Here is a 219,669-nt window from a genome sequence, read left to right on the forward strand (position 1 = left end):
TTTTGAACTTGAGTAAAATAAGGTCTGTGGTAAATGTTACTTGACGATATGTGGATGTTTTGTTCTACAACATGAATTACACACAGTCATACTGAAACTCAAATGTAAATTTTGAAGCCATATTGAATTACATACTTTTAAAAACAAAAAAAACGGCGGATTCAATATTCACGTTTGAGGTATGACTGTGTAATTTATGTTGTAGAACAAAACGTCCACATATCGTCAAGTAATGTTTACCACAGACCTTATTTTACTCAAGTTCAGAAACCCCATTATAAAAGCTCAGGTAAATCCAGAGGGAACCCTTCCGGGTTAGCCTACAAACTGATGTCACGGCTGAATTGCTCTTATAAAGCTCTATTCAGAAAGCTGTTTTGAACACATTTTTGCAATAGAGCTCAACAGTCTGGTTCCATAATTAAAAATCCCATACATTTTTTGCATAGACTAATTGATTTTCAACAACTTATAAACCTTTGACTACCTTACGCTTCAAGATTGTTCATTGATGGTGTGCTTCTGTTAAAGCCATCTGTCTGTGTTATTTCATCTTCATTGTTTAAAAATCATGTTTTATACTGGATATTATGGTAAACAACTACATTACCCATGGTCCAGCAGAAAAACTAGCTTAAAAAATCAGTGAATCACAGCTAACCAAGCCAAAGAAACATGCCTTGGCACAACCGCCAACTCCTATGACACACTGTGAATGACATAATCTAATCGGTGTCTCTTAAACCCTTACATTACTTATCTATTTGAATACAGGAATATTTTATAGTTTTCTACATTCCCATCGTTTTGAATTAAATTACATTATTCAAAAAGCTTTGTGAGATTTTAGTCCATGCCCTCATGAAAGACGGTAAGTACACAGTCTTGTACCTTTGTCTTTTTGTCAGATTTTGAGATGTTGTGATTTATCTCAGTGCTCGTTGGTTTGGTTTATGGCTAACGATTCTTTTATGAAGGATTTTATGAAAAGTCTATGTGAAAAATGCTTCCAGAACCCAGATGACTGAATAAGTGGGTGAGCACGGTTGCCCTCTATTCCATTACATACTTCAACTTTAAAGTAGTGCTGCTATATTTCATTTTTGGCGGGAACGAAAACGAGGCTGTCAGGGATGAAAGTACAGTCTTCAATTTATTCTACAGCTGTTTTCATTGTAAAAACATTGAAAATACATATTTTTCAATGTTTTGAAAAAATTCAAGACAACAAACATGAATTGTGAAAATTACTGGTAATCTATGACCTGTATAGGCCTACTGTGAATGCCATTGAAGTAAGTTTATCCCTCACAGTCTCGTTTTCATTCCTGTCAAAAATGTCACTAGGTGCTGCTCTGAATAAACGCATTTGGAACGTTTAACAAAAGCTGTTCAAACATTTCAAACGGCGTTCAAAAACGTGTTCGATTTAGACCGTTCCAAATGCGCGTCACTCACGGCCAGAAATGGTGTCCAGGTAGGCAACCCACTAGGTTTCGAAACACCACCACTGTGTCCAGTGACAGGCGTGCTCGGGTGCATGCGTGCTGCTGGAGTCAGTGACGTTCTTGTCCCAGAATGCTGCCTGGTAAACAGACATGGAAGCACCTGGTGGAGACCTCCACAGTCACTGAGCGCTGCACTCGCTCTTTAAGCTGATCTTCATTTTCAATACACCCTAAAGCCTGCGCCTTTGTTCTCGTTGGAGCTCTACCGGGACGTCTGGAGTCCATGACATTGGTAAGAGAACAATGATGACATCGAGATCAGCTGCTAATGTCTGTTTTGCTTGTTAGCCAGTTGCATGCTACAGCAGTGACACTTAGCTGCTCAGTTAGCGAGGAAGCTAAACCTGCTGCCGCCCCCTCCCCCTCTTATGTCTGTATCATTTTATTTAGGTGGCGTTATACTTAAGTTTACTTTGTTCATTTTGCTCTCTGACAAAGCCGCTGTATTAAGTCCTTGTAGAAAAGTTGTTGTAGGTGCCATTCTATCATATAGGATCTTGTCATTAATGCTTTCACTTTCAGAAGTGCACTTGTCAGGCAGTAACAACCCAAGTTGATGCAAACAAGTGGAAAAGGCTAGAAATGAATGGAGCCATAATAGTGGTTTGATGAAGAAACCATTAGCAGAATACTAGGAAAGGATATGACATTTGATATGATATGAAAGGGGACCCATGGGTTAAAACTTCACACTAAAAAGGAGCATTGTAGGAGGGTAAGGCCAAGTTAACCTGTGACCTTTTTAACTTAACTGTAACTACTTTTCTTCTTTCTTTTATTTAACTTCCAGTGTTTTACATGTTGTTTTTCATTTTCTGAGATATTAAACATTTTACTATAAGCCAAATCATGTTTTCTTCAACATTCTGAGAAACACAGCAGTGTTTTTTTCATTTTATTTTTTGCAACAAATGTAGTTCATTTAGCTATTAAGTATGTTTTCTTATATTGCTTAGTAGTCTAATTAAAATCTGTGATGTCTCATGTTCTTGTCTGAAAACATTGGTTCAACGAAAGGTATTGGAACAAACAGTTTGGACATCACTGCATAAGCTTTGCATACTAATTTGGAATATTAATTGTTTTAAGTCTATGTAGCAATGTTAAGACATTTGCAACAAGTGGGTATTGCAGTGGAAACTAAAAGATTGTTCTTAATTCTGTAAAATGCGTAAAAAGTGTCATCAGCCTCCATTCCCATCATTCCAACCCATATTGCATAAATCCTTTGTCACTTACCAGTAAGACAAGCAACAGGCTGATAGTGATCCAGCGATCATTACAAGGATCTTATTAGTGTATATTTGTTATTTCCTTTGTTGTTGGATATATTCTGAAATGGTGCTTTCAGATCTAAATTATAAATGTACTGTAATGACATTAGTGCAATGAATATAAAATCTATTGGTTCAGGTTAATTCAGTTGTGGACATTGGTTCCACACAGTGAAAATGAGTTTCTTTGATATGAAATTAAAATGAAGGTTCTACTAAAAAAACGATTTGTATGGAAAACCTAATTGAATTAAGTTAACCTATTATGGATAGAAATGCATATAAATAAAAAAACCCCCCACTTAATTCACTCTTACAAATCCATTCCCATGCAAAGCATACTGGGAATGGGAAATCCCCCACCCGGTTTCAGCGATACATTGATGTAACCAATATTATTCACATAGCCTGAACACAATTGGATTAAGTGAACATAGGTGGATTGAACACAATTAATTAAGTTGAGACCAAATGCTAAAGAATTGTGTTGCATTAGCTTAGTTTAAATAAGTTAATTGAGCAAAGAGTAAAAATCACATTGACGATAAACCATCCCTTAGAAATCTGAATCCATCTGATAATTTCATAGCAATGTGGTCATATCATTTTTGATGACTGTGTTAAATATCATTTGGACTTTGTGCAATATAATTATGTTCTCATCTAAAAAATAAATCTATTAAGTTGATGTCAAGTGTACTGGTTTAGTATATTCTATAGATCTGCTTACCTTTTTTTCAGTGTGCCTACAGAATTTCTCAGTGATTTTTCATTTCACATAAACAGATGGCATTAAATAGTGTAAAACCGAGAGGTTCTGCTTAGTTCAAATAAATTAATTAGATTATGAATTCTCTTTAGCAAACACTAAACATATAATAGAAAGTCAAAACATTTTCACTGGTCACTTGTATGCCTGAGATGGATTATCAGGCTGTCAACTGAAGGGCTCTGAGATATAGTCATTATTGGATTGGATTACTCTGTAGTGGTGGGCTCCACCATAAGTAGATCTTGTACCATTAAAAAACTGTTGAGCCGAAAGCCACAGCCAGATTCTCTTGGCCTTATGTCATAAAGGCTCCTTTGTTAAAAGACAAACAGCTAATTACCTAAACTGTGATTATTACACGCAGAGTATTAAAGCAATGCTGTTAACATGCCCTCCCTCTTGTGTCTCCTTTGCCCAGATTCTCCCACCAGCTTGTGTGGCAGTCTGGAATCTTCAAAGCTGATGAGGATCTTCTGACTTGACCAGTTTTGTTCCAATTTTTACATTTGACAAGGTATGAGATAATGTTTACAACTCAAAAATCAGATTACTTTTAGCCACAGTCTCCTGTACACAATACCACCCAAAGTTTTTTTGTACACAATTAGAGCATTTTCAAATAATTTTGCACAGTTTTTTTTATTAAGCTGTGTAAACTGTTCAAAAACAATTTTCAAATTTATTTTTAGTCCATTAGAGACTGAGGAGTTATTACTATATTTTTAGCATGCTGTGACTTTGTAATAGGGTTTTAATTGATGGATAATAGACGAAACCCTTCTAGCTGATGAACCTGTATGAATGAATGGTCCTAATGCTTCAATTATTTTTCACACCAGCACTTCATACGATTTAGAATTTGTACAAGCAAACATTAAAAATTTGATTTATTTCCTGTAGGTTATACTAGCTGTTTATACACACAAATAGTGTAAAACTCCCTCAAAGTTGATCTTTGGTTATCTCAATAAACCAGCTCTTACATGTATTAATACAAACATCTGTATTTAATATGACATATTTTTGATACTGATTCATTATTTTATTGCATAAAGCTCCAAATTGACTTTGAAGATGTTTTTGTCTCTATTATTATTATTATTATCGTTTCTTATTCTAGATAAATTGGCCCAGACATATTTGAGTGTATATCAGACACATTCTTAAAAACTGAGAAATGGTTATAGCCTACAAATTATTTTCTAATGCCTGTGCTTCAAAATGTGATTTATTTATAACATGGTTGATCGGTTTCATAGTCTGAGGAAATTCATTTTTAGAGTATACAAAAAAGGTGTGAAAGTGCTTCATACTTTATAACACAATTTACCAGAGGTGGGAGTAAGTCACTCATGTGCAAGTCACAAGCAAGTCTCAAGTCTTAACCTCCAAGTCTCAAGCAAAAGTCACTGTGGTGAGAATCAAGCAAGTCAAGTCGAGTCCCTGCCATAAGTCAAGCAAGTCAAGTCAAGTCGTTGCTTAGATCAAGCAAGTCACAAGTCAAGTCATATGAAATTCTGATGATTTACTGCAATTTCCACATTCCACATCAGTTTAAAGACAGTACATGTAATGTGAAGCTGAGTTTTATTTTCAACATTAACGAACATTGCATTTCTCCTTGACCTATTAAGGCATCTTAAGTGCTTCTCATATGACACTGTGTCTGTGACACTTCTCATATTGTTTTCCTGTGCAATGTTATAGTGCCCAAATAGTACTACATCAAATACAAACAGAATGGAGTAGAAAATAAAAGTGTATTAATACAAATAAAAAATAAATGAACCTTTTGACATTACATCAAACCATGAACACATTCAAACAATTCAAGTTTAATTGTTTTAGTATGCCACTAAATGGAATTCTTCAAGCATGCCTGACTTTGACATGAATATCCCCTTTAACTTTGAGATATTAGCTAGTGTGGAAATGTCCAAACCAAATGCACATTACAACACCTATACGCACCTATATTAACAAGACTGCTTAGTTTAGGTCATTCTCTTTTTAACAAAGATTTTATTTTCATTCAAAATTGATGGACTTTGAAGGCATCCTTGTGTAACTTAGTGCATAGAGAGAGAGAGAAAGAGGTGGAAGAGTGTATGTCCCTATGTGTGAGTGTGGTGGAAAGGATATTACATGTTCTAATGTTAGTAGTATGTATAAAGATATGTGTGCGCGTGTATGCGTGCGTGCGTGCGTGTGTGTGTGTGTGTGTGTGTGGATGCAGGGTGGGGGTAGTGTGCGCATGTGCCTCTGTTTGCAAATGTATATTTTTTTTATTGATGTGTGTGTGTGTGTGTGTGTGTGTGTGTGTGTATTTTTCATTCAAAGACGGACCTTAAAGGACCATTTCTAAAACACAAACTGCAGATAAACAAAATAAGCACATAGTTGAATCAACAGCTCTCTAAATTTGTTTAAACCAATACTGAATATTTAATTTAATTTATTGCAGGACTGGTGTATTAGACTGCGTTGAGCTCTGTGGTCTTAATAAACTAACGTTACTGGTAGCAACTGGGTGTAACGTTAACGCTAGATTTCTAGTTAATGTTCGATCGACCAGCCAGTTAGCTAAAAAGACACAATCACGTAACTTACCTTTCTTTATGGATTTTGTAGTGACGGGTGAAGTTGGATGTTGTGGTGGTCGTGTCACTGATTTTTAAGCTGCAGACCTTGCATACCGCTGTTCTTTTCTTACAACCTTCACCTACAACGTAATCCTTGAACCCAAACTTTATTATTTTTGGAACGGCCCCTTCCATGATTGCTTCTTCATGCCTTTTCCTCTGCTGGTCTGACGCATCCTGGTTGGTTCAGGTTGCCAGGTCCCCGCGCATTGTAATAGAAATCACCCAATCATGTTCCAAAAACAAAACGTAACCAAAGATTTTACATCGGCTTCTCGATATGAAAAATACAAATATTTAATAATAAAAAAGTCAAGTCCTTTCGAGTCATCTGTCTCAAGTCTAAGTCAAGTCTCAAGTCATGAATACCAAGTCAAAGTCAAGTCGAGTCTTTTATCTGTATTAGTCAAGCAAGTCTCAAGTCCTCAAATTTGCGACTCGAGTCTGACTCGAGTCAAGTCATGTGACTCGAGTCCCCCACCTCTGCAATTTACCTTAAACCATGCCTCTAACTTTATACCATTTTCAAATAGTGTTTTGTGAAACTTGCAAAGTTGTTTATTTAAACAGTGAATTGATTTAAAACTAGCAATACAGTTTTGTTTGAGTAAAACAGTTTTTTCCCTAAGTCATTGTGTTACCATATCTATCAGAACTAGATATGGTTAAAGAATAAATAAATGTTCTGGGTTCAATACAAGTTGTGCTCAATCGACAGCATTTGTGGCATAATGTTGATTGCCACAAAAATTATTTTAACTTGCCCCTCTTCTTTAGTGAGGCACTTACAATGGAAGTGAATGGGGCCAATCCATAAACATGAAATACTCACCATTTCAAAAGTATAGCCACAAGACAATTGTAATAATAAACAATATGTGTGTTAACATGATGGTAGTGTGGTAAAATCACTTAGTTACCTTTTCTGTGTACAGTTATAGTCAATTTTACATCTTCATTGTCATGATGATGTAACATCAACAAACCCAAAAACTTTACAGCTCAAATAATAAATATATTTGTTTTAACAGAAGTATTAATGTAAGTGCTTTTATAAATTCATAAGCTTCACATTTCTGCCTCCAAAAATTGGTCACATTCACTTCCATTGTACGTGCCTCACTGTAACCTTGATTTTATAAAACAATGGTGGCGAGTCTAAATAATTTTTTTATGGTAATATGTCACAAATGCTGTAGATTGACCTTAAGTTGTTTTGAAGCTGGAATATTCCTGTAAGACCTGTGTGGTAAAGCAATGCTTAGTGCATCAACAATGATTCATCTCTGGCTGTCATTAAAGGATTAGATCACCCAAAAATGAATATTCAGTTATTGTTTACTCACCCCTGTGATGTTATAACCCTATATGACTTTCTTTTTCTTAACACAAAGGGAGAAATTGTGAAAAAAATGCTCATTGATGCCAGTTTATGGTGACTACCTATTCAAGTGTCAAAATAATGCAAACATATAATTCATAAGTTTAATAAATTATTCCATGAGACTCATGATTGTTATGAAAGCACACGATAAGGTGTGACAAGAAACATACTGAAATTGAATGTATTATTTATTGAAACTGTTCACTGATTGTTGATCTTCTGTGCGCACACATTATTCTGATTCCGATCACACAGCCCCCTCACAACATTGTGTGTTTCAAGTAAAAACCATTTGTTTTTTTTATCTAAAAACAGGTTTGCCATAGCGATAGTGACAAAAGAACACAACACAGCTGCACAAAAGAGAAAACAGAACTTACTAAACATGTCTGGAGAGTTTGTAGTCAAAGAATTTATGCATTTATATGCCCAGCCTTATTTTTTTAACGGAGTATTTGGAAATCAAACAGAAACAGAGGAGGCTACAGGCAGCCATAGTCACACCGTGTCCTAACCTTACAGCAAACGGCATGCGATAAAAAGTATATTTCTATGTTAATAAGTGTTTTTGTCCTAACCATCCTTGATGAGCGACAGCACATTCTGTCGAATACTTGTTTTCTATTTTTGGCATTGCACCAGGTAAATCTGCGTCTGCTGTTAACTGGCATCTCTCCAAAAACTTTGTCATAACAGTATTGAAAAGTCTGAATCTCATGAGCCACTTAAAAACTACTTGATTTTGGAGAATGTTACACCCACCGAATGTTTTAGCGGAGGTGTCACTGTTAGATATGTCACAAATACTCACCGATACAGAAAGGAGAAGATGTGACAGATATCTCAATGTTGGATTGAGTAGTCTGGTTAAGAAAAAATAAGGCTAGGCATAGACATACATCTGTTCTTGACTACAAACTCTTCAGACATGTTTAGTAAGTTCTGTACTCTGGTTCTTGTGCAGCTGTGTTGTGTTCTTTTGTCCCCATCACTGTGGCGAACCTGTTTTTAGATAAACCGTGTTTTCGCTCGAACGCCCCATGTTGGGTAAACTGTTGCTCTCGTGCGCAATCAACAGACGTTTTCACTAAATAATACATTCGATTTTGGTTTGTTTCTCACTAAACCTTATCGTATGGTTTCATAACAATCATGCGTGTCATGGAATATTTTCTTAGACTTCTGAATTATACTTTTGCATTCTTTTGAAATTTGAAGATGTAGCAACGGTTGCACCAGCTATACGTAAATTACAACTTAGCCTAGTTGTGGCGTAAATGGGCACTAAGTCACAATTTACACACTACAAAATATGTGAGCGTTGCACCATTAAAAGACGTAACCCTATTATATAAACTAAATATTTACAGAAGTCTCCGACCAGGAGTAACGGATGGAATAAAAAAGCAGAATCAATAACATCAATTAGCTCATGTTTTGGTTGACAGGCTTCAGTTCTTTTGACATATATGATGATGTTGGCATTTACACTCGTTTACGGAAGAAAACATTATTTAAAAAATTTACTTCTTCAGCATGAAACCTATCTAAAGGTGTACTTTACTGTGTACGCCGCCCGGTGTCAAGTTTCAACATATACAAAATAGATATTAAAATTAATAAATGTCTGTTTTTCCAGCCTGTTGTATTAGTATTTATTTATTGTCCCTTATTCATTTTAGATACATTTATTGAATATTCTAATTTACATAAGCTAAATGAAATCTTATTTTATTACATATTGTTTTTTAAAGGGGATATAATTGGCCAGCACTGGCAAAGTTCACGGCTGTTTAACAATTCTGTGTACAAATTTCAAGGCTTCTTATTGGATTAATACAGGTAAACATCATATTATGTGACCTACTAGTTAAGTCTTGCCTTAAGAACAGGTGATGCAACCAAATTAAGCACTGACTAGTTATTAAGCCCTTAGTGTGAACATTACATCTCAACTTAAGTGAGAACTTACACACAGCTGGTGCAACCCTACCCAGAAACTGCCACTGTATGACATCACCTAGCAACCCACCCCGTAATTTCTCCCTTTGTGTTAAGAAAAAGAATGTAAGTCATATAGGGTTATAACAACATATAGGGTGAGTAAACAATGACTGAAATATCACTTTAAAGTGGCCCAGAAAAGTGGCTTATATTATGTAGAACCTTCTCGTTTGTTTGCAATATGGGCTTAACAGCACTTATAACTCAAACATGTGTTCAGAACTACAAAGGAATGGTTGATAATTTAATAAATGTTTGAACCTATTGGATCAAATAAATGTGACCGTGTAACCCGATAAAAATCCCTCCCGTCATTCAGGTGTATCTCGGATTCCCTCTATTTCCCGCATACGTCGGTGAAAGGAAGTTTTGAGATCCTCCTTAAACTTTTATCTTTGTAATCTGCCAATAAACACAATGTATGTCGCGAGGAACGCCGTCGCGTGCTACAGCTCATATCAGTGGAATAAAGACAATCGAGCTCGCGCTTCCCGCGGCACAACACAGAGAGCGTAAATGAGTCCTGCGTTTAGCTCAATGTCATTCATTGACGGAATCCACTCGCCACCTTAAACGTTCACTGCTGTTGTGTGTTACATTGTAGCGGAAAGAATGTCGGATAGGGCCGATGATGACGTCAGGGGGGAGCAGCAGCGCAGCAGAGCGGCCAGGCAGCTGAAGCAGCGGGGAGAAGCCTCCACAGCAATGGCGACTGTTGCGGAGCGCAGATCCCTGCCTAGTCCTGAAATAATGCTGGGACAGCCGTGGAGCAGCTGGGTCGATACTGTGAAACTGAACGGGAGTGACGGTGAGTTGTTCGGCCGCCTTCGGCCATTGCATTTTAAACAGGCAGCCGCGTCAGCGAGCTTATGCCCGATTGCGTGCAGTTTTTAAATATTGAGAAACGCGACTGGTATCGAGAGAACAAGTGAGCAAGTGTAACTATTTGTTTAACTCGGTCCAAATCGCTTCCTCAGGTACAGAATTGGAAGAAAGTTTGAAAGAGTGCGGGAGAAATCGCGAAGCCATGAGACTCTGCAGAGACGGTGAGTATTGTTGCTTTATCTGGTCAAATGTGTTTTTGTTTTGGTTGTGTGTGCACACTTTTCACGCACAGGCTGACTGTGAAACAATTGCACCTGACTTTTGACAGTACAGCCTTTTAAAACTCAGCTGTTATAATCATTGCATACATTAGTTATTATACAGTTCTGGGTTGCATGTTGCACTTATAGAAAGCAGTAGAACGCAAAATGTATATATGAAAACATAAATTTCTTAATACTTATTCTTAAAACATATTTTCCTATGTTTCGATATGTTCAAACATCATGGCAGTTGAGTGCATGTAGACACTCATTTTTCAACCCCTGTGTTTGGGGAGAAGTTTACTGTAGCGATACATTTTACAATAAAAGACATTTGTTTAAGTTTTAATGTCTAGAAATCTCACTAATGACAGAATTCTCACTCCTGAACGAACTAGCCTTTTAAAACAATGTATCTAGCATGTTAATGATCTCAACTGAGGATTTCTCCCTTTATTGAGATTATTTCAATAGATCTTAGCTTTATCCTAAGTTTTATCCAGACTTTTCTGTCTGCATACAAAGTACTCGTCAGGGCACTTATCTAGTAGTGCATTTCCCTTGGCAAACAATGGAGCCATCCTGTGCTCAATTGCACACTAGAGTAAATTAGCTGTTGCACAGGAATATGTGAGATTTGTCAACTTTTGGGTTACATTAGTGAAAACATATCATGTTTTTACCTGTAAGGACAAAACGCATACTAAACTGGACTGGAATCATTGCTTGTTTTATGTATGAAATATTTATGTGTGAGGATGTATTGAAAGCGGCATACGTGGTGCTGTAGATGTGGGGGCTATCTGCCTTAAAGGTGCTATATGTAATATTTTTAATATACTAAATCATAAAATGACCATAATATGTCATTAGAGAATTAGGAAACATGCTAAATTGAAATACTGGCTTCTACGATAACAATTCTACAGCTAGTATATTCTACTTTGAAGTTTCCATTACAGCCTGGAATTTCTGTTTATGTTTTGGCCTGTGTGATCCTGCCCACTCACCAATAGTATTTCAACACCGATGGGTTGCTAGATTTGAACATGTTTGCAGGCAAACAACACTGCGTGCTGCAGCCATGGCAAATGAACTGGATAATGAAAAAAACACAAGCCGGTTTATAATTTGCAAACAATAAAAACATTGCAAACTTATACATTAGCTGATCAACTTACAGTGTAAAGCTCGTCGCCTGACATTTTCAGTTTCACTCGTTCCTGTTGCGTGTTCTCATTCTGGCACCCCGTATGAGCTTTGAGTCTGGGGTGGGGCTGACAACTCTCCAATATTTTGAATTTGGACTGCAGTACCCATTTCAAACACTTGCTGTCAATCATACATATATCACCTTTAACGGGATAGTTTAAAAAAAAAAAATCTGACATCATTTACTCACCCTTGTGTTGTTCCAAACAACTATTAATTGTTTCGGTGGAACACAAAAGGAGATGCTCAGCCGAATAACAGCCTCAGTCACCATTAGTTTTAATTTTTTTCCCCCTTACAAGTCATACAGGGTTCCATCTCAAAGGTTTGTAAATTATGACAGAATGTTTTTGTGAACTATCTCTTTAATGACTTGACTTATGAGCACCAGATGTTGTACTAGTCTACAATCTAACATTGAGAGAGGTTTTCCACAGGGAAAATGCTCCATTAGCGGTACACGTGTGTTACTGTAGATACAGGTATTGTTAATCTTGAATCAGTGTGCCTAAACCCTGTCCTTAGCTATTTCAACAACAAAAAAAAATAAAACCACATTGAAATTATTGTAAAAAGCCAACTTTTTTTGGTTGAAAGTGTTTAATCAGCGTGTCAGACGGTTATGGAAGCCATCCTCATTTCTAGCTCAGAGGCTTTAATTGAGCTTTTATATCGTCTCTTAAAATGGTGTTGTTAGTCGGACTTCTCTAAGAAAAAGCCTGCATTTCCGCTGACATGTGAGCCAGTCAAAGACATAACTGTTAGTACATATTCTGCCCATTAACAAACATGGTACATTACAGTCTTTTTTTATAAGTCTCATTCCTATAGTTTTGAGAACAATTAATGCAATTCATTATAATACATATAATACCCTCAAAATGAACACAATTAATGATGCCCCCTGACGATTGCTTACTGAGAGAAAGCGAAGTTGTTCACATAGAACGAGTTCTTTTTTAAAATGGCTAAACATAATGCAAGGGTCTCACACATAAAACCTTGCATTTGTTTAGATAGACAAGCCATAGTATGATCTATGTGTAGAGCAAGCAACTAAAATATTGTTGAAGGAATACTAAATGGATGCTGTGAACAATAGACCAATGATAGGCTTTATGTTTACTGATATGAGAATAAAACCAACAATATTTTTAGGAATGTGCAAAACTACCAATGTTTATAATCAAAAAGTCTGTCAGTTGTTTGAATGATTAGTCGGTGTTATGGATGATGTATAATTAGGCTCCGTTATGTTTACGCGGCCCCTATCAGATGGGATATACGGACACTTAAGCGCAGCAGTTCATCATGGTGGCTAACCAATATTCAAAACATAAATAGACTAAATCTTATTGCACAAAACTATCAAAGAAAAGTACTAAATAAGAAAGGCTCCAATACAGAGTGCCACTAAACCACAGAATGACATGCTTCAATGTAACCAAAGTGTTTCAGGGCGATCCTCACTGCACATTCAAATGTGCAGAACTGCTAGATAATATTGCGAGTACACATCTAGTTCACTGCAACTATTTATTTACAGAATCAGCAAAAGACTTTAATCTTTCCATAGCACCTCGCAAATACGTAAATATTACTCACTGAGGATTTAATGTCCAATAGTGATCGTCTTCAAATTTATTGATTTTGATTTAGCGATTTGCAGTAACAACCACTTATAAAAAGACTAAACCTAAAACATTAAAGAGACCAAACTTCTTGCAGAGTGTTTTATTGTGCTTACTGTTATTCACTGTTAAGCACAGCAATTTAACATCAAAGAAAAATGCTCTATTAGAAGTTGCATTCAAATAATTTGAATTGCATCACCACCACTAAAAATACGAATGTTAGTAGTCAATCCCAGTAATCGAATTGTCAGTTGTTTGATGACTAGTCGATTATTCGACCACCCTGGCACATCCCTAATATCTATGGAATTCTAAAGCCACTTATGTATATTGAATGATTTCATCTGCATTAATGTAATTAATGTATAATTTTTTTAATTATCTTAAAAAAAGAAAAAACGATTTAATCGATTGAGGCCCCTGATAAATCTATAATGAAAATTCTCTGGTTTGAATGTGACAAATTTAATTTGTGGCTTTCCATTGTTATCCATCGGACAGGATTGTTGATAAAATTTGGAGCAAGTTTTATGCAATCTAATTTTGTTATGCGTCAGTCCAGGTAGACTGAGTCATTGTTGTTTTGAAAACTTTGTGGTTAGGACGTTATTCGGCATTATAGCAGGTTTAACTGACAAGGTTAGTGTCAATCTATACATTTTCTGTTGCAGAACTGCTATTCTGTGGTGGAAACTTTGACATGGGACCAAATTGGGCACCAGCACCCTGTTTTGGAAAAGGGCAGTATAATGGTTTCATGTTCTGAGGGGATAGTAGCACTCTGTTTTGAGGAGTTTAAATGATTACCAAACCTAAAAGATGCCTAGACCAACACAATCTGACTTTTCGTACCCCCATAAGCTTCTTTTCCACCAGTATGCACATAAAATCACACTGTGAAACCATCTCTTCTTACACACGTGCGCAACTCCTGTATTGGTGAAGTGTGACTTAACGGAGGTGTGTGTGGTGAAGATCTTGTAGCTCTTTGTCAGATGAGGAAAAGAGAATGGGGAGAAGCAGACATGCCAGGCATGAAGTTAAAACTGCAGAGTTTGTGCTCCCTCGCTCTGTGTACTGGGCTTCTAAGAGCTTCTCTAGCTAGATCGTTTATCAATGACAATGAAGGGGATGGTCAAATTATCTGCGCACCAGTGTAATTATAGTTTTGGATTTTATATTCAGTTTGCCATAACAATTTTGTTTAGTGTTTGTTATTTTACACAGTTTAGTTTTAGTTTTCTCTGTGTTTTGTAGTTTCAGTTTAGTTAGTTTTTATTTTAGTGTTATTTATGGCTGCCAAAGCTAAGCATTATTTACTTGCTGTATTACACTTACATTTACATTTTACATTTACTGGTGTAGTTTAAAAAGTCTAACATCATTTCATTTCTCATGGCAGTCTTGTGTTATCTCTAACCAGACATGGGGACTTGTGACTTGGTGACTTGGACTCGAGTCGACTGGAGTCGCTATTTTTATGACTTGTGACTTGACTTGACAAAAAATAAAATACTTGAGACTTGACTCGGACTTGGAAGTTAAAGACTCGGGACTTGACTTGAGACACGAAGACTTGAATGACTTGAGTGTTAATCACATTATGTTTTCAGTTTGAATATAAAATATATAAATTATTAAAAAAAAAAAAAAAAAAAGTTGATCCAGCTGGAGCAGCAGGCTGAGAATAGTTTTGTCATGACTGGATCACGACACTATAGGCTATCATCAGCCATGCCCTCTCGTACCTTACGCACACCACGCCCACTTAGATCAGATAACAACGTCAGCCGGAGGTTTAACGTTACCGAGGGTCATCGCTTTCGGCTTCAAAAATTATTATCAAGATGGCAAAAGACGAACAGCGCTTTGCAAGACATGCAACGTTAAGATCGCGGACAGCTAGACGACAACCTCCAATTTCGTCCGCCATTTGAAGAGCCATTCTGCCCAGTAAGTGCTTGTCAATTTGTTAATTTTATCTGGTTAGTTGGTAGTTAGCTAATGTAATAATAGCAGGGTTCCCACGGGTCCTTGAAATCCTTGAACGTTTGTGAATCTGAAAAATAAAATTCAAGGCCCTGGAAAGTTCTTGAAAATAAACATACATAGATACAGGTCATTGAAAGTGCTTGAATTTATTTTGTGCAATAAGTTTTCTGGAAAAAAAAATCTGTCCATTAATTTTTTATTTCGCCAACACTTCGTGGCTTATGCTGCATACTAGCCTGCTTGATTTACGTTAGTTACGCCGCATTTACGTTAAGTGTTTCCCGCGCGAGGTACTTTGTTTTGTACGTTGCCATGACGTTCACGCGCTGGTACCTCAACGTTTCCCACTCACAGACATTGCAAAAATAGGCTTATGGATATACTCTGTGTGAGTGAATGAGTGAGTGTGGGTGTGGGAGTGTGAGAGCGCGAGAGTGAGTGTGTGTGTGAGTGTGTGAGTGAGTGTGGGAGAGAGAGTGTGCGTGAGAGTGTGTGTGGGAGAGAGAGTGTGTGTGTGTGTGTGTGTGTGTGTGTGTGAGAGAGAGAGTGTGTGTGAGAGAGAGAGAGAGAGTGTGCGAGAGAGAGTGAGTGTGTGAGAGAGAGAGTGTGAGTGTGTGAGAGAGAGAGTGTGTGTGTGTGTGAGAGAGAGTGTGTGTGTGTGAGAGAGTGTGTGAGAGAGAGAGAGTGTGTGTGAGAGAGAGAGGAGAAATGTAACAAAGTTTAATGTATGTAACTGTGTTTGAGAGAGAGAGGGAGGTGTTCAGAGAGGAGTCTGTTGGATGTTAAGCTGTTATTTGTTTTATGGACTCAATGTTGAAAATTTAAAACATTTCAAACACTGTTGGCAGAAGTGAAAAATAAATAATTTTATGAAGTTACAATTTTGTTTGATTCCTGAATGTTTTTTACTGAACATGAGTATTGTAATTTACAGACAGTTACTTATATCTTGTCTTTTCACTTTATTATGATCAGATTCTGCAGGTAAAATTACAATAATAAGGTGACTTGACTTGGACTTGACTTGACATAGCCTGTGACTTGACTTGACTTGCCCAAGAAAAAAATACTTGGGACTTACTTGAGACTTGAAGGTTAAGACTTGAGACTTACTTGAGACTTGCACATGTGTGACTTGGTCCCATCTCTGTCTCTAACTAGTGGATATTTTCATGTTTAATGTGGATTGTAAATGTTGCAAATGTTATAATATAGGGTGAATATGGGTAAAGTGACAAATGACATTTAAGCTTGATCCACATTGTGTCCAAATCATTACTGATCTAAACTTTGGGGAGTAAACAATCAAAGTTAAAGTTTACCCAAAAATGAAAATTCTCTCATTATTTACTCACCCTTGTGCCTTTCCAGATGTGTATGACTTTCTTCTGCCGAACACAAATTAAGATTTTTAGAAGAATATTTCAACTCTGTAGGTCCAAACAATGCAAGTCAATAGGGGCCAAAATTTTAAAGCTCCAAAAAGCACACAAATGCAGCATAAAAGTAATCCATAAGACTCTGTGGTTAAATCCATGTCTTCATAACCGTGCTTTCACACCAGAGGCGGTGAGAGTGTCAAATCGACCGTAAGTCATTCATTTTCAATGACAGCCAGCGTCTCTCGGCGGCGAGAAGCGGCACGGCGAGTCTTGGGCGGTGTGGGCGTCAGATGAAAATTCAAGTGCAGTCAACGTTATGGTAATGAGCTGTGACGTGGTTCGGCGGCAACCTATTGGAATATAGAAGTGCTCCGCTCTAGCGAAGTCTAGAGAACACAACAGTGTAAACTTTGGTTCCCACCAAACATTAGTTCCGAAGATAAAATGGAGGAGAAACTAATTATTGCCGTGGCGGGTTTCCCAGTAATATATGATCTGTCCCTGTTTGCTTACAGTGATATAAAACAACCAAGACCACAGTTATTATTACAAATGTATTTTATTTTGATAACAAACAATTATAATTTTAATAACTTTCTGCCATCGATCGATTTCTTATTTTCACATTTTAAAGAGTTCATGAGGATATACGCTACTTGTGATAGGTCGGCAGAAAGTATATGACTTTAAATGATAATGAGCTTTGGTCACCCCGCCCCTCCGTTCTGGAGTTATTCTCCGTATAACTGTTTTTTTTTACATTACTTCTTAATCAGTAACATACAAGCAAACCAGGTGTAACTTAGTGTTACCATGTTAACTGTAACACCTGCGTACACAGTTTTTAATAACACAATAACCATAACGCGTTGTTCATTATAAACGTGGGATTATGAATTATATTGAGAACGTCGTAACGTTATGGAAAACGTGCCGTAATGTACCCTGAGTGTAAACATTAGCCACATTCATTGTGAAGCGTGCAAGCGATTTGCAAAGATTAATATAAAGGTTAATAAAGCGTTACACTTACTTCTTCTGGAGGTGCAGAGGAATATAAATAGTTGGTACCGAATCTTTTTCAGCAGCATCTTCTTAGCAAAACCAGCTTTATACTGACCCTCGTTTATAAAGCAGTCTGGTGAAAAATGATTCGCGCAAACATGAACGCATTGACGTTGCTCGTGGGGAATATTCCCATCGTAAACAAAACTCAGCCACTGCGTCTTCAGCGGTTCAGATTTAGGAACATCAAAATGACTGCTGTGTTCGTTATTACACCGAAGAACAGAAAACCACAATCGCTTAGGCGCCATTCTGCTCCAGTGTGTCAACAATGATGACAGACTATGATTGACAGCTCGCTCACGAGCGAGGGCGGGTCTGTGTTGAAACACTGCTGTCAATCAACAATCCTGGGAGGGGCGTCCGACCGTGTGACGTCACACGGTCGAACGGCTCGATTTGAGGCAGGGGAAAATATATAAGGAGATTAAAACAAAAACACGGATGGATTTTTATCATAATAGGATGGTTGTGTACAGGCACAGCCAACACACATTTCAGTACAATCAACTTGAAAAAGTGCATGTACCATTATATGACCCCTTTAAAGGTATAATCTTAGGTTATGTGTCATTTAGATCATAATTGAAAGTGTCAAGAAATTAAAAATTTCAAAGAGTGTCCCTCTTTGCCCATATCCACCCTAGTATAAAAATAAAAAATAATTTTTTATTTTATTTTAGTTTTTGAGTTCTTAACAAAAATAATTTTTGATTTTGATTGTTATAATTTGAGCTTTCTTTAACTATAATAACACTGCTGCACACAGTCTCTCTCTTACCGACTGTCTCTAACTCTCACCTGATCACCCTCTCTGTGTCTCTCATTTGTCTCTTTTTCTCTAAAATTGAAGCCTTTCATTATCTACTGATCCTGATGTGGGTCCAGATCTGTATGACTTTCTTCCATGGAACTCAATAGGAAAAATGTGAAACATTATCACCCAGCTTTTAGTCATATATTTCAAGTAAATAGTGTCTTTCGGCTGTCTTGCTCCAAAAGGACAAAAAACAAAACAAAAAACGGTAAAACTATTGAATATATATTTTATGCATTATTTTCCAAGATGTTTGAAGTCCTGTTATCACTGAAGTCATTATTAACTCTCATTCAGGTTCAATGTTATTGACGTCCAGCTGCACCATATTTCCCATGTTTGATATGAGTGCTGCAAAAAGTTGATAAACGTAGTATGTTCATTGCACAAAGTGATCATTTGGCAACAGGAAGAAACAGGGTTCCCATTGTTATGGAAAATTTGGAAATGTCAGAGAATATTAAAGTTTGGATTTCCAGACCTGGAAACTAGTAAAATCTCAAGTTATGGAAATTTCTGTTGTGAATATACATTTTTATACTTGTATTCATCTGTGAAATATTTCATTCTCCAGAAAGAGCAATCACTTTAAAATCATTTTCAAAAATCCTTTTCCGGTAATCACAAATGATTGAAAAATTCATGGAAATGTATTGCTCAAAAGCCGTGGGAGCCCTGAAAGCTAATTTGGAATTTCAAAAGGAAGCAGTCCTCCTGAATGTGCTTTGAAATGGTTGTTACTATCTGCAGAAGTCCCTCAAAGCAGTAGTTAAACTCATAGCAGGTAATTGTGGAGGCTATTCATGGAGATCTCTCCTTCTCCTGGCCCCTAGACCTAAACCGTAAACCACTATCTGCACATGTCTACTACACATCTGCATGTTTGTACTATGAATACGGGTGAAAATGTATCTGCTATTCCTTACAGGAGTGTGTGCTGTCTGCTGTAGGGACCTTTTTAAATTGAAAATTTAAATGTAACTTGCCAATTGAGATGACTCAGCCGATGCATCAGTTCAAAACTTTTTCTAAAGTGACGTCAGATGACATACCCACCTCATGACACTGCGGAACGCCACGTTTTTCAAGTTTGTCTGTATGCTCCGAGATGATGCCACTACTTTCTTCTTTATATACAATTTATGAGGGTCAGCAACTTTTATTAGGTTGGTTGACCAATATAGCCAATACTAATAACTAGAGAGCAAGGTATATAATAAAATTCAATTTTACGTTCTGGAAATTCTGTGTTGTTTTTGCACAAGTTCAATGGGTGCTTGCATGAATTGTGCTGAAAATGCCTAAAAATTTCTGTTTGTGGTGTTGAAACACCCTGTTTCCCTTTATATTGTAATTCTGATTAATTTCAATTAATAGAATTTACATTCAAATACTTACTTGGGGTGGATCAACTGCATGCTGTTGTATTTATGTCAGCTCCATACCCAAAACAAGCTGACTGTCCTGAATGACTTTATTGCTGTTTTAAACAGTAAATCAAGAATAGTTACCTAAATGGTCAACTTTACATTGGTAAATTTATTCCATTTTTGAATAAACCATACACAGAAGCAAGCAATGGACGTGTGTCTGGTTGTTAAAAATTATCAACCACTGCAAAAACACATGCTAAATGGAATATTAAATAGAAAATTTTGATGCAACAGTAGACCTACATGGACTGGTATAATTGACACTTTTGACTATTAGTTTATTGTGGCAGCTGTAATTGTAATCTCGATTATTTATTTGATTAATTGTGCAGCCCTGAAACCTACATATATTTATTCACTGTAACCTTAGATATCCATTCATAGTAAATTGTATTAAAATGAACAAATATTATTACATTATGTAATGTTTAAATGACTATTAAAACAGCAGCGCTTTTATGTCCACCATTGTAATGTGCTGGTCAAAAGAACCCTGAAGCGTGTCTGCCTGCTCTGTGACATCACAGCAAGTTTATCTATTAATAAATAGATCTATATCTACTTTTTATCATATAGCTCATTGTAAGATTTCAAAGTGTTTTTTATATGAGTCACTGAAAGTATCACCTACCCGGACAGCACCATATTTCTTTTGCAGTATGTGATATTATATTTGTTCTCCACCCGTTAATTAAGACCTACAGTTTGTAGGACTTAAAGACGCTGGCTGCCACACTTGGAGTCACAAGTTTGAATCCAGGGCTTGCTGAGTGACTCCAGTCAGGCTTCCAGAGCAGTCATTTGGCACGTTTGCTAGGGTGGGTGGAGTCATGTTGGGTTAACCTCCTTCTGATCCCTATAATGGACGCAAAGGATATCGTGACACGCCTCCAACACGAGTTAGCTCTCCACATTAACGCACTCAACAAGCCATGTGATAAGATGTGTGGATTGACTGTCTCAGACGTGGAGGCAACTGAGATTCATCCTCCGCCACCTGGATTGAGGCGAGTCACAACGTCACCACAAGGAATTGGAGCGCATTGGGAATTGGGCATGCCAAATTGGGGAGAAAAGGGAAAAAACACATACTGTTTGATTGATAAGGTAAATTGACATGCCTCCTCTTAGGACAGCAGTGAATGAAAACCCTTCAAATTCTGTCATCATTTACGCTCCTTTATGATGGTTAAAACCTGAATAACTTTCTTCCATGGAACATGGTTTTATCAATAACTGTTCACTTTCATTGTATGGAGAAAAAAAGAAGCAATCAAAGTGAATGCTGACTGAGGTTAGTGTTCTATCTAATTTTTTTTGTGTGGCTCATGGAGGAATGAAAGTCATACCCTACTGGTTTCAACCATCATGAAGATGAGTAAATTACAGAATTTTCATTTTTGAGTGAACTATTATTTTAAACAAAGCCCTGATTAACTACTACTTGACAGTCACTTTTGTGAATTCTTGAAGAGGGTAGTGTCCTGATTTCCAGACAGGTAGTGATTACTGTGAGATCAGTACAGGTACATCTAGGTGAAGCTGACGAGGTTAGATGTTTTTTGAGTGTCCTTTTGTCTCTATATGAAGGAGTGGCAGTCAAATGCCAGGCGCAGTGCTGTTCCTTTCCCCTTAATCACTCGCACTAATTAACCTCCTGGATCTCTCACTAATGGACAGATAGTGTCTTTCTGAGCTCCACATTCCTAGCTGACAAAACACTTCTGAATATAATGTTAGTGCTCATTTATGGCTTTGGTTTAGGGTGTTTTTAAAGCGATCAAAATGGGTGTTACAAGTTGTTAACTGTCAAAATATATTGTCAGCACATCTACTTATAATATTAAAACAATAAAAATTATTAACCGCAAAGTTATAAGATACAGGAAATTATTGAGGTGACAATGGGAATATGGTATCTTGACATGATGCAAGCTGGAATCGAATCTCCTTTTCCCCACAATAGCACCAAGGCTCAATATGTATCTGTAATGGGGTAAAAGGGAAAGGAGGAAGCGAGAACCGGACAAAGCATCAAAGTAATATTTAATTAAACAAAAAAGACACAAACATAAACACAAACAGGGCAGCTGCCTGTAGCTCTCTCTCTCTATAGCGCCTTTATTCCTCTCGTCAGCTTGATTAGCCTGATTAGGGGCCGGGTGTGCGTCATCACAGCCCAGCCCCACCCAGCCCTGCCTTCCACCTTGTCATACTCCTCCCTCCTTTGCTTCAGGCCAGGGAGCCCCTGGCAATAGCGGGAGAGAGAGAGAGGAAAAAAAACTGTTACTCGCCGGTTTTCTGACACGCTGTCGTCCAGTCCTCAACCACTCCTCCACCCTCTGGTGGACGACAGCCACTCCAACCCGTCCAGACCGTAGCGAGTCCTCCGACCCCTGGCGATTTTGGCGGCTGGTAGGGAACTAGCCGATAGAAAAGCCTGCTAAATGTGAAGGAGCTGTCTGAGAAATGTAAATGACCAGTCACAGTTTGTTTTGTCGCTAGTATGTGTCATCGTGTTACTACAATAATAGACTTGTGTGCAACAACATATATTTTAAACTGTCCTGTGTGTCAGAGCTGCTACATATGTGCAGGAGATCATGACGATTTATATTCTTATATGAGTCATTCTCTCTCTCTCTCTCTCTCTCTCTCTCTCTCTCTCTCTCTCTCTCTCTCTGAAATTGGATGACTAAACAGAAACCAGAAGAAACTGCTATCTACTATTAATAACAAAACATTTTTTAATAATAAAGTACACATTTTGTGTGAAATTGAGTAAATATAGTGCTAAGTAACAGTTAATTAATTGTTTTTAGCAATTTTATGTACAGTTCTGTGCAAATGTCTTAGGCACATAAGATGTTTCACAAAAGCATTTGTCTTAAGATGGTTATTTATATCTTCAGCTTTAGTTTGTCAATAGGAAATATAAATGTTAGACTCCCAAACATTTCTTTTGCGAATAGAAAATATTAGAATAGAAGAACAGGGAGCCCTGCAAAAGATGTCATGGCCCCCACAAAGCCCCCATTGAACATTGTGTCAGTCTGAGATTACATAAAGAGACAGAAGCAATTGAGACAACCTAAATGGATAGAAGAACTGTGGTGAACTCTCCAAGAAGCTTGGAACATCCTATCTGCCAACAACCAAGAAAAACTGTCCAAGTGTACCTAGGAGAATTGTGGCTGTTTTAAAGGCAAAGGTGGTCACACCGAATATTGATTTGAGCTTTTTTATGTTTACTGGACTTTGTATGACATTAAGTGATAAATGAAAACTATTTATGTCATTATTTTTGAAGACATCCTCACTACGCAACATTTTTCACAAGTACCTGAAACGTTTGCTATTGTATATATATATATATATATATATATATATATATATATATATATATATATATATATATATAATGTATATATGTTATTTACAATATTAAATCGTGTGATATTTCAGCTAGTGGTCAACTGACATTGCCGATGCCGATATCCAGAGAGCAGGGTGGCCGATATAATGCTGATATTGTATATCACACAATTTTATATAATAGTAAATGATGTACATAAATTGGCTAAAAAATATTTTTTTTATTTAACATGATGTTTACTCAGAATTAGACACAACTCCAACAATGTAAAAATAATTGTTTTGTTTGTTTGTGTGTGTGTGTGTGTGTGTGTGTGTGTGTGTGTGTGTGTGTGTGTGTGTGTGTTTCAAATGGTAAATTGTAGTTTCTCATGATTTCTGTTTTGTCTTCCCATTTTGTAATTAGTTTGCACAAAGAAATTCCATTACATTAGGAAGAAGGAAATAACAGTGCAACTGTAGTTCAGCTACCACGGATGGTATGTACTCATTAGCTTATCACAAAAAGATAGATTCAAACTAATTGTACATTCAAAGCACTGTAAGACCTTTAATTATAGTGCACGTGAAGCTCTTTTACTTTGAAATAGGGCTGCATGATACATCTAATTTATCAAAATATTGCAAATGCACATATCACGATATGCATATCGCAAGCCAGGAATGATTTTAATACCGTACCGTTCAAGGCAATGCAGATAACAGATAATTGACTGGGCATGAGATTATCACTTGATGTGTGTATGTGCAGTGTACATATGTCCTGCGTTGTGTTTGTGCAGATAATAATGAGACCAGACGCCAGTATTCAAACTTAAACTTGGCTTGTTTATTTGCTGCTGTGGTCTTTGTGGATATATCAAAGGATAGGCTTCAATTAATCGATTATCCCCAGATCATCACCGATCCTCCACCAAATTTCACTTATGGAAAGAAATTGGTACTTTTATTCACCAAAGTGGCATTCAACTGAGATCACAATGTATAGTCAGGACATTAATAACTTGAAAAAGTACTATTACAATAAAAATAAATAAGAACATTTTAAACTACAAAGAGTTCTCCTCAAATAATCCTCCATGTGCAGCAATGACAGTTTTGCAGATTCTTTGCATTCTAGCGGTCAGTTTGTCCAGATACTCATTTCACCCCACGCTTCCTGTATCACTTGCCATAGATGTGGCTGTCTTGTTGGGCACGTCTCATGCACCTTATAGTCTAGCTGATTCCACAAAAGCTCAATGGGGTTAAGATCCATAACACTCTTTTACAATTATCTGTTGTCCAATATCTGTGTTTCTTTGTCCACTCTAACCTTTTATTTTTGTTTTTCTGTTTCAAAAGTGTCTTTTTCTTTGCAATTCTTCCCATAAGGCCTGCACCTGAGTCTTCTCTTTACTGTTGTACATGAAACTGGTGTTGAGCGGGTTGAATTCAATGAAGTTGTCAGCTGAGGACATGCAAAGCATCTATTTCTCAAACTAGAGACTCTGATGTACTTATCCTCTTGTTTAGTTGTATACCTGGGCATTCCACATCTCTTTCTGTGCTTGTTAGAGCCAGTTGTCCTTTGTCTTTGAAGACTGTAGTGTACATCTTTGTTTAAAATCTTCAGGTTTTTTTGGCAATTTCAAGCATTGTGTAGCCTTCATTCTTCATAACAATGATTGACTGACAAGTTTCTAGAGAAAGCTGTTTCTTTTTTGCCATTTTTGACCTAATATTGACCTTAGGACATGCCAGTCTATTGCATACTGTGACAACTAAAAAACAAACACAAAGACAATGTTAAGCTTCATTTAACTAACCAAATAGCTTTCAACTGTGTTTGATATAATGGCAAGTGATTTTCTAATACCAAATTAGCAATTTAGCATGATTACTCAAGGATAAGGTCTTGGAGTCATGGCTGCTGGAAATGGAGCCTGTTTAGATTTGATAAAAAATTTAAAAACAAATTCAAATAGTGATTTATTTCAATTCAGTAATGTCCTGACTATACTTTGTGATCAGTTGAAAGCCTCTTTGGTGAATTAAAGTACCAATTTCTTTCCAAAATTGCAAAATCTGTACGTTATTTTACTACAGTAATATTGTATTAGTACCGTAATTTCCGGACTATTGAGCGCACCTGAATATAAGCCGCACCCACTGATTTTTAAATAAAATATTATTTTGAACATAAATAAGCCGCACCTGTCTATAAGCCGCAGGTGCCTACCGGTACATTGAAACAAATGAACTTTACTCAGGCTTTAACGAAACACGGTGTGGCAGGGGCGTGGTCAAGCCCCGTCCGGGAGAGAAAGCGGTAAGGGCGCTTACACCTGAGCTAAATTATGTCTAACACCGGTGTCTAATTTCAGTAAGCATGGGGAGAGCGGCATAAAAGGCAGCAGCCACAGAGCTGAGAAAGTGACACACGTCAGTCTAGTGTTGGCGCATAGAAGAATTGAGAAACTTTATAAAATTGATTGTAAACATTGCTGTGGTCATTAAGCCTTACCTGGAACGTCAAGTGCCCTGCTGAAAACTGTCACACTGGTGCCCGTGTGACAGTTTTCCCAAGAAGGACACGTGAAGCAGGGCACTTGAAATTAGACACCGGTGTTAGACGTAATTTAGCGCAGGTGTAAGCGCCCTTACAGCTTTTCTCTCCCGGATGGGCGCTTGACCACGCCCCCGCTGCCACACACGGCTTGTAATAAAACATTTGCAGTAAACAGTAGCCTACCAATAAAGTCATTGGTCACTATCTTCCTCGTCCTGTGCACTGAAACCACTGAAGTCATCTCCTTCGGTGTCGGAGTTAAATAGCCTCAGCTTAGTTGTCTTTTTGCACTGAGTCAATTCCTCACGCTGCTGTTTCCATCGTCTTATCATCGACTCATTAAGACCAAGCTCCCGTTCAGCAGCTCTATTTACTTTTCCAACAGCCAGATCAATCGCCTTCAACTTGAAAGCAGCATCATATGCGTTTCTCCATGTCTTTGCCATGGTGAGGGTGACAAAATTACTACCGTAATCAGAATGATGGGAAGTTTGAGCGCGCTCGATTTAATCTAAACAGTAAACAAAAAAAGTTGTTTTGCCGAACGGGTTAAGGTCAATTTCATTGGTCTAATGAAAGCTTCACGGCGCCAAAAAACTGAGCACGTCACAGAATGTTTTTTTTGTATTTTTTATAAAATTTGAAAGCGGGAAAAATCCATATATTAGCCGCGTCATTGTATAAGCCGCGAGGTTCAAAGCGTGGGAAAAAGGTTGCGGCTTATAGTCCGGAAATTACGGTAACCATGTTTAATTTTGTGTTTACTGTGGTTTAATGAAATCCCATGGTTGAACTAAAGCATCACCTGCCCTAGTGTTCAGTCTATCAGTGCAGCACAACAATCAACAAAGGAACCGGAAAATTGTCTGCAAGTTGTATTGCAAGTAGGACAAGCTGTAATATCCCCTGAATGGGACTTTAAAAAAGTTAAACCGGGATTTCTAAATCGCCTTAAATGCCCAGGATTTACTAGTTTTCATAGTGTTGTGCTCTCTGTAGTCACACATCCAAACATGTCATAAATACGTGTTTGTTTACCATTTAAATCTATTTTAATATATATCAGTTTAATTTTAATCGACTTTGCATTGTGTGTCTCCCTGAGGCGCTGCGTGTGAGCGAGAGAGAGAACGCGCTCTTATTCAAATGACAGTGAGAACAAGGCACTTTTTGATATTAACATTAAACAAGTAACTCTGAACAAACACTTCGATGATCACAATAAATAAGTCTGAAAATGTCTGTTTGTACCTTACCTCCATTTCAGTGTGCTTGTATACCTTCAGCTGATCTGTTTCCCAATTAAGTTTGTTAGAGGTGGATACTGTTTGAAATAGTTACACAATTCGCTCGGGTTTTCAAAAACAGGAACAATTCCGGTCTTTAAATAAATAAATAATTACAAGCGTAGGACGTCTGCGTTGTGGGGATGTAGCATGATTTAACAGCAAAACGAATTGTGAACAGGGTCAGGTGGCTCCTCCAGGTGCAGGCAGTCAATTCTCTCCACCGTCGTGGCTTGAGAAACTGATATGCCAAACAGGAAAATTTATTTGCAGGTAATTGTAAAATTCAGAATATTGTCTGATTTATCAGCATCTGCGAAATATCAGTTGACCTCTGCTATTGGCCACCCTGCTCTCTGGATATAAAAGTGATATTGGTCGACCACTATTCTGTCCAAACCTACCAGCCACAAAGATGCACTGGTGGTTTTAGCATGGGTTCATTCTGAACACAGTGGTGTCCATGCAAATCTCACAGATTTTAATGTGTTGGCCTGAATCAAATGATTTGTTGATTGACAAATTATGTTTCCCAGTTCAGCGTATAATCTGGTTTGTTGGAACATCATCATTTGCATGTTGCTGTGAATCAAACAGACTTCAAGTCAGTTCAAGCATTAGACATAATGTAAAATGTACTGAACAGTAGTTTGTGTTTGGAACAAGTGCCAGAGTCTCGCCAAACAGATATGTGCAGATAGTTTTTCTGCTGCATTCACCTATTTTCAGTGCTGTAGTTATTTGTGTGGTTTGGGTTGACTGTTTTCCGCAAACTCTGCATTAAATTCAGGGCACTTGCAGTGAATATGAATCTTGATAGCCAAATGCCACCTACTGTACAGCTTACTTTCACTAATATGTTTATAATCATTTGGCCTTGCAGATATTTCACAACTTTACTGCCACACTTAATCTGCAATCTCAGTCTCATATTTTCTCCCACTTAGTTACTCTTTTTCCTCATCTGCTCACCCACTCACCTCGTTCGGTAAAGACCCACTCCTCAGGCAACCTTTGGAGCAGCTGGCTCTGTGACCTGCTATCTCTTATCAGTTTTTTCTTATGAAAACAAGGGTGAGTAGCTTTTCTGTGAATGACCCTCTGCACCGCGTAAACTCATCCAGACACTTTTTCCGGAACATCCCCGGAAAGGCCTGGGTGGCCTTACCTGATCTGGGCTCTTATTAAACTGAACAGGCAGTGTAGTGGAGAGACACTATTTATTAAGTATGTGCACTGTGTGTACATGTGTATAGAGGTCGACCGATTAATCGGCCGGCCGATTAATCAGCCGATTTTTTTGCATTTTTTACATAATCGGCATCGGCAAATATCCACGCATATCAAGCCGATTATTAGGCAGGCGCATCTGTGGGCAGCCTAGTGTTGTTGTGGAACACGTGTTCGACGCACACTGCCCCTAGAGTCATTTTCCAGCAGAGTGAGCAGACCTCATCCAGTGCCTAAGGAGCTAAGTTCCTTGGAGAAAACAGTAAGGGTTAAATTTGTATAACTTCTTTAGATTTCATTAAAAACTTTTGATACGTTACTGCCAACTTCAAGAAAAAACGTGACAAACGCGATAGTTGACATGACGTTCGGCTACTTTGGATATTGATAGCGTAGTTGAAGTTGCATTATCACAGCAGAAGGGTTGCTATCATGTCACAATAAGCAAGCAAGAATTTTGCAATTACAGACAGTGAATCTGACACTTTTATTTGTTCTGTTTGTGTGTCTTATATTTGAGAAGGTTGTCACTCAATGCAGATAAATAAATAATTAATATATACCAACGCACTATATGCTATTGAGAGAGAGAGGGAGAGAACTCGCTCACGCGGTGCCACAGCGAGCACAACACGAGCCCAACACGAGCCCAGCATAATGAGTGACAGAACTAAACATTCAAACATAGCCTGGTTTAGATCTGTGATTATTATTCTGATTTTATTTTAGATTTCGCCTTCCAAAGATTATAAAAAGAATATTTATACATAAGCCGCATTCTGTCTAGCACAACTTCCTTCCCTTCACAGCGGTGCACTGACATTTCTCCCTAAAACTCAAACTTAACGTCAGAATCAGCACGATCGGTGATTGTTGTAAAATGCAGTCTAGCTACTGTTGCTAAATTGCGGGACGCTTTTAATAATAAAAAGAGCGCAAGAGAGACCGTTCCCAAGGCGGCGCGCGCGAAAAACACCCCAAAGAGACAAGCAAACTATAGGCTACTTTGGGTTTCATGCGTCTAAACGATCAACTATACACAAAAATATGTCAAAACGACCGGCTTGGAGATTCACTTAAACACAGTTTATGTCTTAAATGGACGTAGTTATGGAAATAGTTGGGAGAAAATATGCTGCATCAGGAGCTTATTAGATCTGAACTCGGTCTTAAAGGGGAAGCTGTCTATTAAACATGTGACGGTTGAGCCATTACTGCGAATCAAACAACAAAAGGCAAAGAGAAAATCACTTACAGCTCTTGAATGAATAACTTCTGCATTAATAAGCATTAATCTATCTATGATAAACTATGCAGTGTTATTTTACAATTGATTACTTTATTAGATTTCTTTTTAGACCACACCTGAACAGTAATGTTAGTAGACCTTCCTGAAATAAAATTTATATATATATATATATATATATATATATATATAACAAAAAGAACCGTTAAGAATACCGTTAAAGTACCGGATCGATAAGCAGTATCGGTAAGATAGTAATACCATTAAAACCTTAACGATACCCACCCCTAGTTATGCCTGTGCTTCTCTTGGATGCTCTGAATATTGGATTACGTGTCTGGATTGCCCCTTAATTAAAGCTGCATTTGGATCTCAACCTTCGTGTCTCGGAGCAGTTCGTAACACCTGCTTTGTTTATTTAATATATTTGTTATACATTATTTATACAATATGTTTTTACATTATACATTTTTAATTTAAGTGTACAAGTGCAGATTGGTCACGTGTTCAATAAATGTATTTGTTGAGAAATGTTGTCTATCTTAAGTAAATATGTGTGTTACATTTTATCTTTCAAATAAAAGGTTCAAATAAGAGGTTAAAAACAAGCACATATCGGCCAAAATAAATCGGCAGCATTAATCGGCCATCGGCCGACCCAGATTTCAAAAGATCGGCATCGGCCTGAAAAAACCAATATCGGTCGACCTCTACATGTGTACTTGAGGTTTGTTAAAACATAACATAATTTTATTGGGCTATTGTTGGTATGTTGTTAGATTATGAATCCATTAATTGGTTGGGTCAGATTTTAGTTTAGTTTATGTATACAACCAATCTTATATTGATTATGAACAGTTTTTTTTTTTTTTTTTTTGTTACATTGTCTGGTTTTATTATGAACTGATATTTGATAGTTATAGTTGTTTTTTGTGCCGTTATGTTTTTCTGATTAAATCTACTGTGAAGTTGAAATAGCCATATGTGTAACTGTTGTGTTAGAACTGTCTCGGCATGCTGTGTTACAAGCAAGGTCAGAAATGACCAGGGCTGGGGCCACTGTTAGTGACAAAATGCCTCAGATATTTAAACTAAAACAAATGTCAGCCCCTGTGGTGAATCTAAGTTTTTAATCCACTTTTGAATTTCATTTTGAGTTGATCTTCTGATTTACAGTCATTATTGTTCCGTTTAAGAATTTACTTAAATTAATTGTTTCAGTTGAAGTATTTTATATAATTGAGCAAATGTTATTTTTTGACTGGTTATGTGCACAAAAAACATGGTATTTGTGAATGCTATCAAACGCTAACACGCAAACCTGGTGTTTGTGTGTGTTTCTGCAGATATGCCCATCTTTGGTCAGTGTCCTGCACAGGACGACTTCTACCTGGTCATGTGCAGCCACTGCAGTCAGGTAGTCAAACCCCAGGCCTTCCAAGCACACTACGGTAAGACCATCTTCTGTTATCTACAGTTTAGTTCCTCTCTCTCTTCCTTTCTGTCTTTACTGGAGGTTTTTTAGAAAAATCATATCTCACTCAAGGGAATTAAGACAGAAATCCCTCCCGCCCCCACCTCTGCTCTATCTCAGCTATCATAACATGGAGGGAAGAACACAAGCCTTTGATATCCACCACCAGAGTTCTGTTTACTATCCCAAAGTTAATATTTGATGCGCTCTTTTTAGTCTGAATATCTGTGCTTTATTCCCCCCAAGCTCACACATGTAAAAACTCCTGCAAGGCACTGGAAAATTTCAGAAATAAAATTAGAATAAATCATCTCTCAATAGTATTTCTGAGATTGATTGTTTGCTTTTTTGCATTTTATTTACTGATTCATTTATTCATTTTTTAGGTATGAAAACTGTCAACATTGGTGTAACATTGTATTTAACACTGTAGCATTGGTAATATCATGAAGTAAGGTCATTAAAACATTTCCAAAGTTAATGCTGCATACATTTTGAAAGAATTTTAAGAAGAAATGTAATACAAGTTAAAAGTGGTGTCAGTTAAGTGAATCAGTTGGTTGTCATTTTGTGGATTTGTGTTCTTAAGGTTCAAGGTCTTTTTAAGTGTTTCATTTTTGTGATAAAAGCTGTTTCTTTCTTATTTCGATTTTGAAAACATTTGGCCCAGTCAAGGTCTTGCCCTCTCAAATTATTTTGCACTATTTATAGTAATTAACCTATTAAAAGTAATTAAAAGAAAGGTCTCATTACCTGATGCTGAGTCAATTTATTTGTCGTTTTCAATTCTAAAAGATGATAGATGGTGCACTCTAAATAATTATATCAGCATTTACCACAAGGCGGAGCCAAAATATAATTGAAACCCAGTGGCAAAATGCTGTGGTGCTTTTTATTTCACTGTAAAGAAGGGCTGCATAATTAATCAAAATGTTATTATAAAATCGCAAAAGGCTGCAGTTTAATTAAAGACTATATTTTCTGCGTACGCTGCATGTTTCATAGTTCAGAAGTGGCACTCTGTCATACTTCACGCATGGGTCTTAATATATGGTGCACTCTCCTCACGAACTTGTGGAGATGGTCTGAGTTTGGTTTGCTTCAAGTCAGCACAGCAGTGTGGTTTGTCAAAAGAATTGTGGAATGATTTTTCGAGCAAACCGAGCAGCCTGACTGTAATTGTTTTGTAATAATAATTGAACCTATTCTTTTTTAAGTATTTGTAGTATTATTTATAGTTTTCATATATTGCTCAGATTTGGGTACTAAGTTTACACTCAAAGCAACCTGGGGTGTTTTAAAACTGCCTGTCTAGTGTATACAAATATCCATTAACCATTGTTACACATGGGCTATCAAAACTCAAAATGAAACTAGGGCCTATAATTTTAATGGAAACTTTCCCATGACCATATTTGCACCCTAAAATCCAAGAGTTGCAACCTCAGAGTGCCAAAACATCAGTGCACTTGACACTCTATTCAGCTTCCAGAAGTTCAGTTTTCAGTATGGCATTGATGTTCAAATATTCCAGAGTACAATCTGTATATTGTACAAATACTAAACTAGAATTTTAAATCATAAGAATACTTTTTAATCATAAACATTTCAATTTTTAAAATCATTGATCCTAGCAGTGTCTTAAAGCCAAATATATATTTGTGTGTTGACAATTTTATTTGCATGGTAATTTGAAAAACCTTTGAAACTCATTAACTCTTAATAGAAATAGTTAAAAAGCTAATATTCAGTACAAAAACACTTTTGCTTGTGAGATATTGCATAAATATATTGTATTATTTTTATCATTAAATTAAATATACTTCAACTTCATGCGTCAACTTAAATCTAACACTTTTTTTTTTTTTTTTTTTGGCAGATTTGAAGACCTTTAAGTTTGTGTGTGTGTGTAGAATTTGACAGTTTGACCTCCTGATAAGTTGTTTGCTATATGAAATTCAGTGAAATCTGTTTTATTGTTAATCCTGTTTTTATGATATGATTCTGAAGTTCTGTCATCAAAACATAGGGCACTATGGAATGTCTTTAAAGGTCTATAAGTGCTCTATTCTGTATTGCTGTAGCAAGTTGCAGCTGTTATCCCATGTTTACGGCAGACACAAGTGCGTCATTCCAATATTGAATGCTGTGGCTCAGGTGGTAGAGCGGATCGGCTGCCAATCACAGGGTTGGCGGTTCGATTCCTGGCCCACAAGGCTCCACATGCCCCAAGTGTCCTTGGGCAAAACACTGAACCCCAAGTTGCTCCCAATGGCAGGCTAGCGCCTTGTATGGCAGCTCTGCCGCTATTGGTGAATGAGTGTGAGAGTGAATGTGCCTGTGAATGGGTGATTGGGACACAGTTACGCTTGTGGAGCATGATACCTTAATAATGTCAAACTGAAAACACAGAAATTTGTTTTTCATTTTTAATTAAAAGTTACAGCAATGCAAAGTTAACGATGTTGAAGTAAAACAGAAAGTAAAGCTGTCATGTCTCGCAAAGCTATGTCATATCGAAACGAAACTTGTTATGCTTGATTAGGACCATGATCTGAGGGTACATGCAAAGTTTGGTGATAGCGGACCTATGGGTCAAGAGAATTTTGTATATATACTTTTGAATCGTATGTCCTAAAATCATGAAGTTGGTGTCTTTGGATTCCTTAGGTCATACTACCTCTCCACCATATTGAATTTTCTTATAAAGTGATGTATCTTTTGAAAGCTTTGTCATATTTAAAAGAAAATTGGTATGTGTCATCATCATGTCCTGAGTTGATCTGAGCAGTTTGGAGACATCTCCTTTTTTTTATTCTTTTTTTTCCCAAAAGATAACCAACACTTGTGTATAGTTCTCAAGGTTGGGGGATTGATCCCAACATAGGCAGGTCTTACAGATGAATTTCTATTGTACTGAAGGGCTTTTGTATTCTGCTTGTTGAATAGTTACAGGGCTTATCCACGATAATTGCTGCTTGCAGCGATTCTTATTATTCTACTTCCTCTTTCTCTCCAAAGGGAGTTAAAGGCAGTACTATGATCCGTAAATAGAAAAATTATGAAATTTGTCACAGTCATACAAGTCGTTATGAAAAGCTCCCAGACCAGGTTTGGGGTCTCTAAGCCAAACTCTATAGAGCCACCACCAGTTAAAAAAATTAACTTTAATGTTGCATATTCTGTAACTTATGAACTGTTTGGTCTAAAAATAAAATGTTTGCTTTCTCTGATTACTCTCTTATGGTCATTTTTAATGTTCCTTTTATATGAAAACTTTACCTAGTTAATGTTAATGGTTTTTTAGCTGCTCCTCTTACAAAAAAATGGCTTCAGGCGGAGCCACAGAGAAAGGTCTTAACAGAGTTTAGATTTTCTTTGTTACATCAACACGAAGTTGATCATGGTGAGCACTGTGCTGAATCTTTGCTTGCTATGTCACTTTGACCTCCGCTGACCATGTGGCAGCATAGTCCAGTGGATTTTAGGCTGGACTGGAAAAAAGACTACTGATTCAAGCCCTGCTTGGGACGACACATATCTAGTCATTTTGGATTTTTAATGTATGTCATATTGACCCTGTTTTACACCCTGTATTGAGATGCATTTCAGTTGATCCGTTCATATGTGGTTAGCCCTAAAAATAGGTCTTATCATGGTTCAAAACGTATTGTGATCGGATCACAAAAAACACATACAAATGTGGTCAAAAACGCATGTGACCACATCAAATTTGAGGTGCACAAGTTAATCTGTCCTGGTAGTGTCCCGGCAGCAGCAAAGCACCACCCCTAACCTGTCAATCAACTGCTGCGCTAAAACAAGATTTTAAAATGTGCCTATTAGGAGCAGCTTTTAAAGGAAATAACGGTCCGAATACAAGTGGTCACAGGAGGCATATTTAAGTGACCAGGTGTAAACAGTGATGTGTCTCACCTGACCACAAATGATCGGATCATACGAGACGCATTGTAATACCAGGTGGAAACGAGGTCATTTCTACTTTTCTTTATGCTTAATGTGGGACACTTGTTGCCCTTGGCCCTGCTTATTGCTGCTTGCATTTAATTTTTATTATAATAATAATTATTATTATTATTATTATTATTAAATAAGAAATTACAACATTATTCTTAAAAAATTATGTAGTTCTGAACTTCTGTCTTAATTAGTTCATTTTAATGCAGCATTGAAAGTTGGTCTGGTCTGTTAAGATCACCGATGCTTTCTTATATTCCACATATTCCAGCACTTTTTTTTTTAAATTGTCTGTCTTTGAACAAATGGGTCAGATGGAGTTTTTTTTTTGGTTGTCTTTCTTACTTATTAGCATCTTGCGGCATGTGTAGTGCATTTTAAAACACTGTGTCAAACTGTTCAGTTTGGAAAAGCATGTCTGTTTTATTATGTCCGCTTCTTTTGTGAATGGCCCTTATTACAGCACTGGCCTCAGACACATGCCGCTATAGTCTGAGCCGCAATTGGCACTTTATAACCTTAGTTAATTTGAGAATATTGCTAGCACACATACAACAGTAATTACATAACTGTAAATATGCTACGACCATTTGAAAAACACTACAGCCGGTGTTTCGAGCTGGAGTACCACTGTTGTACTGTGGCACCAATATAAAGACAGGGTTGAGGAGAAACAGAATACATGTAAGGGTATATTTAAAATACAAAATTTTAGTAACTGTATTCCACTACAGTTACAATTTAAATAATTGGTAATTAGAATACAGTTACATTCAAAAAGCATTTAAATGACTGAAGAGATTACTTTGCATTTTATTGTCATTTGTTTAATTTAATATTTAGTCCTTTCAGATGGAAAACATTTATACATATAAATTATGCAATCCAAAGTCCATTTGAACAGCGGTAAACACTTTCTTATGGTGTGTGACATTCATATGAGCAGATAGAGAAGTAAGTTTGATGTCAGTTTGGAGCAGAAGATATAGAAATAAACCTTCTGTAAATTGTCAGCTTTACGCTAAGCTAAAATGCTATTCTATTTTTATTTTAAAATTATCGCATTCTTGATAATAATTTTTGTATTGTTTTCCTGTAAAAATATTAAAAAATCCTTTAAACAAGATCAATTTGATTGATCGTGTTTTAGAAACAACACTGCATAAGATATTTAGGTTTTTCAGAGAATGTATTTTTAACATGTGTTTTTTGGAATACGTTACTGACCTTGAGTAATCTAATGGAATATGTTACAAATTACATTTTACAGCATATATTCTGTAATCTGTAGTGGAATACATTTAAAAAGTAACCCTCCCAACCCTGCATACAGAGCAACACTAGCAAGGATATGGCACATGTTTTGGAGGGCTGCTGGCTTGTTTTGTTTATTAAAATGCAAAAAAGGTGTTTGTATTTTCGAGACGGATAATCCTCCTTTTTTTGCTTCAGGCTCTTTGTTTTTTTGTCGGTGGTTCCCTGTGGTCATTTGTCAGGTAGATACTGGACCGTTTCGTTTATAGTTTCCCTACAACATTCCCAAATTGCTTTTCAACATGGGACAAAGTGATTTTGCGGACAGTTGTGGTCTAATTGGGGCTTTGTCGATTGGGGCTTTGGTTACACAAATTGCTGTTGGCTCACATTCTCAGAGCAGTGCCAAATACCTGGAAAGAATCCGCAAGCATCTCTGAGAAATAAATAAATCAAGGATTTCTTACTGATGTTTTTACCTGTCTTTGTGCCTTTGCTATAACAATCACTGCAACGGATTTTATCAGCACAGATAAACACAGGTGAGACATCAGACCAGGGAGTGTGTGTATGTGTGATTGACATTGGTTTGCTGAAGAGATTAGTGACCAATGTTGGGTTTGAGTAGCAGGATTGTATGTGTGTTGTTGACTTGCAAGTATGGAGAAGCCAGAGCTGCAGCACAGCAGTTCACTCCTTCAGTCAGAAGATCTGGCAGAGTGCCCAGACCTGACGAGAATTTTTAAAGGAACACTGGAGTACTACTTTATCAAGGATACTAGCTGACTGCTCCTCTAACTGACATCTTCAACCTGAACCCCCCTCCTGCTGCTAACAAATATTGTCTCCTGTGCCAGTTTAATATGAGGAGACAACTGTAAGTAAGCCATTCATATGTTAATTTCCCTGAAGAGTTTAGACACTGGCTCTGTGGTGATTTCAACATTTTGCTGTATTTGATTAAGCAGCCAACTTGTCAACTTCTTGATTTAACTAATGCTTTGAATTTGGGGCGAGACCACCTGTTTTTCGACCAGTGGAAGATGGGGGAATTGATCAGGAAAACTGATGAATATTATAGAGACTTGAAGTTGGGCTCTTTTGGCTTGGCACATTGTAGTGGTGAGGTATGTATTTTTCCATTTGATGCCACTAGTGGCACCGTAATTATACACTGCCCCTTGAACTCTTTTTGAAAATAATATTTAGCTCATAATCTAACCAATTGTTGTATAATTACAGTTATGTTGGTCTTAGAAGCTTGGTATATTTGTGTATTGGCATTCCTTAAAGGGGACCTATTATGCTAAATTAACTTTTACATGGTGTTTGAACATAAATGTGTGTTGGCAGTGAGTGTACACAACCACCCTTTAATGATAAAAATCCACCCAGTCCTTTTTTTTTTAATCCCCATTAATCATAAGCACTGTCTCAGAACAAGCCGTTTGCAGATTCTGTACAAAATTACATCACTTTGTACAGGCCCTGCCCATGACTGTTGATGGACACTGCTGACAGACATGTTTGTTTGTGTGTTGTTTCATTATAGCGCATAGTGGACGTTGTAACAGTATTTGTGTATGTGTGTTGCTCATCCATCATTGCAAAACTGTTGGAAAAAAACTCTTAACAAATAGATTGATCAAATAACCATTCAGAAACTTCCTGGTTCATTCTCAAAGTTGTTACTTCTGACGGAGTCTCTCCCTTATCAGTGTCCAACTCTGGGTCAAACATATTTTCACTGTCAGTCATATTGCTTATGATGTCTAGTTATCTGATGCAGAGATGTCAAAACTCCGCCCTATTCTGGATACGGAGCGGGGAGCACCAGCTCATTTGCATTTAAAGACACACATACACAAAAACAGCTCCTTTTTATTCCCACCAAAAAATTTGCATTTTCAGCATGTTATAAAAAATATCTGTAGGGTATTATGAGCTGAAACTGACACATTCTGGGGACACTAAAGATTTCAATGACATCTTGTGAAAAGGGGCATAGTTGGTGCCTTTTAACAAAGCAAAATTGATTGACAGCTCTTTGATGTGATCTGCTGCTGGTGGAATCCCAAAACTGCAAATGCTGGAACTGATTTCAGGCTTTCTGCCGAGATTAGACAGGGTTCTCAAATGTCCTATAGCAATGATCTGTTTCTCTGGAAAATAGCTAATTGCACTTGGTGGCACTTCATTAACATGCATACACTTACAGTTTGCATGCATACACCCAAAGATAGCGCAAACAATCCCACCCATGGCCACTTGTGGCACAACATTTTCGATAAGAATTAGCGCTTTCATGAAAATTGGATAAGATCTAGCGCAAGTTTGTTCCACTTTGCTCTGCGCCTAGACTAATCATGAAAATTAAGCCTAAAGTTTGTGTGTGGGGTTTTAAACCAGTAAAGATGTTTTTTTTTTTTCCCCCTGGTATTGATACTTATTTGTAGTTGCTGCTCTGACAACACATTTTTGTTCAATTTGAGTCTTATTACATCTCAAAGGAAGCAGAGAGGTGTGTTCACAAGAGGAGTGTGTGTCTGTTTGTGTGTGTGTCTGCGCCAGGAGTCTTAATCTATTTAGATTAATTGCAGGTTTAGATTAGGTTAGGTCAACTAGCCATTAAAATGTCTCCATGGTTGTCTTGTCCAAAATTCAAACTCCGACACGAATTCTTACTCAAGAAAAGCTCTGTCAAACTCCATAAATTGAGCATATGCTGTTCTATTTTTCCTTTCTCTCCATCCCCATTTATTTTCTTTTCCTTCCTTTATTTTCCATCTCAAAATAATTGCTTTTTTTGACACTGTTTCACAAAAATAATGTTAATCGTTTCTTGTTTTAGTGTGTGCGTATTAATGTATATTTGATGATGCATTTATTTACTTTTCATCTTTCAAGGTCAGATTACCTGCATTCAGAGAGTAAACATGTAAAAACAAAATTATCTTCCCCCTCTCCAGAGAGAAGACACAGCTCCATCAGCAAGCCCCCATCCAGCTTTGCCTCTACTGCATTCGCAATCTCTCGGAATAAGGGCAGCATTGGGGGCGGAGTTGGGGGTGGGGTTGTCAGTGGAGGTACACTGACACGCCCCTCCAGCGCAAACAGCAGCATCCCTAAAATCTTCAAACCAGCCAAAGAGAAGCTGCCTAACAGGAAGCCTCACTTCCCTTATAGGGTGCTGCAAGAAGAGAGGTGTGGATGTGTGTTTTAATTAGAGATCAGACTATATTAGGGCTATCACTATTGATTATTTTGATAATCTTTCTGATCTTTAATTTTTCTGATGTTTAATCAAGTAATTGGACAAATTATTAAATAACTCAAATTGCATAAAGTTGTCGAGGTAAAGTCACGTTTGGCTAAATTGCGTTCATTAGCGCAGGTTTTGGTGTACTCTGTGAGTGACTAACAACAACAAAACTATTGTGCAAACAGTATCTAAAGCACGCAGACACTCAAAGCAGATCTATAATATAAACAATATATATAATTCAAGCTGACAGAGATTGGCTACTCCAGATGTGTGCAACTTCTCTTTTTTTAAAAAAAAATGCAAGATCTACTTTATTTTATGAACATGTCAATTTAGAACACAAAATGGGAAAACAGGCCATGGAAATAAAATATTAGAGCTTTTTGGAGCCCACCAATATTGTTTATTGAAGATGAGTTCATGGTTCAACAATTTAATGGAGATATAAAAACTGTTTTATTTGGTTGTTGTTTTTTAACAATCACACATGCAACACATAATACAATATTAACAATAATTGAGGCTAGATGTTTTCATTTGTGTTAAACTGCAGCATTGTTGCTCTTGTGCTATATACTTATCTCTTACCATGTAAAATGACCTTAATCATCTGGACATTCCATCTTGAGTTAACACTGTTAATCATTTCACATGTGAATACTAGCTGTTATTCCTTCAGGTAAGTCAGTTTTATATTGTTTCTGCGAGCACGGAACTAGCAGCTGTGTGGCTTTAACGGCAGGGCTATAAACTATAAAATACTTATCAGTGGCGGGGCATTGCAAACTTTTACAAACTTAATCTTTATGAAATCTAATTTACATAAGGATGAAGATTGCATTTACATTCAGATGCTAATTAATTTACACAGAACAGGACACAAATTACAATCTGCAGAAAATAACCTTGGATCATATTGACGAAGAGATGCTATGGTTTTTCAGGTCGACTGCATTGTTTTTCATATCTAAATTAAAGTGCTCTCGCACCGCCGACACCTCTTGTTGTTATGTGTTTGGACACTTGCGTCACGTCCGCAACAATCGACATTTGTCGATTCAGCAATTTTGAAATAGAATTATTATTTTTGTGTCAAGTAATCAAATTAAATTGAGTAATCATTACAGCCCTAGACTATATTGTTTTGTACAACAAATATTAATTATTTATATGTTCAAGTGGTTGATAACCAATTCGCAGGACTGATTTGTAATTTATTTACCACACAATGATGACTAAATAATCATGAGACTATAACTTGAAAATTTTGATATAACTTAAACTATGGATATAATAACAATAAGAATTTAGCCAAAAATACTGCAAGCAATTTTAGTTTCAACCATTTCTGTAACTTTTTACATGAATGACTGCTTTGTAATCATCTATTCATTATAATATGAAATGAATTAACTTGTGAACTTGCTATTCTTTAGAGACCCGCCAGAAGGCATTTACCTGTAGATGCATGTTTAAAGAACCAATTTAGTATAAAAGTGTTAATATCTGTCAAATCATATACTATTTTTTTATGAAGTTTTATTATTTTATGCTCCTTACAGCCTCATCCCTGCAGTCAAAGTAGAAAAAGTCCATGTGAAGGTGGATTTTTCAGCCAAACTCACCCATGTGCCCGCCTCCTCTTCCATTTCCTCCTCTTCCTCATCCTCCAATACTGTGAGCACCTCTCCGCTGAAGCCAGGCCTTAACTTCACCTCCATACCAAAGGCTCCACATATGGCCCCTGGCCAGATCCCCAATGGAAAGGGAAATCTCTCATCCCTTGACAAGAAACAGGAAAACTCATCCTTTGACAAGAAACAGGACAACAGCAGTGCCAGTAGCAAAAGACCCTTATACAAGAGACAAGGTGAATGTTAACATAGGGGGCTTTCACACTGGGCAGTGCACGTTTGCTGCGGTTCGATTCTGAGTGTTCCCAGTTCCCCATCAGCATTGGTCTGGTTTCACACTCACTTGATTCTATCGAACCCCAGTCAATTTGCGTTAATCTTACGTCATCACTAACACGCATGGTGAACACAACGCGACTCATCATACTTTTTTGTTGTTGTTGTTATTTTGTTGCCATTATGCACAGAAGAGTGAACGACAACTGCGTATATGTGCACTTCATGGCATAACTTATCAGATCTCCAGGGGAAGGCGGCTTGCTGCTGCTCGCAAACTGCATTTTTTGAGGAGACCGCTGATTGCAAAGAATTCATTTGCATCATTGTTTGCACTGCACGCTTACTCAAGCGTGTCTCCAAGGTGAAGTTATCACCACTGTCATCTCCTATTGTACCCTATATTTATAACCTATAATAGTATTTATAGATAGATAGACAGACAGACAGATAGACAGACTGTATTTATAGTGTTGATTGTACTTGTATGTCAGTGTTGTGTCGTTACTTTTTTGGGACTTTCAGGAATTTGTGGATCCTCATGTGTTGTCAAAACTAATGATGTCCTCATTGGCTAAAACGCATGCGCAGGTTACTTTTCTTCCTGAACGAGTGAGCACCCGAGTCCAAGTTGCATTCACGTGAATTACACTACAGTTCCATTGCAACCAAACTCAGACCACCTCCTACAGGTAGTCTCTGGTTCGGTACCGCGGTGCGGACCCCTTCCCGCATGACAGCTTTCACATAAAATGTTTTTCATGTGAACCGTACTCTGTTTCAAACTAAACTGCCAGTGTGAAAGCACCCTAAAACTCTGTGGCAGCCTCACCTAATTTTCACCTGCTGCCAGTTTGTCATTTGACACAGAAAATAATCTTTTTAAAAGTACAATTATTTTCTTGATCTTGACCTTTTCCTGATCTTTCGTGTGGTCTGCTGTGATATTTTTGTTCAATTAGAACGGGAATTTAATCCAGATATCCATTGTGGGGTTTTGGATATGACAGCACGTAAGCCATGCACAAGATCCTTAACATGCAAGGTATGTCAATGTCTACATGTGATCTAAGTCTTGAATGAAATATGCTTTAGTTGGAGTTAGAACTGTGCAACAATAATGACATTTTTGCCGATATCGATAGCCAGTATTATTTTGACATTATGGCCAGTAACATTACATTAACAATATTATCTACTGCCAATATCAGCCTAATCACAAAGATGCAGATGATTAAAAAAAACAAAACATGAATATTGGCCAATATCAATATGGTCCCCAATCTATTATGCATTCATAATTGGAAGATATGATTGTATAGTTGAATGTCCACATTTCTAAGTGTGTGAACCAACTGTTTAATTAATTGAATCGAAATGCTAAGTATGAAACCCATGTCTCCAGACACATTCCATAAGCCAGAGGAGGGCGGTGCTCGGTCGGCGGCAACGCTTTGACACACTGCTTGCTGAGCACAAGAGCAAAGCACGTGACAAGGAGCTGCAGTTCAGGTTGGACCCCTCCCACCCAGCACCCCCTCTCAGGGACCCTCACCCACCCCCCTCCCGTCTCTCACAAGACCCTCACCCAGTCTCCCATGGCAATGGCACTGCCGATGCCTCCAAGCCTTTGCCCCTCAGCAAACCCAAACCTCATAATTCTGGGCTTCCACGGTGAGTTGCTGCTTCACTTTTGCTGCCCTCTTTTCTGCATTCAGTCCATTTTCTTGACTAAAATTTATACAGTGTTGGAGCCAAATTGTGGTCGTTTACAGTCCTCACAGGTGTTTTCAAACTCTTTGATGCCAAGAACCCGAAATTTGACTATCCTATTGCAAGGGACCCCCTTCCTAAAAAATAAAAGACATTTATTTCATGTATAAAGGCTAGGGCTGTCAATTGTTTAAAATAATTAATCATGAATAATTTCATAAGGTTTTGTGAGTTGACACGTTCAGTGTTTACCCATGGATTGTTTTCAGCAGCGGTGCCGCTGTGCACGTGTCCACGAGCCTGCAAAGCCTGACCCATATTAACGCTTTAAAGAATTGATTTTGAGGTTGGGATGTAGATGAAAATTATGATATTAACAACAGTAATATATGTTGAAAAAAAATATTCTGACAGTGAGACTAAGATTCCTTTCATCAGGCTCCTACTGATTAAAGTAGTCATCTCTTGGCAAACAAAACAACCCACATTTTCCTGCAATCAGATGGCATTACAAGAGAGTTTATACAGATGGAAAACTGATGGTTTAGTCCATAATAATTATGAAAATGTACCATAGTTCTTCCTCATTGTCCATATTTTTAACAATGATATTTGTAATAGTTCATGGTAACATAGGTAAAACCATACATGGATTATCACTACCATGGTTGGCAACTGTGGTTTCTATATAAAGAACTATGGCATTTTTGCAATTATAAACAGCAGTCTAAATAGATTTAGAAACTTTTTCTGCCACAAATACCATAGTTAATACATTACAGTTAGTGTTACTATAGTAAATCCATGGTACTGTTTTGTAAGTGTTCTGATCTGAGAATTGAAAAGTCTTCTAATTTATGTTTTCTACTGTTTTCTTCGTCAGTGCCGTTTATAATGTGGGGGCTGTTTGTTTTAACTAGCTTCATCACCGAGACATTTGGAGTTTTGTAACAGGCAATTCTGTACCATGTTCAAACTGGTTTCACAATCCACTGCTGTGCATCTCACTGGTTCACAAATGCATTTAAAATATTCTGTTTGTTTGAGACCAGTCTGCAAATTACCACACCTGCTCTGCGCTCGTGCTGCTCTATCCATTAAGCCGTGTTGACAAATGGTCCAGTTGATGATAAAGCTCTACATGATTGGTCAGTGAAATGTTGCGATCCCCTGCCATCCTACATTTAAGTAATTAGCTTGTGGGCCACATGAAATTAAGTGAGTTTGATGTGTTATGTGGTGACATCACTGTGAGTATGTGCGTGTATTTGTGTGTGTGAATGGTGGCTCTCTTTTGCAGTGTACAAAGCGCACAGTTGACTAGGGCTGGCAAGCATTATGTTGCATCAAAAATATTAAATTAACGCTGTGCCTCTGCTAAATTCATATAAGGGAAACACTGACATAACCACTTTCAGTTCCAAGAAAATTAAAAAATAGTCTAATGATAATGTAATTATCATCTTGGGTGAATCTTTAGTTGTCTCACTTGCACATTATGTTTCCTCAAACTGCATCAAGCAAACGGGAAATGCAAACTTGAAACTCAGATTTAATATTTTAAACAATATGAAAACTTTTCATATTTTATGGCTGAATCTTGAGTAAAGATGCTGCTGGCCTGTGCAAAGTCACCTGCTAGTGTTTGTATTTCTATAAATGATGGTGTTTAACGCATTGTTGATATTTCACTTGTTGAGCTTCAATGATGATAAATTCCACAATACAAAGAGTGCAATTGACTTAACTTTAGTTTAACATCCCGTCTGGGTTTGATTTATATATGAATAAATTCAAAAAAGGATCTTCCTCCATCACAAGTGAAAGGCTAATACAACACACATACAAACTATTCTTCAGTGTATTCTTATTACGAAATCATTAAAAACATCACGATTTATCTCATGATTTCCAAAATCTTATGAAGTCTTAAGAAAGCAGAATTATTAAATACTAAAACATTTATTTTTTCCACAAATTTTCTGCGGGCCCCTTAGCAGCTCCTTGCAGTTTTCTGGGGGGTCCCCAACTCCAGTTTAAAAACACCTGCTGTAGTGAAATGAGTGCATCCCCAATTTATTTTTTCTTCTTTAATTGGGAGGAAGAAAATGTGAACCTCCAACTAAAGGTCTGTTGGTTCTCTGCTTTATCTTAGACTAAACAGCAGTTATTCTCACAGTGGAGGAGATCCAGCCATGGCCCACGAGCAGGCCCACCATTCTCATCTGGCCCCTGCCAGTACCGAGGCCAGCCGTCTCTCCAGCGATGAGGGGGAGAATGAGGAGAGAGAGGAGAGCACAGAGAAACTGGACTGCCATTATTCGGGTTACCACCCACGACCAGCTGCTGTAAGTAAAAGCAACCTTGTGGTCTTAAAGTGTTGTTTTCTACATTATTTTGCACTGATTGGAAAGAGGACCAATTTTGGCCATTTAGGGGATTTTAAAGGAAAAATTCCCCCATAAATTTAAATTCTGTCATTAATCATATCATATCGTTTCAAACATGTATTGGTTGCTTGCTTCTGTGGAACAAAAAAAATAGATAACATCTTCATGCATATCATTTCCATTCAGCAGTAGAACACAGTAACCATGCCTGACCACCATAAAAGTAGTCAATATGACATATGCGATATATTCTAAGTCTAAGAATGATAAGTTCATGAGTCTGACCAATACTCTTGATCATTATGAACAGTGAATTATGTTGTTGTGTGGAAAAGACCTGTTTGAAAATTCTTCAAAATGTTTATTATAATAATTTTGTGGAACAAAAAAAACAAAATTTTGAAGAATTTTTGGGTGAATTATTCCTTCAAATTAAAATTTTTATGTAAGTGACTCAAATGCTTGCTCTAAGTGACATACCGTAATTTCCGGACTATAAGCCGCAACTTTTTTCCCACGCTTTGAACCTCGCGGCTTATACAATGACGCGGCTAATATATGGATTTTTCCCGCTTTCAAATGTTTAGATTAAATCGAGCGCGCTCAAACTTCCCATCATTCTGATTACGGTAGTAATTTTGTCACCCTCACCATGGCAAAGACATGGAGAAACGCATATGATGCTGCTTTCAAGTTGAAGGCGATTGATCTGGCTGTTGCACGGGAGCTTGGTCTTAATGAGTCGATGATAAGACGTTGGAAACAGCAGCGTGAGGAATTGACTCATGAAAAATACAACTAAATCTGAGGCTATTCAACTCCGACACTGAAGGAGATGACTTCAGTGGATTCAGTGCACAGGACGAGGAAGATAGTGACCAATGACTTTCTTGGTAGGCTACTATTTACTGCAAATGTTTTATTACAAGCCGTGTGTGGCAGCGGGGGCATGGTCAAGCGCCCGTCCGGGAGAGAAAAGCTGTAAGGGCGCTTACACCTGCGCTAAATTATGTCTAACACCGGTGTCTAATTTCAAGTGCCCTGCTTCACATGTCCTTCTTGGGAAAACTGTCACACGGGCACCAGTGTGACAGTTTTCAGCAGGGCACTTGACTTTCCAGGTAAGGCTTTTAATGGCCACAGCAATGTTTACAATCAATTTTATAAAGTTTCTCAATTCTTCTATGCGCCAACACTAGACTGACGTGTGTCACTCTCTCAGCTCTGTGGCTGCTGCCTTTTTATGACGCTCTCCCCATGCTTACTGAAATTAGACACCGGTGTTAGACATAATTTAGCGCAGGTGTAAGCGCCCTTACCGCTTTTCTCTCCCGGACGGGCGATTGACCACGCCCCCGCTGCCACACCGGGTTTCGTTAAAGCCTATTTATTTTTGTTACAAGCTGTGTTTCGCTAAAGCCTATTTATTTTTGTTACAAGCTGTGTTTCGTTAAAGCCTATTTATTTTTGTTACAAGCTGTGTTTCGTTAAAGCCTGAGTAAAGTTCATTTGTTTCAATGTACCGGTAGGCACCTGCGGCTTATAGACAGGTGCGGCTTATTTATGTTCAAAATAATATTTTATTTAAAAATCAGTGGGTGCGGCTTATATTCGGGTGCGCTCAATAGTCCGGAAATTACGGTACTCATACTGAATATATGAATATTTATTTTCAGCTTTTATAACTAAGCTTCTTTTAAAATGTTAGTTGTATAAAGGGCCTTATTTTTATTCAAATTTGGCCTGAAGTTTTGAGTCAGCTTTATTAGGTTTTGATTCAAGTTGACCTGGATCTTATTGGCTGAATTGGTTTTTATGTTTGGTGTGACTTTATAAATACACAATTCATGTTGTGAACCAGTGTCAGCAGAGGATGCAAATTGTAGTTCTCTGTTTTTCTCACCAGTACTGCACTTTTGGAAGTCGATTGTTCGGTAGAGGTTGTTATGCATTTGACCGGCGCTGGGATCGAGTTCGGTGTGTTCTGACCACCATGTTTGACAAACATGTCAACTCACAAATGTGGAAGTGAGTGAGACTAATTATTTTATTGTCTTTTCTAATTGCTAATTCTTTCTTTACACATTATTTGCATACATATTTGTTACCACTCAAATGTATCTACTCATATACCATATCTATCTACATGACATGGCCAAAAGTATGTGGACACTGAAACACTACTCCCATTCTGGGCCGTCCTTAGGGCAGTGCAACCTGTGCGGTCGCAGAAGTTAATCCAATTCATCCTAAAGGTGTTCAGTGTGATTCAGGTCTGGGCTTTATGCAGACTAGTAAAGTTTTTCCACACCGACACAGTAAACCATTTTACTGGTGGCATCCTATGACAGTGCCACATTGAAAGTCATTGAATTTTTTGGTATGGCTTCATGCTTGTTTTTATGTACCTGTTATTAATTGGTGTAGCTCAAACAGCCAAACCCGTCAATTAGAAGGAAGTGTCCACATACTTTTGGCCATTTAGTCCAGTGTTTCCAAACTGGGTGTATATAAGCGGGTTCCATGGGATACACAAAAATAATTGGATTTCGCTTTGTTTAACCTCTAAAGCAAAATGTATGAATTAAAATAAATATTAACGGGGATTAGGGCTTGGTAAAAATATAGATTTTCCATTAATCGTGATCCTCATTTTAATGATCTCGATATTGATTCTTAAAATCCCAAGATTGTTGTTTTAATATGCGAAGTTCAGCACTGAGATCTATTCACTGCGTGTTTAGAGTAAAAGTTTGGAAATCCACGCAATACATTTGTCATTGATAATGTCTCTTTATATCCTTTACTATTTACATTTAGTTGTTTATTAAAAAATAACAAAAAAAGAAACATTTAATTCTAAAAGCAACTGTGTGGCTCCACTCGTTATGCCCTCAACCAATACAAAACTGCCAGTATTTTTATTATTAAATGACAGTACTGTTTTGGTATCTGTTCTACATATCAATGTAAATACTTGTAAATAGTATAAATAGTAATTATACATGTAAAAAATAAATGTGTGTGTGTGTGTGTGTGTATATATACTGAATTGTTTAAAAAATTAAATCTAACTGAAAATCTAATCCAAGTAAACACAAAATACGTTTTTAATGATAATGTTATTTATTGAAGCAAAAAAGTTATCCAGTAAAAACTGGGCCTGTGTTAATTAGTGTTTTCCCCCTTAGTTACTAATTCCCCAAATCTATGAAACTGCATTCATAATGGGGTTCAGATGGACTAGACACACCCAGGCCAGATTAATGCCAGCTCTGTTTAAACAAATAACGATGAAGAAAACAGCTGATTGAAATACATCAGTCTGGGAAGGGTTAAAAAGATATTTCAAAAGCTCTTTGACTCCAAAGATCCAAAGTGAGAGCCATTATCTCCAAATGGAAAAAACTTGGCACAGTAATGAAAATTCCCAGAAGTGGATCTTCCAAAATTCTTCCAAGAGCACAGTGACGACTCATCCAGGAAGTCACAAAAAAGCCAAGGACAACATACAAGGAACTGCAGGCCTCTCTCGCATCGATAAAGGTCACTCACTGTTCATGACTCCACTATCAGAAAGACGCTGGCCAAAAATGCCATCCATGGAAGAGTTGCGAGATGAAAACCATTGCTAACTCAGAAGAACATTAAGGCTCGTCTGAATTTTGCCAAAACACACCTTGATGATCCTTAAACATTTTGGGAGAATGTTCTGTAGACTGTTGAGTCGAAAGTGTAACTGTTTGGAGGTGGTTCTTCACTTTTCTCCCCAAGTTGGTATGCCCAATCCCCAATGCACAATGCACTGTAGGTCCTCGTGGTGGCGTAGTGACTCGCATCGAATCTCAGTTGCCTCCTTGTCTGAGACAATCAATCCGCGCATCTTTTCACGTGGCTTGTTGAGCGCATTACCTCAGAGATCTAGCACATGTGGAGGCTCACGCTATTCTTTGCGGCATCCACGCACAACTCACCGTGCCCCACCTAGAATGAGAACCACATTGTAGCGACCACGAGGAGATTAACCCTACGCGACTACCCACCCTAGCAACCGGGCCAATTGGTTGCTTAGGAAGCCTGACTGGAGTCACTCAGCATGCCCTGGATTCGAACTTGCTACTCCAGGTGTGGAAGTCAGTGTCTTTACGTGCTGAGCTACCCAGGCCCCGGCACAACCAGCTATTAAGCTAAAGGGGTCAGTTTGTTGGATAAAGGTTTTGCTTCAATAAAAAAATTACTTAGGTTGCCTTTGTTTTATGTTATATCTCGTTTGAAGATCTAAAACAATTTATTATGAAAAATACACAAAAATAGAAGAAACCAGCACTGTGGTTTCAGTGATTTCAGTATATACTAACTACCAAAATAATGGATAACAATGTTTCAAAAGTTTTAAGGTCCCCTGTGTAATTAACGCTATCTGTTCTAATTGCGAGTTTCACTGCTCAAATGGTCCAGTTTTGTTGTTGATGAATAAACGTCATAACAGGCAACTTCACCTTTTAATTTTTTTTTTATATACATAAGGGATATTATAATATCAGTGTTAATGTTTTATTTTATTTAGACTTACACATGGTGGATTTGTGGTTACACATCTTGGATTTGTGTCAATCAAAGAGTACTTGAGCCTTTCTGATGGTGCTGTGGGAAACACTGATGTAGTCTACCCACATCTGTATTGTATCCGTTTTTCTAAAGAATACAGTGAATTTCTTAGCGATTACCTTATTGTCATTTTTTGTTTTACTCTCTAGAAAAATTCCTCTGGTATTGGAGAACTCTTCAACAACACAAACAGCCTCTCACCGGGCAAGCACAAACTCCCACTCTTTCTCTTCATCCTCCTCCATTTCCACAGGCTTTCACAGCCTGTCCTCACCACCACCCTATGACAGCAAGCCAGTCCTGTCATACGGCACTACCCTGAATGCCCGCTCTTCTCAGCAAGCCTCCACCACCGAGCAGCCCGCCTACAGTGGCATGTCTAGACAAGTGTCTGCCTCATCACCCCAGATGCCTTCAGCCCACTCATCCTCGCTCCCCTCTCTGGGCTCCAACCGACCCCTCAAATCCAGATCTGGAACAAAATCTTTCAGGGTGAGGGAGCTATCCTCCAGCCTAAATAACTCTATCATCAAGGGCAGCACTAATAGCAGTGCTAGTGTCAGCAGTAGCGGGAGCAGTAGCCTCAGTTCTGGTAAAAAGCGAAAAAACAGCTCCCTGGTAACCTTGCACAGCACTTACACCTCTGAAACTTCCTCCTCTTCCTCTTTAAAGAAGAACTGTGCTGTAAACTCGGGCATCCTGGGGAGCACGTACCACACTACTCTTGCCTCTACTCCAACTTCATCTTCATCATCATTTTCATCTTCATCCCACAGTGGGGTGTACAGTGTGGGGGTAAACTCCACACCAGGCAGGGCCAACTCTTTGAGTTTAAAGCAGGAGTCGGCAGGGCGTGGTCCTCCTTCAGGAAGCCCGGCAGAGTCTATTAAGCGAATGAGCGTGGTTATGAACAGCAGCGACTCCACCCTCTCCCTCGGCCCATTCATTCACCAGAGCAGCGATCACCACGGAGATGCACGCCTGGAAGCCAAAAGGAGGAAGGGCTCGCCTGGCTCAAGTAGCCTCAACAACACAGGTCCATAATCAGAATCAATCCAGATTTTAATCAAGTTTCTTTGTTCATTTCAGTGTAGTTATGATCCAGTTTCTGGTTCTTTTTGGTTTATTTTTTATTTTATTGGTTTCATTTGTTCCGATTTAGATTCCTTTCTTTCATGATTCCGGTTCCAATGGTACCATTAATGATTGTTTTAGTACTTTTGAGGAAGAATTATTTGGAAATATGAAATTCAATTTACTGCCCTCAGCAGCCTGTTGCCAAATGATATTTCCGATTTCGACAGAGCAAATATAAGAAATCAGAATGAAAAAAAATACAATTTACTTTTTAAAGGCATAAATGCAATACAAAAATGCATCCTATACTATATATTAAATAACAATTTTAAACAAACCAAAAATGTGCTGACTTATTTCACTCATTATCCAGACTCCATAACTTCCATTGTAAGTGCCTCACTGTAACCTAGATATTTTATATTTATATTTATGAATTTTTTTAAGAAAAGGAGGGTTAAGTCTAAATAAATATTTGTGGTAATCAACATCATACCACAAATGCTGTCAGTTTGAGCTTAACTTGAATTGAACCCGGAATATTCCGTAAAACAGTATAGCATTACGTTACACAGTTTGTTTCATTTCGAGTAGTAATGACAAATGTAAGATTAATTCAGTAACATCGACTGATTTCAAGTATATTTTAATTAATTTTAACTCATGAGTAGCATTCTTTCGGAAATCAGACTACACTATTAATCTGTTAATTAATAGTACAGTGCTTGTTAATATTATTCAAGTTATTATAAAATGTTGACAATACATTTCCTATGACGCACAGTTGCAAACATAAAATACCTCACATTCTTCATTGAAGATGCCTTTTTTGCATTTGTATATTTTGTTTTGTAATTGTTTTTCTATGTAAACATGTGCTAGATGATTGTCTTTGATTGTTGCGCCGGATATCACTACTTTTTCAGCGGCTCGCAAATTCGAGTGAAATGCTCTCGGTTGGGCTGCGTTTTTGCATTATAGATTCAGGAGAGTGGCAGCACTGACACTAATTTACCCTATCTTAAGTATTTTAGTATGATGTTTTTTCCACATCGGCAGAAAATTCCACATTCAGGAACATTAACAGAACTCAAATTCATCAAAATCATTCAGGTCCAAAAAAATAGAACTGGTTCTGTACAAGAACTGGTTGTTCTTTCCCAATCCTAATGTCAATTCTGACACTGTTTCGCATCGGTTTAGTATTAAGCCAGGTTTTGTTTAAGTTTAGTGTTCAGTTTCTGTTTCATTTCAGTTTAAATTGAATCCCTGCTCAATTGATTTTCAAACTTTTTTCAGTAATGGTTGATTTAAAAACTGAACTAACATCATGCAGAACTGACAGGCTGGCTGCTGATAAATCTCTCTTTTTCTGAATTCACATCTTCTTAAAAAAATCCTAGCTGCCCTATAAACTCAAAGTCTTTTGTAAACTTTACATAATTATTATTTGCTGTGTTTGCTGTTATTGAAGTGAAACTTTGTTATGACTTCCACAGCATCTGGAACAGGAGGGGGAGGAGGACAGGGTCCTGGCAGGCCCAAAATAGCCAAGTCTCCATCAATCAACAACATCCACAGCAAAAACGCTCGCTCTATACCTGGACCCACGGGGCTTTCCAACAATTCTCTCATTCATCAGGTTTGTGTATCTATGGTTTTATTGTTTAATGTATAATGAGTAATATTGTATCTCCTACACAAGCTTACATTTTTGTACTTATTTTCCAGACAAAGGCTCGTCCCTGACACAGGTGTGGAAGCTCTGAGCGTGCTGAGCAGTAGGCTGGACCCAGAGCTCCTTCGGCCCCCTCATGCCACTCTGCAGTGTCTGCACAAGGCCTTCTTTTTCTCTTACTCTTCCTACAATCCTCAGGGTGGAATGCACACTGGGTGGCCCATTGATGCCCTTCATGGGGATTTCCTCTCAAAGCCATGCAGGGGCACTCTGTGGGTATAGGATAATAAGCCAGAGAGATCTAGTTCTCTTGTCAGAGGTTATTATTAATCTATACAATGCAACATTTGGTACAATGCCTGCTGTGTAGAGCAAGATCTGCCCAGCTCGAGTACTTCTGTTGGGGTGCAAAGGTACAGATTTGGGCTGGTACGTAGCCTCACCAACACTACTAAGCATTGGAGCGATGTACTACACGGGCAATTTAGCTTGAGTATGTGGACTAATGAATGCAAGTGTGTGATACCAGAATACTGGAAACTTAAATCCTACGCTGCCTGAACTGTGTCTTGGAGGAAGTGTACAGGAGAGCAAGGAAACATCAACAGTTCCTGCATAGAAACACAATCAACTAAAGTTAAACATAATACATGATTGCTTGCTCTCTCACTGGCAGGCTGAATAAGATGTTCAAGCTGTGCCCACTGAAGACAGGAGTGGAGTTTTGAAAATAAGCAACCTAAACTTAAAGATTATGCAAATAAGAATTTTTCAAATTTCTTCAGACCACATTTTGTTTACAGGCTTAAAAACTAGCAAATATATAGCAAATAGAACAAAGTACCATTCAGGATTCATCATGACACATAATACCTGAAAAAAATAATAAATAAAACTAAAAAACCTAAAACCTTGAATTGAGATAATATTTTTCAAGGGACTTTGAAGTACCTTGAGACTTATTTCAGAGAAAGGTTATGGTTACTTTGGCCTACTTTCTTGCAAGAAAATTTAACCTAGAATTGAACTTGAACACCTTGCATTGGCTAAAGCAATTGTTTTAACCACATTCATTTATTAGAGATTTTAATGTTTTTCAGGTTTATGTTAGTAGCCAAGAAAACGTTGTCTCCTGAAGCTCCAAATAAACTTGAGAAAACACTGTAATCCTCTTAAAGTTCACTAGTTTACCCAAAAATGAAAATTCTCCCATCATTTACTCCCATGCCATCCCAGATGTGTATGTCTTTGTTTGATCTGCAGAACACAAACAAAGATTTTTAAAAGAATATCTCAGCTCTGAAGGTTTATACAGTGCAAGTGAATGGTGACCAGATCCTTGAAGGTCCAAAGAGCAGCATAAAAGTAATCCATATGACACCAATGTTAAATCGGTATCTTCAGAAGCAAAATGATAAGTGTGGGTGAGAAACAAATCAATATTTAAGTACTCTTTTTACTATAAATGTCCATTTTTAGATTCTTCTATTGTTATTGGTTATTCACATTCTTTTTGCATTTCGCCACCTACTAGGCAGGAAATACAATTTATAGGAAAGTAATTATTATTAAGTATTTTTCTGTTTCTCATCCACACCTATCATCTGAAGATATGGATGTAACCACTGGAGTCCTGTGGATTACTTTTATGGTGCTTTTATATGTTTTTTGGACCGCATGTTTTGCTCACCATTCACTTGCATTGTGAGGACCTACAGAGCTGAGATATTTTTCTAAAAATCTTTGTTTGTTTTCAGCAGAAGAAAGAAAGTCATAAACATCTCGGATGGCATGAGGGTGAGTAAATTATGAGAAAATTCTCTTTTTTGAGTGAACTATTCCTTTAAAGACATATGCTTGCCTTGGGGAGAGTCTCATCACAAACGTTCAGTTTTAGGTATATTAAGGGCTTGCTTTAGTAAAGCTTTTAGCACATGCAAAAAAAAAAAAACTTTTGCTGGAATAAAAAAAGATAGACACCAGGTGATGTTTCAACCTCCTCCAATTACTGATCGTAGCACTAAAGCAGCATGTGTTGAAATGTATATGTACTAAAAGCAGCAGAAAAGATTGCTTCAAAAAGAATGTAGGAGAGTCTCCTCATGTTACAGTGTTAATGCCTGTGGCATGGGGTTCATTTTGTGCTGTTTCAATCTCAAAAAGACCAACATTGCACTGACACTTCTGTCATCTCAGCAATGGAAGAAACATCTACATGACACTCAATACTGTGAGACACATGCATCCTGTATTGCAGGAAATACTTCAAAAGATGTGCTGTAGTCATCACTATCTCAAGAAGTTAAAAACCACTACCTTATACTGCAACTGAACGTTCCTGCTGGATTTATCCCAGCAACATGTATTGTTCCAACACAAACTTTTGTTATTCAATACCCTAAAGAGGTTAGTAGCTGGATGTTCTGATATGAGTTACATTTTCATTGTGGGCTTGTCAACTTAAAAGGCAATATAGTTTTTTCATTGAGTTGATCTTCATGGAGTATCCACTTGTACTAAAGATTTCAGCTGGAATTTGTTGCGTTAGTTAGGGCTCTTTAAATCTCCTGTAAATTCCTTAATGCCACTGATGTCAGTCAGCAATCATTGCTGAGAATTAGAGCACGATTTTTTCCTTTGGCTTTTTTCATACACAAAAACCGAAAACAAATATTTGAAATTTCCCTATTTCAGAATACATATTTTGTTAAAGAATTGTACATATTGAGATGTATTTTTGCACAGGCATTTTCTTAAACGATTTTTGGTACAATTGAGATCATTATTATTTATTTAATAAATGGAAACATTCTAAGATTATTAGAAGTGGTTCACTGCCAAGCTGATAATGCAATACACCCCTATCAAAATAGCTTCTTGTTAGTCATATGCCGAGTAACCTTGGACAGATTGTTTCCACAGCCGTGGGAAATCATCTACACCACACACACACACATATATGGAGTCCTTTTTTTTTTTTTGATGCCTTGCCATCTGAAACAAAGTGGTCAGAGAATGTGATAAAATGGCCTGTTCAACTGAAAATGACGTTAAGTCTGTCTGATGTATTTTGTAGTTGGACGTCAACTGGGTGAGGGACTAGGGAACAAGACATTTGTTCTAACAGTTGTACAGTGCAAAATTGGTCGCACCACTGTTGCCAAACATTGTAATATTAATTAACATTTCTTTAAACTCTTGACAAAAAAGAGAAAGTGCCTGAATTAGTTTCTCTTCGACTGTTAAGGCAAAGATTATTTCATGTGACATTTTTTCACAGTACTTGAATGTTAAATAAGTGTTTAGAAACTTGCTTTTTTAAAACCTGCCTAGGAATCTCATTTGTTGCCCTTTTCCTCTTTAAGTAGAGCAGTAAGTTGACACAGGCTGGGATGGAAAGTGCATGGCAGAGTATCAACTGACAATGACACGATACAAGCTTTCTGTCCCTTGTATTGTTTTACGACTTTGAGTACTCGACAGAAATGTTCAAAGTCAGAGGTATTGATATTTTTGTGGAAAAAAATGGGACATTGTGGCTTGAAGTCTATGATTTAGGCAGATAAATGTACTGTTTACCTTGAAATTGTAACTCCACTGTTTTCATATGATTAGAGCTCTGTGAAGATGTTTAAAACACCACAGATTTGGAATGTGAATCAAAGATTAGCGCAGTTTGCTTTTTGGGGAAGACGCCTCTATATATAAACAATGTACAAGTGTGTATATTTTGAAATTTTTTTTTTTTTTGTACGCATATTCAAAATCAGCTGGACTTTTGTGTGTTGGCTGCTATGTAATTCATGAACAAACACAGTAGGGTAGATTTACTTAATATTTAAAGAAAAGATTGTATAGTATATTTGTTTTGTAACAAGTTTCTGTAAATATAAAAAAAATAATTTATACAGTTATTTATAAGAAAAATATGTGTCAGACTCCATTCTTTTCACTCTCTCAAATACAAATGGTTTTCTTCAATTCAGTTTTATTATATACTGTACATAAAACAAAAGTCAGGTTTTGCAAGAAAATGTATCGGTAAGCCACAACATGCAGGACTACATGTTAATCACTCTAGACAGCTTCTGCACTCTGTTGAGCAGGAGATCTCCCTTCTTGATGGTTTCTTGGTACTGCCAGTTCTTACTATCAGGTCTGGAAAAAGACAGAAAATATAGTCGATTTATCATAAATGTGAGGCATGATAAAGACTAACATTTGAACGCTTGGGTATTCACCTGTTGGTTTCCACAATCTCATTGACTTTGTCGATCTTGCAATGTAAACGTCCTGCAGCAATGAATCGCGAGAGTTCCCTTGAGAGAGAAAAAGACCAAATAGAAATAGAAGTTATAAAGCATCCTCCTTGGCTAAGGAGTGCGGTCCAAATTCTTTTGATTCTTTTGGTCTGGTTTAAATGTATATATGAATCTGTGAGCGTACTGGTCGATGAATTCTGTGCTGACTCCGAAAGCCTCAGCCATGTATCCCAGTGTGAGGGAGCGGTAGGATTCTAGTAGCTGGCTGTAGGCCAGTATGCGCATCTCTCGAACATAGTAACGGTAATGAGGAGCAAACAACCAGTCTTGCTTCATTTCTTGTTCCACTCGAGCTGTTAGATAGAAACAGATGGATCTTTTTACCAACACATTTTTTAACAGTGACAGAAGGGCTGAATTCGATAAGCACTCGGCATGTTAACACTGCAAATTAATAAAAATAAAATTTAACACATTAGAAGAGGGTGGAGTATTAATTTTAAAAAAAACTTCAAAAGTACCATTCAATTCTTGAGGTGTAAAACAGGTCTACTATATTATTATATTTACCCAATGACTGGAAGAATACAGAATAACGGCACTCATAGAGAGAGAAGAGGTACTGACGAATAGCAGGTAAACTGTGCAATACCTCCAAGATCTCTGAACCTTTAATAACCTGAGAAAAGATCAGATTTCAAAGTGTGATCCAATTTCAAAAACTCCAAGATGAAGCTACTGGCAAAAGACTGACAGGAAAACAGCAGCATTTTATAAGATTCCGGCGTAAAGCAAGAACTTAACATGGAATATTCCATTTTAAAAACAAGTTCAGTCGACAGCATTTGTGGCATACTGATGATAACCACAAAAAAGTTTAAACTCATCCGTCATGTTCTTTATATAAAAAAAATTAAAAAATCAAGGTTACAGTGAGTCACTTAAAATAAAATTGAATGGGGTACATTTCTGGAGGGTTTAAACAGAAATGTGAGGTTTATAATTTTATAAAAGCACTTATTGTTTGAGCTGTAATTGTTTAAATCGTGATTTTTAGTTGTTTAGGCATTGTTGACATTACATCGTCATGCAACGAAGTTGTAAAAGTGATTGTGGCGGCGGGGGCATGGTCGAGCGTTCATCTGGAGAGAGAGAAAGCGGTAAGGGTGCTGGAACACCTTATCCATCACCTGCCGAAGGGAAAGGAGTGGGTCCAGTGCCACTGCTTGGCGTTGCTGGAGGAGGCCGTCCAACTGGCTGAGGACCATATGTTGGCATATCAGACTATGAAAGAGCCCTCCCACTCTCTCTCTTTCCCCCCTCTCACTCTGCCCCTTTTTTCCAGCCTACTCCGGAGCACGGAAATGTCCCGCCAAAGCCGGCGGTTTTCAATGCCACCGGTGCACTTTTTTGCTCTCCCCATCAGTTGGCCGACCCCGCTGTCACAGTGGGAACATTGGTCTGGGTCTCCGACACTCCGCGGGCTGCCCCCGATCAAGCCGGAGTGTTGATCACAGTGGGAACATTGGTCTGGGTCTCCGACACTCCGCGGGCTGCCCCCGATCAAGCCGGAGTGTACAGAATACTGGTGAGTGTCAAGGGGAATACACCTCAAGCCTTGGTGGATACTGGCTGCAATCAGATATACACCATTGTTTCAAGACAAGGCACAGGTAAAAGGGTGAATGTGAGATGTGTGTGCATGGGGATATTTACAATTATCCTGTAGTGGCACTCATTATTAAATTTTGAGGGGAAAACATAATAGAGTGGAGGCAGTGTTAAGTTCACGCCTCACCCATCCACTAATTTGGGAACTAATTGGCCAGAATTTAAAAGGGAATATGTGTGGATGGGTCCTGCGAGAAAATTATTAGATACGAGATGTGCGATGCCTTGGCAGGGGATCTTGCTGAGCTGTCTTCATTAGCTCCACGTCAGGATGACGTAAGGTAGGGTGAGGATTTGGCCCCTCTGTCCTTAGGGGATTTCCCTCTGGAGCAGTCGTGAGATGAAACCCTCAGGCATGCCTTGAGAAAGTTATTGATGGGCTACAGCTCAGCTCCAGCCAAAGAAGGGCAGGAAAATACACTGAACCGACTAATGGTCCGTTTTCATTGGCCGGGTATAAGCGGGAATGTTCGCAGGAGATTAAGAGCACCATTGCAACCCCTCCCGTTAAGCAAGGTCCACTTCAAAAGAATTGGAATGGACCTGAGGGGAGCAGATAGCACGTGAGCATTGTTTGTATTGGTTCTGGTAGATTATGCAATGCAATATCCGGAAGCAACACCTCTGCGCAACATCTCAGCACGTAGTGTTGCGGAGACACTCTTCAGAATAATCTCCCGAGTGTGGATTCCAAAAGAAATCCTCACTTATCAGGGCACTACGTTCACGTCACAGACACTATGCAAACTATATGAATTGCTGGGTATTAAATCGCACCAGTGTTTACCACCCACAGACAGATGGGTTGGTGGAAGGATTTGCTAAACTCTGAAAATTATTCATTCGCAGTTTGTTCATGAGGGTGCTAGGAATTGGGGCAAGTGGCTCAATCCCGTTATATGCAGTTCGAGAGGTCCCGCAAACCCCCACAGGGTTTTTCCCATTCGAGCTGCTGTATGGGCGTTGACCGCGTGGTGTGCTTGAAAACCTGTGGGAAGCTTGGGAGGAGGGAGCTTCAAACAGTAAAAATGAAATTCAGTACATTCTTGATCTTAGAGCAAAACTCCACACCTTGGGTCAACTAACACAGGAAAACTTGCTCTAAGCTCAAGAACATCAAAGCTAACTGTATGACGGGCACTCGGCTACCAGAATTTGCACTGGGAGACAAAGTGCTTGTATTACTCATAAAATAGAGCTCTAAATTGCTCACCAAGTGACAAGGGCCCTTTGAGATCACATGATGTGTAGGAGATCTCAATTAAGAGTTAAGGCGAACAGACAGAAGTGGCGCACTTCAAATATACCATCTCAACCTCCTGAAATTATGGACAGGGGCGGGATGTAAATCTGGAGAGCTCGGGACAGAGAAGTTAAAAGTCCATCATATCACCCAGGTCCCTTGTGGAGACCACCTCTCGCTGTCTCAAGCCACACGAGTTGCAAAAATAATTTTTAGACGTGTTCTTGCCTCTGCCTGGGCGCACAAATCTCATAGAGCACCACATCGAGACGACACCTGGGGTAATGGTACGCACTCGTCCTTACCAGCTTCCCGAACACCAGAAAAAAATGGTTCGCAATGCTCGATATGGGATTAATAGAAGAATCCCACAATGATTGGTCCAGCCTGGTCGTTCTAGTACCTAAGAGTGAAGGGTCAGTACGATTCTGTGTGGATTATAGAAAAGTCAATGTGGTTCCTAAATTTGATGCATACCCAATGCCTCGTATTGATGAGTTTCTTGTTCAGTTGGGCACAGCTCGCTTTTACTCGACACTGAATTTGACAAAGGGTTATTGGTAGATGCTACAGCGCCTTATGGGCCGAGCCCTCGGACCACATTCTGCTTACGCTGCTGCCTATCTGGATGACATCATTATATATAGTAATGATTGGCAGCGGCACATGGAGCATGTGAGAGCTGTTCTGAGGTTGCTGCGATGAGCGGGACTCATGGCAAACACCAAAAAGTGTGCAATTGGACAGGTGGAGGTACTGTATCTGGGGATCCACTTGGGTCCACTTGCCCAAGACCAAAAAGGAGGTGAGACATTTCCTGGGGCTGGCTGGCTCATATAGAAGGATTGTCCCTAATAATTCTGCCACCACCAGTCTGCAGAAGGATCTCACTAAAAGGGAGAACCAGATCCAGTGGACGGAGCAGTGTCAAAAGACGTTCATGCAGGTGAAAGCTGCACTCTGTGGCGGACCACTTTTACATTCACCCGAATTCTCTCTCCCTTTCATTTTACAGACAGACTGCTTTTGCAGGTGTTAGAGGGGGAGGAACAGTTGGTGCTGTACATTAGTCGCAAGCTCTCACTGAGGGAGACTAAGTATAGCACCACTGAAAAACAGTGTTTTGCCATTAAGTGGGCTGTCCTCACTCTCCAGTACTACTTGTTGGGGTGTGCCTTCAACCTTTGTTCAGATCACGCCCCACTCCAATGGCTCCAAAACTAATCAAGATACCATCGCGGATCACCCAGTGGTATCTGGCTCTTTAGCTATTTAAGTTCAAGGTGGTCCACAGGCCAGGGGCGCAGATGGTGGTCACAGACTTCCTCTCCAGTATACTCAGAAACGGTGAGTAGCTACTGTAACATTTACTGATTGGCCAAATTCACTTTCATTGTAAGTGCCTTACTCTAACCCAGATTTATTCCTTTCCTTTTTTTAAGAAAAGTCGAAGTCAAAATAAATTTTCATGGTAATAAATATTATGCCACAAATGCTGTCGATTTAACTGTATTGAACCGGAATAATCCTTTAAATGCTATGAAACAGGTACACAAGTGCAACATTTAGCCCAGATTATACCTTCTCTCTGAGGTCCGGCCTCTTCAGTGCGATCATACACACATACACAGTGTATGTGACAAAAGTCTTGTAATCCATAAGCTCATACGAGGTGAATGTTGAGACGGTGTCTAGAAAGAGCTCTGCTGCCTGCTTGAAATCCCGAATGGCCACACAGTACAGGCCCTGATACACCTTCAGGCGATTCCTCCTGTCCCAGTCACCACCCTCTTCAATCAGGCTGAAAGCAAAATGAGAAACTGTTAAAGGACAAATCACAACCAAGCTAATATACCCAGAGTTACTGTATCAGGCCATGTTATGTTTAAGAGGTTAATTTTGAAATAAGAATGTGCTCTACACTGATTTTAACTGTACCTTTTGGCTTTCTCTGTGTTGCGGGTGATGAGGTCGTTGTCCATATAAAACAGGCCGATCCTCAGCAGATAAAAGACAATATCTAAGCGATGGCCAAGTGCAACCGTCTTGTCATAGGTCTTCCTGAAAGCAGTCAATGCCCCTTCCTAACCAACAAAGAAAGAAATATTAACAATGGAAATACTTGTGAAGCAGATAAGCAGAATGAAGAGATAAGCACAGGTGTAAGCAAATTATAAAAAAAATAGCACAAATTAAAATACATAAATCAGTATGGGTAAATAGAGCTGTGACGTCAATTAATAGGCGAACCCGGCAGACTAATTCGCCATGGGTAATCTCAGCAGAGAACTTCTATACTAAGATATGAACCTCCACATTTTTACCATAGGAGAGAGCGTAATGGTTAATTGCGTGTTACGTCAGTAAGTCACCATTGGCGGATACCATACAAATGAAAGGTGAGGGCCGTAAACTGATACCTACCTGTTGCAAAATCACAATTTTATTGTCGTAAACTTCACACATCATTCACTATAAAACAATTATTTGGTGTAAAATATATGGAAGATTAATGTACAAGTGTTTAATTCATTAAGTGATGGACTGCTTTCTCAGAAAAGCAGATTAATCAGAGTCAAGAAGCCTCTCCTCCATAGACATCCCTTCAAAAAAACAGCCTCTTGTCTCCTCAGCTTCGCTTTTGGGAATTTTCTATGGGTTTTACAATGGGGGTTTTACATTTTATGTTAAAAAAAGGTCTGTGGTAAACATTACTCAAAGATATGTTTTGTTCTTCAACATAAATTTAACATTTTGAAGCCACTGTATTTAAAAAAATACATTATGTTGCTAACGGGTAGCTAGGTAAGGACGTGAACCTTAGTAGTTCTTATCTAGCAAATTGTTAGCAAAACCCTTAAAAAAAAAACAACAACAACAAAAAAACATGGCGGCTTCAAAATTCACATTTGGGGTATGACTGTGTGTAATTTATGTTGTAAAATAAAAGTCTTAATGTAACCACAGACCAGCTTCTCTCACCAAGACAAATTCCTTGTATGTGTAAGCATACTTTGCAATAAAGCTCATACTGATTCTGATTTGTTTTGGTGCACGTTTGACCAGCCTACATCAGTTACGTATTATGTATATAAAACACTTTGGACTATAAGTCACAGGACCTTTCAGATTATAAAAAAAATATATATATTATTTCGTGGAATTTGTTAATTTTCCACGAAACACCTGACAATCTTTCATGGCACACTAGTGTGGCATAGCAAAGTGGTTGGGAAACACTGTTCTAATATAATAAATTCTACTACAGTTTTTCTTGAAATCATAAGTGATGTCCAATCACTTATGTAATCACTACTTTGGTATGCTTATATTTTTACTCACAAATCAAAAACTGCCATTACAAAAACCCATAGGAAAATGCAGAGAGAATGCACGGCATGAAAATGCTAAGGCTACTTTTTCAGGCATCTGTGTTCCGGAAGTTTTTTCAATATTCAATCCGTATTCTTCCATAGACTTTTTAAAAAGTCCTTCACAAAAGAGAGCTCAGAGGAGAATCACGACATCACAAACTTTGTTTTGAAGAAAAAAAGTCTAAAATCGGACAAAGACAAAAGGTACAAGGCTGCGTTCTTAGTACCGTCTTTCATGAAGGCACGGACTACAATCCCATGAAGCATTGAAAATGATGTCATTGAATAGTTTCGGTATGACTGTGAAATGAATGTAGTAGAACCAAACCCTGACGTGTCATCAAGTAATGTTTACCACTGACCTTACTTTACACATTTGTTCAAAAACCCCAATATAAGAATACATAGGAAAATCCTGAGGGAACCCATAGTGAATTAGACTGAATAGCTATGTATATAAAACTACTGAATTTAGGTTGTTGATTACAAGTATAGAAACAAAATATTTTAAGTCTTTTGCTAAATATTCTGATATGTACAAATATATATGCAGATTAAGGGTGAATGGAGACCAACTCGATTACATCATAAACAGTGTCATGGGAGTGGGTGGTTGCTCCAAGGCATGTTTCATGGATTTTGTTGGCCACAGTTCTCTGAATGGTGGATCTTTCTCTGCTGTACCTTAATGTAGTTGATTACCATTAATTCCACTATCAAACAGGATTTTTAAACAATGAAGTTGAAATAACGCAGACAGATGGCTTCAAGGGAAGCATATAGGATGATGAACAACCTCGTAGCTCACACAGTAGGTCTGTCTTAAGGTTTTTAAGTCATAATTGAAAATAAATTTGTCAATGTAGGACTGGGTGATTTGATGATATAAAGAGTCAGTCGCTAGAGAATTTGCTATATCGTGTACATTGTGGTATCTAAATATCCATGTGTGCAGCGTAGGCTTAATTATTAGTGGGCAGGGCTTCATGCGAGACTGAGAGAATTGAAAAAACATGGACAGGGTCTTTCTGGCATTGAAAAGTTTTCTGTGGCTGCCCAAGCGAATTTAATAAGCTTCATCACGTGTTTGGTGCTTTAAAAGTGCTAAATATTCTTCTCATCTGACACAAGAATGTTTCACGTGACTGTGTCTCTGGAGCTCCGAAGTGTGCATGAATCCAGTAGGCTTTCTGATATTTTGGGCTCCGGAGACAGGACAGTTCAGAGCAGGATCATTCGCACTACGCAATAATTTTTTACCCAGGAAAAACCTAAATGGAGAAAGAAATCTCCACAGGACAGGATGACTCCCAAACAGGTGAAGAAAATGAAGAGGAGCTTGTTATTAAAACAAGATTGACATCTGTGGTTTGCATGACGATAATGCATTTCTCATTAATGCAATTATCTAATCAACCAATCACATGGCAGTTGCTTCAATGCATTTAGGGGTGTTGTCCTAGTCAAGACAATCTCCTGAACTCCAAACTGAATGTCAGATTGGGAAAGAAAGGTGATTTAAGCAGTTTTGAGCGTGGCATGGTTGTTGGTGCCAGACGGGCCGGTCTGAGTATTTCACAATCTGCTCAGTTACTGGGATTTTCACGCACAACCATTTCTAGGGTTTACAAAGAATGGTGTGAAAAGGGAAAAACATCCAGTATGCGGCAGTCCTGTGGGCGAAAATGCTTTGTTGATGCTAGAGGTCAGAGAAGAATGGGCCGACTGATTCAAGCTGATAGAAGAGCAACTTTGTCTGAAATAACCACTCGTTACAACCGAGGTATGCAGCAAAGCATTTGTGAAGCCACAACACGCAAAACCTTGAGGCGGATGGGCTACAACAGCAGAAGACCCCACCGGGTACCACTCATCTCCACTACAAATAGGAAAAAGAGGCTACAATTTGCAAGAGCTCACCAAAATTGGACAGTGGAAGACTGGAAAAATGTTGCCTGGTCTGATGAGTCTCGATTTCTGATGAGTCTCGATTTCTGTTGAGACATTCAGATGGTAGAGTCAGAATTTGGCGTAAACAGAATGAGAACATGGATCCATCATGCCTTGTTACCACTGTGCAGGCTGGTGGTGGTGGTGTAATGGTGTGGGGGATGTTTTCTTGGCACACTTTAGGCCCCTTAGTGCCAATTGGGCATCGTTTAAATGCCACGGCCTACCTGAGCATTGTTTCTGACCATGTCCATCCCTTTATGGCCACCATGTACCCATCCTCTGATGGCTACTTCCAGCAGGATAATGCACCATGTCACAAAGCTTGAATCATTTCAAATTGGTTTCTTGAACATGACAATGAGTTCACTGTACTAAAATGGCCCCCACAGTCACCAGATCTCAACCCAATAGAGCATCTTTGGGATGTGGTGGAACGGGAGCTTCGTGCCCTGGATGTGCATCCCACAAATCTCCATCAACTGCAAGATGCTATCCTATCAATATGGGCCAACATTTCTAAAGAATGCTTTCAGCACCTTGTTGAATCAATGCCACGTAGAATTAAGGCAGTTCTGAAGGCGAAAGGGGGTCAAACACAGTATTAGTATGGTGTTCCTAATAATCCTTTAGGTGAGTGTACACTAGTGGCCAAAATATTGGCACCCTTGGAAAATATGCGCAAAGAAGGATGTGAAAACAAATCTGCATTGTTTAGCTTTGATCCTTCATTCAAAAAATTCATAAAAATCTAACCTTTAATTGAAGTAAAACAATTGAAATATTTAATTATTAAATAAATATTTTTCTCCAAAATGCATTGGCCAAGCTCAATAAACTTTTGCCATAATTGGCACCCTTTTATTTAATTATTTTTGCAACCTCCCTTTGCCAAGATAACATTTCTGAGTTCTTCTCTTATAATGCCTAATGAGGTTGGAGAACAACTGGCAAGGGATCTGAGATTATTCCTCCAAACAGAATCTCTACAGATCCGTCAAATTCTGAGGTCTATGTTGCTGGACCTTCTTCAGTTCACCCCACACATTTTTTATGGGGTTCAAGTCAGGGGACTGGAATGGCCATGGCAGAACCTTGACTTTGTGGTCAGTGAACCATTTTTGTGTTGATTCTGATGTTTGTTTTGGATCATTGTGCTGCTGGAAGAGCCAACATTTTGGCCCATTTTAAGCTTTCTGGCAGAGGCAGTTAGGTTTTTATTTTGTATCTGTTGATATTTGATAGTCAATTATGCCATGTATCCTAGATTTCCAGGACCTCTGGCAGAAAACAGCCCCACAACATTCAAGATGCAGCACCACATCTAACCTTGGGCATTGAGTACTTCATCTCAGTGAATGCCAAACCCATCTCTGGTGTTTGCTGCCAAAAAGCTCTTTTTTTGTTTCATCTGACCATAGAACCCAGAAGTATTTGAAGTTCCAGTAGTGTCTAGCAAACTGAAGATGTTTCAGTTTGTTGGATGAGAGCAGAGGCTTTTCTTCTTGAAACCCTCCCAAACAACTTTTGATGTCAGATTTTCTTTTTTTTTTTTATACTTTGACATCAAGACCCCATTAATTCCTGCAATTCTCCAGCTGTGATTCTTGGAGATTCTTTGGCCACTTGAACCATCCTCCTCACAGTGGGTGGGACAATATAGACACACGTCCTTTTCCAGGACAATTCTTATCTCCAATCTCCAGTTGATTGGAACATCTTAATTATTGCCCTGATGTTGGAAATGGGTATTTTCTTATAGCCACTTCCCATTTTTGAAGCTCAATAACCTTTTGCCGCACATCAGAACTATATTCTTTAGTCAAACCCACTGTGATTGATGATTAAGGGAATTTGGCCTGTGTGTTACCTCATATTTACACCCCTGTGAAACAGGAAGTAATGGCTGAACAATTTCATGTTCCTAGACACCCAGGTGCACTAAAAAACTTAAAATATGGGGAGTCGTGTGGCACCATGCGAGGGTCAGATGTGTGAATGACGAGCTCTGTGCACTTTGCTAGTTTTTAATATTTTTTGTGTCATAAACCAGTGAGACTCGATACACTCTGTTCCATACCTGTTCTTTGAAGACAATATGTCAAAATCCTCAGGCTCTGGATACATTATCAGACACTTACGTGCTCAAGCCGATCCCCTTAAGGGCCGCAGACCGGGGACTCAATTTGAGAGACGAGCATGTTGGTGATACTGGCAAAGGTAGTTGCTGACTTGGAAGATCATGCTGCAATACTTTGATCGATCACTGCCATGGAGATTAAATTCTCTGAATTGGTTACAAGAGTTGCGGATGTTGAGAAACGGATTGATTATCTGGAGTCATTGGAGAGGGAATTAAATGTTAACCTGCTAGCCACCAAGCTAGAATTGGGGCGCATTTTGGAGCGTAACTGGTCCTTAGTATCCTCTGTGTGCATGGCTTGGGAGGCACTTAAAGCGGTTCTTAGGGGTCGGATCATACAGTATGCCTCATTAATTACAAAATCCAAAGCACGAGAACTTGTGAAGTTGAGAGGGAATATTAAAAGGGCCAAGGCAGAGCTGAAGTGCAGAATGTCGTCTGATGGCCTCAGAGAATTAACCCGATAGAAATACAGATATAATGCTATTTTGTCACGGAAGGTGGAGTTTTGTCTATTCAGGGCAAGACAGTCATTCATAATGTCTTAGGAGTCGGGGGACAAAGCAGGAAGGTTTTTGGCTAGATATATAATGCAGAGTGATGTGGGCAGGTGGGCTTTATTAAGTGTATCTATGATTGGGAATGTTAATGTTATTAAAAGGAATTGTATTCCAAGATTTAACTACCTGCTTCAATCTCTCCCTGTAGATGTCCCCCTCTCTTATTTCAAGAAATTTTATAGCATAGCAAAGTCCTTCATTTGGAATGGTAAACATTCCGGATTACATTTCAATAATTTACATAGGTCGATTGACAAAGTTGGACTTGGCCTACCCAAGACTTTGTTTTATTATTATGCATTTGGTATCAGAAATTTGGCTCATTGGTCTCTTCCACCTGAGAGAGCCCATCTCTGTTTTTTTAATTGAACAGGATGTTCTTGCCCCTATTTTGCCATTGGAAAGCCTTTCTATTAAAGTAACTGGAGAAGTTAAGTCACACCCCGTTATCTCGCATTTGCACGCCGCATGGTCAAAAGTGTCCGGAGTTTTTAATTCAGACATTTATTTAAATGTTGCCTCGAGCATATGGCTGAACCCAAATTTATGTATTAATAAGCCCCATTTCTGCTGGTCAGAGGGGATTGTGAGGGAGGTTAATACACTTTGCGACCTATATGAGAGTGGAGTGTTGAGATCTTTTGAAAATATGGTTCAACATTTCAGGATTCCCAGATCTCTGTTCTTTAGGTATTTACAGCTGCATCACCTGCTCTGTACAATTTTTGGGAGTAACATACTGCCCCAAAAAGTCGCAGATACTTTAGAAGTGGTGATTACTGCATTTGGAACAGGTCATGAGGCATCAGTGTATTACTCCCTGTTAATTAAAAGTCTGGGGGACGGAGTTTCTCTCAAGAGATAATGGGAGAACGATTTAAACTTGGTATTGGAGGAGGAAGTGTGGGCTTGGATTCTAAAAAAACTTTAAGTCTACATCTAGAGATTCAAGGGTGCGTCTGATGCAATTTATGATTTAGCATCGATTCTATTTGACACCTTCTAGATTGTATAGGCTTGGTCTTAAAGACACACCCACTTACTGGCGATGCCAATCAGAAGATGGGGAAACAACCCATGTTTTTTGGGGATGTGTAAAGATCCAAGAATTTTGGTTGAGGGTTCAGACATTTGTGTGAGACATATTGCGTGAGACATATTGCACACTCAATTTTCATTTTGCCCCAGACTCTGACTCATAGGTGATGGGGTGGTCATTAATTTTGGGGAAAGTCACTTAAAAAGTTATGGTTGGTAGACAAATTGTCCAAGTGGAAAATGGGATTTGTTTGATTGGAAGTGGGGTGGATATATATGGCTTTTTTGGAGGGTTCTCAGGGAGGGGCAGTGGAGAGGAATTTTTTTATATTTAGCTTGATGTGTATGTGCTTTCTTGTTTTTTTGAAAGTATATTTTTAATTGTAAGTGACTACTGTAGTGCCTGTTTGTGTCAGGGGGGGATGTTCGTGGGGAGTGGTTTAACGAATATAATTGATTTCGTCTTGTGGATGGAATCAATAAAAACTGTTAATAACAAACAATATGGATTTTTATATGGAATGGGAATATATTATATCTTTTACACTTGAATTTTTACATTGAATTTCTAGGAGTGCCAATCATTGTGGCCAACGTATGTATTTAAAAATATGTATTTAATATTGAGATATTTCCCCTCTTTCAATTGTTTTACTTCAATTAAAGGTTAGATTTTTGTGACTTTTTTAATGAAAGATCAAAATGATAAACAACGCAGATTTTGCTCATATTTACCAAGGGTTCCAATATTTTTGGCCTATATCGTTATTGTGATACAGAATTACTCATAATGTGAAATAAGATTTTGGTCAAACCACCTACGTCTATGGGATAAATTAATTGGATTTTTACTTCTGGAACCAGACTGTTGCGTTCTATTAGCTTTTTATTTTCACTTACAACCACAAGTTTTGTTTCTGTTACGGCTACCATTCACAAAATAATATATCACTTAAAAGGAAGAAAAAAAACCCCTATTTATTTCTGTTTGTGTGAGCATCTACTTTTGTATGATTCTCACCTTGTCACCAATGCGTATGAGGTATTCAGCTTTGGCCATCATGGCATCCCTGATCTCACTTTCTCCAAGGTTCTTCTCAGCATCTTCCAAAACATCATCCAGCCGTTTCAGTTCATCCTCGTTGGATTTCTTCATCTTACTTAACAGATCCATGTCCCCCTGCCATTTCAACTCTTTGCACAGGGCTTCGTAATACGGTGCCATATCTACAAAACAGGCCAAGAGAACATGATCATGTTTCAGTGTTTATCAACCCTACCCCTTTGAGAACCCCAAAACTGCACATTTTAGGTGTTTCGCTAAAATAACACACAATACATGTAATGGAGCACCTTCCTAAAGAGCTGATTAGTTGAATATGTAGCTTTGTTAGATAGAAGAAAATCCAGAATGAGCATTATCAACTGATCTAGATCATGACAAGTACATTCTAGACTCATTCTATCACCAGGAAATTAACGAACACGTTTTAATAGCGGGGGAAAGTAAATTACATACCATAAAACCCGAAGCAATCCAAAATCTACACTCCAACTGCACTTTAGCAGCTAATAAGCTAGTATGCTACATGATTTAGCCTGTCAGCTAACGTAACACAAAGAGGGGCAGCACAATTATACGGTTGCAAATATTTTGCAATACTCCAGCAAAATATGTATTAAATAGGCAGCATGTCTAAGTGAATGTGCTCACTGTTCTGTTTGATGGCCTCCATCAGCTCGCTCTTTACTTTAGCGTCGTGTTTGTGATCGTCCAGAGACAGAAGAAACTTCAGCTGAGCTATTCTCAGATTGGGGTTTTTAGGTAAACCCTCTTCCTCCAGGTTTTCCAAAGGCATAATTGCAAAGTTAAAAAGAGAACCAGTGAAGGAAGATAATATATGTTATGACTGAGAGTGATAGTGTAAAACTGGGAGCAACGATGACTAGGGGGAAATCTAAAAAAAAAAAAAATATGACTTCACTTCCTTCTGCTATAAACAAAGAAGCAAGGAGAAGAGAATTTACGAAGTCAAACTCGTGTCAAAAACATACTGCTGCCCCCATTTGGTTATTTGATATATTGCACCTACTAATCTCATTAAAAATCAACATGCAGTTGCACCAATGATGTACAATAAGCAGATAAACATAAGAGTGTTAGGAACTGGTAGGAACATTTTACATAATTATTTGTTTATTTGTTTATTTTTAGGATCCCATTAGCTGAAAGTCTGTGCCATCAGCTAGTCTTCCTGGGTTCCATTCTAAAAAATTACATTACAACAACAACAACACATTTCAATCGTCACAGTAAACAATATATACATTTTATATATGTACATAAATACACAAACACACACTCATACCTACATACAATCTAGTTTCGATTCATAAGACTAAATATAAATACCATATTATTTACAATTACCTTAATCATAACATATAAAAACCTACATCGACATATAACACCTTAGAATTCTTTTAAATGCCAGTTTATTACAAAGCTGACAAACTTTTTTATATTAATTATATTTTTGAACACAAGACCTTTGAAAACCTATCTGTATGTAGAATATCAAACTATATTTTTTATTTATTTATTTATTATTTTTTTCAGAATCAACAACATGCAGCATGTAAACAAAATAATGATAGTGGCAAAGATGGATAAATTACTGAATTATTTAGGGTACAATGGGGCTAAAGGCACACCTTAAGGAAAATTAGCTTTTTCTCTATTAACGAAGTGTAGTAAGATTGAAAAATGTATTTTATTTTATTGAATATTGATGGGGAAACATAATTTGTGTGAAAAGAAATAATAACAGAAGGTTGTTTTGATTGATAATTAATAATAATAAAAAAAAAAGTGGAAAGGGAGGCTTTTACCCCACACATGGAAAATCAAAATCAGACTTTAAACACTGCACACAATGATCTCATGGTTCAGGAATATTTTGCAGTTCATAGTGACAAACAGGTTTATGGAAAGTACTGTGGTTGTTTTTATTGCTGTTTGGGGGGGATTAAGAGATATTAATTTCATTCACTCACCCTCATGCCATCCCAGATTGTTTTTCTTCTTCAGAACAAAATCGAAGATTTGTTGAAGAAAAGCTCAGCTCTGTATCTCCATACCAGGCAAGTGAATGGTGACTAGAACTCCAAAAGCTACAAAAAGGTGATGAAGTCAGCATAAAAGTAATCCATACGACAATTGTACATAGCGGTTATCTGAGTTACCGTAGACTTTATCAGTTTGAACCAGTCTGGCCATTCTCGGCTGATCTCACTCTCATCAACAAGGCATTTCCGTCCACAGAACTGACACTTCACTGGATGTTTTTTGTTTTTGGAACCATTCTGAGTAAATTCTAGAGACTGCAGTGCATGAAAATCCCAGGAGATCAGCAGTTATAGAAATACTTAAACCAACCTGTCTGGCACAAACAATCATCCATGCAATGATCTAATCACTCATTCAAGTGGCAGCAGTGCATAAAATCTTACAGATATGGGTCAGGAGCTTCAGTTAATGTTCACATCAACCATCAGAATAGGGAAAAATTTGATCTCAGTGATTTTCACCTTGGCGTGATTGTTGGTGCCAGACGGGCCGGTTTGACTATTTCTGTAAATGCTGATCTCCTGGGATTTTCACGCACAACAGAGATGTCAGAATGCTGAGAAAAACTTACCGAGGCATGATGTTTATGAGAGAGGTCAACGGAGAATGGCTAGACTGGTTGCAGCGGACAGAAAGGCTACAATAACTCGAACCTTGAGGCGAATGGGCTACAACAGCAGAAGAACACATTTGATACTTTAATAGGACCATAGTGTTCCTTATTAAATGCTCAGTGAGTGTGGAGTTGTCTATCCACATGAAGTTGTGATAGAAGTATTTTTACAATGAAAAATGTCACATAACCGTTTTTAGGCTTTGTACTGAGCATCTATACATTAGAATTGAACTGTCTAATGCAAATGTGCCATTACATTTTTATCACTATTATATTTTATTTCTAGAACAAATACTTGTCAAATATGTCATTGTGCTGTCAACAACTGATTTTTTGTTGTTGTTGCTGTTTTGTTTTTAATACAAGACATGCATTGTGATAATTTTGTGATCTTTAAACCCTCTTGCTTCTCATTCACAGATCAGTGTCTTTTCTTTCAGCAGCTTTTTGAAGGCTGGTATTCCGGTCGAGAAGGTCCGTGATGTCACTATTGGCATTGGAATTAGCATCAGAGGTTCTCACCTCCATAACCTGTGTAAGTTCCAGAAGTTGTAGGAAGGAAGATCTATTAGTTTTCCTTTATTACACATGTTTCTAAAATACTCGATTCTGATTGGTCAATGGCACCATCTAGTGGTCTGACTTTTCTGATTGACAACCACTGACATGTATATACAGTATATAGATCAGTGATAACAATTACACATCCGGGGATTAAGATATATCAGACTGTTCATCCGGATCTAGCGAGTCATTTTCATACCTCTCGGATCAATGCGATCTCTACAAGTAAGCTAGTAAAATAATTTCAACTCACGTTTCATGTTCATTTATGTATTTATTTGGCAAGTAGTCTTGTTATAAGCTGAATATTGAGCACTCAGACAGTCGTTATTTACCAAATAAACATCAACAGTACTCTGATGCAAACCAGAGGTGGAATTGAGCTGTTCAGCTGTTTTCTTCTCACCTACAGTAAATACTTAATTTCAACGCAAATAAATGCCCTTCACTTCACGCCGGTGACCTGATCATCCTGTCTGGGTTTATTTTGCGATTGAAAGCATTCGTGACATACTGTTGATTACCACAAAAATCTATTTTGATTCGTCCTTCCTTTTACATCGTCCCGTAACTTACAATGAAAGTGAATGGGGCCAATCCATTGGTGTTAAAATACTCACTATTTCAAAAGTATAGCCAAAAGATGTAAACAATAGGCGTGTTAACATGATTTTAGTGTGATAAAATCACTTACTTACCTTTTCTGTGCAAAGTTATATACAATTTTAAAACTTAGTTGCCATGACAATGTAATGCTGTAAACCCTAAAACCCTAAAACAAGAAATTTACTGTAAAAATGCTGATTTAAATGACTTTACAGCACAAATAATAGACAAGTTTTAACAGAAGAATAAATGTAAGTACTTTTATGAAATTATAAGCTTTACATTTCTACCTTTAAACCCTCCAAATATTGGCCCCATCCAATGCCACAATGTAACCTTGATTTTTGCTTTTTTTTTTTAAGAAAAGGAGGAATGAGTCAATTCTTTTTGTGAGTGTGTTATTCAACATAATGCCACAAGTGCTGCCAATTGAGCTTAACTTGTATTGAATATTTTTTTTTAAAACGCATATGTAAAATTAGGTTGGGATCATTAATCATGGAGCTGTGAATGGCATTACAGAGAGTAACCTCATAAATAATCTCCTCTCTCTCTCCTAAAGCTAAAAATGCACATACTATTTTTAAACAGTATTTTTGTTTGTGTATTTAGGGCCTGTTCATTGATAGTGTCGGGAGGAGGACATTGTTGTGGAGAGGTTTTGGGAGCATGTCAGCCATCATGGCATTAATCACTGTCACGTTGCACCTCAAGGTGAGTCTCCATCATTTCACAGCAAAAAGCAATCACAGAACAGACCTTTGTCATTTTATCTCCGTTTTATTTTCAGGACTATAGTTTTGTGATTCCACACAGCACAGTTGTCCTATTTTTCCTATTTGCCATTTTCTATGGGGGAGGCCCAGGTAAGCTGTTAATATGCATTGCATAACATTGATTAAATGCTAATTAGCCAGTGTAAATAACTTTTAGAAATATAATTCATAATTAAATATAGTAAATAACTAGAGTAGCCCCATCACTTACAAATGAGATCTTCATCCAATCATCTAGCTGCATTTGCGTTTACTGGGATCCTGCGCTGGTTAGGGTTCGCCATGCTTAGATTCATCTTTCCCTTCCTTACAGTAAGCCCATCATTATACCAATAGCACATATATATATATATATATATATATATATATATATATATACATTTTTTTTTTTTTTGCTATTGGTATTCAGACCTGGAATCTGTTGTGCATAGATAACTAAACTGTTTCAAATGTGTACTTTTAAATATAAAGCAATGTGTAGGCATAAATAATACATATATGGGGCTTTTGGAGTCATTATAAAGCCTGTGATTTGGACTATTGTGATATCTGAGTTTCTTTCTCCTATATTTCATCTTGTCTGCTAAGACCAGAGAATGCTTCGTTAATATGTGACTTAAAATCTGGTTTTCGAACAATGTATAATCCCAGGCTTTCTGTGCACCTTTAAGGTGCTCCTAATAAGCAGCCTACTACAGATCTCAGGGCCTCATTGAAACAAAAGGCCACATTTCTCCTGTTCCAACAGGCTGCTCTGAAGTCTCTTAGCTTTGTTCTCTTCTCCTGCATTTGTCTAATAGCTTTGCTCTGTGTTCTTCATCCTTCCCGAAACGAAAGGCAAAACTCCCCTTGAGATTTCCAGAGACTTTAAGAACATCAGAGCATGTGGATCCACCAAAGAAGATGTCACATTCTTAGAGACAAAGCTGAAAGTTCAGGACCTTGGTACATCAAAGTGGGTGGATGTAAACTGGCAAGGAACTATTTCATTAAAAACATTAAAGACTGCTTAGCCAATCTTTATGTAAGGAATAATGTACAGTCAACAGGAGATATCTTGTACCATCTTGGAGGTGGTTATGCTGTGATAATAACTGGCTAACTGCATGATCCTGCTTATTACATAGTAATAAGCTAAATAAATGTATCAAACGGACATTAAATATTTATTACGTTGGACCTATATTATTAAATGAGAAGAGATTTTGGGCTTCATAAATTGTAGTGCTTATTGTCAACTCTTGTTAAAAAAAAATATTTCTGAGAAAGCACTGTCTAAATGAATAAATTATGCAATGTCTGTCATTATTCTTGCTTGTATCTTGAATAACTTATTTGTTACATATTTTCTAGCTCAGCAAACAACCATTATAATCTCTACATGGCTCTGCCCATTCTGTTTTTATCAAAGCACAAATAATTTCCAGTAAGTGGGGTTAACCCCTACTGAATCAGCCTACCCATTATTGTGCAGTGTCTTTGGGTCTGTGGAACTCCTTTAATGTTCTGCTCAGGGAATGCATTTCTTATCAGTGCCTCACAGGCAGTATGGGGCTTCCCAGCCTCATTAGCAGTTTAATACATACTGTGTGCACTTAATAGATGAAAAATGATTGACATCGCTATGGCAATAACTAAATGCTTTATCACAACTCGGCTGTTTCACAGGATTAACTGTATGATTAATTTTACCAACTATATCAGTGATTATGGACATTCCCTACACACTCTGTGTATGGAGGAACAGCTTTATGTGCATAGCATATTCCCTAATGGGAATGACCCATTTTTGGTTAGCAATGTAGGCACAGGCTGGAATAAAAGTTTATATGTACAAAGTCAAGTCAACTCATTTTTATTTTGTATAGCGCATTTCACAACACACACTATTTCAACGCAGATTTACAGAACATCATGCATTATCAGACAATGAAACTGTAATATCTATAAAGTCTTGAAGTCATCATTGTGTAGTTTGATTATACATTATTGTTAATCATGTATAAAAAAATAAACAATTAAATAATAATTGTATTTAGAACCCCAGTGAACAAGCCGAAGGCGACTGTGGCAAAGAATACAACACTCAATAAGATGCTTGTTAATGGAAAAAAATAACTTTGGGAGAAATTAGGCTCGGTGTAGGTGCCAGTTCCCCTCTGGCTAAAGAGCATGAATATAATGCTAATATTAGTTATTTACATGGTTTATAATTATTAAACTAAGTGTTAAAGGTCAGTGTTTACGTATTCAAAGATTTTTGTAAGAACTGTAAGATTAATGACTAATGTCTTTGAAATTCACTTAGATGCATTGTCCTTTGTTAGTTAGCTGATGAAGGCGTTTGTTGGCAATTAATTCATAGTCTATGTATTCTATTTTAAGAGAGTGTAGTCAATCATTAGACCAAGGTGATGCATGCAGAGATCAGTGAGGTTCATCACAGTTCAACCAGCTGGTAATTTTAGGTGAGGTCTATCCTAAAACCATGGTTCAGGCAGTGGCATATGAAGTATCCCATGTCTTATAATTGGAGTTGGCATCAGTTCATCCCCTAAAGTCCATCATAATAGACTGAAGTGATGTCTGGCTAGCACCGGCTGCGTTTAGTCATCATCACTCAGAGACATGCAGCAGTGGAGTCCAACACCAAGCAGGAAAAGAGCTGGATCTCAGTCAGTTATGCTCATTGGTAAATTAAATTAGATATTTTAAAATGCACATCCTATGCTTACTAGCTACAGCCAGTTGAAAACAATTCATGGATATTTGGCTAAATGTTGTATTTTTGAAATTATAGAACAGTATTTTCAATCGGCCAATGGGTGGAGCTGTTTATTCACCCTAGAGCTGCAGTACACCACACTCTGCAATGCGATCAGCTTTTAATTACAACCAAAGAGAGCAGAATTTGTAATTAAATATGTATAACAAGATAATCTTCCACTTTTATGTCAAACGTTAAAGTACCTGACACATGTTTTTGTTTAAATGTATTGGAGTGAAAGATATTTAAAGGGATAGTTCACCAAAAAATGAAAATTCTCTCATAATTTATGCACTCTCATGCCTTCCCAGATGTGTATTACATTCTTTCTTCTGCACAGCACAAATTAAGATTTTTAGAAGAATATTTCAGCTCTGTAGGTACTCACAAAGCAAAGTGGGTTCCAAATTTTTAAGCTCCAAAATGCATAAAAGTAATTCATAAGACTCGAGTGGTTAAATCCATGTCTTCAGAATAGATATGATAGGTGTCTGTGAGAAACAGATAAATATTTAAGTATGTGCATGAAGAATTCAAATCGCCAAAAACAAAAAAGAAGAATTTAAAAGTGAAAGTAAAAGTGGAGATTGATAGTAAAACAGGACTTCGATTTTTATGTTTCTCATCCACACTTATCATATCACTTATGAAGATATGGATTAAACCACTGGAGTTGAATGGATTACTTTAATGTTGCCTTCATGTCCTTTTAGAGCTTCAAAATATTGGAATCCTTTTACTTGCATTGTATGGACCTAAAGAGCTGAGATATTCTTCTAAAATCTTTATTTGTGTTCAGTAGAAGAAAGTCATACACATCTGGGATGGCATTATATATTATAAAATGTATTGATTCTCAGGGATTTGTGAACTGTCATCAACATCTTTGAACTATATTTTGATTTTGACAAATTTATCGGAAAATCTACTTCTAGTTTTTCTAGTGGAGAGCATACGTGTAGGTTGAAATATAGGCCACTCCACTATATATTTCATCAGATCTCAGCTGTGTGCTGTTCTTAGGGTTGTCCATTGGGCTGGGAATCTGCTTGTGTTTTTTGTTTGCTTAAGTAGTATTTGGATAAAATGGATGTACAACATTAACTTTTTTGAACGTAGTGTGTTCTTTAAGACCTACTACTAACAAAGACTATTTATTAGCCCAAAAGTTAATATGAAAACCACTTAGTAGTCATTTCTCAATCACAATGCCACTGTCAAATCTCATAAAAACACACAAACATGCATCTTATTAACTACCACCATAAATTTAGGTTAACTATAATGTGACAGAAGTCCTCTTGGTTATACAATAGATATTTCAAACAGATTGGTGAGTATATTGATTTAATTCATTCTAGATGTCCTTGGGTGGATTATTTTGCAAGCGTAAAATGCAATAAGGGCTGAACAGACTAATAATGGCTGACCTGCATACTGACACAGCATTTGGCACTGAGAAGCATGGGGTAATTTGTTCTCTAGTCATATCACTGCAAGTCCACAAAGGCAAATGGAACAATGGAATGGACTGTTAGGAGACGGTCAGACAACCGTAATATAATTTGCTTCATTAACATTCCTGCAGCTCGTTATTAATGTTCAGTTGGCGTCCTGTCAATTGCATGACTGAAACTGGTCATTAGTCTTGTGAATGAATGTGAGTGTGCAAGTAGATGTACTTTGACATTGCAAGGGCAATGCACAAAATTAATGTCCTTCATGACATGAAGTCTGAACTCACAATACACTAATGCTCTATGCCCTCATGCACCTTTTAAAACTCCCACTTCAAAATGATTTATATGTGCCACATCAAGAGCATTGAATTGCAGAAAGCTGGAGTGGCAAAATACTAATCTGAATGAAGAAGGGTTTAGTAAGACGCAATTAAGTTGGGGTTTACAGTGTGGTGCAAAAACAGTGACAAAGGTGCACACAAACGACTTCTTAGAACATTCTCAAATTATGCTGCAATCATCAGGTTTGAATTATTTATGGAGACTTAGCTTAATTGCATGCTGTCAGTAAAGCATATTTAATGACAAAAATTCATGTAGTTTGTTCAACCTTTAACTCAAATTGTTATGCTGAGAAAATATTTTGTAATACAAATATTTGTATTCAATTGCAGAAGTGCAAAATAGAGGATATTCACTTTTGCTCCCCACTGCATATGGATGGTCTATTCTGTACCGTAAAAGGGTCTGGAAAGAACAAGCAAACATGCTATGATTGATTGTTAGTAGGCATGATATGTCTGTATGTGTGTAAATGCACAGATGGGCATTCTTCAGCAAGGTCATTAATGCACAGCGACTGGGGCAACAGCTGGAAAACATGGGGCCTTTTGGCACTGCTGGATTATCTCCAGTGTGAGAGTGAGAAATTATCAATGAATGAAAAATAGTCTTGAGACCTCCTGATCTGAGGGTTATGATCTCTCAATTGCTTCATTTAACTGTGTAGGCATCACAATTTAGACACAAGCCATTCATTGTAATGGATTTGAGTGTTTTCAACAGGTTGCTGTATGGATATTTCTGAATGGAAACAAACAGACCAGAATGGATTGAATTGGATTCATTGCATACTGTATATACACTCACTGACCACTTATTCTTGTGATTATCTAATCAGCCAATCGTGTGGCAGCAGTGCAATGCACAAAACCATGCAGATGCGGGTCAGGAGCTTTAGTTAATGTTCACATCAACCATCAGAATGCGGGAAAATGTGATCTCAGTGATTTTGTCTATGGGATGATTATTGGCGCCACAAAGGTTAGTTCCAGTATTTCTGGAACTGCTGATCTCCTGGGATTTTCATGGACAGCAGTCTCTAGAGTTTACTCAGAATGGTGCCAAAAACTAAAAATATTCAGTGAGTGGCAGTTCTGCGTATGGAAACGCCTTGTTGATGAGTGTGTTAAATGCAGAACTGAGCTGACAGAATGGCTATGGTATCTCAGATAACCACTCTGTACAATTGTATTAAGCAGAATAGCATCTCAGAATGCACAACACGTCGAAATTTGAGGCAGATGGGCTACAACCGCATAAGACCAAATCGTGACTTTATTAGGACCAAAGTGTTCCTAATAAAGTGCTAAGTGAGTGTAGATAATACTGTGTTGTTATGGATCATTGTTTCTGGAAATAAAAAGAAGTATAGATAAATTGCCATTATTTTAAATGTGCTACATGCATGAACGCTCTTGGATTTGTGGCATAATTAAAGAATTTTGACTGAAATGACAATACCTTCAAGGGGTTTGGTGCCACATACAGTATATTTAGCAATTGAGTGTCATCCAGCAAGTGACATGGGGAATGATGTCTTCAGTGCATAAAATGGAAATTATGCAGATCGAAATGAGCTTCACTTATTCTCTTACTGTCTGAATAAATAATTAATTTTAAACTTTATAGAAGGAAATAGATAATACCCTCTGATCTGCGACCAGCCATTCCGCAAACCAAACCCAACCACTACAGGAGAAATCTCTAAAAAACGATCTTTGGTCAGCCTCCCTCTACCTAATTGAACACACATGATGAGGGCCAGTTTTAGGGAGTGTTCACTCTAGGCACACATCTTGAGCAGCATGGGATGTAGCTATGTTGTCTACTAACACTGAAGCATTGTAAAACATTTGCGAGCTACTTAATCTGGGTATTTTAGGCTAATCGCTGTTAGCAGTGTTTCAGTGTACTTTTTTGCATAAGCATCAAATTGTGGCTCTTACCACTTGAAAGAGTCTCTGTGCACCTCAAGATATAGAAGTGACATGACTCCAGTCAACAAATCATCTACATGCAGACTGTGTGGAATAATTTGATGACCTGTCCATGACCCTTGTGTTCTATATTACATCATGTTAGTTACACACAGGGAAACCAAATGGTACTTGACAAAACAGTAAGAAAAGTTATAAAGCAAACAATCAGGTTTGAAATGTTTAAAATAGATATTCATACACTTTTTTTCCCATTAAGATAACAAATTACATATAATTGTCCCAGCCGGAGTGGGACATACATTTTAAATGTGTGGAGACCAGCTTAAAGTTTAAGTTGTTTGATGCTTTTTGCCTTTAATTTTTTTATTTTTGTGCTCAACCTTGAATATTTCAATTTGATTCTGGACGACTTTCAAAAAAAAAGTATTTTGAGTGTTTAAAAAATGTAAATAGACAGTTACAATTTAAATCAAACATAATGCAAATCTTCAAAGCTCCTTAGATACAGTAAATTAGCGTCATAGTAGCTCTAGATGAAAGATTGGAATAACAGCAGTTGGCTCTCTGAAGTCAACAAATAATGAATGCAATGTTTATGTCACTCATCATTGCAAGTGATTTATACATCAGTTACCTCTGACATAAATGCACTAAAAGCATATAGTTAAACCACATATTGCTGAACTGACATCGCCCCCACAATAGATGGATAAGCGCACACACGCACGCACGCACGCAAATCAGTAATTTATCAATTATTTAAATACTGAAGTAAATATTTAAAAATATTGTTATTTGTGGAAGATGTCATGACTCATCTTACAAATGAAGAAACAGCCCATCTTTCTGTAGGTGTAAGTTAGTATTAAAAGGAAAGTTCACAAAAAAGGTCATAATTTACTCACCTTCATGCGGTTCCAAAACCTTTCTTTTTAAAATCTCCTTTTGTGTTCCATGTAAGTAAATCACATGGGTTTGGAATAGGGCGGGGCGATGTATTGAATATTCGCAATAATATTGCGATGATTTTGCTGGCCATAAGCAATTTTGTGACTATCACAATGATAGAAGGTTCCTTTTTTTGGCCACTCCATTTTCTAAAGAGTGCATTGTTAGACTCATTTCTCAATCTTTCAGGGCTGCAAAATTATAAAATAACATCAACATCTTAGTATTGTCATATAAGATTATTAAACAGCAAAATAATTCAATAAATACATGGTCTGTGAGTACAGGTGACACGCTGTACTGTGTGCGTATGTGGGAATCATGATACGCTCTTTTAAGCGCTCTCAGGGTATCCCACGTGTATTGTGAAAGCAAAGCGCTGCAGATTAACACATTTGATTTTTATTTCTTGCATTAAACATTTTAAATATACTTGGCTACAGTGGATGTTTGGTTGAATTTCCTCTAATAAAAAGAAACACTTAATGCAATTTCAGAACAGTTGAAGTCAGAAGCTTACATACACTTAAGTTGAAGTCATTAAAACCAATTTTATAACCACTCCCCAGATTTAATATTAGCAAACTATAGTTTTTTAGGACAACTAAAGTCGTTTAGGGCATCTACTTTGTGCATGTCACAAGTCATTTTTCCAACAATTGTTTACAGACAGATTGTTTCACTTTTAATTGACTATATCACAATTCCAGTGGGTCAGTTTACAAGTTAACTGTGCCTTCAAGCAGCTTGTAAAATTACAGGAAACGATGTCAAGCCTTAAGACAATTAGATTCTGAAAGGATGTGTACTGAATTGGAGATGTACCTGTGGATGTATTTTAAGGCCTGCCTTCAAACTCAGTGCCTCTTCGCCTGACATCATGGGAAAAGCTAAAGAAATCAGCCGAGACCTCAGAACAAAAATGTGTGGACCTCCACAAGTCTGGTTCATCCTTGGGAGCAATTTCCAAATGCCTGAAGGTACCACCATTCTGTCTCCTAGAGATGAACGTGGTTTGGTGTGAAAAGACCCAAAGCATACCTCCAAAGTTGTGGCAAAATGATTTAAGGACAACAAAGCCAAGGTATTGGAGTGGGCATCACAAAGCCCTTACCTCAATCCGAAAGAAAATTTTTGGGCAGAACTGAAAAAGCATGTATGAGCAAGGAGGTCTAAAAACCTGACTCAGTCACACCAGTTCTGTCTGGAGGAATGGGCCAAATTTCCAGCAACTTATTGTGAGAAGTTTGTGGATGGCTACCCAAAATGTGTGACCCAAGTTAAACAATTTAAAGGCAATGCTACCAAATACTAACCAAGTGAATGTAAACTTCTGACCCACTGGGAATGTGATAAAAGAAATAAAACATTCTCTCCACTATTCTGATATTTCACATTCTTAAAATAAAGTAGTGATCCTAACTGACCTAAGACAGGGAATGTTTCCTACGATTAAATGTCAGGAATTGTGAAAAACTGAGTTTAAATGTATTTGGCTAAGGTCATCTGTATTACAAACACACACACACACCATTAAAACCACCTGCCTAATATCGTGTAGGTCCCCCCTGAGGCATGGACTCCACAAGACATCTGAAGGTGTCCTGTGGTATCTGGCACCAAGACGTTAGCAACAGTTACCTTTCAATCCTGTAAGTTGCTAAGGGGGGCCTCCATGGATCAGACTTGTTGATCCACCACATCCCATAGATACTCAATCGGACTGAGATCTGGGGAAATGTTGGCCAATTCAACACCTTAAAACTCTTGGTCATGTTCGTTAAACCATTCCTGAAAAATTTTGCAGTATGGCAGGGCGCATTGTCCTGCTGAAATAGGTCACTGCCATCAGAGAATACTGTTGCCATGAAGGGGTACGTGGTACGTGTCAAAGTCACATCAACACAAAGGCCAGGACCCAAGGTTTCCCAGAAGAACATTGTCCAGAGCATCACACTGCCTGCCTTCTTCCCATGGTGCATCCTGCTACCCCAGGTAAATGATTTCTATTTCATCTGCTTCAAACTTCTCTGTCTGCTGGTATGAATGTCACATCACGAAAGTGTTTTACTGCTGTTCAAATGCACATTGGATCACATAATGTATATGTATAAATGTTTTCTATCTGAAAGGACTAAATAATAAATGAAACAAATGACAATAAAACACAAAGTAATCTCTTCAGTATCAAAATACTTTTTGAATGTAACTGTATTCTAATTACCAATGATTTAAATTATTTTCTCCCAAACCCTGTGTATGTGTGTATAATATATATATATATTTATTAGATCATTTAAATGATTGGTAACTAGAATAGAATAGTTACATTCAAAAAGTATTTTGATTACTGAAGAGATTACTTTGTGTTTTATTGTCAGCCATACCACCCGGACCTAGTTTGAAAAACACAAGGGTTCGTAAATGACAATTTATATATTTGGTAAAATAACTCATAAGAGAACAAAGTCACAACTTTGTCACCTAAAATTTGCTAAATAAGCACAGACAGTAGCATTTTTGTGAGCTTGTGCTTATCTGAGCCACAGTTCTCTATGCTTAACTCTGCCACATAATCTCATTCAGCCAAAAGGAATGCAGGAAGATTGGTTGATTGGTGGCCATATGTCATTGCACATATTTTCATTTAGCAAATTATCCAAAATCTTCAGGGAAAAGCAGACATGAGCCACTGTCCTTAACAGCAAAGACAAGATTCAGAATTGTCATAAGTCACACTTGAATTGTCTCACAATTTCATGGTTTTGCTTTGTCTACAGTTTCAGACCTCAGTGGTCCCCTAGGAGCTATTATTGCGTTTTGCAACACTGAATCATGCAGTCTGTGGCATTTTCAAGTCATTTTGCTTTACTTTCAAAATACACTGTAGAAGTAGCTCTTTCCGCTAGATCCAGAAAAATACACACTTGGAAAAGTGTGACTAAATGACCAGCAAACAGAAATGTGCTTTAAGTGCTGAAGAGGCAATATGTCTTGGTCAACAGAGCAGAAGTTAGCAATGAGAAATAAACGGTTCTTTCTCTGCACATTCACTGCACTGTTGAAATCAACTATGTAGACAGTCTATGAAAGTATTAACTTTTGGCTTTTTGTGCTGGCCTTCTTTCACAAGTTCTAAGAAAGAATAAATAAGCATTTATTTTATTCATTTTGTATCAATAGGCAACCCTCCTTCTGCTGAAAAAGTCTGCAAAGTTGTCATGATCTGAGGTAAAGGAGAGAAAACCGACGAGGAGATAGATAAAGAGGGATAGAAATACAGGAATAATTCCTCCCAGTCACCTGGCCAAAGCTCTAATGTAGATCACATGTTTATGCAGCTGGTCCTACAATAACTCTGCCAACTCAAGCTCTTGCTCCATGACTCTTCTGACCACCAAGTACATATGAGGACACACATTCCTCAGACGGTAGCGCAAATCCTCTAATGTTTCGGGTCTGTCAGGGGCATTAGTACTTTGCCACTTTTAAACAAGTCTACCGTTCAGATAAAGTTTTCAGACTTTGAGCACATGGGAGTGTGGTAATGGCTTATACATGTATGAAAACCACAAATGTATTAGTGAGCAGTTAAAGTAGCATTCGAGTTCTAGGTGTAATATGATAGCTGTATGTTTCTGCTCCACTTTGCCATTATGAACTGGAATGTACGGATACACAGTCCAGATATACATAGGCATTTCCTTTAAATTTCCTTATAGCTTGTGTGAAATTGATAATGACACAAAGGTTTTTCAATGTTCTTAACTTCTGACACGTTTTGACCAATGGATTTCCATGACCTGCCCACTCATGATTACTAGATACAGATTTTTTTTAAAATGTTAATTACTTGAATTTCAGATTCAGACCGATTTGATAAATCTTTCAAACAGTCTGTGACCCAGCTTGACCAATTCACTGAAAAGAACCAACTCAAAGGATTTGCTCATCTCTGACATCACTATGGCTTGCGAAACAAGTTTGACTCTATACAAGTATTTTAGAGCAGAACTAGATTTTATTTTATTAATATAGAAATTGCCATGAATTTCCACAAGGCCTTATATTAGTCTCCATTTTTTTGATTCCCTGACATTTCCAGGTCTTCCATGACCATGGGAACCCTGTAACTAAGAATAACCCAGCCCACAAATTAAAATTCTGTCATTTAGTCAAACTTATTTAATTCTTAACCCAAATGGGGTTTCCTCCTTTGTGGACCCACATCTATCATATCGCTTCTGAAGCCATGGATTAAACCACTGAAGTCCATTGGATTACTTTTATGCTGTCTTTATGCGCTTTTTTGTATCAGTAAAACCAAAACCAGACATTTGGCATTGAGCAGATGCTGAACATGTTTGTGTCTTGTCAGAGATCACCGAATGCTCTGATGACGAACCAAGAGCAGTCAATCAAATTTCTCACATAAAGACTTTTTTTAATTTCCAATACAGGAGAAAAATCAGCAAATTAATGTGCATGCCATTACTATGATCTCTACATTATGATTAGTACATAAATGATTCTATTAATACCAAATATAAAAATATGTCATACGTCATTTACAGAATTTATATTACATCCTTAACTTAGTGAATTTTCTTCATTCGATTGCGTATATACACACACATCACATTACTGACTAAAATGGGCTGTTCAGACCAAAGTAGTAAACTTTCAGAACTTTTCAGAAAAAAAGGCACTGTGCCTGAATGTTTTACATCACGAACAATTGCACATTAGCTGTAACAAGTGTGGCAACAGTGCTGCAAAGAAAAGGTGAATTTGAAAACATCAAATGGGAAAACAAGCGTATGCAATGCATTTGAGGTGTGGAATTAAATTACTGTGCATTATTCACTGGAAGTCTCACAACACTGAAAAACCTTTCAACAGTTATTTGCAATGGACCTTAGTCAGGGTATATGGCATATTTAACTGTGCACTCAGTAAACTTTGTTCATTTTGCACTGTCATCTAGTAGTGTAGATGCAGCAAAATGCAAAAACAGAAAATCATTTACCAATGCCATTCTATAGATGCACTATTTGCAGTCAGCCATTAATTAATATATTCTACAAGTGAAAGCATCCGATTACAGGGGTTTACTCAGACAAAAGCTATATTTAGCTGGTCACATGATCTTAACATGTTAGGGCTCATGAATGTGCACCTAGCACCATATGTAGAATAAAGCAGCCTTTTCTCTGAGCAGTGTCTTCATATCATGTAAATGTACATTAGCGGTAGACTGATATATCGTTTTTTTTCTTTTCTTTCTCCCTGTTCCTCTATGGCCGGCACTGGAGGATTATACAGTTAGAACAACTTGGTTCTACAGTATGACAGCGGCCTCTAGAGATTAAATAAATACTATCATTGACAAACAATACTGATTCAGATTTGTTTCTTCAATGCAAATTCGGTTATTTTGATTAGATAAATCAGGTGTTTTAAATAACAGCAAGGGCATGAAAAATATTTGACTATGATGGAAACATGCCCTGACAGCACATACATGGCATCTAAAATTCATATGTTTTGAATAATAATAATAAACATCACCTGGTGAAATATATATATATATATATATATATATATATATATATATATATATATATATATATATATATATATATATATACATACATACATACACACAATACTGTGGCAAAGTCAGTAAGCACATAAGATGTTTAACAAAAGCATTTGTCTTAAGATAGTTATTTATATTATTTATACCTTCAGCTTTAGTGTGTCAATAGGAAATATACATGTTAGACTCCCAAACATTACTTTTGCAAATAGAAAAGATTTGAACAAAAGAACAGGGAGCCCTGCAACTGATGTCATGTCCCCCACAAAGCACAGTACTGTGTATATACATTCTCATGATCTTAATAATCTTTTGATCTGAAGGTGTATGCGCAAATGCTTGAAATGAGTTTTGTAGACAAAAATATAATTGTGCCACCATATTCATTTATTTCATTATAAAACAAAAATTTTATTAAAGTTTTTTGAAATTGATGACTTGTACCAAATAATAAAGAAAAGCAGCCCAACATAGATGGGAACTCCTTCAATACAGTTTAAAAATCATCCCAGGGTGATACCTCAAGACGTTGGTTGAGAAAATGTCAAGAGTACACTTGGTGAACACTTTGAAGATGCTAAAATATTAAAAACAGTTTCAAATTATTTTGGATTTTTTTAGTCACAACATAATTCCCATAGTTCCATTTATGTTATTCCATTGTTTTGATGACTTTACTATTATTCTAAATTTGAAAAAAAATTATAATAAAGAATGTGCGTGCACGCACGCACGCACGGACTCTTGTAGACTCTGTGCCCATCGTATTAAGGAAAGGCTAATAAAGGTTTTTTTTTAACATTCTATAAATCGGTTTTAAAAACTATCGTCCGATTAATCAGTTATCCGTCTTTTCCACAAACTTAATTATTGGTATCGGCAAAATCCACTTTTGGTCAGGTCGACCTCTAATGTACATGATTTTGAACTTTTGTAAAAATACGATTCTACTAGTTTAAAAGTTAAGTAATGAAAAAAACATTTAATATAGTGCACCTTTAATTTGACAGAAATGGCATCTACCCTGACTAAGGTCTAGGGACAAATGAAATCTTGTTGTGCAAGACTGTGCAGGGTGCAGTAGGCGTAACTTTTAGGAGATAATGCAGTTTTTGCTTTTCCTACGTTTGCGTGCGTGTAATTGTCCACGGCTCCCAAACTGATTAGACGCGCCCGGTCCTGAAGAGTATTTGCGTAGTAAATCTTCGCTGGTCATATACCTCAGCTGTACCGGTCTGGGAATGGGCTCACCCAGAAAATAACCTTCATCCTCTGACTCAGAAGATGAGGAACATGTTGAGCACCAATCGTCATCATAATCGCACCGGTTCCACGAATAAAGGCTTTGATGTCGGTGTGGGGCGGGGTTTTGAAGCGTCAGGTCAGAGGTTGTCCGAGGGCAAGGTCTGAAAGGCTGCTGCCTCAACCTACCACTCCCACCACAGTGTGTGTCCCGTGGCCCACGAGGAGGAGGAAACTGGTCGTAATCCTCACGAACATGAATCTGAGAATGCTTTCGGGCTGGACGGTGCTCAGCAGCAAGGTTAAGTGCATTTTCTGAACGTGAACGTCTGGAACGGTGAGAGCGGCGATGGTGGTGTCTTCGGCGGGGCTCTTCCTGGTCGACACAGCGGTGGCGATTCCGTTCGCTCATGGGTGGTAGCCGAGCATTGTTGGCATTGCTCACCAAGCTTGCTTGATCCTCCTCCTGGTAGGCAAATCCAGGTGGCAAAGCATTAATTCCAGGAAGTTCACAGGGGTATTGCCCAGGGAATTTGACTTGCACCGGGGCCTCGAGCTCCTGGTAGGGCTGTGCGGAGTTCAGGCTGTGGAGAGATTCTGAGCTGTGGAACTGTACAGAAGAGTTAAGTGTGCCCATATTACTCTTTTCAGACACATTCATGCCAGAATCTTTGCTCAAATCTGGCATTGAGAAGCGAGACAAGTGCTCCTGCCGTTTACTGCCGTCATCTGCAGAGGTGCCTGCAGACAAGAAACACATGAAAGGTAGCTGTAATGTTCTATTACATCATTACCAGACCATAAAATAAGTCGGCAATATATTAAAGAGCTGGATAAATAGAACTGTAAAACAATATTAAATGATGATCTGTTAAAGACCATGTAAAGACCCCAGTATTCTTTCCGGTCTTGTTTTATATCCTATTGAAACAGGAAATTTGGTTGAGGTACATTGATGGGTTCATCTCTATTTTTTAAATAACCATTAGCCTTTAATTTACGTCACAGCCACAAATCTTTTGATCTCATGGGGCTTCAACATTTTCACTGCTTAATCCCCCAGAAACAACAAATACAGACATATTGGCACAATAGTTGCTTTTCTGAACAATCGGTTATCTGCTAAATCGATTAAGTAGTTGCAAATTCTTTTTATAATAGGTGACATAAAAATCGGTTTATTGGCCATTTCCACCAGCTTAGTTTTCATATCAGCAAAATCCACTATCAGTCGACCTCTAGTTTCTAAAATAAAAAGAATGCAAAGTACCTGTAGCATTAGACAGAGCCAATGATACCATTGAGCCATGTGGAGTTTGCTCCAATGGTGTGAGCTGCTCACTAAAGCTAAGTGCACTGATGGGGTTTCTGCTGCGGCCCATCTGTGGCCCAACTTCCTTATCTTTCTCCCTCTGAAATACATGCAAGCTTATGGACCGCTTATCCATGAAGCTGTTCTGTGGAACTTCATTAAAGCTAGCCTGTGTCCTCATTTTCGGTGGGTAATAGTCCTCTGGTCCCGGCTGGAACCAGTTCTCATTCAAAGACTGTCCTTTTAGAGCAGAAATGGGAGGTCTCCTCGATTCCTTAGGCCAGGGATCTGATGGGTGACCAGGGGATAGATTTGAAGGATAAGAAGTCCGGATGTTGCATTGACTGAGTAAATGAAGAGGGTTTGAAGAGAGTTCATTATGGCTCGGATACCCATACCTCTCTGAATGTGTCTTCCAGGATGGAGGTTCTCGAGTCAGACTGGTCGTTTGACTGGAAAGACTAAGCAAATCCATTTGAAGGGAAAGTGGGTCAACGTCAGCAGAGTAACACCCTGCAGAACCATTCCTCCCCTGGCCCCTTTCCACTCCAGAACCACTGTTATTGGTGCTCTTGTTGGATTTGGAGCTGCTGTGCCGAGCCTCATGGGAACGAGCGCTCTGGAAAGCAGAATCTGATAAATCAGAGCTGTTTTGGTCATCACCGATGCTACACACCCGAGAGCAGAAGATCTGACCCTGCTTAGGTAGAAAGGGGCGGCCGAGCAGAGACTTCTTACAGCGGGCACAGCTAAAACAGGCTTCGGTGGCATGCCAGTGTTGGCCGTCATATGTCATCTGGCCTTGGTCAATACCTGGAATAAAACACAATCAGAGGACTTGTATTACACACAGGTCATATGTACATTCTTTGGTTTATGAGTGCAATACTTTCCCGTGTAACACATTGCTTTACAGCAAAAGCACAAGAGAGTAATCTTTTAGGCATGGTGTTAAAAGTGTTAAAAAAAGATTACATAGCACTTAATGTTTTTGTATTCTGTGAAGAGTTTACAATCCACACTAATGGATATATTATACAATGGTGAAGAGTTTGTAAATTACAATACTTTCCATGAGCAACTTTAACTTTATTGCAGGATTAATGTGAGTGAACATACACGGAACAAAGATAGAGTAAAATTGCCTCCTTCCCATGAGGTGTAGACTTGTTTACAGAAAACTGATTATACAGCATGCCACATACTGCAGAAATACATTATATCTGAATCACAGCTCTTTTAAAAAGGCCCTAATGGACAACATCTGTTTTCAAAACCTTCACTAATGGTTCCTGTTTATAATCAGTTTCACAAAATTACTTTCTGTGGTCCTGTGTGGAAAGAAATTCAAGATTTGAATTTCTATGAAACAAGCTGCCAAAACTCGGCTCAAAGTGAAAGCCAAATTCTATGGCTAAACTCAATAAACTTGTTGCGGCTCTTAGGAAATGTTTTGTATTATTGCTTAATATATTTTACTAATATCTGTTATTAACAAAAGGCAGGTCAGTTGTCCCTTGGCAGTTGCAGCAGTGCAATTTCTGCAGGAGCAAAGATGAGGAATTGTTACCCTTCTGGGATAAGTAGACTAGCATCCCTGCTTAAAAAAAAACCAACCTAATATAGTTTGCTGGCCCAAACAGACCAAACCCCTCTATATCTAGCCAATACAACTCAGCTTGACCAGGTTTGGAGACCAGGAGATGATTTATTTCCAAAAGGGATTGAGTAAATGCAAGGCAGGGAGGCACTGAATCTGACTGATGGGTTCTTACCAATGTGTTCTCCACAGGAGTCACAGTATTCTGCGTACAGAGACTCAAAGCAGGTGCAACAGTATGGACGGCCCTCTTTCATGATGTAACGCTGGCCGCCCAGAACCGTTTCACACTCAAAACAGCAGAAGTGTTTCATATGCCAGTGTCTGCCCTCCGCTTCTGTGCACTCATCTGCAAAAATAATCTAAGAGACAAAAACAGAGCAACAGAAAGAGCGTGAGACAGGAGAAGTTTTTCTGCAGTGGCAGAAAACTATTGATAATAATGAAACAAATTGATCAATTAGTCATGGACAACCACCATCATTGATATCATTCTAATGTGGTGAAATGCATTTATATGGTGAAAATAAAAAAAAAAAAAACACCCAGATTTACTGATAACAACTATTTGGTAAATTTGATTATTTAAGGCAAAGCACACACTACTGGACAATCAGTGCCCAGTGACAAACAGCATTTTGTATTCTGTCGTTTTGGCATGCACACTATATGACTGATCGCAGGCTGTTAATGATCAATGCTAGGATCACAAGGCCAGTCTAATAATACTGGCTAAATCTCAGTCATTGCCCTGTTATTGGACACTTTCACTCAGGGATTCAATTAATCCTGATTTACTGTGAATAGTGAATTTCTACAATGCAATCGGTAACTAAAAACATTTGCGTCTGTAGAATGCTGCAAACATGCCCCTAGCTTTCAGTGTAAGGCCATAAGAATACTGAGTGCACCTTCAAACTGTTCGCTGATTTCAAACACAACATTTCTTTTAATCACATTATATTGCAAACTTTATAAAGTATTTTAAACCAGTTTTGCATACAATGTATAGAAAACATTATATTGACTTAATTTTGAACATTATGCAAGATGGAATATCAAATTAAAATGATTAATAGAACAGATAGCAATTTTAACGGATTAATAAAATAGTTGTTAAATGCAGCTCTAGCTGAAAGTGACGGGACAAAATCTACTGGCTCCGCTGAGGCAACAGACTCCGTAATCTGCAGCACAGCAGTAATTCAGTACAAAGATGAAGTTCTGTAACCATGGTAATTGTGCAATGTATTCAGCTGTCTTGACATGAAATGTGAACAAGAGAAACTCAAGGCTCATGTTGTGCCATCTAGAACTACACAACATGTGAGACTCCTCACAAATTATTAGCATTTTAACCATTTAAATTTTTCTTCTGTACATAAGGTGATATGATGCTTTCAATGTTTAAATACCTTTCTCTCATGTCCCAGTTTAACACACAGAGGCAATCATAAGTAAGCCAATGATAGATTGATAGCTTACCCAAAAAGTGTAAACACTGTGGCTTTTTAAATATTGCTCTGTTTGTTTTGAGCATCCCAACATAGCAACATCGGCTGAACCAATGGTATGAGTTTGGGGCGGGACAATACATTTTTTTTACAAGTCTGCCTGGTGATGCTGATGGCATAGTATTTACACACTTCACCTTAAATACATATCAGACTGTTCCTCCATTTGATATCTGCAACCTTACACCAGACAGGAACACCTAGAAGGCCTATATTACACATATGTAGAGTTTCATTGGGGGCTGATGGTTTATTGGAGCATACTAATAAGACATTTACTAATGCCAAGAGGTTTATGTCCAATAACAGCAGGGTTTTTAGAAGTCTTACCTCATCACAGGCTGAGCAACGGGGTTTGAGTCTCTCAGCATGGTGGCGGCCACAGTAGATCTTCCCATCCTGGTAGAAGTAGATAAGATCCACCAGCAGCTCGTCACACATGCTACACACAAAGCACTGTGGGTGCCAGCACACCCCATGACCCGCTCGTGATGCAAAGACAGCAATGTCACCTCCATTTATCTGTCCTCCACACTTAAAAAAAAAAAAGAAAGAAAGAGAAATGGATGGAGAATATTAATGGGTAAGAAAGAGTTAGAGAGAGCAGTATAAGCACAGAGTCTCAGTGACATACATAGGTCATTTAGCAGCAGGGTGAAAGATTAAATCAATAAGCTCTGCCCGAGATCCATTCTGAACAACCTTGAGTATGTACAGCGACAGGAAAATAGTTTTGATTCTAAATTCTGAATGACTGAGACACCTTTGAAGCCACTATAATATGACTAAACGCACTCCTCTGACAGCACATTATACACTCATCTAAAGGATTATTAGGAACACCATACTAATACTGTGTTTGACCCCCTTTCGCCTTCAGAACTGCCTTAATTCTACGTGGCATTGATTCAACAAGGTGCTGAAAGCATTCTTTAGAAATGTTGGCCCATATTGATAGGATAGCATCTTGCAGTTGATGGAGATTTGTGGGATGCACATCCAGGGCACAAAGCTCCCGTTCCACCACATCCCAAAGATGCTCTATTGGGTTGAGATCTGGTGACTGTGGGGGCCATTTTAGTACAGTGAACTCATTGTCATGTTCAAGAAACCAATTTGAAATGATTCGAGCTTTGTGACATGGTGCATTATCCTGCTGGAAGTAGCCATCAGAGGATGGGTACATGGTGGCCATAAAGGGATGGACATGGTCAGAAACAATGCTCAGGTAGGCCGTGGCATTTAAACTATGCCCAATTGGCACTAAGGGGCCTAAAGTGTGCCAAGAAAAAATCCCCCACACCATTACACCACCACCACCAGCCTGCACAGTGGTAACAAGGCATGATGGATCCATGTTCTCATTCTGTTTACACCAAATTCTGACTCTACCATCTGAATGTCTCAACAGAAATCGAGACTCATCAGACCAGGCAACATTTTTCCAGTCTTCACCAATTTTGGTGAGCTCTTGCAAATTGTAGCCTCTTTTTCCTATTTGTAGTGGAGATGAGTGGTACCCGTTGGGGTCTTCTGCTGTTGTAGCCCTTCCGCCTCAAGGTTGTGCGTGTTGTGGCTTCACAAATGCTTTGCTGCATACCTCGGTTGTAACGAGTGGTTATTTCAGGCAAAGTTGCTCTTCTATCAGCTTGAAACAGTCGGCCCATTCTCCTCTGACCTCTAGCATCAACAAGGCATTTTCGCCCACAGGACTGCCGCATACTGGATGTTTTTCCCTTTTCACACAATTCTTTGTAAACCCTAGAAATGGTTGTGCGTGAAAATCCCAGTAACTGAGCAGATTTTGAAATACTCAGACTGGCCCGTCTGGCAGCAACAAACCATGCCACGCTTAAAATTGCTTAAATCACCTTTCTTTCCCATTCTGACATTCAGTTTGGAGTTCAGGAGATTGTCTTGACCAGGACCACACCCCTAAATGCATTGAAGCAACTGCCATGTGATTGGTTGATTAGATAATTGCATTAATGAGAAATTGAACATGTGTTCCTAATAATCCTTTAGGTGAGTGTATATTTAAGCACAAGTTGCTACGTTGCTTAGGAACTCACTTTTAATGTAATGAACCATATATTATTTTTTGAAAGAGTGGTTTATTTTACAAAAGCAATAAACCGATATGTATGTTACAGTGATTATACCACAGGTATAAAAAAAAAACACATTTTGCATTGTAAAACCCCTGTAACGCATAGCCTCTCGCAGTTTATTTCTTTAACGGACAAGTCGCAACTCGATCTCTCTTTGAGAACAGAAATGCATAGCTGATATTAGCTGATCGCAGTTCTGGTTTCTTCATTAAAGATTCTGCTCAGCATTTTCCAATATCAGATGCCATGCGTAGAGTGAGCAAATGTTTAATGGGATAGACAGATGTGTGCACCTACCCACAAAAACACACTTCTGTGTCAGTTACTTTCGAGACCATTCAGTCGGTTACCATTTTATAGAAAAGACTGCATCCTTCAAGCCCAAAGCATACTTTGGTTTTGACGCAAACACTTGGCGTCTGCATACAGTTGAACACTAGCCTTTCAAAGAATACTTCATTTAACTGTGCTCGCATACACAGGCGGTTGATGCATGTGTGCTATTGCTGCTATGAGAGACTGGACTACTGATCTTCAAGAGTTTAGACCCATAGAGAGGTCTTTATATTCCTTCAGAATCAAGTTATATAGATGCAGATATCTCCTGACACACACGTTCTTGATGTGCACGTTCACGGTTTTTGTTTACACATTCCTCTTCTTTTGTTTACTGGCGATTACACGTTCTTCTTGCGCTTTTTCGTGACAGTAAGGACTCAAATGTAAGTGATGCCACCTTATGGACCCACTAATTAGTACAAATAATTCCAGGTGCATGCAGATACTGTGCGTTCGGAGTATGCGCGGTTAAGGTCACATTTGCCTGACGAAATTCCATGGGCGAAATAGTCATCTTAATAGGAATTTCCCATCGTGATTTCACATGGAGTTAAAATTTGGTGAACTTGAACCGGTGAATTTACCACATTGACAAATAGGAAGCTGCTTTTGGTTTGGCAGTGACCTCTGTGTGGGCAGTGCTTCTGAGGTTCTTTTTAATTTAACTCTCCCAGCTGCTTGGCCATTCGTTTTTTGATGGTTTCACAAGAGTTCAACGTCTACCCATGCCTTCTTTGCCTTCGGAATTTCGCCATGCAAAGTTAATTGTGACCGCGCCATTAGAAAAATCATGCCAAATGCATTGTGCTCGAGCACTCTGCTGGTGACAAAATTAACATCACGCATCCTGAACACAGACATCTAGCGTTCACATCTGACCGAAGTGTACTTTGGGTTTTAGACAGCACTAGAGACTGTGGCAAAGCTGAGGATAAATGTAAAACATGCTAAAAAAGCCAAACTATGTCATTGTGACATCTGTTCCTGAGAGCTGAGAAGGATAGAGAGAATCAAGGCAGGTGGTCACACACATGCATATCTAGCTTAGGCTCTAATTCACTTTCACGACATCCCAGGTGGGCTAACACACACACACACAACATCACAGGTGGGCTAACACACACACACACACACACACACAATGCAAAGAACATCTAAAGAGAAAGCTTTACAACCCATTAGAGGTAAATGGATTTCAAAATGTTTTAATCCTTCAAATACTTCACTGTTCTGTATCACTATTCAATATTTTTTTTATTTTCACATTCAGTCCCAGGAAAAGAAAAAGAAACTAACCACCATTCAGAGCAATTTCACTTAAGCCAATCCACACACACATATGAACAACTGCACACACACCTGTTCACAGATTGCTCCAGTCATAGTCACAGGAAAGGGCCTGACATTACCACGGCCCAGGTTTTCTCTCTTTCTTTGGTTACTGAAGAGCTTCAGCTCCCTCTTTTCCTCATCATCCAAACCGTTACAGTATCGTACCTGCACAGCAATACCTTGTGTCAATGGTGTCTCAAACATACACAATGTAAAATGATGACAAACACAAAACTATGTTGTTTTCATTCTTTGAATGGTGACCTTTTCAAGCAAGACACCATGGTGATCTTACCTCGTTGTCATGTGGGGGCAGTTGATGCAGAAGCTGTTTGATGCGACGTTTCTCCCCAGGACTGTTCACGTATGGTACCTTATCCTCTGGCAAAGAACTATAATACTGATGCACCTGAAATTACATTGGAGAACATTACATCTACGAATATACCAATATATACATATAAAGCAGTGGCGGTAAAAATAAATAAATATCTTTTATTTTGGTGCAATGATTCTCTAAAAAGCTGCTTATTTAAACTCCGACTTAAGGTGCACTCAGTATTTTTTTCCTCATTTAAAAAGTGGTACTCAAAGAAATGAATAGTAATTTTGAAACATATATATAAAATCATACCCACTAATGTGAGATGAAGAATGATCTTCACTAGAATGATTTTGGCACTTTGGTGACAATGTCACAAACACAGGGGTGGAATTTCTATAACCCTGTTGTTGTTAACCCCCTTCCCCCTATTTCCCCCAATGTCCTTGCCATTCACACATGTGCACACACACACACACACACACACACACACCCCCCATAGGTGATTTATGGATGACCAATGCAGAGTTAATGGAATACGGTGATCCTTTATCTCAAGATAATGTGATGTATGTCCAGAGCTCATCCCAACTTAATTAACAATAAAATGAGATCGTTGTCTTATCAACATTATAAAACGTAATTACAACACACCTTTCATGTCATCATTGGGGAAAAAATGAAAACCTAAGTCTAAATCCTATAATTACTGTATTTTGGCAAAATAGTGGCTTAAGTATTTAGGAAGCAAACAGGCAAGCTTAGCAAGAGTCATAATATGGTCCTGGAGCCTCCGAACACCCAGCCAAACGTATTTGATGGGCTAATGGCTTAATCTGATATAGGGCGGGGGCCCATCAGCCTCTGTCTACATACCATATAAACAGCAAGGAATAAATAGAGATCCTATAAACAATGCTGAATAGCTATTGAGACACAAATTGTTACAGCCAATGAAATAAAATCCATGCAAGCACCATTGTTCACCGTAAAGGTGTGTAATTTTGATGCAAGTTTTGGCTGATTGCATTTGCAGTTAGCCTCTGCTGGTAGATGCAACAACTACACCATTGTGTGGCCAAAACTAATCCTTCTAAATTGATAGCCATTCAAAAACAGCCAAGGAAATACTTTATTTTTCTGCAAAGAACATAAATGGCAAACATTTCATCATATTGCTGTAGATGTTTAATTATTGAACACTTTTAAGAGGGCTATTAAATGTATGAAATTAATTGATATTTTCTGTCCAAGACAGATTAATTATAAATGCTTTTCTAAGGTAACACCAATGTACACATGCATCAGACGAATGCTTATAGAGCATCTCGCTTTGGTTGTGTCATGACATAAACGGTGTTTTAGGAGTTTGAAACTTAGAAATACACATCTCGAGATCCCTGCATTCGGAATTGTGGTCAGTCCAGCTGTTTGAATGCAAGAATGAGTCCTCATCTTGTTGCTTGTGTTCAAGATAGCGCTGGAACGATTCATCGACGTCATCGATTACAGAAAAACGGCGATTTGCATAACATGCGTAGGTGCGTCGCAATGGAATAATTAAAATGCATCACCCGGTTTAAGCATGGCTTCCCTGAAGAACAAATTGCACCTAAAAAAACCAAAAAACTTTCCCATGGTGATCAAAAGCGTGGGAGTATTTTAGCCAGAGACCCAACGATGTAAGATAGGAAATAGAATTGGAAATGGCTCATCACAGCCGTACAACCGCCATGAATGAACACTTGAAGCGAAAGCATCCCGGATCGCTTGTCAAGACAGCAGCACCGTAAGTCCTGTTTACTTTTTGTCCCCATCCAAACATGATATAGTATTACAACACGTGTTTCTGTTAGTAGTATTCACTTAAAATATATTTTCTAAATGTTTCCTCATCGCCCCCATGTTAAAAGTAATTTCTGCACCGCTGCTAATGTAACTTTACACCATGTGTCATCTAATTTTGTTATTTGGCCATTTTATATTTTCTGTTTACTTTAACGGCCATGCAGCCCTCTACATTGCAAGTCAATTTAATTCACTTGAACTCCAAACATCTCAGGGAACCGCACCGCTGCCGTCACAAGAGCAGCTCTCGAGTGTGTGTAAAGATGAACCACTTCTCAAGCGCTCTGATGAGCACGCCGTCTACAGAGGTGTGCGCAAAACTCCAGCGAAAATATAAACAAGGTATAAACTGATTCGTTTTGTGAACACAAAGCGCTCCAGTTTCACTTTACGGCCATGTAATGTCAAATATCCGTGGTCATTGTGGGTTTATTCACGCAGTGTTATAACATGCAGTGAGACAGAGGAGATGGCCTGCTCTATTTCTGTGGAGATGATAAAATGCAAGAAACAGAATCTCAAACTCTTCTTTCTTGAGAAATAAGGGCTTGTGAGTTAATCAGTGAGCCTTAAAATAATGTGTGAATGTGAAGAATTTAAGGCAGAAATATTTTACTATTGCATAATATAATATAATAGCTATACAGGTTAGCTGGGTTACAAAAGAAGCAAAAAGAAAACAAAACATTGAAAGTCCAATGGATCAAAAGTAAATCGGACAAATAAGACATATATTTTAGTTATTTAGACATATTTTTACAATTAAAATATTATTTTATAATTTTCAATGTCATTCATACGTTTTTGAAGCCTGAAAAGGAAATCATATACCCTTATTTTATTATATGACCCAAGCTAAATTTTTATAAATGACTTACATGAAGCACACATAGTGAGTTTGTATGGTAAAGAATCATCATATTCATGAAACACCTAAAACAGACAATTAATCATCATAGTCCTAAAACAAAAATCATAGTCCTAATCACAATTATTTGTTTGACAATTAATTGTCAGCCAAATTTCACAATCGTGACCCCTAATTTTCATTAATAGGTTCCTACCTTGTGAATTGATTTGTTACAAATATTTCTTTTACTAAGAGTTGATTAAGAATGCACAACTTTTAGTTATTCCTGTTAGAAAAACATTGTGTTACTCAAATTGCACTAATTTTACTGTAAAATAATTTGATGTTGGACTGCTAAACTCAAGGTTGCACAATGTTTTGATATTCCCCCTGAAAGTGACTTGAATTTTACCTTTTGTTTAATTTATTTTGTTGTTGGATTGCTAAATGTAGATTGCACTTTCCTTTTACTCGAATTGAACAAGTTCTTACTTAAAATCACTCCAAAATAAAATGAAAGTAATCTACATTTAGCAATCCAACAACAAAATAAATGAAACAAATGTAAAATTCAAGTCACTTTCAGGAGGAATATCAAAACATTGTGCAACCTATTTTGGGTTAATTAATTGTTATATTAATCAAGAAATATTGATAAACAATATTTAGAAAAAAACAAATTAGTCGTTAGATTAATCGAAAAAAATAATTGTTAGGTGCAGCCCAAGTTTAAGAAAGCATGGTTTGTTGTCTGTACAGCTGCACAATGCCTTTACATCTGGAGTTTTGCTTACTGCCCCCTGCTGAAAAAGGTGGTACTTCATGCTTGAACTGCTCAGATGCTAGGAATATTCCATATTACAGACAAAGGACATAATTAAGGCATAATTTATATAATTGATCTTACTGAATTAACACATTAAAACAACAGCCCAAGTTTTAACAATGACTGGGAAATAATTGGTATGCTTCTTCAGTGAGGTATGGGAGACTTTCCAAAACCTCTATCCATGTATCCCCCTAATAAGAAGAGGTCTCTTTAAATATGAGCCGATGGCTCTTCCGTTGCTTGTGTTGGCCAGTACAGAGTCAGTAAGGGGTTTGTGAAGGACCAGCACAGAGGTTCTTGAGGGATAGCTTAAAATTTCATGAAACACCAACTGTGGTCTGGTCCTAGTTTATTACAGTGCAGACATCCAACAACAACACACTCTCCTCAATAACACAATCTCTGGGCCAGCACACAAACTGTCAAGATGCAGTGATCAGAAGGACATGGACCCAAAGCCCAAAGCACTCGCCCAGAGGAACAGCTTGTGAAAATAACTATAATCAGCAGGAAGGGATCTGGCAACCTGCCCCAGTGTCAAGGGATCTGGCAACAGCATTTGAGTCATACAGAGAGAGGGTGAGGACAACGCAAAAAGCTCTTGATTTGAGGGCAAACTATCCAGAGCCCAAACAGCTGTTTTACATTGAATAATAAAGGCAACGTCTTAGAGAAAGGAGACCTATTGGATGCTGGATGACACAGTAAATCCACATAGACCACCATAACACAAAATTAAAATAAATTGCACTTGAACAATAATCAAGTTTTAATTTAACTGAATATATAAGCACTGGCAGTACACTACATCACTCACTCATTCAAACTGTGGCTACCTGTATTTTTGCATGTGCATCCTCCTTACAAATAAAATACATGTACATTCCGATTACATTCACATATATTATTATGCTCGGAATATTATACTACCTTACTACAACTTTTTCTGCAGTGTATAGATGCAATATAAATAGTAGCCTAGCCTACTATGGTGGTACGAAATTGCAAACTCAGCCATAGTGAACTATGAATACAAACCTTATCATGGTCTCTTAATGCATCTGACTTCCCACCAATAAACAATACCAGTGCTCCTCTTTCTCAGCTGGTTTAGTATTAATATATTTATTGAAGAAAAAGATATGATATACAGTACATATACTGTGGCAAATGCAGTTACTAAGATGACACGGCATCAGACATATACTGTGGCAAATGCAGTTACTAAGATGACACGGCATCAGATTTTTAAAGCAGACTAATTGGATTACTCTGCTAATTCTACTCATGTGAGTATTTGGGAGTTTATGTGTCAGAGAAATTCTGGAGATAAACAATGTTGGTATCTTCAAGACTAGCCTTTCACATTAGTGGTCGACCAATATGGGTTTTTCAATGGCTGATACAGATATCTAACGAGCATGATGGCCAATACAAAAGTTTAAATACATTTGAACAATTCAGACACTCAATTTGAATCGAACACTTTATACATTATTTACTCAAATTCTCATAAAAACAACAACAACCTTGAAAACAAAAATTGATTAAATCCATTGACAAATCTATTGGAAGATTTTGTAACTGACATAAGGGAAAGTTAAGACTTCTGTTTATTGGCCTAGTGACAAAATGGGTAAATATCAGCAGATTAAATTAGCCTCACAATTTCACGTTTGGTAGAAGGAAGTGCAAAAGCACATATTTTCATACATGAGTCAGTGGGTTGTCTGAACGACACATACTTATCAGTCTTAACCCTTTAAGCTCTGAAGGTGTTTTAAAGATTTCCTGTTTCAGTGGCACACAAAATTAAAGGAATGATCAAAAAAAAAAAGGGTCATGTGTTTGGGATCATTGTAAAGAAAACATTTAAAATGTTTTAATGATACAGATTATGGTCAACTATGTGGCGCTTAAGAAACTGATGAAAAATAAGACATGTACTTGAGCCAACTTTTTTATTTTTCCTGATTGACATGATATACATCAGGGTGTATATAAAGTGGCTCCAAAAACTGCTTTTGTTTTGATCCCAATCATGTCAACTGTAACTGAGTAAAATGTTGCGTTTCTAATACAAAGTTATAGCATTACAAAAATAATTTATCCTAGTGTCCAAAAGCCTCTGCCAACTAGTAAATCAAAATAACTGTACATAAAAACGAATTACACATGCAAACACAACAATGACTAGAGGTTTGCATAGAATGTATAGAGAATGAGTTTCATTCTGTGCCATTTGAGTCTTCATTGCATCTGTGTGATGTACTTGGAGCCATTTCCTGGTGGCCATATGTACTACTCACCAATCATGTATCTCTTGCCCAAAAATGGATTACTTTTTTACACCGATGTGATCCCAATCCGATTGGTTTAGCATTCCATGATTCTACATAATTTCCAATAATGTCATCTGATCCAGGAAAGCTAACATGTTTTCAGCTAGATTGCAAGATGCCAGACAAGCTAGATGCTGTGTGTGTGTGTGCACTATGCACATTGTCCTTGATGTTAATTATCTAATGATCTATGCAGTCGGTTACCTTGCGTGTTGGCTCGTTTGAAAGATAAAATCACCTAAGTAATGTTATGTTATATTTTATGTTCGGTTTAATTTTCTTTAAGTTATAAATGAAAACACGGCATACAAGCAACATCTTTTCACATGAAACATAAAAGTCAAAGACATATACTTGGCTATTTCTCATTTTTTATTTTTGTCTGCGAGTACAATAAAAAGGCTGGTTGCATTCTACTCTTTGATAGCTTTCCAATAACATATGACACATGGCTATTTGATGAGTTTGATGCTTTACTGATTGCACATTTTTTTTCATAAATTATCATCAAAACAGAACACCTCTGGTTTGTCTGCAAATTTTGAAGCACTTGTTAAGTTTTGGTCACAATGCATGCAATCATTAGAGCTTCTAAGCTTTCAAATGATACCTATTTTGAGTTGGTCAAGACTGTGGTTGTTAATATTTTGACAAATATTTTCCTTTTTCCTTGCTGGCCCATCCATAAAGGGTTATGAATTTAAAGTTGCCACTTTTCCCAAATGGAAAATTATAATTCAAACACAGCAAGCTAATTAAAGCACCACTATTAAATTAAGATAAAAAAAATCGTATACCGTAATTTCCGGACTATTGAGCGCACCTGAATATAAGCCGCACCCACTGATTTTTAAATGAAATATTATTTTGAACATAAATAAGCCGCACCTGTCTATAAGCCGAAGGTGCCTACTGGTACATTGAAACAAATGAACTTTACTCAGGCTTGTAACAAAAATAAATAGGCTTTAACGAAACACGGTGTGGCAGCGGGGGCGTGGTCAAGCGCCCGTCCGGGAGAGAAAAGCGGTAAGGGCGCTTACACCTGAGCTAAATTATGTCTAACACCGGTGTCTAATTTCAGTAAGCATGGGGAGAGCGGTATAAAAAGGCAGCAGCCACAGAGCTGAGAGAGTGACACACGTCAGTCTAGTGTTGGCGCATAGAAGAATTGAGAAACTTTATAAAATTGATTGTAAACATTGCTGTGGCCATTAAAAGCCTTACCTGGAACGTCAAGTGCCCTGCTGAAAACTGTCACACTGGTGCCCGTGTGACAGTTTTCCCAAGAAGGACACGTGAAGCAGGGCACTTGAAATTAGACACCGGTGTTAGACATAATTTAGCGCAGGTGTAAGCGCCCTTACAGCTTTTCTCTCCCGGATGGGCGCTTGACCACGCCCCCGCTGCCACACACGGCTTGTAATAAAACATTTGCAGTAAACAGTAGCCTACCAAGAAAGTCATTGGTCACTATCTTCCTCGTCCTGTGCACTGAAACCACTGAAGTCATCTCCTTCGGTGTCAAAGTTGAATAACCTCAGATTTAGTTGTCTTTTTGCACTGAGTCAATTCCTCACGCTGCTGTTTCCAGCGTCTTATCATCGACTCATTAAGACCAAGCTCCCGTTCAGCAGCTCTATTTACTTTTCCAACAGCCAGATCACTCGCGTTCAACTTGAAAGCAGCATCATATGCGTTTCTCCATGTCTTTGCCATGGTGAGGGTGACAAAATTACTACCGTAATCAGAATGATGGGAAGTTTGAGCGCGCTCGATTTAATCTAAACAGTAAACAAAAAAGTTGTTTTGACCTTAACCCGTTCGGCAATTTCATTGGTCTAATGAAAGCTTCACGCCGCCAAAAAACTGAGCACGTCACAGAATGTTTTTTTTTTTTTTTTTTTTATAAAATTTGAAAGCGGGAAAAATCCATATATTAGCCGCGTCATTGTATAAGCCGCGAGGTTCAAAGCGTGGGAAAAAAGTTGTGGCTTATAGTCCGGAAATTACGGTAGTTTATTCAACCTCATTAAACAAATAGTGTGTTGAACAAACAGTAGACCGTCATGACCCATCTCTAACTAAAACAGATTTACCAAATCAGATCTCAAATCTACTAAAATGCAGAACAGAAAAGATATAGTTTTTCATTATAAATGTGAATGGCCTAATTTCCACTATGTATAAGCAAAGCTAATTTGTCATGGCTTGAGGTAATCACTGACTCTGGATGAAACTGCAGACACCAGCTTTCAAAACATAGAGTGAGGCATAATTAATGGCTTGCTAATAACATGCATGGACACAGAGTTCTTGTATCCCAGCAACTTCCTCCCATCCATCTGCCTGAACACTGAAAAACTGTTCATATTGACTTGAACCAGAGCATCTACAAACTGAGGACTCAGTATGGACCCTGGAGAATCATTTATCAGTATAATATCTGAGATATAATTCTACAATTTACTGGCTACCATCATTTATATTATAGCAAGGTCTATACTGTCTGTATAGTAACAAGTGATGATAAATAGGCTCAGACCAGAGTAATAAATTCTATCATCTTTCCTAGATAACTTTTAGGCTAATTTATACAGTTAAATGTGAATTAATAAATGGTAAATGATCAAACACAATGTATGACCTCCAGAGACCTGAGCTGGCCAACACCTATTGCAAATGGTGTAGTAGGTTTATTGCTTATTGACCCGCTTTGCAATGGTGAATTCAGGTCAGAGAAAATTAAACTCACATCTATAAATTATTTTACTGGCCCATAAAGAGCTCTATATACACCGGTGCCTTATAAACAAGATACACAAACACTCTAAAGCCTGTTTAAATTTCATGCAGCAAGAATCAATTATTATTTAAACATGACAATAAAAGTAACAACTTTGAAATCCTTCTTTAGAACTGCTGCTGAAGAAGTAAAAAAATAAACACCTAGAACCAGCCTTAGCCCATTTACTGGTCTTCCAGACTAGTTTTAGGCATTTTTCATCCATCCATCCATTGAAACATGGGTCTGCTTTGAATACATAGCAGTGAATAGCCTATGTGTTACCTGTTCAGGTTTGAGTCCGGGTGGCACCCAGGCATACTCCTCTAGAGCGCAGCCAGAGTCATCGTCAGATGTCGAGTTCCTCTGGAAGTCATACATCAGCTTGGTCACAGTCTTCTCCATCTCCAGTGGCATGACTGTCACAACATGATCCTCACGAGGGCACTTACAGTGAAGACAGATCTTCCTAAATGGGGGTGTCAGAAGAAAAAAATAAAAAAAAGTCAAAACAGTCCGTTGAAATAAAACTGCTCTTTTTAAAAGGTGAAGTGTGTAATTTCTACACTATTAGTGACATCAAAAATAACTGCAAAAAGAATAAAGGTTATACATATTTTAATGACATTACCATATTAACAGACATTTCCACCCCGAACTCGCATCATTGTAGTCAGCGTTGCTACGTTCAGCCAGTTGAGATGCTCAAACAAACAGAACTATGTTTTAATAGTGCAATAGAGCCACAGCATACACACTCTTTATTACTATGTGTTTTCAATAAATGTTTACTGTTAACAGTAGTGTTTCGTTTGGCTTGATTCGCTTAACTATTTGACCCTTGAATAGAGCCCCATCTATCTTCCATTATAATGTTTTTTTTTTTAAGTATATTAAAATGAATAAACTTTTAATAAAAAAAAAAAATTGTTACAAAAAGATCCCCAAACATCCCCTTCGTCCAGATTAATCCAAGGCTACATTCACACTGCAGCTGAAAGTGGCTGAATGTTAATCTGATTTTCTGATCAAATCGGTTTTGATTTTTAGAAGGTTGTTCACATGAAACTTTAAATGTAGTCCATATCAGATACTAGTCTGAACAGCCGATGCTCCTAAACTGACCAACATGTGCATAACACTACCGGAGCATGCGTAAAAGAAATCTAGTCATGTTCATCATTATAATATGAATAATGTATTATATTTTTAACAAACATAGTTATAATTGTATATACACATTATAATGTATATAGCTAATTATTGTATGAGCTGTTTTTTAAGGAGATAGGACACTTAATGACAATATCTCTAATATGTCAGTTAGTGAAGGAGAAAGACCGTCTTGATGGATGAAGTATTTTTACATTTGCCTTTTATGGTGTTGTAGTATTATCATTGAAGCTCAAGTGTAATATTACTTAAGCGTGAAAAACACCATAAAATCGAAGGACAGCAGGAAAAACAGCATTTCATATGTTTACCAGTGAAGTCAGTAACATCTGCGCTACTAGTGGCACCAAACGGAATTGCAAAAGTAAAGTATGTTTTCAAACAACCTTTGGGAACACCTTAGATTCATGATGCCCTTTCCCACTCTCAGCTTCCCCATGAACAAATATGCCATACTAAATAAAAGTTGATAAAGTTTAATATCATCTTGAACAAGACCTCTATATTGGCGGGAGGCGGCAGTGTATTAGCAACTTGTGCGGCAACTTTGTAATTGGCGCTCTCGTTTGCAAGGGTGATCTCATCATTGATGGTGGTGTGTGTGTCCCCTCCACCTTGTAAATGCAACGCCAATGTTCACTCTGGTTTTATTCCGTTCTCTGTCTCTTAGCAAGTCTTCAAATTTTGGCTTTAACATCTGTAGATGATGCTAATATATATATATATATATATATATATATATATATATATATATATATATATATATATATATATATATATATATATAGGTTTTTTTTTTTTTTTGCCCTCCCTGGACTTCCTAGGTTGCCTATTAAAGCCTGTAGACAGATTTTCATGCAAAGGGAGTGGTTCAGCCTCTTTGTACGTTACATCATTGTCTTGGTCGATGCCTGCTAGCTCGCATCCCTATGCAGTGTGTGCACGAGCACAAGCAAAAGGTAGCTGGCTGCAGTTCCCTTAATGCCCACAGGTGTCATTAATAACAAGGGTTTCTGAATCTTACATACTGCACCTTTAAAAAAGCGGTTTAATTTTAAATATGCTTACAGTATCGTTTATTTGTCCCTCATGTCTGTGAAATCCAATTGTAAAAAATAATTTAAAAAAATATAGCTGCAAGCAGCAATTATAGGGATTCAAGCCACTTACAATCAGCCACAACATTAAAACAACCTGCCTAATATTGTGAAGGTTCCTCTCGAGCCGCATCTCTGAATAGCATTCTGAAATTCTAGTCTTTTCACCAGAGTTGCACAGAGTTATCATAGACTTTGTCAGTTCGAACCAGTGCAATAAATCTAGACAAAATTAGTAACGTTATCTTCTTTTGGCTACATAAAAGTATTTGTGCACTCAAAAATGAAAATTCCGTCATAGTTTATTCACCCTCATCATGTGCAACTTTCTTCCGTGGAATATGAAAATTTGTGAATATAGGTGCTGCATTTTTTTTATACAATGGTGACCGAGGCTGCCAGTCCCTAATATTCTGCCTAACATCCTTTGAGTTCCACGGAAGAGTGACATATGAGTTTGAAACTTGAGGGCAAGGAAATGACAGAATTTAATTTTTTAACTAATCACTTTAAAATCGATAAATCTCTTATTCTGTTACCAAGCATTTGAGGTTAGTTAGTTTTTAAAAAATTACTCAAAAGAAAGTCTGTTTGCTAAAGTATTTATAAATTATTAAAAAGATGTGAAACTCAGTACCTTGTCAAATATAAATTGGTGTGCATTTTACTACAAATGACAACAAATTTGGGTACATTTTACACACACAGGTATAGAACATCACAGCTGGAGCTCTGGCATTTTGGTTGAGTTTGTTGTGTGTTGTTGTCATGTCAATTTTCTGGGACTGATGCCTCTAGTTAGTTGACAGGTGAGCCTGTACACCTCAAGTTACTATTCAACCTCTTATTAAACTCTCTTGCCTCTTTTAGCTTTTCAATCTTTATTCTTCCACTTTCTGTCTTAATTCTTCCACTTTGTCAGTCAACATACCCACATTTGGTTACAGCCCAGAGCACCCTTAGATTCCAACCAAAACGCTCAACACATCCAATGATTCATGATACGATGAAACACAAAGATGCTGTGTCTGGTTAAGCAAGCAGACACAGGCCTCAAGATCTGCCAAAACCCACACTTTGAGCACGCCAGCCAGTTGGTCAGATTAACTAACCTCTTAGACCAGAGGAAGAGAAAACAAGCCGCCCACTTAGGGCCAATCCCATTAGCACCTCAGAGGCATGACAGGCTGCAAGGTGTCAAAGACACAAACTGGTCACTAACACACTGATTGACGGACTTTACACTTTGGAATGTGATGGCTAGCTTCTGGATATGTTTAATCTATAAAATCATTTACATCAGTGTTTTTTTCTTCGGGACCCGTATAATACATTGGATATCAAGTGCAAAACAACAAAGAACCAAAATGATATGCCCCACAAATATTAAAATCATCTATTGAAATGTATTTAATTATTGATTTATTAATATTAGCATGAAAAACATTTGACTCAACAAGCACATGATTCTCTTGGTTCAGTTTGTCATCAGCAATACCGTGTCAAGGCTCTTTTAGCTTTTGAATATGAAGAATGATTCATGTTATTTCTTCTGCAAGCTGTGATTGTCTTGCAAAGAACACAATAGTTCACTTATAAATATTTAAGAGGCAGGCAACAAAAACAACCTATAAATGGATTAAGTGTTTTAAAACCTGCATGAGGTCGACCCCAAGTAGTTTAAAAAGCAGCACTTCATCAAAACTAAAGGCTTGAAGCCCAAGTCGAAGGCTCTTTAAGGTTTATGTGGGAGGTAACGGTCTAGCAGACTAAGGCCTATATATAGGCTATGCAGCTGGCCTCTGCAGTTCCAACACCCTTAAGCAAGGGAAATTCACCTGTTTTACTTGAGGGTGGCAACTTGACAACACACAGGAAAAAGTTATCTGTTCTCTCTGCAGAGCAAATCAGCCAGAAAATAAAAGTGTGTGGGTGGAAAAGAATCAGTACTACAATCTTATACAACTTTGGGAACTGTAGTCTTTTATCAGTGCACTGGAACTTGTCAAAATGACTAATGCATGCATGAGTATCTGGAAAAGATGGACCTATTTAGTTGCATACGGGTCTTAAGATGACTTTGCAAAGGAATCCACGAGTCTGATCCTGATAAGTGAACTGGACAAAAATTAGGTCACAGGAACTCTGGCCTATATCTCTCTTAACCAAAGAGGACAGATTATTGAATGCATTTCTAAATGCTTCCTTCCATGTTCCACTGCGCTCTGCACATGACTGAAATTTCCAGGTTCAACACCACTCTACGGTCCGTCGATAATGTTCTTTCCCAACCATCTTAATGTGATTTGAATTAAAAGGGATGCCGGGTCACCGCTATGAGTATTGATTTCATTACAAATGTCATGCTAAAACCCTGTCAATGTGATCTACGTGACTCCAGCACTGAAAGCCTTTAGAAAGGATTTGTCCAACACAGCAAATATGGAAGACTGGGAATGTAATCTAGGGATGACACAGAAGGATGTTATGCCCCTGAGGCATCCAAGCGGAACGTGGTCCATGTGATTTATGATCTGATCGGACAATTGCTCATTGTGGGTTAATCATTGGATTTTTAAATTGTTCAGACAACAACAGATGTGGACTTATTGTTAGCTTGAGGGAAACTTATGCCCTTAAAAACCAGGCCTGTGCTACCACAAGACAATCTCATCTAATTCTCTTTAACAATTGCCTACGGCCTAGACATAGGGGCATTGTCATCTGGAATACAATTTCCATATTTACCAAAAGTGAGGAACCAGGTCTAATATGGCTTTTCCAAAAAACTTGTCTCTCCAATGAAGTTCCCAGACTTTTCTATGGCATCACTTCAGACAAATTATGCTAAACCCCTTTAAAAAAAGGCAACACACAGTCGAGTGCTAGTGAGAGCCAATTCTCCATTTACTCTCGCTAATCTTGTGTACATGAAATGAGTGTTCCCCATATTAAAAAACAGAAACTTAAATTATAAAGCAAACATGCAAATAGTGTTTGTGTGTAAGAGATAGAGAGCTAACTGAATCTGTCAATGTATATATATTTCACAAGAAAATCTACTTTCTAGCTTGAATGCTCTTAAATCAAATACATTGGCATCTGTACTTCTGCTTATTGGGGTATTGACTGCATTTGAGCTTAAAGGAATAGAAAGATTATCCATATGACTACAGTGCAGGGGCAGTCCTAGGGTCAGTTGGTGTTCAGGGTTTAGCCTAGATATCGATGGATACATAGGGGCCAACCTTTGATTAAATATTGGAATATAATGCACTACAATTAAAGTTTCAATTTTACATCTGTGAAATGTCAGTTGTATAGTAAACATTTAAATGTTACAGAAACTAAAACGTCCCACATTGGCGACAGTCAGGAGGACAGTTGTGAGTCATTGAATACATCTTTAGAGTGCCAGTGTGTCTTGCACCGTTTTTCACCCTTTCTGTTGATGATAGGAGTGCACTGGCTGCACGCAACAACAAACACAGCACGAGCCATGATGCCCGAATCGTGAACAAATTATTTTTTTTTTTACTGGACCTTTATAATGAATCACCCGACAAGAGCTTGTTTGAACTCAGGTTAGCCCTTTGAATTTGAGTCATTTCTCAGCAAATCAGCCATCAGTGAGTTTACAACTGGGAGCGCAGAGATTTCAAAATAGTATGTACCTGTGTTATGTACCAATTAATTTTTTTTTCCTGGTTATTATTTGGGATTGGAGTAGCTAAATAAACTGCATCTGGGATTTCGTTCAATATGCACTCTTGCACATGATGGATGGGAGTGTGTGTGATGCATGATCCAGCTTTTGATACTTAGGACCATTGAGGGACACATACACGACTATTACACAAGGTGCAAACATTCACTGATGCGCACAAACACACTACTATATGCATATTACCTATTAAAAAAAAAGAATCTCTTATATTTGTATAAATTCTGAAAGGGGTGTGAAAACTTATGAGACAAAAGGGGAATGCAAATTTGTGCACTCAACTATACAGTATATATATAATAAACACCCAATTAATGAGTTATCAGCTGTCTTTTCTTTGGCTTTCTATCTTGCTTTTGAACAACAATCTAAACCGAGCAATTCTGTGATGTGGCAACTAAAACAGCCATATGGCTCCTAAATGTTTTAGTTTAGGAGCCAATGGCTCCTTAGTCTGGAGCCACTAACTTCTGTCTCAGCTTAAAATACGCTCAAAGATCAGAAACTGCATGCTTTCGTCACTATATAGTGTATACATGATTTAAAAAAAACTAGAGAAAAACTATATCGTCTCTTTCGGCTTTCCATAGTTCGATGCACATGGTGTCCAATTTATAGTTTTGAAGCCTATTTTTGATTTGCCAGGTGTTTTAAGTTCATGTCTTAATAAATAAAAGATTTTAGCAAAAAAAGCAAATGTCCTAGCTTGTGACTTAAAGTTTATAAATTCTTTGAGCACATCTGTATAGACAAGCTGGGTATCCCCTGGCACCTCGCGATACAATACATATTGTAATACACTTCACGAATCGATATAGTGCAAACCATCATGTTATCATAATTTGATTAAATTACAAATAAATTCCAATTAATTTGGGTATATTTTCAAAGGCCTGATCACCATTCACCATATATCGAGCAACAGAGCAGAGATACGTACTCCTCTAAAAAAATCTTTGTGTTCTGCAAAAGAAAAAGTCATGCATATCTGAGATGACACGAGGGTGTTTAAACGATAAGAGATTAACTATCCTTTTAAAGAATACCGAAAGAAAGACACGAGTAATTGAAACAAGAAAACCCTCTGTAGCCTACTCATGATCTAGAACTGTATGAACTTTGACAGATGAATAAGGTTGACTTTCAAATCGGCTTTTGTGGCTGTTTTTAACTATTATTCTGTGTAAACATGCACTAGACGGAAGCCTTTAACTTTTACGGACGCGTTCGGAATGAACGGCCCCTCGATCAATTTTCAAAAGAAAAAGAAATCAGTTTAATGGAGGTCGCTTCAAATGGACGGGGGTACAGGAGGAAATTATATTGATTTAATCCAAATAGTGCTGTAAAATAAAGATGGATACAACCCAGGGTGACACCTCATATACTGCAAACAAGCGCGCGAGGCGCCCGACAGGTAAAAACTAGAACGTTCCCGCAAGCGCGAGAGTAGCCTACATATGGTGAAGAGAACCCACTACGGATTCAAAGCCAGCTTCTGGGGTGTCTCTTTCCCACTCAGGAACTAATTCTCCACTTTGTCCGTTCGTATGTTAATCCGTAAAAAATAAAAACTTCCTCCGACTAACAGGGACAGGTCAACTACAGATGGCTCAAATAGAGCGCGATAGACTACATAAATCTGACGACGGCATGCGCAAGCTGTATGCAATCATAATAAAGAAAACCCCAAACTATGCATATTATAAAAGGTAAGACCCATAAAGATTGTTTCAATTCAGTATGAAAGTAGACCTATGAAAACAACAGTTCTCAGTGGAAAACGGTATGCATGTTTGATTTACAAAATTAAGTTTGATTCTCTATGAATCACCTTCCTCTTAATACCTCGACCACATCATGCAGCAAGGGAGCGAAGGAAATTAAAAACGCAAAATACAAACTATTTACCTAATTAAAGTAACAGAGAGCCACGAACAGCCGAACGCTTACCTTTTACCCTGCACGAAGACGAGATAGTTTGATATTGTCCGATGTGAAATGATCCAAGCACGCTTCACACATCTCCAGGGTTTCCGTAAGGGGTTAAAAACCTGAACAGTCGGAGCACTTTCACTTTTCTAGAAACAAACGCTCGGCTCGGAGCCATTCAATCCGCACGTATTTGTGAAAAACAACTACTGCAAACAAATCTGCCGACCAGCCGTAGTTTGTGCAAGGGGATCCAAGCTCTGGTGTTTCTGTAATAAGGAGGGAAACACGAAGCGTCCCCGCACATGCAATTCTCCGCGTTAGTTCCACCAGCTGGATTCAGGACATTATATTAAAAAAGGCGTAAAGCTATTATCAGCCTGCTCCTAGCGTCAATAACAAGCTCAGTGAACCGTGGCTTGGACTCGACTGCCTCGCTTTTCGCACTGCCCACCCGGCCGAGCTTGTGAATGGTAATGAGCGTCCATGATGTCAGCAAGTCAACCTACCTACATTAGTTTAATTAGCGACGTGAATAGCTGGTGCTGTTGGAATCATTTACATGCAAAACAGTCACTTTCCCCCCAACTGCCATTGACTCCAGGCAATAGCCTACATTAAATTTACCAAGCAAAAAGTAACTGAGCAGGGAAAAGAACACCGTTTATATGTAAATAATATAGCAGCACACCATCAGAGGTTTTATCATATACATTGTATGAGATGCACTAACATGATTTTGTACACTCTCTCTGTGGTTTTGAGATCATTTACATTTAAGTCAGTTTTTACATACACCTCAGCCAAAAACATTTTAACTCAGTTTTTCACAATTCCTGACATTTAATCGTAGGAAACATTCCCTGTCTTAGGTCAGTTAGGATCACTACTTTATTTAAAGAATGTGAAATGTCAGAATAATAATAGAGAGATTTATTAATTTCAGCACATTCCCAGTGGGTCAGAAGTTAACATACACTTTATTAGTATTTGGTAGTATTGCCTTTAATATTGTTTAAATTGGGTCACACATTTTGGGTAGCCATCCACAAACTTCTCGCAATAACTTGCTTGAATTTTGGCCCATTCCTCCAGACAGAACTGGTGTAACTGGGTCAGGTATTTAGATGTCCTTGTTCACACATGCTTTTTCAGTTCTGCCCACAAATGTATTGTTTTGAGGTCAGGGCTTTTTGATGATCACTCCAATATCTTGACTTTGTTGTCCTTAAGCCATTTTGCCACAATTTTGGCGGTATGCTTGGGCTCATTGTTCATTTGGAAGACCCATTTGCAGTGAGCTTTAACTTCCTGGCTGATGTCTTGAGATGTTGCTTCAATATATTCACATAATTTTCCTTCCTCATAATGCCATCTATTTTGTTAAGTGCACCAGTCCCTCATGCAGCAAAACACCCTCACAAAATGATGCTACCACCCTCATGCTTCACAGTTGGGATGGTGTTCTTCAGCTTGCAAGCTCACCCTTTGTCCCCATGTGCACTTGCAAACTGTAGTCTTTCTTTTTTATGGCGGTTTTGGAGCAGTGGCTTCTTCCTTGCCGAGCAGCCTCTCAGGTTATGTTGATATAGGACTTGTTTTACTGTGGATATAGATACTTGTCTACCTGTTTCCTCCAGCATCTTTCAAAGGTCCTTTGCTGTTGTTCTGGGATTGATTTGCACTTTACGCACCAAACTATGTTCATCTCTAGACTGAATGCATCTCCTTCCTGTGCTGTATGATGGCTGCGTGGTCCCATGGTGTTTATGGATCCACTCTGGATCCTACTCACCAAGCCCATTACCTTTTTGAACTGTTGCCTTCTGGCCGATGCGTCAGAGCTCTGAGCCCCAGAACCGTCAGGCACAGGAACAGTTTTTTCCCTCAGGCTATCCGTCTCATAAACAGTTAAAGCCGCCCCATTGAGCAATAATTATGTGCAATAATACACAGTTTAAGTCTATTTATATTATCTAACATATCCTCTTCTGCCATTACATTTTTGCACCGTACATAACATACTGTATTTTTGTACTTATATAACGGATGTGTTTTAAATTTGCACTATGTATGTGTGTGTGTATGTATGTATGAATGAAGGTGTGTGACGTGTATGTACATATATGTATAATTATATAGATATTTTTTATTATCTATGTCTTGCTGTTTTTGTATTGTTTTTTGTATTGTTGTGCACTGGAAGCTCCTGTCACCAAGACAAATTCCTTTTACGTGTAAGCATACTTGGTAATAAAGCTGATTCTGATTCTGATCAGAATCTAATTGCCTAAAGGCTTGACATGACTTTCTGGAATTTTCCAAACTGCTTAAAGACACAATTAACTTGTACTATACCACTGGAATTGTGGTATAGTCAATTAAAAGTGAAACAGTCTGTCTGTAAACAATTGTTGGAAAAATTACTCGTGTCATGCACAGATTAGGTGTCCTAAAAGACTTGCCAAAACTATAGTTTCGTAAAATGAGTGGCTAAAATTTTTTTTTTTAATGACTTCAACCTCAGTGTATGTAAACTTCTGACTTCAGTTGTATGACACTAATTTGAAGCTTGTTATAATGTTAAGAGCCTTAAAGAAATATTCCATGTTCAATACAAGTTAAACTCAATCTACAGTATTTGTGGCATAATGTTGATCACTACTAAAATAAATTTTAACTCATCCCTTGTGTTTTATGGTGAGTATTTTAACCTTTATGGATTTGCCCCACTGACTTCCACTGCCTCACTGCAGCTCAGATGCTTGACATTTTTTAAAGAAAAGGAGGGATTGGTCGAAATTAAAATTTGTGTTAATCAACTTTATGCCACAAATGCTGTTGATTGAGCTTAATTTGTATGGATAAAATGAATATTTCTTTAGGTATTTTAAATTATTTAAAGACAAGCTGAGAATAAATATATGTTTAACCTTATAATACAGTAGGGACAAAAATAAATAAAAAGACCACAAAAAAAAAAAGATGACTGATTATCAGCATGAGCTCAGCTTGGTTGAATGAATCAATACTTGGTTAAAATCATATCAAAAGCTTACACTCAGTTGCTTCTCACTACACCAGGCCACAACGAAAGCAAAGAAGAAAACATCAGTGGTTAAATTATTTAATGAAACCATCCATTAATCTATTTGAATGCAGCTGGCTCTATAATGCTTGTATGGATGTGCAGCCATCTGAAAAGAGAGTATCTTTTATTGGAATTTTCTACTCATTTACCAGGCTTGTCTGTGGCAAACCCCTACACACACAGTAGTATCATTTACCCCTGTCTCAGTGCTTTAGGCTTTACTGAATAACAAACTCTGACAACCACTTCATTCCCCATAGCCACATGCTCACTGACATGCCTGGCCACAAGCCTATGCTGCAATAGAAATCCAGCTGAACCACTGCTCTCCAAATCAGGTGGCTGATTGGCTTATTTTATGATCACATTTCTGGGCATGTTAAATCACTATATTCTGAATCTCTGTCATCACTTGGATCCAAATAAGCAGTGTAGTTACAAAATGTTTGAAAGCATGGCAATTTACAGACCGTTTAACCCTCCAGGCAATCAGGAATAACAAGAGGCAAATAATAAAGTAAATGTCTCCAAGTTGGTTATGGACAATCAGCAGAAATCTGTTTTTGTTTGAATGAATAATGCAAATGTACACTGCAAACGGCTCTCATTTAATTTATTTGTGCTTCTCGCTTCTCCACACCCTTTCTTTCTTGAGAAAAATTCTGATGACTATCATTCTAAGTCAACACTCGGGCAGCTGTATCTAAGCTCAACAGCTGATTGCTGAGGAATGCATCTCTTTTTCTGGTATGACCTCAGGATGAGATAACCAAATTCCATCTCGGGAATGAGTTTTAAGGAATACTAGTAGTTTTCTAAGGTCACTAGCCACTCAGCATTTTCACTAACCAAAATCTCTCGCCTTGCAAAAAGTGATAAAGGTAACTGGAGACTGTAACTGCATCCATTTGTTTGGAAATTTAATTTGAACGAGAATTATATTAGTTTTGCAGAACACATGCCTGATGACTTAAGTCACCTTTAGAATATCTGAAAGGCAACCATGGCCAGTTAGAACAGTTCAGGGGGAAAATTTGACAATAATTTATTCATAATTCATGGAAGTTTAAACCCCTTTATTCTAAATTGTACTTGCCTATATGAAAGTTTACCATTGTTCTACCATTGTTTAACAGTGGCATTTGTAATGATGAGGCCATTACCACTGTAAGACCATGGATTGCTCCACATTACTGTGGGTAGGTTAATGTTGATAATCTTTAAAAAAATATATATATATATGGTATTTGTGATGAAAAAAATAAATAAAATAAAAATATGGCCAAAACTACAACTTTCACAGATGTAATAAAATGGTTAAAATAAATGTTATGGCATCCGTCAGCCAACGCTATATTGAGTGAGATTGTAAGTTTCGCTAAACTGTTCTAGAGCTCTGGCAATCTCTGGAGCATGCTGATGTGTGCTGCAGCAGTATCGCCTCGCACAGATGCACGTGTAGAGGACTATTTTGTGCTGAACGTGAGATGAATACAATTAAATTGGCTTGGGCAGCATCTCTAAGTCACCTGACATTCAAAGAATTTTCAATGCAGGAAAAACCCTGAAACTGTCACCCACAAAACTGGCTAGTAAGAGTGATAGAGTTCCCTTGCCAGGGCTGGACTGGTAATCTAGCATACCGGGCATTTTCCCGGTGGGCCGACGCAATTTGGGGCCAATCAGGGGCGGACTGGCCATCAGGAGAACCGAGTGGGTCGCCGCGAAATGGGCTGAATGGGCCACGATAATCTAAAATGAGCCGCACGTTATACAGAACGGACCACAAAACGGTGCCGCAATATGCAGAAAAGTACAGCGATTTAAAAAAAAAAATAAAAATTCCATGACGTCTTTACGGTGGCTTTCCGAAGAGTGATCTCATTGCCTGGACTTGTGTCAGGTTCAATAATGTGCAAATTTATTTTTATTTACAGCCCTTATTACACATCAAGTGGATTCACATTCAGTGTGGTATTAGATATTTGCTTGAAATTTAATTTTCTTCAGAGAGAGTTAGACTGAAAGGCAGGCTGTGTAATACATTAAGCTATCCTGAGCCTCTGTGAGCTGCACAGGGACTCTGAGCTCCTCCTCCATGACCTTGTGGATTGACTAGCTATTTCTGCCCCACTTCTTCCACTTTGAAAGGCTTCTCCACTGCACAGAAGTGCTGCTGGGCTGCATCCATCAATGCATCAATTTAAAGAGAAGGCAGCAGCTGCAGAGCATGAGGGGAAGTTTTCTGAGCTCTGAGGAGGTACCATCCTGACCTACAAGCAGAAGTGGGGCACATTTGCTTTGACAGTATAGTCAGAAAGTTTTGACTGCACTGAAGAGCTCAAGATAAAACATAGCACATGGACTATTATATTGTACACTTAATGGAGCATTTGGCTATTTTTAAGAGAACAATAAAGTGTCTCTAAAAATACACAAAGCATTCTCATGGACAGCTCTGATGATTCATCTACTCAAAACATCTCTCTCTCTCTCTCTCTCTCTCTCTCTCTCTCTCTCGCACTCACTCACACTCTCACGTACATAGCTCTCATATGCACAAATATAAACCTGTGCTTTCAGTCAGAACAAAGTGAGTGGGCTCTCAGAAGGCCTTACATACCATTCCAGGGCCCATTTACTGACAGAAAATCCATTCATTCAACTCTCAGTGTTGATCCACTCAGAGATAGCTGTGGGTGTCACATCCTACAGCACAGCATGTCATTCTCACAAATACTCAGGAGATGAAAAGTTGGCAGCCGTATTCCCTCAAATTGGCATTTTGAAGCCAGAAAGCTACTAAAATGATTTGAGTAAATGAGAAGAATTAATGTAAAAAAAAAACTGCTACAAAATGTTCTGGGTTTTGTAGCGATTGGTACTGTCTTATTTACGTGAAAATATACACATAAAGCCTATGTGAAATATCTTATAAAAAAGAACAAAATAATATTTAAAATAAATATATCATTTTAAGAAAGAAAATTGTGCTTTAGCTTCTTCGTCATTTATAATGGTTTTAAAGCAGCAAGTTAAACTTTAAGTTAAATAAATGGGAGAACATATAGGCCCTGTTTAAATATTTAGTTTGGGGAGACTGCAGCAACCAGTGTACATTTACACAGAGAAGTGACTAAGACAGGTCTGTGTTGTCAGAAAGAAATGAAGAGGCAGAGAGAAAGATGTAGCAAAACTGACATATAAATGTACATTACATTTGTATCTCTTCTGGCAGAAAACAGAAACTAAATTGCACTTATGCCCCAATTCATGATCGATAACTTCATGTCATCACAATGTTGCACCACATCCCTGACCAACACAGCCATCTGACTCACACAACTAGTTGGGCTCTGTTTCAGAAACTTGCTGCTCTGGTGACATTAGATTACATGTAGTTCCAAACATACATTTGGAAGAAGCTTGTACATAGGCCTGCCAGTAATATTCCAAGGATATAAGCAGCTGCCACCCTCACACCCGCAATAATTTATCTAGCAACCCCTAAACCTCCCCATCTCTACCTTTATATTATATAACACCTTTACCAAATATTATTCAAAATGGTCTTTATATTTCTTGATTTAGTCAAATAGTGGGAAGGGAGGAGTGGGAGATAAAGCCCAGTCCTGTGCTCAAGCCTCTCCATTATGGACAGCATGCAAAAACTGTTTACCTTAATGTACAAAACCAAAGTTGAGTATAATAATGAAGCAGAACTAGTAATAAAAGCAATACAAAAAAATCACACTAGAAAAAGTAATAAATAATAACAAAATGAACAGAAATAAAAAGGACATAATAAACTACACAAATTACCTAGAACTAGAACTTAAACATAAATTTAAAAAAGTTTCAATTAGCCTTTAAACTGGATTTAAAAATGGCAAGGGTAGCAGAAGACCCAAAATGAAATTGAAGACTGTTCCACTTAGGGAGAGCTATATTGAAACTGCCAGATCACCCCTGGACCTCAAGCAAATAGCACAATGATGAAAAACTAATAAAATATAATAAGTTTATATTTTAACAACAATTTAACAGCATTAGCTGGGAGATCATGTCTTTCATATGTAAGCAAAAGGAATATTATAATTAAAATATACCCATATGAATCTAATCAAAATTGAAATCAAATCAATTCGAAAGCTTGTGAATCTTAATCTAATCGGGAAATTTGTATCAATACCCAGCCCTAGTCAAATGTAAAAAATAAATAAATGTAAAATTAGTTCCGAGAAGTGTCTAGCATCATTTGTTTGCAGAAGCCATTTGGGCAGATATTTTGATATCTAATGCAATGAAATTCAGACATATTCAAGCATTTTTGGAGCAACTATACACTCACTGAGCACTTTATTAGGAACATAATGGTCCTAATAAAGTGCCCTGTGTTGTCTTCCGCCTCATGTTTCGACATGTTGTACATTCTGAGATGTTATTCTGCTCACTACAATTGTACAGAGTGGTTATCTGATAATTTACCATTGCCTTTTCTGCTTGAACCAGTCTGGCCATTCTCCGTTGACCTCTCTCATCAAGAATGCATTTCTGTCCACAGAACTGCTGCTCACCGGATTTATTTTGTTTTTGGCACTATTCTGAGTAAACTTTAGAAACTGTTATGTGTGAAAATTCCAGGATATCAGCAGTTACAAAAAATACTCAAACCAGCCCGTCTGGCACCAACAGTTATGCCACGTTTGAAATCCCTGAGATAATTTCCCCCCCATTCTAATGGTTGATGTGAACATTAACTGAAGCTTCTGACCCGCATCTGAATGATTTTATGCACTGCAATGCTGTAACATACTTGACTGATTAGATAATCCCATGAATAAGTAGATGCACAGGTGTTCCTAATAAAGTGCTAGAGTATATGCCATATGTTTGATAGCAAAGCAGACTACATCAAATGCACTCAGTATATATTTAAACCCACAAATTCACTTCTCTAACTGAAAAAGTCTGGTAAATATATTATCAGAGGGGGTGTGACCTATAGCCCAAAAAGCTCTACACTTCCTTCTTACGGACAAAGCCTGTCAGGACACACTTTCAGTCATTCATCTTTAAAGAGATATATTACCTCTGGAAAAGCCTCATGAGATCTCTGAGATTTCCAGAGACTTACAGTGGAAAATCATGCAAGAGGACTAGTATCTGATATAGCTGGAATTCACCCAGAAATGGGCAACAATCTATTAGACGAGGAGGCTATATAAAATAAAAGATAAAATAAAACTCCAAAATAAATATATTTGTACTGTATGTTGCTGCAGAGAGTTTACAGCTCCTTAATCAGTCCTTTTACTAATGATTCCTCAGTATTTGCTTCATATGATAAATCAATACACACTGATTTATTAGTAGCGATGCACGCAACACCGGACTAACCATTAGCTCCACTCCTCTCCACAATGGTAACTTCCAAGAAAAAAAAAAATCTATATGAGAGAAACTTCTCTAAGTCCCAACACAACGGAACATTAAACACTAACAAGTCTCCTACTTGTTTCATTTTGCAGAGAAATACATAAAAAATATACTCTCACAATCCAGTCCCATGCAAAGCATGCTGAGAACTGTAAATCCCCTGCATGGTTTCAGCAATACATTGATGCAACAAATATTATTCACATAGACCCAACACAATTGATTAAGTGAACATGATGGATTACACACAATTAAATTAAATTTAGACCAAATGCTAAAGACTTATATATATATATATATATATGAATTTTGAAGTCATGAATATCAAGACATTTTCTTAGGGTTACTGCATTTAACCTGAAAAAAAAATGTCTTCATAGAAATGTCTACAAAAAGGCTACAAAGACTGCATGTTGATTACACCACCTGACTATGATGGACAAAAGTCTTTAAAATATGAATAATATATATTTTAAATAGTTTCACTGCTTATTTATTTGTTTAAAGAAATAATATTAAAAGATTATTCCAACTACTCATGCTAAACGTTTTTCAAGAATTTCAGCTTTTAATGAGAATTTATGTTTATTTATTTTCTACTGTCTCCAAAAGGTTACACCACTTAAATGTTTTTGATTTTAAACCTTAGAAAATCAAAATTACTCTGAACTCAGAAAATTAAAGCCTATTCATCATAGTAGAGGCATTTTCAAGTAATTGTTCCCTATCTGTCAGTCACTCAATGTTGTGTCGATGTAGTAACTACGCATCGCTGTTGGGAGCCCCAAACTTTTTTTTTTGCTAAATTTGCATGCACCTCCCCGGACATATAGGTATAAAAGGAGCTGGCTTGCAAACACTCATTACGAATTTTTCTTTACAGCAGATAGCTGTATTTCTCTGCCGGTCCATTCACATCGAAATAAGCAAATTGCTGTTGGATATACGGTACATTTCAGTGGCTTTTTCTCCTTCTGCAGCGGTTGCTGCAGAGTATGCCCCAGGGTGCTTCGACAGCTTAAGAGTATATATATTCCTGCAAAAAGAGCATATTTCCTCTAACTGAGCAAACACATTGAAGACGCATCTTTTTAAAGATGCCCTTCCATCTTTGTGTAGTTTCTGGGTGCGGTTGTTATCTCTCCACCTCTGATGGCCACGATCTTTGCCTCACGTGTCTGGGCTGTAATCACGTTGAGGAAGCGTTCATGGATGACCATGGCCACGTTGCGGTCGCGGCTTTCTTTCTACTGGGGTAAAGCCACTTCAGCCGTCCCCCGAGCCAGACATTCTACCTATGGGTACGAAGCTGTCCCGGTTGATGCTGGAGGCGATTTGGGGGCTCCAATTGGTTTGGTTTGGCCGGGTATTCCCCTGTGGACCGCTCATTCCCCAGCATGCTCGTTCGTTCTGGTCCAGTTCTGGGATGAGACTGGCAGCTCGCTTCGGTGCAAGCCTAATATCTCTTTCGGAGCTGCATTGGAGCTGCATCGGAGAGCACCTTGGTGATGTCGAACAGCGAGGACTCGACTGGGCTAGCGCTCTCATGTGTGCCCGCCCAGTCTGAGGCCGACGAGGAGCTGACCGCCATGCTTGCCCAGTCCGCCGTGCGTGTCGGGCTGGAGTTGAACCCTCTACCCGCCCCTGAGCACTCTCAGCTTGATGATTGGTTCCTGGGTTCGGGGCGCCACTCACGGCCACGGACGCGGAAGACTTAAGTGATCTACCACCAGCGAGTTTAAACACAATCACTCAGGCCAGGGCTCCCTCCATGAGGCAGCTGTATGCCCTGAAGTGGCATGTGTTCGCGAGTTGGTGTTCTTCCCGAGGTGAAGACCCCCAGAGATGCGCAGTCGGATCAGTGCTTTCCTTCCTGCAGGAGAAGTTGAAGGGGCAGCTGTCCCCCTCCACCTCGAAGTTGTACGTAGCTGCTATAGCGGCACATCACAACACAGTGGAAGGTGAGTCTCTTGGAAAGCACGACTTGATCATCAGGTTCCTAAGAGGCACCAGGAGGTTGAACCCTCCTAGGCTGCAACTCTTTCCCTCATGGGAACTCTCTGTGATCCTTCTAGGCCTTCAGAGAGCCCCATTCGAGCCCCTAGAGTCAGTCGAGTTGAATGCTGTCTCATTTAAGACTGCCCTCCTGACTGCACTCACTTCCATCAAGAGGGTCAGGGACCTGCAGACATTCTCTGTCAGCGATAATTGCCTGGAGATCAGTCCGGAAGACTCACATGTAATTCTTAGACCCTGACCGGGCTATGTGCCCAAGGTTCTCACGACCCCCTTCAGGGATCAGTTGGTGAGGCTGCAAGCACTGCCCCAGGAGGAGGCAGACTCTGCCTTGTCGTTGCTGTGTCCGGTGTGTGCTTTGCACATCCACTTGGGCCGCACGCAGAGCTTTAGGCGCTCTGAGCAGTTCTTCGTCTGCTTTGGCTGACAGTGGAAAGGGAATGCTGTCTCCAAACAGAGGCTTGATCACTGGATCATGGATACCATCGCTTTGACATACCAGGCCCAGGCCGTGCCTACCCCTTTTGGAATACGAGCACACTCTACAAGGAGTGTGGCATCCTCGTAGTCACTGGCCAATGGCACCTCTCTAGCAGACATCTGCAGCGGGCTGGGCAACACCCAAAACCTTTGTGAGATTTTACAATCTCCGGGTTGAGCCGGTTTCATCCTGTGTTTTTTCAGGTACTAACAGGTAAGTTTGGGAATACAGGACAGCTGGCTGGGTGTATCGCTTGCGTATAGTGCCTTTCCATTCCGTGAGACGTGCGCTTCTTCTCCCATGTGAGTTCACGAACCCGTGAACCCTGGATGCCCATTGTCTTTAGTCCTATGGCTCACGAATTCGGCCGAGGAATTCGCAGCCGGACCAAGTATGTGTGGTAATATACCCTGTACTGGGGTATGTGCTCCACAGTTGCCGGTTACTCTGGTAACACCCTGTGATGTATTTTCCGCAGTACGTTCTCCGTGTCAGCAGACCCGCGCCTCCCTTGGGCAGAGCTCTCACTGGCACCGGTCGCTGTGTTTCTAGAGCTCCTCTCCTTTGAGGCAGGACCTACCATCGTGCCCCTTCCATGTTTGGCTGGTGAGCCCACGTGACGTATTGCCACGTTACCTCCCCTTCGGCAAGATGTGGTCTCGCATAAGACATGGTGGAAAATGAACTTCTTAAATTATAGATGTTAAAAGATAGAGAATAAAGAACATAGGATACAAAACAGTGCCTTACTCTGATATATTAATTTTGTATAGAGATAGAAATTGAAAGCATTGAGAGTGTTGAAAAGTAGTAAATAATAAGGGATTAATGGCAAGAGCAGAAGAGGGCTTTCTAAAAGCTGCTGTGTCTGGTGCCTGAAGTTTATGCATAATGTTCCTGAGTGGGACTGACATTTTTACAGAAGGTAAAAGTCAAATCATAGAAACATGAGAGAAAAAGAGTGTGTGATAAATCTAGACAGAAACAGAGAGATAAATATAGACTTTATTTTCCCATTTTAGTTCGATAAATCTTTTTTGCACTTTAATACTCGTCATCTCTCTAAATCTCGCCCTGTGGTCTTTGCTTATTTACATTCGCCTCATATGAATTCAAGAGGAACGTTACACCCTACAAGGCATTAATAGCCCAGGCAGGCATCAAGCGGAAAGGGGAGCACACACGCCTCACATTTCGGTGTGTTTATTTGAACTGCAAATGATGGGGGATGGAGTGTTTGTGTGTGTGTGTGTGTGTGTGTGTGTGTGTGTGTGTGTGTGTGTGTGTGTGTGTGTGTGTGTGTGTGTGTGTGTGTGTTTGTGTGTGTGCATGAGGGACACTGGATATGGTAGCGGTTTGGTGTTAAACTGCAGGTCTTTGTCCATTTCACACATATCTGCACTCTTAATGTGCTTTTCACAGTACGCTTGTTTCTCATGGACTCCCTCGGCTTCATACACAGACGCTCCTCTGTACGGGACGTCCCAGAGATGGATCAGGGCTAGAGGGGAGTACACACACACACATAAATCCCTCATTCTCATTCATTTTCCTTACTTACTAGGTATGGAAATAAGACACTGTGGAAATTGTCAGCCCAAATCTGATCCACATATGGAAAACAGCCAGTCTGCCACCCAATGGCATCAACTGGACCTGTTCCAAATTCTCACAGTCTCTTTTAACAGGCTGCCAGTGATTAAATATGGAGATTATTCTGTGAAGGCTGCAATATCCAGTGCATGCATATACACTAGGAAAGACTGCAGGTAGATACTGATACATTGCCTATGGCAGGGAGCACAGTGTACTAGGAGACTTGCGGAAAACTAATAGTTGCACACATACATACACTCTCTGATGTGGTACACCTGCCTTTTCTGAGCTATTTTTTATCCCCGTTAATTGCTGGGTGAATGTTGCTGAAAATCTGAAATAACTCACATTTCCCTGCATGGAGGCCTGAGAGAGAAGGTAGACTGTAATTTCACATTGCCAAATCAGAGCTGATTTGAGCTGATCAGAGCCCCCAGCCACTGCAAGTGGGTTTAGAATAGCACTAAGTAAAACAATTGAGCTGTTTGTAATACTGAAATCTAAATTAAAGAGTAAGTTCACTCAAAAATGTACATTCTGTCATCATTTACTTGGCTTCATGTCAATCCAAACCCATATGGCTTTCTTTCTCCTGTGGAACATGAATAGAGAAATTTTGAAGAATGTTCACACTGCTTTCTTCCATACAAAAACTGATAATTGACAAGAGTCAGACAAGCTCAAATTAAAAAGCATCAAAAAGTAGTATATATGACTCAGAATTCTTCTGAAGCCATTCGACAACTTTATGTGAGGAACAGTTATTCATTATGTCATCTAGCCTTGAAAATCTTACTTGACAGTCATGGTTACTTTCATTGTATGGCTAACCTAATCTCGTAGAATGAATGTTAACATAACTACATTCTTTGCAAACTGAGTTTTATGTGCCACGCTCTATGTTTCACCACAGTTTTCTAGTGAAATTAACACTAGAGGCGCTACAACAATGGTGTGTTTTATTCACATTCACACAAATCATGAGTACAGCAGCTGATTATGACATTTATAAATACATATTTTTCGCTCTATTACTCACACAATGCTATGTTATGATATCAAAACACTTTTACTCTTACACATCTTTTTAAAAACAATACATTTTAAAGAGTACCTACATTTACACACTTATTTCAATGTGATTAACTTGCTCGGTATCTCATCTGATCAAGTATTGGTCTTTGGACTTGGAAGACCAAAGCTCGAGCTCAGCCAAGCACGCAACCTTACATTTGAGATGGAAGTGTCATTAAAGCGATACGGTTGCTGACGTGGAAGCTTCAGCCTTTTTTTTTAATGTCGTATTTGCTTTTAAGACATTATTGGTTAGGTTTAGGTGTTGTTTAAGGGTAAGGATGTCTTTTTTATTGACCTCTCATTTGCTTTTAGTACACAATTGGTTAGGTTTAGGTTAAGGAGGTACGTTTTACTCATTAAAACCTCCATCTAACATGCATCTTAAAAACCTTGTCTGATTACGACACCATTTCACTCACTTTTGGAGCCCCTCACTGGACATTGCACTGTGAAACTGCAGAGAAACATGTAATGAAGCACATCATTTAATTTTGCAAATATGTTGTCACATTCACGTAATTTTCATGAGATCAGGCTGTGTATGGCAGCTTGGACATTCTGATATATAATTCTCTTTTTGTGTTCCATGAAAGAAAGAACATCATACAGGTCTTTAAAATACATGATGGTTAATAAATTATGAGTTATAATGTCATTAAAATGTTGAGTGTGTCTTGGTTTATTTGCAGAATTTACTTAAAAAAAACTTAAAATAAAAAAGAATCCAAATGATTTACAATCCCATTTACCATAATGAAATACTCAATCCAGTTCATCTGCCTCCCAATGGGTCCTGACTTTATGTTAATCACTGATTCAAATGTTAAAACTGTTTATCTCATGGCAGGAATATGTAATCGTTCTACATTATTATTCATGGCTGGCACTGAGAGACCAATCCGCCAAGCTCTGCATCTGTCACCCCTTATGGCGATTGTACCAACACAACTGTATTATATAACTGTATCATTTGACATAATTATCCCATTTCAATTACATCACAATACAGGTATTACAATGTCTATGCTATACACTCACTGGAAATTAACCCACAAAAACAATGAAAAAAATGTAATTGTAAGAATTAAAAATGAAAGGCTAGAGTACCAGGCTTTAGATAGTTTCTGAGAGAATGAAGAGAATGTGTGAGGAAAGGTGCTGGAGAAAAGGGCACTGTGTCTGTTTGCATCATGATTATCATCCAATCAACAGCCCCAGGGCAGAGAAGAGAGGTCAATAGTGCAGCAGCTAGCACGTGAGTGTGTGTGTGTGTGTGTGTGTGTGTGTGTGTGTGTGTGTGTGTGTGTGTGTGTGTGTGTGTGTGTGTTCTATACCTTGAAATGAATCATGACAAAATTAGCACATTTTTCATGAGAGGTCTTGTAATACTGATATGGTTTGCTAATATAGTTTAACAGTATAACACAAAATTTTCACAGCAGAATAACATAAAATACTGTAGTCTTTGCAAAAAGCCTCCACTGACCTTATCTATTGAGGGCTGAAAAGACCCACAGCTGGTCTTGATCACATTATTGATCTGTTTTGTCCTCTGTGTAGCACTTAATAAGCTTCAAGAAATACACAAACATACACTACTGTCCCCAAGAACTTTGCTGTGCTGTTGTTAGGGTAGCTAAGACATGTTGCAAGTTTTGGTTTTGAATCTTAATAAAAAAAAAAAATCAAGTTTTGAAGCTTGAAATATCAACTAATCACAAGGACTGGATTTCTTTAATGAATCAAATTATTTAGCAAATTAGGCCATATGTGCATCTATAGATGATCAGCAGACCTCTTAAGCATACATATCATATGCAGTGGATATGTAATGTTTGCAGCTTTAAAATGGTGCTAGTAAGCAGATTTTCTTTCTCGCATCACAACATTATGTGCGTGGGAGTGCGAACAATGTATGAACTCCACCATCTGGTCCATTTTACAGCTTCTATGTGCAAATCCTTCCTATTTCTGAAGAAGCATCTCAAGTTTTTACTTCACTTTTATTCTTCCCTCAAGAGAGTCGTCTTTTTGTCTGCAAGTATACAAACATGCTGTTTAAGAGATGCTGTCCAGATAAGAACAAAGGGAGTTCATGACAATACTGGTCACATTAACAAGAGTCTCCACCACAGAGTTTTGTTTTAAAGCCCAGATGAGGAATTTGACACATCAAAGCTGGTGACCTTGGTAAACTTTAGAGATCCTGTGTTGGCAACAAAAACAAATAAAACTTGAGCACAAATAAAATCAGCTCTTTAACTTGAAAAAATTCATTAAACTGAGCTTACACACAAACTAGAGGTTAAAAGTTTCTCTTCAAGAAGGATATTGCTTAGGTTCACTGCCTAAGAAATAATTGTCTTATCAGTATTTTTGTTTTTGTTTTCATGTAAAAATTCTAATTTCTACAGCTCGAACCAGTCTGTCCATTCTCTGTTGACCTCTCTCATCATCATATTTCCATCTGCAGAACTGCCCCTCACTGGATGTTTTTCTGTTTTTGGCATAGATCTGAGTAAACTCTAGAGACTGTTGTGTGTGAAAATCCCAGGAGATCAGCAGTAACAGAAATACTCAGACCAGCCCGTCTGTCACCAACAATAATGCAATGTTCAAAATCACTGAGATCCCATTTTTCCCCATTCTGATGGTTGATGTGAAAATTAACTGAAGCTCCTGACCCGCATCTGCTTGATTTTATGCATTGCTGACACACGATTGGCTGATTAGATAATCCCATGAATAAGTAGGTATACAGGTGTTCCTAATAAAGTGCTAAGTTAGTGTATCTTGAATTAAGTACATTTTACTTGAATTCTTGAATTTATCTTAACTAAGAAAAATCGGTTGTTGGGCAAAGAAAAATTTACTTAATTCAAAATATATTCACTGCAAACAAGTCTAAATAACTTTGTATTCAAGTTAAGAAAAATAAAATGTATCTTGTTTTAAGAAGGTTTAATGATTTCTACGTTTTTCCAGATCTAAACAAATATGGAAATGATTGTAGTTTTTGTGAAACAGTAATTTTTTAAATGTCCCGTAGCTATTCTTAAAAGATTTAAAGTGAAGTGTGTCATTTATTCCCATGCAGATGTAACCGGTCCTGATTGCCCTGCTCCGAACGGGACTCGAACTGGTGTCTCTGGCATGGGAGGCGGGTGCGCTAACAAGGAGGCCTAAGGCTACAGCCTCTAGTGTCAGTCGATAGTGCACCTCTTGAGGTCAGGAGAGTGAGGTTTTTCACACTGCACAGCTATTTACCAGCTGGCTCCTGTTACACTCACCCCGCTAAACCTCACTCCCATCCAGATCACGGCACCATTGTAACCGGTCCTGATTGCCCTGCTCCGAACAGGACTCGAACCGGTGTCTCTGGCATGGGAGGCGGGTGCGCTAACAAGGAGGCCTAAGGCTACAGCCTCTAGCGTCAGTCGCTAGTGCACCTCTTGAGGTCAGGAGAGTGAGGTTTTTCACACTGCACAGCTATTTACCAGCTGGCTCCCATTACACAGACACAATTCTTAGATTGGTTTCCCTGAAAAGTGGACATCCTGACCAACCCGAAACAGCAACATTGGCTCTACCAATGACGTTTGGGACATCTTTTTGTCCAACCAATTACAGATTGGGAGAGTGTTTTGGAAACCTATTTGAACAATGTCCATTTGGTGACGTTACTGGTGCAGAAATCACACATTTCAGATGTATACCAACATTTCTGAAATTGTTCCAGAATAGTGTAATACTTTTTCTGCAAGAGTCACACACGTCACGTAAATAGACGTAATGGAAATGAGTTTTATCAAAGCCTAACACCATCTTAATATAGAAAACGATCACAGTATGTCTAATTTTAATGTATTTTACATTTTGCAGAGAGCTGCCTATAATTGCCTAGAGATGACATTAATGCTAAAGGGATGACTCACTCTGGGTTTAAATTCCTCTTTCTGTGGATCTGGTACCAGCAGACAAATAAACTTTTTTAGCCATTGCAAGAGATCATCAATGTACAATCTTAGTTTCCTCCTATGACTCAGTCTGCTGCATCTTTGTCATCCATTAAATTACAGAGATGAAATTTACAGCATCACCATGATGAGCAAAGCTTTCAATCTTATTTTATGTGAGGAGAGCATAGAGTTGTTTATATTAGTGATACATTTAAAAGAATGGGGTATTTGTAAAGAAACCAGTTCAAATAATTAAAAACAAATTGTTTAAAGTGATAGCTCACCCACAAGTGACAAATCTGTCATCATTTACACACCCTCCTGTCATTTTAGCAGAATGTCCAATGCAAGCTGCTCTTTTCCATACAATGAAAGTCAATGGTGACTACAGCTGTCCCTGATCCCCATGTGCTTTCATTGTAGCAAAATGTAGCTTGTACATTCTGCAAAATAAAAACCTCAATCAGTTTCAATATCGCATTTCTTCTTTTGTGTTTACTTTTTGTGTTCCATGCAAGAAGGAAGTAATTCGGTTTTGGAACGACATGAGGGTGAGAAAATGATGACATTTTTGGACGAACTATCTCTTAAGTGAGAATATGTGACAGATTTAAGTTAAGTGCTATTGGGATGCGTTTGTGTGCATGTGTGTCTCAATATGAAAGAGTTTATATGCGAGTGCCCGAATGAAGAAACTATTACTTTGAATGACAAAGGCTGGCACATCAATTGCAGAAAACTGTCAACACTGCTTCGGCACATTTGCTTTCATTACTGGAGAAACAACCCCACATCAAGCCCAGGGAGTGTCTATAATTGTGTGTGTGGAGTTGACATGGGCTTTAGGAGAAACATAATTGTTTGAAAATGGTTTAGTAGAGCAAAGATGAAAAAAAAAGCTATGGGACTAAATGTATTGATATGAGTAAATGTTCAACATATAACATGATGACAAGAAGCCAAAAACAGACATGGGGAAAGCGGGGGAGAGACTGAGACACGTCGGCCATGGTGACGCATTGCCATTCAATGGGTGGGAATCTCAATCCTCCTCTTGCTAGGGTTTAGGAGGTTGTTGTGCCAACCAGTTATTCAATGGTGGATTTAAGCCTTTGTGGGAATGTATCTTGGGGGAAGGGTAATTAGTGAGGGAGGGTTACAGTATTAATGGTTAAATTTCTGGTCTGCCTCTGTGTTGATGTCATTGGATCTCTCGCTTCCATAAAACATGTGGTTAAAAGTAAACCAAAAGACAAAACGCAACTGGCTCACAGTACAGGGCAGGTCATGCGATATAAATAAAATTCACAATATATTGAATATATTCTATTTGATTACATTTCCTTAAGACTGTCATAAGACTAGTTTTGCAATTCCCCTCTGTCTTGTGACTTGCGAGTAAGAGAATGTTAAGAGATCTCTGATTTAAACCAGAAACTGTTTAGCAGAGATGGGCCACTTCTATTAAAATAAATGGGAGAAATTGGAATGTCCAACAGTCAACGGATGTAGAAAGGAAATCCCATCTTACAGGTAAAAGAACCAATCAACTTTTAGATACAGAGATCAAGTCGAGAAAACATATGCACATATACAAGTCAGGAAAAATGGCATGCTTTTATGTTGTTGCATAATCTGAGGTACAGAGAAGCACAATTTATGATTCCAGTGTTGTCAGATTTTACTGCCGATTTAAAAAATGTTCTTTGATCATAATCTTGACCAAACGTTTTGGAGATTTCGGTGTTTCCCCATTCAAGTAGGTACGAACTGCACTTTTATGTCTTAGAAATAGCTTCCCGAGAGCGTTGCAATGATGGCCGCCAGTGGACTGACTTGCTAAAAAGACTGTAGATTTTGTTTATTCATAAATATGATCTGCCATGTATTATATTTATGTATAAATTAACATATAGATAGGTAAATATTGCAGCTTATTACTATGTATTATTATATTGGTTGGGTTTACAGTATTTTATGAGATGTACGTTTTGAGAAATTAACATCTTTTCTCATCTTTCCACCTAGCCTTTAAAAAAAATCCCCCAACATTTAAAACACAATAAGGTTAAAAGTCTCCTGAAAGAAGACAAGTTGGAGGTCATTGTCCATCTTCAAAGAGGAGCCGGTTTTATTTGCCAGCATTTATTAGGCTCAGCCATCAGACAGAAAGATAAATAGGGTTCTAGAAGTTTACGAGTCACTGTTTAAAATGAGGAATAGGGGAAAGGAGAAGAGAGATTGAAAAAAGAGAAAAGTCAAAGTTTGCCCTTTTACGGTTGCATTGACAGAGTAAACATTAGTCTTTCTTTTGCATTCCTGGTGAATGCAAAATCCTTTCACAAGCTCACATTTTTCAGTGTCAAAACACTTCAGAGTCAAACAGGAGTCTTTGGAACAGCTCAAATCAGAATTTAAAAATATTTTCATGTGATATGGTTACACAATCCTTATCACATTGCTGAAATTGAAGTGTATAAAAGCATATAATGTTAACAGTATTTATTCTGTAACACTTTACAATAAGGTTTAATTCATTAACAATATTTAACAACATTAGTTAACATGAACTAACAATGAACTTATACAATGAATACTCAGTCCAATGAATCCTTTTACAGCACTTTTTAATTTTGGTTAATGTTAATTTCAGCATGTATTAATACATTTATGATATTAAAAGTCATATATGTTACCATTAGTTAATGCATTATGAACTATTATGAACAATTAACAGTTTTATTTGTATAAAAGATTAATAAATACTGTAAAAAATACTGTTCCTTATTACACTCACTGAGCACCTATTAAAAGTGCCCAACGTGGTCTTCTGCTGTTGTAGCCCATCCGGCCATTCTGAGAGGCTATTCTGCTCACTACAATTGTACAGAGTAGCTATCCCTGTTACCATAGCATTTCAGTCAGCTCGAACCTGTCCGGCCATTCTCCGTTGACCTCTCAAATCAACAATGTGTTTCTGTCCACAGAACTGCCGCTCACTGGATGTTTTTTGTTTTTGGCAACTTTGGTAAACTCTATAAACTGTTGTGCATGAAATTCCCAGGAGATCAGCACTTACAGAAATACTCAAACCAGCCCATCTGGCACCAACAATCATGCCACGGTTGAAATAACTGAGATAAAATATTTCTCCCATTCTGATGGTTGATGTGAAATTTAACTGAAGCTCCTGACCTGTATCTGCATGATTTTATACATTGCACTGCTGCCACCCAATTGGCTGATTATTAGATAATTGCATAAATAAGTGTACAAAATGTTCATAATAAAGTGCTCAGAGAGTGTAGTTCATGAATAGAAACTTATTGTAAAGTGTTAATATTTTGTATATTTTTATTTATTTTTTTATTGTAATTAACTATAAGTAACTCGTAATTAAGTTGCTTCCCCCAAAAAGTGTTAACACCCTATCAAAACATTGCACTGGTTGTTTGAGCAGCCCAAACAATGGCATGAGATTGGGGTGGGAATGTCTGTTTGTATGACTAATGGTTGATGGGGGGGTATTTTTTTTAAATAATCATTTGAAAACACAATTATTTTAGCAATTCCAAAAACAATTACACACTTTAAATGACTTGGTAGTCCACCAACTCTTGTGACATGAATAGTATATTAATAATGCCCAATCTCCAATCAAACAATTCTAGCCTCAATATGATATATCTTCAAAACAGTTAGGTGGATTTTCTTCTTGTCTTGCATGTGCAAGCATAAAAGGCAAGTACAGCAGACCTTGTGGCTGGAATGGAGGTGTAAAGCCCGAGGGAAGCTGAAGAGGTGGTCTGTGTAATTTTAAATGCAAAGTTTGAAAACCAGAACCTCTGCCAGCATTACTATCGGGAGGGAAGTAATACTTTGGCTTACCTTCTGTAGTTACACACACACTTAAACTATGACATAAAAAAACGACACAGTCCACACCTCAGCCTTATTTAAGCACTAAAACCCATGGCCAGTGGTAATTTGCAGACCCCGTTCACCTAATTATGACTACAGAGCCTGTCAGTCTCAGTGAAAGGCTAGAGGAGTATGTGTCATAAATAACTTCACTACAAGCCTTATCATACTCAGCACAGCTTTCACCAGCTTAATGAGCGAAGACCTGCTTAACAAGATCTGCAAAATAATACCACTGGGCCAGATGAGGCCATGAGCACAGACATTCCCTCACACAGCATCTTAAAACTGCACCCTCAGCGTTATTCCAACAACTAATACCCTTTTAATATTCCTGATGGCTGGTTTGCACTCAAGCACTAGATATTGTCTCTTGTGTGTGAGTACGGAAAAAAGACCTAGAAGTTAGCTAAATCTGGCAAAAACTCCCTTTAGAGACATCCTAGGACTCCCTCAATTGGGAAAACAATTCTAAATGAAATAACTCATGCTAGCTTTTTAAATTCCAAAAGTTTTGTTTTAGGAGTAAGGTTAGTGTTAGTCTGTAGTATACTATATATAGATAGATTTACATTTACAAGACGCTTTTATCCAAAGCGACTTACAGAGACCTTATTACAGGGACAATCCCCCCGGAGTTAAGCTCCTGGAATTAAGTGCCTTGCTCAAGGACACAATGGTGGTGGCTGTGGGGATCGAACCAGCGCCCTTCTGATTACCAGTTTACCAGTTATGTGGTTTAGACCACTACACCACCACCACTCCGATCGATCAATAGATAGATAGATAGATAGATAGATAGATAGATAGATAGATAGATAGATAGATAGATAGATAGATAGATAGATAGATAGATAGATAGATAGATAGATAGATAGATAGATAGATAGATAGATAGATAGATAGATCAGTGCATATCTATTAGGAATGTAATGACAAATCATGCTACGATATATCGTGATACAGAAATATGACAATTTGCATGGTGGTTTAAAAAAATTTATAGTGATATAAATAGATTTATTCATTTATAAAATTTAACAAAAACAAAGTTTGAACAACAGAGGATACTAAGTAGGGTGTAGTCATTTACAAAAAAATGTGTAACCCACAAAAAAATAGTTATCTTTGTATTACTCGTAAATTCAAATGCAAGTTAATAATATCAAGTATGACAGTGAAAATTATGTTTTGTTTTATTTACAAACGTTACAAAGAACATTTAAAAATAAGGTAACTTTAACTAACCATGCTTTTCTTTTGGGGAAAACAGAACAATATACATTAATAAAAAAAATACAAAAAGAAAAGATTTAAAGTGCCCATATTATGCTAATTTACAGGTTAATAATTTAATTTTTGGTGTCTACTAGAATAGGTTTACATACTTTAAAAAAACACATAATTTTTCTCATACTGTACATTGCTTTTCCCCTCTCTTCATACTCTGGCCAAATTTACCTCCTGTCTCTTTAAAGCCGGAAGATTGCTACAAGGCATGTATTGCAGTTATGCCATTGTTTATGCATAATGGTTTTGCATTTAGCATCACTGGTTCTAATTCTAGTGAAGAACTTTCTGATTTGCTGGATTAACAATATTTTTCATGACATCTTTATTAAAATAGAAGATTACATTTAGTAGATAGCAGGGTTGAATTTAAAGGGCCCAGGGCCAAAGTCCTCCAAATTCTGTGTAAATATTCAATTCTGTATAAAACGTTCTCCCAAACTGACATCAACCTTCTCTTCTGGACTTTTTGTTCTTCTCTATTTCGACCTTTCTCTGTCCACTCTAGATCTCTCCTCCTCTCTCCTCTTCTGAATTTGGGAAATCAATTATTAGCATCAGTGCATTTTTACATGTTTGGACAAGACTCCTAAATGATCTTGTGTCCCTGAGGTAAACGAGAGAGGAAATGGATAGAGCCAAACAGAGAGGTAGAAAGTGAAGGGTAGCTTGATTTTTTGGTAGATTGTCAGGCTGGGGGAATGTATCAGACTTGGACATGTACCTGTATATTGCTTTGCATACGGTAACCAAAAAAAGCCTGATCAGAGATCAGATGAAACCATTCAATGGGCCAGTGATGCCTTTGCTGGCAGAGCTTTGTCAGCATGAAGGCCAGCACTGTGAATTTAGTCTCTACTGCAGATATACAGTCATTAGGCACGTACACACACAATCACATGTAGTGGGTTTGAATGTTTCATTTGAAACATGATTAGGACATGAGCTTGGCAGAACAGTGTTTAAATTAATGTTCAGAAATGAAGAGGAAAGAAACATTCGGGGTTGAGTATATTTGGGATTTTGATATGGTAAATCTCTGTTACAGTATCTGATTTAATAAACAAATTAAGTAGATTCTGTTTCCGTATTATAAGAGTGTATACAGCCAAATACATGGCTTGAGTTACAGTTCCTGGTAACAAGTCTTAGCATTAGTTTGAATGCTATAAATAATCCTTTTAACTGACATGGCTGTTATTCATGCTTATTTTTTTATCAAGAGACATACATTAAGTAGTGGTGTGTATCACCCAAAAATGATTTTTTTTAATCATTATTTACACACCCTCATGTTGTTCCAAAGCATTTATCTTCTGTGGAATACAAAAATAAAAGACTGACAGCTTCAGTCATCTTTCAATTTCATCTGTCTGCCACCTTGAAATTAAAACATTTTCATTGAACTTGTCGCAATACATTCTGGTAATGTCCAATCCATGAAGGATCCATGCGATGATTCTATAGATATACGCCAAAATAAAGGTATCTTAGTAGGGATCATAATTACCTGCTACCTACTTTTTGGAACATACTTCAAGTCAAGAGCATGCCTATGATGCCTAAAAATGTTACATAGGTAGGTCTCTCTCTCTTAGTTTTTGTTGGCCACTTCCTAATTTTTTTTATTGTTTTCTATTATGTTTTTCATTTTCCTTACAGGGAATCTCCGAGGGTGTTAGCACTACTTGGACACAGGCTGCTGTCTGCACGCGTTCACACAAACCTATAATTTTTCTCATTTCCTTGGCAAAGAGCCTCCAGTGTTGACATGAATATGAAGACATAATGCAAAGCAAATTGGTGGAAAAAGTCCCCTAATGTCACTCAGCAGACAGAGTGAACACTGTTGTGGATATCTCTCCTGTCGTCTGGCAAAACACACAAGAGCTATATCAAGCATGTCCAGCAGTTGTATCCTCTTTCACACACATAAACACTGTAGGCCATTTGGAAAGTTCTAGAAGGTACACAAAGAGCAATGCTGGCTCTATTGCAAAGTGAGAATATGCTTCAGTTGGGAAATTTTTGCTTAATATTCTGTTTCTCTCCTTCTCTGTGCTTTTGCCAAACACTGTAAAAGGAATGGCTGAAAAAAAATGTCTGACAAAATCAAGGCATCACGATGCATTGAGATTTTTAAGTTCTTTCAACAATTCTTCATAATTGACCTCAGTAACACTTATTAGTTTAGCCAATTTGGATTAGTTCAGTCCTTAAATGCTAAATGTATTGTTCAACCAATAAATTAATTTCAAAGCAACTACTTTTTTTTTATTATTAGGTGCTTTTTTACCACTGTCTGTAGATTTCTTGTTAAGCAAATGGACAATTAGCTATTTAATACATAATTTAAAGGAATAGTTCACCCAAAAATGAAAATTCTCTCATGATTGACTCCACTTAAAGCCATCCCAGATGTGAATGTCTTTCCTTCTTCAGCAGAACCGAACTGAAGATTTTCAGCTCTAAATGTCCATACAATGCAAGTGAATGGGTGCCATGATGCTGCTGGCTGTTTGATGGTTCAAAAGGCATATTTAGGCAGCATAAAAGTAATCCACACAACTCCAGTCGATCAATGAATGTCTTCTGAAGCAAATAGATAGGTTTGTGTAAAAAAATAAATCAATAATTAAAACTTTATTAACTTTTAAAAAACACTTCCTGCTACCAGTCGACGGAGCTGTCGTGTGACCTAGGCGTGATGGTGCGTTCACGCGAGAAGACGGAAGCATGTGCTTTGTTTACAACAGAGGAACGACCATCATGCGAGAGTTAGGTCATTTCAAACAGCTTCTCAGTACTGGCAGGAACTACCGGTAATGATTTATAGATGAAAACATTTTTATTATTGATATGTTTCTTATACAAACCTATCGATTTGCTTCAAAAGACATTCATTGATCGACTGGAGTTGTGTGGATTACATTTATGCTGCCTAAATATGCCTTTTAGACTGTCAAACAGCCAGCAGCATAATGGCACCCATTCACTTTCATTGTATTTATAAGCACATTGTATGAAATGTGCTTATAAAAATATTCATTTAGGCTATGCTAAAGAGGGAAAGACACACATCTGGGATGGCTTAAAAGTGAGTAAATCATGAGAAAATTATACTTTTTGGGTGAACTAATACTTTAATATTTACAGATGGTTTAATATGACTCTTATAGCAAAACTCTGAAATCTATGTAAATCTTTGAAGAATTATTGTAAATCTTTAGAAGCAATATGTGGCAGGGCGGAGGGCGCCCAGGCCTTCAAGAGGGATAAAGGCCGACTGCGGAGGATTGTGTGGGAGATATAGATAGTTTATGGACATGTCCATAAGTGTGTGTGTTTTGTCTTTTGTTTAAACTTATTATTAAAATATTATTTATATTGACAAGCCGGTTCTCGCCTCCTCCTTTCCATTGACTTCTTTACACAATAGTTTATAAAAACAGCCATAGACCTCCACACTTATATACACACAAATCTAAAAAATTATGATAATCAACAAGCATTATTAAAGGTATTTTATTTTTAATGTCAATTTGGACACTGACACCTAGGAATTAATGCCACATCTTTCAAACTCAATAGTTTTCAGTAACCAATGCCATTGTAGAAATTCACTATTCACATTCAGCCATGCAAAGTGTCCAAAAACAGGGCAATTACAGAGATTATAGCGAGTTATCTTTGGCTGGTCATGTGATTCTAACATGGCAGCCCCTATGAGGGGACCCTCTCCATGTAGAATAAAACAGCCTTTATAAGGTTATTGATATGACTTCATCTTATGTGAGTGGTGATGATTTTATTCATATGTTTTTAATATTTTTAATGTTTACTCAGTAAAGTTACTGAGTGCATATTACACAACAAACAGAAATGAACAACAACAACAACAACAACAATAGCATAAACAAATTCAGTAAACAGTAAAACAATACGTCTATAACATAATTTCATAATTCATTTGTGCTACAATGCATGCTGAGAGATCGCAAAACAGCAACATTGCTCAATATGAAACTTCTTGTTCAGACACACATTATTAAGATAACTGGGATAACATTTGCAGAAATATTGTTTGCATTTATACAATTGGCATATGCATTTATCTAAAGACTTAGTGCATTCAAGGTATACATTTTATATATTTTTTTTATATTGTATATTCAAAGTAATTAACATTTCTTAGTATCTGTGACTTGAAAAGACTGTATGCTGGATAAAATGTAATTGCACTTTATAAAATGAAGAATTGACTAATATGTGGCCTATGAATCTGTCATAACCTGCCCTTACACATAGTACACAATCATCTTTTTCATCTGACATACTTTCATGTTATCATATCATAGAACAAACTATAAAGTTCACACCCGTCCGACATATGCATGACTTATTGCAAGTCATCCTCAAGGGCCTGTTTGCTATTTTGTGCTGCAAAACTCTTAAAAATAGTAGTATGTGCGTGTGTATAGATGAAGTCTGCTGATCTTAAATGGCGAGATGTGATGCAGTAGGGTGTTAACTGCCAAGGCTGCGGTTTTGAACAGCAAACAAGAAAGAAAGAGAGAGAGAGAGAGAGAGAGAGAGAGAGAGAGAGAGAGAGAGAGAGAGAGAGAGAGAGATGAAGGAAAATGCCAGAGGGGGAGGGATACTTCATTATAGACCCATTCGTCTTCCCGGTGACTGTGGCCGCACCTTCCCTTTATTGCCTCATTCTTTTTATAAGTTCCTCTTTTTCTTCCAGAGGCCTGCTGACTCCAACTCTAAATCGTAATCTTTTTGGTTTACTCCAACTGTGTTTCTACTTCACGTTTTCTTTCTAACTGCAACCCCAGACCCGTATCCTGTTTCCAGGTTGACTCTGGATCAGTATTGCAAGTTCAAAAGGAGCTCTTCTACATAGTGTACACCACCTGTTCACCAAATATCATGAGCATTTTCTACCTGGATCAGCTAGACAGGCCTCTCAGGGTGAGACACAGGTAGGTATTAAAAATAATATAAAAATCAAACATTTACCAAATCTACCAAAAAAAAAAAAGTTTTTTGTCTTGTTTTCCAGTCAAATATATTTTGTTCTTAAACAACAAGATGATGCGGTAAGTTGGATTTTGTTTCCGAGAGTTCCAGTACCTCAGGTTCGGCCACATTATGCCGACTCACTGACAAGCGCCATCTCTCCTCAGACATTTTTACATCAGCTTAAATCTGTTTACCTTCCCTTGTGGTGCGACTGGAAGCGTGTTGTGTCAACAGCATGGGAGACTTGGGTTGGATCCCGCAATGAAACCAGGAAGTAATCACTCAGTAAGAAAAGTGTAGGATACATTTTCATCAGATGTTGATTCTCCTGTAGCTCGGCTGGTATAAAATGGTGGTTTAAAGTGCAAAAATTGTGTGTTTGAATCTCAGAGTGTCTGCCAAACGTATATGGTAATATTTCCTTGTTTTTAGTTACTTCGTTGTTTTAACTCATTTGTAACCTGTCTTGCTAACTTTTGCCATTGGAATTGTGGAGAATGCTTTATTTGCAGTAAACTCTCGCTCAGTTGAGTCTTTGTCGACAATGGTCTCTCGACTGGCTGGTTGTATTCCCTATCAGGTGAATCTCTGGTTCATATAATCAGTGAATGAATCAACAAAGGCTACAACCTCTGAATTATTGTATAGCTGCAGCTAGGATTATAATAGGGTTTTATTTTTTGTTTTCATCATAAAAAACAGCTCTCTCTAGAAATGAACACATATAGAGTCTATACTTCCAGGAGGAGGAGAAAGTCTTTGGCTTTTATGTTAACTGAGTCACAGCCTTGGCAATCATGTCAAAGCATTCTGAGATAAAAATAAATCTTTTCAAATCTCAAATATACAGTGAGGCTGCATGAATCACCACATTCAATTAGTTGTCATCAATAACAAAAAGTGCCACTTGGCTCCATGTAAGTCACTGACCTTTACACTTTTCAATATAAATCACTGCAACAATTAAATGCACAATATTCAGAAAACAAGCCTCCCAAAGTTAAAGCTGTAGTTCGCCAGCCTTTTCCACTTAGCCTCTCACGGTCTGCCAGTCTCAGTGGTATCACATGCCATGCCAGACATTTATATTACCGCTAGCGGCTATGAACCTTACTGTCTGAACTCAGTGACAGCTGAAAAATTATTTTCCAAGCACCAAGAGTGTAATGTTCACAAAGTATCCACAAGAAAGAGAAGAGCAATGGTGAGATAGCTGATCCTAAATGGGTAATATTACAGAATTTAGTTATTGTCAATGAAGACACGTCCGTCTCATTCACTAAACGTCTGATGCATAGTCATAGGCTGGATAGTATATCTTAAATCTCTTAAAATCTCTTAAAAGCTCTAAAGTGATTGGCTAACTTTACGCAACTTCCAGGAGTAAGGGAACACAAGAGTTTTTATCAGTCCATCTTGAAACTTTGCCATTTTTACAAGGTACCACATTGATACAATAAGTGCTTTTGAGAGTGAAATAATCACAAGTTTGCCAGGTTAGTGGCATAAAATCTTTTAAAAGATATTCTGAGTTTTGTTTGAGGCATTTAATAGCTAGTAAACTACAGTATCCAAAACTGTATATTCTGCTTTGTTTTCTTATGAGAGTGTTGTCTATGAGATTGTCTGTACTTATTTTCAGTACTTTCCATGTGTTTTCTGCACAATCACTCGTGGAGACTGCCGAGCCATTACTCAGTCACATGTTCTCTTTCTGTCTAAATGGGTGATTCTTGGCCAGAATAAGCTGCTATGTGGACCAGAACTTTTGCCATTTAATTAAATGTCTTGCTACATGAGACCATCCCAGGACAGTGCTGTAGTTTATGTGCATCATATGAAAAATCGGCCACCACATATGCCCGCACACAGCAGATATTAGACATGCCTTTGGAGTTGGTTCACTTTAACTTGACAGATGACATATGACATGCAAGCATAAACACGTGACCTTTGGCTGCCTAGCATTTGACTTTAGTGGTTATGTCAGTGTCTGGGAGATGATCTATGATCCCAATTAGTCTGTGCCATCAATAATCACAGAGGGCTCCATGCTAAGTGAATCAAACCGCAATGGCTGCTAGAAGCCATCTTTTAAACGTATTTGCTCTGCCTGGATCAGCCTTAAAAGCTTTCATGCTGCAAAAACTCTCCAAACTCATGGGCATGTATTTGTGGGTGTGTTTCCCCAAAATCCCTGACAATTTGTCCCATTTTAACATCAAGGACTGTGGGCCAAAAAGTGACCACAGTAAAAGCACATTAACAGAGTTAATCCTATAACTCAGCGTAGCATGACAACATTTAATTAAGTCAAACAGCTCTGATTGAAGCTCATATAGTTAAACCCAACAACGAGTTTCTCACGGTTCATGAGTCTGTGATACATGTGAACAGCCCTTCCCAGATGCTCTTTCCTGGTTTGGTGGCATGTGTGTTTTAAGCACAGTAGAATGGTCAGTTAAATCCAGTGTGTTGAACAAAGATGATCAGTGATCCAATGCAACTAAATTACTTGACTAATAGGGATTAGATGGCTGAAAAATTAAAGAAGGAAGCTGTCAATCACAAAAGCAATCACTTTTATTCTCTCTTTTGGTCTTTCTTACAGTCTGTCATCACCTTTTATTATTCTACCTCTTAATTTTGGTGACCCTCCCTCTCTCTGTGTGTCTCTGCCTCTTAGTTTTCTCTTTGGCATTTCCCTTATCTCTCCCTCACTCTTGGTCGATGGACAGAACACTTGTGTTTGACTGACAGCTCCTCAGAATAGCAGCTCCCTGGCCAGGAGGTGTTAGTAGGCAGGCGGTGGGAGTGGGGTTTGTTTGGCACCCTACCTCTGTCTTACAGGATGGGGGAAGAGGGGTGAATGGAAGGTACTGTGATCCACATTTGTTCCTTTTTTATACAACAACTCTATCTTGCCTGAAGAAGCATGTTGTGCTCTTACATCGCTTGAAGGAAAAAATTACGAGCAATCTTTTTTTTTCTCAGTATAAATGTAGCCACAGTAAACAAACTATAAAAACACTGATTAATGCTACATAGTCAAGAACAATACTGGATATGTATGGCCTTCGCCCTACTTGTCCTACAGCAAAAACATTATATTTGCTTCAAGGTGATGTAATTTCTTTATGTTAAATACTTTCTCCTATCCCAGTTTAGAGTCAACTATAAGTAATTCGTTGATGGCATGAGTTTGGGGTGGAACTAAGTGTTTGATGAAACAATGGAAGACTGGGTGAGTTTGGGTAAACCTATTTGGAAACTATAAATTCTCCTTTATTCCCAGTAGGTGGCGAAATGCACAAAGAATGTGAATCACCAAAAACAAAAGAAGAAGAAAGTGAAAGAGGAGATTGATAGGAAAAAAAATACTTAAATATTGATAAGTTTCTCACTCACACCAATCATGTCACTTCTGAAGTTATAGATTTAAACACTGGAGTATTTTGGATTACTTTTATGCTGTTTTTATGTGCTTATTGGATCTTCAAAATGTTGGTACCCATTCACTTGCATTGTGAGGACCTACAGAGCTGAGATATTCTTCTAAAAATCCTCATTTGAGTTCAGCAGAAGAAAGAAAGTCATATGGAATGGCATGAGGGTGAGAAAATGATTAGCGATTTGAACACGCCATTTTGCCAAACCACTTGATCCTACACTTAGCATATGCTTGCACGAAAATATAAAAACTTCATGGCCATGTCCACTGACATTGTCTGAATGACATATTGCATGGTGCTGCGTTTAAAGCATAGTGCTCTTAATACAGGGCCCATTGTCTAAAAAATGTTGTGGTGCAGATGTCCATACAGCGCATGTTTACATAGAACAACAATTAAAAAACAGTCCAGAAGCACGCACAAGCATGTGTTAACAACCCCTAACTCGCCCTGTACTTGAAAAACTGTCTCAAAACATGACAGTTTGTCAGGTACCATTGGGCTCTGATAAGGTTGAAGAATTATATTTCACCTGTAGAATAACCTAATAGTGATGACGAATGTAGAAAAAGTAGTCCCGCCATACAGGTAATAAAGCCAATCACCTTTTGGATCCAGACATGGCCTGTCAGTAAACTCGAGAACACACATGTGCATAAGCTGGACCAGCCTGAAAATGTGCACATTTGTAGCATGATCTGAGCAAAAGAATCACAATTTATGATACCACTTTTGTTAAATTTACTGCTGAGTAGAAATATGCTATGTGATTGTAATCTTTGCCAACCTTTTTAGAGATTTCGGTCTTTCTCCATTTAGTAGATAGGAGCAGTACTTTAATGCTACTTCTATCCAAAGAAAAAAGTTCCAAAGATCCAAAAGATGGCCGCCAAGTGGACTGACTTGCCTTAAAAGGTACTTTACTTTAACATTGCAAGCCAGGTTTGTAACCCTTTTTTAAAGAGGCTTTACAAATTGTGTGTTTATGTATGCATGAGGTATTAAAGAGGGCCAATATGGATCATTGGTGCATGTCTAGTATGAATGCCATCTGGGTGGTGAACTCGGATCTCCTGCTTGCTTTGCTTTGATTGGCTATGACTATGAGACCAGGAAATAGAGAGAGCAGCTCTCAATTGGGGAAATCTGGGTAAACTGAGCGGATGATGTTTAGGGGGCACCCGCATGCCCGAGATCAATGGTGGCATTCACAGCCTTCCACGTAGACTGCACAAAGGTAGACTAAGAGCATGTTTTTTGTCCCTGACTCTCCACCTCTCAATATGCCTTTTGTCTTATCTACACCCCATAGACACTTCACTTCTACTGTCTCCATATTTATCTTCAGTCCACAGTGTGTTCACTAATAATGTTAGCACCATGGACACCAAGGACAGAGATGTAAAAAGAGCAAGAGGGAAAGAATAGAGATAAAAAGATAAAAATAAACAAGTGTGAGACACAGTAGGATGAGGCTTATTAATCTGATGAGTAATTTATTATATTACATATAGGGCTGAAAAGATTAATCAACATTATTTACAATGTTGACAATAAACAATTGTCGAAATTTTTTTTGTTGTTGCCCCAGAGCCAGCGCCTGAAGCCTCGACCACCCCAGGGCCAGTGTCTGACGCCTCGACTGCCCCAGAGCCGGCGCCTGAAGCCTCGGCGGTCCCAGAGCCTTCGCCTGAATCCTCGCCTGAAACCTCGACCGTCCCAGAGCCAGTTCATGAAGCCTCGACCATCCCAGAGCCAGAGCCAGCGCCTGAAGCCTCGACTGCCCCAGAGCCAGCGCCTGAAGCCTCGACTGCCCCAGAGCCAGCGCCTGAAGCCTCAACTGCCCCAGAGCCAGCTCCTGAATCCTCGCCTGAAACCTCGACCATCCCAGAACCAGCGCCTGAAGCCTTGCCTGAAGCCTCGACCATACCAGAGCCAGTGCCAGAAGCCTCGACCACCCCAGAGCCAGCGCCTGAAGCCTCGACCGCCCCAGAGCCAGTGCCTGAAGCCTCGACTGCCCCAAGGCCAGCGCATGAAGCCTCGGCCGCCCCAGAGCCAGCGCCTGAAGCCTCGGCTGCCCCAGAGCCATGGCCTGAAGCCTCGGGCACCCCAGAGCCAGCACCTGAAACTCGGCCACCCCAGAACCAGAACCAGTGCCTGAAGCCTCGGCTGCCCCAGAGCCAGCACCTGAAGCCTCGGCCATCCCAGTGCTAGCGTCCTCAGCCACGGAGGCCATTTCCACAGCAGTGCTCCCGGCTGTCTGGAAGAGGAAGAACTGCTCTCCAGTTGCAGCCTGCACTCCTGGCCACGGAGGCCATTACCCAGTTGCTGCCAGTGCTCCCAGCAACTGAGGCCATTCCCCAGATGCTGCAAGTTCTCCAGGCCACAGAGGACGTTCCCCAGTCACTGTCATTGCTCCCGCCATGTAGTCCATTCCCCAGTCACTGCCAGCTCTCCTAGCCATGAGCTTGTCCAGTCCCATGAGGTTGTCGACGAGCCTGTCCAGTTCCCTGAGGCTGTTGATGAGCCTGTCCAGTCTGCTGACCCCTGTCCAGCAACAGTCGCCCAAGTCTGCTGATCTCTGTCCAGCAACTCCACCTTCTGAGTCTACACCTCCTGTGGCTCTGCCCCCTTAGCCCTTGCCTCCTGTAGCTCCGCCCACCGAGTCTCTGTTTTCTAAGAACTAGGGGGGGGGGTCACAAGAAGGGTAAAGACATTCAGTTTGAAGATTGGTTTTGGTTTTTGTTGTGTCTCTGTTCTCTGTTTCACTTGATTGATCACAGCTATGTCTGGTTAACCTTATTAGTTCTTGTGTATATATTGCTTTCTTAATCTTTGTCAGTTTTAAAATGTTGATGGATATAATGTTTTTTTCTGTTGTCATGTTTTGAGATCAATTTCAGTTTTATCTGCACATAGATCCTCATCTCACCTCTTTCCTGCACATGTCACATGCATAAAGTATACATTTCTTGTCTATTTTATGTCTAATCAAAGGAATATGCCAGTTCAATACATTTATACATTTGGCAGACAGTGCATTCAAGGTATACATTTTTTTTTATCAATTCCCCTGGGAATCAAACCCATTATCTTGGTGTGACTAGTGCCATGATCTACCAGTTGAGCTACAGGAACAAGTTAAGCTCCATCAACAGCATGTGTGACATATTGTTCATTACCACAAAATATAATTCCTCTTGTCCATCCATTTCTTTCAAAAAATAAAAGGCAAAAATCTAGGTTACAGTAAGGCACTTACAATAGAAGTGAATGGGTCCAATCCGTAAGCATTAAAATTCTCACTGATTCAAAAGTATAGCTACAAGATGTAAACAATATGTGTGTTAACATGATTTAGTGTGATAAAATCACTTACAATGTTATAGCAATGTTGCAATGACAATGTAACACCATAAACACTAAAACCCTAAAATAACGAAAGCAACGATTTCAACAACTTAACATGTCAAATAATACAATATTTAGCATTAGTTTTATATAAACATTATAAACATTAGTTTTAAGAATTAATGTAAGTGCTTTTATAAAATTACAAGCTTCACATTTCTGCCTTTAAACCCACCAAACATTGGTACTCGAGTATTCCAGAGACCCATATAATATTACACGGTTCTCTAAAACACTCAATTGTAATTGGTCAATGGTGACATCTAGCGGTCTGTTAAGTACCAACTGCATTAATGGGGATTAAGACAAAGCAGACCATTCATCCGAGTATTGCAAGTCATCTTTCCTACTTCTCGGTTCACTGTGCGAACTCTACAAGCTAAAAAAATAATTTAAATCAAATAAATATTTATGTCCATTTATTTGGCAAATAGTCTTGTAATAAGCTGTATAATGAGCAGTCAGACCAACAGAACTCCGGAGGTGCACATCAGCTGTTCAGCAATATCTTTCTTCTTACATAATTACATAATTTCAATGCAAATTAATGTTTCAAATACATTTCTTTATTTACAGTATTTGGCAAGTTGTCGTGATAAGCTGGATCCTGATCACCATGTCTGGGTTTATTTTGTGATAACAACTGGCTGACTGTTCATTATCCATTACTTATTATCTCTGTAAGAGGGAACTAGATTGGAATATTGTGGGTGGCACAGTCAGAATGTATAAGTCTATGCTTATAGTGCATAAATGACAGTGACAGGAAAAACCACACAGGTTGTGTGCAAGATGCCATACGCGGTGTCACTTAAAATCTGTCCCTAATACAGTCAAGGCCACGATCCTTTACACGAGAGTGCCATAAACAAAGACAACAGCACGTCCTTGTGGAATGCACATTATTTACAGTCCTATCCAGATGCACAAAAGAGATAAACTCTCTCAACAGTAGACCATAACAAAATATACTGCCCTTATCCTGTCTCCACACATAAAATTGTACAGGCAACATGGACAGTGGCCCTGAACTTCAGAGCTCTTGCAACAAAGGCAATATACTGCACATAAATAGTAAGAAAGAGCAGAGTTTAAAAATAAAACAAGAGGCATGTCACACAGCTGTGGTATACTTTAAGATTTGTGTGTTGTCAGTCTGCTTAAATCTCAACAGCTGAGATGACAGTAGGGCTGTGGATTTCTTTAGCTCTTTCCTTTTGAGTCTTTGCCCTCTTTTTCCAACCAAAATCAGTCTGTTAATCATATGGGTTGCTTTCAAGATACATTTGCTTGCAATAATCATAACACAAAGACATTCTCATCAAACCAAGATGTGACAAATAGAAAGATGAAAAGCAACTGAAAATGGACAGAGCTTGGACCAACAACAAAACAATTATCAAAAGTCTGTCAGGTCAGCAGCTTCATTGACAGGCATTGTCACGGAAATTAAGCGGAGAACAAAATGTGTCAGAAATTCACAAGAAAGACACAAAAAACAAACCAAAGATTGTGTAATTGGTACTTACCACTTCCTATCAAGAGCAAAAATTCTGAGGAGAGTTTAAATGTCACACACCTTCATGGGATAATCACTTCGGAATGATAGGCCTGAGTAAAAACCTCTCACTGCCTCTTTAACTGGAAAATGTGTGGAACATACGAGAGGAAGCATAGCCGAAATGGGAAAAGCAAGTGAAAGACAAATATGTAGAGCTAATTGTGGTGCCAGAGAGAGGAATAGTACTTTTCACTCCACATGCTCTGGCAGAGCCATTAAAAAAGAGCTGATGGAATAGAGGTAGAAGGACAAGGAAGGAGAGGTTTAGACGAATACATGCAGATCAGTGCTGATAGAGGTAAGAGTTGGCAAGTCTATTTCCTCAGACTAAAACTGCCTTTCATCACCCTCCACCCACTAAACTCTCTCCCAATGTCCCCCATCATGAGTCATCAATCTCTCTGCCAATCACAGCTCAGCAGTCCAACTGATTAAAATCAACTCTCAGCTGAAATGGAAAGAATTTGACCAAAAGCCAATTTGAAAACCAAGCATAATGCATTTTTGATGTCTATGTTAGGTCAAATAAGACACTTTGAAAACAGTTTCCTTAATCAGTATTTCTGTCTTGTTTTTCTGTAAAATATCTAAACATCCTTTAAAGCAAAATGATGATGTTAAAAGGAGTAATTCACCCAACAAATAATATTCATTCATAATTTTACCCTCATGTCTTTCCAAACCCATATGACTTTTAATCATTTTTAATCAGCGGAACACAAAAGGAGATATTAGCAGAATGTTCACTTTCATTGTATGGATACAAAAATGCAGTAATGGTGAAGGAGGCTATGTTTTTGGAATGTCATGAGGGTGTCTAGAGCAAATAGTTTTCCTAAAAATTTGATGTCCACTTATGTGGACAGCGGGACTAAGTTGTGGAATTTTAAATAATATCAAGCTATAGAAAGTCAATTATTTTGTATCAAATTGTTTATTATGTTTCCAGGAGTGATGGTTAGTCATGTTTTGAGACGTTACAGACATTACATCAGAAATTATCATAATTAATTCTGATTCAAATAATTGGCCAGCCCAGAAGCACAGCCAACCATGTTAACATAAAATTATACATTATAAATTCTGAATCTTTGTACTGTTTACCATTGTTCCAAGTCTGCCAAACATGTTGAGTGGTTTCATCTGCAACCTTTGGTCAGATTTTAGGAGTGAATGTACTTAGCTGTATAGAGAGCTACAGGATGCTCCCTTGCTCCCTAATTAGTGAATGACTTAACCTCCAGTGTGCTGTTAGCCTGCACTGGTCTCAGAACAGTTCTAAATGCACCTTGTTTCCATCCTAACACCATATAAAGCCTCTGAAAGCAACATTTTTCAGCTTTTGGATGAACCCATTAATTCTCAATTTGATAATGCACAGTAAAAATAGGATTTCCAAGGGAAAAAATGCGCTAATACACTTTAATGTACGTTGTGTTAAGCAGCATGGCGTTTTGCGACAAATCGCTCAAATTTAAAAAATTGCATATCAGATGAAACTAGAGATTCTAATCTCTTGAATCAAACAGGTTTCAATGTAAAAGTGCAATTAGGTTCTTACAAGATGTAGTTTTGTTGGTGTTTCTCCCAAAGACAAACTCCGCTGTGGTCGGCGCAATGTTGTTTGTCACATGTGAACAAAGCTGTGCGTCGAAAGTTTAACCCTTTTCTGAGAGCACAGAGTCTCCTGAACTAAGATCAGTCAGTTTAAATGAATTTAAATTATGGGTTGCATATAGCGAAGCCAAAATACAACGTCCGTGCAGGAGTATGCAGGGTCGCTCGAGGTTATATGGATTACTTTTATGCTGCCTTTATGTGCTTTTTGGAGCTTCAAACTTTTTATCACCATGTACATGCATTTTGTGGACAGACAAAGCTGAGATATTCTTCTAAAAACCTTCATTTGTGTTCTGCAGATGATAGAAAATCATACACATCTGGGATGGCATGAGGTTTGAGTAAATTATGGGAGAATTTTAATTTTTGGGTGAACTGCTCCTTCACCACAAACTTGTTCACATAACAAAAATACCACAGGCACACATATATATGACTGTCCAAGCAGCATTCTAGTTCAATATTATCTCTAAATGTTTAAGAAGTTTGATACTATGCTAAGATTTGGAGCTGTAATTGTAATAAGCTGTGTAATTCCACAGCTGCCTGCACGACTCAGTAATGTAATTATACGTTAGCTCGGCACAAGGCATCCTGCTTTGAATGCCTCCATGAATGATATCTTTTTATATGCATTTAAATTGTGGCTGGTCAGATGATGTGAGATGGAGCACATAAATAAATAGCTGTGTTCTTCCAACGTTCAAACCGATGGTTGCATATTTCCACTAATTTGCATTTCGTGTGTAATTAGGTGTTTTTTATATGATCACAGTCTTTCTAGCGAATCAGTCCACTGTTGGCCATCTTTGGAATGCTTTGGAATGAAGACTATTTCCAGTCACATGCCAGTGCAGCTCCTATCTACTTGAATGGAGAAAGACCAAAATCGATTTAGTCTTTATCTCATATTACGCTAAAAAAGCAATTTTCACGGCTTGTATAGCTAATGCGCATGCATGTTCTAGAGATGATTGACAGGTGATCTAAAAGTTGACTGGCTCTTAAAAAAAGACGAGACTTCCTTTCTACACCCGTTGACTGTTGGGCACATAGAGCTCTTTGTTTGAGCGTTCCAATTTCTCTCATTCATTTTAATAGAAGTGGCCCATCTCTGCTAAATATCTCTGGGGAAACATATTGAGTATTCATGATATTTTTGTGATTATTTTGCTGGCGATGTAAAGTTTAAGCAATATCGTGCACATTGCAATGATTTTGATGCACTTTTTGTTTGGCAATTATGACTGGCATTAGACTTTTGCAATTATTCATTATAAGAGTATTAACACATATGTTTAATAGTGTTTCTGATTCAGACCAGAGGCAAAAACGTCACAACACTTATTACTGTTTATTGCAATGTATTGATATAGTTAAATATCCATCTTCCCTATGTTCATTTTCTCATATTAAACATTTTGAATCTACTTGGAACAATGGAAACACTGAAATTATGTGTCTTCTGAAAACAAAAATAACAATTTATAAGGCATTTAAGTGCTAATATGTCAGTATTTTTTGCTGTTATATCTAACAGTAGAATTTTCTATATTGTATTTGTCTGTATTTTCACCAGAGATGTACTATAGGATTCTGTAAGAATTCCTTGTATTAGGAAAAAACCTTTGCTGCTTTAATACATTTAATAAAAGGGAGGTAAAGGGAAAAAGAGGTTGAGAGAAAAGAATTCAAGTCTTTCCATTCGAGTTCCTGTGGACACGTTACATGTTCCATCCCACAACATCGCTAATTGATGTTATTAATCAGTAGGAGCGTCCCAAGAGGGAAAAAAATCAGAGGATTTGAGAGAAAGGAAGAGAAAAACAGAGAGAGCAGTTTAGACACTTAATGAATGAAACAGCTTGACCCAGTACTTAACAAATGCACTCACTATTCTTGTTTAAGAGGGAAAATTATTGGTCTCCCAAATTTTCTAAAAGGGGCAAAGAGAAAACAACATTCACACAGTAAAAGTCTTGACAAATTGGATTGTGAAATTTGAGAATGGGAAGGAAAAGTAATCAACAGAAAAAACCTTTTGGATGGTGGAAGGATAAAGGATGGTTAGACACTCATGTATCAAAATCAGTCCTCCTCTTAAATCAATACACACTCTCGTTTAGGAGAAAGCAAGAGATGAAGAGAAAAAACAGGAGAAGAAAAATAGAATATGATGCAAAAATGGCTCCATCACATGTTAAAGTCATCCCTTTTCTGCAGTGTTTTTTGGGTCAAATGGCTCCGACTTCATACCCATATTTTATAAGAACACGTGAGTGCCATGTCTCCTGCACAACATCAAGCCTGCTAAATCAACATGATCTCATGAGAATGAATCAGTTATTTACATTTAATTTATAATCAGTGAGATTCGTTAAATTTCATAACATTTATTTATTGCGGCTAACATTATAATATGTCATTTTAATGGTTTCATTCAGTCGTGTGTGATTTCTGCTGCCCTGTACAACGTTTTAAAGGATTACATTACTTTAACCGAGACTAAACTTTAAGTGTTAAAATGAATAAAATCTCTGTAACCGTTTCATCATTTATGTATTTATTAAGCATTTAATTTTAGTTTGCCATGGGACACGAAAGGAGTTTTCAGAATATGCTAAAAAGCTAAATAAACCACAAAAATACAATAAAACAATAATAAAATGAATCCATACATTTGTAAACTATAATCCAAATCTTCAGACTGCTTTCTGTGAAGAAGAGACCCAAATTAAAGCCTTTTATTCAATAATCTCCATCTCCACTCGCCACAGCGCCGTGTAACCATCAACACGCATTGGTTTCATTTTCAAAATTCAAAAATTGCCGTCTCAAGCATTACGACCAGCGGTTTTACATCAGTGATGTAGAATGCTCATTGGTTCTCAAGTGTCCCGTGACCGTTTGCGACATGCCGTATTCTGCGATGTATATGTTTGAATGAGATATGACAACGCTGTTATAGAGTGCATCAGGAGAAGATTTACAGTGATTAATAATTTAAATTCTACTCTCCACCTTACACACATCTATTGGATGCCGTCAGGGAGCACATAGTAGGGAGCACATAGTATGCAGCGCATCGCCCTTTCGACTACTTTTGTACTGAATATTGCCATTTTCTAAATAAATTATTGTGATTCAATTTATCTGGCAGTTACGTGTTTTATATGTGTAGCAGGGTGGAGGGCGGGGCCGGGTTGTGATTATACACACCGGTCCTTATCAGGCTAATTAAGCCTCCGAGAGGGATAAAGACCGACTGCGGAGGATGGTGAGGGAGAGAGAGATCATTTACGAACATGTCTGTCATGTGTGTTTGTGTCTTTTGTTTAAGTTCATCATTAAAATTGTATTTATATTGCCAAGCCGGTTCTCGCCGCCTCCTTTCCATTGGACTGCTTTACAATATGCTTCATAAATGGTTATGTTTAGACGTAGGTGTGGGATTAGTGGCTGTAAAATTTTTGTATAATGTGACAAAAATCTACTCCGAGCTCCTCATGGATGACTAAGCTCCTCACCCTATCTCTAAGGGAGAAGCCCGCCACCCTTCTGAGGAAGCCCATTTCGGCCGCTTTGCGTGGAAAGGAGTCAGTTGAGGTGGTTTGGGCATCTGGTAAGGATGCCCCCTGGCCGCCTCCCTAGGGAGGTGTTTCAGGCACGTCCAGCTGGGAGGAGGCCTCGGGGAAGACCCAGGACTAGGTGGAGAGATTACATCTCCACACTGGCCTGGGAACGCCTCGGGGTCCCCCAATCAGAGTTGGTTAATGTGGCTCGGGATAGGGAAGTTTGGGGCCCCCTGCTGGAGCAGCTGCCCCCGAGACCCGACTTCGGATAAGCGGTTGAAGATGGATGGAAGGATGGATGGTGACAAAAATCATTGCTACCGTACATTAATCTTGTTACATGTTTTTATACTGTTGAAATGTTGTTATGTTTAGAGGTTGGGGTAGGGTTAAGGGATATAAAATATCTATAAAACAGTAAAAATTTACAAATATATTTATAATTGATTAGTGTATTCAAATATAATGTATTTGTAATGGATTCGTCAATACTTTACATACATAAAAATAAATAATGCTTTCAAACGTCCATATTGTACATTTAGTGACTATCCAAACATACAACCATATGTTTAAATGCTACAAATATTAATGTACAAAGAGCTACATATATTAATGAGATCAGGCTGGCTACATAGACTAAACTAGCACATTGAGACACAACAATCTGTTGGCATTTAAAGGTGTGTGTGTGTGTGTGTGTGTGTGTGTGTGTGTGTGTGTGTGTGTCAATGTTAAAATACTTAAATCCTATCTCAGCTTTATTTGTAGGTTGATGTCCCCGAAAAGTGTCAATTCTGCGGCACTATCAAAACATTGCACTTTACATCTACTGGATGACTGCTAATGTGTATAAAAGCTACATTGTGTTAGATTCCATGAAATCCATTGGTCATGGGGTGATTAATCCAGTATTACAGAATGCTGCTTCAAAATTATCAACAACCAATAAGTGCTGACTGTCTTAAGCATGACTTCCATTTTAAAATGACAAGCTTTATTTAGGAATGACATTTTGAAAATTCCACTGTGATTGTGTTAATAGATTGGTTCAGGCAGCAGAACTAGGCTCAGTCCCAACACCCTCGCAACAACTTATGAAGACTGTGCTGGTGTGACTATAAGCCAAACTGAACTATGCATGAACTGAAAAACATCAAATTCTAATGCACGGTCTAAAAATTCCCTTATTTCATAATAGACTCTGGCATTGAATAATCCATGCTAGAAATTCAATTAATATTTTTCAAATTTGCAGAGTGGAATTTGAAAAAAGTCCAACAAAACTTTTATTCGTTTTGACTGTCATTAACTGTCATTTTATATGGTTCATATTTTCCATTCTGTGGCTTCCTCCAAGACATAATTGTAACCTTCAAGAATTCCAAAAAGAGGAGCAAATGCAGGGTACAATCATTACTGTGTGTTTAACTTGCCCATCACAGAACCTCAATTTAGGTCCCAAAAGGCACATCACAAGACACAAGCACTGGCCAGGTTTATTTGGTTATCTACTTTAGCTGCCAATCAAATGAACTGAGCAGAATGTTTAAGCAGCGAAGACGCAATGTGTATGTTAGTGTCACCAGTCAGCCTGGGGCGACAGATGTACTGGAGAAGACTTAAGCTTTTGATTAGACAGGATGACAGAATGAGACAATGAGAAACAGTTTGAGGTCACGACCTTTATATTTCCAGTCTCTAAAAAGGGATTGACGAGTCCTTTTCTTCTCACTCATCACTTATTTTCTCTTCAAAATGTATTTCTTTCCCTCTTATTCAGTGTGCAAATTCAGTCATTTTCAGGGCAAATGTCTTAATGCACCGCTAGCACATTTAGAAAACTGTCAACTATCTTAAAGACGTGTTAAACAAAACATTTTAGAGTGATACATTTATGATGTGTAATTAAAAGTAAATTAAACAATAACAGGACTTATAGAGCAGCCAACTGTGTATTGCAATGGTTACTCTGCAGACGGACGCCACTTCTGTTCATGAGCATATACACTCACCTAAAGGATTATTAGGAACACCATACTAATACTGTGTTTGACCCCCTTTCGCCTTCAGAACTGCCTTAATTCTACGTGGCATTGATTCAACAAGGTGCTGAAAGCATTCTTTAGAAATGTTGGCCCATATTGATAGGATAGCATCTTGCAGTTGATGGAGATTTGTGGGATGCACATCCAGGGCACGAAGCTCCCGTTCTACCAAATCCCAAAGATGCTCTATTGGGTTGAGATCTGGTGACTGTGGGGGCCATTTTAGTACAGTGAACTCATTGTCATGTTCAAGAAACCAATTTGAAATGATTCGAGCTTTGTGACATGGTGCATTATCCTGCTGGAAGTAGCCATCAGAGGATGGGTACATGGTGGCCATAAAGGGATGGACATGGTCAGAAACAATGCTCAGGTAGGCCGTGGCATTTAAACGATGCCCAATTGGCACTAAGGGGCCTAAAGTGTGCCAAGAAAACATCCCCCACACCATTACACCACCACCACCAGCCTGCACAGTGGTAACAAGGCATGATGGATCCATGTTCTCATTCTGTTTACACCAAATTCTGACTCTACCATCTGAATGTCTCAACAGAAATCGAGACTCATCAGACCAGGCAACATTTTTCCAGTCTTCAACTGTCCAATTTTGGTGCACTATTGCAAATTGTAGCCTCTTTTTCCTATTTGTAGTGGAGATGAGTGGTACCCGGTGGGGTCTTCTGCTGTTGTAGCCCATCCGCCTCAAGGTAGTGCGTGTTGTGGCTTCACAAATGCTTTGCTGCATACCTCGGTTGTAACGAGTGGTTATTTCAGGCAAAGTTGCTCTTCTATCAGCTTGAATCAATCGGCCCATTCTCCTCTGACCTCTAGCATCAACAAGGCATTTTCGCCCACAGGACTGCCGCATACTGGATGTTTTTCCCTTTTCACACCATTCTTTGTAAACCCTAGAAATGGTTGTGAGTGAAAATCCCAGTAACTGAGCAGATTGTGAAATACTCAGACCGGCCCGTCTGGCACCAACAACCATGCCACGCGCAAAATTGCTTAAATCACCTTTCTTTCCCATTCTGACATTCAGTTTGGAGTTCAGGAGATTGTCTTGACTAGGACCACACCCCTAAATGCATTGAAGCAACTGCCATTTGATTGGTTGATTAGATAATTGCATTAATGAGAAATTGAACAGGTGTTCCTAATAATCCTTTAGGTGAGTGTGTATATATATATATATATATATATATATATATATATATATATATATATATACTGTTCTTAGGGGTTAAATTGGGCTGGAATGGCATTCAGGCACCTCTGATTCAAAGATGAAAAAAAAAGTCAGCTGGTTTGTCAATCTGTTTGATCCGTTTAATACATTTTGTCAATTTAACCCCTGACTGTACTTATATGTTAAATGTCTTAATTACTGTATCATGATTCAAATATACTCAGCTCTTATTGTCTCTTTCATTGTTACAGAAGACTGCACATATAAATCTAGGTTTCCAAGTGAATGCTGAAACCACTGGGAGAGATATTGGACAAAGGTCAGCAGGGATGTGACTCAAGCCTTCTCATGGAATGTACTGCTTCAGCATGCTAAGAGAACTGCTTTCTCAAGCTGATATTATTCAGCACGGAAGAATGTACTGGTGAACGAGAACAGGCTGTCTCTGAAATAGGGTTGCCAATGGGAGTATGGGATGCTTAAGCATTACGAATGCTTCAACACACTACATTTTGCTATAAGACCGACAGTGGTGTCCCCTTAAGCTTTTCAGCATCCCGCCTGGTCCCCATCAAGCATTTCTTTGCTTCAATATGGAAAATGTTGCCTTGAACACAGGACGTTTCAACATTTGGCATTTCAATAGCATACATTTAGTTTTAATTTCACCCACAATATGGGACGTCCCAGCTAATACGGGGCAGTTGGCAACCTTTCTCTAAATTATAAAAAAAAGGATTATCTGTTGCCTCAAAAAAATATGTTCATACCCTAAAATAATAACATCTTAGCTGCCCCTAAACTCCTTTTGCCCAACTCCTACAGACTGTTACTTTTCTAGTTATAATTGTATGATATTAATGCCATTATCACACTACTCAGAATAGACAAATATTCTAACATGCTGATTTATTTAAATAATATGTGTTTTTCAGAGAGCCTTTTAATAGACAAATAAGCAAACAATTAAACCAAAACCACATCAGTACCACCAAATGTTGAAGAAGAGTTCTAAATTTAGAACCTAGATCTTAGTTTGCTAAGATCTACACACAAGTTTGCTTCGGCTTTCTACTCACTTTTTAAACATTTCTTTGGTTAGAAGGTGTACACATATCTATACACAGCTGAACACTTGTCTATTCAACCTTCTCCAATGATAAAAAACAGGTTTCCTGCTGTAATTAAAGACCTATTGCCTTGAAAGCAGCCTAGACAATAGACAAGTCAAGTAATCCTGAGCACAGAATTGAGTAGGTGTGGTAAATTCTATTCACAATCTATTGTGGCTGACAGGGTTTCCTGGTACATACTGTTTAAATGTAACATATGATGCTTTCACACACACACACACACACACACACACACACACACACACACACACACACACACACACACACACACACACACACACACACACAAACACACAAACACACACAAACACAATCAATCAATCAGCAAATATTACCTCTATTGGCAAGTGCCAGCAAAAGCCAAAACATCATTGATCTTTACTGACCAAATGCAGCATAAAAACCCTTGTCTTCCTCTGGGAAAACATGGGCTGCCTCTATGAATATTTTATTTAATGATATTACATCTTTTGCTTTAAACAGTAACATAAAATGGGAAAGGGCTATTTGGGAAATAATCTGAAATTATCTAATCTCTTATAGGTGAAATTTATGAGAAAGCTATTCATGTGTCTCAGTGTAAAGCTCAAAGTATATTTTGATTTTGTCGCAAAAGCCTAGCGTCTGCATAACGCATGCCTTTCCAAGTATACTTAATCAAATTTTTTTATCAAGAACATTTACGCTGAATCATAATTTCTTTTTATCCAGTAAGACCTTTGATATTCGAGCAAAAAAAAAATGTTTCCCTGTAAAAATATCTAAAAATCCTTAAAACAAGATCAATTTGATTCATCTTGTTTTAGAAACAACACTCCATAAGATATTTAGGTTTTTCAGAGAATGTATTTTTAACATGTGTATTTTGTCTTACTGTACTGGCAGAGTTTTTATAGTCAAAACAAGTGATAAACAGTGCTGAAGAAGTAATCCAAAGTATTTAGAATATGTTGGAATACGTTACAAATAAAATTTTTACAGTATATATTCTGTAATCTGTAGTGGAATATATTTCAAAGGTAACCCTCCCAACCCTGATGCTACGAGATACTGGACTGTTTCTCTTCAGGAGCTTAGACCCATATAGATGTCTTTATAGTCCTTCAGACTCTTATACAAAGTTATACAAATGCACTTTGTATAAGGTAACTCTTGACCTCCTCACACATGCGGACAACCAAAGTATACTTAGCCTTAAGAATATCAGGATCAGGGTGCAACCTTTAGTCACCATGAAACCCAAAACTGACCCTTAGAAAGAATTTCTACTAATTTAAAGATACTTCAAGAATATCTGTAAATGAGTGAAAATGTTGTTCCAGGGTCAATTTTGAGTTTCATGGTGACTAAATGTTCAATTGTAAATAAAGTGATAAATAATGACAGTAGTTCTCAAGCAGTTCATTGTAGTGTTTCTATGGTTACTCCTCATGTGACCAAGATTTCTGTTTGTGAGTATCTATAAGTGCATGGATAAATTTGATTTGTTGCCAAAGAGATGTTGCCCTTCACACCTATTGAAAAGCCAACTTTCAAAAAGTTGAAAACACACATTTTAATTAGGGCTGTCGATTTAACGCGTTAATTCAGTGTGATTAATTTTACGCAATTAATCGTAATGCTCCAGGACCGTAATAAGGAAGATTCCTGAGAAATGCAAGCTTGTAGTACCACCTGTTAACTTTAGAGGGCAGTAGGTGAAATTTCAGCTGTGTGGTAATGCGCATTTTATACAGTGAAGAAAACAACCATCCAGCAGACAGAGCAACAGAACATGCATTACGTTCTTGCGTTCAAAACACTTGATGGAGCATACATTCGAACTAAGGGATCTCAAGATGTGTTCTAAGTATTAAACTATATTAAACTTGACACAGTGACCTAAACATTTTATGTTTATGATGCAATGCACCCGAGAGGCTACACAAGCATGTCTGATGCAGGTGTACAGTGACGTACTCTTAAACAAGCCCTCATAATAAATCTCCAACTGATTGACAAATTCACTTGTGAAATGGATTGCTGTGAACTGTATGCCAATGATTGACTTATAATCAATAATATGGTAGTAAACAATACATTGTATAGCCGCTTTTTGTATTGTCTTATAAATGATTAACTCTTCTGCCACAAGAATGTAATGTATTTTAATTATCTGAATATTTTATATATATATTATCCCATATTATAAATTACCCCATAGTACCACTTTGCGTCCAACCAGCGGTAATACCGATGTTAGTCGGTTTGAACGTGAACAATGCACCTATGTGAAAATGATGATATCGTGGCAAGTCTAATGGGGGAGTAAGACCCCCCCATACCCCCCCATTATTTGCACCCATCTCTTATTGTCTCTTTTATTCCTTCACACAAGCCTGCACACATACAATTCAGTTCCAAGTGCATGCTCTATTTAAACCTATTCTTTAAGTTTTTATAATGGTCTTATAACTGATCTAAGAGTCGTTCACACGAATGTCCATGCTGAAATAACAAATGGTCTGATCAGAGCTGTTGTGAATGTAAAAGTGGAGTAAAACTCCAGACAATACAGGAAACAATTGAAACTGCACCGAGAAGAGAGAGAGAGAGAGAGAGAGAGAGAGAGAGAGAGAGAGAGAAACTTTAATGGAGTCTTACTGCAACAGTATGTGGAAATCAGCAATCCACTTACTGACAGCAAAGTGTGAAGTTCACAATGCTTGTGTCAGCCCATCTGCCAGTTATGCATCAGAGAGTTTAAGAAGAGACCACAGAAACCACTTTCTTTGTGCCTGCTCTGTTTTTATTGCTGTTCTTATCTCTATCTTTCATTATGTCACTTTTCCCAAATTCTCCTTCAATGTTTATAGATGTGGAGGAAAACACAAAGTCACAATATTTAACTAACATTACTATATTGATATTCTAATGGTGATGATAATCTATATTTTTAGTTAAAATTTTCATATTTATATTTTCAGGGAAAAAAAAGAGATTGAGCATCACTTAGAATAAGTGTGTGAGAAGACGACACATACTGAACTGCAGCATTAAGTCAACTAATTCTAACATGTTTCATTTGTAATGATGTCCGTATAGATCCTCCATAAGTAATGATAAATATTCTGGAACCAAGATATGCTATTCCCTTGTGATGATTTTTTTTACTGGCACTGATGTTCCTATGCATAAAGCTACTTCTATGGCTGAACAATTAAATAAAAAAAAATAAATGCACCAAAGTACAATAACGTGGATGAGAAACAAGAGAATAAAATAGTTTTGAATACAAAAACACTAAATATTATGAATCGCAAAATAATCGTATTGTGAGAGATTTGGATGTAATATCCAGACTGATCTGATCTCACTATGAAATCGGAAACAGTAGCCTGAACTTTCTTTAGCTAAAATCGATTTGTGCTTACCTAAATTCGAAACACTGATCCCACTGGCCAAAGTAGTAAGTGTTGTTGCTTATGGGCACCTGAGCTCCATTTTCCAGGTGAAATGTCCTGAAAAGTGAGCCAAATGCTAAATGTGAAGCGAGCTGTTTTCAGCTGTACAGGATGTAATGCAGTGAAGAGGATTGCATATTTTATAAACTGTAACCCCCAATCCCCAAACCTAAACCTTACCATCAGTGGAGTAAAAATTTAATGTTAGAGGGAAAAATGCAAACTCTGAATCATGCGTGAAAACCAGGGTTTGGATCCCAATTTGAACCCAGGAATTCATCGCATTCGCTTCCAGACGCACCACAAGGGAAGGTAAACACAATCGAGCCAATGCAAAAACTTTTGATAATGGGTGCCATTTGTGAGTCACTCAATGCCACAGTGAGTCAGCATGTGTCCGATCCTAGGGTACTGAAATTTTCGGAAAAAAACATGTCGACTTCCCGGATGACCCACACTGAAAAATTATTCATTGGCTTAACAACAACGTATTCAGATAAATTGATATTTCTCAAAAAATTGCATATTTCCAAAAAAATTTTATTTACTTAAAATGCATTAATGTGTGCGCCAAAAAAATGTAAGTAATATAATGGATTCAAAGTGATGCAAACATTGAACAAATAATTATGAGATGTGTCAACTGTCAGTTAAAATTAACCTTACTTCGCTTAAAAAAAGTTTAACGATCGAGAACGTCATATGTGAGGATGGCGGAATCTTTTTCAGATAAATTGTCTTTAAATAAATTTTAAATAAATTTAAAAGTGTGAATATTGAGTTTGCATGTGTAAGTGTAGGGTATGTGCATTCACCATGTTGGCACGTAAGCCTGAGTATTTAACAGTTGTATATGTGCATCCATCGAGTTGCATGGATGCATATTTTATAATTATATAGGCATCCTTTGAGTTGCATATATGCACAGGAATTTTCTTAGCTTCACAGACTATGTAAGTTTTTCTTAAATATAGGCTATGTGCATGTATTTCACAAGTATATGATCATCCAAAGAGTGACACTAATGTGCAAGTTAGTATATGTGTATTTTGTAAGTATATGTGTATTCATGGGGTCGCTGGCATGCGTGTGAACCTGTGCATTAAGTTTCTTGTTTTTGCATGACATTTTCCCATATGAGTAGGCAAGATGGTTAGTTGTCACTTTTTACTTAAGTGAATATTTTTCATATATATATATACATTTAATTTTACAGTTGCCTGTTAATTGTGTTCAAACATTGTCAGCTAATTGGACAGTTTGTCTGCTTTGAAGACAGTGGAAGATCATGGCGGTTCTGATAGTACTTCCGCCTCCACTGAAACGTTCTGCACTATGAAGCTTTTAATAAGGCTTTTTAATAAGACTCCCGATTTCTCTGGGATTATTTTTTCTTTCTGCTTTTAGTGCCCGTTACTTTGGATGGACATTGGTTGCACACTGTTAGGATGTGCTCAACTGTGCCATATTAAAAGGAATATTCTGGGTTAAATAAAAGTTAGCTTCAATTGACAGCATACCACAAAAATCCCTGCTTGAAAAAGCTATCACGGTTACATCAAGTAACTGGCAATGAAAGTGGATGGGACCAATCTATACTCTTTAAAATACTCAAAGTTTCAAAAGTATATTTGTATAGTCAAAAGATATATATATATATATATATATATATATATATATATATATATATATATATATAAAAAGAAATGTGTGTTATCATGATATTAGTGTAATAAACATTAACATTTAGTGTCTAGACTTCTAAAACAGTGTGTATTTTAATGTTTTTTGACAGGCACCATTCACTTCCATTGTGTGTGCCTTACTGTAACCACGATGATTTAAAAAAGGAACAGTCAGTTATTTTCTGTGGTAATAAACAATGTCACAAATGCTGTCAACCGAGCCTAACGTGTACAGAATCAAACATTCAAGGGATGTTCATGAGAAAATGTTTTGGGTTCTTAATGTTGGAGATGCATTAATCAGGCTTTAAAAATAAAATCAAGTTGTAAAGGAAGTTGAATGATCTCGTACATTTAAGGATATCTAACAAAGGTTTTCCAGCTAAGTTGACTTAAAATGACCTTTAGTTGAATTTGCTTAAAAAGCATGATGCAAAAATGCTACGTATATATTTTAAATAAACCCAACTCATCCTTTTTTCAGTGCACAGAAATCCAATTTCACATAAACAGATGTAAAATATCAGAGAGAGTGAGAGAGAGACAGAGGGACAGGAGGGAATTAAAGAGCGAACAAGCTTGCAATAAGAGCCAACTTGTCTTCCATCTGTCTTGAGAACAAAGACTCATCAGCGGTCTGGTCTGGAAGCCAGACACACTCTTCCTCTTTTGTTTTCTTTTCTGAAGTGTGGATTGCATCCCTAGCTGTCTCGAGCTTCATGTGTTAAGTGTGCGTGCATGCCTCTGTGTCAGAAAGCTTGGGAATGATTTAATCATAAGGGACAGCAGGAACAGTGAAACGTGGCCCAATTCAGACATCTTCCCGTAAACAATGACCGACCAGCAGCCCCTCCCAATCTGTCTTTCTCCCTCACTAGCCTTATGTAAAACAATGGAGAAGTGTAATTTGCCGTGAATGCAATCATTTCTTCATTTATAGGCTATTAAAGCTGTCTTCCTCACTTCTGAGCAACTTATAGAAGAGGGCGCACAGTGCCAGCCTGTCAGACATGGTGCTATTATTGACTTCAAATGAGGCCTTCGTGCGGATTTCAAAGTGAAATGTATTATTATTTGAAACAATCGAAGAATAAAACTTTCCAGCCTTCATCTTCTTAGAAGTTTCTATGTGGGGATTGACATTGATGTTAGGTAATGAGCTGCATCTTGGCAATGACAGCGGAATGAATATTTTGGTGACATAAATCAACAAGTGCAATAAGTTAACTGCAAATATGGAATTCCAAAAGCACCAAAGTCGTTCACCATAAAAATGAAAATTCTGTCAATATTTACTCACCCACATGTCATTCCAAACCCAGACTTACCTTCTTTCAGGGAACACAAAAGGAGAAGTTTGCTCTTTTCCATGCAATTCCAATCAGTGCTGGGGAAGCTTTGAAACTGTAGTTTCCAATCTACATACTACTTATTATTTAATGTAGTTAAACTACAATTAAGCTATTATTTTAAGTAGTTAGCTACACTACAAGCTACTAACAAAAAGTAGCTAAAAACTTTAAGCTTTTTAAAGTAGAAAAGATTTTTAGATCAGATGATATCATTTAATTCTGCAAACAGTTCTTATTGTAGAATTCAATAATATCACCTGATAATTATATTTAATTAGGGTGACATCATTTTTCTCTAATTAACCATGGTTTACTACAATAACCACAGTTTAAGGCATTTGTAGTAAAACCATATTAACAATAACGTCAACCATTGTTACAGTCAAGGTAACTACAATATTAATATAGTAAAACCATGGTTACTATATTGATACTATAGTATTACAGTATTAGTTAAACCATGGTTACCACCAAAAAAACAGCTTACTATAATATTACCAAACCATGGTTAATTTTCAGAAGGGTTAACCTTAAATGCATGGGAATTTCACCAAACTCTTACATATTTGGGACTTTAGCGATCTTTATCAAAAATGGATCTACAAAATGCCAAGATAGTGTAACATTTTCTAAATATTTTCAAGACAATTACAACCCCAATTCCGAAATAGTTGGGGCAATATAAAAAATGCTAATAGAAACAAAAGAATTGATTTGTAAATTATATTTACCCTTTGCTAAATTGAAAGCACTATAACTACACATTATATGATGTTTCACTTTGTGAATTTCATAGTTTCTTTGGAAAATGTACAATAATTTCAAATCAGATGATTGTAACATGCTCCGAAAAGGTTGGGACAGTCGAGTGTTTATCACTGTGAAACATCACCATTTCTTCTAATAACACTATATTAAGCTTTTGGGCACTGAAGACACAAGTTTGTTATGTTTAGAAAGTGGAATTTTCCCCCAGTCATCCTTTACTTAGGTATTTAGCTGCACAATTGTACTGGGTCTTTTTTGCCGTATGGTGTGTGTCATAATGCGCCATGCATTCTCAATTGGAGACAGGTCAGGACTGCGGGCAGGCCAATCTAACACCCACACTCTCTACTTACACAGTAATGCACTAGAAATCCAGGCAGTATGAGGGACTTCAAATGCAGGGACTTCCCTGGAAAAGGCGGTGCTCGATGGCAGTATATGTTACTCCAAAATGATTACATATCTGTCTGCATTCATGGTGTTCTCACAGATGTGCGAGTTACCTTGCCATGGGTACTGACACACACCTGGCCCATACAGGCACTGGCTTTTGGACCTGACGCTAATAACAGATTGGATGGTCATATTCCTCTTTGGCTCGGGTAACACAATGACTTAGTTTTTCAAAGAATTTTGGAAATGTGGACTCTTCAGACCAAAAAACATGGTTCCACTGTTCTATTTTCCATCTAAGATGAGACCGAGCCCAGAGAAGTCGGCAGCGCTTCTGGACAGTGTTGATGTGTAGGGCTTCTGCTTTGCATAGTGAAGTCTTAACTTGCATCTGTGGATCCAGTGGTGAATGGTGTTAACCACTGTAATTTCATTACAGATGAATTATGTTTTTTAAGACAGTGGTGTCTGAGGGATCAGAGATCACGTGCGTTGAGAAGTGGTTTTCTTCTTGCCCTTTACGTGCCAAAATTTGATCAGGTTCCTTGAATCTTTTAATTATATTGTTCACTGTAGAAATGCCCATAATCCTTCCAATTTGTCTTTGGGGAACATTGTTCTCAAAGGTGCTGGATTATTTTTATTTACAAGTTTCGAATGATCCTTGCTCTTGAAGGACTAGGCTTTTTTTGGAGGCTCCTTATATACTATGATAAGATTGCCTCACCTGTTTAACATCTCCTGTTTCAAAATTGTTATTAGTCTTAAATTGCCCTTGTCTCAACTTTTTTGGAGCATGTTGCAATCATCTGATTTGAAATTACTGTAGATTTTTAAATAACAATGAAATTCACAAGGTAAAGCATCATATAATGTGTAGTTGTAGTGCTTTAAATATAGCAAAGGGTGAATATCATTTACAAATCACTCCTTTTTGTTTTTATTAGCATTTTTCATCCAGTCCCAACTTTTTCGGATTTGGGGTTGTGAAAAATAAATATTTTTATATATATTTTTGATTGATTTATTTTTCATATTTCAAAGAGATAATGCAACAAATCAGGACAAATCTAGTAGAACGGGATTCATTACTTTCACACTGAAATTGTGCAGCTGATACAAACACATATTGAGCTACACATAACACAATGTACACATAAGGTGCACATAAGTTACACAAGTATTTTCTCAGGCACATACTGAGTCTAAATAGATGCTCAACTTTCATAATTTCAGTAGTACACCCAAATGACAATAATTATATCATACTCTTCATGTGTTACACTTGCTAAAGTTTACTTCCATGTTGTTTCTTCATCAACTAGCAATGTCAAATGTAACTCAAGTCATGTACTGTATATTATGCATTTGTACACACATATGGGATACAGACAATTCACCATTGTTGCACCGAATGTCAACTTAATGTAGTAGTCATTTGTATGAATATAGTACTCATTTCTCTTGTAATAAACAAATGAATAGATATCCTGCTATAGTAAACTTATATTGAAATGAAATTATTGTAAAAAATATATTTACTCAATTTCACACAAAACTTTAACTTTGTAAAAATGAATCTAAACGTTTTGTTTTATTTTAAAATGGCAGATAGCACCTTCATATTTCTTTTCAGTTAAAATTTTAGTAATTTAGTTATGCACATGAAGAAATTGCTAATATGTTAAGAAGAAGGAAATAACAGTACACACAGTAGTCCAGCAAACATGGATGGCATGTCCACATTAGCAATCACATTTTCTCAAAAATACAGAATCAAACCAATTGTACATTCAGTGCACAGTGAATAAGACGTTTACTTATAGCATACATTAAGCGCTTTTACTTTGAAGTTAAACTCACGTGCTCATGCTCGTGAGTTTAATGGCCTGGATCGCCGGCTTGGATTATCAAGGAGTGAACATCATGATTTGTAAATCAGAGAAACTTTTGATCCTGATAGTGAAGTTTTGATTCTGGATGATGGAATACGTGCTTCAGAGGAAGATTTTTGAGCACTCCACAGGATGCTAGATCTACTGAAGTTGTGTGAGGTTGGTTTATTACATCTGTTTAAACGAGATATGTGCATATTTGCAGATAGTATATGATATTAGTTTTGTTGATGTTTGCCTTTTTATCATTAGACAAGACAGTTAAAAGTTACAGGGAACTGCTGAGGAGAGAGAAGGACAATGAAAGGATAGCACTTTAACATAATGAGCTCAAACGCATCTGCCACAGCTCTGATATGTGGATCGTGTAAATGACACTGTGTTGCACACCAGTTTATTAATGTAGTAACACGATAGCATGTAACAACAAAACATACCGTGTCTGGTCTTTTACATGTCTCAGTCGCTTCACATAAAAACAGCCGATTCTCAGAGCACTAAAGGAGCAAATCGGCAAAAAAGGAGTGATATATCGATTGACCACTAATCACTACTTTTAGTTAACTACTCCCCAACTCAGATTACAATAAATGGGGACAACTATCAAGATTTAAAAATGCAAAAGCACCAAAAAGTATCATAAACATGGCCCATATAACCTATATTCCAAGTCTTCAGAATCTCTCCTTTTGTGTTTCATGGAAGAAAGAAAGTCATACAGTATTGGAATGATATGAGGGTGAGTAAATTATTACAGCATTTTTGTTTTTGTGTGAACTACTCCTTTAAATCTTTTCATCCCCTCTTTATACTACTCTACCACACTCCTCTCCCCACTAATCCCATTTTATCTGTTATAAATGTCTGTACAACTTAACATGGAATGCATTTATAAGCCCACAGAAGTAGACATGCATCCTCAGTGGATAAGTTAGAGTGACAATGTGATAATACTTAATTTCCTCAATTCCACCCTTTGTCCACCCCCTTTATCTTTTCATTAACGCTTTACTAGCTCTCAATTTTTCACAGATGAGCCAGTGATTCCCCAGAGGTGGCAATACTGACAGCTTAAAAAGAAAGAAAATTCAGATATTCAGGACCTCTGAATGTCAAATGTAAAAAAATTAAAACCAGATTGAAGGTATGTGGAAAAAAGAATGATCTGTTACATCATATTTTCAGCATTCCTTCTGTCCAGCAGTTGGGCATATTGAAATGCATTTTCAGTGTTTGAAGGAGAAACGCTTTTACTTTTGGCAGATACTTTTATCCATAGCAATTTACAGTGCATTCAAATGATATATTTTTATCAGTTTGCATGATCCTTGTGACCTTGCATGATCCGCACTGTTATTGTCATGTGTGGCAGGGTGGAGTGCGGGGCCGGGTCGTGATTCTACACACCCAGTCCCTTATCAGGCTAATCAAGCCTCCGAGAGAGATAAAGGCCGACTGCGGAGGATTGTGCGGGATAGAGAGATAGTTTACGAACATGTCTGTCGTGTGTGTTTGTGTCAGTTCATCATTAAAATATTATTTATGTCCTCAAGCTGGTTCTTGCCTCCTCCTTTCCATCAAATTACGTTACACTGGTGCCGAAATACGGGAAGGAGGAGGGATACACCGTAATAGAGTTCTCGCCACTACCGTCCACCCCAACGGAGTAGCCGCGTCCATCTGCCGGAGGACGAGGAGCCCGGCCGCCTGGAAGTGGAGGACGGCCTCCGACCGCGAGGGGAGAAGGGGCTCCTAACCGACCACCTGGAGCGGTCAGAGCCGCTGCCAGGGGCGGAGGAGTCCCCTACCAGCCGCTGAAACGCGGTGGGGTCTGAGACCGCCGACCGCGAGCGGGGAGGGGCTCGCTGCTGACCTCCTAGAGCGGGTGAACCACTGCCAGGGGCGGGGGAGACCCCTTCTGTTCCCCAAGAACACGGCGGGGCGTTCCGTCCGCCAGGGGCTGGAGGACTGCCTCCGATCCGCCCGGAGAGGTGCGGCTGTCGTCCATTAGAGGGTGGAGGAGTGGCCGAGGAACAAGCTACGGCGCATCAGAGAACTGGTGAGTAAGTGGTTTTTCTCTCTCACTGCCGCTCTGCGTTGGCCTTTTCCCTCTTGTTTAAATTTTACAGTGTTTTTTGGGGGGTACTACACTGTTACAGGAAGTCCCCATTTGTATTATTTATGTTTCCCTCCCCTTGTCCCCTCCCTCATCCAGGTGGACGGTGATGACCTGCCGGAATGTGGCAGGGCGGAGGGCGGGGCCGGGTCGTGATTCTACACACCCGGACCCTTATCAGGCTAATCAAGCCTCCGAGAGGAATAAAGGCCGACTGCAGAGGATTGTGCGTGAGAGAGAGATAGTTTACGAACATGTCCGTCATGTGTGTGTTTGTGTCAGTTCATCATTAAAATATTATTTATGTCCTCAAGCTGGTTCTCGCCTCCTCCTTTCCATCAAATTACGTTACACCATGGTTTACCAGTCAAGCTACAGGAACCAGACTATCACTACTCTCATGAAAAAAAGGGTTCCACTGCCACACCAGTAGCATCTGACTAAAAGGGACATAAAGCTCTTTGTAGTTCTGGACCACAACATTTTCAACTGTATAGTTAAATGCTAAATCAAACCCAACAAAAGCAAGGACCATATGCAATGTAGTCAAAATGAGACAAATGATAGATACCCAGTGAGATTATGGGACTTTCCCATTTGTTCTCCTTTAAAGAGACAAGATAATTTGAAAGCAGAGATAATAAACACTTAACATGAATTTGTCCTGAATCACTCTTTCTCTAAATGTGTGAAACAGATGTGCATGCTGAGACTGTGGGAGAGATTTCAGCCATGATCATTATCAGTCGTGTGTGAGCTCGCACATATCCAAGGAATACAAAATGGATTTTAAGTGTGTGCTGTCAGACTGGTATTTACTCTAAGAATGCACATCTAATTTGAACCTTGATAAGGTCAGAGAGCCATATCCAAGATAATTTGAGGGAACATCTTTGATATAATGCAAGGCTGAGATTGTGAATGTGGCTCAGTGCATAAATGAGTTTTTGTTAGTGGCATATTTAAGTGACATTTTTCCATTTTGCATAGGTAAATGTGATCAGATCTGATCAGAACTGATCACACTAGAGACGCGTTGTATTGCAAGGAGTAAATTAGGGATGTGCCTGAAGCTGAATACCTTATTCGGAAAGGTGCAGATAATGACTTTAAAATGAATAACGGATTCATCAGAATAATATATAAAATATTAGTTAGACTGATTATCCAAAAAGCATAAGGATAAAGCGACATTTTAAATAATCATATCCACAATTACAACAAATTTATGAATCTGTGCAGCCAATATTTATTTTTTCTTATTTTTCCCTTTTTTTATCCCCTTTCTCACAATTTATAATGCCTAATTCTCACACTTAGTAGGTCCTCATGGTGACGCGGTTACTCACCTCAATCCGGGTGGTGAAGGACAAGTCTCAGTTGCCTCCGCTTCTGAGACAGTCACTCCACGCATCTCATCCAGTGGCTCGTCGTGCATGACACTGCAGAGACTCCGCATGTGGAGGCTCATGCTACTCTCCGCAATCCACGCACAACTTACCACGTTCCCCATTGAGAGCGAGAACAACAAATCGCGACCACGAGGAGGTTACCCCATGTGAACTCGTGACTACATGGTTGGTAGTCGGCGTCAATACTCGCTGAGCTGTCCAGACACACTTCATTTTGACACACTTCCAGTTAAAGCCTCGCCCACCCCCGGTTCTATATGAATACAGAGACAGATACAGATACATTTTTCATATGTACAGATACAGACACAAATACAGATAATGGCTTCACTGCACATCCCAAGAGTAAATCCCAAGGTGTAATCCAACAAACGAAACATATGTTAATGCCAGAAGTAAAGGGCAGTCTTTCTCTCTTCACCTGTCAACACAATTTTCTGTGAATCTGATGTCACTTTCTATCTAGGCACCACTACAGCCAAGTTAAATGCTTTTTGGCTGGTTCAATGCACACAAAAATTCACTGCACTGGATCAGAGCTCATTACAGTGAGGTAAAACTCGATTCGGGTTTTGCACTACAAAGGCTAAAATCAAGCGGATGCAAATACACGCAAAAGCAAGATAAAAGAAAGACGTTACTTCAAAGTCTACATGCATGTGTGTGTGTGTGTGTGTGTGTGTGTGTGTGTGTGTGTGTGTGTGTGTAGCGCGTGGATAATTATTCCCTCTAGCACTTAAGCAACAGGCTATCCCAAAATCCTCTCCCCGGGCACTTGGCCTCATTGCCAGCAATTACACTGTTAATTCAAGTACTGGCTCACGCACACACATACCGACATGGGGGGTACAAACATGTACTTCATTTTCCTTACATAAAGAAAAGCATTGCACTTAAAAAAAGTTTATGTACATGGCCACAAACAAGGATTATTATAGTTATATATAATAATAATATTTTAAATTTTTTTTATTCATTTTTAATTTTAATTCATTTTTATTTCTATATTGATTAAGTTTGCTTTGTAAATGTTTACTAGTTTCAGCTTAGTTTTAATTTTTCAGTATTCATTTTTGTTGTAGTTTTAGTAGGACTGCCTATCCTAAATTTTTCAGAGGCATTTTTATGTGTAATAAATGGAGGTTTTACATTTTTTATACCAAAAACCAACATTCACAATTTTTATATTTATTTCAGTCAACAAAAATAATGCAAAAAACACATTTTTGGTTTTCCTCAGACTTTATGGGAACAAACGTTAGGGGTGGACAAATATACAGAGTAAATCTAACTAAAAAATCTAAAAATTATTCAGCAGAATAAAAGCCTTGTCCTCTCAGTTGGGTGGGCAAGTTTACTTACATTCATTTACATTTATGCATTTGGCAGATGCTTTTATCCAAAGCGACTTACAGTGCAATTATTACAGGGACAATCCCCCTGGAACAACCTGGAGTTAAGTGCCTTGCTCAAGGACACAATGGTGGTGGCTGTGGGGTTAGAACCTGTGACCTTCTGATTAACAACCCTGTGCTTTAGCCACTACGCCACAACCACTCCTTCAAAGCCACTTGACTTCAAAGAAGGAGCAGGGGGCGTCCAGGCGGTCTAATAAGATGTGACGTTTAATAAAGCAATTGCAATTTGCTTGGCATTAAGCTCCAAGTTTGGGATAATACCAACTGCCTCTAACCAACAGACCACACATTCATATCTTTCTCTAGCATAACAAGCTTAAACAGGCTGTCTTCACTTAAAGGAATAACAATGAGTCTAGAAAAGGAACAAGGGAGAAAACAAGAGTGAGTAAGAATGAGAGGGAGTAGAGTAGCAGAACTCGTGAGAAAATGAGAACATGCAAACCTATACTAATTTATTTAAAAAGCATTACATCAACAGCCTTATAACTCTTACATGCATTTCATTCCCAGCAAAAACCAGTTCCCCTTCTGTCACTCACTCGACGTTGTGTCAAATGAAGTGACACAAGGGGTCTTCCTGGGATGCCAAACATACCTCTGAACCTGAGAAAAGGCCAATGTCAAGTTGGCAGACCGAATTTGCATGCCCCACCCCAGACATACGGGTATAAAGGGAAGCGGGGCAGCGAGTGCCAGTCAGAATTTTTCTTCGGAGCCGAACGGTTGTGCAACACCAAGCTAAGTTCACCATTGCTGTTGGATCTACGGCACGTAGGTAAGTGCTTTGAGTCTTTTCTCAGCAACCAAGCCTCGGGACGGTCTTCTGCCTCCCAACGTGCTATTACCTGTCCCCCCCCGCCGCAAAGCCCCACACGGTTCATCAAAAGCGATCGTCCCGTTAGTGCCCCTCGCGCGGAGCTTGGATGCGTGGCTTTCACTTCAAAAATCCGTCGCGCTGGCTGGCCAGGACTATCTGACTCGGCTACGTGATTCAGTTCGCCCGGCTCCCGTCTCGTTTCAGCGGTGTTCTCTCCACTTCTGTGTGCGGCGAGAAGGTCAGCGCCTTACGAGCAGAGATCACGACCCTGCTCCTCACGGATGCGATAGAGTCCCTCCAGCCGAGATGGAGAAGGGTTTCTACAGCCCAGTTTCTACCTGGCAACCGCAACACGCCGGCGGACGGCAGAGGTTTAGCCCAGCGGAGAGTGGAGGCTCCACCCCCTGATGGTCCAGCTGATATGGGACCAATTCGGCAAGGCACAGATAGATCCCTAGACTTCTGGACAGACCCACTGGCACACAGCTGGCCCCGGGGGCTGTGCAAATACGCATTTCCCCCAGTGAGTCTATTTGCATCGGTGCTGTGCAAGATCAGGGAGGTTAAGGAACAGGTCATCCTGGTGGCCCCTTACTAGCCCACCCGGGCCTGGTTCTCGGATCATACGCTCCTTGCGACATCACCTCCCTGGAAAATTCCCCTGAGGAAGGACCTTCTTTCTCAGGGATGGGGCACCCTCTGGCACCCGCACCCAGACCTCTTGAACCTCCACGTCTGGCCCCTGGATTGGATGCGGAAGATCTAGTGGATCACCTGCAGTCATAGACACAACCAAGCCAGAGCTCCCTCCACCAGGCAACTTTACGCCCTAAAGTGGCGCTTGTTCGCGAATTGGTGTTCTTCTCAAGTCGAAGACCCACAGAGGTGCGCAATTCGGTCAGTGCTTTCATTCCTGCAGGAGAGGCTGTCCCCCTCCACCTTGAAGGTGTATGTAGCTGCTATCGCAGCCCACCACAACGCAGTAGATGGCAAATCCCTAGGTAAGCACGACTTGATTATCAGGTTCCTGAAAGACTGAACCCTCCCTGGCCTAGCCTGTTCCCCTCCTGGGATCTCTCTGTGGTCCTCTTGGGCCTTCAGATTCCCCCCATTTGAGCCGCTTGATTGAGTTGAGCTCAAGGCCCTCTCCCTAAAGACAGCCCTCCTGATTGCGTGAGCCTCCATCAACAGGGTTGGGGACCTGCATGCGTTCTCTGTCAGCGACACCTGCCTGGAGTTCGGTCCGGCACATTCTCACGTTATCCTGAGGCCGCGACCGGGCTACATGCCCAAGGTTCCTATGACCCCCTTCAGGGACCAGGTTGTGAGCCTGCGAGCAAGCCAGATGTGTCCGGTACATGCTTTGCATATCTATTTGGACTATATGCAGAGTGCTAGATGTTCTGAGCAGCTCTTTGTCTGCTTTGGCGGATGGCGGAAAGGGAACGCCGTCTCCAAACAGAGGTTCACTCACTGGGTCGTTGATGCTATTTCCTTAGCTTATCACACCCAGTCCGTGCCCGCCCCCTTGTGGGTTCGAGCACAATCTACGAGAAGTGTGGCATCCTCGTGGGCACTGGCCCATGGCACCTCATTAGCAGACATCTGTAGAGCAGCGGGCTGGGCAACACCCAATACCTTTGCCAGATTTTACAATCTAAGGGTTGAGTCGGTCTCGTCCAGTGTTTTGTCAGGTCCGAGCCGGTAGAACTCGGTAACGTGGCACAACCGACTGGGTGTTCCGCTTCACACAGCGCCCTTCACCAAGTTGATCCAGTGCGCTTTCTATCCCAGGTTAGCCACTAAGCGTCGCTCCCTGGATGTTCTCCTCCCTAGCCTTCTGGCCTGCGAATTCAGCGGAGCAATGTCTAGACACACTACGAGTCACAGGTGCTCTGTACTGGGGTCAGGCTCCAAGGGCTTAGTTCCCTTTGCAGGTAACCTCCCTGTGATGGATTTCCCATGGTACGGTCCCCCTGTCGTTTGTAGAGTCCCCCCTCATTTGGCTGGACCTACCACCGCGCCATTTCCCATGTATGGCTTCACAAAATTAGTGGTGTATTTGCCACATGTTACCTCCCCCTAGACTGGGCAGGATGTGGCCTCCGCAGGGTCTTTTCCCCCTGACAGAATAGGACTGGGAAAGACCACCCTCCCCAACGCATTTCATAGAATTAAGATAGCCCCAGCCACTTCACGTCCTATGTGAGAGACATAGTGAGAGAAAAGGCGCGGCTGACGGGCTTGCTCCCATGCTAGTCATTTAGCGCCTGTTCCCCCCCTCAGGGGTGCGGGGAACCTAAGATCTGTATGTGACACCTCTTTGGGGGCGTTGGGGATGCTACGTGCAGCCGACACAGTTGCCCCTAGCACGCAGTAGCCTGCTTGCAACTGTCTCGGCAGTTCACGTAACACAGTCAGTGCGTGCGCGTTTTTATATGGGACACCTTGTGTCACTTCATTCGACACAACGTTGAGTGAGTGACAGAATGGGAGCGTCATGGTTACTGTTGTAACCTCCGTTCCCTGAGGGAAGGAACGAGACGTCGTGTCCCTCCTGCCACAGCACTAGACCTACCACTGTAAATGGCCGTACCTTATTTTCGGCTCCTCAGTGCAAAATCCTGACTGGCACTCGCTGCCCCGCTTCCCTTTATACCCATATGTCCGGGGCGGGGCATGCAAATTCGGTCTGCCAACTTGACATTGGCCTTTTCTCAGGTTCAGAGGTACGTTTGGTGTCCCAGGAAGACCCCTTGTGTCAATTCATTCGACACAACGTCGAGTGAGTGACAGAAGGGGAACGGAAGTTACAACAGTAACCATGTGGTTCTGAGCAAAACATGCTTTAACAGAGTTTAAATATATGCAGTATGTACCTCTAACAGGAGTACAGTTTCTGGTATATTCTCCATTACCATGTGGGAGATGTGTCAAGTCTAACACAAATCATAAAATATATGAGTATACACTGCCAAGCTCTTAGATACTCCACATGTCAGGCATTTGAACTATGCTCATGTTTAAGACTCAAGACTTCCTGGTCTTAAAGACACACCCACCTGCTGGCGATGCCACTCAGAAGATGGGGACACAACCCATGTTTTTTGGTGGTGTGTGTTAAGATCCAAGAATTTTGGTTGAGGGTTCTTTGATGTGTTTGAGAGTTTTATGTGTGATGTATTGGGCACTCAAATTTCATTTTGTTCCAGACTCTCTATTTTATGAGATGGGGCGGTCATTAATATAGGGGATAAATGCATAAAGAACTGGGTCCTGGCCAGTGTTATGATCGGCAGACGGGTAATTCTTATAGGATGGAAGCCGGCTGGAGCGCCCTCATTTCAAGAGTGGTGCACAGAGATGTCATTTAGAAGGCTGGGGAGTGATGTTCGGGGGAAGGGTTTAATTTTATATCATTTGATTACTCATTTTTTGTTATGTTTATTTAATTTGTTAAATGGAATCAATACAAATTGTTAATAATAAAAAAGACTCCAGCCTTCCAGCCCTGGTGGGACATTGCTTCATGACCTAATTCGATTTTCAAAACATTAGCAGGATTGGTAGTGGCTTTAAATGCATTATTATTTCTGTGCAAATTCCAACATTGGATATGGGGAAAATGCCCAAGAAAAAGGGAGCTTACCTTCCAGGCCTCTACATTGTTCTCAAGCTGGAGCTGGGTAAATTATTGTATAAAGGACCTTTTGGGGGTGATTGCTGTTACCTCTTGGGAGAAAAGAGGTGAGAGAAATGGACAGATGTAGGAAAGGGAATATGACAGGATCTAAAAAGTATGATATGTATGTAACTTTTTTGTTTAAACACTGGCCCTTAGCACTTACTTAGTTCACTCATTTTTAACCCTTACTTGTACAACACATGAATAACTAATATTGGCATTATATTCAAGCTGTTTAGCCAGAGGGGAACTGACCCCCACAGTGAGCCTGATTTTTCCCAAGGTTATTTTTCTCCATTAACCAACATCTTATTGAGAGTTGTGTTCCTTGCCACGTTCACCTTAAGCTTGCTCACTAGGGGTCTAAAGACAAATATTATTTAATTGTATTTACAATATTATTTATTTATTTAATTTAATGAACAATTTACAGTCATGTTTTTATCAAACCACACAATTATGACTGTGTGATATTACAGATATTACTTACATCATTTTCTGTAAAGCTGCTTTGAAATTATATGTGTTCTGAAAAGCACTATACAAATAAAAATAACCTGACTTGACTTGAAATCAAAACAGGCCACACTTTTCTCCAGGTGACCAGGGAAATGACTGAAATTAGTCAAATAAAAACAATTTAACTGCCAGGGCATATATTTTTATTAACAGAGGTTTAGTGATTTAACTGTATGACGAACATGATAGAAAACCACAAACCTATATATATATATAAAAAAAATAAGTGGTGCCCCTCTTGCACTAAACTAACATATTTAGATGCATGTAAATGTATGCTAAGAGTGTCCCCAAAAACTATTTATGGGACTTCACAGTTTAAAGGGATAGTTCACCCAAAACATTCTCTGAACATTGACTCACCCTCATGCCATCCCATATGTGTATGACTTTCTTTCTTCTGCTGAGCACAAATGGCCTTGATGGCTTGATTTGCTGCATTCAACCAAGTCTCTCTTCTCTTTCTTCAAGCACATGAGTGATGGCTCATTCTCAAGCACTTCTTTTTCACAAGACAATGTAAAATCATGACTTAGAATAAGATATGAATAGAATAAAAAATACATTGTATTTAACATTTAAAGGTATAGTGCTCTCAAAAGATTTTCAGCTCTGTATGTCCATACAATGCAAGTAAATGGTGGCCAGAACTCTGAAGGTCAAAAAAGGATATAAAGGCAGCATAAAGGTAATCCATAAGACTCCAGTGGTTAAATTCACATCTTCAGAAGTGATATGATAGCTGTGGGTGAGAAACATATTAACATTTAAGTCCTTTTTTCTATGCATTATTTCTGCATATCACCACCTACTGGTAAAGGATTAAATAATGATTTGTTTCTCACCCACACCTATCATAAGCTTCTGAAGATATACATTTATCCACCTTAAACATGTGGATTGCTTTTATGCTGCCTTTATGTGCTTTTTGGACCTTCAAAGTTCTAGCCATCATTCATTTGCATTGTATGGATTTACAGAGCTGAGATATTCTTCTAAAAATCGTTTGGGTGAACTATCCCTTTAAATGTTATATACAGTTTATTTTTTATTCTTTATATATCTTATTCAAATTCATGCAAAAAGAATGATTTTACTTTGTCTTGTGGGACAAGAAATGCTTGTGACTCATGTGCTTGAAGAGAGAGAAGAGAGTCTTGGTTGAATACAGCAAATCAAGCCATCAAGGGTATTTGTGTTCAGCAGAAACATGAGGGTGAGTCAATGATCAGAGAATGCTCATTTTTGGGTCAACTATCCCTAAGAACAATGAAGTCCCATACATATTTTTTGAGGCCACTCTTAGCATACGTTTGCATGCATCTAAATCACTCATGTGCTTGAAGAGAGAGAAGAATGACTGGCTAAATACAGTTAATCAAGCCATCAAGGGCAAAAGTGATTGAAATAAATAGGTAGAGTCCTCATGGCAGTTTAATCATGAGGTTGTCAGCTTAATTGAAGTTCAACTCAACCTTTGCTGTTGGATTATATCCACTACCATGGCAACATGAGCAAGCAGTTAATATTATTATTTTTATTTATTTTTTACCTATAATTTGAATTTGAATTAAGTGTGTTGTGAATTAGATTGCAATGCTAAATGAAAAAGTCTATGTGATATTTATTGAAATAAGACAATGATAAGATAATGTATTGACCCCAGGACTGAAATTCTGGAATTTATGCTATAGGTATGGACATTATTTAAGTTTTGCATAGTCCCTATCCTTAGTAACCTAAAACATTACTCTTTGCTAGGCTCATATCCATGTGTGTATGTGTGTGTTGCTACTAGTATCCTCATTGCACAGGACTAACAACAGAACTAGGCTAAATGTTGAAGTCAAGCAGTCAAGCAAAGCCCCTACCATCAAAGAGTTTACATACTCATAAGGCACTCTCACAAGTAGCTCACAACACAAACACACATGCATCTGTTTTTATAGACTTTCTAACTTCTATTGTTTTTATACTGATGTAATGATACTTTCTACCTCCCATAAATTTAACCCTCACAATGCATGTCATTTCAGGTTTACTTACCTTGTGGGGACATTTGGTTCCCTTCATACTTCATAAAGGACATTCATAATGAGCAGGTCTTTGAACAGATTTGAGGATGGCTGTGTTTCTCCTTCTGAAAATAGCTTGATATGATTTGGTGTCAGATATAGATGATCTAAAGGATTTCAAAGTTTGAGTCACATCAAAGCCTGATGTTTTCTTTAGGCTATAACATGAACAGGTTCACACATGCACACGCACACGCACACGCACACACACACACACACACACACACGCTGCACGCGTGCACACACACACACACACACACACACGCATTGGTGAGGCTATCCTTATGAGGACTCTTAATAGAAATAATGATTTTTATCCTGTATCAAACATAACCCTACCCCTAAACCTAAGTCTCACAAAAAACTTTCTGGATTTTTACATTAAAAATAATGTAAGTTTTTTAGGCTTTTTGAATTAAGGGGACACTAGTCCTCATAAACCACATTTATAGCATAATACCCTTGTAATTACCAGTTTGTAACCTAAAAAAATGTCCTCGTAAACCGCCAACACACACGCACGTACGCAAGCACACACACACACAATAAGCTTTGATCTGTGATGAACAGAAGACACAATCGCTCTCTCTCACTCAAAAAGAGGAGAACATTTAAAAAGATAATCTTAACTACAGTACTTTTTACATTTGCAAACATCAAGCCAAGACATACAGATGATCAGGTCATCATAAAAGTCTCATTCAAATGCCCAAAAAATATTGGTGGAAATAGCATAATTCGAACGTTATGAGAAGGTTTTTATGGAGTGTGGCATTATCTTTTAAGGATACTGCGTGACTATTATCATCATAATGGGGCCTGCCAGAGAGGACTTTTCATGATCTTTGATGACACAATAATCAAGGGTTAAAGCCGGAGGTCTCCGCTCATTTGTTTTTGTAACAGGACCTGGAAAATACATTAGAACATACAGTCTATTTCCTCTTTACAATTGGAACAAAATTCATTTATCTCCCAAAAGATACTTTTACCATATGAAATATCCGTCACTGGTTCATAAGTGCTCTATAAAGACACCGCAAAGGACTCTCCAGTCCTCTCTGAATGTGTGTGTGTGTGTGTGTGTGTGTCTCCTCATGGCAGCCCTATTGTAAGTGCACATTAAGGTCCATCAGCTCTACAGTCAATTGTCTCGTGTCATTAATCAAGTCAGACAGTCCTTTGCTTTCGGCTAATGTATGCACTAGATCCCAGTGGCTAACACAGTGACCACATTACAATAACCCAGCCATACAGGAGACTCTAGAAAAAGTATTAAGTGAAAATTGCCCCCATGATTCATGTCTAACTCGCACACTAATTTTAACCTAAAAGGTGAACTTAGTAATTTTTTGTTTATGTGTACAGGATGATATTTTGCCTTATTAGCAGGCACTGGGCAAGCATCAAAGATTTTTTTATACACATTCTGTACTCAAAACACATTATACTGGTGAGCATCATGGAAATGTTATAGATGTAAATTGTTGCCTTAGAACCCACCAGTCAATGGAAATAATGATGTCACAGTGGCAAATGTTTTCAATTCAGGACAGTAATATCACACAAATGAAAAATATCATATATTGAGCCGAGTATGTTTTTGTCACACAATGAACCATAGTGCCAGAAGAGCTTGTTTTGACATACGACAAAAAGAAAAAGATAATTCTGCTAGTTACTAGCAGGTTATATGTTTTAACCAGGGGTGTCACTAGACTTCTGTGTCATCCAGGGCTTAGCCCAAAGGCACTATTACAATATAAAAATAAGAAGAATCTTTCCTTCCACGAATTAAAAAATTACCACCCTACTTGTCAAATAATAAGCGCAACACTGACACCGGTTCAGAACTTTGTATGAGCAAACGTTAAGTGCACAATAAACAGATCAAACACGTTTTTCATTTAAATTGCAGATCAAAGCGAGAACTTGTCAGCTCACAGTTCATTGTGTAGAAACTAACACTAACAATAAAATCAAAGTCATTTAGCAATTTAAATTTGCAATCATCATTTAGCATAATATTTTGAGAATAGAGTAAAAATTACAAGAATAACGTCAGAGCATTATGGGATTAAAGTTGTAATATTTTGAGAATAAATCGAAAGGAAAGTAACATCAAAGTGATGTGGTGGACAAAAGAAAAGTGAAGCATCTGGGTCTTTACATACAACACCAATAACCAGGGAGATACCTTGGCTATGCAACCAAGCTATATTTGTAGGACGTTTTTGCGAGTTCTCTGTTCATGAATGAGGTGTGCTTTAGTACATGAGTTTTCAACATGTGGGCGCCTGTCAAGGGAGGCGCGAGATATAGGCTCACACTCAAGTGAAGCGAAAAATAATTGGAACAGCTGTGAATTATATAGGTCCATTTCACAAAATTATATGTGTTAACAACCCCACAGTTACAGTAAGTACAGAGAGGAAAACACCCCAAAAAAGCAGACCAAGCATCACCAACGTCGAGCAGGACTGCGCAAATGTCTGTCTGGTTCTTTCTCATAAATAAATACAATTTCCTACATAACTGCTGCAATGTTCAGAAAATAACAATAATTCTGTGCTGATGTGTCAAAAGTCCAAGGATTTCTTTATTGCTAAATCCTATTCTAAATATGATTACATTCTCCACATCCATCTCTTGCATTAATGAAGCTGCTGGCTCGGCATCCGTCCTATCATTGTGATAATGACGCACGGTTTCATTTTATTTAATAAAAAAATCTATATTCACTCAATATACTGCTTTATTCTCACAATGCTTCTACTTTATTCTTGTAATTTTTACGTTATTCTCAAAATATTATTATGACTATAATCTCAAAATGCTATGACGTTATTCTAATAATTTTGACTTTATTCTCAAATTTTAACTGTAATCTTGAAATCTTCCTTTTTTATTGTATTTAACATGGCAATAAAATGCCATTGTGGGATCACAGAGTAAAGATAAAAATAACTTTAATTTTGATAAAAGCATCTCGAAACACCTGCGTTTGGGTTTCATGACTGTTATACCATTAAACATGATTCCAGGTTAGGTTGTTTCTAACAAAGCAAAATTTCAACTTAACTGCAAGACAGTGTTTTTTCCCATTTGCTCTGGTATGCAGACTTAAATACAATAATTAGACAAGTTCATTGCCATCTTATTTTAAACTATTTAAAGATCAAGTCACTCAAAAGAGGTTATTTAAACGCAGCAGTGTAACTCTAGACACATGACATGGAAATGTGAACCAGTTTTTGGATCATTTAATTTATATATTGTGCTGTTTAGGCTAATAGCTCACTTTGCTGATATTCTGAGTTGCGTTTGAGGAAATTGCGTTGAAATAAACATTTATTCCCACATACCGACCCCCAAGGAAAACCTGAATAACCGCTTGTGAAACCTTGTTGTTAACCGAATGGTAAAAAAGGTAACCGTGCAAATCCCTGCTAAAATTTATCAACAGATAATGATAAATCCAGGTATTTGGTTAGCTCACATTAACTTAAACAGTTAGCTTGTGGCAACCTGGCTACTGGCATAAGGGTTGTACATCAAACAAATCTTATCCTTGTTAAATTTTTGTCGTATTTAATGTACTGTTACAAACATACCTTCTTCATTCTGATCGACTAATGCTAAATAAACTCTGGTTGGTTCACCGTTCAGTGAACTTGCTGCTAATTTGATTATGGATGGTAATTCTTAAACGCATTAGCTGATTTTACCTAGGCAGAGTACCTCTCAGGGTGCGAGAAGGAATGCTCTGAACAAGTTGGCTGGCAGATGCATTAAAATCTACTTGGTGTGTGGATTGTGAACAAATGAAGATTAGAAATGAGGCTTATAGATTATATATTTAGAAATAAAGCGTGTATAATAAAGCCTCAGTGCCTCTAATACAGAAAAGCTGCACCCCTGTGAGAGAAAATAGAAAGCTCCCACTCGAGGCGATAAAAGTCAAATTGCGAAGTGTCAGTTATGCAGGTGGGGCTCACTGATCGGAATTAATTTACATTAGAAGCTAGAATTGCAGCCTGACTCATTGCTTTTGTACCCCGATATAATGAATATTAAGCTTTACTTTTTTCTCTTTTTTTCTTTTTCATCCAAAAAAATAAAATAAATAAAAATAAAAAATTCGGGGCTATTAACAAAAGATTCGGGGCTTCAGCCCTATCGGCCAGGGCCTAGCTATGCTGCTGGTTTCAACATTATAGGCCTCACACGTCACTCTTCCAACAGTCGAGAACCACTGGAATGGACAGCATTAATTAACTAATCTGACCTAGTATCAATGGCAGTGGCAGCCAATACAGTGGCAGCCAAACGTTTGGAAAAAACGTACAAATTTTGCTCTTATGGAAAGAAATTGGTACATTTATTCACCAAAGTGGCATTCAACTGATCACAATGTATAGTCAGGACATTAATAATTTGAAAAATTTCAATTTGAAAAATAATTTCAGCATTTCTTAAACAATCTAGTCCTAATCCTCTTGTTTAGATGTACATCTGGCCTTCCACATCTCTTTCTGTCCTTGTTAGAGCCAGTTGTCCTTTGTCTTTGAAGACTGTAGTGTACACTTTGAGAAAGAGAAAGCTGTTTCTTTTTTGCCATTTTTGACCTAATATTGACCTTAAAAAGCCTTGTTAACAAAGACAATGTCAAGCTTCATTTAACAAATCAAATAGCTTTCAACTGTGTTTGATATAATGGCCAGTGATTTTCTAGGACCAAATTCGCAATTTATTATGATTACTCAAGGATAAGGTGTTGGAGTTATTGCTGCTGGAAATTAGGCCTGTTCAGATTTAATCAAAAATAACTTTTATCAAATGGTGATGGTGCTGTTTTTTACAATACTTTGTGATCAGTTGAATGCCACTTTGGTGAATTAAAGTAAAAATTTCATTCCAAAACAGAAAAATCTTCACATTATTCTAAACTTTTGGCCAACAGTGTATATTAACTTTCCTTTACCAGAACACAGAATCCATGTGTCTCTCCTTGCGAATGAACATCTCTGTCACTTTGTTATAAAAGCCGCCCATTTGTTGAAATTTAGATTCCATTGAAATCAGCTAAATCCACGTAGGTCGTAGATGCTTACACTATATCCATTTTATCACTTAATAACGCATTAGTTAAGTAAACTTGAAAGTGTTGACAAAAGTCTAGCCTATCAGATAGCATGACAGATGGAAAGAGTTTCTGAAAACTCATTTTTGTCAGCATGCTTACCTTGGCCATTTGTAGCATTTGTAGCAGATTTAATTTGAATGAACATACAGTGTTGAATGAAAGGGCGGTAAACAATGCTCTAAATCAGAAAAAGCATAACATAAAGTGCTTATAAATAAAGTGAGGGTTGCGCCTAAATGAATAAATCAATAACTGTCTGTGCTGCTCAACTGAGATGAAAGATAACAAATTTGGGTGAAAACGGTAGTTTATATTAACAATTATATTAAAATATTTAATTGTGTCATTTTTCTTTTCCCCCTTCTGTTAGGTGCACTGCTTACCTTGTTTATATGGACGGTATGTCCCTGTTTATTAGGTACTCAATCTTACCACTTCACGTTGTTTCACAGATTATATAATAAGGAAAAGGAGTGTGTGTCAGAGTATGAGATTCCTAGGATTCAGCTAGACACACAAACATGTGTTATTTGCAAGAAAAACACAGCTAACCATATTAAGCTACATATGGTATAGCACACTGTGTTGTGTTAACTTTCAGTGCATGCACACCGCATCAAAAATTCTACTTGCTGTGCATATTCATTATTTATTCTAAAGGTGCACAGCTTGCAAGTGTGCTAACATTTACAATTCAAATAAGATATTGGGAGGAACTGTTGTCAAGGTGAAGTTGCAGTCTATAGCAACCTAACAGCAAGAGGCAGAAAGAGAAAAAATTAAAAGAGAAAGGGACAAAGAGAGAGTGTAAAGGAAATTATTGAATGCAGGAAAGAAAATGAAAAGCAAAGCAACAAAAGAGATAAAATTGTAATACAAATATGGCAATAAGCAGCTGTCAAAATAGACATTAATTGTTGTTTGACTGAGATGGCTAGGTGCAAAATCCATTCAATATGTTGTACAGTCGAAGGTCACATCTATTTTCACAAACCATGTTTTATGGATTTTTTGACCACTGGAAATAAATTCAATAATTTTTATTCTGCTGAACAATCAGCACCAAGGCATAGGCCTGTAACCCATTTAATTTATGTTAGTTTATTATGACTAAGTTCCATTCACCCTCAGTAAACACACAAAATTGTGCTCCCAGAAATCCCAGCCAGCAGACTGTGTAACATATGACTGGATAATCAGCATGACAGAAGTTCTGCTTTGCACACGTTTGGCATCAGTGTCACACTTTCACACTTCAAGCATACTAACAGGGGCCCCGCAATACACATGCAGACTACACCCAAATGCACCAGCATGATTACACCCATACACACAAGCCCAAAACACATGGCGCATATGGTGTATGAGGTTTCGCCTCAGGGCATGGAAGCATGATCACCCAGCATTTGCGGAGTCTACCATTTCACAAACATATGTGCAATAACCCACCTGCCCTGCAGATGAGAATGCAAAATGAAAAAAAAAAAAAAATTCATTGTTAAAATTCAGACGACAATGTAACATCAAAAGCACAGTACGTAAAAAAACGTATTGCCATATTAACTGACATTAAATTAAACAATTAACAGACCCCTGAGGCATTAGAATAAGCAAACATTTTTCTGCAGGGCTAATGTTAGCTACTTCTCAGATAAGGAACACATTTGATAATTAGCCATCTATCCTGAGCAATCTGTACAACATTGATTCCACAAGTAGGCTGCCTGCAACGCTGAAAAGAAAACTTCTGTGTGCATTTTCCATTTTACTTTTTGATTTGTAACTAGTAGGACCTAAATAAACAAGCATAAAAATAAATAAATCTAGAGCAAATACATTTCCTAAAAATGTGTCCTCATTTGAGGACAGATGGACTAGGTTGTGAAATTTTAAGAAATACCAATCTATAGAAAGTCAGATTTTTTCATCAAATAGTTTATTATGTGTCCTGGAGTGTTGCTTATTCATGTTTTTGAGACGTTATAGACATTACAGCTGATTTTCTAGAATGATGAAAACATAATTCTGATTAAAAGTAATGACCCGCATCATCAAATCCCTGCAAATCGTGTTAAAATAAAATTTTTAATGATAAACTTCTGAATCTTTGTACTGAATATCATAGTACCATATCTGCCAAGCATATTGAGCTATAGGAAGCCGTCTTACTCCCAATTTAGTGAATGACTTTAGTGACCTCCAGTGTGCTATCTGTCTTCACTGGTCTCAGAGCAGTTTGAAATGCATCTTATTTTTATCCTAACTCCAAATAATGCCACTAAAAGCAAAATCTTTCGGCTTTTTGAATGAACCCATGCATAGTAGCATACACTCACCTAAAGGATTATTAGGAACACCATACTAATACTGTGTTTGACCCACTTTCGCCTTCAGAACTGCCTTAATTCTACGTGGCATTGATTCAACAAGGTGCTGAAAGCATTCTTTAGAAATGTTGGCCCATATTGTTAGGATAGCATCTTGCAGTTGATGGAGATTTGTGGGATGCACATCCAGGGCACGAAGCTCCAGTTCCACCACATCCCAAAGATGCTCTATTGGGTTGAGATCTGGTGACTGTGGGGGCCATTTTAGTACAGTGAACTCATTGTCATGTTCAAGAAACCAGTTTGAAATGATTCGAGCTTTGTGACATGGTGCATTATCCTGCTGGAAGTAGCCATCAGAGGATGGGTACATGGTGGCCATAAAGGGATGGACATGGTCAGAAACAATGCTCAGGTAGGCCGTGGCATTTAAACGATGCCCAATTGGCACTAAGGGGCCTAAAGTGTGCCAAGAAAACATCCCCACACCATTACACCACCACCACCAGCCTGCACAGTGGTAACAAGGCCTGATGGATCCATGTTCTCATTCTGTTTACGTCAAATTCTGACTCTACCATCTGAATGTCTCAACAGAAATCGAGACTCATCAGACCAGGCAACATTTTTCCAGTCTTCAACTGTCCAATTTTGGTGAGCTCTTGCAAACTGTAGCCTCTTTTTCCTATTTGTAGTGGAGATGAGTGGTACCCGGTGGGGTCTTCTGCTGTTGTAGCCCATCCGCCTCAAGGTTGTGCGTGTTGTGGCTTCACAAATGCTTTGCTGCATACCTCGGTTGTAACGAGTGGTTATTTCAGGCAAAGTTGCTCTTCTATCAGCTTGAATCAGTCGGCCCATTCTCCTCTGACCTCTAGCATCAACAAGGCATTTTCGCCCACAGGACTGCCGCATACTGGATGTTTTTCCCTTTTCACACCATTCTTTGTAAACCCTAGAAATGGTTGTGCGTAAAAATCCCAGTAACTGAGCAGATTGTGAAATACTCAGACCGGCCCATCTGGCACCAACAACCATGCCACGCTCAAAATTGCTTGAAGTTGGTGCAACCCCTTTTTTTTTGGTGTAACCCCACCCCTTTATGGAGTAACCCAGCCCTCTTTTGGAGATTCCATCCCCATTTGGAGTTCTCTGGCATATAGCTATAGCTACTTGCCAAAGGCAGGGATAAAACATAGCCTCTCTGCAAATTAAAAAATAATGACCAGAATGGGGATAACAAAAGCAGAGTCAGGGAAATCCCGGCTGGGCTAAAATCAGCAACATCCCTCTTTCATGCCACCCTCACTCTACATGGAACCATCATTTATTCACCATGTTTTGTGTTTGTAAGAGAGAATAAGACACATACACAGTGTGAGAGCATGAAGTTGCATAGATCTCCTTCAAGTGCCAAGTAAAGAAAATAAAGCACCTCTTAAACATCTTAAGGCTGTTGAGAGGCTCACTCAGCATGTTGAGCATGAGTGTGAGATTCGAGCATCTCATGTTATACAGAGTTCAGCTCTTTCTCTCTGAGCATGACAAATCTTACGATTCAACAGTAAGCTCATCTTTACCGTATGAGATGATTATTTTAATAAGATGATGCTGGCTGGAATCCACACACACACACACACACACACACACACACACACACAAACACACTTATCCAATAAACATAGTCAAGGCTAAACTTTTAAAACATATTATTAGAGAAACAAACAGCTCTCTACCCTGATTAGACACAGATGTTGTGATGGAAGCATTGGGTCCAAAGTGATAAAAACTATACAAACAAGCCAGGATAATGTCGTCATATCCCAGTGTTCCTTTCTTTTTCCCCTTCATTCTTCTCTCGTTCTTGACTTTCTAAACCGACTTAGTCTGTCTTCCTAAACAACTTACTTTTGATGCCAGGTACTTGTACACAACTGGCTTAATCTAGAGACACATTAAGCAAATCAAAGAGAGCTTAATTTGCATCAAAGAGTGGCAGCGAGGTAAATAAATAAATTTGATCTTGGTAGTTAGCAAGAGATACTCAGTCGCCGCACAATACACAAATGTTATAGGGATGTATTTAGGGGAAAAGAGCATGAAACAGCACAGCGGATGGTTCCTGTGAATCACAAGGCTTCGATGAGTATTGTGTTTATATTTGAGTATTTTCTTCAAACAAGAAGAAAAGAATGCCAGTGTATACAAATGGCTGGAAAAGACATGTGGATCTTAAATCTTCTGTATAAAATGCAGTTTTTGCAGTAGGATGGATACACAATGCTGTTATATCTGTTACTGATCTGACTTGTCAAGCGCACTCAGCTGGCCATTGTAAAATTCAATGGAAAATAGTAGATAGATAGTTCACCCAAAAGTAAAATGATGTCATCATTTACTTACCCTCATGTTATTCCAAAGACTTTCTTTCTTCTGTGGAACACAAAAGAAGATGTTAGGCAGAAAGTTAGCCTCAGTCACCATTTACTGTCATTGTATGGAACAATGATTCAGTGAAAGTAAATGGCCTTTTGTGTTTTTTGGAAGACAGAAAGTCAGTCATATAGGTTTGAAATTACAAAAGGGTGGGTAAATGATGACAGAATTGTCATTTTTGGGTAAACTGCTGTAACCTTGTAGAGCTCTCTTTTTCTGAACAAGTGGTGTCACTTAATTCGCTTTGCATTGTGAAAAATCCATTAACAGTGGTATTATTGCTGTATTTCATGGCCTCTCGTGGCGTATTACTTTAACATTACCTCTGATGTCATTGGCTGGATGGTTTTAAATATCAACTGACCAGTCAAAGCAAATCTGAATGCTTTCAAATTCAAAATCGTTGACAGGATTATTCACTGGATACTGGCACTTTGCTTCAGCTACAAGGATATCATGCTCGACCTCATACAGGGGTGACTCAGGTTTCATATTTCTGGGGCATGTGCTAACTAAAATGCCAACTCTTTGACTAACCTTGGGTCACTAAGTGTAGACTATTTGCATTTTCTTTTTACTGAGACTTACTGATACTTTTAGGCACACAAAAGTTTGTTTACATTAACTATAATCTATCATAGAATTCTTAAAAAATAGGCCAGGTCTGGTTTTGATTTTGCACTCTCTCTGTCTGTTGTATTGCTTGGGGGATATTTTAGAGATTAACAGCTGGAGACACAAAGCAAAAACAAGGGATGGCAGGTTGTTCCCATTTCATAAGTAAAACTTTTTATTGGCTGATTATCCTAATGTGGAAATAATTATTTTGGAGCTCAAACTGAAGAACTGGCATGGATTCTAAGAATGGTGTGACACTTTAGCTGAAAATTTCTCTCTGTTTTTTTATTTCCAAACATGGTCTATCTGCAGAGATTTCAAAATCTCCAGAGTGTACTGTTATGTGAATTTTTAAGATGTGTTTAAATGTATACTACATAAACAGTATGCCAATTGAGTAGTGTGTCCGAATCCTCAGTATTCATAAAACAGAAAGTGAGAAATACCCAGATGGCTTAATATTTTTGGTGAGATTCTGAAGTGTACACTGTACAATACTTTCCATAATAGCTCTGTTCAACTGTTAGTGCTGTAAATACCAATAAATGAGTTCCTTGTGCTTAAATGTTGCTTGTTCAAAAAAACGTAAGAGTAGATTATTTTCACAGTTGTTGATATTGCAACGTATATTCGGGTCATGAGACAATGCCCACGTTCTTGGATGAAGTTTGTCCAGAATCTAATTATACTACTGAACTACATGACTAAAGAACATAGTTTTTTACAGGCTGAGAAAAGTGTCCTTCATCAAATGCAGAACATAATTTGACAGTGCGCGATTTCTGATACAGCTTTTGTGTGTGTATGTGTGTGTCCTGTACCACTTAGGTGGTGCTGTTTGATTTTGAACACACTCACTTAATTCGTTTGCCTTCTAGTGTGGTTTTCACAGCACCAAAGGAGTGTACATAGTGCCATCACCCTGGAAACCAGCGCCTAGAAACACATTTTTCTTTATATGACTCACTGAGAAAGAGGCAGAATGTTTAATGAGTGCCTTCTTTTACATTTAGATTTTTTCTGACCTTCTGATTTTTTTTTACTCTTTTTATCTAAACTGGGCTAAATTTACTACTTTATTTTATATATATATATATATATATATACATTTTGGGAGGGTTACTTTTGAAATGTATTCCACTACAGAATACATGCTGTAAAATGTAATTTGTAACATATTTTGTTAGATTACTCAAGGCCAGTAATGTATCCTAAACACTTTATACACATGTTAAAAATACATTCTCTGAAAAACCTAAATATCTTATGCAGTGTTGTTCTAAAACAAGATAAATCTAATTGATCTTGTTGTAAGGATTTTTAGATATTTATATATTTATACAGGAAAACAATACAAAAAATATGATCAAGAATACGATTTTTGCCCTAATATGAAAGGTCTCACTAGAAAAAATAAATTTGGATCCAAAGTGAATTTTCTTAATAAGAAATAATGATCGTGCCTGGTAACATGTGCATATAAAATGGCTAGAAATAGCATTTTAGCTTAGCATAAAGCTGACAATTTACACAAGGTTCATTTCTATATCTTCTGCTCCAAACTTACTTCAAACTTACTGTCTGCTCGTGTGAATGTAACACATCATAAGAAAGTGTTTACCGCTGTTCAAATGCACATTGGATCACATAATTTAAATGTATAAATGTTTTCCATCTGAAAGGACTAAATATTAAATGAAACAAATGACAAAAAAATGCAAAGTAATCTCTTTAGTAATCAAAATACTTTTAGAATGTAACTGTATTCTAAATACCAATTATTTAAATGGTAACTGTATTGGAATACAGTTACTTATGTTTTGAATTTTAAATATGTAATCCCATTACATGTATTCCGTTACTATATATGAGGTATGAGGTATGTCATATGCTGTTACAGTTCCTTGTGTATTCTTGGATAAAATGGCATTGAGGTACAAAATTAATGACTTTCTTCCTCTGCAATGTAAAAGGCATAAAGTATATCCATGTGTATGTATTTGAGTTTAGACTCACAGAAGTGTACCTTGTCTGTGATCACAGGAAATTGGAAGTGCTTCAGCTCTCCTATTAAGAGCGATTTCCTGTGCTTTCCTTTTAGATGGAATGATAGGCAGCAGCACAAAGGCAATAATTGCTTCCTAGTCGTACATGAAATGCTGAGTATTGCAATCCATGGACACATACCTACACATGCACATGCTAACCCTTTATATGCGTGCACATAGCAACACACACTAATTTAAACATGCACAGTTTCAGAAAAATATGCACAATAAGATCTGTTTTTAGAAAAACTTGTTAGCATGCACTCTCTTTCTTTGCCTAGAACCCATATTCATGTTCAGATAACTGAAGTAATGACTAAAGATATACAGTAATCTTTGTCAGCAACTTTTTTGTTACAGTATAAAACTAAACCGTAAAGTGCTCAAATGTTGATTTAGTCCCCAAAACTCAAAGTATATCCACTATGTAAACCTTTAACAAAATGATTTGAGATAAAAGAACCCACTAGAATAATACACTTTGAGGAGGTAATATAACATTTTGCTTACACACACACACACACACACACACACACACACACACACACACACACACACACACACACACACACACACACACACACACACACACAAACAACTACTATACAAATACAATAGTGCCCTCTGTTGACTCAAAAAGCGACAGCAATCGTTGATTTTTTTTGGACAACTATCATCTGTTCATAATTGATCAAATTATGAAATATGTCAGTGCAATTTTAATGAAAAAAAAAAAAGTTTAAGTTTAGAATCTATTAAATTGAACAAGTGTTGGATGCGCTGGATATGTGAGTCTGTTTAAAGCTCATTCACAACAGAGCAGTTTGCACACACACTCATGCCGATTTTAATAAATGATATCCATTCATTACGATGTAATAATTTATTTGAGCGTGTGTGGAGGCAAAAATGGATGCAAAAAATGTAAATGGGATAGGATGTAGAGAGGGGATCTCATTTAAAATCAGTAACTCAATCAATTTTAATTTTCTGTATCAAGAAAAACTCACACTGCTGTTAAGAATGTGTAAACTTGAGGCGAACTGCATATATCCAATAAAATCACCTTGAGACAGGTGGTTTAATGTTAAATTAGCTCTGAGAAAAGGTTTGCAGGTGTCATGTCACTTGGTTTGATATTTTGCTATCTAATACAAATAAAGTCAGGTTACAGAGAGCTTTCAGAACATAGACATAGTGCCAGCAGATGGAAGATATGGATTAAATGTGATTTATTACGCATGCATTCCATGCATTTATTCTATCACTTAACATCGTATGGTGTGGATTCCAGTGGCATTTTGAGGCGAGCCTTATGTTTTGTGCATAAGATAATTAGCTGATGTGATGAAGACATGATCTGGGTGTTTAGTAACTGCAGTTGGTCTGGTGTTTCAGTTCAACACCAGCTCACACTTCAGCAGACAACTGACCCTGAACTCAGAGACAAAGAGAATATGTCTTTACCTCTCATCTCACACACACACACACACACACACACACACACACACACACACACACACACACACACACACACACACACACACACATGTAGTGTTTCCATGTTTTATGGGGACTTTCCATAGACATAATGGTTTTTATACTGTACAAACTATATATTCTATCCCCTATCCCTAACCCTACCCCTAAACCTAACCCTCATAGAAAACTTTGTTTTGCGGCATATATCCAACAGCATATGCAGAGGTGAATGAAACGGTAGTGGAATTCAATGAATGAACATGGCTTGGCTCCGAAGAAAAAATCTGAATGAATGGTTGTGAGCCAGCTTGTTTTATGTTCGGGTGAGTGGCATGCAAATTCCACTAGCAAATTCCCATTGGCCTTTTCTCAAAGAAAAGTTTGGGGCTCCCAAGAGTGACCCCTAGTGTCACTACACCAACACAACATCAAGTGAGTGACAGATAGGGAACTTGATAAAGGCTAAGCATAACTATAAAATATTTTATCATCTCTACTTTCCTGGTAATTTATTATACAAATTAACACAATCTCTACATCAGGGGTCAGTATTATTAAAAAAAACTAACAATATTATTAAAAAATATTATTATTAAAAATGTCACTGTTTTATTCTATTACATGAATATTTTTAAAGCTACTCAAGTTATTCAGCCAAAAGTAGTGAGTGGTTTTCTCGTTTCCTTGTTATTGTTGTTTGATTAATAGACTTTATATGATATATAGCCTACTAGACATTGCTCAATTCGGTTACATGTACACTTCAAGTCCGACGTTTTGATGCAAATATGCTTTTTGTCTCACTTATTACGTTCACTTTAGACCAAACCGACTGCGTTTACATTAATGCCTTACCATGACGGGCATTGGTGGAATTATAAAGTGTATTTGGTCATTAAGGCACATGCAAAGCGCACAAACATTAGCCACCTGTCAATCAAACAGCACGCAGCAACAGACACCCAGAAATAAAGTAAATTTTTTATATTTTATCTAGATCAACCAACCAGTGGTTGTCTTGCTATCACGATCGATGTAATGAACACCTGGCGATTTAATGCAGCTGCCGTTTCAAATAAAAGTGCCGTTCAGCTGCCTTTCAAGGCTCTCTCTAGCCAATCGTGTTGATAGATAAAAATAAAATCAGGACAGGGAAGTAGCGAACACAGACGGCAGGAAAATAGCACATTAAAAGTATAGTTACAGCACTTAAAATGTACTCAAGTAAAATTATACATTTTTAAACTACTTAAAAAAAGTACAATTCCTGGGAAAAACTACTTAATTACAGTAACGTGAGTATTTGTAATTCGTTACACCAAAATTCGTTCAGATCCATTTAATGATTCAGTGACCATTTCTGCTGATGCCAGAAGGTGGTGACAAATGAGTGTCTTGTGTGAAATTTGTTAGCCACTGAATCTACAATGAAAAGTCAAAATAATATAATGTATTCTTTAAAATGTGTATGTCTACAGACCTAAAAAGAGACATTAGTAGATGTTTTAAACATTATAAGAACAAAGCAAATCTGTCATTTCCCTACAGTTTGTGAGCTGCTGAGCATGACTTTTATCAAAAGACAACAATAATAGTCTTATAATTATAATGAGTTTCAATAACATCTGTACATTTTTATGTATAAAAAAGTGTCTGCATATATATTCACTTCAGTAAAATTCACAAGTGTTCTAAGAGCACAGCAGATCTACTCATTCCATCAGTATGTTGACTGCACACAAACATAGAGGTAAAAAACAGGAGCTGATATTATAAATAGCTTTACATATTTAACACAGATCTAGTAATCTGCTTAAATTGTCAAAAACAACTGATCAAACTATTACCTCATAAACATGTAAAAAGCATAACTTAATGAAGATTCATGCGCTGATATAAACTCCACTTACAATGTGTGCTTAAAAGAAGGATTGTGCTTTGTTTCTGCAGTGCATTTCACGTAATGCTGCCAATCAAGAACGATATGCCGATAAATAACTCTTGTTTGTGCGTTCCCCATCTCTACATTATTAATTTAGATCAACATCAATGCTGCTAAAAAACATGGATAAATGAGCATTGTTGAAAGCAACTTTTTAGAAATTAAAGAAGCTGCTTTGATTAGTCTGTCTGACTTACAGCTTACTACGTAAGGGTTGTTTCAGCTCATGAAACTCGTCTGTGATGGTCGCTCAATCAGCCCAAAGTAACAAAGTGCAGAGAATACTGTATACAAATACACCATTTGGACTCGGTATGGGTTCAGTTTAGGAAAAGTGCGGGGGACAAAAATCACCTTTTTAAAGCGTGCAAGGGACGTGCCCCCGACGTCCTGCAACCTGCACCTGTGTTCCTTTAACTTTCACCAACATTTCAGTGGGCCTTGGTTTTGCATGTATGTGACCCACCCCACTGTTTCCGTGACCACAATGGCAAATAAACTACCCTTATTACACCCAATCAAAGACAACCACAAGCACACGCGCGTACACGTGTACACACACACACACACACACACACACACACACACACACACACACACACACACACACACACACACACACACACACACACACACACACACACACACACACACACACACACACACACACACCCTGTCCCTTCCACCAGTAAAAGTACTGTCTGCTTATCGAACCTTAGTATAGCACATTTATTTCCACAGGCCCCAAAAATATCAATCTTTAGTCAAAATAAACTCAAATGATCATGTAAACAACTAAATCCTAGTTCGTTTAGTTAATCAGAGGAATAAGTACTGTATATGTAGGCAACATAGATGCATCTGGTTACCACTTCAAAGGACACTGTGAGTGGAGACAGCGATTCTATTCCATTAGAGGTGAATGTGTTTAAGAGGCTCTGCATGACCATACTAATCTAAAAAATGTGTAGTTGTTATGCTCTCATGCCATTTTTGCATGGGTCTGAGGACCAGGGTTTCCCTCTCTCCCAACTGGCTGAAAAGGAGACCCCTCTTAAAGGCCTATTCATTTGCCAGACCTCCTTGATGGATTGGTTTAGCTGGGCTGCTAGTTAACACACTGAAAGGCACTGGTATGCAGATATAAGCAGGTGACTGGGAGGCCAGAGACTGCTGGTGAATTTTATATAGACTCTCCTGTTGAACATTTCCTTTTATTTCCACCTTAACCAAAATGCAGATACTAAATATGAACATAACCAGAGGCTCTGAGAACAAATTTGTGATGTTGACTGCTCAGCCACAGGAGAGTGCTTCTCTTTCATTGATCACTCTCAAACAATCTTTACAAGCCTTACTAGTATTTTAAGTTAGAAATACTGGCCGGATCCTAATGGGTCCACAGTGATCTGGATCTCGTAATGTAAAGTGTATGCTTACCATGCATCAACACACCATATATAATATGGTGTATATCTATAATATATATCTAGTAAATGAATAAATGAAGATCGTCTGATCCCATATTATTCAAAAGTCATGGTATGAAATGGTATGCTTTGACTAGTTGTCTGTATCAAATATAAAGTGTCATAATTTAAAGGCATATTCCAGGTTCAATACAATCAACAGTATTTGTGGCATAATGTTGATTACCACAAAAATAATTTTTCTTTAAAAAAAAAACTAAAATATCAAGGTTTCAGTAACCTTGGACCTTGGAGTAACAAAGGAAGTTAATGGGGCTAATTTATGGAGCGTTTCAAGGCAGAAATATGATGCTCATAACTTTATAAGCACATGAATATTTCTGTTAAAATACTTCTCCTATATTATTAATTATTAAGTTGTTTTAACTGTAAATTTGTTTTAGGGTTTACAGTGTTATGTCTTCATGGCAACGAACACAGAAAAGGTTAGTAAGCAATTTTATCACACTAAAATCATGTTAACACACATTTTGTTTATGTCTTTTGGCTGTACTTTTGAAATAGCAACTATTTTAACATTTACGGATTGGCCCCTTTAACCTCATCCCCCACACTGTAACTCCGATTTTTCCTTTTTTAAAGAAAAGGACATTTTGCGGTATTCAACATTATGCCTCAAATGCTGTCGATTATGCTTAACTAGCATTCAGGGGTTTTCCTGCAAACAAAATGTATGATATTCATCTCACATTTGTTGCTAAATTATGCTAAATAAGTTTCTCATCTTAGAAGCGTGTTTGTGCAGCACAGCTGAAGCCATCAAAGAACCACTGGTGCAAGGGAGATCCACTAAAATTGATCACGATTCTACAGCAGTAACTGTGGTATATAGACAAAATGTTTCAGTTTCATATTAAATATGCTAATCTATTAGGTGGAATTTATTATAATTTTTTTATAACAATTGTGGCAGGTATAGTTTCAGTTTCTAAATGTGTTTAGGCTACTATTTTTCATAAATAATATTCAAATAAATATATTTTCATAGTTAAATTCAGCAAGACTAATTATAATATTCTCAATGTTCCCAGGAGTAGAACACTTTACTAAGTTGTGCTAGTGAAAATGTTTGTTTCCTATATTTTTCAGGCTTATAACAGATATTGATTTCCTTTCATCAAGCTCCTAATTATTTAAATAATCGTTATGAATACCTTAAGGAAAACATAGCCAGTTTATTTCCTAATATCAAACATCATTTGAATAGAACATATATTAGACAGGAGAAAAACGTTGTCCATAATTTGCTGTCTTTAAACCCATTTATGTACTTGCCCTTATATTTACAGTGCAATACCATAAGCATAGGTAAAGGTGGATGGTGCCTCATTTCTCTGGTTAAGTCAATGAAGCTAGTCTTTCTAAAAAAATACATATTAGAAATAAGGTGTTAATTAAATTAAATTAAGTTTAGATTTATTTCACATTACACATTTATGTAAAAAATGTGGTGTTCCATATACTTAGATGCTAAAAAAATAAATCATATCCAGTGTAAACATAAGTTGAAATTAAATAATTATGTTATATATTAAATGCAATTATGTATAAAATTTTTGAGCATGTGGATGACCGTATACTATAAATCAGGCACCACCGAAGACCATTTTTGACCCGAAAAAACCCTGGCATTGTACCTGAAATATTCCTTTAGTCACGTTTTAACCCTCTAACTTCAGCCATTCAAAGGCAGTACCATGCTTAATATAGTCATCTACAGTATGTTGCGAGAGCATTAGCATCCATGCATCATTAGAATCATCCAAAGTGTATGCCATGCTATGTAACTAGAATAAAAGAATAACCTGTGAGTTTTACAGGAACTCTTGCTATTATTTTAGATAGAAAACAGGTCTTTGATCAGTATGAATGAGCATCTACAACCAAGAGGTGCATGCCAACCTGAGTAAGTGGGTCACATAAGCCGACTGATCAGATAGCAAATACTCAAAGCCCTGATGGTAATAGAGGTAGTAATGAGTCTCATTAACACAAAGAAAATCAATCAAGCCAGCGGCTATCATAAATAATTCAACTCATCGTGTTACACATGCTACAATCTTCTAATTCCTTCCTTATATAGCATGTCCAATACTAGCTGATAGTTGGCAGCTATAGGACAAAATAACTTAATAACTTAAATTACAAATTTACTTTACAGAAGTAATGTAAATTCCTTCAATCTGAACAATGTGGTACTGGTGTAAGAGGGGGGGAAACTGCTGTTTAATGTGCTACCTTACATCCTTTTAATTTACCAATCATTTTTTTATTCTTCTTCTTATTATTTTTTTCTATTTAAATCCCTGGATACTCCTGTTAGCTGTATAAAGTGGCAGAGAAGTAGGAAAAAATAAGCCTAAATGCCAGCAGATATTTCAAGCATCTCATTAATATTTAGACAAGTATGAATATTTAAAGATATTTTAGGCTTTACAGATGTTCAATTTTTTTTTGGAATATGGGCTGATGTCTTCTTTTCATTTGCACCAATGCATATGTCCCCTGCTCCACCCCTCTGCTTTTACTCACAGTGCTAGCTCTGGTATGGAGATCCTTTCCGACATTGACAGTTACTTAGCCTACCCATGCACATTTACAAACTTAACTTAAACTTGCGACTAGACAGTGTGCTTGAGGTTACTCCACACTGTCTAGGCATGCCTGGTCGCTCTCTTTGTTTCATTTAGTAATATTCAGCAAACAGTAATTTTACTGCATTACCGTTACCAAATATCTGTGGCAATGAAACGGTATACACACCTACATCTGCATACTTGTCTTTTTTCCTTGTTTCCTCCATCTCCGGTCAGATTATTGTCACATAACTTACTTAAAACTCTCTCTCTCTCTCTCTCTCTCTCTCTCTCTCTTTCACTCATGCACACACACACACACTCAAACACACACCCCACACACACACACACACACACACACACACACACAGACACAAACAAACACACCCATCCCGATGGCAATCTGCATTTAAATATGCCTTTTCACAGTCTTCGAAAAAAAAACTCTTTAGGAGCTTCTGTTGTGTAGGGGACCCCGTACTGTGTCGTAGGTCTCCAGCTCACACACAAAGAGAGATCCAAAATACTAGGTTAGAAATGTCAGCTGCAAATGTGTCTGGGAGACCTTTTAGTTTTATTGTAGCACAGCAAAAGGACAAGGGCACATTCCAGAGCTGACTGTTGCCCCGTAATAGTTTACAGCAATGGAGAACAGGCAGATGAGGATTTCTTCTTACCCTCCAACCAAACAACCCCTCCCTCTGTAGGGCCTCCTCAAAAGAAGACTAGTCTTTGGCTTCTTTACAAAAAAGAAGGGTGAAATGCTCTTTGAATTGATCTGATATAAAACAGAAAAGATAGTTGCAGAAAATGGTCTAGAGTTTTACTCTCATTTAAAGCATAGCAAAAAAAATTATAGCAACAAGTGATTTAATACTAAGACCTATCCTAAGACATGAGATATTAAAAAGTCTCAGAGGTTGGTGTAGTTCAGTAATTTATTTTGATATGGTTATTAGTTAGGGTCAAACAGGTATCAAAAACTTTTTTGTTTTTAGTCTTTTCAATTCAATATATTTTTCAAGACATTTTTGAACAATCACACCTCTCTGTTTATTGAGTGATTCAGCTGAGCAGACCAGTTTATGCTACAGTTCATTTCCTTCTATGTACCAACAAGAGAATGTGGAGAGGCCTTTGGACTCACCCAAGCAAAAAATGAAGCTTGAATGTCCAGGAAAGCACAAGTAGCTAGCTTAGAGTATGCTGTTATCTTTACGAACACAGGTCCTTTAAATTGCCTGCTGGCACAATCAAGAAATGTCAGCTTTGATCAGCTTCTATTGAATTCTCCTTTGGTGACTTTATCTAGGCAAAGAACCCCTAATTTTGTACTGAACATTACAAGCTGACCCTATACTATACTAACCCAATACAACTCTTAACTTTGAAACCCTCCCTTAAAGGGATAGTTCAACCACAACTTAAAATTCTCTCATTATTTACTCAGCCTCATGCCATCCCAGACTTTCTTTCTTCTGCTGAACACAAATTAAGATTTTAGACGAATATCTCAGCTCTGTAGGTCCACACAATGCAAGGGATTGGTGGCCAGAAGTTTGAAGGTCAAAAAAGCATATAAAGGCAGCATATAAGTAATCCATACTTTTAAGACTCCAGTGGTTAATTCCATATCTTCAGAAGCGATAGGTGTGGGTGTGATACAGATCAATATTTAAGTTCAGATATGCATAGAGAATGTGAATCGACAAAAAAATAATCATAAGGACTTAAATATCTTTCTGTTTCTCACCCACAATTATCATATAGTTTCTCAGATATGGATTAAACCACCGGAGTCTTATGGATTACTTTTATGCTGCCTTTATATGCTTTTTGGACCTTCAAGTTTCTGGCCACCATTCACTTGCATTGTATGGACCTACAGAGCTGAGATATTTTTCTAAAAATCTTAATTTGAGTTCAGCAGAAGAAAGAAAGTCATACACATCTGGGATGTCATGAGGGTGGGCAAATAATGAGAGACATTTCATTTTTGGGGAACTATCCCTTTATAGGTGGAGTAAGCGATTCCTGAGAAAGACTGTTGATATTTGAACTCAGCACCCAAACAAACACACCCCTCCCTTCAGTGCTCCTTCAAAAGCTCCTTCAGATGCACGTGCATTGCCAAGGCAACGACACTAACAACTGGGCTAGCTGACCAAATCTATCATCATTAACTCACCCTCATTTTGTTCCAAACCCATGCAACATTCTTTCATCTGTGGAGATTTACGCATGGAGATTTTAGACAGAATGATAGCCTCAGTCACTATTCACGTTTATAGCATGTTTATCTCTCCATACAATAAAAGTGAACAGTGACTGAGGCTAACATTCTGCCTAATATCTTCTTTTGTGTTCAATGGATGAAAGAAAGTCATATGGGTTTGGAACAACAGGAGGGTGAATAAATGATGACAGAATTTTTATTTTAAGTGAACTATTCCTTTAACTTTAAAAAATATTTATTATTCACCAGAAGTTGAATAAATGTTTCTCTACTGGGATGGGATGTCAGATAACATCCAAATCTACTTAATGCCTGGACATGTGAAATACGAAAAAGCATCTTCAAAAAGCTACCTCCATTTATGCAGAACGAACCCAGGACACTGTTCTCCACACACGTTACAAGGTTGTCCTCTTTCTAGGTCATCAAGCACAGTGGGCTGCAGAAAATATGAGACAGTGAGATAGCTTTTTTTTTTTTATTTAATGTAAATGCAAAAATAATTGAAGAAGTAGATCTGCACACTGTTATACTATTCCTTTTTACTGATCAAAAAACAGCAACATTTCGATCTAACTGATCTCAGATCGAAACGTTGCTGTTTTTAATCAATAAAAGGGAATAGTATAAAAGTGTGCAGATCTAATTCTTCAGTTATACTTTAATGCGTTTTGCCTTGATCAGTTGGATTTGTGTGCATTTTCCCTCTTTTATATACAAATATGCAATGCACCAGAAGAAAAAGCGTACTGATTACGCTGTAAAAATGTTTTGTCAGGTAGCCTAAAAGGTGCTTTATGACGTAAAACCTTTACTGGTTTTATTAGAGCCATAAGAAGTATAAAAGATGATTGAATTGTATACATGTATACAGGTTTAAAACCAATGAAAGTCATTTATGAAAGTCAGATGAGGTAGAACTAGATCTTTAAGATAAAAACTGCATAGTTCCACATTTTACAGCATATATAAAAGCATACATGCGCATGTATAGATTACAGAATACATGCTGTAAAATGTCATTTGTAACGTATTCCGTTAGATTACTCAAGGTCAGTAACTTATTCTAACTACTTTGGATTACTTCTTCAGCACTGGTAGATTTTATCACTTGTTTTGAATATAAAAACTCTGCCAGCACAGTAAGACAAAATACACATGTTAAAAAAGAATTAGTGGCGTGGGGGGAAAAAATATTGCGTTTCCCCGACAAAGTTTGCATGCACTCACAAATTATTTAGCATTCTCTCAAAAAACCTGTACTCTCGTATTTGCATTCCTGCTCTTGAATGCTCTGCAGGCTATTGCATTTATGAGAGATAAATCGAGATGACAGGTGCCGGAGCCTATTTTGTGGAAAACTGTAAACATGTAAAGAGTGAGAAGACACAGTGACTCCTTACTGTATTGCATCATTACATCATAAATAAATCTGAGTTATGGCAATATATATATATATATATATATATATATATATATATATATATATATATATATATATTTTTTTTTTTTTCTTTTCTTTTTTTTTAAATGCTACAAAAACGACAATTTGTATATAGCCTATGTAGCTTGTTTCCTCAGACAGGTCAATAAGGATTTGAATATCATATGCTCAAACATCAACTATTATTTTATATGTATGTATGTTTATGTGGCCATTTATCATGCGCCTGCAGATGGCGTAAATTGTGTTACGAGTGAGTCAATCAATTAACATAGACACATAACAAACCGCATAAATGATGCCTCCACAGGGCACTCCGAAGGGAGAGCAATCATGGTGCAGATAGGGTTGTTCCAATCACAAATACGAATTATTTAAAATTGAGATCCGAATTGCAGTTATTTTAAAGCCTAAAACCTTTATTAATGGGAAACACCATCAAAACAACAACAACAAAAAACAATAATAATATGCGATACAGTTGTGCGCCACAGCATTCCATTTCAGTTAGACCACTCGCATTTAATGTACTTATAACTGTGTTGTCTTTATTTTCACACATTCATAAATTCAAGATTATGAATTACATTGCCTAAGTATTGTCTTTTGGGCTTCACTCTTTCATTGCACTGGCTTTCTCTTCTTGTTGAACTCAAAAGCTGGAATAATGCTGGAATACACATAGGAGAGCTAGCAGAAGACTGTCATTATGACGCACATTTTGCGAGAGAACGCAAAAGCATTTGCTTATTTTTTTCCCCAACCAACTAATTTTCCCCCCACTACCTTGACCCTTTAGGGGCCCAGTAACTGAGCAGCTCCAGTAGCCCAGACGTTTCATTTCATCCAAACTTCTTATTTCCGTACAGATAACTCCATTAATATCTTACTGATGCGTAACGGTGCGTAAAGTCTTTAAATACTCACCGACCGACTGGAGTTTCTTTTCTTCAGGCTTCGCGTAAACATGACAGCTTTAGGAAATGAATTTCGATGCGTAACTGAGACGGGTCACAAAGTCAGTATTAGAGAACATTCGTAGAGATACGTTCACCGCCGCTCTCCGGTCTTTCGGCTCGTCCCATCAGTTTTGTTGCGGGCTTGTGAATGTAATTACTGCATTTCCGGACACGCCAACGCTTTTTTGAAGTAACCAATGCGATACATTTCAAACGAGACAGGTAAATTCCAGTGCAAATTTATGAGATATCCTCAGAGACCTTTTCTGTAATTGCACTTACACATCACAGTCTTTCTTTCACTAAGTGAAGATGGAAACACATGTAGGCTATAAAACAACCTGCAGTTGTTACTTAAGGAGCCATTTCTACCTGATCTTACTTTTACAGTTAGTTTTGTTGGTGTAACCTTATGTACGTATTTAGGTATTCAGTGGTGTTAAATAATATTATTGACAAAGCAGTTAATATAGATAATGCACATGTTTTAGGTTACAAGTTTTAGGTTTTGTTTATTGTCCACATATTTTTAAGTATGATTAATTGCAATAGTAACAACAATAGCTATGTGTAAATAATAATCATTATTTAATAACATAAGTGCATGCATTGGTGTTGCTCTTTTGTATTAACACTTCAATGCTAAGTGAGACTGTGACGGAATGTGTAATAAAAATATTAATATTCAAACAAATCTCTATGACTGTACATTTCAAAGAAATAAAAAAACAAAGAAAGACAGTTACACTCATTGCAGGTTTCACACTTACTGTAATAAAGTCAATTCTCTCTCTCTCTCTCTCTCTCTCTCTCTCTCTCTCTCTCTCTCGCTCTCTCTCTCTCTCTTTTCTTTTTTTTTTTTTTGCTGGGTGGCAACATTTTTCATCACATTATTTTGTTATTGATATTGTTGCATTTTGTTGGCATTAGAGAAAAAATAGATAAATTAAGCAGCATTTGTGGCATAATTTTGGTTACTACAAAAATTATTTCAACTCACCCTTCCTTTTCTTTAAAAATAGCAAAAATTGAGGTTAGAGTGAGGCACACAATGGATGTGAATGGGGCCCATTTTTGGAGGGGTTAAAGGCATAAATGTGAAGCTTATCATTTTATAAATGCAATTTCATTCATTATTCTGTTAACACATATTGTTCATGACTTGTGATAATACTTTTTAAATAGTAAGTATTTTAACATTTAGGATAAGTAGGGGCAAGTAAAAAATAATTTTTTTTTGGTGGTAATAAATAATGCCACTAATTCTGTTGATTGAGCTTAAAGGATTAGTTGACCTAAAAATCTAATTTCAGTCACTGTTTACTCACCCCTGTGTTGTTTTAACCCTAAATTACTTTCTTTCTTTTCCTTAACAAAAAGGGAGAAATTGTGAAAAACAAATTGTGCTCAGTGATGTCATTCAATGGCAGTTTATAGTGACTACCTCTTCAAGTGTCAAAATAAGGCAAAAGTATATTTCATTATTCCATGAGAATCAAGATTGTTATGAAAGCATACGATAAGATTTAGTGAGAAACAAACCAGAATCGAATGTATTATTTAGTGAAACTCTTCACTGACCTTTGATCTCCTTTGCGCATTCATGATGTGCACAAGAGCAAAAGTTCATGCAGCCCCCTAGGCGAAAACTATTTTTTTTAAATCTAAAAACAGGTTTGCCACAGTGATAGTGACAAAAGAACACAACACATCTGCACAAAAGAGAAAACAGAACTCACTAAACATGTCTGAAGAGTTTGTCGTCGAAGAATTGATGCATTTCTATTCCCAGCCTTGTTTTTTGAACTGAGTATTCGGAAATCAAACTGAAACAAAGAGGAGGCTACAGGCAGCCCTAGTCACACCGTGTCCTAACCTTACAGCAAACGACATGTGCTAAAAAGTATATTTCTATGGCAATCTGAGTTTTTGTCCAAACCAGCAGTGACGAGCAATGGTACAATCTATGAATCGCTTGATGTCTATTTTCGGCATCGTGCTGGTAACTCCATCCACTGTGAACTGGCACCGGTCCAAAAACTTTCCAAAAAATATGGCTAGGCTTAACTGTATTAAACCCAGAATATTCCTTTAAGTGGGAATCAAAGAGCAAGATTAACTGCGCATAGGTGTTTAGCAGCATAGGCTTGCATGCATGTGTGAGTGTATGTGTTTTTCTGGTTGCACTGTGAATAGCATACAAAACTGGTGCTCAAGACTAAAAAAAAAGGTGTAAATAACTGAAACCACTACCTAACACACCAAGAACTTTTGTATAACTGATGTCACACTACACTTCGCACTCCATTCACTCCCATTCAAACGCATTCAATCAAGGGATGTCAGATACACAACAGCCATTTACTGGGGTGAACTCACTCACTTTATTTCCGGTTCCGCACTACAGGTCAAGTATGCATGACAGCGGTATTGTTTAGATCAACACGTGACATCTCCCCTTTTAAACACAAACCCTTAACTTATAAAGTTTTCAACATATCCCACCGCAAGTCCTGTTTGTCAATATTACCAAATTGCATATGCTTAGTCGCAATTACACTCTTGCTGTACTTACAGTAGTAAAGTATAGTACATATTATTCATCTAACCTGTTCAATAAACTTAATGAACCAAAATTTGTCTTAGCACAATCCTACTCTTAGATCTTGCATGAAGACATAATGTCTTTAAGTCAACAGTTGGGTATAAACGTAGCTTAACTGGTCTGAAGTCACTAACTTTAATATTATTTCCCGTGCTAAGACTTGAACATATAGCTACTAACACATGTACAATATTTAAGCTTTACTTGTGCATAACATAGTCATCAAATCTTTTTGGCAAACATCTTGCCCTGGCTGGGCGCTGTCACTGGCTCCGGTGAGGATGCCATGGGGAAACCACTATTGGTAGGGGACACTCGTGTCTCCATCTGCTCTGTATGTGTGCCGTCTGGGACAGCAATGTCCGGTGTCACTTGAAGTGCTGATTTGTCAGGATCAGCGGACAGGTGAATTCTGTTGCGTCGGTATGTGGTTCCATTTTCTGTCATGACAGTGTATGATCGAGGGGTGGCATGAGGTTGTACCACAACTGCTCGGTTCCACACGCGGCCTTGTCTGATGTGGCAGCTTTCACCAGGTTGCAGGGAAGGCAGTTCTCTCTTTCCCCGGTTATAGTAGTGTGCCATCTGTTGCTGTCGAGCCACCAACTCCTCTCTACCTTGCACCATGGCTTGAGGCATCAGTTTACGAGAGGTTACAGGCAAGATCGACTTGAGACGGCGACCCATAAGCAATTGTGCTGGAGTGACTTGGAGTCCGCTAATAGGACTGTCTCGGAGATCAAGCAGGCACTTGTAGATGTCTTTGCCATCCTCTGCTGCTTTTCTCATTAGCTGTTTTATTGTTTGCACAAACCTCTCACTCTGTCCATTAGACTGAGGATATGTAGGACTAGACGTCACCAGGTCAAAGTTCCAATCTGCTGCAAACTGACGAAAAGCATGACTGGCATATGGCATATTGTCACTCACCAGCATGTCCGGCACTCCATGTCTGGCAAAAAGAGACTTCAGCTTGTTGATGATTTCTTGTGCTGTCTTGGTTCTTAGACTCACCACTTCAGGGTACTTAGAGAAATAATCAACAATGAGCAGGTGATCTGTTCCGTTATAAGTAAATATGTCAGAACCCAGCTTAGCCCATGGATGGTCTGGCACTTCATGTGGCAACATTGGCTCCTGGGTGTTGCTTCTGTGAAATTTTGCACACACACTGCAACAAGCAATTGCTTCTTGAATGTCCCTAGACATCCCAGGCCAATACATGATAGCTCTGGCCCTCGTTTTACACTTCTCAATGCCTATATGAGTGTCATGTAGGGCGGAAATAATCTCCTGTCGCATAGACTCTGGGATTACTACTCTGTCTCCTACAAAAACAAGTCCATGTTCACTGTATACTTCATCTCTCACCTGCCAAAACGGTTGCGCTAGGGGATGTACACTTGCCTTGTGAGACGACCAACCTCTTTGACTCACTGCTCTTACTGCCTGGAGAGTCGGGTCACTGGCTGATGCTTGCTGGATCTTTTCAATTCTTTGGCTACTCATAGGTAGTACCTCAGTAATGCTGTGTACTCATAGCTGTTGTGCATCCTCTATGTTGGAAGATGTAGCATCACTGGTCTGATACGCTCGGCTCAAGGTATCTGCAATGTACATATGTTTTCCAGGGTGGTACTTCACATCAATGTTGTATTTCAACAGGCGTAACAACATTTGCTGGAGCCTTGGTGAAGCCTTGTGCAGTGGCTTCCTGGTAATCATCTCGAGCGGGCGGTGATCGGACTGTACTGTCACTGGTCTGCCATACACGTACTGGTTGAACTTTTCAGTCGCAAAACAGATTGCCAGCAGCTCCTTTGCAATTTGAGAGTAATTTTGTTCAGATGTGGTCAGAGAACGAGATGCATATGCAATGGGATGACTATCCTGTAGCAAACAGGCTCCAAGACCGGTTGATGACGCGTCACACTGTATCACAGTGTCTTTGGTTATGTCAAAAAACTTGAGCACTGGCTTGCTGCTGATAAGTGTTTTCAACATCTTGAGAGCTGCTGCATGCTGCAGTTCCCATGTCCACGCTGTATCTTTCTTGAGTAGACTACGTAGCGGCGTTGTCGTTGTGGACAGATTAGGTGTGAACTGTGACAAGTAATTGATCATGCCCATGATCCTTAGCAGATCCTCTTTTGAAGTTGGGTCAGGCATGTCAGTTATGGCTGTCACTTTTGACTCGTCGGGCTTCAGACCATCCTTGCTGATCACGTGGCCCATGTACACGAGTTCAGACCTCTTGAATTTTATCTTTTCTTTGTTGAACTTACATCCCATGGATTTAGCTCGCTGCATCACATCATGTAATGTCTTGTCATGTTGTTTCTCATCTAGTGAGGCAACAATCAAATCATCCGCTATAATATGCACGTCTGGGATGTCCCCAAAAACCATTTGGTTTCTTCGCTGTAGGACTTCGCTAGCACTTGATATTCCGAATGGCATTCGCTGGAACGAATATCGCCCAAAGGGAGTATTGAATGTGCACAGGTCTGCACTGGCTTCAGTGAGTGGAACTTGCCAGTATGAACTTGTCTGATCAAGCACCGTGAACATTGTTTTCCTTGACATCTGGCTGATCACATCAGAGCTGGTTGGGATCATGAAGTGTTCCCTTCTAATGGCGCGATTCAGATCTTTTGGGTCTAGGCATAAACGAAGTGAGCCATCTTTTTTCTCCACTACCACAAGACTGTTGACCCAGTCTGTGGGTTTTGATGTTTTACGGATGACGCCGGCTGCTTCCATATCATCCAGCTTTTCTTTAAGACGGTTATGAAGACTCAAAGGCACTCTGCGTGGCGGGTGAATTACAGGTGACACACTGGGCTTCAACTTAATGTCATATGGTTCTGTGAATTTTCCAAGACCACTAAACACATCAGGGTACTGTTCAATCAGATCTTCTTGAGTTAGTGATTTTTCAATGTTGTCTACCCTTTGAATGAGTCGAAGACCAGAACATGCTTAACGACCTAAGATCGTTGGTCCATTTTCAGTTGTGAGGAAAAAGTCATAGCTTGCTTGAGCACCCTTGCACGTCGAGCATTTTAGATTAACTTTTCCTATGTGCTCTATGCTATGCTTTCCATATCCTGACAGTCTAGTTAAAGACTTATACAACAGGGATGCTGGTGTATTCTGTTAACTGTCTGAACTGTGACAGTGGCATACAGTTTGTATCAGCTCCTGTATCTAGTTTCATTTTAATCTTGTCTTCATTAACAATTACCTCTTCATACCAGCAGGGATCACTGAGATCATGTGTCATTGAGTCTATAAAGAAATGTTCGAAATCAGATTCCACTGAGTGTACAGTTGCTGCTCCACGACCACGACCTCTGCTACGATAACTAGACATTCTGGCTTGCCATAGATCAGCAAAGTGGTTTAATTTCTTACAGCGACGACACTCCTTACCATACGCCGGGCAGTTGCGAGGTTGATGCGCTGTACCACATCTGCTGCATGCGTTGGACATGTGCTGTGTTGCTTTAGCGGTAGCTCCACTCTGCAGGTGGTTACTAGCTTGTGCTGACTGCACGCGCTGTCTCCCTTGTCCTCGATAACGTCCACGGTCTCTGCCTCACGTGTAGGTGTTTAGAGTGTGAATTGACTTGTCAGGGGTTTGCGGCGACTTGCCTTGTATCATATCAAGTTCCCGCTTAGCGCTCTCAAACGTGCGCATTCGCTGTGTCTCTACTTCAAGGGATGCATTGCCGTCATCACCCAGTACTTTCATTTTCATTGCCGGATCTTTTATGGAAAAAAATAATTTGTCTCGTAGCGTGGTCTCTAAATCAGTAAACTGACAGTTACTTGCCATCGTTCTGAGATCATTCACGAATGCTTCTAATCCCTGGCCTTCAGGTCTCTGGTATGCCCAAAACTGTGCATGCAGAGCCATTACTGGATTCCTCGTGTTGGAATACTGCTCGAATTTTCTGAGCACAGTGTCAAAGTCATTACAATTTTCCGCTTTTCTATCACCTTCAGCCGGCGCCCACCTAAAGTTACTATATATATCATATCCTCTCTCGCCCAGTATCGTGAGCAAAATAGCAACCTTTTTCTCAGAAGATGCGTCACTGTTTCCCGATGCTGTGAGGAACAGAGCGAAACGTTGCTGCCACTTCTTCCACGCGGCGCTCACATTAGGACAGTCGAAATCAAACGGCTCGGGTGGCTTATAGTGTAAAACCTCCATTGGAATTTTTTTTTTGCCGCCGTACAATGCTCTCCTCCTTGTGTACTAAGTAACGATAGACCTACTTCTGTTCTGACACCATGTCAGATACACAACAGCCATTTACTGGGGGTGAACTCACTCACTTTATTTCCGGTTCCGCACTACAGGTCAAGTATGCATGACAGCGGTATTGTTTAGATCAACACGTGACAAGGGAGACTGAAAACACAAGCTCATGTGAAGAAATTGTGCATTCAATTGCAGACAAAAGTTCAAGGTTGACATGTATGTAAGACAGCACTTCCTGTCTAAGTGGGCGGTTCTTGGCCAATTTAACCTACTATACAGACAAGACCTTTGCTGTTTTAGTCCAAACTCTGACCTGTGAATCTGGATGACAAGAAGACGTGTGAGTAAACGGTATATTTCAACATTTTGAATATATAATTTTTTACTTGCGATACATTATTTATTAAAACCCGAAGCCCTCGCATGTGACATCATTTCCTTCTGAAATGCTTTGCTTGCTGAAAGTGTAGCGTGACTGTTGCTTCAATGTGGATAAGTTTTAAACTAAATGTAAAGAACAGTACAATAAATGGTCCTTTAACTTTCAGGTGCTTCATAGACTATTTTTAACAATTGTCAGATTATTCCATTGAAGATATAGCAGTTCTATGTAAGCATTTATTGTTACAGCACCACAGCCTTTATCAGGCAACAATCCTTATCATCTCAAAATGCCTGTGACTACACTACCATCTTCTAGCAAGATTACTTAATTTGTTAGACTCAAGTTTGTTAGACTTTTAACAGAAATTACAGCATTTAAAAAAATCTGCTAACCCATCAGAGTATAATGCATAAACCTGAGCAGGTGAAACTTTGCGAATTAATACAGAATTTTAAAAGTTTTGATTACCACTCAAGTCTGTCTGGCTAGTCAGCTTCAATACAGAAGGTCTACAAAAAGACTTGACCTGTTTAAATAGAAATGTTTAATGAACTTTTATATGTTTGTTTTTTTAAATAAGATTTTTGTAGAACACATTTTAAATAAAAAATGCTTACCCTTAAGATGATTCATTGGCACCTTAAAACCAGCACAGTTTCAGCAATGTACCTGCATGGCTCCTGAAGTTGTTTTGTGGAAGATGTGTAGACCTGTACGTAGTCATGGGGACAGTAAACATTGCCTGTGTCAAATGTGTTCTGGGTGCTTCACCTGTAACACTTTAATCTCCCAGGCCAAGGCATCAAATATATCAAAAATACTACAAAAAAAGAGTTATAATAACATCTCAAATGCCCCTCAGACTGAATAACCATTTAAAGATGGCAATGATATTAGAATGAAGAGAACTTTACTCCTTATGCCCTGCTAATTATGCAGTTATTATGTATACAACTTTTATGGCCTAATTCTAAAGGGATAGTTTACCCAAAAATGAAAATTCTCTCATTATTTACTCACTATCATGACATCCCAAATTTGTATGACTTATCTTCTTCTGCAGAAAACAATATGTGACAGGGTGGAGGGTGGAGGGCGGGTGGTGATTCTACACACCCGGTCCCTTATCAGACTAATCAAGCCTCCGAGAGGGATAAAGGCCGACTGCGGAGGATTGTGCGGGAGAGAGAGATAGTTTACGGACATGTCCGTCATGTGTGTGTTTGTCTTTTAAGTTTCTCATTAAAATATTATTTATATCGTAAAGCCGGTTCTCGCCTCCTCCTTTCCATTGAACTTCTTTACACAATATTAAGATTTTTAGAACAATATCTCAATCCATACCTTCAGAAGTGATATGATAGGTGTGGGTGAGAAACAGATCAATATTTAAGTCAATATTTGCTAGAAATTCTAAGTGTGCACTATTTTAATTTTATTTTAGAGGCATACACACAGCTTGTGTGTAAACAACAAAGACAATTGTAGATTATATGATGACAAATTTAATTCATTAGAATCATTCTCTCATATATAATCACATAATAAATTGTCCTATACATAAATATTTGATAAATACAATTTGAACATCAAAAGAAAATAAATGCAAATAGAATCATTTAAAATGTACTGTATGTACAACTAGGAATGGAATAAATAATTATACAATAAAAAAAATATATGTTTTTAAAGGGTAAAGGGTGAGCAAGACAACAAGAACAATATAAAATACTGGTTCATTAAGCATTTACATTTACATTTATTAATTTGGCAGATGCTTTTATCCAAAGCAACTTACAAAAGAGCAAAGCGACTTTCAAAAGTTGCAAGCAAAAAAGATGACATGAAGAACACCACATAAGAAGTGCCAAGTAATATTGCATTTTAATAACAATGTTCAAATGTTTTATGCACGTCACTGTTTCCATAACATATCTTTATGAATTCCCTGGCATACATGGGCATGTATAAAGCATAAAAATATATTAAAAACAATGTCTAACTCATCCCTTTTTTCACATGCATTCCCCACAGAACATAACTTGTAAGATATACTCATATACATTAATTTACAATAATGGGTTAAGGTACAGTGGTGTGTCCAGACATTTTTAACTGGGGTGGCCCATTTGGGGCACAGACTCATTTAAGGGTGGCATGAAGTGTAACTCAACATCCCTGATATTAATAATAATAATAATAATAATAATATATGTACATTTTTAGATTTTTTTTATTAGTCAAATGTTACTTGCCTAAATAATTGATTAGCTGTTATTAAATGTTAATACTGCAAAACACAGAAGACTCCAAATAGCATTTCTTCTTTACATTTTGTACTTTTCAGTATTGTTTTTAATATATGTAGTGTCTCTTTAAACTGCATAAATGTTATGGACACTGCTAATATTAACATGGTAGTTCGTTGTAATTTTGTGGAGTTTTGGAGTTGAAGAGATGACACTACTGTGGAGTGACGTACTACTATCAAATAGGTTATTGTTTTAGTTTGAGACAATAAAGAATATATTGAAGACATTTCTTAATCTTATCATAGGCCTACACATGAACATGGATTTCAGTTTTGTGTATGCTACTCATTAGGGCTGCAACTATCGATTATTTTGATAATCAGTTAATCTAATGATTATTAGAATGATTATTTGGCTATTCGGCTATTATTGCAATGATTAATCATTAGCTCTTAACCGATAATTCAGCTTGTGACCCGATTTAAAAGGTTGTATTAAACATGCTTACTGACAATAAAGAGGACAATATAATTTTTTCAAAATACCTCTAAATGACATTCACTGAATTAAAGGGAAAAAATAGTTTTTATTAAGTTTAATTCAGTAAAGAAATTCACAGCAAAAAAAACAAAAAAAATCCTGTTGATATCAGGTGTTTTTGTTTTCCATTTAAAATGGTCTAAAAAAAATAAAATAATATAAATTTACTTGAGAAGCAGCATATAAGATATTTAGACTTGCTTTAAGAGAATGTATCTTAAATATACAGTAAGTGTATTTTGTTCTCTTGGTTATACATCTGTGAGTGCAGTAAAGACAAAATATGCTTATATTCAAGATCTATTCTCTAAAAGCAAGTCTAAATATCTTATATGCTGCTTCTCAGGTGAATGCATATTTTTTAAAAGGATTTTTAGATATTTTAAAATATTTATATTTTTAATATTATATTCAACATCCTCAGATAACAATTATTTTTTCTGCAGAATAGCTGCTAAAGAAAATGTATGTTGTTTTAAAAGAGTTTTAGATATTTTTATTGGAAAACAAGCCAAAACAAAAACAAATCAAAAACATTTTGCTTCGGTATATAATGGGGCGAAGACTACCACTCTCACATTTCTGTTCACATCAATCCATCTTAAACAAACCAAAAAAAACTTTCTCGTATTAACAAAAGCTGCGTATTGCTAATTTTCTTCGCGATAATAAATGCAGTGACATATTAATTATGATTCATTAAGTCGTGAGCCATCACGTTATCATAGTCTAGCTGCATTAAGTGTGCGCGCTTGAGGGATGAGCATCCCCACGAGAGAGTGTACCTCAGCCGGGTGCAGTTTCAGTCTGTCCCCTTTAGATCGGGACATTCGTATAACTCACAGAAGAGGCGCTGACCGCACAGAGAAATGCCAGTTTCAGAGTTTGTAGTTATTTACATGATCTGTTTCCGTATTATTTGAACATTAATAAAGCTATAACACATTAAATATAACTGCATTTAAGATGCAACGCTGGGGTGTTGACACTCGACACGAAAGTTTTGCTTCAAAACTGGCTTCTTCACTTCAAGCACCGAATTGAATATAAAATAGTATAAAAAAGTATAACATTTTTGTAAATTGTATTTTATAAATTGAAGTATAAAATAAAAATATAAACACATAAAATTAACATTACTGACCTTGTACTCTACTCAACCAGGTACTAAATAAAAAACAATCACAGTTTACAATGGGGGTGGCACCAGAGTGGCATATAAAATTCAAGGGGCGCACCCCATGCCTCCCATCTGGACACACCCCTGTTAAGGCATTCAGTGATTACAAATACAGTATTTTTTTAAATGGTACATACTGTAGTATATAAACAGCTTTGTGCCATTTAAGGACTAACTGCTCTACAACTAGATGTTGGCTCTTTTGTTTTCAAATATTGCCTTTCATATTCTGAGATAGTCAAAATGAAAATACTAATAAATCTAATCAGATAATTTACTGAAAACCATAACAAAAATCTGACTAATAATGTACAGTAGCCCACAAATAACACCATCTCAGCTTATTAGGTTTATAAAGTACTGTATGGCTTTTTAGTAAAAAGAGATACAAATATACTGTATGTCATAAAATCTGTTTTAGTACATTAACAAATCGTTTCCATTTCTTTGGACCTGATCACTGTTGTAGGTAAGATATTTCAAAGCAATGATTTAATCAATACACCAAAATTATAATAATTAAATTTTACTGGCATCTATGTAATACAATATGTAGTAGTTTAGGAATTATGCACCAATTGATATTAATGATGTACCAATGCTTTTTTTTTTTAATGTACCAAACCCTAAAAATAAAAAGCATATCCATATACAGTATAATGGCAGTGCAGGTAATAAAAGATGCTACAACAATAGGCATACAATGTATTATTATTAAATAAAAGATTACAGGCATAGGGCGGATGAGGTAGCATTTAAAAAAAATAATGACAACAACAACATTTAACGTCCAACTGCACTAACACATCACTACTAGAAACAATAATAGATACCCCCAACCTTCAAGTGAGGAATAAAAATATTCACCCAAAATTTTAAATTACATCTTTGGTTATATTTTGGTTCTGTTTGGTATTTGGAATTCCAAATTCATATAAATTCATTCAGAATAATATTAAACCAACTTCATGCACTGTATTAAACAGTTTGCCTCAACAATTTGGGCAATGGTCAACATTTCCTAGGTTCCAAATCCTACTGTATATAGCCAACTCCAGATTAAATTCCAATCATACAAACTACAAAACCCTATTACTCACTTTTACTAGTTGGTCTTGCTTCTCTTTTGTCATTCTCATTCATCTGACCTCTCTACTACTAAGAAGTGTCCTGCTCCATCCTACCACTGTGTCAGAACCACTGATCTGAAAGTGACCACATATTCTGTACATTTGAAACACACTGAGGTCACACCTTGTCTCTACTTTGCCTTCTTTGGACCAGTGAGTTAACAGACAAGCTGCCCTTCTTTCAAGAAAAATACTACAATTACAAGACACCATGTCTTAGTCTTAAAAATACAAAGATTTGTGAGACATGTAGAACATATTATAGTGCAATGCATTATTATTATATTTAATACAGTTAATTCCTTTTCTACAAGAGTATATTTGTGAGTGACTGAAATTTTCAGTGCAAATATGCCTTTTGTGAATAATCAGAAATACCACAAATGTCTGCAATAATTCAATTAGTGAACCTAAACTCATACATGCCTTAGTTGAGACTAACAGATGGCCAACCACCCCATTCAAAACTATAATAAAACTAAATTTCCTGAGTGTCTTAATACATTCTAGCACCACCGAATAGTCAGAATTCCATTTCCCTGGACA

At 38.0% G+C, this 219,669-nt stretch overlaps 4 protein-coding genes and 1 long non-coding RNA gene across 8 annotated transcripts; 3 read left to right on the forward strand and 2 right to left on the reverse strand.

The window, feature by feature from the left end:
- Positions 1-1,530: 1,530 nt before the first annotated feature.
- LOC127625624 (ataxin-7) lies at positions 1,531-57,109 on the forward strand. Its single transcript, XM_052100911.1, has 14 exons — positions 1,531-1,740; positions 3,973-4,068; positions 10,189-10,392; positions 10,562-10,630; positions 31,242-31,346; positions 39,571-39,805; positions 41,429-41,736; positions 42,739-42,821; positions 43,182-43,450; positions 45,645-45,837; positions 47,786-47,907; positions 50,637-51,523; positions 53,064-53,206; positions 53,296-57,109. The coding sequence occupies exons 3-14, from the start codon at positions 10,197-10,199 to the stop codon at positions 53,311-53,313; spliced, it is 2,628 nt and encodes an 875-aa protein (XP_051956871.1). The 5' UTR covers positions 1,531-1,740; positions 3,973-4,068; positions 10,189-10,196; the 3' UTR covers positions 53,314-57,109.
- Positions 57,110-57,192: 83 nt separating this feature from the next.
- Positions 57,193-71,452, reverse strand: psmd6 (proteasome 26S subunit, non-ATPase 6). Its single transcript, XM_052100916.1, has 8 exons — positions 71,198-71,452; positions 70,505-70,710; positions 62,357-62,502; positions 62,000-62,219; positions 58,075-58,183; positions 57,689-57,857; positions 57,484-57,561; positions 57,193-57,400 (listed from the first exon to the last, which is right to left on the reverse strand). Exons 1-8 carry the CDS (start codon positions 71,340-71,342, stop codon positions 57,304-57,306), a joined length of 1,170 nt encoding a protein of 389 aa, XP_051956876.1. The 5' UTR covers positions 71,343-71,452; the 3' UTR covers positions 57,193-57,303.
- A 1,062-nt stretch (positions 71,453-72,514) lies between these two features.
- Positions 72,515-75,041, forward strand: LOC127625632 (uncharacterized). The gene is made up of 3 exons (XR_007968324.1): positions 72,515-72,667; positions 73,670-73,764; positions 75,012-75,041. It is a non-coding gene; the product is annotated as an uncharacterized LOC127625632 (long non-coding RNA).
- A 13,559-nt stretch (positions 75,042-88,600) lies between these two features.
- On the reverse strand, positions 88,601-206,859 carry LOC127625622 (prickle-like protein 2). Of its 3 annotated transcripts, XM_052100908.1 has the most exons (9): positions 206,727-206,859; positions 204,709-204,794; positions 106,946-107,129; positions 97,980-98,093; positions 97,712-97,849; positions 94,233-94,436; positions 92,564-92,750; positions 90,747-91,601; positions 88,601-90,217 (listed from the first exon to the last, which is right to left on the reverse strand). In XM_052100908.1, exons 1-9 carry the CDS (start codon positions 206,766-206,768, stop codon positions 89,328-89,330), a joined length of 2,700 nt encoding a protein of 899 aa, XP_051956868.1. In that variant the 5' UTR covers positions 206,769-206,859; the 3' UTR covers positions 88,601-89,327. The 3 variants fall into 3 exon arrangements, with proteins under 3 accessions (XP_051956868.1, XP_051956870.1, XP_051956869.1); XM_052100910.1 differs by lacking the exon at positions 204,709-204,794 and having other exon boundaries at positions 206,727-206,855; XM_052100909.1 differs by lacking the exons at positions 204,709-204,794; positions 206,727-206,859 and adding an exon at positions 114,608-115,037.
- Positions 142,219-148,794, forward strand: LOC127625630 (probable serine/threonine-protein kinase samkC). Of its 2 annotated transcripts, XM_052100919.1 has the most exons (4): positions 142,219-142,447; positions 145,174-145,363; positions 145,651-145,731; positions 147,531-148,794. In XM_052100919.1, the coding sequence occupies exons 3-4, from the start codon at positions 145,720-145,722 to the stop codon at positions 148,098-148,100; spliced, it is 582 nt and encodes a 193-aa protein (XP_051956879.1). In that variant the 5' UTR covers positions 142,219-142,447; positions 145,174-145,363; positions 145,651-145,719; the 3' UTR covers positions 148,101-148,794. The 2 variants fall into 2 exon arrangements, with proteins under 2 accessions (XP_051956879.1, XP_051956880.1); XM_052100920.1 differs by lacking the exons at positions 142,219-142,447; positions 145,174-145,363; positions 145,651-145,731 and adding an exon at positions 145,996-146,100.
- Positions 206,860-219,669: the final 12,810 nt, after the last annotated feature.

Source organism: Xyrauchen texanus, chromosome 32 (assembly GCF_025860055.1).
Source record: "Xyrauchen texanus isolate HMW12.3.18 chromosome 32, RBS_HiC_50CHRs, whole genome shotgun sequence".
Taxonomy (NCBI): Eukaryota; Metazoa; Chordata; class Actinopteri; order Cypriniformes; family Catostomidae; genus Xyrauchen; species Xyrauchen texanus.

Excerpts from the sequence above, each read along its gene's own strand:
- LOC127625624 (XM_052100911.1), top strand. The coding sequence starts at position 10,197 with ATGTCGGATAGGGCCGATGATGACGTCAGGGGGGAGCAGCAGCGCAGC. Across the intron at positions 43,451-45,644 it reads CATAATTCTGGGCTTCCACG|ACTAAACAGCAGTTATTCTC; the intron begins GTGAGTTGCTGC and ends GCTTTATCTTAG. Across the intron at positions 45,838-47,785 it reads ACCACCCACGACCAGCTGCT|TACTGCACTTTTGGAAGTCG; the intron begins GTAAGTAAAAGC and ends TTTTCTCACCAG.
- psmd6 (XM_052100916.1), bottom strand. The coding sequence starts at position 71,342 with ATGCCTTTGGAAAACCTGGAGGAAGAGGGTTTACCTAAAAACCCCAAT. Across the intron at positions 62,503-70,504 it reads TCATACGCATTGGTGACAAG|GAAGGGGCATTGACTGCTTT; the intron begins GTGAGAATCATA and ends TTTGTTGGTTAG. Across the intron at positions 57,401-57,483 it reads GAGATTGTGGAAACCAACAG|ACCTGATAGTAAGAACTGGC; the intron begins GTGAATACCCAA and ends GTCTTTTTCCAG.
- LOC127625622 (XM_052100908.1), bottom strand. The coding sequence starts at position 206,768 with ATGTTTACGCGAAGCCTGAAGAAAAGAAACTCCAGTCGGTCG. Across the intron at positions 204,795-206,726 it reads AAAGAAACTCCAGTCGGTCG|CCCACTGTGCTTGATGACCT; the intron begins GTGAGTATTTAA and ends TATTTTCTGCAG. Across the intron at positions 94,437-97,711 it reads CTGGAGCAATCTGTGAACAG|TGTGGAGGACAGATAAATGG; the intron begins GTGTGTGTGCAG and ends TTTTTTTTTAAG.